Here is a 288,358-nt window from a genome sequence, read left to right on the forward strand (position 1 = left end):
AATTAGTAAAACATAAAGTAACACACTAAGTTTAGATTTTGGTGTTATGTTTTTTTAAGTGACAGTGACACTTTTTCTAAACAGTAGATTCAATGTAGTTCTGTACTATGAACTGTTTTCAGTTATGATTAGCTTGTAGCTTGGCAGGCTACTGATTCAAAGTAACTTCCCCAACACTGAAGCAAACACTCCCTCAGTTCAGTCAGCGATTCTCTCAAAGGCTCTTTCATTCTTCTGTTCTGTCATGTTTTATTCAGTGTGGAAAATCTTAGTTAATTGGTCTAGAGTTGGCTTTTCATGGCTGTTTCCTTAACAACAGGGGAAAGACCCTTTCTCCCTCCTTTTTTTTCTTCCCCAAACCCTGCCCATTTAAGGCTGGACATCTTTTTTTTTCCTTTTCCTCCCTCTCCCTCTCTCACTCTCTTTCCATGTCTTTCTCTCTTCTGCGTGACAGCTTTTCCTGCTGCTCGTAGCGAACGGCTGAAAGGGAGCGAACACACGGCAGCTTGTAATGCAAACTCAACCTGAGGCAAACGTACATAGCACTGAGCGGTCATTGGACAGGACTGTGAAGGCTCTTCTCAGTTTGGGCTGTGTAACGTATTGATACCATCAGCTCTGGACTAAACTTCCCAAGAAATCTGATAAAGTGTGTGATGCTGTAGGAGAACAACTTTAAGATTTTTATGTGGTGAGTTTCTGACTTTTCAGCATAACATATTTAGTGATTATTACTTGGCATAACTTTTGTAAACCTGTTGCACTGTACGAAGACAGATGAGAAATTGTTCTCTGCAAAAATAAAATGTAATCATCATTTTAGTCTTGTTTTCAGAAAAAATATGTAAACATCCCTAAAACAAGATATATTTACTTGAGAAGCAAAATACTTCAAAACTTTTTTTAGAAAACATGTCTTAAATTAAGTTTATTTTTTAATTGTTATTATTGTTTTAAGCATAAACCTCACTTTGTAAGATTACAATAAAAAAAGTTAAAAAAAATTAATTATTCTGTTTTATATTGAAAGCAATTTTGCTTTTTAAGAAATTTTATGCACAGAAATTTTATATATATATATATATTTGGACTTTTTTTCTCTGAAAAACAAAACAAAGATAATTATTTTTGAACAAAATTTGCATATTATTATTCATTTGTTTGTTTCTTACTTATTTTACATTAATATTTGTGTTGTAAATAAAGAACTCCGGCGCACATCACATCTGTATGAATTTGTTGACTCATATGCTCATGAATCATGTCCTGTAAGGTTATGATTTATGAATCCTCCAGTCAGAGATGTCATCTGTGCAGATGGAAGTTATTTTAGTTTTGCACTCATCAACAGTGTGTGTTTGTCTATGGATGTTTCCCTGCATGAGAGTTCAAGTCCTAGACAGAAACATCCTTAATTGAGTTACGTTAGTGCTAGAGCTGCAGCTGTAAATTGGTTAATGTTTTATCATTATAAAAATAAACACCCAGGCTCATTGTGTGCTTATCTGCGGGAAGGTCAATAATAATGTAACGTGACCAGGCAGTTGAGGTGAGTACTTCATGCATGGCTGATGTGTTTCTTCAAACATAAAGGGGTTTCCTGTACAAGAGCCAAGTGAGTAGTTAAAAGCCCCTGTCTTTGCATGCCGCACCTTTTGAGTTATAAAATAAACCATTTAAATATACCTTTGACATGAAAATCTATTCAAAGTCTCACACCTCTGAACAGCTGATTGTTAAAGTCTGTTTGTTTTGGCATGCGATGTTAGTTTGACTTATATTGCGATAGAGAGATGTGCAAAACTCGCAGCTGCTTTTTGTTTAGAAATGGCTGACTTGTGTTCAAATCCGTTCAGCCCTGCTCTGAGCATCTGCTCTCCTCCGCAAACTCTCTCTACTGCTGTTCAGTGAGCCATCTTATCTTCTTGAATTAACGGTCTGTAGATTTGGAGGGAGGTCAGAGGTCAGTCCCTGCTCTAACCGCATTTGTATGTCCTGTTGTATCCGCATTTCTGAGATGGAAAGATAAACTGTAAACCCGAATAAATTGGCAAAACTCAAAATATTTGAGGCAATCAGTTGCCTCAGTTTTTAAGTTAAGAAATTCAAAGTTTAAGTAAGCAGAACTATCAGATTTTTATTTTGTACTCATACATTTTAATTGTTCTTAACTTGAAATGTTTGAGTACACTAATTCATAGTCCAAAAACCTAACTCAGAATTAATTTATAAGAACTAGCCACCAGGATAATTCCCTTGAGAACTAATTTCTCCCCCGGGCCATGTTCCTGGTTGCATTCGCACCGGGAATAGGAACTCTAAAGCAGCTGACAACGGTGTCTTTAAGGGCGACATTTACAAACGCTAAAAAACGGTGGATGGAGGATGCTGTGATCGGAGCTGTGTTTGTTGTGTGTCATGGGTTTCGTAAAGACGAAGAGACGAAATCTCCAATGACAACTTTCAGTATTACATATGCAAATGACAACAGGTAAATGCCGTTATCACTGTTTTCCATGTTCATGAAGTAAATATGTTTACATGGCTTTTTAAAAATGCTGGGTGCCGGTGTTTGACAGGCGTTTGACCAATCAACGTACACTCACGTCACTGATAGTTCCTATAGTGCTGGTTTAGGCCCTACTCCCCAGACAGCAACATAGTGTCGGCCCAGATCCAGCCCGCATCTGGTCCGTGTGTAATCCACATGTACCAGATGTGGGCCAGATCTGGGCCACACTATGTTGCTGTCTGGGTCTGAAGTAGGAGCTTAGTTCCCCCCAGCAGGAGTTCCTAGAACTAAAATAGTTCCTAGTTCCTGCGGTGCGAATACGGCAAAATCCGGGTACTTCAGCCAATAGTTCTAGGAACTATAAAAATGTTCCTCCGGTGCGAAAGTCTCTATTAATAGAAACTCTTCTAAATTAGCATAACAAAACATTAATCACTACTAAATCTCTCACTTAACATTAATCTTGCGCAAAAACATTATATAACACTTAATTTTAGCATTTACTCTCCCTTTTGAGTGCCATGGGCAAAGCATGCTGGGAAATAGAAATCCCAGCCAGTTTCAGTTAAACTTAAGTTCGTCTAAATTAAAAGAAATAAGTTCATAAAACTCAAAATGAAACAGTTCAGTTTACTTAAAATATATCAGTTTTGTGAACTTGAAAGAAAAAGAAAGTGCTAAATACTCATAAAATTTATTTTGACTGAACTAATTTAAGTTTGTCCTACTCAACCCATTATTATATTATATTATATTATATTATATTATATTATATTATATTATATTATATTATATTATATTATATTATATTATATTATATTATATTTATTATATTATTGCAAGCCTTCTTAAGACTTAAGCTTTGTGAGAGGAGCAGACCAAAATGTACCATTACATCACAATGACATTTGTTATTTTTATATTCACTATTATCTTCCCTTCCACTCTTAAATCAGATATGGCACTGAGAGATTGTGTTGTGGTTTGATGTCAATGTAATTTGGCCACAATCGTCAATGGCATTCAAATGCATATTTGCAGTCTGAATTGGTCTCGGATGCACTGAAGTGAACAAAATTTTCACATATAAAGTAATTTCTACACACTTAGCCCTCAACTGTGTCATTCTCTGATCTAAAGACTAGGGAAGGGCTCCACTATGCCTTATCTGGGTTTGATTGATTCAGAGGAATATTTACACTGAAACTCCTTTTGCTCTGAGGGTTTGAAATGTTTAATGACTATGTCAGTCTGTGCTTTTAAACACCTCCCAAACATTCTTTCTCTCCCCCATCTCTGTTTTTATGAGCCTGTGGATTTTGATTGAGAGAATAAATCCCCAAATCCAAATAAAACAGCAAACCCCAGATAATATAGCACAAAATCTCATCTGAGTGGTATGCATTTGTTCAGTTAATGCCATTGGCTTGATTTACAAACACGCTGTGAGTGTCAATCTCATTTTATGCAGCAATAATACAGCTAAAGCGAATTAATAAAGCCACTGAAATGAGACTTAACATAGGTGTGCATAAAGTTGAACATCATTAATTCTCTGTATGCTCTTCAAAACTTTTAGTACATATCAATGCCTTAGATGCTATGGTAAATCTCTATGGGCAGGATGGGGTTAACAATGCCCACCCACCCATGGGAAAGATGGACCACATGTTTTGTGTCGTACAGTAATCAGAGGGCCTGCGTAATAGATCCAGCATGTTTCTGGGGATCTGCAAAGGCCTCCAGGCTCAGATCGATCTGCAGATGAGATCATTGCACTATTTGTGGAGCTTTGGAACTGGGATCACCTGAGGGTTAATCGGCCCATCACCCACACACTTTCTGTGCTTTCACACTGAACCCAAGCAAGCAGAAACAAGGCTGCAGATGCACGTGATTAATTAAATCCAAATAACTCTCGCTCCCATTTTCATAATAGGTCTCCTTAGGGTTTTAAAACTAAAACAAGTCTTAATTGCTTTTATTTTAGGGTTTAAGGAAAGGGTAGAGATTGTGTTGTGTTCTTACACAGCAATTCCCAATTTCCATATTGAGTGTTTTGACCCTGTTGAGGTGGATAGAGGCAGAAGGTCAGGGTACATGAAACACACATTATTAAAAGAAGTGTTTTTCTACTCTGCATTTGCATAGAAAACTATTGAGGATCTTTGGCTCCATTGACACACACATCTGGTCCACATTAACACCCAAGAGCACAGCGTTCAGCCACAAAACCCCCACTGACACCACAGGCTGGCAAATAATTCCCTCTGTTATATTAAGATCATTGAATGGTATCAAACATCCAACATGAAAATGATCTGACGAAGGGACTTTTAACTTTTTGCTGCATTATTGAAGCTTTGGATTGCGTTCCAATTCACATAATGTGTGTACAGTACATTTACATTTATGCATTTGGCAGACACTTTTATCCAAAGTGACTTACATTGCATTATACTATACATTTGTATCTGAGTATGTGCAGTCCCTGGGATCGAACCCATGACCGTGGCATTGCTAGTGCCATGCTCTAACCACTGAGCTACAGTACAGTACTGGTGATGAGAAAGTATGTACTTTGGAATATTATGTAGCGTATACAATTTTTAAGTGTTGTAATTGCACTGCCATGTCATAAAATTGCATCTTGTGTAAATATTAGCATTAAGCTAAATTCATTAGCCTTGAAATTAATTCATTATTACTTTACATTTTGGTTCTATTTGGTTGTTATCTGAAAAAAGAACCTCACAAACTTTTTTATACTAGTATTGAGCTGGTCATGTGATCTCTGAACATGTCTGACCCACCCTATGCTATAATACAGTTTGTTTAATTAATTTATTTATAGTACTATACTACTGGTCTCATATATAATTTTTATAATATACTCATCTGAAGCTCAAGAAACATTTGTAAAGCTGCTTAATATTTTTGTGGAGACAGTGATCTTTTTTTTTCAGGGTTCTTTGATTAACAAAGTTCAAAAGAACACATTCTAAAAAATGCTGGGTTAAAAACAACCCAAGTTGGGTTGAAAATGGACAAACCCAGCAATTGGGTTCTTTTAACCCAGTGGTTGGGTTAAATGTTTGCCCAACGTGCTGGGTATTTTATTTAACTCAACTGTTGTATAAAAATTACTGTATTGCTTGCTTAAAATGAACCCAAAATATGCTGGAAATTAACATTTATTAATATGTTTAATAAATGAGCATTTATTAATAAGATAATGAATAATAAACAATAACAATTTATTAAATTGCTTATTAATAAATGTAAATCTTTTGATTATTATTGTTGCCTCTAGTAATTATGTGTCTGATTTTTAATTTCTCACCTATTTTGGATTCATTTTAAGCCAGACATATAGTCATTTTTAATCAGTAGTTGGGTTAAATAAAACTACCCAGCAGGTTGGGCAAACATTTAACCCAACCACTGGGTTAAAACAACCCAATTGCTGGGTTTGTCCATTTTCAACCCAACTTGGGTTGTTTTTAACCAAACATTTTTTAGAGTGCAGCATTTATTTGAAATATAAATCTTTTGTAGCATTATAATGCTGCCGGTTTGCATCATTGTTGAATAAAAGTATTCATTTCTTAAAAAAAACAAAAACTTTTTGACCCCACATTTTTGAACAGTAGTGTATGTATTATATTTGGCTATTGATGTGACTGAAGTGTGCTTTTTTCCGCCTATTTATTAGAAGAACTCTTAGTCTAGAGAGGTAATGAGGAAATGAGGATGAGGAATGAGGAAAAAATGACCACTATACTGTGAGGTTTGTGAAGAGATTTGTGCACTTGAGGAAATTCAACATAGGAGCTTGTGTGGTGTTCATTTAGTCTCCTCTTTCTCGGCTGGCATGTGTCTGTAGGGTCAACTCCACATTTGATGCAGGGGTCAAGAATCTGATGGCAACCACATGTCTGACTTGGCTCCAAATTAAATATCCCCCTCGGTAGGAGCTACTGGCAGGAAACACAGTCCAAATGAGTTACACAGTTTAATCTGCTAGATTCTCTGTCAAGAGAAACAAGAAAGAAAGACACTCTGTTACACTGTTTTGGAAATGTGATGGTGAGATCCAAGCCTGTAAAGAAGCTCAAGCTATTTCACATAGCGAATGCTTTTACCATGCCACCCTCCTGAGCAGTTTAACAGGCCACACAGCCGGTAGAAATGTGTCCAAGTTTACTGGTTGGATAGTTACCATAATCTCTAAGGTTTTGGAAGTTACACTGAGCTGCTATCTTTGATTTGTTGAGCCAATTCTGGAAATGGTTGGTGTTCAGGTGAATCTGGCTGATGAGACCCAAGGGGCTTCATGCTGACTGAGAGATTGAACAGTCAGCATTTCTACAACACTTTTGGATGGTTGTTTATGGAAAAAATCAAGATTATGAGGATGTTGGGGTTGTAGTATTCTGCCAAGCGCAAAAATGATGATAAAAGCAATGTTTCAAAGTTTCAAATGTCCTTTCAGGGACACATTAGACCCCCCTCACTCCTTTTTCCAACATAGCTGTTTATGGGATAAGAGGAAAACATTTTCTTTCTTCTTTTTGGAGTGAACTTTTCATTTTAAAAGCACAGACGCTCCTTGAAGCAATTCCAGTCAAGATAAAGTTGTTTTCTACTGAGGCTGACAGCATAAAATAATCATTAAGAGTATTTGTATATTGACATTCCCTCGTTTGGCTGTCCACAGTTTGGGAATAGTTTAGCGAGACAAAGAAATACAATTAAATTTAGATTTAAAGTTCTGTATCAGTCACCAAGCCCTTTGCCAAGAAGGCCACAAGCGGTTCAACCACTATGCCAGGAAATTCCAGTGGCTAAAAGAACATTTCTAAGTATCAAAAATATCCATCTGCTTGTTTTGGCTGGCGGTGTGTCATATGAAGGAAAAGGCTGCACTGGCCGCTCAAGCGATGTTTTTCTTTTGATATTGGAGGATTCAGTTATAGCCCTTAATGTCATGGAGTAAATTCCATTCATGCTTTGTGATGATATTTTTGAGTGCTTTACAATGAGGGAGTCATTTAGTCAGGTTGTTTATGGCTGATGTTTCCCTCATGGTCAAGACTAAAGCTTCTGTTCAACGATTAGCAGAAAGAGGACTCGCTCTTTGTCCTGTCACTTTGTCCCCCACAAATCATCCACTAACACTCTTTATTTGGACAGACAACTTAATGTGAAAAACAGAGAAACAAATCAGGGGGTGTTGTTTAGGTATTTGCACTAGGTCCCAATTTTTCCTGTCGGATGGAGACGGATCCAGGGGAAGGAAATGCTATTGTGGTCCTCTTATTGTGGAAAAGACAAGAATTATTTCCAGATATGACAGTGTCTGGACTTCCTCCATCTTTCCCATTTCTTTAAACGAACAACGTCTAGTTTAAAATGAGAATTTTTCATATAGGCAGTGTTTGTATTGGCATTCATTTGCACTTTCTTTATTAAATCAACTATTAAGTGAAGTGCTGAAAATTAGTTTTTAAATAATAATGCATGGTTGCTTTATCTGGAATTCCACAGCATTTTTTTCTCTCTCTCTTAAAATTATATATGATCTATGTGCCTTTCCAAACTGCACAGTAAGTTTCAGCCTGAGCAATGGACTTTAGTTAGGGTAGACACCAAACTTTACATCAGTTAAAATTAAAGGGGTCATGTACGGAGCCCTGGACATGACATGCAGAAAAAAATTGTTGGCTAAATCGTGTGCACGATTTACTATTTTGTTCCCTCAATTTACTAAAAAGTGTACACGATTTACTATTTCGATTTACTAAATCGTGCGCACGATTTCATTTTTTTTCTTGCATGTCATGTGCAGGGCTCCATAGTCATGACATGGATATTTAACAAAAAAATGTTCCTTGAGATTCACTTATAATGTTAATAATTATGAGATCCAATACAATCGGCTGCTTTATCTGTCAACAAAAGTTAATTTGCGAACTTCCTATTGACGAGACAAATGCCAGTGGGCGGGGCCTGTGGTGCGATGATGTATAACTATTGGTCGATGTCTTGCTCTGGAGGCAGGCATATGCAAATGTCTTTGCCCGTGTAATGTCACAGGTCATTCAATATCAAAACAAGCTGTTTTTGGAGCTTGATTTAAATAAATGCTTTGTTGTAACGAGGAGGACATTTTAAGCTATGAAACTTGCAGGATGTTTTAATGGTACAAAGACCTCTTATATGTCAAAGATCAAGGCGAATTTGATTTCTCAGGTCATGACCCCTATAAAACAAAGCATATAATACTTTTATCCAGCAAGGATACATTAAATTGATCAAAAGTGACAGTAAAGACACTCAAGACTGGAGTAATGATTCTGAAAATTCAGCTTTGACGTCACAGGAATATATATATATCAAAATAAATCAAATAAATAGCCTTGGTGAGCATAAGAAACATCTTACCGACCACAAACTTTTGAACTGTTGTACTTTATGGTACTACATAAATAACAGGTTTTATCCAAGTCAAGATATTATTTAATGAGACTCAAGGAACCTGACTACATGGGGCTTCACCAACAGTTATTTTTAAAGGTCAGATCAGGTAGAAAGAGCTCATAAAAGAACAACTGCACATTTTCACTTCAACCATGTTTCTATAGTTCGCTTAAACCAATAAATGTTTCCTGAGCCTTATTAATGTCCCCAGATGTCAGAACATACATTGGAATTTTCCCCTTTGCGTTGTCAAGTTTAAATGCAACATCTGTTTTGGAGCCGAACATGAGGTCAAAGAAAGAAAACCGCTGGTGTTGGAGTGACAGGATTGCAGGGCAAGAGGCCTGCAAATAATTTCCTCCTCAGGGGAAAAACAAAACACAAACAAAACAACACATCAGGTTAATGGGTGTTTAGATAGTCTTTAAACATGTCTCCGGCTGCCATTAGATTCCACTTAGACACGACTGTAAGCGAAGGGTAACATTTCTATATTTCTACATCAATATCCTTGGGGTGTTTATGCCACACAGGCAATAGAATACTTATCTAAATACAGATTTTATTTATTTTTATACAGTTGTAATTAATTCTACTGGTTATGGTTTCTACGCATTAAGAGCTTCTAAGAGTCAGCAAGATCCAAATCGGCACTGCAAACAAAAGGGGCTTTACTAAACCAACTCAAACTTTCCCTCTGAAAGAAACCTCCTGCTTTGCAAATTTTTCACAGCATCTGCCTATGAAATATTTCAAAGCTTGGGCTAAATGTCTAGAAACAGCTTTATAAGTAGCATCAACTAAATAATTTAGGCTAGTACTTTGTAGCGTATGAAGAAAGCTGTCGAGAATGAACACAGAGATTAATATCGAAACGTTATTCATGATGCTTCTGTTCAGGCAGTTCACATTATGATATATTTTTCTAACTCAATTCGCTCCTGCGAGGTTTGACTCATTCATCATGCACAATGTGAATCTGTTTTAGGGTGTTCGATCTCAAGCTGACCTCCTGCGTGCACAGCGCAATCTTTCACCAGTCATTTGTTTGCATTGCAAAAGCCTCAGTGATTTTAGATGTGATATGGTCTGATATCTCTGTGTGTGTGTGTGTGTTTTCTTTTGTCGTTGTATAGACGGGCAGAACCAGTGTGAGAAGCTTGATCCATCTGAAACAACAGTGCACCATGAGGATGAACTGACTGCTTTATGTGGTAGTGCATTTCTTTTTAAGCCAGTTCTATCTGTTTTGTATGAAAATTATTGTCATTCCCTGTATGACTTTCTTTTGTGGAACAAAAACAGATATCAACATTTCAAAGATATCAAGATTTTCAATGAACAACAACTTTAATATGGTTTGTTCATCATACAAAGCTATCATATGGCATGCTTTATTGTCCTTTAATCTTCTTAAGACCAAACTGTTAAAGTTATGAGTAATTTTTAGTTATATAAGTGCATTTAAATCTGAGTGTTAATACTGAAACAGCATGTGCAATGATGTCACAGACAAAGAACAATAGTGAGTGAGAAAAGCCAAAGTCAGCAGGAAGTTCTGTATGACTGTAGTGGATAAAAAAAAAAAAATAAAAAAAAAAGGAGCAGGAGGGGCACAGGAAGTGTGGTAAGATCCGGTAGGCGCTCAAGACCCCATGTCTTTGCGTTTTCTGTGGCGCCTGCTATGCAGGATTGATTGAGATGGGAACCAGGCGCCGAACTGTCATAGGGAGGATATGTTTGTTTGGGGTTGTAAATATAACCTTAAACTGTTGCCCTCATACTGTACATGAGGGTGGGGCTGTATTTGTTGACCCTTGGAAATATGAGTCTTCCTTGGGAGTTCACGGTTAGAAAGGAAAAGAATCAGAGAGGAAATACACTACGGACACATACACTGCATGAAAGGAAAAGGCTGCAGATGCACTCGGATGGACGTCATCAGGGAAGTGAATTGTGTCATGTCCTTTATTCAGATACAAAAGAGTCTGGCTACTGGCTACTCTCCATTAAATGGAGAAAGAAAAGGGCCCCACTAGCTGCTGGCAATAGTGGCCTTTCGAACTCACAAAAGGGGCTCACAGGGATGGACTGTAGACTTTAAAGATGTTTAGACATTTTTACTGAGTATATACATACATATATATATATTTATTTATATATAACTCATATGTTTCATAGTGCCAGAGAATTGTAGTAGCTATGTGATTGGATAAAATGCTCAGTTTGACTATTCAGATACTTTTACTTTTGGAACACAGAAGCTTGACCTTTGGCCTAGTTTTTGGTTTGGTCTGAAATTCGTTTTGAATTTTGTATTCTGAATTTATTCTCTCTCTTTTTTTTTTTTTTGAAAACTTACTGCAATTTTATAATATGAATATTTAAAGCTAATTTTACCTATAAAAAAAATCTGAACAAATTTTTTTAATGTCTTGTCTCTTTATATATATATATATATATATATATATATATATATATATATATATATATATATATATATATATATATATATATATATATATATATATATATATATATATGTATATATATATATATATATAAACACACCAAAACAACTAATATTGATTACAAAAATAATTATTTGTAGTGTTTTGACTTGGGACAGTCAGAAAACACCCAGGGGTCCGTTTCCCAAAAGCATCGTTAGCCAACTAACATCGCAAATTCCGTCGTTAGTAACATAGTTCAATGATTTGGTGTTTCCTGAAACCGTAGTCGAATGAACCATAGCCAAATGAACATTTGCAAACTGCATCGCAAACTTGTGTGGTTGGAATGACAGCTCATAAGCTGTGGTTAGAAGCATAGTTTTTATATATGCTGTCATTTACATATTTTAGTTTGTCAAGAGATTTTAAGCACTGTTTTTGAAGTGCACAATGAATGTACATGCTCTAGTACATAAGAACAAGCCTATGATTGTATATGGAAAAAAAGCTAAATAACTGAGAACAATGAGAATTAGTCCTCAGATGCCATGTCAGTCATATATAGCAAAGAAATCCAGCAATTCATTTAAAGAAGTTATTACTCCACCACCTGCATGACATCATTCACCCAAGTGGCTGAACGACAGGTTTGCGACAGTAAACGGTTTCTGGAAACAGTCGTGACTGGCTGGTCGTGATGCATCGTAGCCTACTATGGTAGTGAAGTTGCGAGTTACGTTGTTGTATGGGAAATGAACCCCAGAATAGCAAGCGCGTCTAACAATATTATTCTACTTTTTTTTATCCAGTAGGTTTGGAAGCAGCCAGGATGAATGTGAAAAGGAAGGAGATGGATTTCTTGAGCAACACTATTGCTGCTTATGCTCACATTAAAGGTCAGTGCTTTTCCAATGTTTAATATTTTTAATATGCAACTCAACAGCAAACTAATACGGAGATGCTCCAATTACTAAACCAGACTTGCTTCCACCTCTATCCAGCAAATCCAGAGAGTTTCGGCCTTTACTTCGTCATCGGCGTCTGTTTTGGCTTGGTGCTCACTCTCTGCCTCCTGGTCATCCGGATTTCCTGCAAACCTCGTACCACTACGGCACCCTCCACGCCAGAGAAAAAACAGTTGAAAGACTACAGTGAGGAGGAGGAAGACGAGGAGAGTGACGATGATGAGGAGGAGGAAGATACAGGAGGCCTGGAGTCCTCCGTCCGGCACAGCACCACAGAGATTCCCATGAGCAACCACCTCATCACGCCGGATGGGACTCTAAGCAGGAATGTGTTCACCTCAGCTGAGGAGCTGGAGCGGGCACAGCGATTGGAGGAAAGGGAAAGGATCATAAGGGAAATCTGGAGGAACGGACAGCCGGATATCCTGGGAACAGGGACGGGCACTATTGGAAGAGTGCACTACTACTAAAGGAGCGTTAGACTCCTGGACATAAACTCAAGCCATTTCATTGGTTGAGTGCAGTACTTTGAAAGACTGTTAATGGACGCTGTTTCCATTACTTTTTTTATATGTTGGACTGATGTTATTGTAATCCTACAGACCTTGGGTACAGCTGTTCTGTATGCAACATTTGGATTGGCCAAGTTGCTATCTGTCCCCAAGTCATGGTGCTTATTGAAGAGTCATTTTGGCGTCTGAGTTGATGTTTTAAAAAGTATATGTGAATTGTAGGTGATAATTAGATGCTCACAGAAGGCAAATGCACTTTTGCACCATGTCATTTATTGTTTGTTTTCTGCTTTTTTTGTAATGAAAAAAAATGTAATGGGGTCATGACAACATGCAAGTCACATCAAGCATTACCTCACAGATTATAAAGCCACATGGCAATATAACTAGGGATGCACAGATAGTAAAATTCAACATTGATAAGACGATATTTTCATGATTTATACTATTTTGTCTAAATAAATTAAAAATAAAACACTTAAAAAATACAGTCATTAGATTTAAATACTACAAAGTGAAATAGGCATCACAACATAATGTGCCATATGAAAACTGGATATTTGCTTTGATATTTGCTAAATATTACATTGTTAAAGGTATACTATGTTCTGTTTTTTGTTCAAAATCAATACAATCAATCAATACATCAATCCTTCTAAAATGTATTTTTGACTTATTAAGTGTTTATATTTTAGACCTGAAGGGATGGTTTTTGCAAGGAATTGTGTATATACCTGTGTGTGTCTCGTTATAGAGAATGACGCAAATAGAGAAAAGTTGCTCAAGCTACTTTGATGCATGCATGGTGTGGGAGTGGCATAGGTTAAGGTTGGTTGTCACAATGAGCTAGAAAGGTTGACTCAGATCATGCTAAATCTCGGACCTCCGGGAAATCAACCATAAAAAAAAAAAAAAAAAAAAATGCAGAACAGAGAAGTGTCTACTGGCAAAAAGATAATGCGACAGTGCTTGTAATAAAACAAGAATCAACATTGGCTTGGCTTTTCAAGATTGTGGGAACTAAGGGAAATTTGAAAATGTTGTAATAGAGACGCAGAAATGTTTTTATTACTCAACAGGTGAGTAGTGAAGGGTCATTTTATTATGGTTGGTTTGCTGGGTTGGAATTTATTTTCAAGGAAATACCATATCTATTAATGGATATTGCTGTAGTTAACATCTTCAGTTCAGCTCGCGACACTTTCCATCTAAACTGGTTATATCTCTCAAGCCTATAAGTGAATGTTTTCATAAGTATGATTTCAATTCATTTTTTTTTACCACTAGAGGGCCAAAAGTTACATGGTGTACCTTTAATGTTTTTAAGTTTAATGAGGAGCATTATTGGATGTTGGTAAAATGTAAAAGTTAAACGAGGATAGGGACATGAGAATAAACAAATGAAACATACAATGCTGACCAATATCAATAAATTAAAACAATATCTAAAATCAACCTTGTGCATTCTTAAATATAGCCAAAAAACATCTTGCTCAACATGTGTCATGCTCTCAGGATCAAAAAGTAACAGGGTTATAGCAATCAGCAACAATCATAGGTTGATTTTCCAATCAGTCATCTACGATAAAACTTTCATATAGGCCAGATTAGTATATATAGGTAACAAATGGCATAATTGCGCACCTGACTATTCAGATCTTCATATGCATTTTACAATACATCTTACGGTTGTTTTGGCATTACCGTCAGTCTTCTGTACACTGTAAAAAAAGAATTGTTGGTTTAACTTAAAGTTACCTGGTTGCCTTAAAATTGAGTTAATTGAAATTAAAAATTTGAGTTGATACAATGAAGGTGATTGATTTAATCAACAGAAACTTAAAATATGTTATCTGAACCACATTAATTATCAAAGTTGATTTGACAAAAGAAAAAATTTTGATAAATCATATAATTTTACAGTGTCCGATTAGTGCTTTTATGTCATAAAAAGAGTATATTAAAAATGTGCAACGTAATGCTAAATAAACCAAAAATAACATTTTTATGGGCATCTTGTTTTTCACGTTAAAGTTACATATTTGCTCACCAAGTGGGTGTAATTGGATTATTGTTTAATTTCCAGTTCATTTTGATTTAAATATTGAGCTTTACATTCATCAAAATTAAAACCAAACAATTCAACCAAAGTGTAACAATAACTTAGAACGGGATGCTAGAATTTTTCTAATGAAACGACTTCTGTCATTTATGAAGTACATTCTGATATAAAATTTTATGAAGATATTTAAACTTGTGAACTGCTAATATGACACCTAATATGTATAGAACCCATATAACATTAAGGACAAGCCAAAAAAAGGAAAGAATGTGAGTATATCTTGATTGATGGTAATATGTCATCACTGCAACTGAACCTACAAACACACAGTATTTCTATTATTTGGAATTAGTCTGTATGTCATTACAAAATAGTCCATTCCCAATGATTAGTGTGACTATGAAGATCTAATGTATTCCACATGAATTCCAGATGCTGTTTTCTGTCTGAATGGACACTATGTCTCAGTCTCATGCCATATCTCCACGAAGGGAAAATGAACTTTTAGATTCTGTTATGTGACAAAGCAAAGTCTATACATGCCATTCACAAAGAAACTTTTAAACTTTTGCATTTAGATACCAGTTCTGTATTTGTATGTCATTGATATCTTCCACTCACAAAAAATAAAGCCATCTTGTTTCACAGTCTTAACACAGATAAAACTTTTATGTAGTTGCATTAAAAAAAAAAAAAAAAAAGACAATGCATGTTTATCATTTACCCAGTCTCTGGGTAAATCAGGTTTAGAGCAAAAACATTAATTTATTTCTACAGAATAACACAAAACAGAAATATATTATTAATAGAAAGTGTGTTAATACCTTAAAATATGACCTAGTTTAACCCTGAATTTAGATATTCAAAATTTGATATTTACACATTTCAAAATGCACTATATATGTCTTATGAATCGAGTGGAGAGGACTCCCACAACCTTATGAGCTGAAGAGTAGAATATGATCAACGAAACGTCTTTTTGTAGATCTGCTTTCTGAGCCTTCTGGTCCACTGAACCAGGAATTATTCAACAAGTCACAAGTGCTGGATTTCCATATCTGTCTGCACATATCTGTCTGTCAACACTCCATCATTGTCTTTCTGTAGCCTTTATGTCCATGTCCCAGAGAAGGATGAGGATTGTGAAATACTCCTGGTGTTCAATGGATGCTATTTTTTCCTCAGAGCCTCCACTTCATCCTATAAATATTAAAATATTGTTTAATAAGTTGCACTTTGCATTAAAGGAAGACTAGCATTAAGGTGAGACTATATTTAAATTTGACAATGTAAAATCTACAGGTAAAAATCTGCATCAGGGAAGAAGAGATAGTTAAAGTCAATTTTTAAAGTTTAACATTTTTTAAACTGCCAGATATAAAGTACTGTGCAAAAGTCTTAGGCACGTTAATATTATCAGAAAGAAAAAAAAAAATGTTTCAAGTCAGTTATTTATATAATTTGCTGTAGTGTATCAGTAGGAAATATCAGTTTAAATTTCCAAACATTCCTTTCGCCATTAATTGTAATGTAATTGTATGCACAAAGAGTCTGACAACAGCCGGTATTCTCCACATGGAGATCTGATCTCACCATCATTGAGTCCATCTGTGATTACATGAAGAAACAGAAAAAACTGACAGACTAAATCCAGAAGAACTGTGGCTGTGTCTCCAAGATGCTTGAAGAAACTTTCCTGCAACACTATAGTACTGTGATAAGTTTTAGGCACTTGTGTAAAAATGCTGTAAAGTGAGGATGTTTTTTTTTTTTTAAATACTGTTTTAAATAGATTTTATTTATCAATTAACTTCTATTAACTAAATCAAATCAATATTTGGTGTGACCACCCTTTGCATTTAAAACAGCTTTTGTCCAGGTACACTTGCGCATAGTTTTTCAGGTAGCTTTGCAGTTAGGTTTCAAAAAATCTCACTGGATTATTTACAATTAATGGCAAAAGGAATGTTTGGAAATGTACACTAATATTTCCTACTGACACCATACAGCAAAATATATAAATAACTGGCTTAAACCTATTTTTTGGTCAAAATACTAACGTGCCTAAGACTATTGCACAGTACTGTATAATTGGCTATTGTTAAGGTTGTTTATGGATAACATAGGTATCCTTTATGACAATTGAAATGTGATGCAGACAGTGCTGGGTAGATTACTAACAAATTGTAGTTGGTTACTGATTCCAAATGACATGACAAAAATTGCAGTTAGTAATGTAATGTAATCTAGATTACTCATTTTATGTAATGTATTCTGACTACTTTTTGATTGATTCATTTTAGATTACTTATGAACTCATTTATTACATTGATAGGCTAGATAGATAGATAGATAGATAGATAGATAGATAGATAGATAGATAGATAGATAGATAGATAGATAGATAGATAGATAGATAGATAGATAGATAAAATATATTCCATTCATTTTTATCAATAACAACATGCATTAAATATTACATTATATGTCAGGGTTTCCCAGACTGGGGTTCGTGAAAAAAACTGCAGGGGGTTTGTAAGTTTAATAAAAAGCTATTAAGTCATAAAAAATTTGAAATAAAAAAAAATCATTTTAAAATAAAAATATTTACTAAAAAATATAAATAAAAAAAGTGTGTTTACCTGCATGTCATGTGACCAATTTAATTGCACGTACATAATTTTTGGAATCTGATTACATAAGATTACATGTAATCAGTTACTACTCAGTACTGCATGCAGAGGTTTGGAAGTTCTATCAGGTTGAACCATAGGGTTGAACAGGTTGTAGTTTTAACTCACTGCTGCTCTCTTGAGGATGAAGACGGTATAACAATGTGCCTTTATGGGTTGCTCTGAATGTGGAAGTGTAGTTAGTGCTCTTCTGATTTTAGGCTAAAACAAATGAGCCCTTATGTGCCATTGGCAACTTGATTTAATGTGCAATATAGTATTTATTTAACTGGATTTATTTAATTTTATTTTTTGAACTGAAATAGCATTGATATAATTGAATGAGAATCTCTGATGTAAAAAAATGACTTCAATTTTTTTCTCTTTTACAAGTTTGTTTTAGATACGACACTTTTTTATATCCACAGAATAAACTCATATCTCACCACTCACCTGTAATCTCATGCGTTTTTCCGTCTCGCCCTTCAGTTCATCTTTTATCTCTTTTATGTCTCTCCTGGACAGGAAAGAGGAATGTTGCAATAAAAGAAATGTGCGATATGATCATTCAGGTGTAGTCAGGGGTTTATACTCACTCATGCTGTGCTTTGAGAAGATCCAGTGACATGCGGAGATCTTTGAGTTCTGTCAGCACAGAGGCCAGTGATGCCGTCTCCTCCTGAACCACAGCTTTGCCTTCAGTCTGTGCCTTGGGTGGTGAAGTGCTCTTAGTTACTTGTTCTGTCTTGGCAGGAGGAGCTGACTGAGGTTCTGTAACCTGTGAAAAAAAAAATACCAGCAACTGAGCAACTGAGGGATGAAGAGGGATTTAAATCCTAGGGCAAATGGTTGCACACTACAGTTCAAAAGTTTGGGTTCAGTACTTTTTTTGTTGTTATTGAAAGAAAGGAGGCATTAAATTGATCTAAAGTGACCAAAAAAAAAAAAAAAAAAAAAAATCAATTTCAAATAAATGCTGTTCTTTTAAACTCCCATTCAAAGAATCTAAGTTTACACAAAATAATTAAGCAGCACAAATGTTCTTAAAGGGTTAGTTCACCCAAAAAGGAAAATGCTGTCATTTATTACTCACCCTCATGCTGTTCCACACACGTAAGACCTTCGTTAATCTTCAGAACACAAATTAAGATATTTTAGTTGAAATCCGATATCTCTGTGAGGCCTTCATAGACACTTCCTCTCTCAAGATCCATAAAGGTAGTAAAAACATATTAAATCAGTTCATGTGAGTACAGTGGCTCAATATTAATATTATAAAGTGACGAGAATATTTTCGGAGCGCCAAAAAAAACCGAAACAACGACTTATTAAGTGATGGCCGATTTCAAAACACTGCTTCAGGAAGCATCGGAGCACAAATTAATCAGTGTGTCGAATCATGATTCAGATCGCGTGTCAAACTGCCAACGACTGAAATCACGTGACTTTGGCGCTCTGAACAGCAGATTCGACACACTGATTCATCTGTGCTCCGATGCTTCCTGAAGCATTGTTTTGAAATCGGCCATCACTAAATAAGTCGTTATTTCGTTTTTTTTGGCGCTCCAAAAATATTCTCGTCGCTTTATAATATTAATATTGAACCACTGTACGCACATGAACCAATATTAATATGTTTTTAGTACCTTTATGGATCTTGAGAGAGGAAGTGTCCATTGCTCCCTATGGAGGCCTCACGGAGCCATCGGATTTCAACTAAAATATCTTAATTTGTGTTCTGAAGATTAATGAAGGTCTTGCAGGTGTGGAACGGCATGAGGGTGAGTAATAAATGACAGAATTTTCATTTTTGGGTGAACTAACCCTTTAACATTGATAAAAATATGAAATGTTTCTTGATCACCAAATCAGCAAAACAGAATGATATCTGAGGGATCATGTGACACTGAAGACAGGAGTAATGATGCTGAAAATTCAGCTTTGCCATCACAGGAATAAATTACATTATAATATATATTAAAATAGAAAACACTCATTTTAAAATGTAATAATATTTCACAATATTACTGTTTTATTGTATTTTTGATCAAATAAATGCAGCCTTGGTGAGCATGAGAGACCTCTTTCAAAAACATTAAAAATCTTACCAACCTCAAACTGGTATATATCAGATGTTTAAGGAGATGTTTTATAGACAGAAATAATTCCATAATGTAATATTAATTTTTCAACCTTTGGTAACACTTTAGAACAACTTTCATTATTAGACTCTTAAAACATGATATAAAGCTTGACAGATCAATGGTTCATGTACATTCAAATATAATACCATAGGCCTATATGAATTACACTTTCATATATTTGAAGGTACATGAGGTAATCTGATCTGTGTAGCATTATATAATGTAATTAATGAAAGTTATAATAAAGAGTTATCCAAACCTCTTGAATATTTTGTGGTAATCCATCTTTCCCTTCTGAAGTTTCATTGTGGTCAGTTTCATCTGGAACCTTTATGAAAAACAGATGTTATTTGGATTATTTATCAAGACATTAGACTGAATATTTAACTTGTTATTTAAAATGAATTATTATAATATATAATTTTTATAATTATATTTTATCATGATTAATTATTTTAATTGATTGACAGCCCTAATTTTTGATTTTATCATCATTCTCCGTGCACCTCCCCAGACATGCTTTGATTGAGTGCTGCGTCTTGAAAAACACATTTTTAATTAAACATTTTTAAGCTTGACTCATTAAGTTCAGAGCATTCTGTTTTGTTGCAATTCATCTCTTAAACTAAAAGCCAATCAACTCAAATCCTGAAGCGTCTATGAGCGTCACGTCTGTGCCTGTGTGTTAAGCTCACTTGTATGGCAGTGGTGAGGGCTGTTGGAGGTCTTCTCTGTGGAGGTTTGGCTCTGTTGGCCGTGGGATGGCTCAGTTTCTCTGAGGACACGTCTACACCGTCAAACTGGTCAGGGGTCTTATCTTTAACATCCTTATTGTCTTTAACCTCTTTCTGTACTGTCGAGGCAGGGGGCTGTTGTTTCGGTGAGACAAGTTGTGGCTCTTCAACATTTCTAAGAGGGGGAAAATATGCATTATGCATATTACACATTATGCATTATTGATATACAATATTTTAAAATACATCCGAGGACCTTTTAAGTCAGGGGTGTCCAAACTCGGCCCTGGAGGGCCACTGTCCTGCAGAGTTTAGCTCCAACTTGCCTCAGCACCTGCTTGGAAGTTTCCAGTATGCCTAAAAACCTTGATTAGCTGGTTCAGGTATGTTTAATTGGGGCTGGAGCTAAACTCTCCAGGACAGTGGCCCTCCAGGGGCAGGATTGGACACACTAATTTTCTCTGCACTGAAATCAAAATAAGCATCAGCATCTATAACATGGTGACTATGCTATAAATTTGTATCTAATGTGCCTTAAAGCCTTTTCAAACAATGCAATCGCATTGATTTGTTTTGGAAAATATTAGATTAACTGTTAATTGACTGTAATGTCTTAGTTTGTACATGCAATTCTATCAGAATGACAGTTGTTTCTGTAAGCTCTGCTTTGAGCACATGGCAGTTTCTGTTTTTTATATGCTCACTCAGAAAAACAGGAAACAGGCAGTTTGAGTTTGTTTAGTCCCTTAGCAACTCATAAATTTTCCATTGCTCTTTACAAGACTGAACATTCACAGGCCCTTTAGAATAACACATAATGCTAAATGATTATCTAATGTGGAGGAATTCAGTCTCTCAGGAAAATAACTGACTGATGAAACAGTGAAAAACATTTGTTTCAGATTTCTTCTGTATTTGGTGTTACTGTGATGAGAGTCTCATGAAAAGGTTGTATGCTCTAACATGATTTGCTAAGGCATCACTTACTTTGGTGTTAGTTTTATGGGCTTCTCTTTGACGGGTGGTGGAAGAACAGGTGGTTTGTGTAGACCAGGCAACTTGATTTTACCAGGCGGGTCACTTCGAAAGTCTTTAGTGTCTGGTTTCTCACCTGTGTGTAAAGACAAGAGATAAATACCATGCTTATTGAAGTAATAAATGTAATATAAATAAATATTTAATAAAACGTTTTAGGATGCGTTCACACTTGTAGTTCAGTTCTCTTGATTCTTTTGGTCTGAATGAAAAAAATACATTTAGAACCTAAAATTACAAAAAACAAAAAAAAACAGCTTTTATGACATATGTTTTGTGACAGAACTTACTGAACATCCAAAAAAAATATGATGCTTGCTAGGCTAAATGCACCAATTATTATTATTATTATTTTTATTTTTTTTTACCAGCTAAGATTTATAACCTCCAGCACCAGGAATTCCTCCGTTGTGCACAAACGAAAATCTGCTGCAAGAAGACAAGGTTCTGATGCCTGTACCAAACTGTAATGGGCAACATCATGACTATGACAAGAAGAACCATGTATGCTTGTGACATTACGTCCTGTTTTTGGTCTTTGGTTCATGATTTGTTCATATTTCAGTCAAACCGCACCACAGACCCACCTTTTCAGGGGTCTCGGTCTGCTTGATTGGTGCGCACCAGGGTTTGGATGGCAGCGTTCACAGTTATTTAAGTGAACTGCAATATAACAATCGCACAAGAGTTTGTTTTAATCAAACCAAACCTGCCAAGTGTGAACACACCCTTAGATGTAAAATTACTCCAGAATATAGTCATTAAGACAGGATGTTCTACTTTAAAAAGGTTATTTATAGTTTTCAGATTACTTTTAGTGTCTGTCTTAGGATTTGTATCAGAGCTGTTCTGGTCCATCACTGGCATCTGATTCTCTGAGATATAAGAAGATAAAAGATTTATTTGTTTCCGTCAATGCAACAAACAAATGTATCAAACACATGTAACAGTCATTGTTGCCTCTTCTCAATGTTATTGCAAGCTGAATAATGGAATTCCCTCCCATAAATAAAACAGCCCAAGGCACTTGCGTGGGGTATGATATTAAAAAGGCTTTATAAGGGGATGTTAGAGTAAATGATTAAATGGTTACCCTGATGAAGCATTGCTTAGGTTGTGGTTTTTAATGTAACAGTCCTATTTTAATAAAGCCTTTTTAATAACATGCCCCACAAGAGAGGACATCTTGCTGGATGGATTGCGATCGCTTGTCCAAAGAGTGCCAGAGAAGGCCAGCCAGAACCCTTGAAGCAACTTTGCCCTTTACACACTTTTAAAATAACAGCACAAAATAAACATCACTTTGAAGCATTCACACAACTAAACAGGACACATGCTGAAGGTCTCAGTGGCATGGGAACATGTAACTTTCCCTGACAAATGAGCAACTGAGCCGGCTGTTTCCTGTGGCTACATACACACACACATACAAAAGTTCCCTGAATAGCATTAACAGTAATTAAACTGTGTCCTACAAAACAAAACAGTCCAGATCTCTGTGCTCATTCAGAATCCGTCTCGTGCATTCAAAATCAAAGACGACATTAAAGTCTAATCTAAGACGAAATCAAACGCATGCACAGATCTTGTCAGAGCCATAAATATCACATGTAATTATTTAGAGTAAACATCCTCTCTCATACAGAACATTGTTTCACCTCCCATCAGGACCACTATGACAAGATCTTTTCTTTGGAAGCCAAATCTTCAAAAAGAAAAAAAATAAATACAGTCTATACATACCCTGTCAGATTTGTCAGTTTTCCAGCATCACAACCCTATGCTCATATGGAAATGAAGGTGTATATATAGAGAGCAAAGAGGTGCTCCACTCTGCCCTTGCCTTCCTCTAGAGTCTGCTCACATGTCATCTCTTTATGGCCTACTATAACTTCCTGTCACAGCCCCACACAGCTGCATCAGTATTTCTTAGAGTGGTTTGTGGTAATGTGTTATGTGTATGTCAGACTTAGACCAGATCAGCATAGAACAGATTTTTGTACTACACTTCTAGGCTTTTAACACCACTTTAACACAGTCACAGAGACAATTCCTCAGCAAAATATATGTTCAGTCTAAAGGAAAAAGGCAGAGTTTTGTGCTTGGATGCAAAACAAAATGTGAGATAAGCAAAAAAAGCCTACTTCCTGTCCTAGATATAAGCTGTCAATAACAGGTGCAGAAAGTGCATTTCATAGTTTGTAGTATTCATCAGAGAGTTTCTGTGAGCTACCAAACATAAGCTAACGTGTTAATTAAGTCAAGCTAAATAAAAACAAAATCATTTAGCATAATAATAAGGGCTTGAGCACTGTATGAAGTTCATAGAACAATTATAAAACTTTGTAGAAGAAAAAACATCTTTTAGTTGTCTTTATTTGTGCATGATGTGAAAATAATAATAGTAATAAAAGTAAAAAAACTGAACTTGAACTTCCTCTAGTTAATAAGATTCTTAGCGACGTCTAATACAGATTGTCTCTCATCTCAAATAAGGGAAGTATGCGACTGCTGTGGTTTAGACAATGATGACTTATCCTTCATTAGAACCATAACTCAAGAGTCACTGTGTATATTTTCCACTGATTAATTCCAGCTTAACTGGCATTAAAGTATTTTTGTTCTTTGATAAAATCTATAATAATTATTTGCTGAAGACATCCGAGTTGTTATAAAGACACAAAACAGTATATAAAACTCAGATTTTATACAATCAGATCCTTTTTTTTTAAGCTTAGCATATTGGTCTATGACGTGATGGGTCATTTTTTTGTCCAAAGGCCTTAATAGTAATACAAAACAAAGATATGACATCCAAAGTAAGTAAGGTAGTACAACTAGATCACTTTTATGGAATCCAAAAGGTTTTAATTATATTTTGTTACATATAAAAGGTATTTTAAAGTGTCAAAAGGTCATTCGGTTTAACTGTCCAAAGGCCAATACAGCCATTTCATTTATGATTAAAATATCTTAAAATGTAATACATGTATATATTTTTTATTCTGGGATGGTTTTATAACATCATATATCAACATAGTGCAAAATGATATTAAAATTATGTATAGAAGTCATTGCTTTGTAATGAGAAAGAATGTCCGGAAAAATTAATTTTAATCATGTCATTCGGAGTAACCGATATAAAAGGGCCATTTTGGAGTCATGCGTTTAATATCATGTGAGTGAATGTGACATCATTCAGAAAGTTACTAACTCTCTCAACTATTTGAAAAATTAATGTTTTCACTTGCTTATACGCATATCCGGAAACATCAGGTCATTCGGTACAACCACTATAAAACATGTACTAAATATAATATGTTTGTCTGATTGTACTTTTGCTAGCTAGCTAGCAATCTAAGCTAGCAATCTAGCTAGCTAACTGGATATCAGCCTGTTAGCACTGTTTGAAAATATTGCTATTCAGTAAAACGAAAAGTGTCATTCGGTAAAACCAAAATTTTGGTTAAACCGAATTACTTTTTTGGTGACAAATTTATCCATTTTGTTAAAAATGACAAAAGCAGTGTTAATTCATTACAAAACCACATAATCTCATTGTTAACACTTAATAAAACTTAAAAATTAGCTATATCTCCATTAGGTTTTTTTTTTACACTTTTAAAAACCTTATTCGTCAATGACCCCTATACAATTGTATAATGTATAACTTTGAATGTACTTTTGTATATTGATTTACCGATACTATAATAAATATGGACAAAAAATAATATAATCACATAACAAAAAGACTCCCCATGCAGGATCCAACCGACAATCTTTTGATTCAATCTTTTAAAAATATGACGACAAGACGGCATGACATGTCGACACTATGTCGTTCATCTAATCAAACCAGCTCACACACCCCCCTAATCTTCTAATGCAACTATTTCTAGCAACATTCCCAGCTAGTGCACGTTTGATATAATCTGACTTGTCGAACCGGCCCTGCCGCTATGACAAATGTTGATGTCTTACCTGCGTGTTTCTGAGAGCCACGTCTCACCGGTGTCTGGCCTGCATTCCCAGTCTGCGTCAGAAACGAGAAATTGTCAGCCAAATATGAATTAGTCCTTTTGAGCAGGATAAAGCTCACACTCTTTTCATGTAGGAAGAATCAAGTCACCGTTTTTAGTGTTCCTCTCCTCTAATGGAAACCTCTGAGTCAATCTCTTTTAATAAGCCCAAAGTAACAGGAAGAAAATACAGCCATGTATATACCACAGTTAGCCGTCTTGTGTCATTACGGACAGGATCAAGGCATTAAAAACAGATTTATAACCTCCAGTCTGTTCCACCTTAAAACAAATTAAGCTATTTGTAAAGTAAAATGAATGTCCTTGGCCATAAATCAGTTTTGCAGTGTTGACAAAAGGGAGACTCCCATTCTCTAACAGCACACAAATGGGCCAATCATGAGAACATTTCTCTGTCCCACACTCACATTAAGAGTATCCGCTGGGATCACCATGACGAAGTTATCAGGAAAAAAGCCCCTGTGTCCGTTCAGTTCCCCCTCCCACCAGCCATCGTCCTCGGTGGCCTTCAGGGAAAAGAAAAAAAAAAAGAAAAAAAAAAAAGCTGACTCACTGCCCAGGAAAAGATACTAACTTGTATATGGGGTATAAACAAACAAATGAGGATGTTGGCAGTTATGAAAACATATATATCACTCCACTCTATTTTTGTTTCTTATACACTACCTAGAAAAGTTTGGGTTAAACAAGGTTTATTTTTTAAATAAATTAATATTTTTATTTAAAAATAAAATGCAAAAATATTAAATAGTCAGTAATAATTGAGATATTGTACAGCCATGTGGTCTTATGCGGTCAAAATGCACCCCTTCAGAATAATGTTTCGGCATACTGATCACCTTGTCAGGGTTTATTATTTTGCTGCAATGACCAGCTGACTGTACATTATCCTTTACAAACAAATCCGGTGAGGTAACATTTTTTTTCTTTAGAAAATGTACTTTATGCCATATAAATAGAAAGTAGTCGGTCAGCCACCAATGACACACCTTGTTGATAACTGTTATGACGTCTCCTTTCTTCAGGTTTAACTCGTCTTCGGCAACAGCTATGTAGTCGAACATCACCCGACAACATTCTTTTACTGTGGAGGAAATAAATATGTATTCAGCGACCTAAAATGTACTGGCATTGTAATAAACTTATTAGCAAGTTTTCCCTAAAGGATTTGTTCTGGCAGGTTTGGTGGGTGAATATGAAAGCACATGTTTAAAGCACCGCCTTTTTGGTATGAAGCCCTTAGGGAAGTCCTTTAAGAATAGATCTTTTCATTCACCGATGACTGCATTAGCATTGTCTTAAGACTCTATGTGTTTTCTTTGTCACCGTCTAGAATAGGAATAGTGTAACTTGGTTCTCTTCAAGTTGAAGAATACAACCTCAAGAACCAGATAAACAACATTCAATTATTTAACAAACGTCAACTGTATGGTAGTTTTTAGACTTCTTACTGCCTGATGTTTTTCTTCGTAAACTTGTTCTCTGCTGTACTTTTCCCTGTAAATAATAAAAAGTAAATAAATAAAAATGAATAAAAGAAGTATATAATATATGTAAATATAATATATAATATAATAATATTCACCTCTTTATTGAAGACAGCTTCAGAGAGTTTCGGCCTGGCTTTGGCTTCAGTTATCTTGCCATCTGCAGAACATTAACAGGGTTCAGAAGACAGTAGCGAACATAGGGGCCATTGACACAGAACATGTTTTGTGTGAACAGTGGAATGTTTTTTAAAAGTCAAACTTCTTTTAACTTTAGCGCCATGTTTTTAGAACACAGTTACAAGTGCAAGATGCTGCAAAAGATGCAAGATGTGAGCGCAAGAGTCAAACACATTCGTCTAGCGCATGTTTACACAGAACAGCAATGGAAAAGTGGAATGGAAACCTATACGCTGCCCTCCACTATATCCCCTTTTCAGGACGCTACAATGTTTAGAACCAATAGCTTAGCAGATGTTTGCGATTATTCAACCTTTTAATTGCTTCCCGCAGTGATAAGCATTTAGCATTTTCAGCATTTAGTCATTGTTCTAGGCTGATAAACTTTGGACTCTGTTATTACCATTTATCAACCAGAGTTGTGCTGGTAAAAATTAAGAAACCATTGTGATGCTGGGCAACAAGAATAAAATAGGAGACATTAGTCAAACCTTGGCTTAGGCTAACCAAAATCCAACCAAAACCAATAAAAATCTGAAATGTCTGACAAAAACACTCTTCAGGAAGCATGTGTGGATTTTTTCTGTCCACAAAAAGACTTCTTGAGCCTATACTGCAAGATCCAAATACTGGTTTGTCACAGAAATATGGTGGCCAAGTAACAGTTTGCTGTCTTTGCCCCAAAAATGATGGAGGGTAGTGTATCAGATGTAGCTAAAAGATGATGCTCATTATGTGAAAGAAATGCAAATCCTTACAGCTCCAGTTTTAGTGTATAAGCTTACCTTTTAAAGGGACAAAAATTTCCCTCACAAAATTTGATGGGAAGGCTCCAATTTGGTTATTTTTCTTTCCCATCCACCACCCATCTTCAATCTGCCAGACAAAACAGATTCATTTGTATTAAAAAAAAGAAACATGACATTGTTTCAAATATAAAAATGTTTGGAAGCATAAATATTTCCAACCATTATATATATATATATATATATATATATATATATATATATATATATATATATATATATATAGACATTGACATTAAAAAAACATTGTACTAACCCCAAACATTTTATCAGTAATGTAATTTCAACTGAAATTTCATTGATTTCACATATATTTACTTGTTTGTTAAGTAGTTGTGTAAAAAGCAAAATGATGTACTACTGTAAGACATCCTTTATCAAAAAAATAAACACTTTCAGGAGGATACAATATATTTTTATGTAGGTGCTCTGATCACATTGTCAGGATTTATTATTTATGACAGCTGGCTGTGTTTACATACAAATCAATGAGGTAACATTTCATTTATGTCCTTTCATATATGTCATGCCATTGAGATGACTTGGAAAAAGTGTTCAAATTAATCTGAATTCTCCCTATATGGATAGGAGCAGTGTGAATATTCTACCTCAAGAAAAATAATACACATTTGAAAAGACTTGAGGGTGAGTAAACTGTTTATTATTATTTTGGTGAAATATTCCTTTAACGTTCACAAAGATGATGAGACTACCACTTCAGCAAGTGTGTAAGTAAACGTACTATATGAAACTTTCCACGTAAAATCAATTTAGCATCATTAAAGTTTTGCTTTTATAGAAATGTGGGGTTTATACCTCTCTGAGAATCTCGATGGTCTCCCCGACAACCAGCCCCAGCTCGTCCTCATGCAGGGGAGCGTAGGGAAAAGTCACCTCGCATTTCCTCGTCTGCACCTTTGGTTTCTTCGCTGGAGCATTGAAGTAAGTGGAAAACATATGGAACATGTCAACACGTTCAGATGCGAGAACAAACTGAACTGAACTAGACTGCAAAAAGCACTCCTAGCTTTCACTTTTACAAGTAGCTACTTCACTTTTATGACAAGCACTGTTTTATGGAGGATATAGGGCAGTCCTAGCCTATGGATTTTGGTGGGTATAATTTGAGACCGGATGTGGAGGCACAAACCTTTCATTAGCCTACTTATTTTAGTCTGCCATGTTGAAATGCTTTGGACAACTTCAGACACGCTTGTGGAACTAGATTCGGATATCACTGATTCTTGAGAGATGGGACAAAACATGTCCAGCAATTGTAACTGCTATTAGGTTTAAAAATAAAAATATTTTCTATTTTAAATGTTATGAGGGATTAATAATAGAAAGTATTTATCACAATTATCCCCTTCAATTTAATTTTATCATTATTATATCAAATGTATAACACTTATTGTCTTCTCACTACATCTAAAACAGTGTGTCCACAGAGAAGGGTTCAAAAATTTGTATGCAATAAAATGGATAAAAATGTTTTTATTTAATGATGAAAAAGCTTGTTTTATAAAAAGCAATACTTGATAATATTTCATGTCAGAGCAATATTGTTTTTCAATGACACATGCATGTTTTATAAGATTTCCAAGTTGTGTCCCCACTTTTTGTCAACACCGTCAGACATTTATTAAAATGTAATAATATCAGGGAATATCAGGGGCAGCTGTCACTCTGAGGGACCCCCTTGCCACATTCCACCTCTGCAGAGTACATCAATGTCAGACAGGCTCTAGTAAGTTTTATAATTTTAGAATATTTTAAATCTTAATGTTAATATTCCCTGTGTCACAACCATGATATGTCAACACCCTCTTCCAATTCATGAGGAAATTATTCAAAATTTTTAGATTATTTTTTTCTCCTGAAGCAGGTTCTATTAGCATATAGCATCAACAGAGAAAACAAAATGGCTACTACATGAACTCCATTTGTTTTGTGAAAGAAATGCCAATATGTCAACACCGTCAGTGTCAACACCGTCAGATTTTCTGTCTGATGGTGGTGACAGGCCAATGACGGAGTTGACATTCAACATGAAGTCATCATATTTTTGTGGTTTTCAAGTCATTTTTAATTATATTAAATATAAAATAGTGTATAGTTTTTCTAATATTGTACTAATACTAACTATATGACCTGACAGCGTATATTGCTTTTGTGGATTAGTCATCACTTCTAGCAGAGTTAGGCTTAATTTAATTATTACCCTGCTGCTCCGATAAGCTTTATAATGGCAGTGCACAGAAACTACCTGTTTAAAACTCAAAAAAGTGCATCCATCCATCATAAATGTACTCCACACAGCTCCGGGGGGTTAATAAAGTCCATCTGACTTGAAGCAATGCATTTGTGTAAAAAAAAAAAATATTCATATTCAACACATTATGAAGTAAAATATCTAGCTTCCGCCAGACCGCCTTCCATATTCAACTTAGGAAGAAAGTGTAAAACTCTAACAGTTAAAAATGCTTCTTCCTTAGTTAAATATGGATATTTTTTTAACACATCGTTTCGCTTCAGAAGGACTTTATTAATCCCCCAGAGCTGTGTGGAGTATGTTTATGATGGATGGATGCACTTTTTTTGTGTTTCAAACAGGTGGTTTCTGTGCACTCCCATTATAAAGATTAGGAGCATCAGGGTGATTATTAATATTTCTCCAGTTGTATTCGTCAGAAAGCAGAAAGTCATAAACACCTAGGATGGCTTGAGGGTGAGTAAAGCTTGGGCTAATTGTCATTTTAAAGTGAACTAATCTTTTAATCCTTTACTTGCCCTCATGTCGTTCCACATAAGACCTTCAGACCACAAATTAAGATATTTTTGATGAAATCCAAGAGGTTTATGACTTGTCCATAGACAGCAATATAATCACCACTTTCAAGGTCCAGAAAGGTACTAAAGACATTGTTAAAACTCAAGTGGTTCAACTTAAGTGCTGTGGTTCTACCTCAATATTATGAAGAGACGAGAATACTTTTTGTGCCCAAAAACTAAACAAAAATAACGATTTTATTCAACAGTATCCTCGCTTCTGTGTCATTCTTCTATGCTGTTTATATGTTCAGCGCTTCCAGGTTCTACAGATATTGTTGAATAAAGTCATTATTTTTGTTTTGTTAACATACTCACTGTTTGTTGTGTTTGTTTTAATAGAGTAATTGATTGATTCAAGTATTTGATAGTTAACATGACTACAAGTCAGGTTTTCGTCAACACCGTCAGATGTGTCAACTCCGTCAGATGAATATTTTGATATATCATTATGATATTTTATATTTGTTTAGGAATTGTTGGTCATAGGTAAAAATGTAATCTGTCTGCTAACATGAGAATGGGTTTTGAAATGTTAAAATCATCTTGATTTTTGTTAAAGATAAAGTTAAAGTTATATTTCACAGTCCAATTTAAAGAAACACAAATGAAAATCTTTATAATAAATATATATACACATATTGAAAGTATTTTTTTGTGGCCTCTGTCAGCCTTGGTAAAAATGAGTGTTTACTATACTTTTTATAGGTCTTGCATAATGTGAGTGAAAATTAATTTGTGTTTTTGTTGTCTGACGGTGTTGACACAATATAAGTGATGGCAAGGTAAAAAGCACATTTTGATTAAAAAGAGTAAAGTTGGGAGGTTGTATCAAAGCATTGCTCAGTAGCTTATTACATGTAAGATACATAAATGTAGTTTAACTTGCCTGAGAATAAGGTTTATTTTTTTCAATATTGCATCCTGTTTTGTCCCACTTCTCAAGAATCAGTGATATAAACGTTTTTTTAATCTGCCACTGAAAAACTCTTAAAAACTCTGAAAAACTTTATCTATCATTCATCTAATACAGATTTATTTTGAGGGAACGTCTCTATTACTGTTGGGGACTTTGATTTATCCAAGTTGAAGTTCAGATTCTCCCACCTGCAGTTAAGCTGCATTCACGTCACCTCGTATTTACCGGAATCTTGAAATGACAACACGTGACGTTATATTCGGAGCTTTTCATGTCCTTTTGGTCCTTGGACTGGGAATTATGCGTTTCCATGGCACCACTATCAACGCCTAATAAATGAATCTACAGCGGTCAGGTGGTACAGCGGCCACGTGGTACATCTGGGAGCTTTCAGAAAACTCCCAGCTTACAAGCTGTAATTACAAGCTCTACGAGGACGTGAACGCTTTTTACAAGCTAGAATCTCGTAACTACAGGAATTACGAGGCCGCGTGAACGCACCTTTACTCCAGACCGATCGGCGTATGACTTCAAAGTACCGCGAGAGCGATTGGAAAGCATACTCCTTTTGAATCTCTCTCGCGAGATATCGCGGGATTCATGAACTGTGTTACTAATAAACCTGATGTAATTTAAGTTCTCGCTTATATGAAAATAAACTTGATGAACAAGACACCCAAAGTATTTGCTATTTATTTAAAGGAACACTCCACTTTTTTTGAAAATAGGCTCATTTTCCAACTCCCCTAGAGTTAAACAGTTGAGTTTTACCGTTTTCGAATCCATTCAGCCGATCTCCGGTTCTGGCGGTACCACTATTAGCATAGCTTAGCATAGTTCATTGAATCTGATTAGACCGTTAGCATCGTGCTTAAAAATGACCAAAGAGTTTTGATATTTTTCCTATTTAAAACTTGACTCTTCTGTAGTTCAATCGTGTACTATGACAGACGGAAAATAAAAAGTTGTGATTTTCTAGGCTGATATGGCTAGGAACTATACTCTCATTCCAGCGTAATAATCAAGGAACTTTGCTGCCGTACCATGGGTGCAGCAGGTGCAATGATATTACGCAGCGTCTCTCACAAACGTCTCCATGGTCTCAAGGCACGTTCCCTGTGCAAGCAGGGGCTCACAGTCGCTGCGTAATATCATTGCACTGCTGCAGCCATGGTACCGCAGAAAAGTTCCTTGATTATTACGCCAGAATGAGAGTATTCCTAGCCATATCAGCCTAGAAAATCAATTTATTTTCTGTCTGTCTTAGTACACGATTTAACTACAGAAGAGTCAAGTTTTAAATAGGAAAAATATCAAAACTCTTTGGTCATTTTTAAGCGCGATGCTAACAGTCTAATCAGATTCAATGAACTATGCTAAAAGTGGTACCGCCAGACCCGGAGATCGGCTGAATTAATTCGAAAACGGCAAAACTCAACTGTTTAACTCTAGGGGAGCTGGAAAATGAGCCTATTTTCAAAAAAAGTGGAGTGTTCCTTTAATTCCTTCCAAAAGACGTGATTTCCCTCAATTTTATCTTTAATAGACACATTTTAACATTTTTTTTTATGACAACAATCACATATCCCATAGAGCAGGGGTCTCCAAACTGGGTCCTAGAGGGCCACTGTCCTGTGGAGGTCAAGGTCTAATTACTAGAAACTTCCAGGCAGGTGTTTTGAGGCAAGTTGGAGCTAAACCAAAGCCACTGGAAGACAAGCCTGCAACCTTTAGCAAAAAAAAAAAGGATAACGGCTAATGCTAACGCTCTTCCTCTGGCTGTACGCAGGGAAGGAGACCAGAGGCCGTTTTTTGAATGGATGTCAATGGATGAGAGGCTTCACTATGCTGATTAAACTGCTTTTGTGGGGACATAGCTAATCATTTAAGTAATTGACAGCCTGTTTGTTAATCTTCAGCATGTTTTACATTAAACAATACTTTCGTTGGGAACTAGATTTTAGCTTGATAAAAGTGTATTTTTAAGAGAAAGCAGACTAGGGAATGTTGCAACAGGTAGGACTCATTTACGGCATTACAAACAGCAAATGTGCCACATTACTGTTTAACAGATAGAACAATAGATGTTGTGTCAAAGCCACTGGAAGGCAAGCCTGCAACCTTTAGCCAAAAAAGTGTAATGGCTAACGCTCCTGCTCTGACAGTACGCATAGGAAGTGTGCAGGGAAGGAGTTTTGAATGGCGGCCACTGATGTCAGTGCCATTACACAATAGGCTGAGAGGTATCGCACATGATTGAGTTAGCTGTTACGTTTTCTCCAATGGTAAGAGACCCTCTCATCTCCCTATAATATACAATTTAATAATATACAAGGACAAAGTTTGGAGACCCCTGCCATAGAGAGATGACACTGTATGGGAGTTTGGGAATATTCACACAATTTATACACATTAAAACAGGATTTCACAGCTTCAAAATCAAACATTTTAAAAGAGAACAGTACATCACGGTTGTTTAAACCAATAAGCATTAAGCTGTGTCGTCAGCAAGTCGTTTCCCATCGTGCTTTTGATCAGGCTCGAGATGAGCAGATAGGCTTGTTCGAGATGCATCAGGTTTGCGTAGACCTTGGCGTATGACAAGGACTCCTTATGCTTTTGAATCACTCTCGCGGTACTTTGATGTCTTACGCCAATCGGTCTCGAACAAGCCTAAGCCTAAAATCTGCGCAGAACTGATCACCGCTGATCATTGCGAAATGCATGCCGGCTAGAAATAAAGTCTTACGACATGGCGTGAACGCAGCAAAAGTCACACGCTTCAAATGGGACTTGCAAATGATTGATTCGTTCACTTTTTAAAAAATATATTCATACAATTAATTCATAAATACCACCATGGTAGGTTTTTATGTTTATCTTATTTGGTAGGTTTTATAATGGGGACTTACATTTCCTTATGCTTCTTGGCTCTCTGTTGCTGTCCCCTATTAAGTAAACAGGTACTTCCTGTGGGTAGAGAAGAGCCATTTTGAAAATGACCAGTATAGGAACTAGGGGAGCCATGTCAAGACGTAAACATGGCAATTGAAAGAGTGCTCTAACAGATCCAGACCTTGACGAAGTTGCCAGGGAACATGCCTCTCTTTCCTCTCAGATCTCCCTCCAGCCATCCTTCTTCTTTGGCCTTTGAGACGTTCTTTACCACATCTCCTACACACACCGTTAACTCGTCTGGCATAGTCGCCTCAAAGTCTAGAAGCACAAGCACCTCTAAAATGGAAAAAAAGAAAGGTAAACCCATCAGGGGTTAGTAAATTGGAGTGTTTTATTAAATATTTCAGCTTGCCCATAAGTATCTAAAACACTTTTTAACATTTTTATCCATTCCACTGATTTTCCCTTGAAATCAATGCAGATTTCATCAGGGCCAGATAAGATGTTACTTAGTTGCACTTTGTGAATCACCAGTAAGCCTTATTTTTTTATGAAATACTTACCCTAAAGATACATGTGTCTAATTATGTGAAAGGCATGAAAAAACATAGAGAAAGAGATAGAAGTAGTAAGATTTATGTGCCTCTCAAGACAGCCATGAACAATGTGTTTCAACAGGCCTACAGGTATGTGAGTTGAACCTTAGTAACTTGAACTCACAAATGCATATCAGTACAAAGAGCACTGTGCATGATTCACAGTGGAATTGCATACATTTGATTTCCAAGAAGAAACCCTTTGATTGTATGATTCACCCTTTTATTGAATGATCTAAATGTCAAGTCTCAATGACAGGTAGTTTATGGAAACTCATAAAACAGTGTTAAAATGAGATTAGTATCTGCACATTTGATGACATAAACTGCCATTTCAAGTTTATTTACCAAATATGGAGGGTTTGATAAAGACTTAATGTCTGAAATATATATATATATATTTCTTCATATATTACAGGGTAACATGAAAATACATGCACTTATTTTGTACATATACATGTTAGTAATAATATTAAAATATTAAATATATACTACGAAAAGCAGCTCATTCTAAATCATCTGACACTTATTTATAACTTACTGCAAACTTATTAAAATTATAGTACACTTATAATATTACATTTCCCATAAATGTAGGCTACCGTAAACATAACCCAAATATCACAAACACTACAACTTGCCAAATCATAACAAGACATTATTTTGAATCAAGGCTTAAAAACTCACCCATGGCTCCTTTAAAGCTTTGCTCAGAGCACCAAATCAGACAATGTAGATTCTGTTCGGTTCTCAAAGTGTCATGGAATCCCTGTGAATTACTCAATCCAAAGACAGCAAAGGCTTTCTCGGACCTCCTCCTTCCTAGTCAAACATTAGCATTGTTGAAAAGAAAAAAAATTCCCACCTAGTCAAGACATGTTATACCCTGAGAGAGAGAGATAGATAGAGAGAGAGAGAGAGAGAGAGAGAGAGTGTAACAGGTGAGACAGGTTTGTGTTGGTATGAACCTCCTGGTGTCATGTGTCACAGCAAAAATTACAGTAGGTGTTCTCACTTGGAAGGAATTCAAGGAAAAACCTAATGTTTAAATATAACTGTGATTTTATATGAGTGTAATCTTTGTAATAAAGAGTGTGTTGACATTTTTTTATTGCACTTTTATTGAGTAGATAGCAGATATATGATTGTACTGAGACTGTAGTGCTTTTATTTAGAGCCTGTCAGGCCAGTTTACACATAATAAAGCTTTTTTTTTTTTAAGAGACCATTCAAATAGGTGTAGTTTCTCAATATGACCATTTAACAATTAATAGAATTATGATTTCCTTGGTCTGAAAAAAAAAACCTACTTACACAAAAAACACTCAATGCAAAATTGTTGATTTTGTTTATTCTTTCTGATTGTGAGTATATAAATGCAAGTCAAATGTATATATCGGACACAGTGCAAATCAGAACCCAGACAACTAAAATCTAATGTTGAGTATGAATGTAAATTATTCACGTCGCCCCCATAATATTTTTTACTTTAACTCTTCAAAAACAAATTCGCCAAAACTTAGATATATAAAAAAAAAAGGTTTAACTTCCAAACTGATTACTCCATCTAAAGAAGGTGCTTAGCCAATAGAAAAAAAGGCATACAATTTGAAGACAAGACACATTAGAAAACCCATAATAAAATATGCACACAAATATTGTCAAAACCTTGCACCTGATAAAATAGAAATTTGCTAACAGTCTTCAAAATACAAGTATTTTTTTTTTTTTTTTTTTACTTTTTTTGTATGTTGTCCAATTTTAAAGTTGACAACTTTGACTAGCAGTTGGATGAATGTAAATCTTTTTTTCCCACATGTCATTCACTGGGACATGTTTACCTGCTGTAGTTTGGTCCCATAGAGAGACTGGGTCATTCATATAAGTCATTAAATTATGATCTTTGTTTCAATAGGCAGACACACAAGGGTCTCAAAGAGTTTCATTTAAGCCCACAAAATGTCAATATGTACATCTATATATTTTTTTAACAGCAACAATGTCCTTTCTTAAGGCAAAAACAGAACATAACCAGCTATAGTTCTATACTTTAGGCACTATGGCACATCTTAAGTCGGGTTCACACTGTACGATTTTGGCCATGATTTGGCAGTCTGAGACGAATTTTGTGAATTCTAAACAATTCTTCAGATCTTAGGTCAAAATCTGAAGTCTTAAATTGTTATTTTGACATGTTCACCAACAAATTTGACCTCAGATGAAATTCTGGCAGTGTCAAAAGTTTTGAAGCACAGTCATGTAGTATGACTTCCCCTTCGACAACCATCAAATCAAAAAACAATAGGAGCACCAAACCTGAAGAGGCGATTAATGAGACAACAACCACTACGAACCACCACTTGCTCCACACACATTGTCTTCGTTTTTCCCAGTTTTCTTTTCAAAAGAAGCCATGAGCAAAATTAACGCTTGAAATAGTTTTTGTTTGCTAGCCCCCCATTTCTATCCCGTATGTAAATGCAGCTCACGTCACTGAACGTGTCACGGATTGATGAGGTAAAACTCCGGATGAGTCTTCTTGTGTGCGTCCATTTTTAACGCATATTGACTGCCGTACAGTCTGACATTTATGACAACTGAAATCCCACATTTTGACATGGCTTACAGCAAGGAACATATTCAAACAGTCTGAAAAGCAACAGTCATAAAGGACTTTAATAAATCTTACAGTGTGCACCCGGCTTTAGGCACATACCGAACTAGTGGTCGACTAAAACAGGTTTTTTTGATTGCCGATATCAACATCTAGAAAGTAGTTTCCGATGACTGATATATATGGTCATCAGACGATATAATGAATTGTACTGTATTTGTAACATTAAATCACAATTCACACACACACACACACAAAAAAAAGAAATTTCTTACTGTCCATAGACAAAGCTGTCAGTAGAATTTTGAAAAACTTCCGTTAATTAAGTTCATATGGTTATAATAGCCTCAAAATGGCCAAGTATCTAGCCTATATATTGGTCTATCACTACTTCAAAACTTGCATACTATATTCTGTGTATTTTATGTTTGCATGTTTCAAAAGTCTTGTGCAATAAAGAGAGTATTCGCCATAAAAGAGAGGATTCGCAGTAGAGTAAATCTCTGATTCTTCCAGAGATTCAGGGATAGAAAATAAATGTAAAGTTGGAACAGGTGCTTTTAACAGTGTCTGCCATGATTAGATGAACATGCTGCAATAAAAATTTCATTTAAACTCCATAATATGTGTTTTTCTATGAAGGTGGTTTTGCATGTACAAAAAAACAACATAACCACCACCATGTTGAAACAACCATCAAGAAAATAGGAATATAAAAGCAATACAATAAAGAAGCCTCTTTCCTATCAAAAAGATTTGGATGCATAAGGATGCAGATATTATATCCATTCTTGACAGTGTGAAGGTAGGCAAGTCTTATCCCAGGGTTTAAAGCATGATCTCCTTGTTCTCAAAGGTCCTGTCAGAAAGTCTTCACTGCTCCATTAACACTGGTCCTGTTCTACATCATCTCCTTGCTGTTCGCCCTCATCATCAGTGGCCTGGAATTTATCATGGGCCCATTTAGGGCTCGTATTATTGGTGGTGTTGGTATTTGTGGCCCTTCGGAGGATGAAACGTCCCTTTGTGCGAACAATGTTACCGCGGCCACACCCCCGCGTGTTCATCAGCTTTCTCTCACCTTCACCATCTCTTTCACTGTGCTGCAAAGACAGAGGAAAGGCTTACAAATACAGTATATGGACTTCAATTATATAACATACATAGTTGTATACCTTGTTGGAGACTTAGTATGTAATGAAAACATATCAACCTAATTGATTAATATAATTAAAGGTTTTGGAAAGATTACTCAGTCTAAGCATAATCACCCGTGTTATGTTTGATTGTACATTGTCATAATATTAAATGTACAGACTGAATGTAACAGATAGGATGCATGGAGCATAACCTATGTTTGTTGTTCTTGCTTTGCATATTATATTAATATGCAAATCAAGGGTTGTTGAGAAACTGCATTAGAAAGGTGATGCAGAATGGGTGTTTACAAAGATCACGACATACTAGGAAGTATTTCTTGTTCTTGGGAGTGTATTCTTGATCCCAGTCTTCATTCTTTGCTGACATGTTCATCTGTGAATCCCCGTTGCTGTTTCCATGGAAATTTCCTCGGTTCCAACTTCGACCACGTATGCTAAGCTGCTAAAAAAATAGCAAATGGTAACCGTAACTATTAAAGCAATAAGCAAATATCTTAGTTCTTCAATACCACTCAACTTACAAAGCCTCCTCGTCCCCTTCCTCTCTCCGCAGGCTCTCCATACTCTCGAAACCCCATCTGGACTCTGGATAAGCCTTCTGGCTTCATCTCAGCCTCTTCTTCATGGCAAACAGAGGAAGATGAGGAAGTTGACTGAGAACGCTCCCGTTTCTTCCTGCTTTTCCTTAGGAATGAAAAAACATTTGATTCAGACATTGTTGATCAATGTAAAGAGGTCTCAAAATTCGACTATATATAACTTTTATGCCATCATGTTTTCTGAACATGTTCAACATGACTTTATCAGGTAATTTGCTTGTCCACAAACCAAAAATGTATCTTTACTGGTACCTGAATTCAAAGGAAATCAGGCCATTTTCAAGCTCTTGACAGCATTTATTCAGCATATTCAAATTATCCGACTGACCAGAAAGACATAAAGGTGCGTTCACACTGACAGTGATGATGTAACAGCTGAAGGGTGACCAAGTTGCTGTTCTATTGGGCACAAGCAGGCGTTCCTACTTGAATACAGTACACAACTGAATCAGGGGGTCAATCATTTGAGCTCTGCTCTTATAGATGCAATCTCATGAGCCTGTTCAGTTGCTCAACATTCACTCCGCCCAATGCTTTCTGTCACTCATGTCACCTCACATTACCAACTCTTCACTGAAAATGATTGACTTCTTGTTGCTGCAGACTGCTGACAGTGTGAATGCATCTTCAGGCCTTTTTAAAAAATGATTTTGAAGGCCTACTAAGAGGCTCAAGATTGATGGTTTCATTTTGTTTAATCTTTAAATGACTCAACCAGATTCTTTGAATGCTAAATCAAGTAAATTTGACCTGATTTTGCAAATCGTTTAATGATTGACAAAACTTAAAATTTATCACCAAGGCCATTTTTCTCTTGAGGGGTTACAACAGCCCAAACAAAAATATAATTGTTAGCTTATTAGTTATGTAAAATCATAACTGAACCTCTCTATTCGTGATCACTCTGACATGTCTATGGAGCATCTCTTCCCATGCAGCTTACTTCGTTTTTTTGTGGTTCTTTGAGGATTTCTCTGTGGATGTTTCCTTTCTTGATTCTGGAGGTTCCCCCGATACTCTTCCTCCGTACTCTTCTTCTCTGTGCTCTCTCTCTCCACTCGAATATTTCTTTCTGCGCTCAATATCCAGTCGAAGGTCCATTGAATCACCTTTAGATTTTTTACCGTCGACCTGCCGTGAGGAGAAAGAGAGATGTTGTGGCCAGATGAGGGTTAGCGGCGTGATCTATTCGCTTCATGCAGCATTGTAAGGGGCGGGACCAAAACGAAAAACACGGCAACAGCTGACTTGAAACAATCATGCAAATGGATGAGAGGAAGAGGCCTTCTCTAATATCATTTTATGTAGCATTTTGGCTTCTTACAGTCTTTCAACAGGCGTATTAAACAGTATTTCTCAGAAATGGCAATGGCTGCATAATAACTTTTTGATTTCCTCTCACTTGCTCAAAATAGTATAAAAGGCAACATTATAGGACCACAGCAGAAATACTTTCATTGGTGCTCATGAAAGTATGTTGTTTTTACTTGGCCTAAACACCTCACTTGTTCTTTGCAGGCTTTGAAGAGAAATACTTACTATGACTTTTGTTTAGAGTCCTTTGAATGGATTTGACATGGGAACAACTGGTCACTTCCATTTCTGACCTCAGATTTCTTGCCTCAACTGCCTTAGGAAGGCTTGTAAAAGGTTACCATCAAACGTTGAGGGGGCATTTACAACACAACAACCTGAATGCACCTCTTTTTGCATCTCACTTTTTGGACTTTATGCCTCTCTCATCAGAAACAAGAGTTTAGGGAGAGAAGGAAGCCTAAGAATGCTCTGGCCGCATCACTCGCGCAGCATTCTTTTCCAAAACACGTCATATTTCAAAATTTTTGGTCACCTTGAAGCTGTTTTCCATGGTGCTTTTCATCTCATCAAACAGAAGAGAGTGCCTCTTAAAAGCACTGGGAGAAACATCAATTCTCCTGTTAAAAAAAAAGAGATAAAGGGAGGAAGATTTTAATATATGCTGATCCTTCTTAGAGTCTTAGAAAACAAATAAATTGCTCATACGTGCACAAGAAACCAGCGTGGGAAGTTGTCCCTACATTTTTATACCTGTGTATCTCTGGACTCTTTCTCTGCTTAATGAATTCTTTCTCAGCAGCTCTTCTCTGGTACATGGCAAAGCGGTCATTTAGGGTCAATCCAGATGAAGGAAAATATTGAGCTATGGGCAGAATTTTTTTTTTTATTAAAAAATAAAATAATGAAGCATTTAAGCCAGTGAAATAAGTAATAAAATCTTAATAATATACAACACAAATACAAAAAATAAAATGATTTAAGGGAGTGTTTACACAACACTGTTTTAAACTAAAAACAGAAAACTTTTTGTGTCTTTTGGCCATTCATTTACACGACAATGCAGTTTTGGGGCAAGGGTTGAAAATGGGTTTTAATGTGCAAGCTTTTGAAAATGATACTGTTATGATCGTCATGTAAACTACAAAAATGTGAATTTGTAAAATGGTGGCGTCAAGCGCATATGCGTTTAGTCTATAGGGATGCGCGATTACTTGATAACTATAACAACAATGGCGGACAACAGGACTGTGTTTATGCTGCTCAAGATACTGAGTTTATTAATGTTTCTCTAGCAAAGTGTAGATTTAGTGTTTTTTTACAAAATTACATTGCCAGCTACTGTCCTGGCAGCAGAATACAGCGTTTTTAGTTGTTTTTGACAACGCTGTTGTCTGTGCGCAAAACTTTTCAAAAACACAAAGCAAAAACATTTCTGTTTTTAGCACATCGTTGTCATGTAAACTTACACTAAGATATAAATTATTTTAACACATTTGTCCCCTTATGAATTGCTAGATTAAATAAATAAATAAAATTCAAAGATATCATTTTTAGACAAAAAAAAAAAAAAAGTGCAGAAATTAAATTATTGTCCTATCATTTTTGTAATTTTACAGAGGGGTGATGGAACAATACAAATATTAAGGCCGGTGTAACGACCCTCACACAACCTTAGCTGTACAAGACAGAGAGGTTTCAGTCACCTTTAATGTGATGGACAATTGAAACTATGTGTTGGGCAAACAGCTCAGATGGGCTTCTGGGTGACTGCTGAGCCTGAAGATGCTGAAGGACAGATTGAAACTCCCAATCCTTTTTATCAAGATGCACAAAATCCAGAAGATTCCTTCTTTCATTGGTCAAAACAGATGTTCTGTCAAATGGTGACAAAAGACCAAATGAAATATATATTTAATATGTGATAGCCAGAAACAGGCATATGCACAACAATGCAATGTTTTGTGAAGATGCAAGTTCATGAAAATCATTTACCTTGCGAGGTCATCACTGAGGGAATCCATCCTAACACCGAATTCACTTCCTCTTTTCATGGAAGCTCTTGGTGGGGATTCCTCGTTCATAACCACAAACATCTCTTGCTCACGGCTTTCAGAACTTCTCCTGGGCAGCAGTGTGGGTTTAGATAAGGAACTTAGTGTGGTTTTTTCCTTTCGTTTCACATTTGAGAGCTTTTCAGGGGAGGGATCCTTAAGCATGCCACTCAGCTGATCTCTCTTAGAGAGAGCAGCTAGGATATTTGCTGCTCTTTCCTGTTTATGACAGAGCAGGAGAGCTTCCAGCTCATCATCCCATGCCATGTCCTGCATCCTCCTGATTCGCTTCTCGAACATTTCTTGAGCGGACAGCGTGACTTTGCTTTTGCTTTTGGAGGGAATCTTTTCCATATCCCTCACCCTATCAGAGCTCTCCCTTTCTTCTTCATCATCCTCACCATCCTCGCACAGAAATGTTGGGCCGTTTCGTGGACCAATTTTAGGGATGCTTATGGATAACTTGTTACTATCACCACTCTTTGCAGATCTGCATTTCTCCTTCTCTCCTGCGTTGTCATGATCTACAGTGTGAGACAACTCAATGCCCTTTTCAGTGACTCCTCCATTTTCTTTATCACATACTAATTCTCCATTACTTTTCCTTTTGTGTGTGTTGTTCTCCCATGCAGAGGCCTGTTTTTTAACGTTTTGCTCCTCCAGGAATCTGATCAATGAGAGAAAGAGATTTGCAGTTCATTATTATTTACAATAATGGGCTCAGATGCATCTGTTGTCATTCTGACGTGACCAAGGACTGCTGCTTCATGTCAAACTGACAGAGTAATGCATAAACTGTAATGGATTTGGTTCATTTTACCGTGCACAATGAATGGCTTCCACTTTGAAACAGGTAAACAAGTGTGTGTGCAGCTGGGAATATTTCACTTCTTCCATTTGCAAAGTGCAAATATAAATCTAAATTACAGACTGTGAGCTGACAATTGTAAACAATGCATATCTAGCTCTTCATGTGTTGGCTCTTTCTTCCAACAGCTCTTTTGAGGCATTTGAAGGGCAGACTGCAAACCAAATGTGCAATCTTACTTTTTGTCTGGCACGCACACAGGAGTTATTGTGTTACTTCCACTCTTATACTGACTAAAATAAAGGTAAAAAAAGAAAAAGAAAATAGAAAGCAATATTCAAATGCATATAGTCCATCAAAATGATAAACATCTGTCATCAATATAGCTTGAAAGGCTTGAGAACAATACCCAGCCCTATAGGACAAACAAGTGAAATAATATACACTACTGGTCAAAAGTTTGGAATAATTAAGAAAGAAGGCTGCATTTATTTTATTAAAAATACAATAAAAAACAATAAATATTGTGAAATATAAGAAGAATTTAAAATAACTATTTTCTTATTATATATATTAAAATGTAATTTATTCCTGTGATGGCAAAGCTTAATTATAAACAGCCATTATTTCAGTCTTCAGTGTCACATGATCCTTCAGAAATCATTTTAATATGCTGATTTGGTGCTCAATTTGATCAATTATTAATAATGTTTCTCATTATTATCAATGTTTTTGCTACTTAATATTTTTATGGAAACTGTGATACATTTTTTCTTTGATGAATAGAAATTTCAAAGGAACAGCATTTATTTAAAATATAAATCTTTCATAATAAGACATTATGAATGTCTTTACTGTCAATTTTGCTGAATAAAAGTATTCATTTCTTTTCTTTTTTCTTTTCTTTTTAATTTTTCTTACACAAAATGTTTGAATGGTAGCGTATCAGTTTCCACAAAGCAACAATGTTTTCAACATTGATAATTAATTAAATATTATTGAGCACAAAATCAGCGTATTATTATGATTTTGATGTGACACTGAAGACTGCAACTTTGCCATAACAAGAATAAATGACATTTTAAAGTATATTCAAATAGAAAACATTTAAATTGTAATATTTCACAATATTACAGTTTTACTGTATTTTTGATCAAATAAATGAAGCCTTGGTGAGCATAAGAGACTCCTTTCAAAAACATTGAAGTGCTGTTAAATCGATTAATTGCAATTAATTGCATCTAACATAAAAGTTTGTTTACATAATGAAATATAAATTATATATATAAATTATATATATATATATATATATATATATATATATATATATACATACATATACACAAATATTATGCAAACAAACATTTATGTTAGATGTGATTAATCGCTTTGACAGGACTTTTGACAAATAGTGTAAAAATGGATAAATGAACAACATATTCTTTTTCATTAAAAGACTTACTTCAAAAATGCAGCGGAGATAGAAATTGTATCCTCTGTTTGTTGGTCAATATTTGTAAAGAGCCCAAAACCATTGAAAACTGGGCTAAGGCCTTTCTTTATGGGGCTGTTGTTTGAAGGTGCAGTTGTAACATTCTGCCAGGTGGTGGCACCTTTATTTGGGGCATTTGAACTCTTATGAGCAGGACTTGTCTCGTTGGTTGCAGAGTCTAGCGGTTCATCATTAGTGACAGAGGAGCAAACCTTCGGACTTGTCCTTTTAGGACTAGTGTCATGGTTCGTCAAAACCTGAGAGTTCTCCAAAGTCCTGTCTCCATCAGCATTCCCATCGGCCAAAGAAGAACCTCCCACCTGCTCTGCCAGAACCCCATCTCCCCCTCCTTGAGTTTCTTCGGGCAATAAGACGTCCTCTCTTACATCTTTGCAACTGCGTTTGGCAGACCCAGAGGTGGAGGAGGAAGAATGGTGCGACTGTGGCGATCTCCCTGAGGATGACCTGTCAGAGCGGCGGGAATGGTTGCGGGACTGCGGGCTGCTCAGCTGCTTCTTGGGAGAGCGTGAACGGCCCCTCTTGGGGCTGTTGGAGTGGTACTGCTTCTGTTGCTGCTGAGGGTACTGCCGAAAATTTTGCCAGTTTTTGTGACGGTAGTTATTATTATATCCACCCCTTCCACCACGCTGAAAGCGTCCACGGAAAAAGCCCTGACCTCTGCCCCGGAAGTAATATGGCCTCCGGAAGCCTCTGTGGTTGCCTCGAAACTCCCGTTGGTTCTGGTACTCCCGTGTGTGGTTCCGTTCACGGTTGTGGGGCGGGGAATGGGATCTTGACCGAGAGCGAGACCTAGAGCTTGAAGACAACAAGGGGAAGGATTGAGCCAACAAAACTCCTTGGGATATAGAAAATGACACAAAGAGACATCACATATGCAATTATTAGCCCTGAATGTAGTGATTCAGGTAGTCAGGCGTGATTTTTTTTATTTCTTATGCATATGTTGTGATTATTTTATGATTATTTTAAATCCTTTTCTATGTAAAGCACTTTGAATTACCATTGTGTATGAAATGTGCTATATAATAAACTTGCCTTGCCTATTATCCAAAGAACAATGATCTGCAATCAGTCTAAAGTCCCATAAAATCAAGATATTATTATTATTGTTATTATTATTATTATTATTGTTAGTATTACTGTTGTTATTATTACTGCTGCTGCTTCTACTGCCACTATTATTACTATTATTATTACAACTATTATTATTTCTAGGATTATTTCAAATTGTCTCTATCTATTTATCACTTAGTGAGTTTATATCTATATCCTTTTCTTTTTTCTCTCAACACCTTAACCAGTAATATGTAATCAATAATAACGTTCACTATTATATCACACTGAAATAACCTGTTTAAAATTGTTTAAACTTATTACCGTACCTGTACACGTTGCTATTTCTTTGTTCCCTTTATATGTATTTTTGTGTATATGTATGTCAGTGGTCAAATAATAATAATAATAATAATAATAATAATTATATATATATATATATATATATATATATATATATATATATATATATATATATATATATATATATTACAGTACAGTCCAAAAGTTTGGAACCACTAAGATTTTTAATGTTTTTAAAAGAAGTTTCGTCTGCTCACCAAGGCTACATTTATTTAATTAAAAATACAGCAAAAAAACAGTAATATTGTGAAATATTATTACAATTTAAAATAGCTGTGTACTATTTAAATATATTTGACAAAGTAATTTATTCCTGTGATGCAAAGCTGAATTTTCAGCATCGTTACTCCAGTCTTCAGTGTCACATGATCCTTCAGAAATCATTCTAATATGCTGATTTGCTGCTCAAGAAACATTTATGATTATTTTCAATGTTGAAAACAGTTGTGTACTTTTTTTTTTTCAGGATTCCTTGATGAATAGAAAGTTCAAAAGAACAGCATTTATCTGAAATACAAAGCTTCTGTAGCATTATACACTACCGTTCAAAAGTTTGGGGTCAGAAAGAATTTTTATTTTTATTTTTTTTAAAAGAAATTAAAGAAATTAATACTTTTATTCAGCGAGGATGCATTAAATCAATCAAAAGTGGCAGTAAAGACATTTATAATGTTACAAAAGATTAGATTTCAGATAAACACTGTTCTTTTGAACTTTCTATTCATCAAATGATCCTGAAAAAAAATATTGTACACAAATATTTTGTACAGTTGTACACATTAAATGTTTCTTGAGCAGCAGATCAGCATATTAGAATGATTTCTGAAGGATCATGTGACACTGAAGACTGGAGTAATGATGCTGAAAATTCACAGGAATAAATTACTTTGTCAAATATATTCAAATAGAAAACAGTTAGTTTAAATTGTAATAATATTTCACAATATAACTGTTTTAACTGTATTTTTAATTAAATAAATGTAGCCTTGGTGAGCAGACGAAACTTATTTTAAAAACATTAAAAATCTTAGTGGTTCCAAACTTTTGGACTGTACTGTATATGTATATTTTTTTCCATACAAGTAGAGGTCATGGTGATCATGGGCTTTAAAACTCCAAAGAGGGCAAAAAGCACATAAAAGCTAAACATAGTCCATACAATAACTTCTGTAGTCTTATACCTCTGCGTGAGGAACAACAGACCAAAGATGATTCACTAGTAATCTTCACCTCGGCTGCGGATCTCAAATGACATTCAAATGTAATTTGGTTATGATGTCAAGAGATTTGGTTATGCGACACGTGATAATGAATAAAATTTGATGTTATTAATGTCCAAGCTGTCATAATTCAGACTAACGCAAAATAATGACTTCAAAGGGTCTCTTCCTCACACAAAGACAAAGCTAAAATGACAATCAATAGAGCAATAAAATTAAAACTGTATCCACTATTTAAGATCAATAATTTGTGTAACAGTATGTCGAAGAATTCTGAAGAAATCTCTTTGTGCAAGGTCAACTTCAGCCACATGGTGGCCCTGTTTTTCTATTTATGAACACATCTAAGTAGTTCTAGTTTCTTTGTAAGCCAGTCCCTTTTAACGTGTCTTAAGATATCACTAACACTGATAATCAATTAAACAACTTGCACATGCAAGCGCTTCATACAGTGCATTTCACTCTGTTCTAAGAAATTTTGAATATAATGTGAATTTTTTGAAGATGAATTTTATGAACACGCCAACTGTATAAGACAATAAAATCATAGAAATCATGCAATTATGTCTAGCATTGCATTAAAACCTGCCATTCTAGTACAGTGGAATTTTTCATCATTTGAAAAGTGAAACAAAGCCTCGCAAATGATTATCCAACTAAAGCACCCCGCAGCCAATTTACAATCCAACAAACAATTCCAAACATTATGACAGTAACACCAATCTACTTTTATCTACAGTTTCGGCTGGTTTTCTACTCACCTGGTGCGTTTTTTCATTGGAATACAGAGTAAGAAGGTAGTGCACAGAGCAACATGATACTCTCACAGTGAGCAAGAGGGACTTTGCATCTCCTCAAGTGAGTGCGGATGGAAAGAGTCAGTCACATGGGTCATATGGGAAAGATTTCTACTCTGTTTCTACGAAGCAAAGAGGAGGTTCTCAGCCTGCCAGTTACAACACATTAGCTCTGTACAGACAGTAGACTCTAACTGAAGGTATCAATTACAAAAGCTCCCTCATTTGGAAAGCTATTTATCCACTAGTTTAACTGAAGTTTAAATGAAAATTCTGTAATTATTTAGTCACTCTCGTGCTGTTTCAAGCCCATATTATTTTCTTTCTTCTGGGAAACACAAAGGCAGACGTTTGAATTGTACTAGTTGCACTTTTCTATGTTATTATGGAGGCATTTAATCTTCAAAAAGGGAACAAAAGCAGCATAAATTTGGTCCATATGAATCGTTTGCACTGAGCGTCAAATCTTCTGAAGTCATACGATAGCTTTGTGTGAGAAATAAACCAAATTTAAGCCATTATTATTATCTTGATATCCTATAGCTCTCCTTGATGTCCGTAAGACAAGAAGAGATATCTGATTTGTGACAATGTCTGATAATTTTGAGTCAGATCTTTTCATTGAGTATGTGGAAACAGTTCTCAAAACTGGTCTGAATGATTCATTTATGAATCAGACTGATCCAGTTCTCATGTCAACTCACTGACTCAATGATCCGGTCAGAACAGGCAACATAAGATTCTCACTGAAATTTTGCTCTGTTTGTCACACAAAGCTACTATATGACTTAAAAAATATAGTACAAAATTCAAAATGTCTTTTCTTTTTTTTCATTAATGGAATATCATACCCTGAACTCTCATGACCAGATGCCCTTGAGTTTTATTTGGACACTTTGACTTCATTCAGAACCATGCAGCTATGTTTCGTTCGCATGACATGCATGCGTCAAGCTTTTTCCAGTTGCGGCATCTCTGTTCTCAAAATGTGGTCAGCAATGAGAGGCCAGGCTCACAAGATTTCCCTTGCAAATAAGGGACATCAGATTTTGCCCTTGATGGATTCCATTTGCATGAAAAATCAACATTGTACTTCTCTCCGACTCGGCTCAAAGTACACTGTCAACCACACAGGAAAAAGGATCCATGCTTATGGTGGGCGGGGGTTATGTATCCTCAAAAATATTAAAACAAAAAACCCAGAGTACCACAAGTATGTATCCGTTTTTGTCTAAAACAGTGCAGAAGTTTTTTTGGCAGGGACCTTTTACATTTGGCTACCTAAGGGCCTCTACTGTGCTGTAAGCACAAAACCAGCAGTCCTAACAGAATGTGCAGGGAAGTACAATTTTAGCATGAGAAATAAGAAAGTGTGGTGAGCCTTTCCAAAGCCACAGCCCTTCCCAAATATCAGACTTTATGCAATGCTGACGAATGCATGGAGAGTAAAATCACAGTGACTGAGCAGCCCCTTTCAACAAGAGAGGAAGCCAGAGTAAAGGCGTTATAAAATACAGGGTACTTTTATTTATGTACAGAGGTGTACCTTACATAACTTTGGCCTGGCAGCCGTGGCCAGAAGGCTGACATTGGCACTGAAATATTGATTTTAATTTAAAATGAGTCATGGATGGGAAACCGAGCATGAGTCACATGGTGAGTGTTTACAATGAAGTTCCATTGTGTGTTTACGTACAAAGTGAGAAGTTAACAGTTTTCCAACCAACTCAATCCTTAAGCACATCTGTCAAGACACAGATTTGTGCATTGTAGTATGGTCAGAATGAGTAGTTAAAGATCATTGTTCATCAGGCACAAGATTGAAAGCAGAAACAGATGGAATCTGAACTTTTTTCCCCACATATTCTGGGTTAATTTATGTAGACTTGTCCATCTGGGCCTGATTGTAAGACTGAAAAAGAGCCTAAATGAATCGGCATGAATGACTCAATAGCTAGTAAAATGGAAATGATTACAGCTGATTAGTTTTTAAGTGATAATATCATTAGTTTTCCTAAATTAAACGACAAAATGTCCTTTCTTTCTTATTCATTCTGTCATGTATTTAAATACACAACACGTCAATGATGACTGAAACTGGAAAGTACAGAATCGGACTCAAAACTGAAACTAAAAATCGAAACTAACTCCCCTTCACCCCACATCTGCACACATCAGCTTTGTAATGTGCAGTAAAATCTCATTTTGTAATTTTCAGTATATTTTTCATGCCATAATGATGAACAAAGCCAGTAGACGCTATTTAATTATCATAATGGACACTTACTTATATCTGCGCTTTCTTGACCTAGATCTGGAGCTGGAGCGGGAGCGGGAATAGGAATGGGATCTTGATCTGGAGGCCGATCGAGAACGAGACCTGGACTCGGATTTCTGTGTCTTAGACATTGTCGTTTGTGGTCTCTCTCATGTGTGCCTGTAACAAAACGAAAAGCATTCAGACCAGCAAATTACTAAAAAGAAGTTAATAATCAATAGTAATGAAAGCTACTTATATAAAAGGCGTTTTTATTTATTAAATAAATTATTCTTTCAGCAAAAAAGCTAGGAAAAATAGAGTTTATATCACTCTAAAAAATGCTGGGTTAAAAACAACCCAAGTTGGGTTGAAAATGGACAAACCCAGCAATTGGGTTGTTTTAACCCAGCGGTAGGGTTAAACGTTTGCCCAACCTGCTGGGTAGTTTTATTTAACTCAACTATTGTTTAACAATTACTGTATTGCTTAATTAAAATTAACCCAAAGTATGTTGGAAATGAACATTTATTAATGTTCAATGAATAATTATTAAACAATAAACATATATTAAATTGCTTATTAATACATTTATATTAATAAACTATTAAACTATTAAATTTATATTAATAAAATATTAAAGCTTATTAATAAACATTCACCTTTTGTCTATTATTGTTGTCTCTAATTGCATCTGGTTTTTAATTTCCCAACTATTTTGGGTTCATTTTAAGCTAGCCATATAGCAATTTTTAAATAATAGTTGGTTTAAATAAAACTACCCAGCAGGTTGGGCAAACATTTAACCCAACCGCTGGGTTGAAACAACCCAATCGGTGGGTTTGTCCATTTTCAACCCAACTTGGGTTGTTTTTAACCCAGCATTTTTTAGAGTGTAGTGTTACAAGGGCTGAACTTTAAAAATTGTATGTAAATCACCACTGATCCATCTACACTGAGAGGTTTCTCTTCAGGATATTAAGAAAGCTTGGCTGGGCAGTATTAAAGTTTCCATATCTCTAAATCACAGTTTGTCAGGCTAAAGCACTAAAAGTTTGTTTAAAGGAACAGCAGGAATTAATTAAGGAATAAGGAGCAAACATCTGTCTTAAAGTTTGTGTGAAAGACAATCATCAGTCCTCAAGTCATTATTGTTAACAATAATTTACAGTCAGTTTGGTTTATTTTGCAATAATACTGGCTAACTGTACATTATCCTGCTCGTTGCACAGCTACTCATCAAATAAATAAATAAATACTTGGACATTACTAATTTGAATCAATCATCTTACCTATATATTATCTTAAATTATCCGCCCAGAAAAAAATAGTCATTACAACATGCAAAAGAATCAGTCTAGAAACAAGATGAACAACAATTATATCTGAATATTATATCGCAACTTCCCTTTCAAGTCGACTAAGTACACACTCTTGTACCTTTTGTCTTTTTTCTGGTTTTCAAATAAAGGTTGGTTGGAATCATGGCTTATAACTCTTAAAAAAAGTCTTTTTAAAAATCCCTATGGGAAAACTGGAAATAGGAAAAACTATTCTGAAACCAAGGCCTCTGAAAGAGTGGATGGTCGGGAACTGTTTCACAGAGTGCTGAATGTCGCAATTGACCAATAAGTATTAAGTATTTTAGAGCGCTAAAACAGTTTATGTCATTTCTGTACCAAAGGGAATCATGAAAACAATGACTGGGGCAATCGACTAACATAAAGCTTACTTATGGGATAGGAGAAAGTATTTCAACAATGAACACTGAAGAAATATACACACTTCAACTTTAATTAACCTGAAATTCTTCAAAGAGATTTAAATACACACCATATGCTGCTGATGTGGACAAGTGTGAGGAAACGCTACAGGTTTGCCAGAACAGATGTAAAGTGACGCCACATTAGCATGAAGGCAAGAGTGATTTACTGGCTCTTTAATGTTATCCCCAATGTATTTAAAGAGGTGTTGAAAGGTGATTCTGTCTATTGTCTGTCATCTTTACCCTCCACAAATGCCCTCAACTGGTTAGCTGGACACACACTTTGGTTTTTACCATAGGGAACATTGGTGATCAAAGAGAGACAACACTTTGGCTCAAAATAGACTTGCACCAGAGATAAAGAGAGAGCTTTTGAGTATACTGAGATGGCTACAAATATCCATATTATAAGCTGGACCTTGACTCCATGTCATCATATCTGTTATGACCTTAATCATGGACGCACAAATGCACATTATGACAGATCTGTGTTGGAACAACAACAATAAAAGAAGGAACTGTATGAATGTTAAAAGGAAGTACTATTAATTAAAGCTACTAAACATAAATTAAAATCCAGTCTTAATTTATTTGCAAACTTTGCACTCATAACTAAGTATGACACTATAAATTATTCGTTTACTCTGTCACGGGGCACAGAAAGCGGCCAGTGACTCACTGCAAACAAATAGTTGTCAGTTAACTGATCCATTAGGACTGCTGACATAAGGATTTCAAACAGATGAATAAAAAAGGTCAGTTCACATCAAGGAGGATAACTATAATGATAATAACTACTATATTAGCATCCACAGCAATGGACGATAACATTCTCTAAGTGAATGATGAGCTTACATCATCTGCCTCTTTAAAGCCAGCTGGACTTTGATTGGCTGTCAGTGTTTTTATTGTTAATCAGCTGGAAAAAATTAACTATGAAAGTGATTCTAACAACATTGTTTTCTTTGTGTTGTTACTGTTAAAGTTGCAGTGTGGATTGCACAATTCTCTTCGAATTGGAGTGATTTTTAAATCTTTATGGTTATAGTTATTGAAGTATTCGTTCTTGGTGTGAATGACCCTTTCTGCATTGCATGACATCTTAGACTTTCTCTTGGCTCTGCTAGCAAATAAACAAGCCTCAAGATTTACTGTTTTAGGGTTAGGGTTAGGGTTATTTTAGTCTTTTTTTACAGTAATCCTATGCATGACAAGCAATTCAGCCCGGCACTCCCAAAAGTTATCTGTGAGCTTTTCTTTTTTGAGGCTTATCAGAAGTTTTGCGCACAGGAAATTGCAGACTGAACGCTTAAGCTACAATTCATTGTGTTATCTTTGTGTATAGCAAGCTAGTCTGAGTAGATCTGTGCTATTGTTTTAGTAAACACAGACCAAAATGAACCTAAAGCCTCTTTTTTTATTCCTTTGACTGCTTGTTGGTTTTGGCAAACAGTCCATAATTTCCTGCAGCTTCCAGATATCCAGACATTTGGCTTACTGTGCAAAGTTTCTAAACTCTTTTACTTCTACTGTATATTGAAGAACTATGGGAACATACTCCAACGTTTAACCATTAAATGAATGTCAAATGTATTCATAGCTATACTACTGGTCAAAATTTTGGAACAATTCATGTTTTTGAAAGACGTCTCTTATGCTCAACAAGGCTGTATTTATTTGATCAAAAACACAGTAAAAACAGTAATGTTGTGAGATATTATTACAGTTTGAAATAACAACTTTCTATTTCAATACATTTTAAAGTCTAATAATTTATTCCTGTGATGAAAAAGCTGAATTTTCAACATCATTACTCCAGTCTTCATTGTCACATGATCCTTCAGAAATCATTAAAAAATATGCTTTTATTAAAATATTTCCAAATAGAAAACGGTTCTTTTAAATTGTAATAATATTTCACAATATTTTACTGTTTACTGATCAAATAAATGCCACTTTTGGTGAGCATAAGAGACTTCTTTTAAAAACATAAAAAACTCTTACTTTTAACCAGTTGTATACTGTAATGTCAACAAACACATTTGGTGTTCAAGAACCCAACAGCGACAGTTTCTCATTCCCAGCACCTGTCTTTAGAGATTAGTAAAGTTAGTTTCAGATGCTTAAAATAGAGATCACAAGGAAATAACATTATGATTCCCTTCTGCGAATGGGGTCTATCTAATTGACTCATAAGGGTGAAGGAGTCTTATCATGACACATTTATGATAATGAAGGCATCTTCGCAGGGGTTAAGAAAGTCTGTGGGATTCATTTCAAAGCATAGTATCATAGAGCAGCTGTTTCATAATCCTCATTTAGCTTATCCACAATTTTCTTGAAAAAATCAATAAAGTATCTACGTGTATATTTGTCTATCTGTGAGTGGAGTGTGGTCCAGCATAATCAAAAGGATTTGACAGCTAAAAATGTTTGTGTCAAACATCCCTGGTGGCCATACCCTTGTGCTGTCATTATAACCACATATATGCACACACATCTAGATGCCTCCCAGCACTGACAGCTGCACTTGGTCCTTATCACCTGTTCGATTAAGGGGGAAAAGTTGATTTAAACAATGGTGCAACACGACACGACCGCAATTTTCCCCCAACACTCAATCAGCCGCTCTATCAGTGAGACCACAGATGCGACACCAGCAGCACCGAAATCCCATTTGTTATCTGCATTAGCCAATGAAGCAAAAGAGCTACTTATCAACAGCCACAGCAACTGCCACATTCTTCCAGAGACTCCACATAGGCTATGTGGGAAAAACAACTTTGAAGTTTACAGATGCATGACTTTTGGAGCCTACAGCTTTTGAGGTAAACATTTGATTGATTGTGGGGTTTTCTCTTCAGCAACTCTTTTAATAAATGAAATACAGGTCTGTTGCATGACATCATTTGAACTTGAAAGGCTCTGTACTTTTTGCTTGCAATGAGTTGTGGCTTCTCAAAGCTCAAACAGATAGCTGCTCACTTGCTCCAAAAATGAAAATCCTGTCATCATTTACTCGTCTGCATGGTTTTCTTTCTTCTGTAGGTCACAAAATGTTCACACTGTTTTCATACAAAGAACGCCAACCTAGAAGCTGCCAAGCTCCAAAAATGTCTGCACTTCAATGGACAAATTCACACAAAATGATGTAAAAAAAAAAAACTGTCTCGGCGAGTATCCTAGTAAACATAGTCAGTTATGTCTAAAGTGAATGCAAACGCAAAACGCATGCTCTGTGTGTGCATTCAGTCTTAAAGTGACAGCATGCTAATAATACTGCTACTGTCTGTGTTTTTAATGTTAACTAAACAACAAGGGACAATCTAAAATTTTGGTGTCATGGCTAGTAAAAAATATTTTTGGCCGGTAAATTCACCGGCCATTGGCAGGTATGGAAAAAAATTAGTTTTAGGCCCTGATATATATATATATATATATATATATATATATATATATATATATATATATATATAAAATTCGGATTTTTGAATTGCCTTAAAGGGATAGCAGTCTAATATTTCTGCTCTCTGTTCTCTCGAACGACAAAGTACGAAGAAATCACTCTTGACTGAATAGCTTTTGTAACTCCAATAATGTTTCATCTTTATTTAATTATTCAATGAAATTTGTATACAGTGTTATTTTATATTTGATTATCTGAACCGTCCCACCCATATTATATATATAATTTTGTCAAAGCAAAATTTATTTAGACACCTTGAACATTTCATTCATTAATACAGTTTATTATTCACTATCTCAAAGTTAAACTGTATCAGAAAAAAAAAAAAAAAATGATCTTAATTATGTCAGATAACACTTAAGCAAATTATGGTCAGGTCAAAGTGTCTGGATAATTTTTGGGTATAATATGTCACAGTTTACTTTATTTCCCTATCCTCACTTACATAAATTTCCTGCATCCACTAGTAATAAATATATATATATAATATGTGTGTATATATATATATATATATATATATATATATATATATATATATACACACACATATTATATATACACACACACACACATATATATATTTACATAAAAATATATATATATAAAAAATATATATATATATATATATATACATATATATATATAAAAGAAACTTTTTTTAGTTTTTCATTAATGCTGAATAGGTGCTAGATCAAAGCTCAATGCTGGGCGCTCTCTCATTTTGTGATGACTTGTGTATCATCTTGCTGTCATCACTGCATCTGTTGATTTCACAAGGGAACTCATCAGTTGAAGGTCTTCTCTATTTTAGTCTTTTGAGAATGAAGTGAAATATATCTTATGTAGAACTAGGTCTAATGATACCACAGATCTTGCTGTAGTATGTTTGATAAATTAATGGGCTGACCAAGCTTTCCAAATGAAATATAGTGAACTACTGAAAAGGCAAAAGGTTGAACTGTTATTGTTCCAAGAGCATGCTTCACGCAGCCAAATGTAACTGGATAGTCTTACACAATGTACAAACCCAAACACAAGTTGTGCTTGAAAAGTAGATTAGTCAAAGAAATGTGTAACACATGGTATGGCACTAAATGTAAGATCTGACTGGCAAAATGAACAGTCACACATCAATCACACATTCATTTAAAACAAACCCATTTCCCCTTGAAAACTTCCTCAAATAATGGATAATGCACATAAACTGTCTAAGCAATATAATAACACACACTCAAAACAATTAGCATGTGTCATACAAAAAAGAAGGCAAATGGATTACAAACATTAACAGCAGAGATGAAATACTGACAAAGTAATGCAGCTGATTGTAAACTGATGGTTTCAACATGTATTTTGTAATTTAGAACAAATGGACCTACTATTTTTATTATAAGTATCTCCTGAAATTATTATATTATATATACACCTATATATTATATAGTTTGTCTGTTTATTATTTAACAATAAAAGCTTTATATCTTTGAATAGTATTTTATAATAAATAATCTAACTGTGATGCAAAAATACTATGATCCCATGATAATCTTTTAAACTTTACAAGTGATTTTTACATCAATGATGTGCCTGAAAGTGCTTACATGCTGAAGTAACTAATAACCAGGGTAAATGTTGTTGCCCAGATTTCTATTCTATTCTATTCTATTCTATTCTATTCTATTGTAGGTTTTTTTTTTTTTTTTTTTTTTTTTTTTTTAAATCACTTACCTGTAATTCGATTTAGTCCAGGATGAGAAGATTCAGCTATTGTCAAATGTTGCAGCTCAGTGAAATGTTTTCCTTTCGTTTTGGGAAGAAAGAAAAATCAAGCATCAAAGACGGCAATATCCAGTTCGCGTCATCTGAAGTAACTTATCTGCATTCAAAACGTCGTTACTCGTATGTTACAAATAAACGTTGTGACTATATTTTCATTCCAAATGACAAACGTGTCATTTTAAGTCGTAACCAACTGTATCGTCACACGTGAATACGGTGAACTATTCAAGTCAAATGATGTAAAGCAGCTTTATGTGCTCAGACACAGTCTGGGGGTGTGACACCAGAGAGTGCCATGCAGCGTGGATACTACAGGCTGCGCGAGTCAAATTTCACTCCTGCATTCTCCTGTCAATCAAAATTAACACTGACAGCTAGCCACGCCCCTAAGTTAAAGGAACAGGCGTGCTTTTTTTCCCTTTTTCTTTTTTGCATATTGCAAAAATAAAACAACACAAATATTAGATTCGGAAGACTAAATCAAACTTTAAAAAGCCTGAAAAAATGAAATTAAAGGTATCTACATTTTCATCTCTGTTATCAGTGTTTACCAAGCTTGATGACTGATGAAAAAAGAGCAGCTGAATATCAGTTCACAAATAAAATATATTGTTTAAATTGTTACTGCCTTTAGTTATTATTTTGGAATAAATGTATCAATGCTTAAAACACTAACTTGATGAGATTTATACTTGGTTTTAATAAAAAAAAAAACTAAAAAACATTCATTACATAATATAGCTAGTTAATGAATACAAAAATAGAACTGTATTTGGTTTCTTCGCTTTTTTGGTGTAATGTTTATTTAACCAGGACAACATTAAGTGTAACTGGGACATGAATTTACATTTGATTTATAGAAAAAAAGACAGGACTTGTCTCATCTCAGAACACCACTGCACACCACTGGCTAACCACAGGCATGGTGTGATGTAAAAAAAAAAAAAAAAAAAACAGATATTTGACCATCAATATGTCATCATTGAAATTTTAATATAGAAATTTAGACAATGTAGAAATGCATTGTAATTCATATAAAATTAACAGAAAAAATGCTTGTTTCAATTGAATTATCTAAATTAAATGTTTCACAATTTACAGTAAAATATTGTTGCACACTTTCTACCAGGATGCTTGAAATGTAATGCAATGCAATGCAAAAAAAAACAAACAAAAAAACAAGATAAAATGAAAATCTTTTGGTCTCATGAAAGAGTGGTGCAGCAATTGTTTGACTATAGATATAGATAATCTCGCATCATGTCATGGTCTGCAATAACTGTTGACCTGCCATTTCTAAACATTTGACCTGAATATATATAACATAATATTAATCCAATTACTTACACGTATCGTAAATACACTCCCTTCCATCTACATAGGAAATTCTGAGAGAAATCATGATGAATTGATGTCATGACTGAACAGCTCAAAAAACAATGAAAAACAGTGCCAGCCCTGAAATGCATTATTCTTTTTATTAACTTTACTTTTCTTCTCATTAGAATTCTGTGACATTCATCTTGACACTAGACCAGTAAATTCAGGAAATGAAAAAAAGAAGAAAAGGAAATAAAAATTATGTGAAGCTCAATAATTGTGCCAAATCCTCCTACTCTTGTGTTTACTTTTGCAAAGGAAATATTTAGCCATGTGTGTTTGGAGGAGTAAACCAAATCAAACCATGATGTGTGGTCCTTCATTTTCAACAAATTAATTCAATCAAAAGTGAAAACTCCAAAAAAAGTGTTATTTGTTTATTCCTGATTAAAAAGTCAACTGATGAGCTTATAAACTGAATTGACTATACCCAAAGCAAAATAATGGATGCACAAATTGTGAGATACTTGTTGACAGCAGCATTATGACAATGTGTGCAATGGTTATTCTGTGTTCTGGAAGAGATGGACAAATCTATTTTATATTTCACCATGAACCCAAAAATGAAACAATTGATGAAACGATTATTAGAATCAATTGTGCCTGTCTTATCCTTAACATGTGGAAAAAATATGCAGTAGGAATTGATTCAGCATTTTCAGCCTTAACAAAAGCAGCAAATTCTCTTTTGTCAAATGGAAAGTCTGCCAAACTCATCCATACAGCTGACATAATCAACAGCCAGACCAAAGTTAAAACAGTAGCTTTCAAATAGACTGTGGTATATTAATAAAAGTTTGTCTTCTCTGATGTGAAAAAAAATGTATGCATAATTATTAAAACGGGCTAATTTGCCAGTTGTAGCTCATTAGAGTGTTTTGGTTTATAAGTTAAATCATTTTACAATGTCTTTTAATCTTAATATTAATTTGACTTAAATGAAATTAAGTTTAGCCCAGTTTTCTCCTAATTTTCAACCTCTTAGCCTCCCACATTTAAGGGAGTGTGCTGGGTGTGAACTAGACATATGAAGCACATCAACTCTCTTTATTTAAGATGGGATAGACAATACTCTCTCACTGACACCTACTTTGTATATATAAACAGATGATCATACATTGTCACATTAGGCAAATGCTTCTTACTAAACAATGAGATAGTGTTTGATTAAAGGATTAGTCCACTTTTAAATAAACTTTTCCTAATAATTTACTCACCCCCATGTCATCCAAGATGTCCACGTCTTTCTTTCTTCAGTCGAAAAGAAATTAAAGCTTTTGATGAAAACATTCCAGGATTTTTTCCATATAGTAGAGTTCAATGGGCACCAAACAGTTGGAGGTCGAAATTAGTTTCACTGCAGCTTCAAATTGTTCTACACGATCCCAAATGAGAAATAAGGGTCTTATCTAGTGAAACCATGGCTCATTTTTCTGAAAAAAATTGAAAATTTTATAAGTCTTAACCATAAATGCTCATCTTGAACTAGCTCTCTTCTTCTTCTTCTTCTTCTTCTTCTTCTTCTTCTTCGCTATTAGAATTCCAGCAGTGTAGACACAGCTAAGTGTAATACCGCCCTCCACAGGTCAAAGTTTGAACTAATTGTTATATACTTGCATATTGAATATAAAAATTAGTTCAAAACTTTGACCTGTAGAGGGCAGTAATACACTTAGCAGTATCTACACTGCTGGAATTCCAATTAGGGATGGGTGATACCACTTATTTTGTTTTCGATACGATACCAATACTTTCAAGGCCAAAATACGATACCTCAATCTGAATTTAAGTTATTAAATTATTAATCATTTAAATCCTTAAATTACTATGAGTAAAATGGGTAATGGTACCCACTTAACATTATATTTGAAAGGTATTTTAACATTCAATGCGCCTTAATTGCAATTTATTAACTTTGTATTCTGACAGTGTAGTTACAGAACAGAATATCAATACGAACTTTTAATGTTCAATTTAAATAAATGCAATTGCAAAAACTATGTAGGCTACTATTTCATTTTGTTTGTTGTGAAATAACTCAAACATATTATGTTGTTCTGTCTGCTGTTAAGCATTGTTCTGGGCCGCGTTTCCCAAAAGCATCAATGGTTTCTTACAATATTAAACGCATGCAGCATGTAGTGTCGGCAGTGAGTGAACGCTTTATGTGATTGGTTGATTCTGACTTGCAGCATTTGCGTGTGCTCAGATGAGCAGGAAAATAGTTCTACTACACAATTATTCGCTAACATAAGTTATTTGTCCAATTCAATGCATATTGTATGCATACATTTTATTGTTAATTAAACAAAATCACTGGTAAAAAAACACACATTAGTATCGATATTTTTATTTGAGTATCGATTCTTTTGATACTCAACATCAGTATCGATATATCGATCTGCCCATCCCTAATTCTAATAGAGAAGAAGAAGAAGAGAGCTAGTTTAAGCTAGTTTTATGGTTAAGACTTATATAATTTTCTTTCTTTTTTTTCAGAAAATGAGCCATGGTTTCACAAGACCCTTATTTCTCATCTGGGATCGTGTAGAACAATTTAAAGCTGCAGTGAAACTAATTTTGACCTTCAACTGTTTGGTGCCCATTGAAGTCTACTATATGGAGAAAATCCTGGAATGTTTTCATCAAAAACTTTAATTTCTTTTCGACTGAAGAAAGAAAGACATGAACATCTTGGATGACATGGGGGTGAGTAAATTATCAGGAAAAGTTTATTTAAAAGTGGACTAATCCTTTAAGTTCATGGATGTCCATGTAGTGGTGACAGCCCAAAAATATATCGAGTCTGATAGTGCTAAAATATTAGTGGGCGCACACAAAATTTACAAATGGAGACTTACTCTGAGCCGCCAATTTCACAGCTTTTGCTGAGTCTTTGAGCCAAAGGACTCTGTATTGGTTTAACTAATACCCTATATTATAAAACCTGAATGGGTTATTTACACAGCCTGTGACTCAGCAGAGGTCAAAACCAATTGATTTCACTTCCTCTTTACCACTCAAAATGTAGTTCAGCTGTCTGACACATATGATATCTATTAAACGTGTGATTCAATACTGTCCTTAACAATGCAGCAGAGATATTTTACAACACCTCAATGGACAAAGCATTTTGGGAGGAAGAGAGCTTTTTTTGCCAGCTTTGTTTTCCCAGCACATTTTGATTTGCTACAGTCTTCCTTCGCCAGTGTTTTCATGATTGTGGCTTTTATAGCATTTCTGACCATCTGTTAACTGTTACATCAGGTTGGTGTGATAGCCAACACAGAAATACACAAGGTCTCATTGTTTTTTGTTATGCGTCTTCACTCACAAATGCACAAAATGGGTCTGTATCTGTGAAAGTATTAGTTTCAGAGCACATGAACTGTTGATTGTCTTGTGGTTTTAGTGAATAATTAAATGTTTGCTTGTCTACATTTACTTCGAGAACTTGCTTGAGAGAAACAGTATGAAATCAATAATGATATCAATGCATAATAAAGATGCATATTAGGGACAAACTGAAACAGTTTTTCATGCATCTGACAAGATTTACTGTTATTCTCTGTCTCAGAGGCGTCTTTTTTCAGACTTCTTTAAAGAGATTTTTGGAAAGAGGACATTGGTATTAATCAAAATGTGAACTGGGTTTAACGTATGGGGGGAAAGGCATTTCACACAGTATAGAGATGTAGAGAAAAATAGTACCACAATAAAATGGTGGATGTCAAGCAGTTATGTAACACAGAATATTATGGCAATCGATATAATGCCAACAGGGAGTTCTGGAACGGGATTATAGGCTTCTTCTGTTCTTCTGGTTTAAGTCCAACCAGATGAAACTGTGAAGAGAGATTTCTTGGAGCCGCATTTTGCTTTACCCATGGAAAATATGGGCTTTCATGGCTTGCTTAATGAAAATCATATCATTTGAACACTGTTTTGTATAGTTCACTGTTTGGTAGTTCAGCTAAACTGCAACCTCCAGCTATTTTGCATGCTGTTTTCCATGCAGCTATAATGATCAGGGACTGAAACTGTCAAGCTTAAAAAAGAAGCAAAAGCACCAGTATCTAGTAATGGTCCACATGAATATATGTGCTATATAAACCATGTGCTATGAAACCTTGAACAATTTGGAGGCATTTATGGTTAATGTTAAAGGAGACCATAAGGAAACCATATCATAATTTTACAGTACATGCACTTACTTGTACTTACAGTGTACTTAGTTCACCCAAAAATTCACCCGAAAATTCTGTCATTAATGACTCACCCTCATGTCGTTCCAAACCAGTAAGACCTCCGTTCATCTTCGGAACACAGTTTAAGATATTTTAGATTTAGTCCGAGAGCTTTCTGTCCCTCCATTGAAAGTGTAATTATGGTATACTGTCCATGTCCAGAAAGGTAATAAAAACATCATCAAAGTAGTCCATGTGACATCAGTGGGTTAGTAAGAAGTTTTTGATGCATCGAAAATACATTTTGGTCAAAAAATAACAAAAACTACGCCTTTATTCAGCATTGTCTTCTCTTCCGGGTCTGTTGTATATATCTGCTTTTACTCGCTCCGGACAGTGATGCGATTAGGACATCCGCGACATGCACACCTACGCACCATTTTTAAAAAAATACAGCAATACCAAAATACAAACAATGTAGAATAGCTGTAAACGAAGCTCGGGCGCACCAGATAACACGTCAGCAGCATCACTGTCCGGAGCAGAAGGGGGCGGTAATGCACCAATAAGCTGGATGCCAACCGCCGTAAAACAGGAAAGAAGAAGAAAAAGCAGTCTCACTGTGGAGTGAAAGCGGATATATACAACAGACCCGGAAGAGAAGACAATGCTGAATAAAGGCGTAGTTTTTGTTATTTTTGGACCAAAATGTATTTTCGATGCTTCAAAAACTTCTTACTAACCCACTGATGTAACATGGACTACTTTGATGATGTTTTTATACCTTTCTGGACATGGACAGTCTACCATACAAACATTTTCAATGGAGGGACAGAAAGCTCTCGGACTAAATCTAAAATATCTTAAACTGTGTGAACTGAAGATGAACGGAGGTCTTACGGGTTTGGAACGACATGAGGGTGAGTCATTAATGACATAATTTTCATTTTTGGGTGAACTAACCCTTTAAATACTGTGTAATTTAAAGGTCCCGTTCTTCGTGATCCCATGTTTCAAACTTTAGTTAGTGTGTAATGTTGTTGTTAGAGTATAAATAAAATCTGTAAAATTTTAAAGCTCAAAGTTGCCAAGCGAGATATTTTATTTAACAGAAGTCGCCTACATCGAACGGCCAGTTCGGACTACATCCCTCTACTTCCTTCTTTAATGACGTCACTAAAACAGTTTTTTGACTAACCTCCGCCCACAGGAATACACAAAAAAGGGGGCGTGGTCTTGTTGCGCTCCCACGGAGAAGAGCAAGAGTTGCGTTTGTAGAGTGTGTTTGTCGCCATGTCGTCGAAACGCTGTTATTTTCATCCTGCAGTCCAATCACCTTTGTTTGGCCTTCCCAGGGAAGCTGTACTTAGAGATCAATGGTTACAATTTATGTTTAACTCGGTTCCCAAAAATTATAATTGTGGTATCCTTACTGCAATAGTTAATGTTGGACTGCAGTGCACATAATGGCCACAAGAGGGGACTATGTTTATGTATATGGCTGTTTTCCGTATGAGGTACTCTTCTGAGTGAGTGCTAACGTTGTACATTTTCTGTCGCTGCTTGTCGAGATTAATGAGTTCAGTCTCTTGGGAATTATTGTCTTTTGTGTTCATTCGGCACAACACCACAATAATCCACATGTAAAACTATGTGCAGCACACGTTATGGTAAGAGGCGTGACCTTTCCGGGCAAGATGCGCTAAGCTGCTGTCGAATCACAACACAGGAACCGCTGGCACAATCAGAACTCGTTACGTATTTCTGAAGGAGGGACTTCATAGAACAAGGAAGTCATCAGCCCGTTTTTATGACAGTGGAAACAGCGGTATACAGATAAGTAAATTATGTAAAAAATACTGTGTTTTTTTACACGCGAAACATGAACACATGTTATATTGCACACTATAAACACAATAAAAGTTTCAAAAAAGCACGAAAAACGGGACCTTTAAGGTAACTACATGGGTTAAAGTTAGTTTAAGGTTCATGGTTAGTTCAGTTTTTGCAATTACTATAGTACATAGTATGTACTTGAAGAACAGGACTGTAAAATAAAGTTCTACCAATACTACTAATAATAAACAAACACTGAAGTTTAGGGCCTGGGCACCGATAGAGTGAGGACCTTATTGTAATTGCTCAGTCAATTCTTCTTCTCTGAAATAAATCGAATTTTTGAGGGCCTAAACATCCTCAAAAACTCATGAAACTTTGCACACGCATCAGAAGTGGTCTGATATGGGTTTCAGAATTAGGTGTGATAAATGGCTCGATAGCGCCACCTACAAAAATTTCAATTAAGCACCCTTCGTGCTACGTTTCACGTACAGATATGAAATTCGGTAGACAGATGTAACAGCCCAATACCTACAAAAAAGTCCCTAGGTGCAAAATCTGAAAGTGAAATCATTTGAATTTTCTCTGCAAAATTTTTGCAGTTTTTGCCATTTCTACCAGAAAGACTCAGGGAGGTAAGATAACGTGACAACCATATTTATTAACAATCAGCAAGCAAAATGTTGTAAGAAAGTTCTTTGGCGTAGGCCCCGTCCACAGCTCAGATCCTAAAGGGTTGCGGACTCTGCATTTCCTGCCTGAAGATGAAGGCAGGGGTGTAGCCGACCCCCTGGGAGGCATGGACAGGGACCATCCTGCGTCAGCATCTGCAGACTCAAACATGAGTCAGCAATCTTTATACTCCAAGTGCAAGATAATGATTGGTTAGCTCTAAACTAATTGGTGACATTGAGTCTTCCTGGCAGAACTTACGCTAGAGCTTTCATTTCCAGCTATTGTACTTTAACAAACTCCTCCTAGAGCTTTAATCAGATCAACATCCTATTTGGTCAGTCTAATCAAAAGGCCTTAGCGATGTTAAAATTCAAAGAACTTGAGTTTTTGCTGAAGGGGGCGTGACCGTGGCGGCCTGACAAAATCTTTTTCTCCATGTAAGAGGAAGCTGTAGTAAGTCAGGCATACAATGTCTGATCTGCCCCAAACTTCACATGTGTGATAAGAGTCCTGGCCTAAAGACATCTATATGCCAATATTCAGTTAGTCATAATGCCACCTGCTGGCTACAGGAAATGGCATGCTTTGCACTGTAATTCACTCCCAGAAACACATTTGTATATGCCATGAAGTACCAAACATATTAGAAACACGTTAAAGGGTTAGTTCACCCAAAAATTCTGTCATTTATTACTCACCCTCATGCTGTTCCACACCCGTAAGACCTTCGTTCATTTTCAGAACACAAATTAAGTTTTTTAGTTAAAATCTGATGGCTCAGTGAGGCCTCCATAGGAAGCAATGTCACTTCCTCTCTCTAAAACATATTACATACAGGTACTAAAAACATATTTAAATCAGTTCATGTGAGTACAGTGGTTCAATATTAATATTATAAAGTGATGAGAATATTTTTGGTGCGCCAAAAATAACAAAATAACGACTTATTTAGTGATGGCCGATTTCAAAACACTGCTTCTTGAAGCATCGGAGCATAAATGAATCAGTGTGTCGAATCATGATTCGGATCGCGTGTCAAACTGCCAACGGCTGAAATTATGTGACTTTGGTGCTCCGAACAGCAGATTCGACACACTGATTCATCTGTGCTCTGATGCTTCCTGAAGCATTGTTTTGAAATCGGCCATCACTAAATAAGTCATTATTTTGTTATTTTTGGCGCTCCAAAAATGTTCTCATCGCTTTATAATATTAATATTGAACCACTGTACTCACATGAACTGATTTAAATATGTTTTTAGTACCTTTATTGCTTCCTATGGAGGCCTCACGGAGCCATCGGATTTTAACTAAAATATCTTAATTTGTGTTCCGAAGATGAACGAAGGTCTTAAGGGTGTGAAACGGCATGAGGGTAAGTAATAAATGACAGAATTTTCATTTTTGGGTGAACTGACCCTTTAAATCATGCAAAACTTGGCTAAGTGCTAATGTTTGAGATTAACGCTACGACACAGGAAGTTGTTGTAACTCACGCATACAATGTCTGATCTGTTCCTAACTTCATGTTTGATAACATTCCTATCCTGAAGACATCTAAATGGCAATATTCAATAATAGTCAAAGAGCCACCTATTGGCAGCAGAAAGTACGGTACGTCGAATTGACTTTGCCATATTTCTCCTGTATTTACTCGCTTAACAGCATGTCACCCACTATTCACTGTTTTCCTAAGGCCAACGGGTGGCGGTGGCCATGGGTGCGAGGGCCCTTTCATCGCTGCTTGCAGCTTTAATTTCTACTTGTTTTGTTGTACTTCTCCCATGTGTTCTGTTGAATTTACAGGTGTGTCCTCAGTGACATATCAAAACAGATGACAATCATTGTGACAATGAAGTCTTCTCTCTTGCCCAGTAACTGCTGCCTATTGTTTCAGCCTCTATAGCACCTGTTTTTCCTGCAGAGCAAAAGAAATGATACTCGATTACATGCCTGTGCATGCAAGCTTCCAACACCTCCAAGATCGAGGAGGTCAACTTCAAAGTGTTGGCTTTGGAATTTTAAATGGACTGTATGGATTAGCACGAGGGGATCATAAAAGGACAAGCATTTGATATGAACGGCCTTATTATTATCAAGGTCTGCAAAGCATCATGGGAAACCGTACTCATCTCATTTAGAATTATCATTCTTTTTATGAAGCATTTGTTTTGGAAAAACTATTTAAAGCATTATAGAACTAAGCTCAAATAGTGAAATGATTATTACAATGACCAAATTGGACAAAACTAACTATCATATACTGAAATATTTAAGCTGCTCGCAGTACAAATCACACAATGACTATATTTAATGAGTGTATAAACTTGTCAAACTGCACTTGCATTTGAATAAACTGATTTTTTTCTTTGATTAAACAACTGAAGGTTATTTCTTAATCATGCATTAGCTAAACAGTTTTATTCTTTTACAATCATCTCTCTTTTTATGCAAACCACATTTTCCATACACACACATTATACTGTAGTTTTTGCTAGTATGAAAGCTGAAAGATTGAGCAATCTCATTTCAATACTTCTTTGTTTGTTTTTTTAATTCTTTGCAATGTACACACATTTGATTGTCATGGACAAAAAAAAAAGGCAATTTTACAAGACATCAGAGGAGGTGACAGATATTTTCAGTCTATTACCACGTTCTAGTCACTTCCACAAGGTATGAACCATGTCAGTCCACACTAGTCTTGTGTCAGCACTGGAAGAAATCTGAGAGCGTAGAACAATTTTTAGGTTTTTATCATGTTGTAATTGGAGTCATCAGGCCAGAGTGTTGATGGGACAGTTCAAACTAATACACATTCGTTATATTTGATCATTTATAATCGGAGATTGGAAATTTGTATTTGTTTTTTGAATATATGAGTGCAAGTACTGTTAGATTCTGAGTGTTGGATACATTTCTCATCAACAGTCTGTGCTAGAAACCATATGTTTTTGAAATTGAGGTTTGTGAAAGGTCACAGCTCATTGCTGAAATTCAGCATGTCGTGTAAGACTGTAAGGTGTGCCAAGACAAGCAAAACACAGTTTTTGGTTCACCTGGAAATACACTGTCAAAAACCTTCATCAAACCTGTCTATATCAATGAATATGATTGCAAATACTGTATTTTCCAGCTTTATTTAATATTCAAAGCCAACAAGAAAATAAACAAACACCTCTCACACACATGCTTGTTATCGAGGCTGAAAAAAAAATGTTGCATACTGTCATAGCTTTCAAAACATTATTAAATGATTAAAAGTTCTGAAGTGTGGATGGTTTTAAAACATGCATGCAATTATTTAAACCCAAATGTTGTGCTATTTAAAAATAGGCAAGCTTCAACAGTGTCTAGGAATTTTCTCTGTTTTCATTGTTTCTTCAGAAAATCTGGACTTCATATCTCAAAACTCAAAGCAGAATGTGTATTTAGAAAGTTGGTTCCTCCTTGGCTCTGGGTGTAATTCGTATTTGAAGTACAGCTCTCCATTTGCTTGTTCAGCTCTGTTTGAATTCCTGTAACTGCAGTACAGCATCTTTATATTTGTGTCTTGAGAGAAACCAAAACAAATATTTGGACCAGTGTTTGCTTTACCTTGCCTTACCTAATTGGAAGTTTCACCTGTTAATTCTATTAGAGAGAATGACTGCCAAGCAGCCTGTATTTCGACATTGCTAGTCCAGGAACTGGAAAGTATTCATGAATCTACTAGACAGTTGACATTCCACACCCATTTACAGTCTTTCCTGTCATTTACTAGTGTATGTCAGCTTTACTTTCCAAAGCCTTTTGTATCCAAATATTGAAGCGTACAGGAACGATTGCGCGTCAGTAAGTCAAGGAGAGAAGGGAGTGAGTATCAGCCCATATTTAACCGTTTCAGATGCCAAATACTAAACGGTCATAAAATGGCAGGAAGTTTTCAGCATTAAATTCATATTCACAGTGTTTGTGGGGAAACAGTGCATCTGTGTATTAGATGTTTTCCAAAGTCCTAAGATGACAACAAAAAGCCACAGACATTTCAGTTGGAAATGAATCATCTTAGTACTGTTGTGTAAATGTCCTGAAAACCAAAAAGAAAAAGCCAGAATTTGGCAAGTATCTTACAGCAATCTTTAACATTTTACCAAACATGAATTTTTAACAGCGCAATCATAGGACAGCAGCATTTGAAAAGAAAAAGGTCTTTGTGTCAGCCAGCGCCTTTTCACAGAGGCAGACAGCCTTGTTTTGTGAACCTAAACCAAGCTGAATGAAAGAGAGTGAGCTCTCCCCAGACAGGCTTCTATCCCTGCCTAAGTATGGGTCTTAAGCCTCTAGTTGCAGCTCCCTGCCAAACATGCAGACCTAAATAGACTCCTAATATAATGCAGTGTGGCCCACTCATAAAAGAAGAGCCCTCGAAGAGACACACATAACAGGTGGGTCAGTTGGAGTTACTGGTAAGAAGAAAAAATTGCATCAAGAATAGACTATATGGGGGAGGGGGCTTTACAAGTGGATTTTTGATGAATCAGTATCTAAAGGATTTCAGGGGAAGCCTTGAGCTAAAACGGGGTCTGTGAATATTTGACCCCACTGACCAACACTCATTAAGATTCGGTATAGAGCGACGGCTGCAGTCAGATGAAATTCCTTAAGTAATATGATTGGATTTATCAGGTTTTACAGTTCTAATTCATTGAAATTGAGAAAAAAGACAGGCAGCTGGTGAAGCTGCTACTGAAAACGAATACAAATCATGCAAATTATACATAAATGTAGTGAATTTGCACAACAAATGAAGGGGAAAAAGTCACTAGTCAAATGGAAAAAAAGTCAACTGGAACAGTCTTTTCATTGAAAACCAGAGTATTTAAGAGTTTACTGCCAAGTTACATTTTGATAATAGTGCACACGTGTACATTTTGCAAATACAGCAGCTGATGCATCATATTTTGTACGGATGTTCTTTGTTTTCTCAAAAATTATGACTATCCTCAGCAAATAATCCAATAAAAACAGCTGATCCTGGTTAAAGTCGAGAACTTCTGATTGATTGAAGATGTGGCGTATGACTTCGATTGACAAAATTCTTAGCGTTTTGTGTTATGAAGATCTCTATGTGTGCTTATTCCCCCTAAAATACCACATCTAAGAATGATCTGGCGCATCCCAAAATGAACAGTATAAAAATGACACAGCAAATGCCTTAATGTTATCTGGGAAGTGCACCAGGAATGCTTATTTATCTTGCGTTTGTGAAGCTGTTCACCACACCAACTCCATCATGCTGTTGTTATTCCTTTTGTCATAGAGAGTATTTGACTTATAAATGTGTGCCCACAGGCACAGTATGTTGAAAAACATGGCCGAGCCAGCTGCCACCCTCTCTGAAGAGAGCTCCCAGAGCGAGATGGTGAGTGCTTTTGAGAGGAGACGGCAGCTGAGGCAGAAAACTGCCTCCAACTCCCCAGACGCAGGTTAATCCACCTGGCTGCCGCTGTAGCCTGTGGCCTTAAGCACACTGGGAGTTTGTGATATGTTATTTCATTAAAGACAGTTAAAAGGAGGACCTCTCGATCCACTGCAATAAACAGGGCTCTTCACAAGTGAGGCAAAACAACTCTTTGAAAGCAAGCAGGCAAATTTATGTTCACAAACGTGCTTCTCAATCCCAACCCCCTCAACATGAAGGGGTAAATTTAGCCCCTGTGCTAATCCGTCCCTCCCATATGCCATTTTCCTAGCACTGCCAGTCAATATTTACAGCTTGTTAACAGTCTCACTTACGGTTAACTTTCTCTTGGTTGGTGCTGATTAGGTTCACATGATCGGTCAATCGTGGCTTTCTGCAGTCATCCATCTTGTGTAATGACCCTTAAAATGACTTCCTACACAGCTGTGCTAGTTTCATGCAAATCATATTATGTTTCTCAAATAATACTAACTTTACTAATAACTTTGTTTCAATATTTCATGGCCATTTATTTGTTTATTTAACGAGTAGCAGAGTAATTAGCGGGATAATGTACAAGTTAGCCCATCATAATTGCAAAATAAACCCTTTCAGGGTGATATAAGACCTATATTGGGAGACGTTTTTATTGGGCACATTTGAGAAAGGTTGCATTACTGATGCAAATAAATGATTCTGATATAAAAAGTAATTTTTAAAGATACATTATGTAAACGTTTTTTGTTCAAAAATAACAAAATTCAAGTCAATACATCATCAATCCTTCTTCCAAGGCGTGTTTTTGTCTTACCCTGATTCACTATGGTATTAAGCCAATTATAAGTGACCTAATGGGATAGTTTTCATGGAAAGTTGCACATGTCACTCACCCTTGCGTGTCTCCTCATATCTGTAAATAGTGAAAAGATACTCTGGCTACTTTGAATCATGTATGGTGTGAAAGTGGCATTGGTTAGTTGTCACAATGGCTACGTTTACATGCACCCAAATAATCCATTTGTAATCGGATTGACGGCTCAATTGGATTGAAAAACGTTCATGTAAACACCTTAATCGATCCGATTGAGCTCGATCCGAATGAAATTTCGATCGGATTGGAAGGGGTGGTTTATTCCTTTTCTAATCCGATCCAACAGCAAAAAATTACCATTGAATCACCAACACTTGAATCCGTCTACTTTCTCAATCATATTCAAAAGTCCCTGGAGCACATGTGCAGTGCAATGTTGAAATGCATTATGCTGTGCGCAAGTTCACGTTCACGTCTTTAGTTGTAAAGGCAGTGGCGTATGTATCCCTTCGTTATGATATTGGATTTTTTTCCGTTTTAAAACAAGAAGGGGAGCCAATGGATATCACACAAGAAGCAACGTGCAAACTTTGCTCGAGTTATGCCGGTGAAAAGGTCTAACCTCATTGATGGAGCTGTCTTACGCTGTATTAACGGAGCATATTCTCTCAGAGACGAATTTCAACATAAAATGCTGATAATGATATATAACTGTCTAAATTTATTCCATTATTTCTCTTGTGGCCGTACATGGCTAGTGAAACAAATGAGAATAATAGTATTTCGTGTAAACAGGTTGTTTGAGTCTTGGTCAGTGCTTGAAGTAAAGCTGCACTTAATTTTCATTGATGACAATATATAGCCTACACTCTTAATAATTTTATAGGCCTATAATTCATTGTATAAGACCTACAAAAAATGTAAATAATTTTCAAAGATAGCAAAGAGCCTAATCTTATATTATCCTCAGGGCAAATTATTGCGGGGCAAATTTATTATAATATTAATTTAATAATGAAAGAAAGAAGCCTAACAATAGTAATGTAACATGCCTACATTAATTGGAAATGCCAAATCTTCTTAATATTGCCTAGATTAGATGCTTTTGACAATATCTCATCGATACATGATCGTCTGTTGACGTAACCCGGGTTAACGCAAGTGATTGATATGACGTCACACACGCAGAGTGTGTGCGCAAAAGTTTTAATCGGAATGTATATAGAACACATATAAATGGATATTTAAATCAGATTACAATGTTTAGAGTACATGTAAACAGATCTGCAGTCGGATTCAATTAATTCAGATTGAAGAAAATTGGTGCATGTAAACGTAGCCACTGAGTGAGAAAGTTTGACTCGGAGAATGAATAAATCTCAAACCTCAGCAGAATCACCTGTTTTAATTGACAAAAACGCCAAAGAGAGGAGTGTCTGCTGGAAAAAGAAAATCTGAGAGAGCTCGTAATAAAACAAGAATCAACATTGGCTTGGATTTTCTGACATTCCGAGAACTGATAGATTTAAAGTTGATTTGTAGTCGAGTGCCTGAACAATTTGGGGCAGTCGTGGCCTAATAGTCAGAGAGTCAGACTGGTAACCCAAAGGTTTCAAGTTCGATTCTCAATACCAGCAGGAAATGACTGAGGTGCCTTTGAGCAACCCCTAATATCTCCCCGAGCACAATAGCAAGATGGCTGCCCACTGTTCTCTGTGTGTGTGTGTTCATTACTCACTTCTTCTAATGTTGGTGCACTAACTTGGATGGGTTAAATGCAGAGGACAAATTCAGAATATGGGCTACCAAAACAATGTTCTTCAGCAAAATGCATCCAGTTTTGTTTTTTAACCACTAGAAGGCCAAAAGTTACATAGTGTACCTTTAACTATTGGCATTTTTCTTTGCATTTAAAACCCCACTGTTCGAAAGGTCATTACCTTTATCAAACCTGATATCAGCAATCAAAGAATGCTATATTTATATGAGTGTCATGAACTCTATAGACCTTGGCCTTGTAAATTCACTTTCAGTCCCACTGCAGGGACCATTTACAGCTCATGTTACTGATATTAAAGAGGGTGTTAAAGAGGGTGTCAAACCCTGCACTGCAAAGATTAGCTCTGACTTTTATAAACTCTGATGCATAGAGTCTATTATAAAAACAATTCTGCTCAAAAACAAACTACAGTATTGTCCAACCATCAGCTTTACAAAAACAAGCCTTAAAAAACTTGTCTTGACTCCACAAAGATCATAGGACAGTTGGTCATATTTATGGAGTATTTAATTTTTATTTGACAGTAAGACTCTCTTAAATGTTGGACTCATCAACTCACAGTTACTCAAAAGGTAAGACCAGAAACATACAGGAGTGTTCAGTCAACACACTGATATAGAAAATGTTTTAGGCCAAAGATGTTCTCGTGTGCGTGCCAGATTTAAATGGGTGGAGTGTCACTAAGAAAGTAGAGCCATAAAAGTACACTTTTATGGAGATTTTATGTACTTTTCACAATCACTATCATCTCATCCCTTATCCATCTCCTTCTTCACAGATGGAAAAAAAACAGGTTTGGAATGGCATGAGGCAAGTGAATTACATGATCTATCCCTTTAAAGGTGCCATCGAACCTTTTTTTACAAGATGTATTATAAGTCTAAGGTGTCCACTGAATGTGTCTGTGAAGTTTCAGCTCAAAATACCCCATAGATTTTTTTTAATTAATTTTTTTAACTGCCTATTTTGGGGCATAATTAGAAATGCGCCGATTCACATTGCGGCCCCTTTAAATGCTCACGCTCGCCGCCCACGGAGCTCGCGCTTGCCTTAAACAGTGCATAAAAATTTACACTGCTAATATAACCCTCAAACAAAGTGTTCGTTATGCATACTGCATGCATGCGTCGGATTATGTGAATATTGTATTTATTTGGATGTTTACATTTGATTCTGAATGAATTTGAGGCTGTGCTCCGTAGCTAACGGCTAATGCTACACTGTTGGAGAGATTTATAAAGAATGAAGTTCTGTTCATGCATTACACAGACTGCAAGTGTTTAATAATGAAAATAACGACGGCGCTTGTCTCTGTTAATACAGTAAGAAACGATGGTAACTTTAACCACATTTAACAGTACATTAGCAACATGCTAACGAAACATTTAGAAAGACAGATTACAAATATCGCTTAAAATATTATGATATCATGGATCATGTCAGTTATTATTGCCCCTTCTGCCATTTTTCGCTATTGTTCTTGCTTGCTTACCTAGTCTGATGATTCAGCTGTGCACATCCAGACGTCCTGCCCTCGTCTAATGCTTTGAACATGAGCTGGCATATGCAAATATTGGGGGCGTACACCCTGACTGTTACGTAACAGTCGTTGTTATGTTGAGATTCGCCTGTTCTTCGGAGGTCTTTTAAATAAATGAGATTTATATAAGAAGGAGGAAACAATGGAGTTTGAGACTCACTGTATGTCATTTCCATGTACTGAACTCTTGTTATTTAACTATGCCAACATAAATTCAATTTTTAATTCTAGAGCACCTTTAATATTGCTCCTACAAAGCAGTATGGGGTTTTTATTTATTTATTTATTTGTAGGTATGTTTGGGCATGATTAAGAATGCATGTTTAAGAATGATTAAATACTCATGTTTAAAGATTCTGAAATTAGACAAATATATTTTGTTTAGTGATCATTAACAAGATTCAGATGAAAACAACTGGATAATGTCCAAATGTCAAGCTCTCCCAGCAGGAGACACCATTAATTAAATCTACAAATGTTTCAAACATTTAAACAACAACATCAAAAACAATAAGAGAGTGCAGATGCTCCCGAACAACTGCTGGCAGAGCTGTAAAGGAGAGAAATAATGTCATGGCATCAGTTGGAATCATTATCTTCTTCTTTATGAGTAAGATATCTTCAAGAACTTATGTTCAGGAGATGTTCAGGAGTAGGATGGAATGCAGTTTGCAACCCACAATGACTCACTCATGCCTGGTTCTCCACTAACATGCTTTTGGTGCAAAAAAAAAAAACATCTGGAGCTGGAAAGATGGAGAAAATTGTGGTAACAACAGGAAAATAAAACAACAGTTTTGTTGTGTAGTGCAGCAATAATGCATTTAATCTGTTAAAAAGGCCCGGCGAGACAAAGACGATCATTTTAATTAGGTTGTGGTGGGTGTCCATCATCACTTTTTGGGTTGTCACACTGATGTCAAACTCAGCTGAATTTCAGCTGATGCTTTAGGCAACTGACATAGTTGTGGTGCAGCATCTGTAGGTTAAAGGAACAGGCTGTTCTTGACACTCGTTCGCTGGGGTGGAGGGTGGATGGGGGAGGAACTGGGCACAGTCTACTTCCTGTGTAGACAGACTCTGCTGTGATGGGCCTTTAGAGCCAGAGAGACCCAATCATTGAGTCTGCCGCCATAGAGCAAGTCTGGAAACTGTGAACCAGCACTAAATTTGGCAAAGCCGAGATGGTTAGACTGAAAGCTCTAAGAAGGGGCAGAGGCATTCGATGCCTGCCGACACATACCTGTCCTGTGTTTCCCAGCCATCTCTTAATCATAGTCATATTTGGGGCCAGGAAGGAGTGCTTTGTCTATCCCAATCATGTATTTGTTTAGAAATGCTAGAAAATTAAGCATTGGCAGTTACAAGGTTTATGAGAACTCAAGCAGAACTATTTACGATCGCTCAGCAACTTTTAATGGAGATCAAGTGTAAGGTTTCTGACACTAAATAGAATTTATCTCCTATAAAGAATATTAATAGAACACATGTAGAAAACACACACACACACACACGTGGCAATGACGCGAAGCGGGTGTGCATTATTTTCTAATAATTCAATGGATCAGAGTCAATTATTCTGCTTATACTACAGTTACCACACCTCAAGACATTGTTCACATGTTGTATTTCAAGACATTTGTCAGGTTTTTGTCCTTAAAATGCTCTTGTGTGTAGTACTAATTTCTTATGCATCTCATCCTGTGCCTCCAAAATGTCATTTTAGATCTCTAATGGAGGCTTGAGCCAGAGCTGAGTTGATAGCAGACTAATGCATTTATTAATGAAGTTTGTCTGCTTCAAGAACAGTGTCGTTATTACCTTGCTAGTGAGAAATGTCAGGTAGCTTTTAAGTAATTTGTTAAGTAACTATTTTACTGATAGAATCATCAAAGCAGTGCTGATAACACATTTATGTGTGAGTATGTGTCCGTACTGTATATGTGTGCGCGTTTAAGCGGGAGAGAGAGAGTATGTGCTTTCTGTACATAATAAAATGTCATTTTGAGGCCAAAAAAAAAAAACATGGAAATAATTTGTTGTTTTTATCATATTGTTTACTATATTTATTTGCTTGGTCGGTGTCCTTGTGGGTTTTGGTTCTTTTGCTGTTTTAGGCTGTAAGGACCTTTGAAATTAATGAAACTAATTGAAATAATTTGGTGAAGTGATATGGACATGTAATGCGGTAAACTACTTTAGCCATGCATTTCCCTGAAAATAACTGCATGCCTTAAAACGTCCGTCAACCAATCAGATTCAAGCATTCAACATATACCCTGCCGTATATTCTACTTTTACATATTACAGAATATCACAACATGCTCACATTACAAGCAAACTACTAGCCTTCATACGTTCAAAACATTTCAAGTTATACACACAAAATCCAGAGCACTCGATGTTCTTCTAGCAGTACTGCTATTTAAACAACAAAACTTTTATTTTCATCGCCCACATGCAAATATAAACTGTACTTCTCCAAAATAAATAAAACTGAAAATAACCACAGCGCTACTTCTGTTCAGCTAGACGTTTCAAAGAGAATATTGCAGAATTCGGAACAACTTAGTATTCAGGGTTGGCTGAAACAACAGTTGTTATACCACTGTTGTGAACTCTGGACAAGCTCTCCATGTAGATGTAAACATTCAAAGGGTCACCTTTTCCAGTCAAATATTGATGTTCCTTGGACACATTTTAATTGGTAGGCTATTCCATTGGGATAAGTAAAGCCAGATGCTTTGCATTAATAACAAGTGGCTGCTTGACTCACCACAATGTCTCTCAGCCGTTAAAAAACAATTAGAAGAAAGACAAGATGCAGTTCAAGAATATAAGTAATGATATAGAGCATAATTAATTATCATAAAATGATTACATTGGCGATTATTAACTTGGTTGTATTATTAATTATCTTGTCAGTGATAATTAATTAGTGGGTACCGTGTGTTTTGTGCAGCAAAACTTACAAGCTACGCTGCACAATTTGCAAGTCAACAGGCAAATATATATTGATACCTTTTTTAAATGAACCACTTGGGTCTCTAGAGTAACATGTTTCCAGAGTCTCATCAACAGTGAATTCACATGTGCACAATATTTGCTCTGAGGGTGTGCAGCTGATCTGTATGGACTGGTTTTGTGCATGTTGTGTGACTGACTGCTTGGCGATATATTTAAAGTTCACACTTGATAATTGTTCAGGAATAAATGAGCACACATGCTGTGAAGCTGCAGACATAGCCTACTGTTTGTATTGCTGTAGTTTACAGCTGACATAAAAATCAAATAAAAATAAAAAATTCAGTAAAATAAGCTTTGGCTGAGAAGCACAAACCCAAATTTTAAGTTTAGTTAAAACACTTCAATCCAGGGATGCATGATGATATATATACCGTATGACAGATTACCTTTCCCATCATTTAATTATCAAAGTAAAGCATTAATAATTTAATAATCTAATATCTTGTAGCATTTATAATGATTAATTGTAATGTTTTATTTTAATTTATTTAGATAAAACAGTATAGAATTTTAATATTGGCTATTGAGCAGCCATACCATAATTTTTGGCTTATCGGTATCAGCTAGAATTATAATATCAGTGCATATAATGTCACACGAGAACCCTCTATGTAATGTATGTATGTTGACAAAAGCAAAATTAATTGGGTGATCAGGAAGGGGTCTTGAATCACAGTAAGGGGGTTTATTTAGCAATACTGATCAGGTGACTGAACATTATTCCACTTAATTCACCTTACCAAACAATCTAAACAGATATGAAATATGGATTTAAGATTGAGTAATATGAGAGACACTAATCTATATAGTGTAGGAGACTAGTTGCCAAAGACATCTGTAAATTATACAGTTTAGACATAATTGTACAAAAATATTTGACTTCAGAAAGTCACAACTGAGTATTGCAGAAGAGCATGATAATCATCTAAGATTGCAACAATCTACTATAGTAAAGTCTGCAAGTAATCAGTTATGAGTGCAACCACACACTGAAAACATAAAAAGACAATGAAACTCATTGTGGAACATATTTCCTTTTGGATCATGTATATCACTCTGGGGGTAATACAACACACCATGGGTTTACTACCATTACTTTAAGAGAATGAAATGTAAAAGTAAAGGCAGTTTTACATGAGATTCTAGAGCTTAATGTTTTATGTGGAAAGTCCATCTAGATAGGATTACATGTCTTGTATGCACATAAGTAATAAGACAATCCACCACAGATTAAGGGTAGCATTGACCTGAATAAAAAGGTAAATCCCTCTTATAATAGTCAGAATGATTTGCTCATAAGCTATGCTCACACTTATATTAGGGTTAACTTTCACGGGCACATCTTCAGACAGATCAGTTATGTAACAGCAGAGATTAAACTACAAATTTTCTCTTTTCTCACACACTCCCTTTGCTGTCACCGATAGCCAAAACCCAACTATGGAAACAAAGTCCAAGAAGCCCATCTGGATTTTATTCCTGTTCACATTTGGTTACTTAACCGAAAATAATGGTTTCCCTCTCACTAGAACAGGCAAACTCTCAAAAGACCTCATTCGGTATTTATCAGATTATGTGCCATTATCGTCACACTGCTGACAAAGAAAAAAAAAAAGTTAATTAACACCTCATTTGTCTGTTATTTAGACTATGCAGACTCCATCCTGCTATTAGGTTTACATTCAGTACATACACTCTTACATAAAGCTACTGTACAGTAGTTTCATTGTTTTACCACTGACAAAGTAAACTCAGATTTGTGAGAAATAAAAGTCAGAATTCTAAGATATAAACTCGAAATTAACTTTTTATTCTTTTATTCCGTGGCTTCAATAGACTTCTACTGATGTTGTTTTCTGCAACCAGGTAGGCTCCGCCCACAAAAACATCATCGCTGTTTGCAAACACCATTGGTCTATATTAAGATGAACTACAGATCCCCTAAGAGACATGGTGATGGAAAAAATATAAAATGAGAGGAAAAATGATATTTCAATGTTTTGTGTTCCCTAGAAATTTAGCGTTCTTTTAAATTAACACAAAGGTTTTGTGAGTAAATGCAAAGTTTCTGCAAAAAAAAAAAAAAAACCTTCCTCCCATCTCATATTTTTTTCCCATTACCATGACCCTTTAGGGATTCCATAACAAACACACCAACAATAGTACTAAAATATTAATAGTAATGAGGTGACTTTCACAATAACACATAACTGAGACAAAATGGCGGCAGTACATGAAATAAGCGAGTGAGTATGTAGTGTGATTGGCTACAAGAGACATAAAAGTAGTGCCAGTTTCAATTACACAAGCAGTCCCTTATACAGCGATGCAACGGACAACGGCGAATATTAGGAAATATCAGAATGAAGTATTTCATATTGAGTGCCGTGCGGAAATTGAGATTAATATCATAATATCGTTATACTTATAAACACAATGAATGTTTTTAAAGCCCCAGGCCTATACCTAATGCTAAAATCTGATTGGTTAATAGAAATGTTGATCAAGGGACATATTCTAAATGGCAAAATCACAGGTCTCCTAAACCAGACCTACCCCGATGAGGCTCAAAGTGTGGTCTGTCAATATGCAGAGCAACTTTCTCCAATATGCATAATACTGTGGTACTTTCTGGTACATTTTGTTTGTCCTGGACCAAAAACTAAAGTTTAAATGCTAGAACCCAGCATTTTCCACACCATTGCTTTTGGCTTCACCAGGCCAAAGGTGCATGGAACAAGACAGGGTTCAGAGCACAAGGTGTTTCTTCAAATCCCCATTCCTCAAGTAGAAAAAACATGGCACGGCTCTTTAATTTCCGTAAACCAGCAACTGCAACTGAAAGAAGCCTTGCCATAGATTAAATTGGCTAAAAAAATATTTGAGCTAAAATTTAATTAAAACTGACCTTCGATATCACCTCAGAATCAAACGTTTCCTGTTTTTTAAAATATTTTGTTCATCTTTACTCAAACACCAAAACTCAATGATCTCATTTTCTACCCTTTAAAAATGCCAGGGCAAATTATTGGTTTGAATGGGTGCACTGTTCTACTTTAGTGTCTGTTTCACCAGTTCCAGATTTGCTCTCATGGTTATTTGTTGCCTTCCAAAGTAAAGCAAATGGAGTGCTACCATTCTGTCTCCAGCACATCTCGTCTTACATACACGTATCACAACAATTCACACCGGACAACCCCCTACAAACACATCCACACGGCATACGCAAACATGCAACATATTTGACGGCTCTGATTTCAAATGCATTCACCTAATTTCCATTTGACTCTTGGCACCCGTTTACAGTGGGCAAGCGGAGAGAGGATGGTGGCCGTCCCAAAAATACGGAAGGCAAAGCTTCCAGCTTTCCAAAGCAGCTGGGCAGACAAGTGACACCATTGTCAAATCATAAGTCTCTTTCCCATAAAATGTTGTTAAACCCTGTATGAAGGTTTGACACTGCGGTCAAAAGTCATTTTCCTCATAGCGTACATTACACCCCTTTTCTCACTTTCCTTTTTTAATCCTAACCTTTGAATTGAGCAGATTCATATGACAAGCATTCATATCTTTTCTTAATCCACCATGTAAACTATAAATATCACTGTTCTTTGGTCAACTGCAAAAGAACCTACTAAGGAAGTTTAAAGCAAAGAAAAGTGTCCTTTTGAAAACATGGCATGGTTGCCAAAATCACGCTGGATAAGAATCAATAAACCATATTACTTACTCGTGAAGGAACCTCATAAGCAGCAGAAAAGTTCCCACTAAACTCTCGGTCATAAATTATTGTATTAGTCATGCACAGGCATACAATGGTTTGTATTAACCTTTTGAGTCACAATTGCATCACATTCATGTGGATCTGGTGCATCTATATAGGGTTGGTATGGTAAGCAAATTTAGGTTTGTTTGTGGATGGTGAGTCCTATGAACAAAAATTAGTGTAAATATTTGCAGCAGTGACCATCTGACGTCCAGAATTGATGGTTACATCACTTCATTTGAAAACACTGATCCAGTTTCAGACCTCCTCAGAGATGGCAGAATCATTCTGTATATGTGACAGACTCACTCACAGACTCAAAGTACAAAATACAGAAAAACCCTTTTTCACAGTGTCATACACACGTCAACTATTACTTTCTACTGTATTTTGTGCCGGCTATATATATATATATACTGGAGTATTTTTGAGGACTATTTTTGTAGGTTCATATGACAGTGTTAAATATATTTACCAAGGATGCATTCAATTGTTATGCATTTGACTGAATCACAATCTTGTATTGCATTGAAGCCAATCTGGTCTAAAATTGCGTGGCTATATTTAATTCAAAAACATAAATATTTCATAGTGATAACAAGCATTTGATTTAAACACTACTATATGTTCATATGTTTCTCATAATGGAGCCTGGAATGAAGTCGCAATAATTCTAACTCTAATCCCTGCTAGGGGCAAGAAGCTGCCATGAATACAAGCAACAAGATGTTGGGAAAGGATATTAGAACCAAGGACACTGCAGATGTTAAGTAGTAGATCTGGAAAAGTTGGCATCTCAGTTATAAACGAAGGTTTCTCTCATTGTTCTGAAGGCTAATGTGTTAGGTCATAGCAATCCTTGAAAGAAACCCGACTCATTGCTTAAGACCTTGTTGCCATGGTGGGTGTCCAGATGAGAGTTTATTTTAATAAGATGTGGCATACCAGTGCAATGAGTAGGGAAGAACAGAAAAGTGCTCTGGGCTATAGAGATGTAATATCCAGAAATACACAAAGTTGTCTGCTATGTTTCCCCATATCAAGCACACATAAATGATGTTCTGCAAGCCTCAATGATGTTCTGCAAGCCAAATGACTTTGCTGGCAGATCAACATTTCCATGACAAAGAGCTTACAAGAAGCTTTCTGTGAATGCTGCTCTGTCATGTCTACAGCTTTGACCATGGTAAACTCTTTGTAAAGCTTCTGAAATTTAGGTAAGATAATTTTCCACTCCTAACCTGTGGAAAAGAAGCCTTTAAAGGATGCATTTATATTACATATTTGTTCCAAGAATTACAAAATGTTTTGGATGCATTTGCATGCAACCATCAGAAGAAGAAAGGAAAAAAAGAAACCAGAAAAAAATCACATGCTTAAAATGTGCATGGCAGCGAGCAAGAGCGGTAAAAACTGCATAGCCACCACAGATACTCACTTAACTGGATTTATCAGCAACATGGTTTAACTGTATTCCTATCCACAATCGTAGACACAGCTTTGTAGTAAGAGTGAACAGACAGAAATAATACAGCGCTGTCCAATTCGTGAATGACTCATTTGAGTCAAAACAACCTTGATGATTCATTCATGACTTAATTGAGCTGGTGCCGGTGGTCGAATCAACAACTCATTGAACAGTAGTTCGCTTCTGTTAGCCTATAACTTATATCACGAGCCGAGAATGAACTGACGATAATGGAATTGCTGTCTAAAAGGCCTACATGCAATTTTCAAAAAAATATACAGCAAAGGTTTACATACTGCAACATCTAACAAACTTAATTTTGAAACAAGAATAAATACCTGCCATTCACTACTGTTTCTCCGCCATGTTGAATGGGTTAAGCGCGGGTTATGTAACGCTATCTCACGACCAATTCGTATTTTACGTATTTTACGAGGTGGCTAATAGAGTGCCTCAGGGATGAAGCATTTTTGTTGGCAAAACCCGGAAGCGAGTTAGCATTTTAGGGCTTCGGTTCCAACGCCGCAAAGTCTAAAACTATAGGTTTTTTGAATGGGTTTTAGCTAAATCGCCTGAAATAAGGTCTGTGGTTAACAAAGCTTCTAAATATTTTCACGTTTTGATCTATGACCCGCTTGTGATTTTTTAAACTTTTACTGTGTCTTCAAATCGGTGGTTGCTAACAAGCTGCTAAAAGGGACTACTTCCTTTGGCGGGGACTTTAGACGTCATCATGACAAACAGGACATTTGGACAGCATTTCTCATGAAAAAGTGGATAAGTATTCATACTGTTGGGGATAAACAGTTTAGGACCCTTGAGACCAGATATGTTGAATAAAGACCCGGAGTCAAAGTTTAAAAAAATAATAAATTGAAGAAAAATTTAATGACGAATAGTTTGCAGTTTCATCAGCAGAAGCCAGCTTCAAGTCTCCCAAGGAGTTCGTAGGCCGCTCTGTGTACATTCACATTTCCACAACAATTATACTCTAACAGAGTCAACTAACTACGTCATTACTTCAGGTTGGATGATTCTGATTGGCTAAGAAAAATAGACAAGATTAGAAATTTTCCACACGTGGACAGATAGTAAGAAGCATATCTCCCTTCGTCACGGTGATGACGAGGGGGACCCTGGATTAAGGTACCGGATGTCCTTTTGGGGTCATGATGTGGCGTCTGCTGGTCTCGAGCAGAATGCCAGTTGTCCAGTACAAAGGGACCTGCACAGAACACTTAGCGCACATACACAGATACACATGATTCACAGCTTCTTCAAGGCTGAAGTTGATCTGAGATCTGCTCTGAGCAGGAAACTTTCCCCAAAACATACTGATAACATGTTCTTTTCTCTCAGTGAGAGGTACAGAGGAAAATAGATCATTTAACATACATTGAATAAGTCATTCAAATAATTTAACAGACATATAAATGTTGATTAATAACTTAAAAGATATATATTGAAACGGCAGTGGATTCCAGAATCCACCCCTTCAATACACAGCACAGATCATAATCAGCAAGCATGTTTATAAATGAAGTTGTTTTCTAAATAAAGTTTGAGGAAGCTTGGTGGTGGTGACGTTGATCCGTGAACATGGTGTGCTGTAGTCCATTTATAGCCCACTGTTAGCTTTTTATATCTGACGACTTTATTTAGGCTTCAAAATGTATAAATGTTGTTTTAACTTGTAAAGATTATCTTGATAGACAAAACGTGTAAGTGTCATAACCCTGTGTTAAACACAGAGCTTATTTTCTGCGATTTTCCAAAAGTCTATGGGAAAAATGCATAGGCTTTCAATCGAGGGAACCCGTGCGCTGCTAACTTCCGGGTTGGCCTACAAAAACACGTCATCCCTGAGGTACTCTATTCGTATGAATTTGTATGATTTGTCTAAACCCCAGTGACGTGTAGGTTTAGGGGCGGGGTTAGGGGTAGGTCATTCGTACAAACTCATACGAATTTGGCAACTTGTAAAATACATATGAATTAGAAAAAAATGTATGAAATCGTACGAGTGAGGTCATAAAAAATGGTTGGTCTATTGAAATGATCTCTGAAGCTCCTAAAATAATTATTATTTGAGGAAGCATTCATGTTTACCATCCAAATTGGTAACTTGTAGCTGTTGAACATACACTGTAAAAAATGACCGTGATTTTAACAGTAAAAGACTGTAAAAATGCTGCGGTGAAAAACTGTCAATTGGTTTACAGAAAGTTTCCTTACTATATATGGTGAATAACTGTAATAGATCTAACGGTACATTTACTGCAATTTTACGGTAAAATACCGTTAAATTCACAGTTTTTGGAAGTGAAAAATAACAATTAATTGTAAAATTTACAGAGAAAAAACGTAAATTGACCTTCCCACAATTCCCTGCATGACACTTCACATTTGATATATTTTCGTTGAAATAACCGGGACCCGTTTCAAGAGCTCGTGGACGCATTGCGCCGAGCACTCACTCCTCAACACCCAGCACCGTCACCAGCACCCACCGCCGCTGCCTCTTCCGCACCCGCAGTCACCGCTGCTTCACCTGTTTACACCGCCAGTCCCATGGCCAAACCGGCGCCCTACTCAGGATCGGCGGAGGACTGCAGCGGATTCCTCCTTCAGTGTGAGTTGGTCCTGGAGATGCAGCCGCACTTCTATCCCACCGATACGGCGAAAATAGCGTTCATAATTTCCCAGTTGCAAGGTAAGGCCCTTCAATGGGCGGATTCCCTCTGGACTCAGAAAGGCTCTGTCATACAATCCTATTCTGCATTCGTGTCCCACTTCAGAGAAGTCTTCGGAAGACCCCTAACTGACTCTTCAACTGGTGAGAAATTGTACAATTTAAAACAAGGAAACTGTACTGTTAACGATTATGCCTTGCAGTTCAGAACGCTTGCCGCGACCAGCGGATGGAATGAACAAGCCCTCATCACCACCTTTCGACAAGGTTTGGAGCCTAATGTGCGGTTGCATCTCGCTGCATACGAGGACTCCATGGGACTCAAACAATTCATCCAACTCGCCATCCGCGTGGGTTCTCGTATGCAGTCGTGTCTCCTAGAGCACCAGGGCCAGCCACTGACCTCCACCCTCCGTCGATCCGAGCCCGTCAGCCCTCCAGAACCAGCCCCCGAGTCAATGCAAGTGGATAACTCCCGTTTGTCCCCAGCTGAAAGACAGAGAAGGCTGACCCTGAATCTTTGTTTATATTGTGGATCTCCTGGGCATGTCATTTCCACATGCCCAACCCGTCCTCCTCGGCCCGTGGTGAGTGCTATCGTTCCTTCTATACAACAGATGAAACCACTCACTACTATAGTAAACCTTACTGCTGATAATGCTTCTGTTCCAGTGGTGGCGCTCCTCGATTCAGGGTCAGCAGGAAACTTCATCTCCGGCGCCCTCTGTCGACACCTCGGGCTCAAGACCTCGCCTTCTCCGACTAACTACCAGGTCCACTCTATCACGGGTAAACCCCTGAGCCGCAAGATGATTCGTCGTGTCACGGGACCCCTTCAACTGCAAGTGGGCATCTTCCACACAGAATACATCCATCTGCTGGTTCTGGAGGAATCCACCGCTGACGTGGTTCTAGGGCGCCCATGGTTGGAACTCCACAATCCCACCATCTCCTAGCGCACGGGCGAAGTCCTGAAGTGGGGCGATAACTGTTTCTCCAACTGCTTCCCAGAACTTCCAGTTTCAAGATCTCCTTCCTCCAAGAATATCTCCATCAATGCCACTTCCATCGAAAGTCCTGTGGAAAAGTGCTCCGTCGATATTCCACCCGACTACGCCCCCTTCAGTGACGTCTTCTGCCCGCAACGTGCCTCCAAGCTTCCTCCACACCGGCCATGGGACTGTGCCATCGATCTGTTACCGGGTGAGCCAGTGCCTAGGGGACGTATATACCCCCTATCAGTACCGCAGGAGAAGGCCATGGAGGAATATATCAAAGAGGCCCTTAACCAAGGATACATCCGCCCGTCTACTTCCCCGGCTGCTTCAAGCTTCTTCTTCGTGGCCAAGAAGGACGGAGGCTTGCGGCCTTGCATCGATTATCGCTCCTTGAACAAGATCACAGTTAAATTCAGATATCCACTTCCCCTCGTCCCAGCGGCCCTGGAACATCTCCGCGGTGCCACTGTGTTCACCAAGCTGGACCTCCGCAGCGCGTATAACCTCATCCGGATACGCGAGGGGGACGAGTGGAAGACCGCCTTCGTCACGCCCACCGGCCACTATGAATACCTTGTAATGCCGTATGGCCTGGTCAACGCCCCCTCCGTATTCCAGGATTTCATCCACGAGGTGCTCCGGGAGTTTCTCCACAAGTTCGTGCTGGTATATATTGATGACATCCTCATCTACTCCCGGAGCTTGGCCGAACATCGCCACCACGTTGCGGAGGTCCTCAAGCGCTTACAGCAATTTCATCTCTTCCTGAAAGCAGAGAAGTGCTCTTTCCACCAGCCCTCTGTCCATTTCCTCAGATATGTGATTGACCACAGTGGCATCCGGATGGACGAGGGGAAGGTCTCTGCAATCCAGAACTGGCCCACTCCAAGTACCATAAAAGAACTCCAACGCTTCCTTGGCTTCTCAAATTTCTACCGTCGTTTCATCAAGAATTACAGCACCATAGTCAGTCCACTCACCAACCTACTCCGTAAGCAGCCCAAGTCTCTGTCCTGGTCCCAGCCTGCCACAGAAGCTTTTGAGACCCTCAAGAAGGCCTTCACCACCGCTCCCCTCCTCGTCCACCCTAACCCGGACCTGCCATTCGTCGTAGTGGACGCCTCCACTACTGGAGTGGGAGCGGTCCTCTCACAGCAGCAGGGGAATCCAAGTAGGCTCCATCCATGCGCCTTCTTCTCCCGCAAGCTCAACCCGGCGGAGGTGAATTACGACATCGGGGACCGTGAACTCCTAGCTGTAAAGCTTGCCCTAGAAGAATGGAGGCATTGGTTGGAGGGAGCAAACCACCCTTTCCAAGTACTAACAGACCATAAAAATCTTGAATATCTGAAAGCTGCCAAACGACTCAACCCACGCCAAGCCAGATGGGCAATGTTCTTTTCAAGATTTAACTTCTCCATTTCATACCGCCCTGGTTCCAAGAACCTCAAAGCCGATGCTCTTTCACGTCTCCACGCTCCCGAGGAAAAGAATGACGACCCCGAAACCATTCTACCTGAATCTATCTTCATGAGTCCCATTGAATGGTCAGAAGAGACTTTACCCTCCTCCAATGCCTCCTCACGCACTCCGCCGGGTTGCCCCCAGGGCTTGCGTTACATCACTAGGACACGACGCACTCCACTACTGCACTCCGTTCACTCATCACTTGACACTGGTCACCCGGGGGTCAATGAGACCCTCTCGCTGCTCAAACAGCGCTTCTGGTGGCCAAACATGGCCAGCGACGTCAGAAGGTACGTGCAGGGCTGCAGGGAGTGCGCCATCTCCAAGAACCCACGCCATCTTCCAACCGGCAAGCTCAATCCTCTGCCCGTTCCTGAGAGACCCTGGTCACACCTGGGAGTGGACTTCGTCACGGATCTCCCTGAATCTGATGGTCACACCTGTATTCTGGTTGTCGTAGACCGTTTCTCCAAAGCCTGCCGTCTGATCCCCCTGGAAGGTCTACCCACTGCCATGGCCACAGCGGAATTAATGTTCAATCATGTCTTCCGTCATTATGGAATCCCCGAAGACATAGTCTCTGACAGAGGACCTCAATTCGTCTCTCGAGTCTGGAAGGCGTTCTTCTCCCTCCTGGGTGTGACCGTCAGCCTATCGTCTGGATACCATCCTCAGTCGAACGGGCAGACGGAACGGAAGATCCAGGAGATCGGTCGCTTCCTGCGTACCTTCTGTCACGGCCACCAGGACTCCTGGAACCAGTACCTGGGTTGGGCCGAGTACGCCCAGAACTCCCTCCGTCAAGCCACAACTGGATTAACACCTTTCCAATGCGTACTCGGTTTCCAACCCCCACTGTTCCCCTGGGACGGGGAACCCTCTAACGTGCTTGCAGTCGACTACTGGTTCCGGGAGAGCGAGAGGGTATGGGACTCAGCTCACCACCAGCTGCAGAGAGCCCTGCGCAGGCGCAAGATGACAGCCGACCTTCGGCGCTCCCACGCTCCAACCTACCAACCGGGGCAGAAGGTCTGGCTGTCCACCAGAGACATCAGGATGCGCCTGCCCTGCAAGAAGCTGAGTCCCCGCTTCATTGGCCCATTCACCATCCTCCGACAGATCAACCCCGTCACCTACCGGTTACAACTTCCTGCACAGTACAAGAGAATTCATCCAACCTTCCATGTGTCACTCTTAAAACCTCACCACCCTTCTGTTCTTCCTTCCACAGAACCTGACGTGGCAGCCGTCGAGCCCCCCCTTCCACTCATCCTGGACGATGGGACTGCCTACGAGGTTCGAGAGATCCTGGACTCCCGGCGCCGTGGTGGTCTCTTAGAATATCTGGTGGATTGGGAAGGCTACGGCCCCGAAGAACGCTCATGGGTCCCCAAGAATGATATCCTTGATCCTACTCTGTTACAGACTTTCCACACCAACCACCCAGACAGACCTGCCCCACGACCTCGAGGACGACCACCACGACGTCGGGGTCCTCGGCCCTCAGGAGCGGGCCGTGGGAGGGGGGGTACTGTCACAGACACGTCAGGTTCCACCTCACTCCCTTACCCGTGCACTCAATCACCGGAATTCTAATCACCGCCACCTGAAGCTCATCATCACAGTCATCAGCCACACTACAAAAACCCCACACTCACACACACACATTGTCCGGTCTCGTTCGTTATACAACTTGTTGTATGCTTACCTCAAGGACTTCCCAAGTGATACTTACCCGTCTCCATCGTCTCCTTCGTCTCCATTGTCTCCAGTTCTCCTCGTGTTCCTACCTGCCTGTGTGTGTGAGTGTTCCTGTCTGCCATCTCCAGCGTCTCCATCCACCATCACCTGCAGCACAAAAAAGGACAGTATTAACTTGCATTCTTCTCCAAAAACCATCTTCAGTACCATCTACTTACCTGTTGCTCTGCTGGTTACTTCAATAAACACCAAAACTGCTTATATCTCTGCTTCCTGTGTCTCTGTTGTAACAGATATGTACATTAGGGTTTTATGTTACATCTAATGTTGTTAAATTAATGTTTATTGCATTTATAAAATTTCATGCATGTTACCATGATGGTGTTCAGTGTGTGTGTGAATGACACTGTGTGCACCTTCTATATGTTAGTGTTGTCCTTCTCAGCTTGTGGAAACTCAGCTTGTGATGAACTTTGATTCATCATGTGACTCTTATCACCACTGTGTTTGGTGACTGTCAGTGTATTATAAAGGTACAAAACAGATATTAGTACTTCATTAGGTTGGTAAATTAACATTATATCAGTTAATGAAATACGTTATTTTACCGTAAATTTAACAGATTTTTTTTACATTGCTACTGTATTTTTTACGGTAAAGTACTGGCAACCACAACTGCCGTTTTTTACCGTAAATTTTACTGGGATTTTTTTTACAGTGTAATTCATGTTGCACATGAATGTGTAAGAAGATGACTGATGAGGAAAAAGTTCATATGAATTTTATTATGAGCTATATCATGGCTGCAACAAACTGTACTGTGAAAGTACAATAAACACCTTTATATTATTAATAAAACTTAGTAGACTCTGCTGCGTACTTAAGGTTTTATTACAATGTTTAAGAGCATGTCCACGTGATGACGTCAAAGACTCATGTATAATCCATTTTTGAACCGGTTTGTTTGTTTGTTTATTTAATGTAATTATTTATTTATTTATTGATAGATACATAGATAGATAGAAAATATTTACAGATTTGATTCCAATTGGCCAACCTGTGAGGGATTTTAGGCCCTTTATAGCAGAATATTCAACATTTGTAGCCTACAATGGAGTAGCATTTCATTTATAGCCATTATCACTCATAAGTTGAGAGCAGTTCAGAATTTATGTGAGTGTTTACATGAGTGTGTGTTAGTTAGGTGTGTGTGTGGGGGGGTGCATTTGATTAGACATGGTTTTGTACTGGTCATGGCTAATGTCCACAGCTGCAGAGCCTGAGCAACTGAACAGGATATTGCCGTATGAGTATGTCCAAAATGTGTGATAAATATCAACATCTTATCCATCGTCCACATGGGACTAAATTATCTTTTATATGACAGAGTGAATCTGGGACAGATTTAGAACAGCCATGGTAAGGAAATCTGAAATTTGCCACAGCATGCAGGACTGAGGGAACAAGATTGGTTAGACAGCTGCTCAAATTTATTGGTTTAATGGTTTAATTGACTTGAATTATTGGTTTACATGGAAAACAAACAAATAGAACGAAGGTATAAGGAATGAGTAAGTTCAGTCACAGTCCCACATACAGATTACTGGAGATGAATGAATGAAAAAAATTGTAGCAGGCCTCAGAGGTCCTGCTGTGGCTGCAGTTTGGTAGGTGATCCTCACAAACACCCCCGACCTTTTAACGCACTGTCCACAGTTTCCAAGTGCCTGTTCTCAAGTGTCTCTTGTACACGCACATGCACATTTACTCACACAGAGATTTGTTAACCCTTGACCGATTTGCCTCATGAAAGCTCTGCCTCATTCCTTTGATGACAGCTTTTCTTTTGAGCTTTTATTTATATAGTGGAAACAATGAGGTGGCACTCATTTTATTCTGGATATATTAAGCTATTAAAATATATTACAAAATGGTTTGATGCTGTAACAGTTTGGAAACTTTAATTAAAAAAAATCACGGCTTGAATATTTGAAAAAAGAAATATAAGAAGAAAAGTTTTTTTGGCATAATCATTTATTTATTTATTCTTTTATTAAAATGCAAGGTTTGTTCTGTTCAAAAGGAATAACTACAAAAAAAATAATCATATTCATCTTTTCATATATGCATATATATGACATTCATTTATGATATATAATTACATACTGATATACACAAAATATTTTCTGAATATATTGTTTTAAAACATGATTTTGAATCATTAAACAAAAAATGGGAAAGATTAGCAAAAATGATTCATGAATACAATTGTCACATTTGTCACAGTTTTTTGTTGTTGACCTGACATTATGTCCAATAAAATGTCCTCTAGAATGAGTCAGCAGAAAATGTCTATAGAATTCTAGTGACTGTTGTCCAAGAATACACCTACATATTTGATGTTTAATATTTCTGTTTAATGTAAAGTAGATGTGCATGGCACAATGAGGGAGGTTCTATTGTACAGAAGAGATAAAGTGGTCAGTGGAGTTGATCTGTACTCAGTCATGAGTCAAATCTCCTACAGGCCAGCCAGGAAAAACAATCCAGAGCCAGTCAAGATGGTTTACAGCTGACCATGAATCTTTCTCTCGCCATAAGCCTTCAATACACTGGAGGTGGCAAATGTTCTCAACTCAAGAAAGTAAAATAAGAGAGACAGCTGTTGTTCTCCTGCTGTGATAAAAAGACTTTCTAGCCAGCTAGCAAAACTGGATCCTCGATCCTGATCTCTCCTAATGCTACTTAACACTGCAAAGTTGAAGACATTGATGTATTTGAGGTATGGTGAATGTTCAAGACACGGATCCTTTGCATTCAAATCACAGCACTGCATGCAAATCATTCAGGATGTGAGAGCGGGAAAAACACATGGTACAATCCCCCAGTTTCTTCATAACTCTTTTTGATTAATAAGTTACGAACAATCATTATACCTAGAACATGAGTAGCTGTACTAGTTGTTGTATGAAAGACTTTATATACCAACTCAGTGATTTCCGAATGATCGTGTGAAGACTGAAGTAATGGCTGCTGAAAATTCAGCTGTACCATCACAGGAGACAATTAAATAAATCAAATAAATGACTCAGTGAGGATAAGAGAAAAATCAGTTTCTCCACTTTCATCTCTGTTCTTTATTATGCTCTTATAAAGGCAAAAGCCAATAAATAAAATGTATGAGTCATACAAAATGTCTTTCACTCATGAAAAGGGCCCAGTGACTCATGAAAATAAGAATGTGAACTCCCAAAGGCAGAATAGATCTAGTTCCTAAGGGTAAGCGCTAGTGTCGATCAAAGTCACTTGATCACAAAGCCAACCAATGCCTGAATGCATGAAGAAAACAAGAGTACAGATTATCCAGCTGCTGCCCATTTACCTCCAGCTGCTCGGTTACCACAAATTTTGCCTCCCCCATGACTTTGACCTCCTACTATTGTGGCCCTTTTGCCAAACACCTCAAAGATCATGTGAATCAGAGTGAGAACACCAGAAAGTCCAAAGCTGTAGTGAAAGACCCATCTCTCACTGGAAGAACTACAAAACAGGCCTGTTTGGAAATACCGAGCACTCAACTGCCAATAACAATTTCCAATGGGCTTATTTTGAGCACCAGCCATCGTGCGCTCTCGCGTCAATATGCCATCGTACGATAACAGCTGTGGGAAGGGGACTCGTTGCCTGGGAGATAAGACAGCTGAGAGTGAGTGTGAGTGAGAGCAAGTAGGTCTGGGGACAGCAGTTTGTTTGAAGTCCTTTGATGGTGTAGAAACTCACAGTGTGGAGCGATGGATGTTCACTCACCACAGAGCTTGACCGCTCGATAACCCTTATACTTCACGAAAAGTGGCAGTACAGATGGCATGTTTGCCTTTCAGCAACATTTGTTAGATGTTTAAGGCTAGTTCAACACTAATTTCCCCAATGAACGCAAGCAAATACCAAATTCCACTGGTTGTTGTGTTTTCACCGTCACTGTTTGTATTACTCTGATTACCAGTGTGAGGATTTTTTAGTGAATCTTTATGCAGGTTACATTGTTACGCCAGTATGTGGTGACAAGTGACTATCTTTATATTTGAATCATTCACTCAAGCGATTCGTTCAAAAACACTCATTCATTCCTGAGCGAAACATGTTAAGGTCAGTATGAATGAGTCATTGAATCATCCTTCAACTACTTCGTTCTAAAACACTGATTCTTTCAGAAACTAAACAAGAGACTGGGTGCTTCCCAATTTGATGGCTGTCTCAACAGATCCTTGGAAGTCAGCCTTCCTTTCGGTCCTTCATTCAGCTAATTTTGAAGGATGCATCAGGTGCATCCAGGCAGGGCCGGCTCTAGCCCTTTGGTTGCCCTAGGCGAGATTGCCCTAGCCCCCTTCCCCCCAAAGGACAAATACTATACACCAACTACAAGCATAGATAAATGCAACATAAAGTTACAAATAAAATATGAGTTCTAACTGTAGTATTAATTTGTGTACAGAAATGTAATAATTAAATATAAAATGAAAATGTTCACTGTGTAAATGTAATGTAATATAGATTAATCTTTGTTAAAGCTGTGTTTTGTTGTTTGACATGACAGACAACCGCAGGTATTTTTAGGTTGCTGTCACTTTAAGAGTAAGACTCCATGCACGCGCACATCCAATATACACATCCGATTCCGAATTCTCACCTCGTTCAATTAAGACATAACCGAATGTGTTTTCGAGAATACTTTATTATTTTATTATTTTGACTGACATAATGCGTGTATGTGACCATCCAAGTGCATTGAGGACGCGAAAGAGAAATTAATTTAGGGTTTAAGAGCTATCTGGAACGCGCCTCTCTCTCTCTCTTTCTAGCTCTCTGTGCGCGCGAGCCTTGTATGCGCGTCTGCGCGTACCGATAACACCTGCGTGCGATACCGAATTAAATCCTCTTTTTCCTCTTCTAGCGCTGGAATAGTTTTATATCTATTTAATGTGTGAAATAGCAAAACAAAACACGTTCAAATTATAACCTGTTCACTCTATTGCGGTGAAACTTGCAAATGATCCGTGAATCACATGCGTCCCGAACCGTGGGGCTTGATCCGAACGGATCACGGATCAACAACAATCCGTTTAACCGCTAGTTCAAGGTGATGATGCACAATACTAAGCACATTTATTTCATTTAACACCTTAATGGCCGAGATGAGAAGATTTACCTCTATACTGGGTTTTCCTTTTATCTTTCTCCGTTTTCGTCCCTGTGCACCGGAGGGTTTATTAGACCGCTTCATTTTCTTCATCAACTGCGCACCTAACGTAACGTAACGGCGACCCTAGAGGGCGCCCGCGCCCCCAACATATTTGTCGCCCTAGGCAACCGCCTAGTTCGCCTATAGCAATCGCCGGCCCTGCATCCAGGGCCTAAAATCATTTTTCTGCCACACCTGCCAATGGCTGGTGACTTAAAGGTGCAATGTGTAAAATTTGGGAGGATCTATTGACCGAAATGCAATATAATATACATAACTATGTTTTCAGTGGTGTATAAAGATCTTACACAATGAACCGTTATGTTTTTATTACCTTAGAATGAGCCATTTCTATCTCATACCATGGATCCCCCTTCCATGTCAAGTCGTCATTTTGCGCCGGCATGTTTCTACAGCAGCCCTAAACGGACAAACACTCTACAGAGCGCGTTTCTTCACTATGATGTTCTTCTTCTAAATCGTTCGTGTTTTTAGAGGCATCGTCACTACGTTGACTATGCACAAAGTAGAAGTAGTAGTAGTATTCGCCTGGTTTATTAGAAGCAGAAACCATTCTTTGTTACAAGTAAGAAGAAACCTCATTGCTTGACTGGCTAACGTACTCTCTGCTGTCTCAGATGATGACATCTTTGACTTGTGTCAGCCAAACGGCCACCGTAGCTTCGCTATTTTGTGCTCATCGACACAGGGGTCTGTCATTTTGTAAGAAGTTCCAATTAGTGGGTGCCACGTACCGAAAGGCTTGTTTTCCAAATTCAGTTAATATAGATGGAACTGAAAGGATGTACAAATCTTGTGAATGCAAAGAATAAGCTCCAAAAGATTTATGTTGAGTAAGGGAGCAAAGGTATGGAGGTATCATTAATTGATCATTAATCAGTAATTGATTACAAATTACGCACGCCTCCGAAATGAGACACGAGACACACTTAGGACTGCACATGTGAATTAGCTTGATCCAGCCTGAAAAATACAGATTTTTGTCATGATTTGAGCATTTAGAAACAAAATTTATGAGACAGTTTTAATCGAAAGCTTGGCAAACAGCTTTGGAGAATTTGATGTTTCCCCATTCAAAGAGATAGGAGCTGCACTTGCATGCCCGAGAGGCGTTTCAAAGATGGCCGCTAAGTGAAATGACTTGTCTTGATACAGACCCTCTCATCTCCCTGACTCAAGTCATAAGTAGGTCTCACGTACACACTGTAAGTTTCAGGAGTGACAACCGCATTTAAATGCGGGAGTGTATCCTTTAAATTATCATTACATTTGTACGGGACACGACTCACTCTCGAAACTCCGATGATTGACAGCTTGGAAAACATAGCGACTTTCTGGTGTCTTGCGTGTTTGGTATCCTCTATTATGGCCAAAGTAATATTACAGTGACAAATCACTTGTTATTTTCAGCAATTTAACTAAACCAAAGTCCCTTTAAGAGACTTTAAGTGTTATTCTAGTCTTTGATTAAACAGTCGACGGAGGCGTCGTGTTTTGTTTATGCTTGTAGCCTACAGCCTGTTTCACACAGAGCACACTCATTCTGTGTTGCATTGATCACTCATTTTTATGCTTGTTGTTTAAGCTCGGCTCATAAAGCGACCGGATTTATGTTTTTCAAGTGAGCAAACACGAGTTGCGATATTTTGTTCTTATTTTCAGCATAAAGCATTTGGATTAATTTTGGTTTATAGAGTGCCCCAGGGATGACGCGTTTTTGTAGGCCAACCCGGAAGTTAGCGCCGCACGGGTTCCCTCGACTGAAAGCCTATTCATTTTTCCCATAGACTTTTGGAAAATCGCAGAAAATAAGCTCTGTGTTTAACACAGGGTTATGACACTTACACGTTTTGTCTATCAAGATAATCTTTACAAGTTAACACAACATTTATAGATTTTGAAGCCTAAATAAAGTCATCAGATATAAAAGGCTAACAGTAAGCTATAAACGGACTACAGCACACCATGGTCGCGGATCAACGTCACCACCACCAAGCTTCCTCAAACTTTATTTAGAAAACAACTCTATTTAAAAACATGCTCAATGATTATGATCTGTGCTGTGTATGAATACTTATCCACTTTTTCATGAGAAATGCTGTCCAAATGTCCCGTTTTTAATGATGACGTCTAAAGTCCCCGCCAAAGGAAGTAGTCCCTTTTAGCAATTTGTTAGCAACCGCCGATTTGAAGACACAGTAAAAGTTTAAAAAATCACAAGTGGGTTATAACTGGTGTGTTTTATGTCATAAATCAAAACGTGAAAGTATTTAGAGACCTTATTTCAGGCGATTTACCAAAAACCCATTATAAAAACCCATTGACTTTACGGCGTTGTAACCGGAAGTCCTAAAATGCTAACTCGCTTCCGGGTTTTGCCTACAAAAATGTGTCATCCCTGGGGCACTCTATTATGAGCTTGTTCTTGTTCGCAGATTTTTCTAGCAAGATCTGGCAACACAAACGAGTCAAGGCTCGTGCTTTCCATGTGATTCTCGGCACATATAGAAGAGAGACACGTCTCTGATGCACGTTATAACATCATTAACAACTAGTAGTCAGTTCGGTTCCGTACACACTGCATAGAATTTCTGTAAATGCGGTTGACACTACCTGTATTTTTCGGGAGTTAATACGGTTGTCACTCCCATATTTTACTGAACTGTGTGTGTACAGAACGCGATTAAGTACTAAAAGGTGAACTGACAACCGAATTTATCTGCAGTGTGTACGTGGCTATAACAGGCAAATTGGGACGTGTCTGTATGAGTGAGTCATTTGAATCATTCATTCATCCGATTTGTTCAAAAACAATAATTCGAGAATAACACAAATGAGTCAATGAATCATTCACTTGACTGTTTGATTCAAAAACATTGATTCATTTGTGATTCAACAGTGAAACCCTGCTTTGGATTTGCCTATTTTATTTATTTATTTTTAGTTGGTGCAGTAACAATAGCAGCAGCAGAGTTTTCTCAACCCTAATTGACATGATGCTTGTCTTGGAAAGCACCAATAAAATGTATGGTGCTTTCCATGAGAAGCATCAAGCAGATTTAACACTTAGAGAAAACAAATATTAAGTCTACAATTGAAAGCTGTAGACAGACATCTCAGCTAAACTTAATGAAGTTGGAGGTTTAACAAATATCAAGTTATTGGTCTTCCTTAAAGGTAACTAAAGAGAAAGCTTAATTGAATAACCTGCTTAAAACACCTTTCATCTGTAAATCTCAAGGGTTAGATTGACTTATCATCACTGGTTGTTAGCAGAGGAACTCCAGAATGGCCCTGAAGAGATAACAGACTGTAAATCAACATGTCAAAATCTTTATGGTGCATTTTCTCATCTCACACCCAAGCTATTCCAGGAGTGACATGACTGCACTATGAAAGAACCTCTGTCTTCTTGTTTCCATTGCATCTATGCCAGTCGTATCCTTCCCCTGTTCCTCATCCTTTGTGAATTAATTCATCACCTTGGCTTTGCCTTTATGCTATAACTCACTAGCTACTGACATCGGCCTAAAAATAGCCCCTCTTATTTTCCCCTGCAGGACAACACAAGCGGTACACGCAATTGGAGCAATCCCCACAGCAACAACACAAAGTTAAAACAAACCCGTCATTTGTGGGTCCATCTAAAGTTACAGGGAACGCTGGGCCGGAAAATATAGCCAGTCCCATACTTCACATTCTTCTTTGAAACGGAGGCAGCAAAGAAAAGTAAATGTTGGCAACTAGTCTGAATGTCTTTGGGTGAGAGAAACCTGATCGGTGGGTCCATATATATGTTGATTTGCTGCCCTCTGCTGTGTATGAATATGGCAGATGTCTCATAATGGACAATACGAAACCTTAACCTCTGGCAAACTTCTACAAAGACCAGGGTTACACTGTTTACTGAAGTCTGTATCACACCTTACAAACACCACCCAATGAAACAGGAGAAATGAGAGTAGAGTAAGAAACAGGATTGAGAGTTTGACCTTGAAAATCAAAGAGTGTCAACCTTGGCTTCATAATGCAAAATCTTCGGTTTAGTGAGTTCAGAGAGCAAGCTTTAGGGGGTGTGAGAGAGAGAGAGACAAATCATGCTGGTTTTAGATGTCATGCTATACAGATGGCAAGAGTGCTGAAGCATGTGCACAAAGGTCACAGGGATGTGATCTTGGCCAGGAGTCTGGTACAGGCATGTAACCCATCGCTCAGTGGCCTTCTGGAAAAGCATAAGTATGGACAGCTGTGCCATCCTGGACCTGGTTAGATTTCCCTAAAGGATATGCATTACCTCTGTATAACAGATCATTGCATTATTACTCAGATGTATGTTGCAAATAAAGCAACCTAACCTAATAGTTTTTTTTTTCCTTATCATTCCTGAGATTTCTTATTTCCTTTTCTTGACAAATAAAGTAAACAAACTGTTAATCACTTTAAAATGGCATTGAAGATTAGTATGGAAGCTTGTTTCCACCACAAAATAAAACATTTTAAAGATAAGGTCACAACTCGCAATTCTGACTTTTTTTCTTAGAATTGCGATATGAAGTCGCAGTTGCGAGAAGAAAAGTCAGAATTGCGAGTTTATATGGTATAAACTTGATATAATCTCGCAATTCTGTGAAAAATCACAATTGCGAGATATAAACTCGCAATTGATTTTTTTCTCAGAATTTCATATAAACTCACAATTGCAAGTTCTAAAAGACTTTTTTTCTCAGAATTGCTAATTTATATCTCATAATTTTGACTTTACAACAAGCGATTCTGAGAACAAAAGTAAGAATTGCGAAATGTAAGCTCGCAATTGAGAGGAAAAAATGTCAGAATTGTGAGAAAAAGTTGCAATTACCTTTTTTATTTTTTTATTCCATGGTGGAAACAATTTTGCTTAAATTTTATGTCCTTTTATGGATGTTTAGATCTTTTTTTTTGCAGTGCAAGATAATGCTGAATAAAATTAAAAAGGAAATTTTCACAACATAAATGTCCTCTTTAATAGACTAAACCAAATATTTATAGCACATAAAATAAAAGGCATCGATTTTTTTTTTTTTTCAAGAAAAATTACTTCAGAATTTAGAATTACCTGTATTAATAAGGGCATACATAACTCTGTTTCATCTCCTCAGAGTGGGCCGTGATTAGAAACTGCAAAACAAGATTATGCCAAGAGTTTGTGCTCTCACGGTCTAACAAAGGTCCAGAGTGGCTATAAATTGCCATTATTTGGAGTTAAGCAGGACGCCTTTGGGTATTGGCAATCTGTTCTGGTTTATAAATAGGCATAAACTTGAGACACAAGCATTTTATCGACAAGAAACCCAGGAATATTATGTTAAGACTTTAGTGACAACAAATATTTTACAATGGTAGAGCCAAGGCATCATTAAATTTGCAGTTTTTAAAACAAACTTCATCACTGCAGTTGCATGTACATGCACAGAGAATCTGGCTGTTCATATCTTTTGGATATTACACATTTTTATGTAAGTGGGTAACTCAGCAATAAGCACTAATCTGGTGCAACTCTGGCATTAAACATTATTTCACCATGAGACGAAATTAAAAACATCTAACATTAAAATCTCTGAAACAATGGAGTTCAGACATGACAGTCCCTTTCATTCTGTTTTATTCACAGATCCGTCTCCTCCCATGATCCAATTTACATTATTCACATACAACTGTACCCAGTAGTTACAATAGTTTTCAAGTTAAATAACTAAACATTAAAAAATAAAACACCCAAAGCACTTCTGCGTTCAACCCATAACAGCATGAATAACGACACGGATTAATAACGTTTGTCACAAGCCTTTTTTTAAAAAACAAAACAAGCAAATCAAAAACCATATTGTACTGTGGTGATCAGAAAGAGGCATGAATTGGTCTGCCATAAAGTTTGTGAGGTCAGGGTCTTGATGAATCGTCATTCTGGTGCATGTTGGCGTTTAGCTCAGCTTGATTGTTTTGTAGCTTCCTTGTAATTTCCATCGTGAACCATAAGAGAGGCTCTGATGGTGGGGTTGCTCTGTACAGTCTAAACAGAAGACAGTTTTTTGGGTTTGGCACATGTCTCTTTCATGCTGTGCTTCTTTCCACCGGTCCCTCAGGCAGACGGTGTTGAGGGACTCGCAGATGTAGGGCTTCATCCAACAGTTTATGACTTCAGAGGACCTCTGGAGGACACAGAAAGAATATGGAGATTAGAAATGTAAGTGTTCAATGCATGACTAAATAAAATAAATAACATTTTCATAAATTACGACACGTTGCTTATATTCTCAGCTCTGTTTTTTTCAGCCTCTTATGTCATGAGCGTCAAGTTTTTAGGACTTTTAAAAAGGTAAAAAGAAACTTAAAAATCATTTGAATTTGAACTAAATCATGATGAATCATTTAATTTGGTGTGAAATTTTTTTTACCGTTCAAAAGTTTGGGGTAAGATTTTACTTTTAAATTAATATTTTTATTCAACAAGGATGAACTAAATTGATCAAAAGTTACATTAATGACATTTATAATGTTAAAAATTTCAATTTAAAATAAATGTGGTTCTTTTAAGCTTTTTATTCATTAAAGAATCCAGAAAAAAATGCATCATAGTTTCAACAAAATATTAAGCAGCACAACCATTTTCAACACTGATAATAAGAAATATTTCTTGATATTTGAAGACTGGAGTAATGACTGCTGACATTCAGCTTTGCCATCACAGGAATATATTACATTTTAAAATATATTTTAAAAAATGATCAATAATCGGGAACTCGTGCCCATGCCTACTTTTAGCTGGTTGAAGTAGGTCGTTATTTTATCATAGCCGGTCCAAGTTAGTTAAGGTGATCAGTTAGACTAGTAGTTCCCAACTTTTTTTTTAGCCTTAAGTACCCTAGTAAGAAAAAGTAGCCTTGAGTAACCTTAAGTATTTAGAAATTATAAAACCACTACATTAAAAAAAAAAAAGTTTAACACTTTTTTGTACTGTACTGAAGTATGAAGTAGGAAAAGTCACAAAGCTTATGAACACTGAAGCTGTCAGTCAGTTCAGCGCAAGCTCACTCCCATTTTCATCAATGAATCTGACTCAAGTGCACAATAAATCTCTAATTTACAATGCATCTATGCTTTGTTTATTATAATGGGTTAGGGTTAGGTTTGTGAGCATGTAGGACTTAAACTGCCACTAAACAGAAACTCAGGGTTTTTTTAGTAGATTGAGTGGATTCTCACAACTGGTAACTTAATCACCTCTGATTGGCTATTACTTTCAATAGAAAAGCCTACAAAACTCAATGCTGCAAAATCACTAGGATTGCAAAATTCTGGGAATTTTCAAAGCTGGAAACTTTCCATGGGAATTAACAGGAATATATGGGAATTAACGGGAATAAACAGGGAATTTGCAAAATTGCAGGTTAGCCTATAATAGGGTACTTAAATGTAGTTGAAAAACACATCTTGCAGCATAATTTTGGTTAAAACAACCATATTTAATGCAATTTTAGTTGAATTTTCACCCTACACATTCCTCAATCACATTCACACAGCACACTACTTACTGCAGGGCTATTGAGGACACACCCCTGCATGCACTGTGCATTCCCCCAGTCCATAACATGCACATTTGATCAAAAATACAGATAAAAAACTGTAATATTGTGAAACATAACTACAATTTAAAATAATAATTTTCTATTTTGATATACATAAAAATATTAATTTATTTCTGTGATGCAAACCTGAATTTTCAGCATCATTACTCCAGTCTTCAGTGTCACATGATCCTTCAGAAATCATTCTAACATGCTAATTTGATACTCAATTATCAATATTGGAAACAGTTGTGCTGCTTAATATTTTTTATAACCTGTGATACTTTTTTCAGGATTCTTTGATGAATAAAAATGTAAAGAACAGCATTTTATTTTAAAATAGAAATCTTTTGTAACAATATACACTACCGTTCAAAATTTTGGGGTCAGTCATTTTTTTTTCCATTTCTTTTTTTGAAAGAAATTAATACTTTTATTCAGCAAGGATGTGTGAAATTGATAAAAAGTGAAATTGTTAGAAAAGATTTCTATTTTGAATAAATTCAGTTCTTTTTAACTTTTTTATCCTGAAAATAGTATTACAGGTTCCAAAAAAATATTCAGCAGCACAACTGTTTCCAACAATGACAATAACTGAGTATCAGTCAGCATTAGAAATATTTCTGAAGGATCATGTGACACTGAAATAAATAACATAAAATTGCTGCAAAAAAATATTTATTTTACATATTTACTAAATTAGAATTAATTGAATGCGAAAACTGTTATTTCATGTTATAACCAAACAAAATGTTTATATTTGTTTTTATGTGATACATTTTATATAAATATTATACATTTATATAAATTTCCCAAAATTTACAATTAATTCCAAAAATTCCTGTTAAGTTTCCAAATTGGAATATTTCCAAAATTCCCCAGGTTAAGTTCCCGTGGAAAGTTCCCGGAAATTTACCGCCCCTTTGCAACCCTAAAAATCACACAATAACACACATTTGCACCGACTAATGCGCCAGGCTGAGGGAGATTGAAGCCATTCCTGACATGCCTAACCAAGCATAATCTAAATCTTTCCACGTACTCCTGAAACCTGCTCACGTACCCTGCTCACAAAAATCAGAGTTGGACTACCAGCCAGTCATCTTGGTTTGCTGGTACTGGCCAGTTTTAACTGGATTAGCACATTTGAACCACCTAATAAATGGTACAACGTGCTTTTCCCAGCAAATTACACAAAAAACAAATGTATCTGTGCTGAGAACATTGACATATCCATCTGTGTAGTCACATGATACATCAGTGATAATTCTATACTTAACATGAGACAAGAGTAGCGCTCCAGATATGGCAAGGCAAAGATCCTAGATAAAAGATCCTGGATTAAAAACGTACATCTCAGTTTACGAGAGCTGGCACGGCATGAGGTGAAACCCCTTGTGTTTTCTTTGCAGATGATTTATGGCTGAAGGGCTGTCTGCAGGAGGACAGGTGGAGGTACGTGCTGAGGGGAGCGGGACCGAGTAATGCTGACCAAGCCGAGGGAAAGGGGACTGAAGAGCTAAGCCAAGGGGTCCTGTTTCCAGTCTTAGGTGCCAGCAAGGCCAGATCAGGTCTTCCTGACACCATTTCAGGAATCCGGCTTTGTGCCAAGCCCTGCCAGGCTCTTCACCCCATTACCCCTGCCTGTCGCACCCGCAGGGCAACAAGAAATGACACCCGCACCTGAGACAACATTAACCCTTCAGGTGCAAAAAAAAGCCAGAAAGACAAGGACAATGACTCTTCCTTGCCAATAGAAACATTAATAATTCATATGTGGCATCAAGTTTTACAGCAAGACCTTGAAAAGGTAATGGTGCTCAGATTTATTGTCATTCTCACTGCAGTCTGACGAGAGATTGACACTGAAACATGAGAAATTCTTTTAGGCGCTCACCTGCCACATGCTGAGGCTTAATGGGCCCTGTTTTTTTAAGGAATGATTCATCGCTCTCAAACGCCATGATTGGCTCGTCAGGTCTGTCAGTCTCTGACTTCTCCCGTCCGTTGTTATGATTGGACAGCTGAAGGATCTCTTCGAAGTGAGACGCATCCCCTTTTGCTGACAGGCCGTTCTCGTGTTTGGTAGGCTGAACGCCATTCACCGAAATAACGGACAGACTGCAATAGAAAACAAACGGTTTAAGTGAGAGTTAAACTTTTATGTTAAATTGCTTTTGTGATATTCAGATTTTTTGTGTGTTTCCATCCCACATTCAAGAGAACAAAACTGTCACTTCTGGGGAAATTGACAGAAAATAAAATTAAAGTTGTCCTGAACAGGACTTACCTTTCATTCACACCATCTTGTTTCAATGCCGTGTTTGGCTGGTAGTCAGCAGCTGCTAGGAAAAAGACAGAATGTCATGCTAATAGTTTCTTAAAATGGCAATCTTGTTTATTTTAAAGTTCCTTTGCCAAATCAATGTTCCCTTCCCAGATGGTTGTACAACTGACAGAATAAACATTTCAGCAGTTCATCTGGAATTGTTTCGCAGATTCCCAGTGCTCATTGTATTTACAATGGCAATTTGTTATATATTAATATACATTTTAATACATAATAAAAGGAGCTTGCTCTGAAAATGTGTTTTTTTTTTTGTTTTTTTTGTATGTGTATTTACACTACCATTCAAAAGTTTGAGGTCAGTAAGATTTTTTTAAAAAAGAAGAAATTAAAACTTTTGTTCAGCAAGGATGCATTAAATTGACCAAAAGTAACAGTAAAGACATTTATCATGGTACAAAAGATTTCCATTTCAAATAAATGCTGTTCTTCTGAACTTTTTTTTCCCCATCAAAGAATCCTGGAAAAATGTATCCACAAAAATATGAACTGTTTTCAAAATTGATAAGAAGAAATGTATTTTGAGCACCAAATCAGCATTTTAAAATGATTTCTGAAGGATCATATGAGACTAACGACTGGCATAATGGCTGCTAAAAAATTAGCTTGGTCATTAAAAGAATAAAATCCATTTTAAAATACATTAAAATAGAAAACAGCTATTTTAAAAATTGTAATAATATTTAGCAATATTACTGTTTTTACTGTATTTTTGAGCAAATAAATGCAGCCTTTGTGAGCAGGAAAGACTTCTTTCAAAAGCATAAAACTTGTGAACAATAGTGTATGTATTTCAAGGGGCTAATGGGAACAATACTGGCTGCTGGGTAAAAGTAGACTCAATAAAGGCATTCATCCAGTTATCTAATTGGAAAATACAGCTACTGAGCATCTAGTACTATTTAAATGGAGTGTGATGGATTCACCCTGCTGCTATGCCAATTTTCATACTCCATTACAAAAAAAGCAAAGGTTTTGAGCAGCACAGGTCTTCCACAGTGACGTAAGTAACAAGCAGCAGTGTACACAGTCTTGCACGCTATTCCCTCTCCGACTGACTACATGGAGCAACAAATCCATCTCCTAGCCTTGAGGAAATATTCCAAATACAAGCTTAATTTTAAAGGTTTGGAGGAGGTGAAGATGTGGGAACTTTTATTTATGCATTTCGTAATGAGGAAAAATGATTCTGAAAGCTCAAATGGACTCAATAAAATAAATAACGTACATGTACAATAGAATAGCCAAGGAAAATGTTGGTTGAGACATGCATTGTAAATGGGCTGTTGTGGAAGGTTAAAATAGAACCGAATGTGTACTGAATGCCATATCTAACTAAAGATTATCCAGTAATGAGAGTGAAGTAGTGAACGTTATTTAATATACTAACAATCTTAAACATAATTTTATACCTTTATTCGTTTCCGAATCTGAATCTTTTCCATTGACTTGAGATGGAGATTTTGTGTCTTTCTGCATGGAGATAAAGGAAGAAAAGAAAAGAGAATTAGATTCTGAGCTCTTAAACCGCAAGAGGAAATTGGAGCGGTGCTACTGCAACAGTGAGGCTGGTTTAAATGAGAATGCTGCCGTACCTTTTCTCCTGCATCTGTTTTGCGTGTTCTTTTCATAATCTCCTCCAGACGCTAAAAACAATGCAAAGAAGAGACAAAAGAAAAACATGGAAAATGTTTCAAGAGTTTCACATTTAAACCTGATAAAATGTTTGAGGACTTAAAGATTCAGAAAAATGTAAAACAAAGGAAACATTACATAAAAAATGAAGAACTATTTAAGATTCTGCACTATTTCTAGCTTACTAATTAATAAGCAAACACTGCATAAGCAAACACTGTGACATTGATCACGAAACACCAGATGCTTTTTAGATAATTCTCAAATCATACCGGAGAACATGATCATCAGGTTTCACACAAACTTGAGGGGTTCATTTCAATATAAAAGGTAACCATATCATACATTTTTCAATTTAACGTTTTGGCTGATAATATAAGTAGTGAAAAACTATGTATTACATTAGAAAAATGCAAAAACATTTTCACAAGTGGTCTCAGATTTATTTTTATATTATATCATATTAAGAATTTTATTTATTTTCATTATTTTATTTTACCAAATGTTCTACATTTGCTTATTATAACAATGATTCTCAATTCCAAAATCTCTATAAAACAAAGGATTTGTACTGTTTACCAACAGATATCTCTCCGGTCTGCTCTGTATATCTTTTTGTATATATTTGTAATAAAACATTATGTATTAAATTACAAAAATGCAAAGTAGAAACATTTTCACAAATGGTTATTTATTTTATTTTACGATGATTCTACATTATTCTCATTTACAAAAGATGATTTGTATTCTTTATCGTTCCGTTCCTCTGTTTATCAAAGTTTCAGAAGCATAAACTGCATATTGCAGCTTTAAGCAGTCTAAAAGACAGTGGTAGGTGTTTACAGGCAGGAACGAACCAAGCCGACGGTCGGCTGTCGAGCAGTTTTTGTTCGTCGGCTGGCTAAGTTTTCTCAGAGTGTTTCGCACCGTCGGCTGAAGTTTTTTTTCTGGCCGATTCAACATGTTGAATCGGCGTCGGAGCTCGTCGGTCTGTCCAGCCATCTGATCATTCTGATTGGCTGTTCAGCTACTGCCACCTGCTGGTACGGAAAGGCATCTCATCTTACGCAGGCGCAGAATGGACATGCTACTTGGCCGTCCAGTGTCATTTTGGTGTGTCAGGCCAACTTTAGACACAGACGCTGCCGACGTGAGCCAAGCCCGCAGTCTGCTTTCATCGCCACTAGTTCGTCAGCGTCGGCTTGGTGTGTTCCTGCCTTAAGGTTAACGCTATGTCCAGAATTAGAAAAATCATTGGAGTGTGTCAAGCTGTCTTCCAAAAACCACACCAAGAGCTGAGGACAGTTGGGTCGAGGCTCAAATACACAGCCCTGATAAACTGACTTGTAGAGGTACATAGTGTCCTGTGGGGACACTTGAACAGGTTCACAGAAAGGGATCAGGGGTGAATGTGAAGGTGTTTTATGATTTATGGTATGTGCATGAATCTTGAGAGCTCGCTTTCCACTATGATCCTAGATAGTGACCTTGTACGGTTCTTTTATTTCGCTCTACCCCATTCTGTGCCTGAAAGCTACTGTGGACATGTGTGAGTAGTTAGGAGAGGAAATGAAAAGAATTAACTAGACTGCTGAGTTCTCGGTTTGTGTAGATTTGCCTACAGGTTTTAAAGAAGCAGGATGATTTCAAAGTGACCTTATAAAGAAAAATATAAATGCAAGGTGGAAACCCTTCTTACCTTCTTTCTCTCCAGCCTTTCCTGCTCCTCCTTCTGGAAGTGTTTCTCTCTCTCCAGGCGCTGTTTCTCGGCCTCCTCTCTGGCCTTTACTTCAGCCTCCTCTTTCTACAGACACAATCAAATGATCAGATTCACACTGAACATCCAGGGCAATAAAAATAACAGCTTCCTCTAGAGTCATTCATTCATCTGAAGCTGAAGCGCTCAGTTCCAGTGACAGGACAGATCACATCCCATGTGCAAAATGACAACTTATAATATCTACTTCCCACACTTTTTAATCAAATGAATTTCCATAATGTTTCCAATGATTTTCTTCTAAAAAATAATTTTATTAAAAAGCAACTTCTAGCATGAAACTGTAACTAAGTATAACTAGAAAAATCTATGATCAATAGATAATTTCCCTTTTTTTTAGGATGTCTTTTCCAGGTCTTGTATTCAAAACTTTAAAACTGCCTTATATGTCTGTGTTTTCCATGACTGGAAACCCTGATACCTACTTAATATCTACTTGAACACAGTTTTAAACACCAGGTGGTGGTAAAACCACAAAAATGCTACTGCGCCAAATGGCCCTCTTGATATCCATCCATTCACAGAAGAGGAAAGAGCGGATTTGAAAAAAATTGACTTATTTGCATTGAATTTTTTTGTCTCATCATAGCTCTTCAATTGCTTTAAAATTGAAAAAAGAATTGCGTTCTCATATTTTACAGCATTTAACAGAAAATGTAGGGTCAAATAATAAGGACTGAGTTGCTTTGGCATGCCTCTGTTAAAGGCAATGAGAGTATAAAGGAGACAAAAAATATATATTTTTTTTGCAATTGAAATAAAGCTCGAACAAAATATAAATATTACATGAAAAACTCAAACTTCAAGTAAAATGAAAATTTGAAATTTTGTCTTGGCAACTAACTCAAAAAATAGGTAGAAGTTGAAATAGTAAAATTACTAAAACAAAAATTATTGCTATATAGAAATATTACAAAGAAAAAAAGAATAATATAAGCACATTAAAACACATAAAATTACTAAAATTAAAATGAAAACTGAAAATATAAAAATAAATCAACATGTCTGGAGCATGTGCAGTAACTTACAGGCCACCAATCTGACACAACTGGGCAATTATTGAAAATTCAGTGCTGGAAAGTCTCTATGTCCTGTCAAGTATATGTATTTATACAGTGAAGGCACTAAGGATTCTGAAAAAAATTTAGTATTTCTGACCTGTTTCTGAAGCCGTTCGTTCTCTTCTTGTTCTATTTTGGCTCTTTCCTGCGCCTCCTTCTCCTCCTGTAGGCGCTGGGCCTCCTCTCTTAACCTCTCCTGCTCCGCCATGAGCCGTGCCTCCTCCTCTCTGCGCTTACTCTCCTCTGCCTCCTGTACTAGCCTCTCCTCGCGCTGAAGCCTGCGTGACAGAAGACAGTCAGTCATCATACACACATAAGATTAAAAAAACCTCATCCAGATAGTTACCATTAACAACTGAACTTTGTGAATTATTTAAAAAAGGATGTGTGAATGCAAGTGGACTTCGATGTCTCTTGCAAAATTGAAATTCGCTGCGGCTGGTAACATAACATGAAACTTTAAATTGCAGATATGGTCCATGCATTATAAAGTGACAAATGCAAAGTGGACGGAAAGCGTGATTCAGTGAATCTTTTTAGTCGTGACCAAAATATCCGCACCCATAGTTACCAGCGGCACTGGAGCATAAACAGCGTGGAACTCTCATTTACGCTGTTGCCAAAGTCCTCTTTTGGCTCATAAATGTGTTAAACTCATAAACTGTCACCGAGAACTACAGACGTCAACAGCTCCACACTGCCGAGGCTATTCCTGGAGCTCATACCGCACACGGACTGGTGGAGCAGGACATGTTTAAAAGCATACCAAACAAGTGTCTTAGTTAAGGTGGAGTTTGGCTTTGACAGCAGAGTTACAAAGGGTGAAAAGTTGAACAAGTTTATATTTTATAGAGATTGTTATTTTGCCTATTTATTTGAATGATATAGTGGAGAATGACAGACAGTTATAGGGGAGATAAAGGTGGAATGGAATCAGCGCATGTTGCAAGCTGGACTCAAACCTATGTTTGCCACATGAGCACATGTGTGCTAACTGCTGCATTACAGAGTTTGCTTAGTCTGTTTAAATATTGTATGAAAATGAGGATTTCAAAACCGATATAGTGACAATTTAAATAGGCAAATTATCAAATTATAATTCAATTATAATGAACATTTTCTTAAGAATAAAAAAAAATCTATCTCAGCTAATGCTGTAAACTATATACAGAAAGCATTCTTACACATTACTATAATATTAAAGGTTACAATTAACAACAGCGCCCAAGCTAATAAATTCAGCTGCAATTTATTTTTATAGAACAATCAACACAAAAAAAAACAAACAAAAAAAAAAAACAAGGCAGGTTTTGCCGTAACCTCTAAATCTAATTATAAAATTATTTAAATTATAAAATTACACAGTTACTGTCATAACTAGTTTTCATGACAATTTTTTTTAAACATATATTAAAGACTTATAATGCTCCTTTTACAAGATGTAATATAAATCTCTTGTGTCTCCAGAATGTGTCTGTAAAATTTCAGCTCAAAATACCCCACAGATTATTTATTATAGCTTGTCAAATTTGCCACTATTTGGGTGTGAGCAAAAACACGCCGTTTTTGTGTGTCCCTTTAAATGCAAATGAGCTGTTTCACCTGGACCACTTTCCAAAAGAGGGCGGAGCTTTAACAACTTGTGCTTCAGTTGCTCAAAAACAACAAAGCAGGAGAATCTCACACAGCCAAAATTACAATTTTCAGTAGCAGTGTTCAGCCTTACATCATTCAAACTGGAGTCGGACACTGATAGATAGAAGTTACAACTTTTACAATGCATCTGGATGTTTCTGAATGGTTAGTGGATAAATTTATGTAGATGTTGTGGAGTTGATTCAGCTCAATGACTGTCATGTTAAACTTTTGTGCAAATCCAGCAAATGAATTGACCATCGTTTGTGCAGCAGTTCGGTGTAAAATGATGGCATGGCAAAAACACTTTACTACAACAACTCTTCCTCTTCTCTAGAAGCCCAACATGGCCTCACCCCTTTGTTGCGTGTTCTCGTGGGCAGGGTTTATGTCAATTTTAGGGTTAGTGATGTCACTAACCTGGAAAGAAGCTTGTTGTAGTCCCTACCATCCATTTGTTATAGTCCTTAAACAGAGAATTCTTTAAAAGGATATATCTGCCTTTGCATTGAACTTTAAGCGTTGTAACTTTGCAGATGTTGTTTATGCTGTAGCAGCAACATTACACACTAACTAAAGCTAAAAAAGTGAAATCATAATCAACCACCCCTTTAAATAATAAAGATGTTACTAACAGGTAAAGTAAATATAATTAATATACAAGCTAATATATTGCATATATTTAGTGAAATGCTCCCCTCTAGAATTTATTTCTCTAGTGAACTAACATGCTGTGGACACTAAATGACGTGCCTTTGGTAAATGTAATGCTGCCTGAGATATTATTCTTAAGCTGTTTTATTGATGTCTCTCCGCGGTTGAAACACTGGTTTAGAGGTTACACGTAAACACATATATGCATAGATCCTCTGTTCTTCTGTGCTTTCTCCTGTTGTGGCAGTTAGCAAACAGCATTGCATTACCGCGCACGCCCCCTTCTGGATTGGAGGGTGGATCGCCTGTGACTGACTGTATTCGTCGTCTGACTGTATGCACTGAACCGTGACGCGATACATATATAATAATTCTTGTTTTTATGGAATATTTCAATATTTATAATAAATTATTCATGCACATCATTTTTTTTTAATTCATGTGCCCTCGTAATCTTTATTTAAAATAACTTCCCCTCGAGACAACCTGTCATTCAAATGAAAACTCACAGCAACAGCTAACCACAACGATCCAATTTGTAACTGATGGACAAAATCAAGTATTGATCATACATTTTTTCTTGCTCAAGAAAATGTTTCACTTGGATATGTGTCACAATAGGGAAGAAAAGACAACCGCAAATCTGTTTCATGTAGACTTTAAATTTAAATATATATAACAATAAAATGGGTAACCTCTCTCTCTCAAGCTGTTCTCTCCGTTCTTGCTCTTCTTTCTCTCTCTGTTCACGGGCCTGACGTCTTTTCTCAGCCAGGATGCGGGTGGCTTCCTCTGGGTTATTGGTGCCAGCCATGGGCTTGCCTGGAGAGGGAGCTGGAGAAGCCACCTGTGGGAGGGCAGGGACAAGAGGGGACTCCTCGGAGACAGAGGGTGCAGAAACCGACATGACAGGTGAACTTGCAACAGGGGGCGTGTCCGGAACTGATGACAAGACAATGGCGGGGACGGGAGACGAGGCTAGAGAAAACACAGAGAAACGGAGTGGGGAAAAAATGAGGACTGGAGAGAGGACAAAAAGTGTAAAATGACAGAAACTTTACTGACAGATACATATTGTGTGTTTTATTAACTCCTTTAAAAGAGAAGCCTATGCAACACTCATCATCACCACACTCACTCTTTGGTTCTTCAGGCGTAGCGGGCCTGTGGGTCTCTCTAACCCTCTCTAGGGCGACAGGCGAGGCGGTGCGGGTCTCCACGCGGGCAGGGGTCCTGGCCCTCTTAGGTCGGGCTTTAGGAGTGCTGGGGCTCGCTCGTGCGGATGGAGGTTTGGGAGATACTGCAGGGCTGGGGGACGACGCACGGCCTTTGGGCATCACAGGAGATGCAGATCTTATTTTGGACACTGGACTCGGACTGGAAACATGAAGAGAAACTTAATTTAATGGCTGAGCTGAAAAAAAAAAATTAAATACGACAAGTTCATAGTAAGAGGCAAGAACTACAAACGTTCATGGGAGGGACATGAACTAGACCTAAAATGAGGCCTGCTATTTCATAATGTCCTATAAATAGACAAAATAATGATTAAACCAATTCAACAGATAAAAAGTACCTTTAAAACTACAGTTAAACTACGTATCTAGATATAGCGTACCATTAAACTAAACTATGACTTCTGATTACTACCAGAAGGAGATATGTTTACTCCGAGACAGCATTACATAACACAGAATTAGACTACGCTCAGAGCAAAAGGGTCCATTAAATAGCTTCTATTGTATATTCCTCTTGCACATACAAGGCAGTGCTTCCAGAATATAAGCATCTTACACTGTTTACATGTTTTTAAGACTCTGATGAGACAGAATTTATGATTGTGATTCATGAGAATTTCCATTTTAATGAAAAAAATGTAGATATATATATTCATTCACCTATAAGAAACTAATCTAATTTATCATTAAAATCTTACCTGGACTCTATTCTGGTTTTCATTGATGGCATGGACTGTCTCTTCTTCAGCACCTTCTCTTTGGTGATGGTACTCTTCTCCTTTTCATTTTCTCTTTCCTTGTCCTTTTTATCCTTCCTCATCTTTTGAGAAATGATATAACAAAAAATAAATACATACTCAAAGACAAAGTCTCAAAACCAGGGTCATTGCTACCTTTAATTTGTAATTTCTCATTAAAATTTGTACTAATGAAAGGGTATTAAAGGGTTAGTTCACCCCAAAAAAGAAACTTCTCTCATTAATTACTCACCATCATGTCATTCCACACCCATAAGACCTTTGTTCATCTTCAAATACAAATTAAGATATTTTTGATGAAATTCCAGAGGTATCTGACTCCTCCACAGACAGCAATTTAACCACCACTTTTAAGGACCAGAAAGGTACTAATGCATCATTAAAATAGTCCACATGACTTCAGTGGTTCAACCTGGAAGCGCTGAGCGTAAACAGCATATGAGAATGACACAAAAGAGAAGATATTGTTGAATAAAGTCATTATTTTTATTTTGTTTTTGCACACAAAAAGTATTCTTGTCGCTTCATGACATTAAGGTTGAACCACTGCAGTCACGTGGACTATTTTAACAATGTCCTTAGTACCTTTCTGGACCTTGAAAGTGGTGGTTAAATTCGTATTTCATCAAAAATATCTTAATTTGTGTTCTGAAGATGAACGAAGGCCTTACGGGTGTGAGTAACGACTTGAGTAATTAATTACAGAATTTTCATTTTTGGGTGAACTAACCCTTTAAGTCTTATCGAAGGGGCTGCGGGGGTAACATAGGATAAGACAAGTTGGGAAATCTAGATCTAAGAAATTTTAACACCCACTCTAAAGACTTAATTATGTGGATTCATGAATGTGTGAGTGGAGTGATGGATGATTTTCTCACCTCCTCTTATATAATAGCAAAATATGATATAACAGGAGGGGAGGGATGGAGTATGAGAAAGACGGAGAAGTGAAAAGGAGCCTTAAATAACTCACAGGTGTGGAGTCTCGTCTGCGCTGGGCGATATTGGGCGTGCTGGTGGTGACCCTCCAGCGCTCAGAGCAGCGGTGATGTGGCCGATGAGAACACGCTGTGAGAGGGCTGGCAGATGCTGAGCGTGGGCACAACGGAGACTCTGCATGAAGAAAACACATTTAGCTCAAGTTTTGCAAAATATAGAGCAGAAACGGGTCCTGTTGTTATTTCTAACCTTCAAAAGGCCCTAAAAATGGAAGAATATGGCAAATTAGTGCTTAAAAAGACTTTCCAAAAATGTTTAACCTCTTCTATCTGATGCTAAACACAGAGATAAGAGATACTATGAAGGTATTCGGTCACTCACGGGCATCTCTGTTGTTATTTAGCACACTGGCAGCACTGCGACTGCGAGCCAGGAAGGAGAGAGTGGGCGTCATCAGCCTGTCCACAATGCTGCTCTCCCATGGACTCAGCTGCATGCTACGAGCTGCAAGAAAAGAATAATAATTAGTTTCTACATAATATATAAGCAACAATCACTTACCTTCTCTCATTCTGTACTTCACTGTATTGTTGCAATTATGTTTGCTAGTATTCAAGGCTAAAAAGCAGATACTATCTTTTACACAAATACAATATACACAATAGCTGTGATGTTATTTGGTTTTAGAATTATCAAATCAACAAATCAAACAACTGTGTTTGTCTCCCTTGCTGTCAACATGAATGATGGATTTCACAACACACTGCTACATGCAAGAAAAGCCAGTAAAGGTAACCAGTAAACAAGTCCAAAAATAACTTTGAGAATTAAAGGGTTAGTTCACCCAAAAATGAAAATTCTGTCATTTATTACTCACCCTCGTGTCACACCTGAAAGGTCTTCGGAACACAAATTAAGATATTTTTCATACGGCTCAGTGAGGCCTGCATTGCCAGCAAGACAATTCCTACTTTTAATGCCCAGAAAGCTACTAAAGATGCATTTAAAACTGTTCGTGTGACTACAGTGGTTCAATCTTAATGTTATGAAGTGAGGATAATATTTTTTGTGTGCCAAGAAAACAAAATAACGACTTTATTCAACAACATCTAGTGATGGCCAATTTCAAAACACCGCTTCATGAAGCTTTGAAACTTTAAGAATCTTTTGTTTCGAATCAGTGGTTCGGAGCACGTATCAAATTGCCAAAGTCACGCCCCCCAGTGGTGAATCATTGAAATTTCAAAACACTTTTGACGCAATGAAGCCTCGTTTACTGAAATCAGTGACTTTGGCAGTTTGATACACAGTGAATAATTAATGACAGAATTTTCATTTTTGGGTGAACTAACCCTTTAACAACTTTGAAACACATTTTAAGAATAATTCAATAATAATACTAATAATAAAAAAAAATTATGAATTCAACTGCCATAATTTATTCACCCTCATGTTGCTCCAAATGTCATGGACTTACATTTATGTAGCTCCTTTTTGTTTGTTTTGTTTTTTTGCAGTGGTCACTATAAACTGTGTGAAGATTCAGCAATGTATCTAATTGTATCGTCCACAGAAAAAAAAGACGTCAATACAGGTTCGGTACAAGGAAATGATGACAGAATTTTTTGGGTGAACTATTAACACAAAAGGACAAAAAAAGTAATAAAAAAATCCAAGCCATGTAAAAAAAATAATAATAATAATTGCTAATTCTAAGAAATGGTTAGATCACAATCTAAACTTATGTGAACTTCAAGAAGAGATGAGAAAAGAAGAAGTGGGGAAAAAAGCAAGAGCCACAGGTAAATTCATGAAAAGATGTGAAAAGCAAGAGCACAAGAAAAATGAGGAGGTTGAGAGGCATTTTAGAAACAGAAAGAGAGATATCGCCCATAGCTGAACATTCATCAGCACTCTGCAATACGTCTCTGCTCATGGAAAACTTCCCAGACTCGATTAGCTGTCAGAGCACTGAGCGTGAAGTCTACTTTCTGCTCTACTCCATCTATTGTTGTAGGGAGCACTCACAAATACAGTGTGCCCTACTTACAATTGAGATTTCATGACCTCAGTCAGTACACCAAATAAAAGAAGCACCACATCCAACTAGCATAACTTCACCTCAATTCACTGATAAATGACCCTTCTGTGTGGAACGTACATCCATCAACACATTTCTCAGTTTAAATATGGCAGCCGATTCAGCACATTCCACTGCCACAAAAACTGTTTGAACACTTATAATGTCAACAAAACATCAAATCAAGTGACATTAACTTAATATGGCACAAGCACACATTTCACAAAAGATGTTAGATTTTAAATGATAAAATGGTAACACTTTACAATATGCTTCAATTCATTACCATTAGTTTATGCATTATGTAACATGAGCTAACAAATGTCCTTAATTAAATAAACTATTAAAAGTAAATTAAATATCAAATTAAATCTAACTAATAAAATGATGTAAAAATTTGTACACAATACATCTTTAACTAACATTAATGAATAGAACCATAATGTAAAAAATACATATATTGTTCAAGTATTTGGACACTTTGTTGGCTTAGAAAAGAAAAGTGTGTTCTGAGAAAAGCTCTAGCATCATTTGTTTGATATTTCATTTTTTAATTCTGTTCAAACTAAACTCATATATATTTTAAGAGTGGCTTAAGTGTCCAAATACTTTCTGGGGCCACTGTATCATCATGCATCATATGCAGGTGAAGGTATGGAGAAGTATGCAAGTATTCTTGAGTACACTTTCGAAGATGGTTACATCAAGAACAAGGAATAAAGAACAGAGAAAGCCACCACCAAATATAAACAAACAAAAAAAAAAAGAGCACCACTGAGGACAGTCGACGGTGAAAGACGAAAGAAGATTTCAAAATTCACATTCGAACACTGATGAGGAGGTGGTTTGAAAGGAGGGAATGATTGAGTGCTCACGGTGGAGGAGCAGGTGATTGGTCTCAAGGTAGAAATCAAAAGTGGGGGGATAAAATGGAAACTCATAAATACGCGAAGGGAGGAGCCTGTGAAGACGATGGGGAGGGGCTAGATCTGGAGGCATGTCCTTACTTCTGCTAGGGGAGATCCAAAGAGTGGCAGAGGATTTGGAGAGCCTCTTGTTTATGACTGAGTCCACATGTTTTGGCAGGTTGACCGCTGATATTGAGCATCTGCCTGCAAAATCCACAGAACACCGCATATATACACAATGCTGAGGGGACCAAGACGACACGACAGCCGGCAGTGAAATCCCTCAAACAAACAAAACAGGCACTGATATATAGGGCCACTAAATATATATATATATATATATATATATATATATATATATATATATATATATATATATATATATAGTCAAAATATATCTTAAAACTCTTATTTGAACAGCAAAAGATGGTTATTTTTGCCCTGGATAACCATTGGCATGTTTGCTGTGTCTGAATATTAACTCAGCTGCTATTTTTATGAGTTGCGCTACTCAAAGTTCATTATTACAGAGTCTACAGGCTTTGTAATGGGGTCACTGCCTCCACTTCTCCTCCTGAGACACCATCAGGGACTGCAATGAATGTGCACAACTTTTGGGAGAGGAAAAACTAAATTAAGCCGGTTAGAATATAAGATCCTTGGAGAAACAGCATTGGTTAGCCTATAAATTGAGGTCTTGTGTCCTGGGGGAGGTGCTACAAAACTGCACTGAAGTTCATTACCATATTTCCCAGCATTCTCAGCACATCATTCTCACCTCCTGTTATAAACAGACCCATAAAATACACAAAGGCTAGTAATTGAAGATTGTGAAGATGTTTTTTCTTCACCTTTTGAGTTTTTTTGTAAATTTTCAGCCGGATAAAATTGCATTTTTGGTTTTCCGGCCAAAAGGAAAAAAAGGCTGAAAATCTGAACAGAAACTGTTGTTTTAAAATATGATAACAGCAAAACTGAAAAAAAAAAAAACAGCATTCATGTGAAATTATCTTGGTTTAACATGTATAATGTTACAAAAGATTTCCATTTCAACTTTCTATTAATCAAAAATCATATCACTAATCACTTATTCCACAAAAATGTATTAAGCACCAAAACAGTTTTAAATTGTCATACTATTTTTACAATATCACTGAACGGTAGTATATATACATTGATGGTAACAAGGTTGCGATGAATATAGTTGGAACGCGCACATTCTGTGTGTCTAGAGACTCTTATGAAGCACAAACCTCACTGAAACTTAAGCAATGGAAGAAGAATACTGCAGTAGAAATGGAAAAACATCTGCAGAAATTAATTAGCATTTGCATTTCCTAGCAGCACATTAAGTCTCTATGATCCCGGAAGTGAAGCGACTGATCTCAATTAATATCGCATTAGTAGTGTTTAGTTGGGCTTAAGCAGAAGATTGTGAGGCTCTTTTATGCAACACATAAGAAACCATCTCACATGTGAAAAGTCAAAAAGTCAAAAGTCACCTGCTAGTTTTCCTCTAGAAATGGAAAATATACATTTTCCAATCTCACATCTAATGAAGCCAATGACATTCCAGTTTATTCCTTTCTTAACACACAAGATGAATGCTGTTAATGTGAAAAAAGAACCAGGAAGCTATACCTACAGGTACAGTTTGTGTGTTTATGTATGTGTCTTTTCTGAAACTCACTCTGGCTTTGGCTGGAGTTGCCGCTCAATCCTCCGGCCCAGGACCATCTCTGCTGCCGAATCTCTGCCCACGTTTTCTTACCAGACCTCTGGATGGCGGCCTCATACCGCTCCTGAAAACCCCCCAAATCAATACCAATATGAGTATCACTTAAAAACCTAACAAAAGTGCAGCAAACACTTTAGATTGTTCATTTATATATAATGGGCACTGGGAGGAACAGAGGAAACCGTATTGATCTTTCAAAGGAGAAATTTTAGAGCCCTGGTACAATGTGCTCTACTCTCACTAATAAATAACTCATCTTGCATTACTCAGAGAAAACAATGCATGCCAAGTTGGCAGAAACCTCACAAACTCTGACATGTGGGCACACTCTGACCACCACTACTATGCTTCACCTTGTTCTTCTCAAGTTTCTGTCTCTGTCTCTCCTCCAGCTCTACGCGGCGTCTCTCTGCCTTCAGCCGCTGCTCCTCCAGCTTCCTCCTCCGCTCCTCCAGCTGCTGTTCCCGCACCTGCCGTGCCCGCTCCTCCTTCTCCAGCCATTGAGACTTTTTAGCAGCTACATGAGAGAGAGGAAGAGCCAGTGAGTTATCAAAACCAGCCCAGCATCTTGACCTTCAATCACCTCTTCCTCCAAGAACAGAATTCAAACCCCCATCACTCACAAATTTGGACACATTCCCAAATCCCAGTGCATGTTCATTCATAAGACATTTGATCAAATGTACAGTATTTGGATATTAATGACAGTGCATAACTCTATGGCCTACTTTACCATATTAAATTTCACTGATTGTCTGAGTTTGGAATGACATAAGGGTGAGAAAATGAAAGAATTTTTATTTTTGGGTGAAAAAGTTTACCCAAAAATGAAAAGGTGCTGGTCAAAAGAAGAGTAGCTTTTAAAATAGATTTTTTGGAACAATGTAAAAGTCTTTACTGTCACTTTTGATCAATTTAATGTGTCCTTGCTCAATAAAAAAAAATATTAATTTCATTTAAAAAAATCTTACTGGCTAAATATCTTGAAACTTCATATTTTGTAAAGCTGTTCCCACTGATCTGGTTTAAACCTCTCTTAAGATGCCATAAGTCTTTACAACAACAGTCTAACTAGTAAACCTTTACAATAAACACCTTCATAACCTCTTTTTAAGCACATGTAGAAAATAATTTACGAAAAGCTTTCAAAGTAAGTTTATTTGATTTTGAGCTTTTTGTCTCTATAAACGGCATATTTCATGCCCTAGCCATGCAATACTTTTATAGAGATAAATCAAAATCTGATTGTTTTGGGAAATAAAGCCAAAGTATCCCATTGGGATTTAAATTAAAGAGGGTGGTTTTAAAGCTTTTATGATTTATAAAATGCAACATCTTGTTCTTAATTATTGAGTTATGACTTTATAAAATGACAAAGACAATGAAATCACTTCAACCAAACACAAGTGATGATGACAGGTTCATTAATATGCTACAAGCTCCATTCTGCAGCTCATATAAGAAACCATCCTTATGAAAAAGATGAGAAAACATCATTTCATGTTATAAATGTTAGCAAAATCTATACTGCCAGGCTTAAAGTGTCAATCAGAGTAAATACTAACCGCACAAGGCTTTTAGACCATAAAAAAAATGCTGATCAAATCATTTACATTATGTGGAATATCTACTGTCACTGCTAAAAAAGGCTTGACATGAAAAGACTCCACTGGGAGCCTTCATCTCCTCTGCGGCTGGAGGTTTTGAGCCTTTTTCTCTGAGCTCCACAGTTATAAAATAGTGATGCCCTGAGAGCGCCTGGGTGATGCTCTTCATCAAACTTTCATAATCCTGCTGCTAGATAGATGAGGTGGAAGATGACCCACAGTCTGAGAGAACACGGCACTACAAGTCCTACTATCAACATTTGACTCACTCAGTGCAGTCCAAATATTACACACTAATGTGAAAGTCCATGGCAATGGCAGAAGAGATGGATTGATGAGTTTGATTGACTACTGCCTTAATAGTTAGGTTTAAATGACACACTTTGCACTCTTGTGGCTGGAATGCAGCAGGATGGGTGTTTATGATGATTACATTCACATGATTTATTGACAGTTCAGTCACAGCAGATGCAAAGACAGCAGCAGATGTTATTTCGGAGTCTGAATGGATCCTGCAGTTTGTAATTATGGGAAACTTGTAAAACGTGCAATGAAAACAAGTTTTCGGAAAAACAAACAGAGGTGAGGTTTAGCGGTCCAAAGTTTAAATTTGGTGCAACAATGACCTATAACTGATCCCAGTGCTAAACAACAAGAATGCTGTATACATTTACCAATTTAGATTTGGGTTATTGCCATACGCAAACAATAATATGACCTTAATTTCTTGACAGATACACTGAAAAATTGTGTCAAGTTTATTTAGCATACATGTAAAGGGTATGAACCCAAATAAACAAAATATTATCATTCATGCATTTGAGATAACCTAAAAATCAAAGTGTAAATTAGATCATTGTCACATTTCTTTCTTTTTATCAAGATACCGACAAGCCCCGTCATGTATGAAATTCACAGTTGGTCAATTGTAAAAGCAAAGTGTTAGGGTAAAATGAGAAAGACAGCTGACTCTGCTGGAAAAAAAGGTCATACTCCAAATCAAACATACGGTGCAGCCAGTGTGGTTCAATTCAAGGACTAATGACTCTAATAAACTGGCTCTTTTAATGAATCATTTAAAAAGATTAAAGGTGCCCAAGAATGCTTTTTCACAAGATATAATATAAGTCTAAGGCGTCTCCTGAATGTGTCTGTGAAGTTTCAGCTCAAAATACCCCATAGTTTTTTTAACTGCCAATTTTGGGGCATCATTAACTATACTGATTTTGTCAGCGCCGCCCCTTTAAATCGCGTGCTCCCTGCCACACGAGCTGTCGACTATATTACAGTGCATTTACAAAGTTCACAGCCAATATAACCCTCAAATGGATCTTCACAAGATGTTTGTCATGCATGCTGTATGCATGCTTATTTTGATGGTTACGTTTGATTCTGTGTGAGTTTGAGGCTATGCTCTGTGGCTAACGGCTAATTCTACACTGTTGGAGAGATTTATAAAGAATGAAGTTGTGTTTATGCATTATACAGACTGCACATGTTTACAAATGAAAATAGTGACGGCTCTCTTGTCTCCGTGAATACAGTAATAAACGATGGTAACTTTAACCACATTTAGCAACATTAGTACATTAGCAACATGCTAACGAAACATTTAGAAAGACAATTTACAAATATCACTAAAAATATCATGCTATCATGGATCATGTCAGTTATTGTTGCTCCATCTGCCATTTTTCGCTGTTGTTCTTGCTTGCTTACCTTGTCTGTGCACAGATCCAGACGTTAATACTGCCTTTCCTTGTCTAATGTCTTGAACATGGGCTGGCATATATGCAAATATTGGGGTCATACATATTAATGATCCCGACTGTTACGTAACAGTCAGTGTTATGTTGAGATCCGCCTGTTTTCCGGAAGTCTTTTAAACAAATGAGATTTATATAATAAGGAGGAAGCAATGGGGTTTGAAACTCAATGTATGTCTTTTCCATGTACTGAACTCTTGTTATTTAACTATGCCAATATAAATTCAATTTTTGATTCGAGGGCACCTTTAACAAACTCACATGATATTCTTTTGAATCAGTCTGATGAATCATTGACTGAATGAACTCACTGAATTCATTTGAGCAGTTACTGAATTGGCTCACTTAGTGAACATTACGTCATTACTTTTAGCTATGCACTATAATTTTTAATTAATTTTAAAAAACTATATTAAAAATGAAAGAAATTCTAAAATATTATAAAAGAAACTAAATTAAATCTTTAAACACTGAAATATGAAAACATAGACATTGTTAACCAGCTCAACCAGGTCCTAATAAGCCAGTAATTCACCTTATCCAACCTTTTCCAACCAATTTGAACCACCTAATGACCATAAATTTACAGTTTTGACCAGCTATGTAGAAACAGGTACTTATTAGAAGCTGGTTTAAGCAACATTTTCCAGCAGAGGAGTGTGACAAACATTGTCTGGCAGTTTTCACTCAGAATTAAGACACCCGACAACCTGTCTCTAATTATGATTATGAGTGAGACACGACGGAAATGGAAAGCAGCTCTACAGGAGAAGAAGTAAAAGAGAGAAAGGGATGAAGACCCAAAAGCGCATCAGTCACCAACACCACCGGAGACGGGGGAGTGGCTTACCTTGAGTCTGGCTACGCTGTTCTGGGGAGGGAAGGTGAAAAAGAAGACAAAAATGTTCTGTCAATCATGCAAAGCAAAGCAGCACAGCAATCTCAGCAGCCACGACAAGCACAGTGAGGGACAAACAAAACAGAGCATGTGAGATATTTATAACTCTATGAAGAGAAGAAACTCTCACAGTGCTGGTTTAGTAAACACACAGAAGCAGCAACACATTTAGAAGTTATTATAATTATAGTCATACTTTCTAAAACTAGGAAAAAAGTTTATAATACTACTAATTAGGAGCCTAGAAAAAAAAAAACAGTCAGAAGTGCTTGGTATAAATAACCAAGCCAGAGGTGATTTAAAGAGTGTTTTCTGACATGTATTAGAGTAAGTTTAAAAAAAAAAAAAAAAAAAAAAAAAAAAAAAAATAATTTTAGAGAAAAAAAAACAAAGGAATGTAGAATGGAAAACAAGAAAAAATATGGGAAAAATTATAAATATGCAAAAATATAAAATGCATGCACATGCTTGTTAGTCTCAAAAGCATGTGAACATGTCAAATGTCACAGTGACAAATGTCAAACTGATTAAATAAGTTAAAGCCATAGAACTTCTGCAAATGTGCATTTCTTTACAGTCTTCCTGTGTTGTTGCACAAGCCTCATGAGTTTGACTCATGACTGATATGAAGTGTGTTTTTTGTGAGAACACATCTAGACCACCGACGGCAGGGGGTGCTGTCTCACCGTCTGCCTTGTATTATCTTACCGAGATATTTGGCCCTCTCCTCCCTCCTCTCCTTCGCCTGTTTTAGTCGCTCATCCAACTTCATTCCATCTGAGAAAAGAGGTAGAATCAAATGGTTATTTTTAATGAAACATTCTGAAATTGCCACACTGTTGCTTGGAAAAAATGTGAGGTTGTCATTCCACCCATTAAAGCTTTCCTGGACAGAGATAGAGAGAGATAGAGACAGTCAGACAGCAGGGTGCCGGGAATGAGAGAGGTTATTGTTTGGTAGAGGCCGTGCTCACATCTGCGGCACTATAAAGCACTGGAAGCTGGCAGCAGCAGAGACTGGCAGCATTCACACGCTCCGGCTGACAGCAGAAATCTCTGAGGACTCAGAGTACAGATACAATCAACCCAACGCCACTAATTAACATTCACCTGAAGGGAACCTTTACCTGGGCTAAAAAGACTCTGCCATACTGGCAAATATCTATCTTTGTTAATTAGGTTTTTTTTTTATTAAAGGGTTAGTTGACCCAAAAATGAAAATTCTGTCATTAAGTACTCACCCTGACCCGCATCTTGTTCCAAACTCGTAAGACCTTTGTTCATCTTCAGAACAAAATTAAGATATTTTTGAATAAATATGTGGGTATCTGAACCACACATAGGCAGCAACGTCATTGCACCTTTCAGGGCCCAGAAAGGTAGTAAGGAAGACATCGTTAAAATAATCAAGCGCCGAGGATACTTTTTTATACGCAAAAAGAGAATAAATTGTTGAATAAAGTCATTATTTTTGTTTTGTTTTTACGTATAAAAAAGTATTTTCGTCGCTTCATAACTTTAAGGTTGAACCACTGTAGTCACGAACTATTTTAATGATGTCTTTACTACCTTTCCGGGCCTTGAAAGGTGCAATGACGTTGCTGCCTATATGTGGTTCAGAGACCCTCGGATTTCATCATAAATATCTTAATTTGTGTTACGAAGATGAACAAAGGTCTTACGGGTTTGGAACGACATGAGGGTGAGTACTTAATGACAGAAATAACCCTTTAATAAAAAGAAATGCTTTAACTACCTAGCAAAAAAAAACCCAAGAAAACCACTTTCCAATGCACTAGTAGCCACCCAAAAAAATCCTAGCATTGTGTTATTGTGTTAACAAAGTTTGCATGAACAAGCACCACTCACATTTTCTGGAAATTTCTAGTTTGTATTTTAGAATCATAACAACAGACAGACAGAGAGACAGATGGATAGATGATTTTTGTATATACACGTTCCGATCCCTGTTCACTTGATTTATTACACAACACATTAGGACTTTCGACTACTAAACAGTCACAGTTTCCTATCGTTACGCCTTCCACAGCACTTGTAGTGCAGGTCTGTGGAGAAACTGCTTTATACTAATTACTCATTCAAACTACTTCACTCAGGGTTCATCATTTTAAAAGTTCTGCAATTTAAAACCTCTGAATTGGTCCCATCAAGTCTTTGTGTTGACGTCTTATGACCCACAAAGTCTAGTACAACTTTTATCTGATGACTCAGACTCATTAATAATGATCATAAGACTCCAGCAGTGTTCGTCTTCATGACCTGTGCTCCACTTTGACTCAGTATTTATAGAGCACAGGAAGCTGAAGCGCAGAGTCTAGTGGGCCCTTACGAATGGCCCATATTCCCAATGATGAGTCACTGGGCAGAGACAGAAAAAGCAAAAGACTGACCCAGAAAGGGATTCCAGAGGGTCTGAGGCAGCAGAGTGGTGCATAATCACTGACCTTACCATCTCCTGCAGCGCTAAAAACACAATCTGCATGAACCAAAATGATTTTACCAAAGCTGTATTGAACAATTGACCAATTCAAGACCAAAACGATCCATTTTAAATGACATAAAATCTATATCAAAATCAAAGTGCAAACAACAATTACAAAGGCTTTTCGTTCTCTCAATAAAACCACTGAATGAAAACTACAACAACATCTGCTTCCTTCGAACGGTGGTGAAGTCTAATGGTTATGGTTCCTGGCACTAACAGCATCACACCCAAGGGTAAGAAATAGATATGGATGTAAATATCATGCAAACAATGAAAGGCCAGCTCATTACAAGTGTTCTAGAATATGTTAATATTAAAAAGTGCATTATAACAGTCATAAAATGACAAAAACAGAAAATTATATAGAAAATAAAAAAAAAACAAAAAAAAAAAACATCTGAAATAGCATAATGAAAGGAAAATATATATATTTATATATCTTAAATGGGAAAGAAGTTAAATGAAGATACGGTGAAGAAGACGTACTTCAATTTGCTGATTCATCACCTTAATGACTTATTAATACTGAACATTATGATCCCAAGGTGTAGTTATGATTCTAATTTACTAGGAGTGTGAGAAGTCTTTGTAAGCCTTCAAAACTATAAATTTAATATTAATCATAAATGGGAGGGAGAAAAGCATAATTCTTCCTATTTTATGTACCGTAGGAAATGCTTTATTAAATTGAGTTATTTTGTATGCTGTCAGTGCCAGCTATAATTGACATATTCCCCAATCTTTTACTATGTGAATTTAAGTTGCATTTTCCAGACAACCAGAATAAAGATGAACTGCAACAGTCTAGGCAAGAAAAAGAAGAAGAAGATATGATTCAGCATAGAGCATATCTTATGAGTCAATGTCTGAACTTCAGCTCTTCCCTACCTTCAGGTCTCCTTATGTTCTTTCACATAATATATGTATTATGAGTGAGGCAGCAGTGGAAGAGGATCAATGGAGGACCATATTCTTTGGAACAGAGTGTTCGGTTTTACAAGATGTTCAGTTCAACCTCTGCTTGACAGCAGCAATATTTTTTATGGTGAGATCAGCTGAACTGTGCACAACCGGTAGTATGAAAAAGTCTAATAACATAAAACCGTCTCAGGCTAAATGATGACATAAAACTTGAAATTATCAAGAAATTATCAGTCAATCATAGGTAAAAATCTGAGTTAAAATTAAAAGCTAAAATTGACTATCAATTGACTAAATCATTATTACCGCAAAACTCTATTAATAATAAATGAAATAAACCTAATAAATGCAACCAGTATTTTATACTTTTAATACTGCATTTTAATACATTTAGATTAGTATGAATTTAATTTAAATAACATTTAACATAAATGTATTTGTTTATAGAAAAATATACAACAAATAATAATAAATTGTAAATTAATCAATTTAAATGATTCAAAAACTAAAACCAGATTAAAAACAAATTAAAAAAAAACATTTACTTTGATTTAAGTCATTCATTTTGATTTGCTTGAGACAAAAGTGTTCCCAGAAGTCCCGACATGTATAAAATACACTATTGCCTTAAAATAAAGGTTTAGTTAAACTCTGCAGTTTATTAGTTTATGGTTACTTTTGATTACTTTAGCATCGTTAAAGTGATTCCAACACCTCACCACAGTTTTCTTCCCAAACGTTTGCACTTGAATGACTTACAAATGCTGTTAAAATCAGAACGAACGGATCATTAAAAAGAACCATATCAAAACAATGATCTATTGTGAATCGGACAAAATAACAGTAAATTACAATTGCATTTACACTATCAAACACAGTAAAAATGTATAAATAGCTAATAAAAACACAGCTTTTCCCACAAAATGACCCACCAAGTGCTCTACAACCACATCCTCAGTTATATAAAGAGGCAACAATGAAGTAGGCAAAAAAAAAGCTACTTACTTTCTCAAACCCAAACAACTCTCCCATTAACATGTATCTACATGTGCTTGTACAAGTAAAGTCATTATACTATGAACGTGACAGAACCAAGGAGGAGGGTTAAATCCCTCTGGTTGGCAGAGCTCTGTGAAATGTGATGCTCAGTCAGGTTTCATTGCTTCACCTCAGCTGATGACCAGAGGCGATTAGGAACTGCCTGTCGCCAGCCTCCACAAATCAGCATTAGCATCAACATTTACCTCACTAAACGGATCTGAGTCTACATTAATGTAATAAAGCCAAAAAAAAACTGAAGTCTGAGAGCATTTACAAAGGCCTGACTGTGGAAATTCTTTGTGAGACATTAAACAAATGCCTCTGTTAGCTTTCAAGACTTTGGGCAGAGGTAAACCCTCAATGATTGGCTCCTTTCTCAAGAGACTTCCCGGATGCTTCACACATGGAAGGAAAACTGCTTTGAATGGAGTTGTACTTATAAGGTTTATTAACATCAATGCCATGTTGGAAAAATGGACATACCCGATTATGGAGTTCAAGCAAGTCAACAGGTTTTGTGTTAGAACACCTTAAGCATCTCAAGATGGTAACCAACGCAAAACGGCTTGACCAAAATGGCTGATCTGGGCACTATTAGTTGGTAGCGCTGCTGATCAACCTTATAAAATCAACTAAATGACAATGATCAACCTTATAAATCAACCAACTAGAAACCCAATGACCTGGCACTGATAATGCTTTGAATTACATTCTAATATTTTGGGGTAAAAGGTAATTAAAGGGTTAGTTCCCCCAAAAATGAAAATTATGTCATTTATTACTCATCCTCATGTCCTTGGTTCATCTTCGGAACACAAATTACGATATTTTTAAAATATAGAAATCCGATGGCTCAGTGAGGCCTCTGTTGCCAGCAATGTCACTGAACCTCTCAAGATCTAGGCCGATTTCAAAACACGGCTTAGAAGCTTTATGAGTCTTTTGTTTTGAATCAGTGGTTCAGTTCGTGTAAACAAAGCCTCGTTTACTGAAATCACGTGACTTTGGTGCTCCGAACCACTGATTCGAAACAAAAGATTCGTAAAGCTTCGAAGCAGTCTTTTGAAATCACCCATCACTAGATGTTGTTGAAAAGTCATTATTTGGGAGTTTTTTTTGGTGCACAAAGAGTATTCTCGTTGCTTTATAATAAGGTAGAACCACCATACTCACATGAACTGTTTTATAGGGGACCTATTATGCCACCTTTTACAAAATTTAAAATAAGACTTTGATGTCCAGAGCGTGTGTATGTGAACTTTTAGCTCAAAATACCCCACAGATAATTTTTTTATAGCATGTTAAAGTTGCCACTTTTGGGGGGTGAGCAAAAACGCTCCTTTACTGTCTTTGCCCTTTAAATGCAAATGAGCTGCTGCACTCGGACTAAGAGGGCAGAGCTTCAAGAGCTCATTCTTCAGTGTCAGGAGTCAGTCAGGACGCACTATAATGTCAGAAACTGTGAATATATTCTGCATGGAGACAGAACAGGTATAATTTTGTTTAATTACGGTTATAACTTACATTGTCTTCTTGTTTTTATCCACTATATTAATTCAAGCCTGTTAACCGATGAGTTTTATAACATTTATTGTACTTAAAACGTTTATTGTACACAAAATATGAAGCGTCTGTTTTCACTCTAGAAAATCACTGTAACAGCTTAATAAAACACAGTGCAAGTGTGCATTAAAATATTATCCATAAACTCTCTCTCTCCCTTGCATTATTATCAACATACATAGTGAATTACACAGAAACACTCGTTACAACTAACAGTAAACAAATATATAAAGACCTTTTTGGGTGGTGCTTAATAAACTGGTAAACTTTATATTCTTAAATCAACTTAGATGAACTGTAATAAAGTGCTCTTACCTTCATTACTGCCGTATCCAGTATCACTCTGGAGACTGTAAGCTGGATCATGAACAGCTTGTACTGATCTCTCTTTGAGTAACAAATTTTTAGCACATCCTCTGTTTTGTATTGTCCTTTTGTATTGACATTCATTCACAAAGTCCGGTGTGAAATGATTCACGCAGACATAAACGAATTTCAGTAGAGATGAGGGAGTGTTTTCTTTGAAAACAAAATGAATCCACCTCGTCTTCAGCAGTTTAGATTTCGGGAGTAAATAGAGAGCTATGTGGAGTAATCCATTCGGCTGAAGAACAACTAAAACGCTTGGGAGACATTCTCATCAGTGCAGCAATGGCGGACTGTGTACAACTCGCTGTGAACTTGCTCAGGGCGGTTCTATGTTAAAACGGCAGTGTCTGTCAACATTCATGGGCGGGACCTGTGGCTAATGTGACGTCACATTGCCAGGAACCTGCACACTTTATGGGGATAAAAAAAAAAAGAAGTGGGTGGATTTTTATCATTATAGGGAGGTTGTGTACACATACTACCAAGACACACTTATGTCCAAACACCATGCAAAAGTGAATTTTGCATAATAGGTCCCCTTTAAATATGCCTTTAGTACCTTTCTGAATGTTGAGAGGTTCAGTGACATTGCTGGCAATAGAGGCCTCACTGAGCCATTGGATTTCATCAAAAATATCTTAATTTGTGTTCCGAAGATGAACAAAGGTTTTACGGGTGTAGAACAAGGGTGAGTAATAAATGACATTATTTTCATTTTTAAGTGAACTAACCCTTTAAGAGAACTGTTATAAAAACTAAATATTGAACTTGTCTTAAAATAAGTAGCAGATAGTCTTCAGGATACCCACCTTTCTTGGGTTGAGGGCTGCCATTTGATCTCGGAGTGGGTGGTGCAGGCGACTTTGGAATGACGTCTGGTCGTGTCGGGGTAACTGACTTCCTTGCGGTGTCCATCTTTGTAGGCCTGCTGGCTTCAAGGCCTGATTCTGTTTTTGAAGGGGTGTTGGCTTCCTCGGAGCTAGGATCACTGGGATTGGCCTCTGGAACAGCTGGGGGATCTAAGATAGAATACAAAAAGAGTGAGAAACTTCAACTGAGAGATGAAGACCAGCCTAACTTCATTCCAAAACTACAGTAAACACTCAAGTGTATTTGTCTACTCGATGTGTGATTACACAAAAGAGTCATTCACAGTTACATTCCTCAGAGATTAAATCCAAATCGATTTGTTTGATTTGCATGCAAGATCCATAAAAAATATTTAGGTACAGCAAAGACTAAATGAGTAAGTCACACCCCAGATGGCTCGATATGAACCTTAACTGCACTCCAGTGAATTGATTATTGGTAGTTTGAAGGATTGCTTTGTAGGCACAAGAAAATAATGGTGATCTTGCTTCCTTCCACTTCTCTCAAGAACATCGATTTAGTGAATAGAGAAAACACAGTCTCTCTTACTGATGATCACTCCAGGCTCAACCATATAATTTACTTCCTGCAAATGGAAAACATTACAACAACTGCCAACTCATAGATATTAGATGACCATGCAAATGCCACAATCTAAGAGTTTCATTATCATTCCGTGGAGTCAATGTCATGGAATAATACAGAAATGGTTCAAAAATGCATCATGATTCTTTCTTGAATGATCATTAATTTGGCAACGAGCTGCCTTAAACCGCAATAGATCATACCTTCCTAAATCAAAATCTAATTGAAGTGAATTGTGAGGAGTTCCCACTGCTATTGATAAGCTTGTTGCTTACCTGGATACTTAAACTGCCTAAAAGTCTAAATTAAATATTTTCATCCAAGAAAATGAGCAAAGAAAGGCTGAGGCCTTAAAGCCATGATGTCATGTCGAGAGTCGAGACAGTAAGCACAAAGGGAGGAGGTTCAGCAGATCACCTGTTTTTCACTGATAAGAGCATGACCTGGGTTAGAGTCCAAAGTGAAGTTGGCCAATATTAAAGACTCAGTAAAGCATCTATGTATAAACACACATGCACACACACATATCCAAACAGATATCAGAGAAAGGTTGGGCAATACACTTAAACTCAATATTTTTCAGCTTTTTTTGATGATATTCAGTACATATTTTTTTATTTGAATAATTTTTGGTGCCAATTAGATTCAAAATGTTTGGAAAAACTAAAAAAGTAAAATATAGAAATTTCTAAGGCAAACAAGCCTAAACAACCACAAGAATGAATTTCAATCATTTTTGTTTATGCACCAACATAACAAAACATAGCAAATATATACTTACATAAATACTGTTGTTTGCTACTTAAACATTTAAATGAACATTTTATTCACATTTTCTTGACATAAATGAAGAATGACCCATATAAATTTTCAAAAAAGTAAACAAACAAATGAAATCACTAAATCAAAGTTCTGAATCAACTTAATGAAACAGTTTAATTCACTGAAATAATTCAAACTTACCAACTCTAACTTTGGTAATAAACTCTAAGATTATAATCAGAGACATTATTAAAATAATTGGTTTTATCACCTCATAAAGGGGTCACCTAATGTTATATGTTGTTGTGTAAATTCACTTAGCCAACAAAATGCATACAAAACAAATATATAATGGATATATTCATAGGGCTACCCCTAGTAGTCGACTAAACATTGGTCGATGAGAAGAGACTTAGTCAACCAAAAATTAATTAGTTAGTCCTTGTAGTAATTCCAGTATGTCGGGCAGGAAGTCCAAACGTTCACCTATTATCCATTGACCTCAAATATAAGTAAAGTAGTAGCAACTTCACTTGGCCGCTCATTCTAATGTTAATCTAGATAAATGTGTGCTATCATTAGGCACATATCTAAGTGTTCATGCGGACGTGGAAGCTGAAGTATAGCACACTTACTGCAAGACATGGAGGCACCGGCGTGATCACTTGCATTTTTTCCTGACAACAGTGGAAACAACTTAAAATACTCCATTATTATGGTCAAGAAGATAAGTAATATATCATTCAAAACTGTACTTTTATTTGTGTAAACTCAAAATAACAACAAAACGTTGTACATATTTAAGTAGTTAAATTAATATAAACATGCAATTAGTCGACTATTGGCTTAAATGAATGACTACTAGTCGACTAGAAAAATCTTTAGTCAGGGGCAGCCCTAGATGTTCAACATATCATCTAGCCCTAGGGCTGGGCGATATATCGTATGCGATTGTCACGCGCATTTTGTCAGTAAAGCCGGTTCCCTGATTGCCGCTTAATCGCCATCACCTGCTTTCAAATGGAGCGGCATTTAATAGACAGAGCTGTAGATCACTGATAAGCCACGCAATATCACGTTCATATCGCAGATGTATCACCTTCGATAATGAACGCGATATTGCGTAGTTTGTCAGTGATCTACGGCTCTGTCTATTAAATGCCGCTCCATTTGAAAGCAGGTGATGGCGATTTAGCGGCAATCAGGGAACCGGCTTTACTGACAAAATGCGCGTGACAATCGCATGCGATATATCGCCAAGCCCTATCTAGCCCTATACTACAACATAGAGTAACAATCTTTTTGGTCAAGCAAATATGAAAACATCCTGCTTTTACTCAGAGGGAAGCCTGTGTCGTCTCCACCTCAACATCTCTATTCAGCTGCCGTGAGGCGGAAGAGTTATTCTAACCAAAAAAAAAAAAAAGGAAACACCAGTGGTGGCTTGTTTTATCCCTGGGAGAACAAGATTGGACAGTATGGCAATAAATGAACAGGGGGTTGAGAGTTTACAGAGACTAATATTTGGAGATTTAAGCTGGCAACTGCAGCTCAATTTCTGCTTTTACCCTCAGGTGTGCTTGAGCCGAGATATGACTCTTTTTGATCTACCCTTGCATCCCCTTTTCCTCTCAGCACTGGCACTGCACACTGTCCAGGGACAAACCGAGTAAACGCTGCCATGCACTGCATTATTCATGTTGAGCTAAAAATACCATTACCACCAGACATGAAATGATAAAAAACACATTAAGCATAAGAAATGATCTGGGTTGCATGCATAAAAGGTTGCGATTTAAACTAGGAGATTTCATGACAAAGTACAGCTACATGGGGAAAATCTGTAATGTGATGTGACTGCTGATTTCTGATGCATTATGCATTTGCTTGGTACTCTTTATCATGTCTGCAAATAGACTGATACTATAGAAATACAAAATGCTGTCAATCAAACAAGCAACTGACACAGAAAGGAAGAAGGAGATTTCTTAACCAGTAAATAACTCCAAATTACTAATTTAATGACTCCAGTTGCTATATGTGGTAGCAATGCATCCAGTTAAAGTTAATATTGTCTGACAAAAGTGTGTGCTGAGGGACTGATTTGAGAGGGGCCAAAAGGAGACACATCTTGTGCCAGAATTTTACTATCGGTGCACCCCTAGCTATAGTATCATTTTCATGAAAAAAAGAACTACTACAGGCAAACAATAAGACAACTGCCATTTTTCAGCATCATACTGACATGAAAATACTTATAAACCAAAAACATGCATAAAAACAAATGACAGATAAAAAGCTGTGAATGAGCTATGTTCTATGACTATCCTGTTTATAAAGGATGAGGACTATAAAACGGCGTTTCTGTAAAAAGTTTTTAAAAAAATTCCTTAAAGCATATCTGTTGCTCTTTTTCAAGGACAATCAATGTCATTGTGTGTTTCTAAAACCAAAGAAAACTGGTTAAATGAAGAGTGCAGAGCAGTCTCGCCAAAAGCGTGCATGGATCTTGAAGGGTAGAGATCTTGAGCAATGCTCTTTTTCAAATATGGAAATGAGACAAACAGGGAGCCGGAAGTGGAAGCAAGCAGCGACCGTTAAATCAAAGATCGGAAGAGGTGAGTGGGGGGTTGGGGGGAGAACAGAAGAACCGGGAGGCCGACTGAGAATGGATCTGCATCTCATTTGAGGCCTAATGAATTACCTCATCCTCAACCCCCCGGCCCCTCGCCCCTCACCCCGGATGGATGATGTAAGCAGGCAGGGCGCCTCTTCTGGGGGGGAGTGTGAGGGAGAGGAGCAGACTCACTGGAAGCCCAGAGTAAACACCAGCTGCTGGGACAGAACCCAAGAGAGAGATACTGAACTGTAATGCTGCTCCAAAGTTCTGACTGTCTGGATATGATAAAATGTGATGCGTCAAAATAAATTTACTTAAGCTCCGCAGACTTAAGCTTGGAGGCGAAACTCAGAGCACTGCACAAGTGAACGACTGGGTCACTGCATGCCTGACAAATGCACTTAGGATTTGAAAGGCTCACACTGGAGCTCAAACTTGTTTCTGTGCGTGTTTGTGTGTGAGGGAGTGTCAGAGAGAGGAAAGGAAAGATGTGGGTGAGTTGTAACAGTAGCTCAGGATTACATTAAGTTTTTCAGCTTCATAAATTTCTGTTACGTTACAGGGAAATAACATACTTTTTAAATTTTAATTGTACACACACACACACACACACACATATATGTATGTATGTATGTATGTATGTATGTATGTATGTATGTATGTATGTATGTATGTATGTATGCATGTATGTATGCATGCATGTATGTATGCATGCATGTATGTATGCATGCATGTATGTTTACATATATACATACATATATATACACACACACTATATATACACTATATATACACACACATATATACATACATATATACATACACATATATATTATATATATATATATTATAACATATATATATTTATATATGTATGTATATATACATACATCAGGGCTGTCAATGTTAACGCGTTAATCCATGCAATAAATTCAAAATCCTTAACACGTTAAAATAATTTAACGCATTTAATGCAAAAAAGATGATCTTAAAGTCCTTGCTGATTACATCAGAGATGGTAGAGAGAATTCTTCATTCCAGTGTCTGTTTCGCTTTAAAACACGAACTCTCTGTCATATTATCTGTCATTGTATCTGAAGAGCGCGAGCCCTCCCACATCTCGCTGTTCCTGTCTGAACGGAACGTCGAAACATCCCACCACCGTAAGGCCAAATGATATGAAAACTATGTTTCTCAGCTCTCTTACTTTGCTGGATATAGGCAATGATGGCAAAATGGACGTGTTAAACAAGATAAATGGTGTATGATTAATTTCACGATAAGTGTGAGATTAAGGGTGCGCGATTAATTGCGATTAAAAAAATGTTTTATCTATTGACAGCCCTAATATATATAATATATTATATTTGTTTTATTTAAAATAAGTTTAAAACTTTTAAATACATTTTCTATATTAGTGCAACAAGTTTCAATATTGCTCAGCAACCAAAGAATTGAACTCTGTTGTGCAATGACAATGATATTTACCATTCTGAGACCACATTCATTGCTAAATAACAGTATCCTCTACAAAACCACAAACACAATGAGCTAAGATGGCAGCGTGTGGTTTGAACCCAGCAGAGGTTCTCTTGGGGCTGTAACCACAATGCCTCAGCATGTTTTCCTCCAGAAGATGATCCTCAGAGGAAGTGAGAAGGACATATGTGGCAGGCCATAGCCGACATGCAATGATGGATGCCATTCCATTCATAACTTCCTGCTCTGTCATCCTTACCGACTAGTGCAGTGTGTTAATATTCAAAGACTTTTGTCATATGAGATTAACCAATTTCAACACAAAATTAGCATACATCTCATATATTATTGCTGACATCTCTATTGTTTGGATTGGTAAAGCTTAATTTTCAGCATCATTACTCCAGTCTTCAGTGTCACATGATCCTTCAGTAATCTATCAATCTAATATGCTGATTTGGTGTTAAAGAAGAATTTCTTATTATCAATGTTGAAAACAGTATTTTTGTGGAAATAAGAGGTACAAAAGGACATCATTGACATGAACATTTTTAGCTACTTTTGATCAATTTAATGCATCCTTGCTGCATAAAAATATTAATTTCTTTCAAAACTACAACCTGAGAGCAGTTTTCAGATCCTTCAGTTGAGCTCTGGCATGAGAACCAGCATGATTTTGGTGGAAAAACATCTATCAGAAACCTTCAAATGTTTAATTTTAAACCAGCAAAGACCTAAACATCAATTCAAAACAGTCTGAAGATTCTGCTAAATTCAGTGTTTGGGTTTCCAGCTCCACCCAACAATCTGACGGCCAGCAGAAGCCTAATTATGGGATCCACATGCAGACCAACCTCAGTGCTAAAGTACTTTCATGTACTGTGAACTCACAATATGAGCAGGAGGAAACCAGAGCCAAGAACATGATCTGCAACTGAGAGCTAAACTAAATTAAAAACACAAGGCCTTATATAAACATTTATATATTTCATTGAATCAGTATTCAACCTTAACATGGTTTGGCAGAACAAATTGGTCATATGATTTGAATCAATTGCTAATTTTCTAAACTGTTTGCATCTGTGTCCAATTATTAAAAATACTGCACTGTGCTGCTGGTTTGGTGATCAAATAAAAATATAACATCTATCGACTATCAAAAAACTGAGGTCAAGTCAGGGTCACACCACAAGCTCCATCAGTGTTTTCTAATAATTCAAACACATTGAGATTTAAGGGTGAATGCATCTTTTTTTCTGTAGATCTGAATCACATCAACTTTAAAACATATCGAGGTTGATGAGAGGCACAATATATTAGTAATGTTCGGTTATTTGTTACATATTAAATATATTTATTGCTGTTGGTCAATAGATATATATCTCAGCCGATACTGGATAGTTATTCTCATTACCCCAATTTTTATTAATGTAAAATCACCTTTGCAGCCATCTTAAAGGTTTTTAAGTCTCAATTTCTACTGATTTAATAATGTTAAATATAGGCGAAATGTTAAGTAAATTTCAAAATGAATATCTATTTTTCATACTGCACATTATAATATTGTGATATCTACATTCACTTGTAGCATTTAAAACAATTTGTTTTATTTTTTAACAATTTATAAAAATAAAATAAAAATAAAAATAAAAAAATAAAAAATTATATTGGCCATAACATGAAAATTATTATAGGCTTATCAGTATCGGCCAGAACTATAATATTTGTGCATCCCTAAAGAAATTTCAATAGAAAACCTGCATGTGAGAAAACAAAACAAAAAACATAATTGAAACTCAGATCACTGAAATTTAGTTGCGTCAGACCGACATTACAGCACAGATCAGCTGATTGTCACTGCATTCCAACTTCTCCCTGATATGATCTTCCCACCTCCAGAAGAAACAGACTGTAAATCCAGCCTTTGACAACATACCACAGAGCTTAAAGCAGGGTACAGCTGTTATGGACTAAAATTAGGACACATCAAGACGTCAAAACGTTAAATTCCCACACAAGGAAAGTAAAACAAGCAAAATAGTGATGGACAGGAAAGTCTCTGATTGCATTCCAAGGCTTTCTGTGTTTTGACCTTTGAACTTTACACCACCTATATGAGGTATGACAATGTGGCCTGTAAATATTCCTTGGAATGACTTTAAAGTCAGCATGAAATGAAAATGAACCCCATTTATTTTATTAATGCATATTATTGTGAACAATTCTTCAGTACATTTGTATTTTTGTTTTGACTTCGTAATTCTTAATTAAAATAAACAAATTCCTCTTCCTCTGGTGATATTTGCCGGACTTTTCCAATCATTTAGTCTGCATAAAACCCTGCCCCACACTGCAACACATATTCAGATCTACCTCCGTCCAATCAACAACTGATACCAGAACCAAGTTCCCACTTTACATTTTTTTCTTTTTCAATAATCTGTCACTGTCACAATAATCTGTGATGTATGTCACAATTCAGAAGAAAAGATCTGTCCGTTTCATAGCAACTTTAAAAGATAACAGCTCTGTTTCGAAATCTAGTTAGCCGACTACCTAGAAAACATTTTAAGGAATTACAGGTATGTAACGCTTAGCAAAATGTTAACATCAAACCAGACACAGCATAGGAGATTGTCTTTCCCCAAGTAGACAGGATCTACTTTATTTATTTACTTTATTATCTACTATAGATATTTGTACAACTACTAGCTACCAAAAAAAAAAAAAAAAAACACTCGCTAGCTACCAAAATGGCCACAGAGTGAGCTAACATGTCTTTGGTCAAAATCTATAGTAATCCATTGAGGGTCAAGTTTCAAGTTCACTTTGCTAATGTATGGCGCAGAGAGTTGGTGCCTGTCACTTATAAGGGTCCATTTTAGATAGGATACTGTCTTAGAATATGGAAACCTAGGCAGGAGACAGCAAAACGACACGCTAATCTAATGTTTTAGTTGATGATGTAACTAATTTGCTAACATTTATAACCAAAACATTTATAAATTTGTAGGGGCTTAAAAACAGTGAAGACTTTAAAGACCCAACACGTGATCTGCTGTATCTTATGCATCTTAAAAGCTGAGACTAATGAAGTGTGTAGTGAATCACCAAATAATATACACAAGTGCTTTAGAGCACTCAGAACAGCTCATTAATATCAAGTAAAGAATGTACAGATGTAAAGAATGTAAGTTCAATTCATTATTAAATACTGTAGGCCACAGTATTAAAAGGCCTGAAAAAAAAAAAAAAAATCTCATGTTAGTCTAAGCTGGTTTTCTGGTCTTAGCTGATTTGTTGGCTAGTTTTAAAGGGGGTTGAGGACTTTTCAGCCAGTCAGGTCGGGAGGCCAGCTAATACCAGCAACATGTAAGACCAGAAAAACCCCTTTAGAACCCCTTTGCATAACAAACATTTTTCTCAACTTAAAGCCACTCTAAACAATTTTCAGCCTTACCAACAAATCTTTTTAAAAAGTAGTCCCTCCCCAAACTCACGAAATTGCCAGAGAGCTGCAAGATATATATCCGGATAATACAAGTGATTCTTTTTTGCCACAGAGACAATTGCGATTTCTCAAGACACCCATTTCAGTGTAATCTGTCAGATAGTAGTGACATTTTGTATGTGGTCTTCCAAAAAAAACAGATCTGTGGTCTAATGGTCTTTTTAACAGATCAACCATTTTCCTTAAACAGCACAGCATTCGGTGTAATGAAGATGGTGGCAGTGCATTTGATGAAGGTGTCCTCTGTCATACTCCGGTGCGGATGGATGCCTTTATTCAATCAGAATGGGATAGGGGAAGATGGGAACGCGCTGTCCCGCAAGCTCTTCATGTCTGAGGACTACGATTTACACCATCTGGGTGCTACACAGGAAAGGAGACCTGACGTGATTCCATCTGTATGCACTAGGCATGAGCTCTGGAATCTTGTCACACCGTTGCTTGCTCGTCTGCTCTCACTTCCCTCGTTTCTCTCTCTCACTCCTCAGCTGAACAGAAGACACACATTCAGTGAGGAATGTTTAGCATTCCTAGCACTCAGTGGCCACACCAGAAAACACAACGCCTGCTGTAAATGACAAATATGAATGCGGTCTCCATACTGAGGTAGCTCAATGTGTGTCCCTATTAAAACAAAATCATACATCTGCTGTCTGTCTTACATTTACATTTACATTTAGTCATTTAGCAGACGCTTTTATCCAAAGCGACTTACAAATGAGAGTAGTAGAATCAATTAAATCAACATGAGAACAACAGTATGTAAGTGCTGAGTGAAGTCACAGTTATGTCAGTAAAGTGCTCATAGCGAAAATTTTTTTTTTTTTTTTTTTTTTTTTTTTTTAATAAATAAATACACAGATAGGAGAAATCTTAAATGTTTATTCAAAAAAAGAAAAAAAGAAAGCTGTTATTTACTGATACTTTTTCCTTTCTGATCTTCTGGTAATCATCCAATTAATCATCTGATAAACCCTCACAGTCAGAGACTGTTGATTCTCTCATGAAAGCACCAGTAATCTACGGCTCTGTCTATTAAATGCCGCTCCATTTGAAAGCAGGTGATGCCGATTTAGCGGTAGTCAGGGTACCGGCTTTACTGACGAAATGCGCGTGACAATTGCATACGATATATCCAGCCCTAATATATATATATATATATATAAAATGCTTTGTGTTTTCTCATAAAATGTTTGTGTTCCCCCAAGGAACTTTGCATGGTAATACTTTTGTGATGAAAATAATATGAGGTAGGAGGAAAAACAATAGTTTAGTTTTCACTGGCAAAAGCACTGAAGTTTTTCAAAGTTACTAGCCACTCAGCATTTTCAATGGCCATAAATTTGACATTGATACCATGGGGGAAAACTGCAATATAGATATTTTTAATATTGTCTCTATAATTTGGCAGTAGGTATATTAGGCTGCTGTCACTTTAAGACTTCTTTCTCCACTGTTTACGTTTCATTTCACTGAATACATGAAGACCGTCATTTTGATATTATTTTGTGTGTATTTGACTGTTTGAAAAATAACAATTTAGTACTGAGAGGTGGCTTTATGTGCACAAACTTTGGGTGAAAGCTCAAAATCTGCAGGAATAAGTAAAATTATGAGCAATATGCAAAATCCCACATTGAAAATAAAGCCTTGTAAAACCAAAACTATTCACCCGGAGCAAATGAAACAAAATTTTCTGTGGAAAATGAGTGCTGGGAGCGTTTCAGAATTCAGATATTTCGGTTATTGGTATTGAAAAAAAAAAATTATATTTTTGACAAAACTACATTGCACTTAGTTTATTATTTCAGAAGACTACAACTGAAAAATGTATATGTTATATATAAAATTCAACCCGCCAAAGTGGCTCGTAGGAGTGAATGCGTTACACGCCACTGCTGAAATCCACCCACATTTGGTGGGTTGCTGGGTGTTAATGTCAAGCCCTGGTTCTGCCTAATGAAAGCAAAATAAAAAAAAGTTTCTGCCTAAAAAGTTTCTCGAGGGCACGCAATACTGTTGTGAGAGAATGCAAATGTATTGAAATATAATTTTTCCTCCCATCTCTTATTATTTTCCATCACCATGCCCCCTTAGGGTCTCCATAGTTTTGGAATGGAATAAAAGTGAGTAAATGATTACAGAATGTTCATTTTTGGATGGACTATCCCTTTTTCTAACAATTGTAAACTGGAGGAAACCACATATTTGTTATGTAGAGGCAAAGGATTAGACACAGCTACACAGAGGAATTACCAGATTTTTTATTCAATGCAAACTCTTGTATGCATTGTGGGAAGCAAAACAGATGAATACATTCTGTAAAGCTTATTTGATGTGCAATAATTTTGAGTTCATGCAAATTGGATTATCAAGAGTCAAGCCTTCTTATTATGAGGAATTCTTATTACCAAGAAAGGAAAAAAAAAAAATCTACATTTAAAATAGGAACAGTATTACCCAGTTAAAGTATCTGGAGTATGTGGCCTTGAAAATCCCTTTTGTTCACATTTCCTTGCCATTTTCTGGGTCTGACAACATTCAAATCTTCAGAGAGGATTAATTACTCCAGAGACACACTTTCTAGGCCAGATTTGATGCAGTGGAGAACCGCTACTATTCCTCAGGCTGAATGTGCTTCAGTTATCACTGGTGCATATGTGCGTTTGAGTGTTAGTATTAAAGCTTGTGGTTGGGATTCATAAAATTGGATCATTTGATTGTTACATGCCAATTAAATACATTTCCCTAGTAGGCAGTCGGCACTCATTTAATGACATCCAAGGTCAAATATTTCCCACCAAAAAAAAAGGAACTAAATAATGTGCCAACTGCCTAATGGCATAGCATTTTATCTTAATTTAGTGCACAATATATTTTGCAAAGTCGTGGTTCCGTCTGTATCAAAGTCATTAATGTCGTCATCCTAAAAAAGTGGTCATCTTCTGCTCATTACATAAGAGCTCCTTGGTTCAGGGTTTGGGCGTGACAGAGAGGGGTGTGTGTATATGAATGTGTGTTGGTGGTTGTTACATGTTATACAACAGAAACTGGCCCCTGTCTATCTGACAATTTCTTTAGCCTCCACAGAGCTGACATGGATTAAAGCGGTTTTCTTGTGACTATCTAACTCCAAATAATACTCATTAAGCAAAAAATATAGTGTCATGGATCGTGCACCCAAATGCAACTTTTTTGAGAGAGAAAAAAACAGCCTGATCAAACTTGGATGGTGGAATAACTTATAATGTCGTTTAGCCTCACAGCAAAATAGTTCTTATATTTTATTAACATAAGACTTGTTTATAAAGAATGCTGAAGGACTTGTTTTGACAAATATACTATTTCAAATAGATATCCACTTACTGAATTTATTGATCACAATAAACTGGCACGTTCTCCACAGTGAGAGCACTCAGACCTTGACAAACGTGTTTAATGTTCTGATGAAACCTGAATACCATGGTGCTTTGGGATTATTATGAATAAAGTCAACAATGCTTTCACAAGTAATAAAACATTGCTGGAAACATACCCCACTTTATATACATTGAAAATAGTACATTGTTCTGAAATATACTAATTAGGCTCATATATTGGACAATATTTTTAGTATACATTTCCATTTCTTTTGAGAAATTTTGCCATTTTGCTAACTTTGGCTAATTTTGTTTTTTTAGCAAATCTCGAGTAAAATATGCAAAATAAGTATTATTCAAATTCACCAAATGTGAATACATCTCATTTGCTGTCAGTAAATATCATGATTTCTTAGACATTGGTCAATTACTACTCTCAATTCTCATTAGTTGCCTTTAGATTTCATTGGAACTGCAGAAACCATCTATAAACAAAATAACACATTTTGGGATAACGCATAAAATAAAAACAAATGTAAAAAAAAAAAAAAAAAAAAAAAAAAAACGCCAAGATACTCATAAATTCTAAAAACTTGTGGATAAGACGACGTGCACATAAACTATGACAGAAACCCATTTACCAAATAAATGCAAAAAAAAAAAAAACTTGTTGCAAAGCATCTCAAATGTTGGTTTGCTCATTCTGAAATGCCTGAGCCAAAGTCTGATTTGGTTTAATTCCTTCCCAAAAGCATGACTACATTCCCAAACATCAGCCAAGCAGACACATGATAACATGAAAGCGTTTATTGCGTTTCGTCTGTGCACTCTGAGACGTTGTTTATGATTCAGGAAAAAAAGAGCTACAGTGCTTCCCCAAATGCAGCAACTTCCATTTTTATTTCAGATATTCTGTGCCAGTTTCCCAGGAAGAGACTATTTTGTTCTCTTGAACACATGAGATGGAAACCATGCTTTATGCTATATTCCAGTTAAAGGGTTAATTCACCCAAAAATGAAAATAATGCCATTTATTACTCACCCTCATGCTGTTCCACACCTGTAAGACCTTCGTTAATCTTCGGAAGATATTTTTGTTGAAATCCGATGGCTCAGTGAGGCCTGTATAGCCACCAATGACACTTCCTCTCTAAAGATCCATTAATGTACTAAAAACACATTTAAATCAGTTCATGTGAGTACAATGGTTCAATATTAATATTATAAAGTGACGAGAATATTTTTGGTGCATCAAAAAAAAAAAAAAATAACGACTCATAGTTGATGGCCGATTTCAAAACACTGCTTCATGAAGCTTCGAAACATAATGAATCAGCATGTCGAATCAGCGGTTCAGAGCACGGAGTCACGTGATTTCAGCAGTTTGACAGGTTTGACACATGAATATTGAACCACTGTACTCACATAAACTTATTTAAATATGTTTTTATTACATTAATGGATCTTGAGAGAGGAAATGTCATTGCTGGCTATGGAGGCCTCACTGAGCCATCAGATTTCAACAAAAATATCTTAATTTCTGTTCCGAAGATGAACCAAGGACTTACAGGTGTGGAACGGCATTAGAGTGAGTAATAAATGACATTATTTTCATTTTCGGGTGAACTAACCCTTGAAATTCACAACTTTGGATGGAAACATATTGAATGCTATGAATCTTAATGATTCAAGCACATTAGAGACCGATTCTCAGGTTAGCAAAGAGAGACTATAAAGAAAAAGGACCAAACAGTGCCGACTGTTGGGGATGTAAAACGAAAGGCGGGGGGAGCCAAGCTTCACTCGTGCCTGAATGCATATCTAAAGAAAAGAGAGATTAGAAGATGCTCTTCAAAAGTCCTGACAGGGCAGAACTCAACAGAGCAGACCTCGTCAGACTGAAAACGCCTCAGCTTCCATTCAGGGCATGCCTTTAACACTGACGACTTAAATTTACTTTGTATTTTCTCTCAAACAATTGAATAATGGGCTTCTAAGTGTGCACTAGCATGCAATGCGTCTTTGGTACAAAATGAAAGAACATCGAAAGGTAATTAATCAGTCTAAAGACACAAACAGAGCTCTCTTATGAAGGACAAAAAAAGAAAGTTAATGAGTAACAGACAACAGTGACTGAAGTCATAAATGCAAAGGACTTAAACACAAAAGATGCATCTTGTTCAGGTTCTAAAGGGAAAGAAACTCAAGCTCACTTTAGGACAAAATGTTCAGTCAGAAATCTTTGCAAGTGACTATCAGGTCATAGTATGTTTTAACCTATTCTCAAGAATATTTACCTCACTCATTGGCATGATCCGTGTACTGACACATCTGCAATAAAAGGATGACCAAGTCCATTTACTTCTGGTAAACATATCCATCACTAACTATAAAACTGCAGAGGATCACCAGTGCAAAACATGCAAAAGATGGATTAAAATCCAATATCTGAAAGGGAGTTACATACTAACTGAACATTCAGCAAAAACAGAAAAGAAATCAGATCTGAGGTTTTTTCCCCGAACCAATGCTCAATTATAAGCCTGAAGAAAACAGCACAAAAAATGAAGCAAAACCTAGATTATGATGCTGCGAAAGGGCTTCATGTTACATAACAAACAATCCAAAGCAGAAGCAATAGCCAAACCCCAACACCTAAAGATCTCCATCTTCTCAGTACCTCCATTAAATGAGTGTAATTTGAATTGAGAAATAGATCAACTGTAATGTTACAGTATATTCATGCTTATCCAGACATGCATAATTGCAGGGTGTATCTTAATGGCTGATCTTTCTGCATAGACTAGCTGTTGCAGGGAATGTATCATCCAAATCACTTTGGAGATCATATGGTCCTAACTTCTATTTATTTGGTAACTATGGCGTCATTGCCAAGATGATTTAGTCAACAGATTAATTAGAAACCACTTGCATGTGATCTGCAGCTTTTTAAGTGTGTGATGATGAATCAATCATTGGGATCAATTGGAAATGAGTCTTTAATCATTTTATATTCTCACGTTAAAGACAGAAAGAGTGACGTCACAGAGAGAAGGCGGTGCAAAATAATCAAGCGTCACAAAACTCCAAGTAATGACAGCAAAACATCATGCTAATGCACAGACCATCGCAGTATAACTACTAACTAATAACTAGTATTGTGTGAAAACCATTGTGAATATGTCAGATATTTAATTCATTGTCCATTTAGCCTGAATGGATTGTGAAATTCCCGCGTGAATATCTCATGATTGAGCTTGTAACACGTCACATATGCCACCATAAACACGTCATATTTATGCATTTATTTAATTTAAAACATATAAATTAAAAATAATACCACTATAGAACAACGGAAGTCCTAGCATTATAATAATAATTATTATTATTTAATTTTAATATACTTACTTAGGGATGTATAATTGCACACCTTGTCAAAGTTTAACGATACCTTAAATAGCAGTTTTCATATTTTTTCTGCTCTATTATTTATATATTGAACGCATATTGTCGGTGAAAGGTAAAAAGCTGCTCTATTCAACAGACTATATTCATACACATGGATCACCACAGGGGGAAATACAGATTTAACATAAACGCCGACTTACGTGTTTCTGATGGTGTCAACTGATTTATCCCAGGTTGTGTGTCTAAATGGTTGAATTCCATGTTTTTCGTTAAATCATGTGGATTTTCCTCTCTAAAATGTATTCATTCCTTCCGTCAGACTGGGAGAAACTTTCTTCAATCGCTCCGGATTTCCACAGGCACACGAAACCGATCCCTGTTTCTGCTCAACGCACACTAAAATCCCCAAAACAATTGAAAGGTCTTGGGAAAATATTATGGATACGTGGGACGCATGTAGAGCCCGTGATTAAAGTCCAGTCATAAAACTGTAGATTTGCCACGGCCTCATGGAGCGGTGAGATTCAATAAACTTTCTGACACACAACCGACGCCTGTGTGCTCCCTCTGCCGCTCTGAAGGTGATGGCATGCGGCTCATTGTGAGCTGAAGACCGTCCCAACTCGGCCTCCAGTGTGGAATGTACCACATTTCACGTAGGGGTGGATGTAGAATTAAAGTAATCCCTAATTATCCGCAAAGGTTTGTTAATACGATTTAGAAATCACAAATCTAATCAGAAAAGGACTGAAATAAATAATTTTGTATTTCTTACTTTTACAAGCTCTTATCTTTTAAATACTGTTAACTATTTTACTTGTCCAACCTGTTTTACATCAGACGGTTTCGTCTGCCTGCGTCTCCAAAATGTTCAAACTGCCTAGTTTTGTGACTCAATGGACTAAACCCTAATTTCATTATAGAAAGATGCCGTAATGACTATTCAGAGTGCTGTTTTTTCTCTATGAGCCCATCACATGTTTTACAGTGTCTGAGACTACACCCCAACCCCCCTATTTTCTTTAAATACAAATTATATTATACGCATAAAATGTGTGTAGAAAGTAGAATTTTCATGTCACACTTTTTCTTTAAACAGCCATGAAAACTGGATTTTTGTTGATGTGTGTTAGCTTTGTTGTCACATATGCTAGAGAAAGTTGGGGGAAAAAATCACTTTTCCCACATATATTTGGAGTCTTTCTCTTCCAGGCAACAGCCCAAAAATATTGATGACTCATACTGCACTCACTTATTTTATCCAGTCATGCTCTCTAGAACGAGAACGTCCCATACCTGCACTGATCTACAATAGTAGCAAATCATGATTTACAGTTTCAAAGTCCCATCCAAACTTTGTTTGAAAAGGAAATATGGCAACACAGGGAAGAAACTGGGATCCCCTTAACGCCTATGGTGGTTACGGCCATGCTTATGCCCAAATAAGACTCAAAGCAGATGATAAAATGACCAGCAGTTATAAGTAATTTTATAAGTTATATTATTATTGGTGCTTTTGTGGTATAGATTAGCAACATAAAGCGAAATAGCAAATTTTACAACTTCAATGTCACAATGTCACAATTATATTGCATAAGATGCGTCTTCTGTTCAATTCAACATAACCTAATATATCCTGAGGGACAAAACCACGATAACAGGGGGGAAAAAAAGATGTTTTGCTAAATCTTATGAATTACGAAGCTGCTTGCCACCTGTAGAGCCCAGCTGGCATCTGCTCAAGAGAGGATAAGAGTGGACGCTATTGAGGAAAGAGGGGGTTGGTGTAGGAGTGAGATTGGGGGGTGCAAATGGCACGCTTGAGAGGGGACATCCCGTCCCCCGAAAAGACCAGTGGGACTCCTTTGTGCAGCTGTTGGCCTGTGTTAACACAAACCCCCAAGAGCCACCTGTCACTGCAACTGGACAGAGTGATTGGGGGGGTTTAGAAACTATCTATCTATCTATCTATCTATCTATCTATCTATCTATCTATCTATCTATCTATCTATCTATCTATCTATCTATCTATCTATCTATCTATCTATCTATCTATCTATCTATCTATCTATCATGTAATTTTACCTTTTTTAATTGCAGCATTCTCAATTCATTGTTGAATAGTGAACAACATATGGAAACCATATATAATCATTTCTACATCATATGCATGATACTATTGCCAATAATACAGTATGAACTGACCTCTTTCTGAAGTTATCTCTTTCTGCAAAGCTTTAAAATGAGCTAAAATTAAAAGGTACTAAAATTAGCTACAAATCTGCTAATTCATTCACAAATCCCTCTATTCATTGACCTCATGTTCTTCACTTGCACTTTTTAAGCATGAAGCTAATGGAAAGACTCACTCAGAAACTTCTGTATGAGTTGAGAATAAATGAGGCATGACAAAGCAGAAAATAGTGCAGCTTTGTTTTATTGAGGACAATTTTGTAATTACACTGAAAATGTCATTGTAAACAGCATTTCATTATGGAAAATAAGAACAAAACAACCATATGCCATTCACAAAAAAAGCACTGTGAACTAAAGATGTGAACTCACACACACAGTGAATATTTATGTCCCTGTGGGCGTACACAAACTTAAACACATTCTGGGCAATATTTTCTGATGGCTTTGTTGAATTTGATAGCTGAATAGAGCTGGACTGTGAGGGGCATCCAAGCACGGAGTAAACAGGGTACAATAGATCTCTAATATGATCAAATAAAAAAAAAAATTAGAAAGGGAAATTCAACCGAGTTCTGAGTCAAAAACAAGTCTGGTTTAACTATTTTCATTGTCAAGAGAAGCAAGTGTGATACATGTGTTGTGAGTCAATACAGTTCGATTGCTATTTGACATCTAGCAGTTTGTTCCATTGCTACCATTCCAGACACTGGGCTTTAAACACAGTAGTTTTATATTCTTGCTGAGGCTCAGGTTCAACAGTGTCAGTCTCAAGAAGCTTGTCTATTGTCCTGAAGAACCCAACGGGTCAGCATCTCTGCATGGTGCAGGGTCATCAGTGGCCCCTTAATGAAATCACAATAACAGGAATGCCCAGAATGCACCCAGATTGGACCTTCAGTCTTTCATAAGTCTGTTTTATGAGGAACGTGTGTCAGCCAACTTTGTTAGAAAGAAAATGACGTATTGAGTCTGGGCAATGTCATCTGTTCATTGTTTGAAACATTTCTGCCAAAGTCTGTCCTGCCTTGTATAGTTCAGATGGGAAGCAACAGGATGGGGTTGACAGATCATAAATAAAACAATGTGGTATCAAATAAATCAGGCTACTTTGCTTGTAATGCGTAGCAGAATGAGATCAGTCAGCATATTTGTCTGAAATCATTTTCTCCAGTCAACCACAGTTCTGGTTTAATGTTGCATGACATTAGATATTGTAAGTGAGGTAATGTAAACCAATATTAAACAACACAATGTGGATGTGCTTTGCAAATATAAATAAGGTTGGGAAATGTTTTTGGTAAAATGTGGGCAAAGACAACCACAAAGTTGTTCCTATTAACCCGATTTAAACGTAACAGAGTTATGATTACCTTGAAGGTAAATATTTATAAAGGTGTCTCACAAAATGTCTATAACCTGCTGGGGGAAATACTATGATGAGCCAACATGAATATAATTTTGCATGGTGAAACATATACTGAGTTATCACTTGCTTTTAGTCAAAATTACATTTAGGAATTCAAGTGAACCAAGAAAGTCTAAACAAATTCTATTTGAAAGCAAATTTTCAAGGCCAATGAACTGCACTACATAAAAGCTTTTGTCATTCATCTGAATATTGTATTTTAGGTCAGTTTAAATTGTCTCCTTGAGTCTTGAGTATATTTTATTGAATAATTATTATAATTCATTGCATTATTATTCAATGAGTTTTATGTACCTTTCAAACATTTTCATTATTCATCATAACTAGGGATGCACCGATACCATTTTTTAAGGACTGAGTACAAGTACCGAATTTTTTCTAGTACTCGCTGATACCGATGCCTATACATTTATTTTGAATTTTTTTTATTTACATTACAAAACACATATTAACAGCCAACACGAATAGTACGAATACAGTGCAATAATAATGTACGTGTATGTATGTGCACTTGTATGCGTGTCTATACATTTATTAATGTCTCTCTCTCTCTCTCTCTCTTTTTTTTTTGGGTGATGTTCCAATTTTCCAAGCACAACACAATGAGACTAATGAAAGAAGGACAGCTTCTTTATTATTACTCCAATGAAAAAAGTAACAATTTTTATGTGCTCGTCGCAAACTTAAAGAAAATTCTGTCAGTTACGTCACATGAGGTATCGGTCTTTGGTATCGGGGGTATTTTTATGAGTACGAGTACAAGTACATGAGCTTGGTATCGGCATGATACCGATACTGTATCGGTATTGGTGCATCCCTAAATAACATATAAACTAGTTAAGTGCAATTCTTCAATTTAAATTCATAGATTATTGTTGAAACTAAATTTATTTACCTTAATATATTGGATGATGCATTGTCATCCTGTACATGCTAAACTGTGGATGTTATAATTTAGCAGAAAATATTCTTAAGTGGGGCATTTTCTCTCATCTTACCCTAACAGAGGTAACAGAGCCATGCATACAAACATGAATAAAATGTTCATCCCCCACACCTCACCTCCAGACCCCTTTCCAAAGCCATGAATTGAACCTTGCACTGTAGAAACCACAGCCCCCTTTTTTGCCCTTCAACACCTTCATGTAGCCCCCACCCCATTCTCCACCATCCAAAGATCCGCCCATAGACCCTTTCATTACCATGACAAACATTGTACTACCGGGAAGATAAAGAGAGAATGAAAACGGGACAGAGTGGGTGAATGACCCACTGTGACCCTACTGGATGAGTTTAAAAGCTTAAATTCCTCTTTAAAATGTCCTTCGCTGTTGAAATATAGCCTATTGATACATTTTGAATGAAAACGTTTTTAAAAAAAGAATTTAATTGTAGCTTTTATACTGTTGTCCATGCACTGCAGATGCAGTAGATACAGCTGTGGTTTAATGCTAAACCTGTACCATACTTCTAGTAGCCTACTTACAGAGTTGCAAAACTTCTCTGGATCTGATGATGGATGTGCATTCTTAAAAATAAAGGTTCCAAAAAGAAGATTTTTGCAGTGATGCCATAGAAGAACCGTTTTGGGTTCCTTAAAGAACCTTTCAGAAAACAGTTCTTTTTTTATAAATGTGAAGAACATTTTGTATATTTTGTGCAATAGAAAGTTGCATGGATGTTAAAGGTTCTTCATGGAAACAGATGCCAATAAAGAAACTTTATTTTTTTAAGAATGCAATCTATAGTGGTTAGCCAGTACAGCATTGATGATAAGAGCTTTATTTGAAATGCTCGAAAATCTCATTGACAAAAACGATGAACAGAATGAAGTCCAAAAGCCCAACCCCTCCATATTATTCTTGATGGCATGCACAAAGCCTTCACAAAGAGAGTGCTTAAGAGGTCTTGACAGTAAAAGGAGGACAGAATGAGCTCAATAACATACATAGCAAAGAATAGGGCAGGAAGGAAGAGGAAATATGTGGTCATGAAAAGCTAAACATATTTAGTTAACCTCAAGCAGGTGGCACAGTGACATCTGTGCCACCTGCTGCAAACCTCCACTAGCCGTGTAGAGCCCTGGACTACAACCAAATTTCAAGGACAATCTATGTTCTGCTAGCCATTACACGTGCCAAGTCAATAAAAAGCAATTGATGTCTAATCAGTAAAAAGCAACTGTGAAATTGGACTATATTGTTTACTGCAATGGGATTTAAAGGGTTAGTTCGCCCAAAAATAATGTCATTAATGTCATTAATTATTCACTCTCATGTCGTTCTACATCCGTAAGACCTTCATTCATCTTTGGAACACAAATTAAGATATTGTTGATGAAATTCGATGGCTCAGTGAGGCCTGCATTGAGAGCAAAGACATTCAAACTCTCAATGTCCATAAAGTTACTAAAAACATATTTGAAACGGTTCATGTGAGTTCAGAGGTTCTATCTTAATATTACAAAGCGACAAGAATACTTTTTGTGCTCCAAAAAACTAAATAATGACGTTTCAACAATATCTATATGGGCCAATTTCAAAACACTGCTTCATGAAGCTTGAGCTTTGTGAATCTTTTGTTTCAGATTAGTGATTCGGATCTCCTTTCAAACGGTTAAACTGCTGAAATCACGTGACTTTGGCGCTCCGATTCGATTCGTAAAACTCTGAAGCAGTAATTTGAACTCAGCCCATATAGATATTGTTGAAAAGTCTTTTTGTTTTTCTGGCACACAAAAAGTATTCTTTTCGCTTTGTAATATTAAGATTAAACCACTGAACTCACATGAACCGTTTCAAATATGTTTTTAGTACCTTTATGGACCTTGAGAGTTTCAATAGCTTTGCTCTCAATAAAGGCCTCACTGAGCCATCATATTTCATCAACAATATCTTAATTTGTGTTCGGAAGATGAATGAAGGTCTTATGGCTGTAGAACGACATGAGGGTGAGTAATAAATTACATTATTTTCATTTTTGGCAGAACTAACCCTTAGTATAGTAACAACAAAAGTTTAATAATCATTTCAAAACATGGACAACTTCTCTCTGGCCCACATATGCCAAAAACTTTCCAATCATTTGTCATGCACAGAATAAACTACACAACATTTGTAACAATGTTTTGCCTTGATTTGCAGTCTGGATGTCATGCTGCACTCTGTAGTGCAATCCACAAAAGGGCGAAATGAAAGATAAATGAGATACAAGAAAATTTACTACTGAGAAATTAACAAGCAACTACACATTAAATATCAATGATACTCAGAAAATGGCAAACAAGGAAATGAGAGAAACTGAGGGCTTATATATACAGGGAAAGTAATCAAGGAATCAAGGAACAGGTGCGAAACTCAATCAGAAATCACAGCAACAAATATTTGAACAAGAACTCAAATAGCGACAGGGAACACAGGATAGCTAAACAGGGGTACTTTTCCTAAAGTCAACTATGGTCGCAAGTTGTTACCAATAGGGTTCAATGGAACTTGTGACTATAGTTGACTAATGATGCTTTTGGGAAATGCACCACAGAACAGAACATGACCATTACATTGGATGAGTCAATTGCTAGTTGCTGAAAATCAGAGTCAGTCTGCAGATTTTGGGCAGTCGAAGTTAACATATTTCACAGAAAATCAGGTAGTGCATGATGGACACAGATTTTTTTTAGCTTCAGACTATGAGGCCATTTACACTACACTGTTTTCAACTAAAAATGGAAGACTTTTTTATAAGTTTTGGCCTTTTTACACAACATTTACATGACAACAGTGTTTTGGCGGCCTGAAATTACAAGTTTTTGAAATCGGGTTTCAAATTTTTTACTAACGCGTTATCTCCACGTAAACAACAAAAACGCAGATTTGTGAAAACTGAGACATCTTAGAAAACTGAAACATATTATTTTATCAAGTTTATAGGCACATAATGTTTCTTTACAAAAAAGTGACATCGCCAACTACTGGCCTGGCATGCGTAACACAGTGTTTTTAGTCGTTTTTACGGATCCTTGCGAACAGGGATTTGTTTTGACAACCTTGACGTCTTTCTGCGAAAAAAGCAAAGGAAATTAGAAAATTTTCTAAATGTTTTTAGAAAATCACTGTCGTGTAACAAAATTACCCTATGATTTCATCCACTCAGAGGATATCAAATAATCATTTTCATTTGCATGCGTCTCCTAGCAATGAGTTTGTTGTGTTCAGAACTAAGATGTGGTACTGTGTCATTTAGTGGCCAGTTGTAATCTGGAAGAATTAGACAAAAAGTGCACACATCCAGCAGGCAAAAATATGCAATAAAAATTATTTATTGCATATTTTGGTGAGAATGTTGTCCTTTTTCTCATCAGTTTTAATCTGGAACCATTTACAAAGTCGACAAGTATATGATGCCTTGAGTTTTAAAATCTGTTCATACTTAAGTTGTGTTGTGTATTCCAGCCTTTTGCTGAAAACAATGCAAGGTATGGCTCACTAAAGCTACAAGCTGCTGAATAACTACTGACGCTGAGCCCAATGATTAGCTCATATCCTCTATGATGAAGTGTGTGATTAAACCCTTCATGTTCTTGCTTGAACATAACAAAAAAAGTGGATCACAGTCACATAAGATTCAGGAAAAAATAGATATTTTCCCTGTGGTGAACACTAATGTGATCCTCAACCTGGAGGCAGGGGTCAGAGGATGATGTAATGGCTGTTACCAAGGCAACATCAACAGAAACATAAGGAAGCACGGCTGGAATTGTTAGATCAGCTTCAGTGCATGGCATCACTTCTTCCAAAACCGCCCACCTTCCAAACACATACGCTAGACACTCACACTTTGTATTGCCAGGAAGGCTTGAGGCACATCTCTGAGGAATGTGAATAATGACAGTGAAATTTCTCACTGAGAAATGATGTTGCTGCTGCTTGTGTACGAGGATGTTTCGGACTGTACTCTCATAAAATGACATATTTAGATGTTCAAAAAGTATTCAAACACTCCACCTCTGCAGCAGCCTTTACTGTACCTATAATTTTACGTGTACAATTAATACAACATATCTTGAGAAGTGAAACTGACTTTACACATTCATCTAGATGCATTATGTGGATGCAAGCAAACTTCTTGTGTTTTTAAAGAGGCGAGATTTTCTGAAAAAAAAAAAAAAAGTCTTCATTAAAAATGCACCAGGAACAAAGTGAATTGCTAATACGCTGACTCAGATGTTTAGCAAGTGTCAGTCTTTTACTGTGCGCTTGGGTTTGCATACTGTATTTTCTTCTATGACAAGATCATTGCTTTAACATTAAAAAAATACTATAGGTGACATGAAAAATACATTTGGAAAGCGAATGTCTTGCAATGTGACATGCTATACTTTTAAACATTAATTTCTTTTCACATAGCTTTTATCATCTCATATTAATTGAAGGATTACTTGGAATTGTTGTACTTTTAAAAGTTTATTTGTTGAACAAGAAAGAAATCTGGATCAGTTACAGATTCCTTTCGCTTGTGCATTACGAATAAAAAGCTTTACTTCTAAGTTAAATTACTAAATTGTAGTTTTTTAGTTTTAATTTTAGTTTCTAAATGTAGTTTCTTTTTTTTTTTTCTTGTTTTGCTGTCAGTATTGTTTTCTTTTGTAAGTGTAGCTAATATATAGTATTTAGTATAGAATGCACAATTCATAAATACAAAGCATTTTTGTACCCATATTCATATATATACAGTAAATACACAACTCAATGCCCTGCACATTCACATATGATTGTCAGATGATGTTAGCATAAATATTTCATACATTATAGAGATTTTAAAATGCACAAATTGATTGTCTTCATAAGAAACTGAATGCTCTCAAACTATTCTGAGATTGTATATTACCATTCAAAAGTTTGGGGTTATCAAGTTTTTTTGGGATTTTTTTTGTTTGTTAAAGAAATGAATCCTTTTATTCAACAAGCACACATAAATGATGACGTGACAGTAAATACATTTATGTTACAAAAGATTTCTATATTTAAAATAAATGCTGTTCTTTTTAAGTTTCTATTCATCAAAAACCTGGGGGGGAGGGGGGGGGTGCACAACTGGGGGGCACAACAAAAATAAGCAGCACAACTGTTTTCCCCATTGATAGTAATAAAAAAATGTTTCTTGAGCAGCAGATCAGCATATTATAATGATTTCTGAAGGATCATGTGACACTGAAGACTGGAGTAATGATGCTGAAAATACAGCTTTGACATCACAGGAATAAATTACAATTTAAAATATATTAAATTAGAAAAATATTTTAAATCATATTTCACAATATTTCTGTTTTGACTATTTTTTTGTCATAAAAATGCAGCCTGGATGAGCACCAGAACATTAAAAGATCTTAAGACCCCAAACTTTTGAACAGTAGTGTATTTTCCATAAAATGATTTACTTTCATCTTAGTGTCAGGCACAGACGTTAAATAATAGTGCAAAAAAGGCACAGACCCTATACACTGCAAACTCACTGAGCTCATAGTATCTAAAAACTGGACAAGAGAGAGTCACTCATGTCTGTTAGAAAATGGTATCATCACTGTCCTCTTTGACTGTACTGAGATGAGACTTCCTCTGCTTGGAGATGGCAGCCCACAAGCGACACAGCATCCCGCCTCTGAGAAACAAATAGATAAACACAGATTTACTTCAAATTACACACTACTGTTCAAAAGTTTGGATCAATCTTTTTTTTTTTTTTTTTAATTAATTTTATTTATAATTTGAACATTATAATTCAGCAAGGTCATATTGATTTTATTAGACATATTAGAATGATTTCTGAAGGATCGTGTGACACTTTAAGACTGGAGTAATGATGCTGAAAATTCAGCTTTTCCATCACATTTTAAAACATACTGTATATTAAAGGTTCATGAAACCCTAAACTAAATTAAATGGTTAGTTCACCCAAAAATGAAAATTATGTCATTTATTACTTACCCTCATGTCGTTTCATACCCGTAAGACCTTCGTTAATCTTTGGAACACAAATTAAGATATTTTTTTTGAAATCCGATGGCTCAGTGAGGCCTGCATAGGGAGCAATGGACATTTCCTCTCTCAAGATCCATAAAGGTACTAAAAACATATTTAAATCAGTTCATGTGAGTACAGTGGTTCAATATTAATATTATAAAGCGACGAGAATATTTTTGGTGCGGCAAAAAAACAAAATAACGACTTATTTAGTGATGGTCGATTTCAAAACACTGATTCATTTATGCTCGAATCTTCCTGAAGCAGTGTATCGAATCATGAATCGGATCGCGGGTCAAACCGCCAAACTGCTGAAATCACGTGACTATGGCGCTCCAAACTGCAGATTGGACACACAGAATCACTGTGCTCCGATGCTTTCTGAAGCATTGTTTTGAAATCGGCCATCAATAAATAAGTTGTTATTTTGTTTTTTTGCCACACCAAAAATATTCTTGTTGCTTTATAATATTAATATTGAGCCACTGTACTCACATGAACTGATTTAAATATGTTTTTAGTACCTTTATGGATCTTGACAGAGGAAGTGACATTGCTCCCTATGGAGGACTCACAGAGCCATCGGATTTCAACTAAAATATCTTAATTTGTATTCCGAAGATTAACGAAGGTTTTACAGGTGTGAAACGACATGAGGGTAAGTAATAAATGACAGAATTTTCATTTTTGGGTGAACTAACCCTTTAAGTGTGTTGAACATCATAGAGGTCAATGTTATCATCCGGTAATTTTGACTGTTCGAGAAAACTTGTGAATTTTAAACCTTTTTGCATTATTTTCAACTTCTGGGTTTAAATTAGTCTTTGTGTCAATGTCACAGGATGTGATGTTTTCTTGTATTATAGAGGATTATTATAGTAGGATAGATTAGTATAGTAGTATTATAGAATTGACTCATCGGCGTCTCATAATTATTCATGAGAATGTGTGTTCACATCCTATGAGAAGACGCCTTGCTTTATTATTCGTGACAGCACGTGTTGATTTCCTATGACAGGCGATACAATAAGTGACAGATGCATTAATGGATCAAAAAGAAAACTTATGTGACGCAAAACAATTTATTAGATTCTGAGTCTTCGACACAAATGTGATTCATCCGCACTGCCTTTTTTACGACCCTTTTCATGACCCTTTTAAACAGTTATTTTAAATTGTAATAATACTTATGTCTAAAGTACTTACTTGATGCCACAGTACTGCAGATCATCTCTGCAGGCGAGATGGAGGAGACTGTCCAAGGTGAACTCATGAAAAACAAGCTTAAAGAAATCAAAGAATAAGCAATCACTATTAACTTTAACATATTTAAGTTTTTAAGCTAAATTTCACTATTCGAAATTGATAAATATGAATTAGCAATCAAAGCTTGTGGTCAAAAGTAATATATTTTTCCATATTTCCACTCACTATTTCTATGGTTTTCTCATCCACTGGAACACCTCTTAACCAGCGCACCATAGCAGAATTGTGAGCATTATGGGATGAAGGTTTATTATCTGCTGGAAAGAATAAACATAACACATATTTAATACATAAACTGATACTTAAATGCATGTAAAGAGATGTTACATTACATTACACTGAGTAAATATTACTGCGAAGCTGGTTATTACAAAAGTCTGGAAGTTTCGAAAACACTTCCAGAACAGGGATTATTTCTATAGAAGTACACGTAGTGAAAACGCAAGCCCCGAGGTTAAGGCATAAACCTTGCTTTGGTTGAAATTGGGTAACAGTTTTAAATGATTACAGGGTGTGTTCTAGGGTGAGTAAGAAAAAATCCTCCCAAAAATAAAGACAAGTAGTGGCATGTTGAGTAGATGTGAATGAATGTGACATATTGCTCTATGGCCACACCTTTTGACTGCCTCCGGCAAGAACTTTCTCTCATATGGAGGAAGCAGTTCAAAAACAATTGTTCAGTGGTAAATACTGTGTTCACTTCAGAATAGGAGAAAAAAATGTGAGCAACCTGTTCCTGCAGGCGCAGATCTGACCTCCAGGGCATTGATATGTCTTTGTTTGGTATGAATGGAGTTCTTGAGAAGCTCCTGGAATTCGTTCTCCTTTTCATTCAGCTGAATCAGCAACCTGGAACACAGCGTGAACAATTCCCAACAGCAACAAATCAGTGTGGTTCATTGCATTACTGTTTGCATTCACTGCCCTCTTGTGGCTAATTTGAAAAAAAAAAAAAATAATAAATAAATAAATAAATAAAGGTCACTTTGTTGTGACATCACCACCATCACAGCTCTGATAATTGCTGTACTTTGCTGTATGCTGGCCTGTAATTGTGATTGCATCATTTTATTTTATTTAGCATATTATATTATATTATATTATATTATATATATATATATATATATAGCTATGGAAAAAATTAAGAGACCACTTAACATTGATTTCTGAACTAGGAGTGGTCTCTTAATTTTTTCCATAGCTATATATATATATATATATATATATATATATATATATATATATATATATATATATATATATATATATATATATATATATATTATATTATATTATATTATATTATATTATATTATATTATATTATATTATATTATATTATATTATATTATATATATATATATATATATATATATATATATATATATATATAATATTATATTATATTATATTATATTATATTATATTATATTATATATATATATATATATATATATATATATATATATATATATATATATATATATATATATATATATATAATATATATATATGGCATTCATTTGAAATAGAAATCTTTTGTAATAAATGTCTTGACTGTTAGTTTTGATCAATTTAATGCATCCTTGTTTATTTTATTTCAAATAACGAAATTATTTTTTTATGGTTTTAGTTAACTAAGGTAAGGTTTTGGATACCTCATAGACTCGAGGCGAAGTTCTGATAGCTTCTTTGCGAGTGAAGAGTGACTGGAGATGAGGTCACTGTGGAGATCATTGCATTTGGCCTGACCCTCTTCAGAATTCTGAGTGATAACCGATTCCTCTTTGTCCTTTGCGAGGGGAGTGACAGTTGTTTCAGGATCAGCCTCTGTGTGTTGCTCAGTTTCTGGTGAACTCTCCTCATTTTCAAACGATGACTGTAGCTGAAGCTTGAGCTCTGAAAAGGGATTTTGCAATGAAGGTATGCCAGTAACAGATGATTTAGTGATGCAATAGAAGCATTTGGGGCCACTGTTGTATTTGAAAAGGTGTCTTTTATGTACCTGGCAGCAGAACCGTGATAGTGTCTTGTACAGCCTGCCTCAGCAAGTTGTCCAAAGCAAACACCCAATGAGGTTTGATCTGCTGTTTCTTCAGAACCTTCTTGACCTACAAACATAAAAGTCACATATTATGAAGAAAATTATGAAAAATCTATGACTCATATTCAGGGTAAGAAGAGTTATATTATATATATATATATATATATATAACAAATGTCTTGACTGTTATTTTTTATCAATTTAATGCATTCTTGCTGAATAAAAGTGTTAATTTCTGACCATAAGCTTTTGAATGGTTAATTTTTGTAATTAGTTTTCTTTTTTTATTTTCTGTTTTAATTTTAGTTAAAGTTTTTGTAATTTTGTTGTGTTTTTGTCATGCTTATTAGTAAACTTTTAAAGATTAAACACTTTTATTTTTATTTATTTTTAAATAGATTTCCAGTTAAATATATTTGCTGATTTCCACAGCTTTCATGCATCTTGTCTTGTTCTCTACCAGTTGGTCACATTGTTGTTGGGTGACTTTATGCCACTCCTATCACAAAAATTCAAACAGCTCGGCTTTGTTTAATGGCTTGTAACCTTCCATCTTCCTTCTGATTACATTCCAGAGGTCTTCAGTGGGGTTCAGCTCTGAAGATTAGGCTGGTCATGACAGGGTCTTGATCTGGTGGTCCTCCAGCCACAACTTTAATGGCCTGGCTGTGTGGCATGGAGCATTATCCTAAAAAAAACAATCCTTCAATTTGGGAAACATTGTCAGAGCAGAAGAAAGCATTTTCTCTTCCAGGATAATCTTGTACATGGCTTGAATCATGCATCAAAGCCTTCACAAAGACAGATCTCCCCAATTCCAGCCTTACTGAAAAAAACCCAAATCAGAACCAACCCTTCACCAGATTTCAGAGTGGGTGCCAGACGATCAGATCAGAATCAAGTAGATCCATCTTCGTAAAGGACGCATGACTCAAGCCACGTACAAGGTTATCCTAGAAGAACATGTGCTTCCTTCTGCTTTGACAATGTTCTTCAAAAACATTGGTTTTTCCCATGCTCCATGTCACACAGTCAGGACAATCAAAGTGTGGAAGGAGAACAACCAGATCAAGAACCTTTCAATCTCCAGACCTGAACTCCACTGAAAACCTCTGGAATGTGATCAAGAGGAAGAATGGAAGGTCACAAGCCATCAAATAAAGCCGAGCTGCTTGAATTTTTGCGCCAGGAGTAGCATAAAGTCACCCGACTGGTAGAGAGCAAGACAAGACAAGTTAAAACAATAGTATCATGTTGTTTAAAAAAATAATATAAACTTGTTTTCTTTGCATTATTCTAGGTCTGAAACCAGTTGTTTTTGTTGTTGTTTTTACAAACACCTATCCCTGAGTATGAGCAATAGAAATAATAATATTTGCCAATGCCAATAATTAAACATTAGCTTTAGCTTGATTCTGGTTTAGCTGAAAGCAAATTAAAAGCAAAGAACATACAGCATCCTGTAAGCTAAAGAGCACCGCCTGCAGGCTGCTGAGAGGCACAGAGGAGTTCAGCAGACTGGAGCGCAAAGTCAGGAGGCTGTTACTCAGGTGCCTTTTGTCTGGAGAGCGGATGTTCTCTCGGAGGCAGCAAATCAGTTTGCTGATGTGATCTGAGGTAATGCACGGCTCTTCCGTCTGCGAGATGAGAAAAGAACAGCAAGTGTTCACATCTCAATTCATAATCATTCAGGCATTCAAGAAAGGGCACTGGTGGTGATACAGCATTCCACCAAGCATCTCAGGTGACACAGTAGTGTGTGAATGTACCTGTGGCAGTGTCTCCTGAATGTTTTGAACTACATGGCTGATGTACTCGGTAAGGATCCTATGTAGCGTGTCCCTCCGTTCGCTGTCCTTTCTCAGCATGAACAGACCTAGATTCTCTCCAGAACCAGCTGGACTTGTGGTCATGTCTCCTTGAGGCTCATCTGGCACTCTACCGACAGCAAATTTGCATGAAGGCAAATAAGTGATTTCAGGTGCTGGAAGACATGATTTCAAAATATAATTCTCAGAATCTGTGATCTGATGAATGGACTCACGTCAAAAAGCCACTGGAGCTGGGAGGACTTTCAGCTATGTCATTTCCTTTGAAGACAGGAGTGGTCCTTCTCAGATCAAAAGAGCAGGATAATTCATTGTGTTCAGCATCTGTGTTCTCCACATGCAATGCGATGGGTACAGACATGCTCCTGTGAAAGTCTCCTACAATATAATGACCAAATAAACTTCTATAACCAATAATTAACTTGCAATCAAATTACTTTAATGTATAAGTAATATTCATAAGTGGGTGTTTCTTCAACTTTGGGCACTTTTATGTCCCAGGTGTTAATTTGAATTAAAACTAAAAGATTTCAACCTTTTTATTTTATAAATATAATAAAATTTATGTCTAGGAAACTTTTATCATGCTTTAATTTTTCAAATGTTTTTTCATATCAGTGATCAATGGTATAAATGACACTTTGGTAGGAAATAAAAAAAAAAGTAATAAAAATAAATAAAAATAATGTAATAAAATAATAAAATAATTTATAAAATAAATGAGTAAATAAAGTATATTACAAATACATAAAAATAATTTAATAATAAAATAAAAGAATAAATATGTAAATATATTATATAATTTTTATAATTTTTTATTTTAATATTATTTTATAATATATATATATACATTTGTGTGTATGTGTGTGTGTCTGTATATGTATAGATAGATAATTTAATGATAAAATGAATAATTATAACAACAAACAAGCAAACAAACAAACAATAAACAAAAATTACTCGTGTGAGGCATGTATAAACATTGCTGGACATTATTGGGCAAATAAAAAAAGTGAGTATTTATTTTCAAAAAGGCCACTGGGACAAAAGTACCCACATATTATCACCCAATTAAAGCTCTTTGTTTTAAAGTGTTAAAGATCACAAGGATTCATGGATGTGATTCTACAAGCTCACCGGCTGGTTCTTTCAAAGAGTTGTCGGACTGAGGCTTTGCCCTCTTCCTGGGACTGCCCTTCAGAAAGCTGTTTTTCAGGAGCTCTGAAGCTGTGGCTCTCTTGTCTGGGTTAGGTTCAAAGCAGCACATGATGAAGCCTTTAGCTTGCTCCGACATGCACTCTGGCACTGGGGGGTGAATCTTAAACATGCCCACCTGCAGAGGGGACAACTACTCAGTAAACTGTTTTGTAGAAGAAATTTAGGCCTGAAACACTCTTCAGACCATAATAACATCGCCAGTTTTACACCTTAGCATAAACCGTCTTCTGTTCTTCGTGCATACATGATATTTTTTGGCCTTACAGTGAATGTAAAAAATATGCAATGGACCATGAAGTCAATTGAGAATGTGAAAATGGAATGTAAATAAACTTCACAGTTGATTTAACATGGTTATATAACATCAGTTTAAAATAACACTCCTGTTTCAAAAACCTACAACACCTTAAACATGGCCGCCTGAGGATTTCCCAGCTCATGAAAAGGTGGCTTCCCTGTGGCCATTTCTATGATGGTACAACCCAGAGCCCAGATATCAGCCGGTTTGCCGTACCCACGAGGACCTTGGTCGATGATCTCTGGAGCCATGTACTGCAGAGTGCCTGTTGCCGAAAAAATCAGGAGGAGTTTGAAAAGCAAACACACAAGAATACATAATGTAATCTGAGAAGCATACAAGTATGCACTAGGATACTCACCTGTGAACGTCTCTGTACATGGGTTGATTCCTGCTAGTCTCTTAGAGGTGCCAAAATCTGATATCTTGAGCACACCGCTGTACGTATTTATCAAAACATTATCACCCTAGTGAGATAAATGTGAGAATGTAATGTAAAGTATGACACATGATGTAAAAAATGCAGCCAAAATATTCAGGTTGATGAACTTTAAAGCAATGGCAGCACTGTGATGTATTCATACCTTAATGTCTCTATGGACAATCTGATTATCATGGAGATACTTCAGCCCTTCCAGAATCTGCTTGGTGTAGAAAACAATGGTCACTTCATTATCTTTAAGAGGTCCCCACTTTGATCGTAAGAGAGAGGACAAACTTCCTGTAATGGAAGAAAAAACAAGTGAATACATGATCGTTAGAGTTCAGGAACTGTGCAATCATACAGTTTAAGATAACACATATGAAAGGTCAATCAAATTGACCACAGAATGACAAGAATAGACAGACAATAAAATAAATTATTAAAAGAATCTTTTGACAAAAAAAGATTTTGAAAATGCATACACTGTAATCTTTGCATTTATATTGATTTCATAATGCTCTATTTTTTGTTTAAACATTTCAAGTGGTATAACATATACTACCGTTCTAAAGTTTGGGGGTCAGTACGTTTTTTTTATTTGAAAGATGCATTAAATTGATCAAAAAGGGCCAGTAAATAAATAAATAAATGCTGTTTCCACAATAAAATGTATCAGTTTCCACAAAAAATTAAGCAGGCAAACCATTTTCAACATCGCTAATAACATCAAATGTTTCTTGAGCACCAAATCAGCATATTAGAATGATTTCTAAAGGATCATGTGACACTGAAGACTGGAGTAATGATGATGAAAATTCAGCTGTCATCACAGGAATAAATTACATTTTAAAATATATTAAAATAGAAATGTTATTTTAAATAGTAATAACATTTCACAATATTATTATTTTTTACTGTATTTTTGATAATGCCGTAAAAATCAACATAAAAAGAAAAAAAACATTTCCTTTGAGTCCATGTGAGTGTGCACATCTTACAGCATTCATCAAGGTAAAAAGTATTTTTTAACAAATATGAATTTTTATTTATAAGATAATTTTTAGGGGGTTTATCATCAGAATAAAAGGTCAATGTTTTTTGTTGTTGTCATTTTTAAGGAATATATTGATCACAAGGACCACAAGGGTCTACAGTAACATAATTTCTTGTTTTATGAACTTTTTTTGTCACATTATAAAAAATGTCTTCCTGCTTGTTGCACCACAGACTTTGAGTTGGCAAAAAAGCTTGTCATATATTGACATTGACATTTCTGGACACAAATAATATTATATATGTATAATAATTATAAATATATTATATATTCATTCAAAATGCTCATCATAAAAGAGGGGTAGAACAAAACACATATATAAGCGTTACATCACCGAATTTTCTGAACTGGTCTGTGCTGTTCAGTAAAGCACATTTCTGTTAAGCACCCAGCTATAGATCTTCCCACACACCAACATAACACACTACACACCCATCCTCAAAACCAAGGATTTCTCAACAGACTTCAAAGGAATCAACATTCCTGCATGTCAACAAAGAGGAAAACTTAAAAGATAACGTCAGAGAACAATGAGCAAAGCATGCCACACCTCCAGGAACCTCCTCCATGAAGATCTTGATGAAGCCATCCTTACTGACTGATCCCAAATACTGAACAATATTCCTGTGCTTCAGCCTCTTGTGTAAGGCAATCTCCTCATGGAGCGGCTGAGAGTAGCTAAGAGCCAGAACGAGAAAGACAAGAAAGAGACCAAAATGGAAGACAAAAAGTAAATATTATGATGATTCAAGCTATGCAGCTCTGACCACAATCATAAGAGTTTTGTAGGCATATTTGGTAAAACATCTAAGCACAAATCTTGGACACATGGAAAGGCCTACATCTGCAAACTGTCCATGTGAGGACAGTTTAAACAAGCATTAGTCCCGAGGACAAACATCACTGGGCCATGGGGACCTCTGAACATGGTCAGAGGTCAACAAACAAGTGCAGAGTTTTTGCTAAAGCAGATCAACAATGTGCCAAATACAGATTTAGAATACAGAAGTGGCCTAAAACTATAAACAACCTTTTATTTGAATCTATTCAATATTGAACATAATAAATTATATATATATATATATATATATATATATATATATATATAAAATATTATACACACACACACACACATTTCATTATTATATATTATTATATATATCATATAGTAATTTTATATGCCAAAAGTAGGCATGTTTTAGGTGTTATGAAAGTTATATTGTTAACATACATAAAGTTCAAACTTGATGCATATTTTAAAGTATGTATTTTACCCAAAAATATCAACGCAATGGAAAAAACATGTTCATACGTGCTGTCCTTCTCTGGGATCTCTTTGATTGCGATGCGCACATGATTGCTGAGGTCCCGTCCAGCGTACACCACTCCATAGGTTCCTTTCCCCAGCACCACCTTGTCTCCATTCTCATTGGTCTCATAAATGTACTGAAAGAGAAATAGTACCATCCTATGGACCAATTTCACCCAATGGGTAAAGACCAGTGATGTATACATGTATATTTACATGCCAATATTGCTGTGGCAATATTACTCAGTTCTTATTCAAATACTCAAAATCGGTCAACTAATCTGCCTAAAAAATATATAGATTTATCACTAATATAGATTGCTCTTTAAAAGTTTGGGGTTAGTACAAGAAATTAATAGTTTTATTTGGCAAGGATGCATTTTTAATATTATAAAAGATTTCAATTTTGAAAAAATGCTGAACTTTTGAACTTTCTATTCATCAGAATCTTTTAAAAAAATGTATCAGTTTCCTCAAAAAAATATTAAGCAGCACAACTGTTTTCAATATTGATAATAAGAAATGTTCCTTGAGCACCTAATCGACATATTAGCATGTTAGCATATTCTGAAGGATCATGTGACACTGAAGTAATGATGCTGAAAATTCAGTTAAAATATATATATTGTTAATATAAAATATATTGTTAAAGTATATTAAAATAGAAAACATTTTAAATTGTAATAATATTTCACAATATTGCGGTTTTTACTGTGATTAAACAAATGCAGCCTTGTTGAGAATTCTTTCAAAAACGTAAAAACATAAAAAAAAAAAAAAAAAAAAAATCATACCAGCCCCAAACTTTTGAACAGTAATGACAAAATTAATCTTTTGAATCTTTTTGATATGAGCTATTCTGTGAAGTTTTGACATTTAAAAGAACACTGTATGCCTAGTGCTTCTTTAAAAAAAGCAAAACTGAGTTTTGTAAGAAGCAGCATTCCATTTTACACCTAACTGCTACATTCAACAAGCACTAAACTGGCAGCAAGGACACATGACAGCAGGAAATACGTTTAAATGTGGAGTCTCGTCCATACTAAAGATAGTTAAAGAGGAAGCAAACAGGCTGACAACACAGTTGCATTATGGTACTGCCCATCTTATAGTGGTACCATATTCACAGTATGCAACGGGAAGCTGCATTTGGAATGGTACGCAATGAAGACTATTGGCAATACACAACAAACTGTTTGGCAATGAATGTCAACTCAACTCTTTCATGATGATTATACTTTTCATTCAAAGTCAAGACTTCCTGACTACCCAAGATCCTGACTGTCCAAGTCCAAACTAAAAGAAATTAATAAACTAATTTGTTCATCAAAACATCTCAAGTCTATTCTACACAAAAAATATAAACCAGTTCTGCCTGACAATATTAGTCTGCATCAATGAATGTCGAAATAATGTAGAAATAGCTGCTTAATCAACCACGTGCACATTTTCACTCATGCTGAACAGGATTACTAGTTCCTGAACAAACAATGAGAGGTTACATGACATTCGTGGTGATTTCTCTCACCTCTAAAACTCCTTCCCCTCCCCTGACTAGACTGGAATCTTCCACGGGACTTTCTGTTTGATGCAATAGAGAGTTCACCAAATCACAGAACCTGAAAAACAACACACAAATTATAGGGGTTGAGAATGTGTTCAATGGAAAAAAAAATCTCTTTCATTGTGACACACTGCCTTATGACTTCTTTATGATGTTCAAACATGCACTTACACTTGATCATCTGCCATTACGTAATCGCTTGAGTTTTTTTCATTGGAAGAATGAGAATAACTTTGTAAGACTGTTGTGGTTTCTAATCCTTGTTAAAAATCACATCTCAAAAATCTTTGGTCAAATGTGACTTCCTGAACCTGATACAACAGGAGGGTAATTAAATATGGCATGTAATAGTGAATGGTGCCTGGAGCACCAATGAAATTAACAGTATTAAAATATAAAATTATTCTTGAAAGTAATTCACATAGCCTAATTTTTTAGGAGTTCATTCTCTGCCGAAAACACTCATGACACTGGAGCTCTTCCCTCATGTTGTAATTGGCAGCGTGTTTGAGCAATGTGTCGTTTGGCGGAGCTCACCCTTTACAATGAAGATCACTGGGAAAGTACAACTGGAAGTCATCTGAATTGTACAGGACATACAGGAAGCAGCTCCGTTCGTCGAACTTGGAGATGCTGTACGAGTGGAATGACAGGGGATTCTCAATCTAAATGAACATGAGCATTCTCAATCCAATCCAACATGCCAGAAAAATAAAATATCAAAGATAATGGGTCAAGCTCTTTTACACTATTTGAAATTGATCCAAACAGAGCAGTTCAGTTTGTACTTCATGAGCTCCCTTGGGAATTTATAGTTCTTAGGTTTTTAGAATGGCTGTTTTTAAAACTAAAGTTTGTGGTGCACAGTTATTTTGTTCTATTACATAAATGTTCATTTTGAAATTTACATGTTGTTACAACAACTTGAATCTGACAACTACTGTAGTCTTGTAACACACAACGGTTTAAAAATTAAAGGTTTTAGGTTAAGTATCATTTGTGTTGTAAAATGAAATGTGAAAGTCTCTTCAATTAATGTCAGCCACTTATTTTACAAATTAAAAATATTTTAATATTTTAAAAGGAATAAAAATCCGCAGGAAAATTCAACAAGCAATCAATGATGGCTGAAAAAAAAAAATGAAGTAATGACTGAACAGCTCTTTGCAACTTATAAACATTTTAATGAAAAATACAACACATTCCTGTTAGAATCTGTGTGGAAATACTAATTCTAACAGGAATACAAATCCCACTAGGAGACTGTATCCATAACTAAAATTATTTTTTATATATGGGTTGATCCATATATAAAATCCACCATCATTTGTTTTGCAACCTGAGCTCTAAACAAGATGTCTGCTGCTCTAAGGGCTGGAAATAGGAACAAAAACAGTAAGAAAAAGAACAGAAAGAGACATTGACCGGTAGCTTAGAAAATCTGGAAAGAGGATAACTGGCGTCAACCAGGCGTTTCTCAAAAAGGAAGTTTCTCAAAAAATCCTATTCAGAGAAAAATTGCTGGCCTGTGGCCAAAACAAAGCAGCCCTAGTGGGACCATAAACTGCTGCAAGCTTGGAAATGGAAAACAGAAAAAAAGTGGGAATGACAATATTCTCATAAGCACACAGTACCTTACTCCACGAATAGCAGATGCTGGGAAAGTCCACTCATGGAGACCTTTCTGGGAAAGCAAAATTAAGCACATTACACTCCCACATGTGAAAAAGGTTGAATTTTACAGCATAAAGCAGTGGGTCATTCACAACATCCTCCGTGTTAAATGATGCCTATCTTTCACATAAATTATTTAATAAGATGGAAACTCAACTACGTGACAACACAATGCGATGAAACTACACCCTGCACAATTAGTCCTGAATGCCATGTGTGAAAAGCACCAAGAGTCAAGGGTGTTTACCTCGAGTGGAGTGACGTGTCTCAGCTGCAACGTACGGCTGTCATCTTCCTCACTTACGCTTATTATACCGGGTTGGAACACTTTACTGGGCTCCAGAATAAGAACCTAAGAAAGACATTTCAGGTCTGTTAATGTTCTCTACCTTTTAGGCATTTCCTTTAAGTAAAACAAGCTTGCTTCTGGGCAGTGGGGTAAAGGCCCCAATATACTTTAAACTAAGTCAAAGGATGAAATTTTGAACAAAATTAGGCCAAAACTAAGTTCATTTCTGGACTTTGAAACAGTTAGCCAAAGCAAACTTTTTCCAACAAGTTCGCTCCAGCTGGTAAACATCTTCAAACTACCATTACTCCATGGCAATTAAGTAATAGGTAGGTATGCTCTGTGGCTCCGCCTTCTTTGATGTGGAAATCTTCTAGGTTTCATTTTGTTTGTTCAATCCATCAAAGTCAGACTTCCGCAAGTAAAAACACAAACACACTGGAGGGCCGCTTTATAGTGGAAAATAATGTTGTAATTCTAATTAAAAGAGAAACTGACACTGTTTTTTCATATTTAGTACTGTAAAGCTGCTGCTTTAAAGTAATCTAGTGTATAAAGTGCTATATAAATAAAGTGATGTGGCTTGATTAGAGGGCAGAATTTCACTGCTAGTGCAAACATGCAGACTTCAGATGCAAAAACTTCTAAAGTCCATCTGACATTTTTCTTTTGAATGAGCATTTTTTTTATGTTTTTAATTTTACTCTGTCAGTGACGTTTTTGAAACTAAGGCATGTCAATAACTGACTAATAAACTTTTCATTGCCATTAAAGTGAAATTACTGTACCTAAACATAGGAACCTGATAAAAAAATGTCTGACAGACTTAGAGATTTTTGCATCTGAAGTCTTCATATCCACATTGCTATGATCAGATACTTTCTTAACTGCTGTTTTCTCACCATTGTTATGTTTAGTTTTTAGTTTGAATGCAAAGCGTGCAGCACATATTTACACATTAATCTGGGCGGCATCAGAATGTTCGCAAACAGTATACTGCTGGTCACGTACTTCCAACTCCTTTTTATGTCAAACTATTTCACAGTGAATATATCGGGGCCTTTAAGGTTGTACTGTTGAGGACGGAGAAAAGAAGTGGTCTTACCGGGCAGCGTGCTGTGGAAACTGTAGGCTTACATGCCTGCACCATCAACTCCATCCAAAAGTCCACAGCTTCCTGTTTAGGATGATTCACGTCTTTGGGTTTGGCAAACTGCTTGTATAGCATATATGTCTCCATAATGGATGCAACATACCTGTTTTGGAAGAGAAATCACCTTGCAGTAAATCAAATGTCTTTTTAGGGCTGTCAATGTTAATTATATAATTTTTTCTTTAGAAAAAAAATTACCCTCTCCAAATCAAACTTGATGTACGACATTCATGGTTTTGCCATTACAGTCAGTGTGCCTTAATGCATTTATCAATGTCATAATAATCTAAACCCTATTGCATTTATTGGGGGGCTTTTATCATGCAGTTTATTGATTATTTAATCTGCAAATTAGGTCATTTAACTTATTTGAAGGGGTTTATTACAGTTCTGAACATAACAATTTTAGTTTAGTTTTAACTTCATACTACCTTATCAAGTCAAACAAAAATTGATAATTCATCATTTTCTTTGCTCACCACATTGGTGCTTTGAGTCTGTAGAGTCTCTCGGAAGCTTCTATGACTTTCTTGTGCTCATTGGCCAAGATTCCAGCCCCTAAATAAAAACCAACATCCCAGTAGTCCTGCATCTTCTCAAGAGAGCCCTTCCTGCCCAGCAGGCTACTCAGCGTGACACCTGCACAACAGGCACAAATTAAAAAAACTCAGTCTGGGCTATATGAAATGCATGAGACAGGACTGCAAGTCTAAAGTGTAAAAATAAGGCAACGCCTGTTTAACCACCTTATTTTCTCACATTCTCTATACACATACTTTGTGTTATCATGCATTCATGTTCAATGCCCGAAGCATTTGTATCATAAAAGTAGGCCACTAAATATCAATTTCTATATACTAGCCTGCTATACAGAAAATACCATCCAATAGCCAACAAAGCATTACATGATATGTAGACCAAACTATGATCCATCTCACTATTTAAAGTGCACACAACCAGAGCAGGGAAGCTAAATAAAGGACACACAAACACACCGATTTTCCGCAGTTCAATAGAGGTGTCGAATTCATGGCCAGCAGCCATCAGGAGCACAACGTTATTGATTCCGGAGTGCAAAGAGGGTTCAATCTCAAAGGCCTTGCCATACCTGCAGAACAAACATAAAGGCCAAAACACAAGATATCATTACTGAAATTAGAATTAACACAAATACCTGAACATAGCTAACTTGATCACTGTTTTATCCATAATTGTCTGAATATCTAAACATGATTTAATCCAGACAAATTTAGAGAAGACATTATTGAATTTTTGTTTTGTTTTTGCACACAAAATGTATTCTCGTCGCTTCATAACATTAAGGTTCAACCACTGTAGTCACATGGACTATTTTAACGATGTCTTTATTACCTTTCTGGGCCTTGAATTTGGTTATGACGTCACTTTATATAGGGAGGTCAGAAAGCTCTGATTTCATCAAAAATATCTTAATTTGTGTTCCAAAGATGAACAAAGGTCTTACAGGTTTGGAACGACATGAGGGTGAGTAATGACAGAATTTTCATTTTTGGGTGAATTAACCCTTTAAAGTTGTTTACATATTTTTACTGTAAAGCAAAACAGTAATACTGAACAATTTATAGGAAGGGTATGCAGACCAGTGGACTTAAAGAAACTAATTTGTATTATTTAAGATCAGATGTTGACCTACCACAGCACCTTATAGTGAAGTGGATATTTATAAATGTGCAAAATAGATTTAACAGTCATCAGACTTGTGTTGCTCTGTCAATCGAGAGGATAAAGACTGGGACTCACCAGTAACATGCTCGATCTCTACTGTATGTGTCTTTGAAGCCTGAACTCAGGAACATGTCCTTGTAGATACGCCCGCACAGGCAGTACACATCTGAGGCCACGGTGCCCGCCGATTCCACAATGGGTAAAATGAGCTTTAAAGCCTTGTCACGATCACCAGGGTGATTCCTCCTTTAAATACATTTCACAATGTTTTGTAGGGAATAAAATTAATGTTTAGTCCAATAACCTTATATTTTTGTGCATTATATTATTTTCAAAAAACAAAGCTCACCTGTTCAATGCAAAAATATACTGAAACTTAATGTTCTGATGTGCTATCACCATGCACATGGGCAAATTATTCAAAGTCTCCACCAGATTTATTATGGATTCGTAGTCCTTGAATCACATGGAGAAAGAGAGTTCAATTTCAATAAATTATTCACACGTTTGCTGGCACCTCTTATATTTCACAACCATTGTCAAATATATTTGCTTATTGCTCTGGGTAAACAAAAATTATATTTATGTTTTTTTTTTCATGTAATAAAATTAAAAGCATAGCATGAAAATCTTAAAGAACAGGAAGCCGTAATTTACCGTTTACTATATATATGATTTATTACATCAAAGCTGGAGAGATCTCATTTCTATACCACATTAATAATTAAACAGATTCAGTTGTGTATCACAGCAACAATCAAAACATTCACACAATGTGCTGCTGACACGCAAAGATTAAAGAAATACACATTTTAGAAAAAAGAAAAAAAAGTATGATAAAAGTGACTATTTGTTCATAAAATATGATGACTATACATTTCTATGCATGAGTATCATTCACATTGGCCGTGTTTGTCACCGAAAGCTTGTCGTTGTACACATGTAACTCTAGTAACTCACCGGGATGTCTCTATAAGACAGCAGGAGGCTCATAACAATGTCTGGACTCAGAAGCTCCACCGAATCCAGACGCTTCTGGATCCGGCCCAACTCCTGACTTAGAGCCTGTCCAGTGAAGTGCTCTCGAGCCAGACGGATCTCCCTGCGGATTGCCTCGTGGAGATATTCGCTATGAGGCAAGAGTGTGTTAAGCTTTTATTCAGACAATATAAAAAAAATAACATTTAGCAAATGACTTCCAGGAAAGGAAAATGCAAAAAATTACATTCCTACCTAGAATGAATGTGAACACTTTCCAGCAGCTTGACCAGTCGATCCACCAAGGGGGTCAGCAGGGATTCAAATTTAAAGCTGGAATGAAGGAAATCTTTGATCCCCCTCATCAGTGTTGCATCACAGGCAAATACTTTACCCTGTGGTGACACCATGTAGGGGATAAAAGTGTAGCTCCCACATTGTTCCTAGAATGAAGAATACAGAAGACCAAACAAACACATCATTATTTAGGACAGAGGATATTGTCACAAGCACATTCAGTCAGTTCCTATAAATCCAGTTATACAAATGCTTGTTTTATATAGCAGTGGTTTATGTAAGTTAGTTTCAAACACCTAAAAACCTAAATTAAATTAATTTTAGTGAAATCTACAATCCAAATAGTATCTAGAATATCAATATAATTATATTTTGTAATATCCATTGGTAAACAAGTGTGCACAATAAAAAACAACATACATTCAGAGTACATTCAGACTATTTAATAAAGATTTAATTCAAAGGTCAAACTTTCAGAAAAAGTTTTTTTTTCTTATAGAATATTACAGAATATAGAATTATAGAATAATTCTACAAAATTATGTGTGTTTGTTTTCTGTTATTATTAAAAAATGCAATAAGTTTATTCTCTGAAAACATAAAAAAATACATATTCTCTGAAAACAAATCTTAATATATTGTGTTTTTTCTTTGTAACAATATATGTATTTTTGTTTCTCACAAAGTTCTCAATAAATGTATCTTGTTTTAAGGTTTTGTGTGTGTATATATATATATATATATATATATATATATATATATTTCTTTCTTTTTTTTAAATTTATATATTAACTGGAAAGTGGACTGTCTGAACCAAGAGAGGGCTACTCTTTGAGAAAACAAAGGAAATTAACATTTGAACTCTTTCTTGCAAAATTAGCCATCAAAATTAGTCGATCACACCTCAGCATTGCCTTAATCTACATTCCTTTCCTTCGCCCCCTCTTCCCCCATCTCTTTTCTCTACATGCAGAGATGACCTGAAATTCACCCAAAATCTATATGGTTTAATGTGAACAGTTATCATACAATCCTATACATGTTTGGTAACATTTGACATGTCTCAGTGTGACTGGTACAAAAGGTCTCATTCCCACAGAAGTAAACCAGAAGGTAATAAATGTTTTAAGATTTTAGAGATATTTTGCTCTCTGTAATGGGTGTGTCCACCTTCACAGGGTCTTTCATGCAAATGTCTTTCTGTCCCCTAAAGGTGTAAATTACTCAGTCTAGTAGTTTCCATTTGAAAGAAGTTTCTGTCTTGGTCTGAGTGTTTAAAGACATGTTGCAGGAGGCTCAAGGCAATTCTGTTATCAGATCAGCCCACATTGCTGAGTGTCCAGGACACTTAGAAATGTGTATTTTTCTAATGTCAGGTATGCATTTTTTTACTCTTCTTATGAGTATTTGATGTTTTGTATTGATCATCTTTGAATTGATTATGTAATTGGCATGATACATTTACCTGACTAATAAATTGTTACTTTTGGCTTTATTCTGACTTACTCTGAAATGATTGACTTCAGTAGATTGCAATGTATCCGTGTTACCGCAAATCTACAACCAGGGTTAAGTACATACTAGATCTCGGATTGTATGGAGCATGGGGCACATCTGGCGAGATACTAGGTTTCTGACTAACTGCTTGACTTTAACTAAGTTGTAATGCAATCGCATTCACTATATGGGGCTAGACAAAGGTGTACTGCTCATAACCTCTGGTCATTGCCCCTGCTTTAAGTTGTTATATAGATATATTATGAACTATATGGGGCCAGATAAATTACTATCAAGGAGCGACATTACCTCATAGTACTGGTCATAACCCCTGATTATTGTCAGAGCTTTAACTAAGTTGTTATATAGGCGATTGTATGGGGCTTCATGGGTACCTTTTAACAATAGCAAGCATGGGCAGCATTGTTAAATTGCTTTAGCCATAACCTCTGGTTATTGATCAGACTGGCGAGTTTGTGATCGTGGGCCCGCATAACAGCTGGTGCGAGGACCCTGTTATTAACAAGTACAATAATAGTAAAGAGTTAATTTGAATAATCAAATGTCTAGATAAATTATCATATAAATTGTCAGTAATCAGTTGGGATTCTAACCTAAATTCGAGGTCATAATAAAATGTAGTCAGATAAACGTTTAATTGGAATTAAACTACTTTGCCACACTGAAAAGACAGATCGCGCAATAAACCTTCCCTGTCCTGTGGGAAACTTACAATAGCAAGACAAAAGTATTGACTAAGATTCTTTTTTATTATTTCATAAAAAGGGTATCTTCAAAAAACGCATATTTTGGTCAAGCATAAGCAATCACATGAATTGTAATTTTATACAATTTATTATTACAGCCAAAATAATGTTTTGATATTTATGTTACCATTTATGCTGTTTTATGCATCATTTCATAACAGTTGTACTTTTTAGATTTGACTATTTATGCTGTTTAATAGCAGATCCCATTCTTACCTGTTGTCAAGAAGTCAATGTGTATTCATTGAACTAAATCTTTTTCATTAGACAATAACGGTCTGAACGTTCAATAGCTTTTCTGTAGCTGAAGCTTTAAGGTTTTTTAAGGTTTCTATACAGAAACTGACTTTCAAAAAAATACAGAAATATTCAGTGGAATAAAAAGTGTACTCCATACTGACTTTCGAAAACAACCTTGCACTTTACAAATCTAAAGGTGTATCTTTTTGTGTAGTTTCTCACCTTCACAAGTTGAAGACTGTCCTCTTGTTTGTTACAGTACAGGATGACATTATTGGTCATACTGAAACTCTCTCTGACACCCAGGTGATAAAATAGAGACGGCTGGCAGATAGAGTTATTCATCTCCACCACAACAACATCTAAAACACAGAGTTAAAAACAACCGCTTATTCATGCATATATATTTTTTTAAATATTCCTGAAAATCCCAGATATATACGTGCCACAACTTGCCTGCGTTGTAAAAAGTGTCTAGGATTTCAGATGTGCCCAACGCAATGCGCTCAAAAGAAATGCTCTTCAGCACAGCGTGCGCCTCTGCGCATGCTTCTGTAAGACATGTCTGTGAAAGATTCTCCTCAGTTTGAGGCAAAGACCCGTCCTCAACGGCGATATACACCACGGATAAAGCCCTGGTCCGACTCCGCGGGGATATTATTCCTTTACTCCCGCCGCCTATTTCGAGAGCCAAAGGATCCTGCCATAAACTTCCAGCTGAAACTCGCACTGGATCCCTTCTCTTGGTCTCGTGCAGGCTCATGCGCCTGCGTTCAGTCGTATACATGGTGTATCTCGAAAAAAAGTGCCTAGCTAATTAAAAGAAACATCCTGTGCTCGCGTCCTCGACATGCCTTCACTATGGCGTAAAGTATTCCTGTAGTTTTTTCAGGTAAGACTCTGAGGAGGATCTTTTAGACACGTCCCTCTTCTGCGCCCCGCCCTCCTCGTGTCACGATCCACAGCTGTGCGACCTCGCCTACAAGTACAACCGCTGCTTGCCCAATAAGCCTGTCTTTGTTTTGAAAGTATGCTTTTTCTGTGCAAAATTGTTCCATTAAAAAAAAACTTTTTCACTAACAGAAGTAGTCACAAAGGGGAAGGACTTATTTATGTAAATAAAGTGAAGTCAAGTAAAAAGCAATGTCATCAAAAACACTTTTTTATTTGTTATAGATTTTATGCCATGTAGTTGTAACTATGCTGTAACTACTCTGCGAATTAAAAAACTGAATTTTTACACAACAGAAATGTTTCTGCAGCAGAAAAAAAATACAGAATACAAATTTGCATTTTTATACTCAAGCAAATATAATAAAAACAGATGCACATACTTATGTTAACATTATACAAAGCTAAAAATATATATTATAGGATTCAAAATTACTGCAAAGTATAATCATGTCATTGATCTGTCGTCTTCATCTCATAGCAATGTGTCAAAGATTATTTTTATTACAAGCACTCTGTTGTACACATATATGTGGATGGATTTAAGATTAAATTAAATAAATACATAATAAAACGTTGAAATAAATAAAAGTACAATGAGTGAAATGAAAGTATATAAATAAATAGGCTAAATGTGAAATTTCTTAAATGTAAAATGAAAAGTGACCTGTTCAGACGAATAAAAGAAACTAAATAACCTAACATTTTGGTGAACAAACACACATTATAGATAACTAGCATTTGCCTTGTTGACCCACTTTGATAGGAGTCTAATCGTCCCGTGCAGTCGCGTGCACCGTGCAGCCCCTCCCCTCTCCACGCGCTGCTACTGAACACACACAAGACTACACGCGCACTAAAAACATGGCGGATAAACACTAACCCTCACACTTGAGAAATCACACAAAAACCTTTCCGCGCAAGGTAAACAGTCCCCTTCCTACCGTCCGTAATAATTGCGTAGCAGTTATTACATCACTTTATAACTTTACTTTCAAAAAATTGTAGAGGAAAAACACAAAAAGTGACTAAAGAGAGTTGCTAGAGGTTAGCATTTAGCTAATGCTTGTTGTATATGCATTAGAGGTGAAGTATTGCCTTACAATAATAAAGACCCAAATAAGTATATTTTACTGTCTGTTTCTTATGATCGAGGTCAGTATAGCGTAAGGAAATATGAAATTGTAAAATGCGATACGAAACATGGCATGGTGCTACGTAGCATAGCAGCATATTTGTTGAGTATGGTGTTTTGTATGCTTTGTTCTTAAAAGTCTATTGTTTTATATCGTCAAATGCACTTAAATCATCCCTAAAGAGTTTGGCGTGATTTAAAACGTACAAAAAATAAAGAATAAGCTTTTGGTCGAGTTGTCGAGTTGGAAGAGTGTAGCTTCCCAGTGAAATGAGGTTGTAGTGGTTGTTGGTTTGTGAACGAATCTTTTAAGTGAACGATTCGCCCATTTCCACGTATCGACTCGCCTTTCATGCCTTTGTAACACGAGTGAATCTTTTTCAATGAGCTGATTCAAAAGATTCGAGCCACTGGGATGAATCAAATCCCCGCCACCACCGCGCTGTCATTTATGGAGAGGGAGGGACTGTGTGTTTGGCGCTCAAAGGCGCCCTGCTTTTGAACAGAGAACTGGAAAACTGGGAGACAGGGAGCCATCTTTTGAGGTATCTGTACGCATACAGTTAGTTTTTATTAATTTAATCTGCATTTAGACATGAGAGAGGGGTGTACGAACACAGAAATGATCAGATGCGCGCGAGCAGAATAACTTAGAAATGTTATTGACTGCTGAAATACGATGGTTTAACGGGATCTTATCGTTTATAGTATTATTATCTTGTTGTTATTGTATTATTATTCATTTGAATATGAATGATTCTGTCTCTCTAACAGCACTGCCCAAACATGTTGCTTGTTGTTTACCACTTCACATTGACCTTTTTTTTGGGTCATTGCTGGTTGTTATGCGTCTGACCCAACGAACCTTTGGCTCAGTCCAGAAAGAAAAGTGGTCAATTTGTGTAAGAAAAATTACCTTTTGGCTAGTTGTTTTATCTATGTCCATGTTATTGTTCTTTGGGGAATATATCTGGCAGTGTTCAGCATGTTAAGAATGAGAGATCAGTGACAGCTGACCAGGACAACAGTTCACTTCCTGAGAGACAGACAGGCCAGATTGAACCACAAAAAATCAATGTAACATGGTTTAAAATCTCACTGTGTGTTTATGTTTTGCAGAGAGGTTGAAAAAAGCAGGATCATGAAGAAACCTGTACCACAGAAAGGTGAGACTCTTATTTGTTCAGAATGTTAATATTTATTTATAAATAATATTTTTTATAGAAAATATTGGAAGTTTTTTTTTAAACAAATGCAAATAAAAGCATAAATCTTTAATAAATGTATAAACAAATAAATAATATTTTATATATAAATGTATAATGTCACATTATGTTACTTTGATTATGTCAGATGACACTGACAGATTAATATAAACTCAATATAACTGACACTTCACAACACCTAATAATGTCAGCCAGGTCGAGAATTTTACTTTGGTGACATTTGAATGAACACAGTTCATACAACAATGTTTAGTTTGCGAGACATAAAAACACATGATTAATGTAAGATGCAGGGCTCAATGCTAAGGATTGTTTCTAATATTTATAAAACCATCATTTATATAATTTATCTAAATTAAAATAACTTTTTTCATTGTTCTTGACCCATGTAAACTTGTATTCTAATAAATAAGGTTGATTCGACGCCAACATTTTAGATACCAGTGAAATTTCAAAAATCTCGATTCCAAAATCGACACCACAGCAAAATATACTAGCCTAAGTAAAATAAGAACAAATAAACAAATTACAAGCGATAGCACAAATAAATACAATATACCAAAATACAATGTACAAATTATATACAATATACAAATTAAATAAACAGTGCTTCTTCAGTGTTCAGTGTTTTTTCAAGTAGGTCTAACAGTAGTATTCAGGTAAGAAATATTACCAAAATTGAATAAATTAATTAATGTAAACTTCCAAAGTCTTCACTGTGTAAATTAAATATACAGATTCATTGTTATTAAAGTAACAAAATTTGCTGAGTCAAGAAAAGAGCAGTGAAAATTTACTCATTTGAGTTTTTTTTCTTTTGACCTAATTCACTAATCTAATGTATGGACACATCTGATTTTCAGAGAATATGAAACGAAGATACTCGGCAAGATTAGCATCTTGTCATAATTTCAATAATGAAAGTTATAATTGTTATCAGGGGAGATATTTTGATTTAGTGATTTTGAAGTGTTTTCCTCTCCCAGTAGCTATTGAGTGGAAAGATGGTAGACGGATCAAGCATGCTCGCAGTGGTCGCCCCTCTCGCGTGCCATCACAGTACCAAGGTAGCAACCTCACTACAATTAAATAATTCAAATATCAGTATGTCTTTTATATTTATATATTTATAATATTAAATTTAATATAGTTAATCAATATTATACAAATAGTGCCATTTTATTCTCCAAATCAGCATGATTACAAATGTGATATTTTTATACAACAGTTCAATAAACAAGGTAATATTAAGTGACATACATTTTAGACACAATATTTTTGCTTTATTTCGCCAACAAAAATAGTTCCAAACAAAGCCACAGCACAGTTTTGTGTCTCTGAGCAACACACGGTGTTGTTTCCTTACTGAATGAACAAATCGTTTAAATGAATGATTCAATGACTCACTCATTAAGACTATTGCTGCATCCCAGTTAGCCTACTTATACTACGCCCTAAAACTATATATTCTTTTTGTGAAGAAAAAGTATATACTTTTGAGTTTAACTTTTCAGTTAAAATCCTCCACATAAAATATCATTTAATTTCCTTCCATTTCGGTGACAAATGTATTAGCACGTTGATCTACCAGGGTCTTTCATGCGGAGAGCTTTCCTCATGTTTTTGCAATTTGCATAATGATGCAATTAAAAGTTAATGACCAAACATATCCTCACAAAAGTTCACAATGCTGTTGCAGTCAGATGAAATATAATGTGTTTAACATTGAATAAACATCTTTTCGTCTGGTTAGAAACTAATTATTAATCACTCAAACCCCTTTATCTAATGCTGCCTTTATGTGTTATCGGAATTATCGTAAATACTAGTTTCCTAGTTAAAAAATTGGACATGAACGAGAGGTCAAGTCAAAATTTGAATGCGATGAGCTCGTAATCATGACTTCAGAAGCTGGAAAGTAGGAAATTTCTGATTTTTGGAATACTCATTTCAACTCATTACGATTTGGACACACTAATTCTAATTTCGAATACTATTAAAGACGAATAGTATGCGAATTGGGACACAGCGTATGCATCGCTTATTAACAGTTAGGGCTGCACGATTATGACAAAAATCATAGTTGTCGATTATTCCCTTGAAATTGTAATTGCGGTTATTAATTACGATTATCACAATTTACATTAAATTATGTTTTCAATAGCTTTATACCATTGTTTGAAGCAACTGTATGCCATATTTTTACATGAAAATAAACAAGTTGAAAACACTCTTCCTGAAAAACGTTTATTGCTTTTCTATAGCATTAAGCCCCAGATGTCAACTATACATTGGTTTGTTTCTTCTTTAAATAAAAAAAAGTAAAAATATTATGCATGGTATGAAGTTATAATAAAACTAAAATTAAAACAATGGAAAAATACCTATAAGATAACCTGTTGAAAAAAAAAACACACATCTTAAGCACACAGAATAAATGGGACTTTTTTTCTTTTTTGTAATTGTGCCTTTGTACGATTACTTAATTGTGGCATCCATAATTGTAATCACGATTAGGAATTCGATTAATTGTGCAGCCCTATTAACAGTGACTTGCTCCCACCTACTGGTGGTTTTAATTTCACATGTATATTTTCATCATTTTTAAATAATTTCAAATATCAGTATTCAACGTTTTATGTTTAAAACATCAAAAAATTATATATGCATTTGTGACTGCAGGTTAAATGCATTTATGTCACCTCTGAGCTGCATTAAAAGTGTAAATGCATCTAAATGCAACTTAAGATGCAGGTTCTATTTTTCCTCTGCATTGCAAAGATTAATTTTGTTGATACTGATTTCATTTGATTGGTAGCTGCCCTATTGTGTCTTATTAGTCTAATTGAATTTATTGATTAAATGTAAGAATTTGACACAAAAGATGATGCATACATTAATTAGGTTATTAAAAAAAATCCTTTAAAAAAGGTAAAAATGACCATAAAAGGTTAAAGTCAATTTAAACTTATTGGAAAAGATCATTTCTATCATTGCTCCGAACAAACCTCCACACAGAATATGAAGAATATCAAAAATTTAGGAGTCGGCTGTCCACAGCAGTCCTATACCTGTCAAGGTATCAGCACAATAAACACACTCAGCAAAATATAGTCTAATTATTGTTATCAATAAAATCCCAGAAAATATTGAGATATAATTTTTTGTCAATATTGCACACCCCTAGTCATATATTTTTGTTAATCATTAATCATTCAGGTTTAGACTATATCTCATTGTAAACCATCATGTTGGTAGTCATGGAATGGAATGGTAGATAGGATAAAGACAGATGCCTTAGGTCTCCCACATGTGCAAAAGGACAATAACAAATAACAGCACGGAATTAAACACATAAAAGTTGCAAGAATTCCAATATGACTGTTCATACTGAGTTCGCATTGCAAAACATCAGACCTGTATCTGATCTGGTACAACATATGGAAGTGGCCCAAACCAGATTCCATTTGGTTTGTGCAGATCACAGTGTTATGGGGAAAAAAAACTGGATGTGGGCCACTTTGCCTACAGTCTGAATGTAGCCCAAGAGTCGTTTGATGCTGACATGTTTACCTTTATTTTTAAGGGCATTTCAGTTGGGAGAAGTACCTGAAAGAGACAGGAGCAGTCGCTGCTCCTGCTCACTGTTTCAGACAAGTGAGTCTTTTCATGCACACATGCAACTGTGGAACACATCATTATTATGGATCAATTTTAAATGTCATATTACCACATTAAGAAAAAAAGTTGACCCTTATTCTCAGAGCATGACCCCTCCAGTGAATGAGTTTAAGGCTGGCATGAAGCTGGAAGCTCAGGATCCTAGAAACACTACATCGACCTGCATTGCTACAGTGGTGGGCCTGACAGGTTCTCGCCTTCGCCTGCGACTGGACGGTAGTGACAACAAGAACGATTTCTGGCGCTTAGTGGACTCTGCAGAAATCCAGCCCATTGGCAACTGCGAGAAAAACGGAGGCATGCTGCAGCCACCACTAGGTCTCTAGAATCTCACAATTTTAAAACCTTGATTCTATTCACAGTGAAATCTGCTTGTTAAGACTATGTCATTAAGACGTAACAAATATTGTGTCCGGGTCCAAACCTCCACTTTGATTCAAGAGAGAATGCTATCTCAACAGCCATTTATGAGCACTATTTATGTATAGCTTTTAAAAACTCACAATGTATACTACAGTCTCTGGATTCATGGCATCCTGGACACCAATATTTTAACGATTCTGAATAAATGAATCACTGTTTGGCCAATGGAATTTTTAGTATGGACAAAAAGGTCAGGATCATTATGTTTCTGTAGTATTACAGCACACCGTTTACTTTTGGTTTCTGATTAAATGCTTGGACCCGGAAACAGTGACGTGTCACGTCAGAAGTAACAAGTGGATAGATTTTTTTTAAATCATTCAAGTAAAGATAAGTGATTTTACCCCATTAGTGCCATCTTCTGATTTTAGCTAAAGCACAATACCTTACATGTTTTTAATAATGCAAAAGAGAAAATTAAACAGAGCACAAAAAGATCATGTCTCTTGCAACACAAGAAATCAGCAACTTCCTGGCCTTCATAAAAATGTGTTTTGATCAGTTTGGAGTGATATTCGACTGAATGTTCTGCATTGTTCTCTAGGGTTTCGTCTGAATGCTTCATCATGGCCCATGTTCTTATTAAAAACACTCAACGGAGCAGAAATGGCCCCAGCCCGAATCTTTCACAAGGTATCTGTTGCTAACAGCAAATAAACAAACACACACAATAGGTTCAAAGACAAGATCAGTGTTTTTGTTCACATATTAATTTAACATGTTCTGGTCATTTGATGCTAAAAGAAGCAAAGCGTAAATGTTTGCCTTTCATTCTTTTTGTCTGCTATGTTTCTCTTTCAATCACTTTCCATGCATCTCTTTGCCCCTCCAGCAAGAGCCACCTGCCCCAGAGCAGAACTGTTTTGAGGTGGGGATGAAGCTGGAGGCTGTTGACAGGAAGAATCCTCACTTCATCTGTCCTGCCACAGTGGGCGCGCTGCGGGGTGTGGAGGTGCTGGTCACCTTTGACGGCTGGCGGGGCGCTTTTGATTACTACTGCCGCTACGATTCCAGAGACATCTTCCCTGTCGGCTGGTGCACACTTACTGGAGACAACCTGCAGCCGCCAGGCACTAAAGGTATGGATCAATTTGTATGAATTCAGACTCTATTATTCTAACAAGTGTTTACATTCGCATTCATGCACAGAGAAGATGTTGAAGAACAAAATACCTTATTTAAACGGTTTCAAAATTTATGATAATATGAAATGTTTCTTGAGCACTAAACAGCATATTAGCTTGATTTCTGTAGGATCATGTGACACTGAAGAGTGGAGTAATGATTCAGCTTTGCCATCACAGAAATAAATAACATTTTAAAATATAGTATTAAATTGTAATAATATTACACAATATTAGTGTTTTACTGGATTTTTTGATCAAATAAATGCAATCTTTGTGAGCATAAGAGACTTCTTTTACAATATATATATATATATATATATATATATATATATATATATATATATATATATATATATATATAAAAATCTTACCGACCGAACTGTATACAATTTTTAGAGTCTTGCCTATGAGTTTGGGACTCGTACCTATTGTTGTCTGGTAAATGAGAGGGGTTTTATGGAGTTGAATCAGTAGCTATGTTTCCATCACCCTGTTTTTATGTGCATTTTGAAGTATCGCATCAGAAACAAATTATGAAAACGCCAAATTAAAAAAAATAAATAAATAAATCCCTTAATTCGCAAAAAGGTTTTTGCACTCGCTTGAGGTGGTTTTTGACTTTTGTGAAAAAGAGTTAATGCGAATAATGGGAGATGGAAACGCATTTGCCGAATAAAATTCTGACATAGCGAACATTAAACCCACGTGACTAATCGTCTGTTTCGGCTGACGGTGTTTTATCAAAGACTATAGATATAGAAAGACAGTTCACTCCTATTAGTTATTAATGGGAGAAACTGCAACACGCAATATGGCCGAAGTAAAAGAGCCAATTGCTGATTGATCAAGTCATTGCAGCTGCGTTAGAAACTTGCACTTAGGACTTGCGCATTGGCTCGTCTAGCCTGAAAAATATGCTTTTTTTAACGCTATCTGAGCATAAGAAACAACATTTATGGGACAGTTCATGTCAGATTTTGTTGCTGATCTGAAATATGTTATTTAATTGTGAGTTCGACAAGCAGTTTTTGAGATTTCAGGATTCCCCCATGCAAATAGATAAGATTTGGTCTTGGATGCTTGAAATAGCTGCCTGGAGGCATTGCAAATAATGCCGCCGAGTGAACTGACTTTCCTTGAAGGGACTTTGTGTTTTATTTACTGTTGGTTACTAGGTTACCAATACCACAGTCATCCGCTCAAACAACTTGATAGAAACGCAGCTAATTGTTTCTTTTTTTTTTTTTTTTTGCAAATTTTGAAAAGATTTGCTTCACGTTTGGATGGAAACCCAGCTAGTGACATTGAAAAAGAACTTTATGCAATTTACATTATGTACGTTTATGTTTGTAGCAAAGATGGGAACTGGCGAACGTTCAACATAAAACTTTAATAACAAAATAAACATAAACAACAAACTGAAAGTAAAGCGGCACCCCCTCACGGACGACTGCCGCATAAACTAAAACAAGACAACATAATAAAGTCAAGGCCTGATCCTCATCCTCCACTGTTGTCACTCCTCCTTTTATCCTTCTGGAGCTCCTCCATGGGACGTGAGACCGGTGTGGCTCATTAGCACTTGCGCCTCTGGCCTCACTCTGTTCCCACAGCTCTCGGCCCTACTCTCCTTGCAACAATGTTCTTAATGTTCTTAGTGGATCTTATGATACAAAACCAACAGGGAAAAATTGAGGTAAAAAATAAATAAATAAAAAGGTGTTTTAAAGGGATAATTCACCCCCCAAAAAAGTTTGGAACAACATGAAGGTGAGTAAATGATGTCTGAATTTTCATTTTTGGGCGAACTGTTCCTTTAAGCAATAAAGGCATTTGATAGAGAGAAAATCAGAGAGAATTTGAGGGTTTTGGTTTACAATGGTTTGGCATCCACCCAGCTGGCATGGCTGCAAACCCTGTGCCCAATAGCAGGCCTTGCTGGTGTGACCGTTTGAGTGGGATGAGCGAAGAGGGTTAAAGAGACAACGCAAGGCCAGTGAGTTTGGCAGAGGAGGAAAACCCTTTTCAGGCCTCTAAATTCACACTAAACTTCACAGCCATTTGTGGTAAGCAAGTTGTTATGGTGTTTTATTTTTGAATATCTTTATGCTTGAAGGAAAGTAGGAAAATAAGTAAACGTATCAGTCTGGGATGGAGCCAAAACTACACCATTTGTGTATAAATGACTTTCAGGTTAACAGTACTAGAAAGATGGTTGTCGTGTCACTATCAGCAGACTTTAAAGCTTTAGAGAGAGGATCGAAACTAAGGGGCAGGAAGGAAGTGAACTGACTGAGAGAATAAGATGCCACAAATTGACACGCACTGCAAGATCAAGAGCAGACCCTTGTTCTGTGAGGTCGTGTAGTCTTCATTTCCCAGAGTTGGATGAGTACAAACTGCAATCATGGCCTCATTAACAGGTCCGTAAATCTCTGATGTGTTTGTGTGTGTTTGCTCTTATTTGGTTGAATTTGATAATTTGATTTTTCTGGTGTTTTTTGTTTGCTCAATTTTTTTGTCTCAATGAAATTTTGATAAATGTTTAATTTGGGTAAAGTTCATAAACTTTTCATTCTGTGTTGCTTTTTTTGTTTTCAAGAATCTCAATTCAGATGTTTAAATCTTTCTCTCCATTTTTCTTGAATTCTCTCTCCCTTCCTCTTTTCTTGTGCTTGCTCTCACATTTTGTTTTTCATCTGTGTAACACTTCAGAGGCCCCCAGCACCAAAATGTGTAACACAACTCGTTTCTTTGTTAAAATGGCTCAAAGAAAAATGGGTCAGCTCTCCACACAAAGCCTGCCTCTCTTCATTTTCTGCTTCTGTTTATTGCTGCACGTTGTGTTGTATTGTCCTGTTTTATCTGTAGTTTCGTTCTTTCTTTCTCTCTTTTACTTTATTTTATGTAATTTTTTGCAGTTGGGTTACCGAAGACGCTAGGTGCACTTGGTGCCCTACCAGATGGTGGCATAGAGGGGACAGGCATGCCCCCTACACCAGGCCGACCCCCACCCCAGAAGAAACGTAAGCCTGGCCGCAAGAAAACCAAAATATCCGGGCCCTGGGGTCAGAAAGGAACACTTGGTTCCCAGACAAGTCAGCCTGAAAAGGAACTGGAATCTATTAAAATCCCCAAAAAACGAGGCCCCAAACCAGGAAGCAAGGTATAAATGTATTTAGAGTTATTACAATATGAAAAGTAGTTGATAGTAGGGTTGTGCAATATTGGCATAAAGTTCGCAGCAGTGACAAAAATGAACTTTTCCAATAAATTTAAATGTATTAATGTATAGGCATTTTTTTTTACCATATTCTAAACTAACTAAATGTATGCCTCATCTTTTATGTCAAATTCTTCTTAATCATAAATTCAGTTAGAATAATAAGACACTCTAGGGCTGTTATGTTAGGGCTGAAATGAAATCAGTTAGCTCAACACACAAAGACTGTTTTTTCTTTTGACTGAAGCAGATTTAAATACTTGGAATTACACATGGAATTTAAACACCAACTGTAAATACAGACTAAATGCAACTGGCTCTGACTTGACGTGTTTGGGCATGATCAGTTGTAAGTATCAAATTACATTCATAATGGCCTTAAAATCATTAAGTGTGTCCCCGGCTTTAAGATTTATTTACACAGACTGTTTAATGCAGCTCAGAGGGGACATGAATGCATTTAGCCTGCAGTTATAATTGCATAAATAATGTTTGTTAATTGTTTAAAAAATATATTAATTGAATATTGAAATATGAAATTAGAGCTGCACAATTCTGGATAAATTGAGAATCACATTCAAACTGAAATTTATTCTTCCACAATTCTGAACCAACAACTAAGCAAAATAACATAATTTGCTAAAGGTTCTGACAAAATGTTCATTGCTGCAGTTTATTTAAAATTTTGAATTAATCTGAATGAATTATTTCAAAGAATCAATTTGAATGAATGATTCAATGACAGATATTTCAACAGTCACTTGTCGCCACCTGGTGGTGTAACAATGTAATTGATACAATCGTTATTTGAAGCGCCATGTTGCATTCAAAAGGTCATTTACTCTATTTTGAACGCTAACTGTAGACTTATATCCAAGTGTTGCATTTAATACCCAAACTATTAACTTATATCCCAGTACACTTCTATGATAATGTTTTGTAACACAGAAATAATGATACTGTGTGGTTGAAAAGACAGTTTGTGAAGCTGTTTCATACTTATACCTGACAACAGAATGAAAAGTCATTCCACTACTCTGCATCTCACGTTTTTAAATGCAGAAACACATTCTGGTGCTTTAAAAAGTTAAGACACAAGTCAACATCATATTAGCTAGCTATAGTCATATCCACTAGGAGCAGCATGGTGGTCAAACACAATGTTTGCTGTAAGTTTAGGAGGCCAAAGATTGCTAAACATGCTTTGTGTGAATGAGATGCAATTCCACTTATGTATAGACAGTAAACTATCCATTTAGTTTCGATATGTTTTGCTGGGTCAATGATAAGGTGAATTTTGTCTTATAAAAATATGTTTAGATTAAATTATTAAGTTGGTATTATTATAGTTTTTAATTTGAAATTTTTTAATGTGTTGTATTTTTTATGTTGTCTTCTAGCTAAGCTGGGCCAAGAGGACAGCATGGCTTGAAGGAGCAATTGGAGGTCCTGGTAGACCTATCAGTAAACCCAGAGGCAAACTGCCAGCCAGCTGGGCCCAGAAAGTGCAACAGAACCCAACAGAACCCATCAAGATTCCAAAAAAGAGAGGCCCCAAACCTGGCAGCAAGGTGCAACTCTTCAGAAGACTAATATTAATAAACCAAATCAAAAACTATAAGGCATTGTTATTTATGCAATTTGACCTGACTGTGCTTATTTCTTTGTATACAGAGAAAGCCCCGATTGGTACCTAATCCTATGCCCACTTCCCCAAGCAGTAGCACTCCAGAGCCAGACACCAGCTCAGTTCCATTGGACAATGCAACCATTCCCAGCGCCGCCCTACAAGCCCCTACAGGTATTGCAAGTGTTTTAAATATTTTTAAATTGAAATATTAAAACAGTCCTTGTTGCATACTGTCTTTCCTAACAACTTCTCTGTGTCTCAGTATGTGTGTACTTGAATAAGTATGGAAAAGTAGGTCCCCATCTGGATGCACGGCGTATCCAGTCCCTGCCAGATCACTTTGGGCCTGGCCGTGCTTCCTCTGTGCTGCAGCAGTGTGTTCAGGCCTGTGTTGACTGTGCACATAACCAGAGCATAGTCTTCTCCTGCCTCAAACCAGGCCACGGAGGAGAGCTCATATCAGGTGAGCGCACACAGACCCACAAAGCTAATAGAAAATACCTATTTTGACTTCTTGTTAGGACAGAATGTTTTAGGGACAATTTGTAATTGCAAATTTTCTAATAAAAATTTGATTGCCATTTCGTTAGCCTCATAGCATAAATGCCTAAGTCATTTTTTGGCCAAATTGTGATATCTGCCTTTGAAATATGATCTGGGCAATTATGCTATGAGGCTAACGATTTAAAATGCAATAAAATAAAGCTCCTGGTTTGTTGCACTTGTTTTTAGGGCTGCACAGTTTGTAATTATATATAAATAGGACAATAAATATGGTCGACGCATGTTGCGTTTCCAAATGCCCATTATAAACAACCCAAAATCAGAGCACATGCAGAGTTGTGTTCTCTAAGGAGCAACATTTACTGCAAACTGAGATGCTCTGAGAAAAAAAGCAGAACACAGTGCTGCGCTTCACTCTAAATATTTATTTAATTAAACTGCAGATCATAGACTAATAATAACAACTAAATTTTGCCCATTTGACTTTTATAGCCTACTTTGAGCAGCAGCACCACACTCTAACACTGCCGGCAGTGAACAGTGTGACGTATGTGCTACGCTTCCTGGAGAAACTCTGTCACAACCTGCACTGTGACCCATTGTTCGGCAATCAGCCCGTCCCTCTAGGAGGAGTTCACTATGACAGCCGGACGTACACAGGTCAGCGCTCATGCGTGCAAACGCTGCTTGGACTCAGTACTATCTTTTGTGCCTTTTTGATCTTACAGTTGTGCAGACTTAAAAAGAGGGCCTTGTATATGTTGTAGAGAGGAGAAACATTGCAGAAAGTCTGAGTTCTGGACCTGGTCGAGGCACTAAGAGATTCCTTCAACATGACGCCTACCATAGCAACCCTGTACCGCACAAAATACCTAAAAACCACCGTATCTCCTCAGAAGGTATTTCACACTGTTCCACTGCTAAAAGAGCATTTACAGTTTTTTTCTCAACCGCTTTGGCACATTTTCCGAAACAGTCTTAACATCCTCTACACTGTAAGTGCAACTGTCACAACTGTTTGCTGGAACATCAGAACTCTATTGCATGTCTGCAAAATGTAGTAACTCACCCAAAACATTTAATTCATGGTTCAAAACCTAGTTATTGTGTCAAATTGGCCAATGCCACCAAAATAAAAAAAATGTTTTTGTCATCATGTGAGCCACTCTGGTCAAAATGTTTGGATGTTTTTTCACCATGGAAATATTTTTGTTCTACTTTTTTGTTGACATTGACTGCTTTCTATACTACACAGGAATGTCAGTTTTGTCTAGCTGAATGCTCTTGTACACACTGAGCTTTTTAGATACAGATTTCAACAGTAGGTACAAATTTACGGGGAAAAGTCAATACTGTAGTACACAAAAAGAAAATGATTTTTATATATTTACACAGTACATTTATTTTCGTAGAAATGTGTTACATGTCAACTGAAAATTCAAAGTTGCTTGTTAATTTTTACACACTCTACAATTGTATTTATACAGTACTGCTGTAGCTGCTGCTCTTTAGGGTTGTGATGTTCTTCCCTGTTCAAAAATGGTAGCAATTGTACTGGGCAAACTCCATATATATGATTCCAAACTTGATTGGTAAGAGTGTGATTCCGATTTCATTACAATGGCAGGCCATTTGCCAATTTAACAGACATTACAAACATTCCATGTCAGATATTTGTAGAATATACATGCATGTCTGACACATTTTGATCTACAAGCCATGTGCATTTAGTTATTGTGCAAATCGTAGACATTGTACTTAGTCTTTTGTGGACTCATGCCAAAACATGCAATTTGCTTAAATCAATAAGAAGTTCAAATCTGATGTGAACAAGAAACCAATTGTTCAAAGATCTGAACTTATTATTTTGAGAAAATAATTTAATTTGAGAATTGATCCAAAGTGATTGAGAAAAACTGTATTCAGTGAACTCTAGATGTCTTTTGGTCCATTTCTAAGTATTAAATGGTGTTTGTTTGTGTATTTTTGCACTTGATCAGAGCCCTTCCTGATAGAGAATGGGGTTGGCAGCTCGGAGGTCTTGGAGAAAACACATTTGTCTCCCGGACATGGCTTGTCAATGCGTCCCCTCTCTCAGAATAGCAGCTCACCGGGGAAACTACATCGTCTGGGCTCAACAGGTACAAAAATCAGCCCACTGTTGAAGATCATTTGCACACAGCGAAAATCATGGATTTCAAATTTGATTTAATCTTCAAAAGTTGTATTTCTGCACTATTTCTAATCAAATGTAAGTAGATTTGTGTCATTGACTCCTAAACAAAAAACATTCTGGATGGTTTACACAGACTTGTGTAGTTTATGCAACTTGAGTGCTGCTGTTAAAGCAAAAGGAGGACAAATATTAATAATTAAATTCAGCCATTTTTTCAGTTTTATTTAAAATTGCTATGCTGTTAATGTACTGAAAACAAATTATATGAGGAAAAATGTAAAATAGAAGAATATTCACTTATGATTTCAGAGTTTTGGTCTCCACTGAAAACCTTATTTGGGAATGTGATCATGTGAACAAAAAGATCTTGATTTTCAATGATTTGTCTTCTGACTGCTGCCCAGGTTCTGAACGATTTCTGAGCTCAAAAAGAGAAAGCCCGCGACTTTGTGGACAGGACCCCAACCTGTGGACGGTGGAGGACGTCATGCAGTTCATCAGAGACATCGACCCTCAACTCGGACCACACGCAGACCTCTTCCGCAAACATGTAAGTGAAGAATACAGGGTCCCTGGGGGTCTCTAAAAAGTTTGGAATTCAGTTTGATCAAATTTAAGGTCATCAAAAGTCCTAAATATCTTAAATGGAATATCACACGTCTTTATTAATTTAAGAGTTCTTAAATTTGTGGACAGAAAAACAAGAATCACTATACAGCCTAATGTGATTTATTAAACTTTAAAATGCGATAATTTATTTTAAATTAATTTGAGCACTTCAAAGTCAAAATGTGGTGCTTTTGCACATTTTACAGGCTCTTATTTTCGGAGCAGATGCAATTAATGAATAGCATGCATTTATGTCAAGTGATTGCTAATGATCTACTGCTAATGAATTATCAATGTGTTTACCTGATGGTTTTTATATTGTATTATGTTGTAGATTGTTGTAAGAGTGCATATTTTAGCTCTCCCCTCATCTTTTTGAATGAGCAGCTAGAAGTAGTAAAGACATTTCAAAATAAGTGTCCTGGTATATTTTGGGCTTGTTTAACAATGCTTTATTATTGCATTAATTAACTTAACCAAATGCATCCTATATGAGATAAATCATGTTTTCCTTATAATTTAATGTAGCCTATATGGCAAACATGTGCTGCACGTTGCACTTAAATGTATTTTCCTTTTCGAAGCTGATTCCAATCATTTCAAGCAATTCAAAATCATCATGGAGAACAGTATGCATCTGAAGTGTCTCAGCTGATGGAAAAAATAGATTGTTTATCGGCTTTAATAGATTGGCCAAATTTTCTTATCGCATTGATAATGATAAAATTAAAAATTGACATATGTCGGCTGACATTGATATGGTGGCTGCATCCCTAAAGTCGACCTCTAATTCCTATGTATTGATATATTAGTACATAAATCAATTTCAATATATATGTATGTATTGAATAAAACATGCCTTATGGTGCGTTCACACCAGACGCGAATGAAGTGGTAAGTGCGAGTGATTTACATGTTAAGTCAATGCAAAGACGCAAAATTGAAATCCTGCGGCACGAAAAATCAAGTTGAAAAATCTGAACTTTGGCTAATTTCCATGCCGCGGTAACCAATCAGGAGCTTGCTCTAGTAGTGACGTGACGTAGCGAGCTGAGGCAAAATTTCAAAACAACAATGGAGGACAAAATCATCGTCGCTGTACATCTTCATACATTTATAGAAACAGAAATAAAAAGGATTGTGTTTGAAAGAAAGTGAGTGAGGAGGTCGGACAATCTGATAAGTTGTAAAAAACGGTCTTTTTATTAGAGCTATATATATATACATACATACATATTAAGACTACAAGCCAAATAAAGACGACCAATTGAGCTTATTCGCTGTAATTTACAATTATTTCCCCACTGACAAGTTGTGTTTATTCAGAGGAAGTGTGCAGAAAGCAGTGGGAGAGTCTGGGACACATAAAGGAGCAGGAGAGCCCCTCTCATGACGCGAATTCTCGTCTGTTGTGAAGGGATTTTCACGCGCGAATGAAGCGAATGTCATGCGCGAATGAAGCGAGTAAACTCAAAATGTTCAAGCGTCCAACTACGCGCGAATAGCGCGATTTATTCGCGCAAGTCGCGTCTGGTGTGAACGCAGCATTAGGGTTTAGTTCGATTAAAATGAACTTTGGTGTGATTGCTCTGTTAGTGCGTTTCATTTGAACGTGTGAATTCTGCCTTCTGAACCCTGGTGCGCACCAAACAAGCGGACCAAGACCACTGAAAAGATGGGTCTCGGTCCACTTCCAAACGAACTCTGGAGCTGTTCGAATGATATATGAACACAACACAGACCAAAGACATGTAAACTAACCAAAAACAGAAAGATGAGACCCTAAAAAGGACCGAATCCTCACACATGTTGGTTTTTATCGTCATAGTCGTGAGTTTGCCCATCACAGGCATCAGACGTGCGTCTCCACGCAGCAGATCATTTGTGTGTGAGACAGAGGGATTCCTGTCTCTGTTTTGACTCCTTTACACATTTTATGCTCTTCACGACTTCCCAGCTGGCCAAAATACCATCATATGCAGGCTACACACACACAACAAATGCATTTATCTCAGCACACAACATACCTTTAGGTTCGGTATCTTTCGGTTCGGTGATAAATCTGAACACTAATCGTACCAGGACTGATTTTTTTTTTTTTTTTGGTCCGGACCAAACAAACCGAACTACAAGTGTGAACACACCCTTAAAAGCTTAGTTCACCCAAAAATAAAAATTCTCATTATTAAAAAGTCATTATTACTCACCTTTCACATTGTAAACACAGAGCAGCTCTTCCGGGTTCTATGTCAGATTGCCGGCTCAGTATTGGCTGGCTCTTGCGTCAGCATTACACATGAATAGCATTGGAGACTGACACGAAAGTGAAGCAGTATTAAGTACCTCATTAAATGTGTGCCCCATAAGTAAAAGAATTTGAGATACATGATTTATTTTTTAGATTTTATGGGTTTGTTCTGTAGGGATGTATAGTATTAATTTTATTTGTGCAGTTCTCAAAAAAGGTCTTAATGTCTTATGATTTTAAAAACTCTGCAGATACCCTGGAATATAGAGATTACTGAATTACTGTCTCCTGTGTTCATGTTTTTACATCCTATGATGCCTTTTGAAGACTTGCAGTCTCAAGCATGAGTCTTGAACTCTGCACACCCTGTGCAATTTTTTTTGTTTTGATGTAGCATGCTCATCGTTGGTCGATTTGTTGTTTATTTTACGATGAATCTCAACCTCTGACAAAGTTCTGACAGTGTCACAGAAAACATTTTGACAATACATAACATTTTTATTGTAGATTTTGTGTCTAATATCCTTTCACACACAAAGAATATTCTGTCTTATTGTTTATGCAATAAAACATCTTCTCCTGGTGTTACAGGAAATTGATGGCAAAGCTCTCCTCCTGCTCCGCAGTGACGTCATGATGAAATACATGGGGCTGAAGTTGGGTCCCGCCCTTAAACTCACCTTCCACATTGACAGACTGAAACAGGGTCGTTGACCTTAATGGCACTCAAATGAGTTTCTCTCTGATCCTCAACCTTTACCCCTTTCAAGCACATTTCAAGATGCACGACATGCTGGGATCCTTATGTGCCCCAGTACTGTAGCAGGTGTCGGCAAGCTTTCGAGCTCCGCCCATCTCTTTTCCCTCCCTTTTGTTCGATACTCCCTTTCTCCTGGTTTAAATGCATTCTGTTATTAATTAAAGCACTGTTATGACCGTTTTTTATGACGGAAATCCTCACGGTTAATCTCACATTACACTCACGGCTGTTTTTGTACCGTTCCAGAACATTTCACACGTTTGGACTTGACTGAAGCAGTGAAGTGGACAGTATACAGGCCAGTTTTAGGCCTTGATTTTTATGACATATATGTTTAATTGTATATTATTTCACCCTACAACAATAAGGGTGTTTTGTATGGCTTTTTTATACAAGAATTTGTATAAACTTTCTTCAGTTAACTCCAGATAAACACTAGGATCTCCCCCATCAGGCCAGGGATACCTCCGGACTGACACCTCAGAGACCATTACTCAACCTCCATACTTTATACACGGCACACTTAGGAATTAAGATGCGGTCACACTAGACTTTGAGCATGTCAAATTACTTCAGAACAAATATGGGTAACAGGAATGATGTCACTCTCTATGCCATCAGTTTGAATCAATTAAATGATAAATAACATACATTAAAAATGTTAAGTTATCTACTCCACTTTGCGGGAACAATGCAGGCAATACAGTTTTGAAGTTTCTATTCTTTGCATTGCTTTGGGCCAAAAGGTCAATCTGTGACAGTTAGGTACTCTGTTAATCAAATGTGTTTTTGTTACACCAATTGTGAGGACAAAACAAAGCACAAGACTTCTTAGTATGTACTTGAATGAATATGAAAGGAAGTCTAGTGTGACTGCATCTTTTCTGCTATTATACAATCCGCCTGTATTTTATATTGTGTTGATGTTTACATTGTCTCTCTTGTTTGTACTTTTTATACAATATGGTAGAGTGCATATGTTGACAACGTTATACTCCGTACGTTTCAAATAAAAATACGGAGTTTTTCCTCAGTTTCTTTTCTTTTTTGCCTCAGATCTCAGGGAAATGTTGTGTGGTTAGTTTCTATGGAATACATATTATTATATTTTGTGGGCGACTACAAATTTATTCTATTGCACTTATTATATACATAACATAAAATGAACTTTGCTTGAAAAGTAGCTAGTTCACATATTGCATATCTTAACCCATTTGAAAGCCAAAAAACGGCTTTATTAGAACCTTATACCTAGATTTTTGTTTGTTTGATCAAAAAGGACAAAAACTTAAGAGTTTGTTGAAAGTGTTTTGGACTGTATTTGTGCCAAGTGTCATGTATGATGCTGGTTCACTACCTTTATCAACCACATGGGGGCAGAACAACCTTTTCTTGTTTCTTTTGTTCCATTCTGGCTGAAAAGCATATAGACCAGTCACCAGTACAAAGTCTCTAATTGGTAAAACTTTAGAAAGATAATATTTATGTTCTTTACAGTCTTAAAGCGATTTAATATAAAATATACAATGTTTTGTTTCAACCATGTGAATGTCACGTTTGGCCAATAAGGTTCTAATATAGTGAAAATAATAATCAAAATTAAAGCAACAGTTGTGAAGAATTGCACTATTTCTGAGTACCACAGCACATAGTGAAAGTGCTTGTGGCGGTTTTCACTGAGAGACATGGGTGCACGTATAGAGCCGAGTCGAGGGGATGTCATGTACTGTAAATCTTACCACATTATCAAAAAACAGGAAGGCGCCTTTCAGAGTGCAACACTTTGACCAAATCCCTCAGTCACAGTCAGCATGTGCGCACACTACAATACACGACTACAGTGTGAATAACAGAGTCATGTGACTTACAAATCCCTCTGTAGTTTGTAGTGTGGAAAACCCCTCTCTATCATACTGGCTGTACCAACATGCTACAGAAACATTTTGGAGTTTCACTGTGCTGTGTGAGTGATTAGTACAACCGCTCCAGATTTTAGTCAGACCAAATATGTTTGCATCAGATCTTCAGAACTCTGTGTACTTTGATTAAATGTGCTTGAGTGTTCTGTAACATCCCCAAAAAAACCCAGTGGCTGTGCTATCTAGATGTCATCAAGGTCTTATTTCAATTAATATATTATGGAGAAATGGAGTTTAACTGTAAGCAAACACCCACATTGTCATCAATCATTAAAATCTTTCACGTGGTCTGCTTTCAAAACTTATTACTTATGTCATCAATTTCTCAAAAAGGAATATTCCATGTTCATGACTCACTGTTCAATACAAACACTAACATGTTGCTAAGCTAACATGCAACATTCTATTAAGCAATACAAAATGTACTGAAATTGTAATTAACTATTTGTTATCAGTAGCCTACTAAATAAATTATATTGTAATTAATGATTGCGTCCAAAAACTGGAAAATGCTGCCTTCAGAGGACACATTTCAAGGTAAAAAGGCATCAAGGCGCGTCCAAATCCAATGTTAGCTTCACTTCCTTTTTCCTGAGATACCTTCATCTGATCGATTTCTGAAGGCATAGATGTATCCTTCACTGCCTTTGATATCCCACAATCCTGTGTGTCCATTCTGTGACTGTTGAGCTAGAAATTTAAAGATGGCATCTGAAAGTTGAGTTTGCTGGTCAGTTTATGTGTAAATGTATGTTTTCCACTTTTGATGTCATTTCTAGCAAGAAATTACTACTGTAGTAATTAAATATTTGTTTAGTTCTCACTGCTATTTTGCGGTAGATCATTAAAATGTTACACTGCCTCAGAAGTTTGGCCGAAATGAGATACCTTCATGCAAAAACGCTGCCTTACAAATCATTGCCTGATAGGGCAGCGAGGCAATAAGTCAGCTGCCTAGGTTTTCGGATGCAGCCTACATTTCTCTCACCTCATCCACCATCTTGGATTTGCACTGCATTCTGGGATTGTCTTTTCTGTGAAGGATCCATGCAAGATATCTTGGGAAGCAGCATAATAGAGTATCTCAGAGATTACGTGTTTTTGTAGGCAAAACCCGGAAGCGAGTTAGCATTTTAGGACTTCTGGTTCCATCACCCTAAAGTCAATGGGTTTTTGCTAAATCGCCTGAAATAAGGTCTGTGGTTAACAAAGCATCTAAATATTTTCACAATTTGATCTATGACATAAAACACACCAGTTATGACACACTTGTGATTTTTTAAACCTTTATTGTGTCTTAAAAACGGCGGTTGCAAACAAGTTGCTAAAAGGGACTACTTTCTTTGGCGGGGACTTTAGACGTCATCATGACAAACAGGACATTTGGACAGCATTTCTCATGAAAACGTTGAAGTATTCATACACAGCAGAGATCATAATCATTGAGCATGTTTTTAAATAAAGTTGTTTTTTAGATAAAGTTTGAGGAAGCTTGGTGGTGACGTTGATCCGCGACCATGGTGTGCTGTAGTCCGTTTATAGCGTACTGTTAGCTTTTTATATCTGACGACTATATTTAGGCTTCAAAACGTACAAATGTTGTGTAAACTTGAAAAGAGTATCTTGATAGACAAAACGTGTAAGTGTCATAACCCTGTGTTAAACACAGAGCTTATTTTTTGTGATTTTCCAAAAGTCTATGGGAAAAATGCATAGGCTTTCAATCGAGGGAACCCGTGCGCCGCTAACACATTATCTCTGAGCCTTAGCGTCTAGAACTCCTGAAAATCCACCTCACTAAGTTTTGGAACAGAACGATATTTAAATGTTAAACGCGTGTAATTTCTATGCCATTCTCACCCTGTAACAGAACAACTAAATGGAGGACTTTTTTCAAACAGGTTTCCTAAACACTCCCCATTCTTCATTGGTCGGACAAAACAGATAGCCCTACCCCAAACTCACAACATTGGATGAGCCTTCACTGCTTCTAAGTTGGGCTGGTCGGAATTTCCATTTGATTACAAAAAATTTGCACTTTGTACATTAAATTCTTGTATCTACTTTGGAAATGGTGTGAATTTTAATGTTTATCCCATAGACTTCCATTGAATGTGCTCGACTGTAAATGTGATTTTTACAACAGATAAGTGGAAATTCTTTTCTGTGGTATTTTCATTTGTACTGAACCCTTGAACATTTCACATCATCTCCACAAAGGACCATCAAGACGTGTCAAGAAACATAGGATCCAAACTGTGATTTTCAGTGTTTGCGATCACAGCGAGTATATTTGGAATTCAAAAGCATCCAGCAAACTCAGTGGTATCCAATCGGAAGAGCAGACAGGTGCTCTCTCAGCCAGACATGCTACAAATATAAAAATGTGTCTGTCAGACTCCTAGAATATTCTGAACGCTTAGAGCGCCGACACACTATTGTGTGCCAGAGGGTGCTGGGTTAGTTTCTACCATCTGTGATATGGGTTTTGACCACTTCCAGCCCCCACTCAATGTTTTTACAGCTTTATAGCTCGCCTAGTGCTGTTGCGCATCTCCTCTCAGAAACCGTGTTGTTCACTGATGTTTGGGAAATTTCTGGTCGTACGTCATTTGTCAGTGTGATAGTAATCTCTTGCGGGCAATATCAAAACCCACATGGCCTTCTCAATCTGCTCCTTCTTGATCTGCCAAAACAGTGTGCTTGAGATTCTGCCACACTGCTCTGGAAACATTCGGAGCACACACTTGGATGACCTCACCTGGATAGCTTGTGTTTAGCAGCATCCATCTGCCCGTTGGTCGTTTATGTTAAATCCTGAGCTAAAGGATATCGGTAGTTCAACACTCGCCGATAAGATTAACACACAAGAGCTTAAAGCCGCCCCTACTGACACACACATGCACGCACAACACTGAACAAACAACAAACATTGCCACTCCTACCTCGGCTTGTTGAAGCTAGCCTGGCTGAGAGGTAAGCTTCACACAGGAAAATGAATAATTTACACAGTGCCCTTAACTTCAAAAGCCAAAGGCAATAAACTAGAAGGGGAGGGGAACGATGGGCTCAGAGCAGAGAGAAATCTCCAGCGATTTTAGCTGTCAAACACTCTCGGTGCCACGGCCTGCCTAAACATGTGTGGCATCATCATTTGCACATATATAATTAAGATATTAATATGTGTGAAGACCTGTGATGGATCAGAACATGAATATCCATAGTTAAAGGTGGTTACGATAGTCCTCTGAAATATGTCTACTAGGTCTAGATGAAGCTCATCCAGTGGTCCAAATTAGGTTTGCTTGCTGGCAGTCAGGCGAAACAAGAGCAGGAAGTGCGGTCCATCACAATCAATTTCTTGCATACGTTCACACATGAATAGTAAGTGTGTGTTGGGGGGGCGGCAAAACCAATTGAACTCTGAAAAACATGTTTTTATTTGAAAGACGGTCAGTCGACAGAAGGGAAAACATGTTGATGCGTGCCCCACCCATCTCTCTTTTCCTGTATTTTTCTTTTTGATATGGTGATCTGAAGCTCCTCTCATTAGATCACATGATTTGTGATCTAATAAATGTTTGGCTTTAATATAAAGAATCTGAATGGTTTTTGCAGCCTGGTGCCATAAGAGAACCTTTTAAAGCTCTGTGGTTCTTCAGAAAACTTGTTTCAAAGAACCCAGTAGGCCTTCACTTTGATAACTTGCACTAATAAGCTGAGGATCCTATGACTGTAACCTTAAGACTTTTTTTGTAGCAAAATATAGAATATAGAAAAATAAAAAGGAACTTAAGGGGGTTATTTATCATCATTTACTCATATCGTCTCAAACCTCTTACTTTCTTTTGTGGAACACACACACACACAAATGATGTATTGACAAATGTCTCAGGGTTTTTTGTTTTGTTTTGTTTTTTACATACAATAGAAGTCTGAAGTCACCAAATCTGTTTGGTTACCAGCATTCTTCATATCTTCTGGAAGGAAGAATAGGCCTGCAGGTTTACATTAGGGTGAGTAAATAATGACAGAATTTTGGGTGAACTATTCCTTTAAGGTGCTGTAAAGACCCATTAAATTTTATTTAAACTTCTTATTTAAATTGGGCCAGGGAAAAAATATTGTTATCATCTTAAAGACCCCCTGTAGTCAATAATTCTATCCCTTAAAACTCATCTTTGATCACCAAAATGACACATTTAAACATTTTTTCCCTGTGAAAAAAATAAAAAATAAAAAAATCTTCTTTTAAAATAGCTTGAATGTAACTCCACACCCTTGCCTCATTTATTATTCGTGGTCTATGAATATGCTAATTAGCAACGCCTCCACTCACTCGCACGAGCTCAGAGATCCACTCGGTCAATTTGCTGAGTTAAATGCAGCTCAATGGTATTGCTTTTTACAATGCTAGGCACATAACTGTAATTATACACTAATAATGTGTTACACAAACCATGTTTCTGTTCGCGAGTCAGACAGCTGTCTCAGTATCCTTAGAAACGCTTTGAATACCTTAGGGTAGGGCTGGGCGATATATCGCATGCGATTGTCACGCGCATTTCGTCAGTAAAGCCGGTTCCCTGATTACCGCTAAATCGCCATCACCTGCTTTCAAATGGAGCGGCATTTAATAGACAGAGCCGTAGATCACCGATAAGCTACGCAATATCGCGTTCATTATCGCAGATGAATCGCATTCGATAATGAGCGCGATATTGCGTAGCTTTTCAGACATTTAGTTCATCATAACATTGTTATATACATCATACGCCCACTATATGGCCAAATCTAACCGATTTTTTATATCTACAGAAAATATACCAGATATCCTCTTGAGACTCTCCTGCTTCAAAGTGGTCATGGTTAATGATATGCTAAAGCCCGACAGCAGGTAGACATGATTGGTTACAAGGTAGTTTGTGACGTCAGAAACACCAGCATTTTCAAACTGGGGGTTTGAGGTGGGGTTTTTTTCACTGCAGTTTTAAGAAAATACTCAGCAATGGTGTTGACTAATGAATTTGCACATGGTTTGTCTTAAAGTATATTAGAAAACACCACATAGACATATAAACAACATTAAAAAATCGATTTTCACCACATGGAGACGTCAAGGAAGTGTGTTATTCACTTTAAGCGATTATATTTTCGCCAGGCGGTTTTCACTGTGGGTCACGTGAAGTTTGAGAATGGTGAGGCGTCCATGCCACAAGCCCACAACAAAGATATTCAAAATAAAAATTCTAAAATTCAACTAACTCATTGGTGGGCTTGTATTTACATATTAAAACATGAGCAGTAGCCTACATGACGCTATTCCAAGGTTTCGCATGCAAATACTAACACAGAATCACCAGTTCGAATCTGTCTGATTGATCAATTGAATGGACTCAACGATTCTGTCAGATTGGCTACTGAATCAACATTCAACTACTAATTTACAGACCTGTGAATTGCGTTGCGTTATTTCTTCAATTACTGTTTTAGGTAGCCGTTAGGCTGCTCTTGTAATGCTGTCAGGTGTCGTTTGCAGATATTTTAATACAACACTACAGTATTTCTTTTACTGGTCTTTGAACAACATGTACCTCTCCTTCTAGACTAAGACTTGAATTAGTAAACACCTTAGCCACAAACTGTTGTCAGGAAAGCCCTGTGTAAGAAAGAAATTGCTGACTCCATGATATGCTTAAGAGGGGTGGTCTCCGGGATCCTTCATGGCTAATGGGTAAAACCCTAGACAGAATTTCCCACACTACCCATCTCAATTTCAGTAAGTGGCTTTTTTTTTTTAAACAAGACATTTCTTGTTTTATGACCTTGTCATTTGCTCATTCTAGTGAATCTAAGGTTGTTCAGAGAACTCACTCAGAAAGAACAGTAGGTGTGTGTTCTTGTGTGTGTTTAGAGATTATTGTGGGTGGCCTCAGAGAGAGAGACAGCAAAAAACAGTCAACAGTAAATGTCTCCTGTCACACCCTGCTTAGCGTATGTCTAGTCTGGCTCCTCAGAGGTGGATTTACACCAAGAGTTTGACAAAGAGTAAAAATATGATGCTTTAATACAAAAAGGCTTTAGCAATCCATGTAGTTTTAAAAAACATTAAAAGTTAATTATGATAAATTGCTGTTCCATTGCGTTTTTCTCTTTGCAAAACAATCAGCTAAGAACTGAAAGTAATAATAGGTCACACCCAGTTCCTAACAGACGGATCAGTGGTGCCATCTTAGGCCTGGCCGAGGACGCCCAGAGATAGCCTACTGTTCTCATTCACACAATAGCTGCATGTTCCATCATCTAAAAAAGTAGCCACACACACCTTCCCTCTCGTGCTCACACACCTATATTTATCTGTTTTAAATCGCAACGTTCATGAAGACAGCTGAATTCCCCAGAGAAGCGGTGAGATTACTGATCTTTGAACTGAAAACCCCCATGGTTCAAAAGCAGGCAGTAGAGTTTCTTTTGAACTGTTTCTATCTATAAATGTTGGATTAAATGTCACTTAGCACGTGTTACCCTTAGAACTTGTTTACACTGTACTCATGTACAGTCCAAGCATCAAAACATCCAGGTCATTCTACAAAACAAGTGCCTGTTTTAAGCTTCAAAAAGGCTTGAAACATTCTGACATACAAAATGTTTTTACGTCTTAAGAAATTTCTAAATATTAATATACGTACACTGCCATTCAAAAATTTGGGGTCAGTAAGAATCTTAAGTCTGTTATGCATTCCTGAATGGGAATTTGTACTTTTTTAGTCTGAACACACTACAGGTTAATCCACAAGAACAACATTAGAGATTTAATTTGGCTGCATACTGGTCCAGGACTAGGCACAGTCGATTCACATCAAGATCTTCTACGGGAAAGGGCATCAAAGTCAACTCAAGAGCAAGTCAGAGACTAACAAACAGTGTAGTTTTTGAAAATAAACAGGGTGGAGCTAACATTTGAAGCACTCCAATAGTGTCTGTTAGTTCATTCCTGGCACTTTACCATCCGCAGGCATTGTATTATTAAGGCTTATTTTGATACCACAGCAATCAAAGAGGAACCCAATACAAGTGCTACTACCAAGTAACCTCAATTGACTTTCTTCAAGCCCTTCCTCCGTCAAGGAGGAACAGGAAGTGACAGTGGAGCGTTAACGGCTTGTCACTGCAATCTTCACCCTTCCCCCACTCAAACCCCCTCACCACAGCATGTCCGTAAATGGACAACATTTTGCCCTCCATTCCCAGGACAAAAAACACAGGCCCAAGGTTCACACAAAGCCTTATAATGTCAAGGTAAGCACAGATTAACCTGGACAGTTTCCACTACCTCCCCCATACACACCTTTATTACATCTGAAAGTAGGAAAAAAGTTCTTGCTTTACAAACAGACTGGTAAATGAGACCTAACAAACACACAAATGAAGAAAGCCATTGAAGCACAGTTCAACCACTTTGTGCCAAGCATGAAACTAGTTTGTCGTTTTAAACCAAAAAAAGGTTAGTTAGTGGAAGCTGTGGTGCACCAATGATTCTTAGAGCCATTGCCAATCTAGAAACCGCTTTTAACGAGAGGCATAGCCATTGTTTCTAACACTTTTGCACATTAGATTTCCCAGCTTCATGCTTTCCCAGACCTTTACAACTTTCTGAATGGCAAAAGATGATATTTTGAAGGATATTTATGTCAATACAATGAAATTCAAAGGTGCCCAAAAGGACATCGGATCCTATTGACCTGCACTGTATGGAGAAGGAAAAACCAAACAGTCTCTCAAAATAACTTCTGTTCCATTGAAGAAAATGCATAGAGTTGGAACAATGAGTGAACCATCGCTTTAATGATATTGCTGCATAACTAATGAAGGAAACACTTTGTCCCAGGAAGATCATTTAAAAAGAAATCTTGACACGTTAAACCAAAGACTTCTATTCTGTAGCTTTTCAGATTGCTTTTGACTTATACCTTCTTCAGAATCTTTCACTCACCCCTTTTCATTTCCATAAATAAGATAAGAGATTGATGAAAAATTAGGCCACAGTTAAAACATGGCCATCTTTATTACAAGTCACACATAGGTTTGAGCCCTCCTGGACTGTTAGGGGGTGGGGGAGACAAATAAATAAAAGCAACTTGATTTAAGGCAATTCTAAAGCTTAGACAGACCATTGTATCAAGACAGGCATTAACCACTATTGTAAACAAGCTGTGGTTTGGGTTTACTGAGACTTTACTGTCCAACAAAACATTAGACTTACAGTTTGAGTGGGATGAACAAAGTTTGGAGTCTAAATTATCAAAAACAACAATTCAGCAATCCCATTCTGGGAGTTTCCATAAACCACAGGCTCTTAATGTCATGGCTGTTTTTGTTCTATGTTAATACATCTGATAAGCAATAAATAAATACATTTTTAAATGTAAAACTGCATTGAAGACAAATAAGGTTTGAGTGTCTTTACATTGCACCAAGTTCACAGTTCTGAAGTGTTGTTACATTCATTCATCCACGGAACGCTGCCCAGCGTTCCAGCAAGAAACAGAACTGTAGTCCTGACAGGAGCTTTACCACCCGTTTCTGTGGACAAAGAGGCATCTGATCGCCTCGTCTTGGTGATGGCAGTCACATAAATCATCAAAAGAGCAACTCTCGCTGCCCATCCCGCCTTCAAGCGTCCATACAGTCCGATCTCAGCAGCTAACGGTGCTTGGCTGCTGTTTGCTCACAAAGTCTGAGATAAAGTCAAACTCGTTCTGTCCCAGGAAGAGTTCAGGGAGTTCCTGCACCCTGTCCAATCCTAGCTCCATAACCAGCGATGTCAAAACCTCTTCGTCGATCAAATCTGCGTCCATGCCGTTGAGACTGAGAGCCGGGCCGGCCATGTGTTGCATGTTGCTTAGCTGGGCCTGACCCATGCGAAACTGTGCCCCGTTCCCCATGTGGTTGCCGTTCATGTGTCCCAGTGGGTGTCCATGGTACTGCGTGTTGAGTTTCTGAAGGTGCATGCTGGCCATGAGCTGTTGGGAAGTGAGACCCCCACTCATGTACTGTTGTTGTTGCTGTGGCGGAGGCTGTTGCTGCTGCGCTTGGTGCATGTGGTGGTGCTGTTGATGCTGCGGTTGATGCTGCTGCTGTTGGTGCTGCTGAACGTGATGTTGCTGCTGCTGCTGGCCCTGGTTGTTGAACATCATGTTCGACTGCATTTGGTGGTGACCCATCTGTCCATTCATAGGCCCCACCATATTGGCCCGCTGGCGCATGGCAGCCTCCAGGTTTCCTTGAGGCCCCGCTCCATAGTGCATCATCTGTCCGTTGGGCATGGCTCTCAGGCCGGGCTGGGGCGCGTGCTGCTGGGGGCCCGCCTGCAGGCCTCCGTTCATGCCAATCCGGTAGCCATGCAGACCCCCATTTCCCTGGCTGTGGTTCATGGGCATCATCATGTGCTCTGCCATAGAATCTCCCTTCATTAAAACAGATGAGATTAGACTTAGAATTGAAGTGATGACAACAGAAGGAAGTCCTTTTAATCTCAGCCAAATCAAAGTAAATATGTGCAGTTTAATTCTATAATTTGTCAACATTCAGTAGTGACTAAACTAATTTTCCCTCTATAGACAGGTAGGAGAGGTGTTTGACTATTTTTTCACCCTCCAACCCACCTGACTACCCACTCAACACACTACAACCTCTTAAAACCCAATGGTGCACATCCAAACAACACTTTTAAAATTGAGTGGGGTATTCTTCCCCGTTCTAAACCGTTCACACATAGCCTTATCTAATTTCCATCTAAATAAATGCCAAGTATGTTTAACCACTGGATATAAACAATGAAGGTAACTGAAAACGCATTTGAATTAGGCTAAACCATTATTTGAGTAGAAGAAAAAAAAACGCCCATTCTATATTACAATACTGTACTTTACACACAGAAAATTAAAGAATGCAAAGCATAAAGCCAAAGAAAGTCACCGTGCAGTCAAGCAAACAATGGATCTGCCACCCTGAGCTCTAAAGCACTGGCGGTGTCTCAAAATCTACTGAGCTGCCTACCAAGACAGCGTTTTTGGGCATCACGGACGCGTGCAAAAGCCCCAAAATGCTGCACGCGCTTTTAGCGACTATAATGCTGTCTAGATAGGCAGCACACTGTGTTTTGAGACACAGTCCGTGAGTTTCTCAAGCGTTTTGAATCTCTTACCCCGTGTCCTATGATCAGTGACTCCGCCGCGGCAGGACAATTGAGCTTTATCTGTTCAAAAGCCTCTGAAGAACTATACTTTATATTCCACAAGGTGAAGCTTCATACTCCAGCGGACAGACACACAAAAGAACGCTGCTCACTATCTTCAAACGAGTGTGTGTTTTCTGGGTCAACTCCACGGCTTATATACATGAGAAAAGCGGAGAGGTGGAGCTATCGTTGACTCTCTATCCTTTGTTGCCATTGGCCCTGCTGCTTAATATCAGTGTGCATAGAAACCCCTAGCGGTTTCTGTCAAACACTGGCCAATTTCTGTCCACAATTTTGGGTTGTTATTCTGTTTCTGATTTAAAGTGAAGAGGAAATCCCTTTCGAAGAAGTTGATCTGTGATGTTAAGTAAAGCTAGATATAGGGGAAGAGATAGATAGATAGATAGATAGATAGATAGATAGATAGATAGATAGATAGATAGATAGATAGATAGATAGATAGATAGATAGATAGATAGATAGATAGATAGATAGATAGATAGATAGATAGATAGATAGATAGATAGATAGATGTGTACAATCTTGAAGCTGAAATGTGTTTTTTATGTATATTATGTCCATAATGTTGCAATGCAAATAAAGCTTCTTGCATCTGAATCTAGATAACAAACATATCTAGCTGAAGACAAAACAGTTTTGGACTATTAATCTTATTGTTTATCTCTAGTATATGTCTTTACATGTTGTTCTCCAGAGCTGTTTTTGTTTTGGTCGGTCTGAGTGGTTATACATTAGTGTGAGAGAGTGTGTGTGATCTGGCGGCTCTGTGGCAGTCCATGTGACCCAGCGCTCTGCTCTGCTGTGTCTTTGCTGGGTGAGAGAGAGGGGAGGGGAAAGGAATGCTGGTGCTATTCTGGGCCACCGGCTGAAGTGGTGGTGGTGAGCATGCAAGGCTGGGCCGCATGTGCAATTTATTGGAAGTTGCAGATCACAAGGTAGACTAAATGGTGGGAGAGCTTCCTAACGGTTCAGTTCTGGTGATCTTAATGAAGATGCTGTAATGTAGCCAGACCCAAACTAGGCCCTGGTCACTTGCCTTGCTCCAAACACAACAACACTGGGCTTGTCTGTTTGGGAGAACAGGGAATCAACATCCTCTGTTTGGTCACAATAGCTCTCTGTTTACCCAGAGGTCAACACTGGTCAGAGCAGAACCTCACACCTCTAAAGTGTATTATCTCTTGACAAATTAACATCTCAATTCCAGTGTCTTTGTTTCATGTTATTGCCAAGATCATGGGTGTAATTTGTATGATAATCTGTTAGCACCTTCAACAGCTTGCTGCACCTCTAAAGTGTTAAAGGCAAATTTTGTGGTGTTAGGAGGTATGTGACAGAAGTCACATCAGTTTCACATTATAGGTCCAAAGTTAAGTAATCATGATAAGCATAAACTAGTCCAATCTAGACCAACTAAAATGTTCAGCTTGTACAGAACTGAGCAACAAGATCATCTTCAGCAAGACCAGCTAGTTATTTTTGTTCCTTCCATATCATTGCTTATCTGGATATGAAAGGTCATCAGTTGAAAATTGTTTATAGTATATAGGGCTTGCTCATGATTATAGTACTAGTCATGTAGATTATGGATCATCTGGCATTACCAAACTCCTTGAAAAAAACTGTTCTGTATTGAGATTCTGCTGCCTGAAGCATAAAATACATACTTTTTCAAGCAGTTAGTAAATAGAGGCTTGTTCAAAATATTTGCTCTATATATTATTTCTTTCATTTTTGTTGTAGTTTTGTAATGTTTGTTTTGGTGTTTGGTATTCCATTCATGTTAAAGGTAGCTGATGTGTTTTTTAAAAAAAATATTAGGTTAAAATTTTAATGAATGTATAAAGTAAAGTGTGTATTCTATGTGCTAGTCACCAAGTGTTTCAAGTTTCCCACCATGCTTTTCATTCACTAGTTCATTTTATATGGTCCTGCAGTGCGACACAAATGCAGTGTTGTGGGTACCTCATTACAAGTAACCTGAGTTATGTAATCAGATTACTTTTTCAATTACCTAGTATAGTAACACATTACTTTTAAATTTACAACAAAATATCTGAGTTGCTTTTTCAAATAAGTAACACAAGTTTTCTCTTTTATTGACTGCCTATGTCCTGTCCCCATGTTGAGAGAAATCAGGAATGAGGTGCAGAGGCTCATCTAGACTAAATGTTAGCATACATTTACTCATCTCGCTTGCACAAAAGCAGATTCACTATTCCTGAAAATGAATAAACACAGTGAAATGGAAACTATTTACCAAACCTCCAATAATTAAAATGCTACATAATACATAATTGATGTATTTAATCTAACTTGATTAACCAATGTCTTTGCAGTTGACCTTTGATAAACCAATTAAAAACCAATAAAAATCCCAGGATGTCCTTCAAAAAGAGTAGAGATGTAACCCCGGCATCCTGGCCAAATTTGCCCATTGGCTTCTGTCCATCATGGCCTCCTAATCATCCCTATATTGGCTTCATCACTCTGTCTCCTCTCCACCAATAAGTTGGTGTGTGTGGTAGGCGTTCTGGCACAATATGGCTGCCGTCGCATCATCCAGGTGGATGCTGCACATTGGTGGTGGTTGAGGAGATTCCCTCTTCCATATGTAATGTGCTTTGAGTGACCAGAAAAGTGCTATATAAATGCAACAAATTATTATTATTAATTCAACCTGCTATTAAGCAAAAAATGTAGTTAAACATCACATTTGTGTTCATTTTTTGTTTTGTTTTTATTGCTGAAGTAAGAGTGTGTGAGTCATTTCATTTTTGGTATGAAAGGGCCTTTACATTTTCAAAAATAGAACTTTTGTTATTTTGTTATTTAAAAAAAACAAACACCAAGTCAAGCCCAGGAGAGAAAAAGTAGTGCAAAAAGAGCCCGATCAAATGCGTATCAATAGTACGAGTTTTAATCTCGTAGAATATATACGCCAAAATGAGTTTTGGCGTATATATTATTAAATATTATATTAATTGATAGGAGCTTTTAAGAGACCGTTTACATGACACCTTTTTCAACTGAAAACGAGAAACATTTTATGTGTTTTGGCCATTCATTTACATGACAACTGCATTTTGGGGGACCGAAAAAGCGAACCTTTGAAATGTGTTTCAAAGTGCAAGTTTTTGAAAACGATACCGTTATCTTCTACATATAAACTACAAAACCCTGAATTTTTGAAAACGGTAACATCACATATGTTCAGTCTATAGGCATGTAGTGTTTCTTTACAATTGACATCGCCATCTACTGGTCTGGCATGCATAATACAGCTTTTTTTTGTCGTTTTCTTGGATCCAAGTGAATGGGGATAATTTTGACAACGTTGTCGTCTGTACGCAAAAACGCAATGTTTTTAGTACATCGTTGTTGTGTAAAAGTACCCTTAAGTAATCAAATCATGAAAACAGCATGTCACACCACATGACGTGTTATCTTCTCTAAACTTTTAAGACTTTATTCATGTTGTCTCTTTTATATTTTGAGTTGTACCTCAGGCAACTAATTACTAATGGGGATCCAAATAAAGAATACAATACAAAGACTTTCACCAAGCTGTGTGTACATACAAAGAATAAGATCTCTGTTTTTAATAATCATTTATCTAGAGTCAGGTGTTCTGATTCACCAACAGAATACAGCAGCTGTGGTTAGAATCAATATTTTACTGAGAATAATCACACCACATATTCACAATTACCTGTGCATTAGACCTCATCCGCCCCTCGAGGCAGATGCACAGTCCATTGAGAACTCAGCTGTGGGAGCTGCTTATTTACCTACAATGCCACAGCTCTGCAAGAGTGTAGATGTAGACATGAAGGATTAATGTCCATTGACGCACAAACAATTCAAACATATGATTAAGCCTAAACATGCCAGTGGATAACAGCAGCACCACAGCCCTGAAAACTTGCCCTACAGTTAGTGGTTTAGCGGCTAGCTTAGACACCTATTTTGCTGGCTTGTTCGTACACTACAGTGTGTGTATCTGGCCAGCCGCGGGCTCGTCCTCCCCCACACCTGATTAGCAAAGAGGCAAGAAGCTGGAGGAGGGGCCAGCCAACTGCCACCAAGAGCCTCCTGCTACTCAAGAGAGGCTAAATACAGTTGATATTGAGACTGTAGATTGTATACGTAAAATTGACAGCTTTATCAGACTACATTCACCACCATTTACATGTTCACCAAAGAATTACTGTTTGATGTGGAGATGCTGAGCTGTAGGCATATTACATACTTTTTAAATTCACATTCTTGAGCTTATTCTGAATGACTCATCAGTGCACATTATTCCAATTAAATAAGATTGGTCTTCATGATTTTTAATCAATATATATTAACTTCATGCTCTTCATCTGAACTGATTTTGACTTACGCTGATGTCACTTGGATAACCAATATTGCTAACCAACAGCCAAATATCTAGGCAATGTTTAAACTCAATCTGGCTCCATTCTAAATATGCGACACCCACTTTTCACCATCCAGTTAATTCCTGAAACCCTGTTCTTGTTTGGAAATACATTCAGGAAAGACAATGATTCCTGAAAAATTCTCTAATGATTTCCACAAAAAAATATTAAACAGCACAACTTTTTTCGACATTGATAATAATAAGACATGTTTCTTGAGCACCAGGATATTAGAATGATTTCTGAAGGATCATGTGACACTGAACACTGGAGTAATGGCTGCTGAAAATTCAGTGTATACCCATCACAGGAATTACTGACATTTTAAAATATAATAAAATGGGAAAGTTTTAAATTGTAATAATATTTCACAATATTACGGTTTTTACTGTATATTTGTCAAAAACCAACCCCAAATGTTTGAATGGCAGTGTACATCACATTGAGGAAGTAAAAAGAGTAAATCGTAGATGTTACAGCATGCAAGAGTTTCTGAGTCACTCAGACACTTCGCCTTGCTTTGCTATGAGAAGATCAGACTTACAGCCACCCCAACCCAGTTACAGAAACACTTCACTATCTACCTTGTTTATTTAGCTCCAAAATGACCCCTTGCTCTCTCACATAAGATTTAAGCAGCTGGATATTGGTGCAAAGCTGTTGTTTTTGCCATTGTGTTTTCAATAGATTTCTTAGTAAGGGCTGGGAACTCGTTTTCATCAGTATTCTGGCATGAAGTTATTACAAATTGTAAGTAATATGTGTCAACAGGGTCACATCAGGTCAGGGTTTGGGTTCTGGCTGCCTTACAAGTGCACTCCCAATAAATAAATGACGCAATTATGAGTTGCAACAGATTGAATATGATTTAGCTGTGCGATTTGTTGTTGACTTCCATGGAATGTTTGGCAATTTATTTAAAAACAGCTAAATCAGTCAGATTATTACATACGTGATTACATTTTTATTACGTGCATCTTATACAGACAAGACTCATCATAAGGTATGACGGCTGTAATATAACAAGACCTTTATCTTGTGACTGGCCTTATAACTTCCAATGTCACAATTATAGGGCATAGTTCAGATTTTCCCAAGACTGCACTGTATGACAGCAGGAGCAGGACCTTCTACTGTTTCACCAAAACAGAAACACACCTGCTGGGCTTCAGAGAATCTTCTCCCCACCCCCACACATCCAACCCTTCCCCCAAGACCCTGCATATCCATAATGCTTTGTCTAATTCTACAGATCAACTTCTCCTGAAGCACCAAGACTTAACACATACACTTAACAAACTAAAGAGTGTTACCACCCACTCAAGACACAGGCCATTGAAAGAGTTCATCTCAGTGCTCTAGAACCATCGCAGGCGTTACCCTTCTAAAGCTTAGTGGTTGGCCCATAATCACCAAGCTGCCTGTTGGAACATTCACGGATAATTAAGGAAAAGATGTTCTATTCTGTTGACTGCTTCAACAGTGATGTTTGATAGCCTATTTGACATTTTGCTACATGCAGACATGGGTGCATGGTGGTTTCAGCACCTGCAGACCCAGTTTTGTTCACGCAAAACAATCTGTTTCAGTTGTGATGTGTGCACCATTTTTGCATGATCTGGCTCTCTCACTGCACAGCTGACGGGCGCAGCTGTGAGACCTGTAAGAATACACATCCCATATTGTTGTTGTTCTAAAGGTGTGTGACTCAGTGTTTATGCCTCTCACTGTATACAGTGAAGCAGTTACACAGAAAGCATTGTGGGTGCCCATGGCCTTGAATGTACAACAACCAGATGGTCCTTAAAACTAACGTTTTTTTTTTTTTTTTTGCCTAATCTTGTGTTTGCCTAATGTTGTGTACATATATATATATATATATACAGTACAGTCCAAAAGTTTGGAACCACTAAGATTTTTAATGTTTTTAAAAGAAGTTTCGTCTGCTCACCAAGGCTACATGTATTTAATTAAAAATACAGTAAAAACAGTAATATTGTGAAATATTATTACAATTTAAAATAACTGTTTTCTATTTGAATATATTTCAAATGTTTAAATGTTTATTGAGCAGCAAATCCGCATATTAGAATGATTTCTGAAGGATCATGTGACACTGAAGACTGGAGTAACGATGCTGAAAATTCAGCTTTGCATCACAGGAATAAATTACTTTGTCAAATATATTTAAATAGTACACAGTTATTTTAAATTGTAATAATATTTCACTATATTACTGTTTTTTTACTGTATTTTTAATTAAATAAATGTAGCCTTGGTGAGCAGATGAAACTTCTTTTAAAAACATAAAAAATCTTAGTGGTTCCAAAGTTTTGGACTGTACTGTGTATATTATATATATATATATATATAGTTCCTCAAATAAGTATATATTTATTGTGTGTGAGCAAGATATAAAGTCAATATATTTTGGTTGAGCTGATGAAAATCAATTTAAATTTAATAAAAAATTAATTTAATATAAATTTAAATATTTTAAATATAAATGATCAATTCAAATGATTATGCAAAAATTACATACAGTCAAACCAACATTTATTCAGACATCTTGAACATTTCATTCATTAATACAGTTTATTCACTATAGTTTAAAAAATGGCAATAAAATATGACACGATCTCAGTTAAACTGTGTCAGAAAAAAAAAAAATCTTAATTATGTCAGATAACACTTAAGCAAAACATGGTCAGGTCAAAGTGCCTGAATAATTTTTGGTTCAAATTTTTTAATCAATTTTACTGGTTGTCCAGAATTTTTTTGGGTATAATATGTCACAGTTTACTTTATTTTGCTATCCTCACTTATATAGTTCATTTATGTATCAAAACTATCAAAAATGTCTGAATATTTTTTTTGACCGTACAGTCAAACCAAAAATGTACAAAGACCTTTGAGGTGTGACAGGTCAAAATGAGGGAGGATACAGATATTTGAGGTTAAATCTAGCTTTTTTTCATGCTAAGCTAATTTTATGTTAGATAATAATCTCAGAAAAAATGAATGTCTATAATGCTTTAAAAAGTTACAAAGCAGCAGAGTGCACCATATTCATGGCAAGTGTTTGAACAACTATTAATTCTTAACATTCTTCAAAGACATACAAACAGTTGTTGATATATGTAACTGAGTTGTTGTTTTTTTTATCCAAGATAAATTGAGCTGATAATGCAAGCACCAAAATTGCTTGATAACCCAGTTTTTTCCCTGATTACTGTCACACTGAAATCACCCAGTTCTATGTTAGCTGTCAAAACCACCTCGTAAACTGTAACAAGAGTGCAGTGCTCTCAGTTTTATTTTCCTGTCATCATCGAACAGCGAAACTAAAGTTTGATTCTATCAGCACTCACTTGCGAGCCACCCCTCCTTACCTTATTTTGTGTTGTGGTGGTGAAGTGGCTGTGGGGGTGGGGGTTTGTTATTGTTCAGACTTCGCATACGAGAAATGTCTATAAATACATGCAATGCTTCCTCTTGGTGAACAGAACGCCCCATCACTGGGAAGTGGAGGCTGCTGGACATGGTGAGTCAGGGCCATGGGAGAGGACAGTGGGTGGATACACAGCCTCTGAGGAAGAGTCTTTCTCTTTTGCACTGGAGGGTCTTGTTTCATGGAGCTAGAGCAGCTTTTGACTTCTCTAAACCCCCTTTAGAGAGTGCCACATCCTGTTGAAAGCAGCCCTGAAAATGAAACTAGAATCATAATCATCACAAACTACTGCACAAATTAACAACATTTTATATTATCTAGCACTGTATACATGGTCTATACTGTACCTGTTCAGAAATACAGTGAACTGTTAAACGGTGTTGAGATTCCCTTTCCACAGTTAGTAAATCACTGTTTACTACACAGTTGTTCATGCCTAGGTACTGAAAGTGTTGATTATTTATGGGTTATGGAGACAGGGCTATCCATCAGTTCTCGTTCTGTGGGGAGATCAATGACATGCCATTGTGCTGTCACTATAAGGTTGTTTTTATTCCAAAATATCCAAAAGCTATGCAGCTATGCACCATAAACACTCTCTGAGCATTAATGTAACTGCATATTATACATCCTTTATTAGTATTAGTATTAGTACTGTAATACAATTTATTGTATGCAAAAGCAAACTTTTTTCTTCTTGGCATAGAGTACACAAATACTGACTTGGAGGATATTTTTGGGGGGGGGGGGTTGTGTCATACCAAAAATTGCAAAACAAAATAACGTATTTGGAATAGATTTGAAATGTCATATCAATAAATTGAAACTTGCAATGTTTCATAAAAGAGAACCACAATTACAAGAAATAGAAAGTAAATGAGCAACTTTAGATGGTGTTGTTATGAGGAACAAGGCAGTGATTCCTTACCTTGGAAACTCCCATATGCATTCAGTAATGCCACGATTTCTCTGTGAGTGTCATGTTTATTCAGTAGATGACAAGAAATGGTCTTATCTGCGGGAGCTGGATGTGATCTTTAAATGTTTGATGATCTCCAATCTTTTGTGTCATTCAGGGATTATTAAACCGTGGGTATTTTTCACAGGAATTTCATTACTGGGGTTTTGAGCTGTAAAAGGGGGTATTTGCATATGAGATGTAATGGAGCACAATGGTGACATTTTACTTTAGCCATTGTTTGTTGACATTTGAAAACGGCCTTATCTACCCATTGTGTAAAGTTAAAAAAAAAAAACATTGAAAACCATCACACTACTGGGAAACCCTTTTAATAGTTAATTTGACACTAGTTAGTAATGATTAAATAGTTGCAACTATGAAGCAGTATACAAATAAACTTCAATTGAATTGTAAATTAACAAATTGACGTTTAAGATATTTTTATGCCGTTTTAACTTTTGCTTTTCTCAATAGTTAATAATTTTATTTCACAACCATTCCTCCAATCTCTGATCTGAAGGCACTTGGCATACAGCCACAACTAAAGATGGCTGGCAGCCTGAAAAAACTGAGAGAGTGAGAGGGACCTGTATGGATAACAGATAAGTATCTTGCGTGAGAATCCTCGGGAGACGAGACGAGGTGGGAGAGAGAGAGGGAGAAGAGCTGAGCATGCAGCGACGCTAAGAATGCTGCATGAATCTTTTATTATCCCCTAGCCCAGTTAATGAGGTGGTGCTTCTTTAATAATTAGCAGGGAGACTGAGGCGTATTTCCATAGCAGAGCCTAAGGATGCAGTGGGCATCGGGGACGGTACGAAGAATGTGGGACGCATCAGAGACAAGCTGGAAACCACATGCTGAGTTGCGAGAGAAAGATACACATGTGTTTTCAGATGCAGAAGGTTGTATGCGTGCTTGAGCAATAATCACAGTATTTACACTTGTTCTAGCTATCTGATTGGGATAAGACCCATCCTAGATGCCTCAGAAGTTGGTTTGAGACACACCCAGATGTATTTATACTTGCAACTCGGTTCAGGCCACATATGTAAACTTTACTCCCCCAAATGGAAATAAGTCAACATACGGAAGTTTGTAGAGAAGAGACTCATTCAATTGTGGATGAGACACATGGATGGAGAAACCACTAAAACACTAACGGAAGATAAACTTTCATCATGGAAGTGAATGCAGGTTGGAAAAGTAGATCAAAAATACATATCCAATCACATTCACGGAAGTATAAATGGAATATGAATAACCACAGACAGCAATCTGATCAATCAAGACACACAAAGTAACCAAATAGGCCCTATGAAGTTGCATTAGTGTACTTTTCAAGGCTGAAACTACTGTATATATTTAGGATTTGTAAAAAATAAAATAAAAAAACATTTAAAATATTTTTAAAAATTAAAAAATTTCTTAACTTTTAGGCTCAAATGGCACCTGCCACCTTATTACTTGTACTTATTCATGCACGAGTTGTAAGAATGTAAGATCCCTGTGCTGTTTCGCTAAAAACACAAACACAACATACAAAAGAACAAGCCAAGAGCCACATTCTTGACACCCAACCCCATTACCCTCCCCCACCAATATACACCCCTCCCCCACCAGAGCACACCGGCCTTCGTTCACACACACAGACTCTCAGGGCGGGCCGGCTGTGCTGCTTGCCCTCGATGTGTGTGTGTGTGTGTGTGTGTGTATACAAGGTGGAGAGGGGGATGTTTTCTCTTTAGACAGCTAATTGACTCACAGATGTCAGGATGAGCCGGCAGAGGGGTGTCAGCAGAACCAGGGGCCTCAATTGCATATGGCAGGGTATCGCGCCTGCCATACCTTGGTCACCTGGTAAATGCTAAAGAATTACACATCAAGATACAAATTACTAAATCAGTTGTAAATAATTTTTTTTTTTAAATGGCAACAAAAAGAAAAGAACAACTGTGTTAGGTATACATAGGCCAATTTGCTCTAACTCGTTCAAGCAAGCAGACTGTCTGACAACCGAGGAGAACAGAGATATTCACCTGAGAGAAGTACACACATACTTTTTTGAGGTTTATGCTGTAGGCTGCATGTCTCATGTTTTATTTGCATGGATTATAATTGATATCTCAAAATGAGTTTAGATGAGATTGTGTGCTTCTTTTTTTGGTCGCGCTGGTGTCATGACAAATTCGGTCCTCCCTTGAAATCGGGTGTCCCCAAACTGTCAGTTAATAATTATCCTTAGTATACGAATTATGTTAATTTAAAATACCCATATAGCTTACTATATAATGCATAAGAAAACAAATTAGTGCATAATAAAACCAACTGATCATAATTTCTTACATTTGATTAACTGTTAATTAATAAATTATAATTATAATAGCCTAAAGTGAATAGGCTAATTGAATATCACTAATTTGTTTTATTTAAAACTGAAATATTTGGGCATTCAACACTTAATTTAACACATAATTACATTAAAGTACATGTATAAACTAAGCTATCAGGCTAATCAGGTATCTATGCTAGGCTAGTACATAAGCTAACTAATACAGACATAAATGTTCATTATAACAGCATTGAAACAGCATTTATCATAACATGATTTTGTAGGAATTGCAAACAGGAGCTAAAGAGAGTACCTATTAAAAGCAATTTGAACCAATTTGATGGGATTGCATGGGGTCCTAATGGAGACCCGATTTGTCACTACTCTGGCGCAAACTGCTGCTTAGTTACATGGATGTACATAGGAGGACAAGATTTTTGATTAATACATAAAACATAGTAATAAAATAATAACAATATATGGCACAAGCTGCATGGGATTATTTTATGACACATTTGCAAAACTTAATGCAAGTCACCATATTTTGTCATTAAATTGACAAGCGTGAGCAGGGCTTTTTTGTCTGTGTTTCACAAAAGGTCACTTTGGGTGAGTAAATAATTACAGAATTTTCAGTTTTATGTGAACCATCCCAGAGACAGTCAGAGAAAAATAAATTGTGAAGAGGTAAATAAAGTCCAAGTGGATGAAAGCTATCGTTTTACTAATGAGTTTTTATGATTTTTAAGTCATTCAAAGTCAGAGGTTGTCACTGTGAATTTTACAGATTTTTAAATAATTCATTTTAAATAATTTTATTGTGTAACATGGACTTCACTTGACCAGATCTTTTAGTCAACTGACACCACACACACATACATACACACACACAGTCAAAACGGTCTGCAAACTAATTTGTTATGACCACGTCAAGGGCATAGTTCTTCTGCTATAAATAAATCCAATGCACAAACAGATTTTGCGGAGCATGAGCACACGGCCGCTAGCCAATCAGTCCTCGTACATGCACATGCATGCATACCAAAACACACAAAAACACACCCAAACAGACACACAACACCTCATGAGATGCGTTCACTGGTACAAACAAACAAATTCTGCTGTAACTCATCCTAAGATGGTGTTTTTGGTGTTGAGCACAAGACAACCGTCATCTAATATGAAGAGACTGGTGTATAATCTATAATGAAGGGTTTTAATTCTCCAGAGAAAAACTGATTTTAAGTGATAATAACAACAACAACAACATATAAAAGTTTCAAGACAGAGCTACCATGAGTCCTGAGGGTTTTAATCAAGACCAAAATGCTGATTTATTGAGATAAGACTATTTATATCCATGCACATTTTTGATTCTAATCAAACATGGGATTCATTTTAGAGCTGGCTGTTTTGGTTTAAGGCATTTTTAATATTATATAATTTTTCTGAAATGGGAAAAATGCTGGAACCAAGGCCACTGAAAATGTTGGCGCCCATTGTTGTGTTTTATTGAGAAAAGACACCTTGCTACACAATATACTCTGTTTTTATGTCAAAGAAAGAATCAAAACTTATAGAGGTCTATTTTAAAGGGATTATTTGATATGATAATGTGGCTTTTGTGCCTGACATAAGATTACATTATTATGGTTTAGAATTTCTTAATTAATATCTGTCATATAAAGTGATATAATGATGTCACGTTGGGCAGTTCTATCTGCTTCGATGACGTCACAGCAGTTGTTATCAGAAAACTCCAAAATAATCAAAAGATCTTGAGCCTCATGAAAAACAAGCGCATACACTCCTACACACTCTCATACACGTATTAAGAAATCCCTGAGTTATTTTGCAATGCAACACATAGCAAATCCCCCCACCAGACAAAATATCACACATACAAGAGCAAAACACTCAAATCCTCCACCTTTACTCAGTGTGACTGTATGTGTGATTGCAAAAACATGCAAGCGTTTGTGCCACAAGTTACCCAAATCTCAACTGAATGCGAGCCAAAGCTCACGTTGGATGTCGAGTCAACCCTATCCGCTGCCCACAAGTGCAAAGTTTGTATCCTGTTATTCTACTCGCCCACGTCGCTGTTGTCATCCTTTGCTAGGAAACTGTGGGGGAGATGACCGGTGCCACCAGCAGGGTTTCACTTCCAGTACTGTGGAGTGACAGGAGGCTGGAGAAAGCAACAGGACACACTAAAGGGTATACTGCAAAAAAAGACAAAGAAATTGTAATCAGTATTTTGGTCTTGTTGTGTATGATTGTCATTAAATAATAATACGATTCCAAACCAATATATAAATACAACTTTGTTCAAAATGAAGACAAAGGGTATTTGGACACCTTCTAGACGTTAAATGTTGTTGGGACGTATGATAATGTGATGAACTAACCTGTGGTTACTCTGCTAAGACATCTCTGTGGGGAACATGAGGAGGAAATTACTTCATCCACTAAACATGACCTTGGGACCAGCTGGTTAACAGAAACAACTGGTTTAACCGAAAAAAGAACGCTTTTCGAGAAATGGTTTAAATCTTTTGTTTTCCTGTAGCTGGTTGGTTGGATGTTTTGAATCTAATGCAATGACATACCGACATTTTTAAAGACACAAGTGTTTGAATATATTTTGGAGCAGCTATATTCTCAAAAAACAAATATTAAATTCAGTTCATTCAATTCAGTTCTGTATTGTATAAAAAAGTATATACATTACTTTTATTATACAAGAAAATATATTTGACATATCCAGTGTATTTTTCTCACTGAGCTTGTCATAATTGATAGAGTTACCTTAAAGTCATGATGAAACAGAGGTAGTGAAAAAATGAAAAAATGTAGGGTGGGTTCTTCTATCCAGTTGTTAAAGGGTTAGTTCACCCAAAAATGAAATTTCTGTCATTAATTACTCACCCTCATGTCGTTCCAAACCCTTAAGTCCTTTGTTTATCTTCTGAAGACAAGTTAAGATATTTTTGATCCCTCCATAGAAAGCAACGCAAGTACCACATTCAAGGTCCAGAAAGATAGTAAAGACATCATTATGTGACTACAGTGATTCAACATTGATGTTATGAAGCGACGAGAATGCATTTTGTGTGCAAAAACAAAACAAAAATAATGACTTTATTCAACAATAATAGTTTTGATGAGTTTCTCTTCCATCATTCTCCTATGCTGTTTATGTTGTAGACAAAGTGCAGCGCTTCCAGGTTCTATGTCAGAACGCAAACTCAGTATTGGCCAATAATGAGCCGGCGTTCTGACGTAGAACCTGGAAGCGCTGCAGTGTGTCTACAGCGTAAACAGCATAGGAGAATGACAGGGAAGAGAAGAAATTGTTGAATAAAGCTAGGGTTGGGCGATGTCCCCTAAATTGGCAGTTGACTATGTTTACAGTAAAACATCGTGATGGACGATGATATCGTCGGGTACTTTAATTTTTCGTTATCATATAATTATTATTCATTATTTTACCCGATTACTTTATTTATCCCTTTGACGTGCGTGTGCGTGTGCGCTTTGGCTGGTGATAAACCAGAGACGGACGCGTGCAGCACTTTTCATATATCACAAATATGCAGTGTTTTCAACCACATAATGTTTATTTTAGATTTCGGATGTGAATCCAACAGAACCTGCGGCACAAACTAACATGGCGACGCCCATAAAGTGTATAGCTCAACTAACGCAATCATTATAAAGTTGTTTAAACAGCAAAACACATTCACTTTCACATATTTGACAATCGGAATATCAGATATTTCATGTTATAGTTAACAAATTAGTGAATATTTTGAATAAAAAAGGAAAACTAAAATAAAAGCAGATCAACAGTCATACACAACCCTAAATAAAGCCCTTATTTTTGTTTTGTTTTTGCGCACAAAAAGTTTTCTCGTCGCTTCATAACATTAATGTTGAACCACTGTAGTCACACTGACTATTTTAACGATGTCTTTCTTTACTACCTTTCTGGACCTTGTGGTGATTATGTTTCTTTCTGTGGGGGGATCAGAAAAAATTACTAACTCGGATTTCATAAAAAAAATGTTCATTTGTGTTCCGAAGATGAACAAAGGGCTTATGGGTGTGATACAATATTAGGGTAATTAATGACAGAAATTTAATTTTTGGGTGAACTAACCCTTTAATTGCATTTTGTGAAGTGGGCGTTACACTCAACAATGAAGGTGGGTCTGAATACAGGTTTGTGGTTGATTATGGGTGGGGTTTAAGCAGACTAAATAAAGTCTGCTATATGTCACCAGAGAGAACTCTGTCATAGTGATGAATCATTCACTATAAGATCAATAAGATGCATTTAGAAAACAGAATTTCATGCCGACTTTAAAAATGTGTTATCAATCAGGCAGCTAACTATAAACATGTTGACAGTTTGAAATCTGCTATAGTGCATTATGAATAGCTGTCAACACATTTTGGAATTCAACAACATACCAAATTAACCTTAAATATATTTATATATAGCTTGGAGAGTTTGCATTCAAGTTTATTACAGGCCTTAATGCATGTTCACACCAACAACAATAATTGTAAAGATAACTATAATGTGAAGTAACTACTGTACACCCAAAGTGTATCAATACATTACTCACCAACAGAAAATAATGTTCTGTTTATAAGCGCATGTTGCAGTTATGTTGTCTGCCGCTTTAAATGCTCGAGCTCTTTGAGGTCGGGTGTTTTTTATCATTCATCATCTAGAAAAAAAACATTCCTCTGAAAGTGATTCTAACAATATTGTTCCTTTGTGACATTATCGTTATGGCTGTGGTGTGTGGACTTTCTGTTTTCATAGTATTAGAACAATTATTAAAAGTTTATAGTTTGAGATTTCATTATAGTTATCGCCCTTAGTGTGACAGGCTCTTTAGTCATGAATGTAAATGCCCACACTATGTTCTCACATGCTTTGTCATGGGAGTACGTGCTCTTGCATCAAAGGAAGTGAATATGAACACTGTGACCAACTGCATTGCATGATTATCATCATGTGTCTCTTGTGCGTCTTGTTAAGTACATTCAACAGAAATTGCTGCCTTTATCGGCTCTTGATTCAAAGGAAAGAAATTTGACAAGCAATTATGTTAAAAGGAAAACACCTCTTTAATTGTGCTTTTAATTAGCCACCTTTAATGGTTTTTACTTGCTAGACATTGTCTTTATGTTCATGAGCCTAAAGTAAAAGACAAAGACCGCGTGGACAGTGGAATATGACAATGGAAACCGATAAAGACATCTACCTCAGCACTATCAAAGTGGATAATGCTTCATTAGCATTCAGCCCCATGTGCACAATGATGACATTATCATCAAAATGAGCTGCAGCTTTGTTGACATGCTGGTACTGCTGGGGTTTCCTGGAGCTTTTGGGAACAGGATGTAGCTGGTAGCTCACTTAACCTCTGGTCTGGCCATAAAAATTGACAGAGCTAAATGAAAAAGGTCTTCGTTTGTTTTGTTTTTTTGGTTTTGTTGTTGCGTGTGTAGGCCCTGCATTGTCCTGATGGTTATTATTTCCTGTGACATTGCACAATTACATATTCCAGCACAGGGAAGAAATGCAGAATGTTTAAATTCTGAACATTGTGTCAAAAGGGGTGTGCTGAAACATCAAGGTTTCGATATTCATAAACACACACACAACAGGATTTGGAAACAGACAGGAGGCGGTTACTTCCTCTCGCTGAACAAGGCGAGACGTACGAGACAGAGAGACTTCCTTTCATCTCTGATACAAAATTATGAATTTTGAACTAATCTGATACTACATTCCACACATGCTTGTAAGCGATACCATCGCCAATAATTCAGGCGAGACAATTAATTAGGGAAGCATGCAAAAAAATTAATGGCAAGGCATCGCCAAAAGTTAGACCACAGAGGTTATGCCGTCAATGATCTTAAGCCATACATTGTCAGAGTGCTCCTTCTAAAGAATACTGGATGGCAAAATCAATACGTTTATTGAGTGTCACATGATTTCCTCAGATGACCTTCACACAGTTTGGATGAATGGTGTGGAGAATCAGTAATGCGTCGGCCGTGGCCCATGTGATACCTCCCGATTGCAGCACAAACACATGTTTGTCAATCCTCACAAACACTCTACTATTTGTTTGTCTGTCTTGCTGCTGTAAAGGTCTCCCTCAATCGATATGTGCATGTCTCTGAATACTCAAACTACACTACGACAGTCAACCGTACATCCTAAACTACCATACAGTAAACTACACTTCGCTTTACTAAAGTCAACCTATTAAGGCTTACTGAAACCTATAACAATTAAAATAAACAAGACATTATTGTGAGATATGGGTCAATGACGTTACGCAATTTTTTTGTGTCCATATGGTTGAGTTAAATTTAAAGGGGTTAAAATTTCATTTATAAATTTGCAAATTACTTTTTTTGAAGACTAAGTCTAAAATTTCTGGTTTTAATTCACTTTGAGAGAATATTTGGGGGATGACTGCAAAACCGTCAGAGTGGTGTAACCATAAAAAGTAGGGCTGTGTAAAAAATATTGATTTCTCGATTTTAATTGATTCTCATTTTTACGAAACGATATCGATTTCTAAATCCCAAGAATCGATTAGTCAAGTCTGTTTTCAGTTGATGAATGAGCAGAATATGTAGTACCTCCCATCCAATAAATCGCAATAATCTTTGCGCTTTGTTACTTTTGATATGAAGCAAATTCTCAGATTTCAAATGATGTCCATCTTATGAGATTCAAAAAAATAAATACCGTTTTGGCGCTGTTTAATGTGGCGAGACAGATCGCTTTAGCACCTCAGTTAAAGAGAAGCGGCAGTACGGAGCACGTGTGAACATCCTCTCCTCCGCTTTAATACCAGTTACAGCGCAAAATAAACATGAATAAACATCTGATAGTATGTTAAAATATACAGTACATCTTACCGAAATTCATATCATGTCTCGTGTAATAGCTCAATTAGTGTTTCAACCTCGGAAAGACGTAAATAAAACAGCTTGTAAACAATGTCACATCACATTTACCTCAGAAAAACATATTCAGTGACTAAACTCATTAGTCAGCTAGAAAAGTGAACTCTAGAAAGCAACATTCTGATAAATATAGCTATGAACCATTACATATTTATTATAATTTTTAATGTTCTTTAATATTTAATGCATGTTTGAATAAATCAGTTATGACAGCCGTGATTTACATTATATTTCAAAAAAACGAATTGGAGTAGAAATATGATTATGTAGTTCTAAACTTTAGTTGTAATAAAAACATCATTGAGTGTAATTTAAGTGTTTGTATATAAATAAGTTAATTTAACCTTCAATTTTATTATAGTAGTACCAACTGACTTACATGTGTAGTTTTAAAGCATTAGTTGAGAGATTTTTTTTTCCTCTAGAAAATTTGCCGTATACTGTAACTGAAATACTACATTCAAAATAATCAATATGGAATCGAAATCGAATCGAATGTGAGTAGTAATCAAATCGAATCATTTAAATTGTGTCAATACCCAGCCCTAATAAAAACTTTGTACCAAATAATTGATCTTGTTTAAAAAAGGTTAAATTATCAATAAATAAATTCTCAGTAATAATTCTCAGTAAATAAAAGTAAATGGAACACCATTGTTCTGGATATTATAATTAATTTGGCGAAATTCCTGAAGTGTCAAGGTGGCGTAACCACCGTTCAATGAGCCATTTTGTTAAAATTGTGCAAGAAGACCATGTGACATGAGTATTAACTTTTTAAAATATTCCCATCAAGGCCATGTGCTTACATAGGTGTCCATGATAATGCCAATTTCACTCCTATTACAAGCCTTTCTGTTATAGGGGCCAATTTAGTCAAATATCCCTAGTTTATTATGCTGATTAAAGATGTAATATAAACTAACCTACTATTTGGAACTATTTTCAAGTGTTTTTTTTTTTTTTTTTAATAAAGAATCTCACCTTTTTTAAACAAGATCAATTATTTTGGTACAATTTTTTACGGTAACACCACATTGACATTTTTGCAATCATCCTCCAAATATTCTCCCAAAATGAATTAAAACAGACTTGGTCCTCAAAAAAAGAGAATGTATGCAAGTAATTTGCTAATTTATTTTGAAATTTTAACCCTTTTAAACCATATGGACACACAAAAATATGTCGTTTTTGTCGTTACCAACACAACCGAACTTGCAACCATAGTTGGCTAACAATGCTTTTGGGAAACGCGCACCCCGATTGGATTCGGCAAGTTCATTCAGTGAACGATTTGTCAGACTGGTTCGTGAGTCATTTTGGGCGGTTCAATACAATAACCGACTCATAAGATTCATCTGTTTGTGAAACGGAAACGGTCCACCACAAGAGGAGCGTGTTTGTTTTTGCGTGCAGAGCGTGAGGAGCGGTTAGAGTGGTAAAGGAAACACTCTACCTATAATTACCTATATTTCACACTTTCACCCACTTATTTCCAATCTGTGACCATTTCCACTCACAGTTTGCGGTGTCTCCATTCACATCTTCTATTGAAGTTTGCTTCACCAAATGCATTCATCCTGAACAACCTGCAACGTCATCAAAAACAGACGCAAATAGTGTCGCGCGAGTTCAGGTATGGTGACAGTTGAGTAAATAAATATATTTATTAATATATTAAAAACTCCCGAATTAAGTGGTAAATGTTTGTTGTTATTAAAGGATTAGTTAACCAAAAAAGGAAAATTCTGTCATTAAGTTACTCACCCTCATGTCGTTTCAAACCCGTAAGACCTTCGTTCATCTTCGGAACACAAATTAAGATATTTTTGATGAAATCAGCGAGGTATATGACTCCATAGACAGCAATAACCACCACTTTCAAGGTCCAGAAAGGTACTAAAGACTTTGTAAAAAAAAAAAAAAGACGTGATTGAAGTGATTCAACCTTAATTTTATGAAGTGATGAGAATACTTTTTACGTCAGAACGGTCGGCAACTCATTATTGTCCGGCTCCTGCACAAATGCACTGAACTTAAACAGCTTATAACACAGAGGAGAAGATATTGTTGAATAAAGTTAATAAAAAATTTTTGTTTTGTGCACAAAAAGTATTCTCGTCACCTCATAAAATTAAGGTTGAACCACTAGATTAACATTGACTGTTTTAACAGTGTGTCTAGCACCTTTCTGGACCTTTTGTCTTTTGTCTATGGACAAAAATATCTTAATTTGTGTTCCGAAGATAAACAAAGGTCTTAGGGATGTGGAACGACATGAGGGTGAGTAATTAATGACAGAATTTAATTTTTTTGGGTAAACTAACCCTTTAATATGAATATGAAATTGTCTTCGTAACATCTTAAAACTCTTTTATATAGTAGGTAAAAAGCAGCATATGAAGTACACAGAAGACCTTCCAGTGAAATTCTGAAGTTCACATCAAATGGACACTTTACTATCCCGTAAGGCAGCGTGAGAGGGTGAATGGCAGTGAAACAATATAACAGATGCTGGTAGGTCACATGACAATAACAACATGACAAATGTAGTATATCCAGATTACATTCATACGCTGAATCCCAAATGGCACACTTCATAGCACTTTCGGTCTTGTGGATTTACAATGGCTGCCGCTTACGTGTGTCCGTTAAGTCCACAAGACCGTAGGGTGTCCCATTCATCATTTTAGGTTTCAGAAGGGTGCTCGTGTGCGCCCCCTTTACGGCCACTATGCGCCCTCGATGCGCACTTCAGCTGAGCCCACAAGTTTGCGAGCTACGCAGAGGACTTTACCTATCAGTCAAAGCGGCATTACGTCATGAAAGTGCAGACTCAGAGGAAGACTGCGAGTGTTTAGGATCCAGCCATACTGTACACATTCATACTATGGCCTTGTCCCAAATTGCACACTTCGTGGGCACTTGCGGTCTTGCAGACTTACAATGGCCGCTGCGTACTTGTGTCCGTACAAGACTGTAGGGTGCCCCATTTGTCATTTTAGGTTATAGGCCAAAATGTGCCTTTGATGTGCACTTTTGCCGAGCTTGCAAGCTCCACAGCAGACTTCTACCCGACAGTCCAAGCAGAATTACGTCAAGAAAGTTTGGACTCGGAGGAAGATCACTAGGGCTTAGGGTTCCATTTTGGGCAGGGCCTATATACAACAGACTTTTTAATGGTCATGATGTAAGTAGCTTACTTATTCAAAATTTGTACCTATTCAGAGAGTATGTGATCAACTGTTAACCATTCACTGTTTGATTTTAATACTACACTTCACTTAGTACTGAGTTGGTGCACAATGACTGATAAGTACATATTCCTCTTCTACTTCCATTGATGTACCCTTGTCCCCTATGCTGTATTCAGTGCCCTTCAGACTAAACATGTTCCCTGTGATTTGGAATCTGTCACGTCACTACAGTACAGTAAACCGTACCTTACGACAATCAACTACGCAACAATAAACTGTTGTACTAACACATTTTCTCCCCTGTTTGTAGCTGCATTGTTGTGTTAAACTAACATTATGATCCATTTTAATGAGATTGGTGGAGAAAATTGAGACATGTATTCTGAAGTGCTTTTCAGGGTTACTGAAAATAGATTGAGAAAGATTAATGTTATAATTTTAGTGATTGTATAATCCTCTTTGATTGTAAAGCCGAGCATAAATGTGTTAAATGGACAGCGTTTGAGCTGCATTAATAAAACGCGAGGCAGCGATGCCAGATGAGAGAGAGACAGTGAATGGGAGCACGCTCTGTCTATATGTGGGCCGTCACTTGTGTGGATGGTGATTTCCATATCAATATTTGAGAGCTGGTGAATAATTTATGTACTCACTGATACAATGAATGCTGAGCTGAAAGATGCTTGCTACCCCTCCCACCCCCCATTCTGTGCTCAGCCCTCAAGGGTGTATATGTGAGAGAGACACACACAAACCCAGTGGTTGTAATGGTCAGCGTTCATTGTTGAGGGGTCAGTCCTTTCGGTCCACTCTCTTCAATTCTTCTCTGCATCGTTGTATAATCGATGGGTCGCTGCTTCTTTCAGAAAATGTGCCGTCCAAAAAAAGACATCTGCTCTGTAAGAGAATGCCCTAATTATTCATGACCATTTAAGCTTTGAGGAGTTAGTCTGTGTAGCATATGTGTCCTTCTCACTAGCGCATTGTTCGGACCTCACTAGTTAAAGACTCGTTCATTGTATTTTTCTCTTTCCCCGACAATAGTGTTAAGTATTCATGCAAAGGAGCTCTGGATTCTGCCCAGAAACCTATTTTTGGATTCTCTCTTGGTTTCACAGACTCACGTTTTTTTTTTTTTTTTCCTCTTCTTGTCACTGCCCTAAATCTTTCAGTGTCTATCTGAATTCTTTTTTTCCCTCTGTGTGCCGATCAATATTGGTAACACATCCACATTTCATACATATTGATATTTCGTTAACTCCTTGGAATTTGCATGTCTGGAATTCTGTAAAACGAATTCTTGTGGCCACCATCACACCCTCAATATAATCCTGCAGAATCCGACAGGCAGCAATTACAACAGAAGTCACACACACACAACTATCATTTGCACCTGGGACATCACCTTGGCTCCAAACAAAGGAGTCTGCTTCTTTGTGTGAGTGTGTGCTATTGTTGCGCCGTCAACGCCTGTTATTCACAGTTCTCGTACGCAGTCAGCCCATGAGAACAACAAATCACTGGTCAGTGTCAGAGGTCAGACTGATTAGACCCATGTTAATGTCATGCTAATGACTGGATTCACTAGCCTAGATATCAACAAACACTTGCAACTATGTTTTAGATTCTGAAAACATCCCAGAGGATGGGGGTTTCATGACATGTATGATGATATGCACATGTGTAACATTGCCTCTCATCATTGTTACATACATCATTGTAAGCGGAGACTTAGCCTAGTTAATTTGAGATAATCTAACCAGAGGAGCTCTTCTCTATGTTCTCTTTAGTGTCAGCACTTTGCATGTCATAATCACAGTAGTAATATGAGATTCTGCAGAAAATGTGGGAATTGTGCCAGCAAACTTGCCACCATGATGCTAGGGTGTTTTGAGAGGTTGCTGTTATATGTTTGCTATGTGTGATTATATGATGTTCTGGTCCCTAGATATTGCTCAAGTTTCTATGTCCAGAAAAGCATACCTATCTTTTCTAAGATGGTCAATTTGGGGCATCATTCATGTGCAAAGCACCAACTAAAATTTTATAAGTATGCTTTGGTTTTCCATTTTCTGCTTCTTAATTTGGGGAAAAAATATAGGAATTACTATTCTCTATGAGTGTAATAATTTTGCAAAGGAGAGAGCAGAGAAAAAGACTTGATTTATACCTTGAACATTTAAAAAAAAAAAGAATAATAGAGGAGTGAAAAGAGGAGTTTTAAGTTATTTTCCAGCAAAATGCAGAGAAAGAGACGTCTTTTCATACTTTCCTTTTGAGGAACTCTTTTTTTTGTTTTGGAAGAATTACACTTTATAAAAGGACAAATAAGGGAACAAGGAAAAGACTTTTCAAACTGTGTTTGGGGAAATATTTATTTTATTTGTCATACCAACAACAGGCCTGACTGTATTCCCTCTTATTTCTATTGTTTGCAAACTCTGATCTCATTTATTGATGTAGCAATAGCTATACTACTTCCTTCAGTTGTAGTGAAATTGCTGTCTCAATCCTCCTTACGAGCTTAGACGTTCAGAATAGTGATATGCGTGCCTAAATTTGATTGCACTAATTTGAGTGTCCTTTAAGTGGCAGCACTCACAGTTGGGCTGTTGTTTCCAATAAGCAGCAGAAGAACAAGATCGAATATGCTAATAAAAACAACTAAAGACGATGATGGAAATAACAGTAAAATTGTGTGCTTGTGCTAAGAGGCCAGAACACTTTACCTTGAAAAATTCTAAGAAGGTAAAGAAGGTTTCTTCTAAGAAGAAATCTAAAATATAATCAAACAATAAATGTTTAATTTCACAATCCATAGCTTTGTGTATATACTATTATATGTTTTAATTTATAAGACATTAAGGACCAGATTTATTAAACAGCAAATTAGCGTGAGAGCGTAATCCCCAAAAAACGCAGATGGGAGTGGAACGTTTTAAGCGTGATCTACTGACACAAACACAGCTGGATCATCTCCATAATGACCAATGCAATCTACCAAGAATAGCGCAAATTATCATGTGGTTTAAAACATGCTTTTTTTGGGTGGTAAATAATGGCATAAACTTTAGTAAATCACCTTGCGTGATTAATTTAAAGGTGCAGTATGTAAAAATTTTGTCCGCTATAGGTTGCTAGAGGCCTATTCAAAAAAAGGCGTAGCTTGATGACGCAAAGTTTGAGAGCGGAATCTTGGGACATGTAGTCTCCACCTCAACGGACGGTGCAAAAGAATAGGGATTGGACTCGGGAACAAATCATGTTCATGGATGTGATTATTAACATTACTGTAGTATGAAGCAGAGCAGGACCGAGTGTTGTGGGAGCTGAACGAGGCTACTGGAGTGATTGTGCAACACACGCTTCAGGAGCAGTGGGACTTTTATTATGCCAGTTGCCGGCTCCGCTTCCGCTATTCCGGTCATGAGTATGAGGTAACGCAGCTCTGTTTATCATATTTGATACATTTGAGTGTGTTGAAAATGATTTTATAACGTTACTCCGTGCGTTCGTTCGGCGGCTGCTGTGAGACACTTGTTTGAGACACACTGCAGTAAGCTATAAAAAGCTATAAATTCTGTCTATAAATATATCAAAACAGTTGTTCCCTTGTCTACATAAACGTGTAATATATTAAAGCGTCTTTGGTGTTTCCATGGTTTCTACAAAATAAAACCGGAAACCAAGGGTAATTACGCAATTGACAGGCGACTCCTCACACGTCCTGGATCCTTGGTTAAAATTGCAATTTTCTCACGATTTACAAATAGTTGGAAACATTTGGGATATTGTAAGTACTCAATTGAACAAAATATATAACACTGGCCTAGTGGTTTTTGGATATTTTACTGCTAAATATTACATATTGCACCTTTAAATACTCTCTTCCCATAAATTTTGCCTCTGAAATGCATAAGTCAGCCGCAAAAATAACCATGTCCACGCCTTTTCAGCGATAATTTTCACTGAGTGTCTTTAGTAAATCCTGACAGTAGTTTTTTACTCTTAGTAAATCTGACCCTAATAGTTGTAATAATATGCTCAACAGGTGGGTTAAATTATTCATGACTACAACAGACAGAAAAGCAAAACATATCCCAGGCTTTAAAATTAAAAAAAAAAAATCTTTGACTTGGTTATTTTTAATAAAAACTCCAGTGCAATGGCCACATCTCAAAATCCAATAAAGAAACGATTTATAGAACCAAAGCCCTGTTCACACAGAGCGATAAAGCGACATGATCGTATTCAGTTCAATAGAGAGCTGGCAATTTCTGACGATACGAGCGACAGTGACTTACGAGCGACTTACGGTAGTGACAAATATTGAAGTGATTCGTCACTACATCCTGCACTGGAGTGTCATGGCAAGATGGAGAAGTTTATAAGTTAAGTATATAAATTAAGTTTTAATTTATCGGTCAACAACTTTCCTATAATTTATGATTTGTTTCTGTATACGTACGGTGGTACTCGCCATGCTGACCTCCGAGCGTAGCGACGCCACTGCCAGCCACTGGTGACATGCAGCGACAAACTTTACTGGCATTGTGAACGCAGCTTAAGTCCTTGACCTACATTTTTATTTTTTGATAATCTGTTGCACTAAGGAAGAAGTGTGTGATACGTAAGAATACGTAAGAAAATATCTACTGCTATTGCAGTTTCATTTTGACTTAAAAACGTCACCAGTCATACCAAAATGAAGCCACACGATCGGAGTTTTGCATGAGGTCGAAAAATATCCCCACGCAGATTTTACTCATGTTCAAGTTGGTCAAGCGAAAATCACTGCTTTGACCAACAAAAAGTGACTTCTGTGTGAGCATTGCTTACTGACAGTAGACCTTGAGAGTTTTTTCAGATCGTTAATCCAAAGTATGAGCAATAATAATAGTGATGTTATCACTAGTATACCTAATTTTCAGAATACCTTGACCACAGTTTCCCCAGTGCTAATAGAGGAATAGGTGTCCAACTCACGCTCATCTGGAGTCTTAACGAGTTTTACGATCAATAAACGCATAAACAAACGAGTCAGTGAGACGTAGGCAGCAGCCTGTTGTCAGTCAGCGTTTTCCCCCAACAAAAGAAGCTCCTTCTGCTCATCTGCTACCAAACTCCCACCCACCCCCAACTCTGCTCAAGTTGCACTCCCTGCATACCACTTACTTTTCTCTCTTATTCTGCCCTTTTCTTCCCTGCACCCCCTCCTCTCCTCTCTCATGTTATCTTTTGTCAGGCCTTCCTCCTCTCTCTATCTGTCACACCCCAAAGCTGTCTTGCGTCAAGAAAACAGTAGCATTAACCCACTGAGAGCTGTGATATTCATGTTATTTTAAACACCACAAATCAAACAAATATTAATATCATCCAGTTATAGCTGCTTATGGTCTAAAGATATACGCTTTGTATGATACTGTTTTCTTCACAGCTCAATTGACTTCTTGTACAAAAGTGAAACCACATTTTTTTATTGCGTTTTAGTTGGACACTTCATTTGCTGTTCAGCCAGCCGTGAAAGACTGCACTCTGGCTTTCTCTGTTTTTCTGGCCTGCCCTTCCCCCCTATTGCACAAAGTGCCACACGCTTCCTGTTTACACTTGAAACAACTGGACTGGGAGAGAAGAGACTAGCTGTGTCATCGCTGAACCTCAGGTTTCTTTTCTATGGAGACATATGCACCATGCATTTTTGAATCCACCTGCTGAATTCATTATGAAGAGGCAGTTTGATTCACAAATGTTCTTAGGAATGTTCTTCTGTCATCATTTATTCACTTTTATATAACTCCAAATCTGTATGCTGTAAATGACTTTTGTTTTCCACATGCATCATACAGGCTTAAAACAAGTAAATATTTTTCTTTTTAGTTGAACTATTTCTTTAATGGCCAGGGTAGTATTGCTTTTTGATACTAAACATCTTGTCCTCTCTTCTTCATCCCTTTCTCAGACACATTTCATGACTTTCTCAGACACATTTCCTCAGTGGACAAAATGACGTAGACTTTGCCATAAATGTGGTTCCATAGAGCTGAAATCTCTCTCCTTCCATCTTTAACCACCATGACAGTTTGATCATGGACTAATCTGAATATTTGCCCACTTCCTGTCAACATTTTAGCTTGATAATGACTGATATCAGACCCATTAATAATGATACATTTTACAGTAATAAACTAAAATTACAGTAATAATGTTTTAATGTTAATAAAATTCTTTCAATGAGGACATTAAATTGATCTAAAGTGACAGTAAAAACGTTTATTATATTACAGAAGATTTCTAATTTTAAATAAATTATGTTCTTTTTGAACTTTCTATCAAAGCATCCTGAAAACAAAAATGTATTCCATAAGTTTCCACAAAAATATGAAGAAGCACAAGTATTTTCAACATTGATAATAATTAGAAATGTTTCTTTAGCACCAAATCAGGATATTGATTTCTGAAGGATCATGTGACACTGAAGACAGCTTAAAAAAACAGCTTTAAACAGGAATAAATTACTTTTTAAAATATATTAAGAAAGAAAACCTCTATTTTAAATAGTGATAATATTTCACAATATTACCATTTTTACTGTGTTTTTTAAAATGCAGCTTTGGTGAATGTAAGAGAATTATTTCAGTTTCAACATTTTTCAAATGTTACCAACCCAAAACCTGCCATGATGCTTTTCGATTTTTCAGGTCATCTATACTGAATGCCAAATTTCTACAGATTTCAAAATTGCCCTGTTTTGGGCTCATTTTCATTCATATTGTGAGAAAATACATGGCTTTTACAAGTTTTACATCCTCCTCTTCCTCCTAGTTTTTACGCTCCCCATCTACAATCACTTAGATGAAGAAATTGCATGTGAAGTATGTGATTGTGCAGGCTAATATCAATTGGTCCTGAATGTCTGGTTGATTTACAGCGTAACACGCAACCGTATCATTGCCAACATAACTAGCAAGAATATTAGATCACCATTTCATCTTTTTCTTCTCCGTCACATTGGACGCAAGCAAGAAACAAATTCAATTAAAACACCAAAACAGACGTCCACCAGGAAGAGAGGGAGCAAGCAAACATGGCAGCGGACATGCGTCTCTTTGTTTTCGTAATTCACTTAGACCGGGGGTTATCATTTCACCCACACGTGCTGTGCATTTGAGACATCATGAAGGAGTCAGGCGACACCTCGGGCCTCTGCTGCTGCTTTCAAACACATTATTTCTTTATTTTCTGGCCTTCCTTCGGTGTTATCTATGAGTTGCTCCAGAGAAAGACCAGACGCATTCACAGATGCTCAAACAGCATTTACATAATAGCCGCTGTGTCCACTCTCTCTGTTTTGTTTTTCTGAGAACATCCAATCTAATTGTTTAATGCCTCAGTCTCAAAGTACAACTATTATTTTAAACACTAATTTGTTGTAAAATTCCGCCGTAGTGGTTGTTGTTTCGTGCTTCCTGCAGGCTGTATTATGTAAAATCCTGCTGAATGTCTGTGACTAATAGACTCATCTCTATTATGAAGGCTAATTATGGTTGAGGAGCAGAATGAGATGTTTGTTTCTCTCCTCGATTTAGACCGCCATAGCTACCTAAATCAGATGCTAACGTCATGAGAAACAATGACTATCTCTTGTTATCCAAGAATAGTGATGTGTACCCCTCCATTTGTTTGGTCCACTTAAATACTCATAGGACTCAAACAGGAAAACAACACAAAGGTCAGCTGAGGAAGACTGATATAAACCCTGCCTTTGTCTAGAGGACATGAACTGAAGGTCATGAGATGTTGACTAGAATACATAAAAGCTGTACAGGAGGCAGAACTGTGTTTACGCAACTTTTATATTGTGACACTAGCATTGGAGTTTACTTTCAAGCATGCAGGCGATCTGAGGATAATCTGCAGCACTTCTAATTTTCACTTTGAGTAAAACAGTAAATCATTGTGGCTGTTGCTATTGTTTTTTTTTAGCAATGATTCTACAGTAGAGAACAACACATTAAAGCCTATTCAGGGCTCAAGCAAACAAGCCTATTCAGGAAGAAAAAAATGACTATCAATAGAGAGACACTTCAGAGCCATTAAAATGAGTATCCAAGGTGAATACACCATTTGCAATGCAATTGTTAGCGCATGTGCTCTGATTTTTGTTGAAGTTCTCTAAATTTCCAGTTGTTTGTGGATTTAACTTTTACTTATGCGATTTTTTTTTTAAATTCGTCTCTTTCAGGTATCCACAAGTCTGTAATGCAGAAGTTACCCTGTTTACCTTCTCTAGATGGAGGTACAATGCTGTGTTTTAGTTATTTTTCCTAAAATCTCTGTCATATGTCACAGTAGGAAGTCTGTCGCATTTATTTTAGTGAATTTGTTTGTTTGTGTAAATGAACTACTTTAAAATGTGTAATATGGGTGCAGGACGCTATACTGTAGTTCATTTACGTAAGTAAGGATAGCAAAATAAAGTAAACTGACATATTTATTTCCAAAAATTCTTCATACAGTGGACTACCAGTAAAATTGATAAAAATTTGGAAACAAAAATCATTCAGACACTTTGACCTGACCGTGTTTTGCTTAAGTGTTATCTGACATAATTAAGATAATTTTTTTCTGACACAGTTTAACTTCGAGATTTTGTCATATTTTATCATTTTTTAAACTATAGTGAATAAACTTTATTAATTAATGACATTTTCAAGGTGTCTGAATAAATTTTGGTTTGACTCATATATATATATATATATATATATATATATATATATATATATATATATATATATATATAGATAGCCAATCACATGGCAGCAACTCAAGACATGGTTAAGATGATCTGCTGAAGTTCAAATAGCGCATCAGACTGGGGAAGAAAGGTGATTTAAGTAACTTTGAACGTGGCTTTGTTGTTGGTGCCATACGGGCTGGTCTGAGTATTTCATAAACTGTCTACCTACTGGGATTTTCACACACAACCATCTCTAGGGTTTACAGAGAATGGTGCAGAAAAGAGAAAACATCCAGTGAGAGAAAATGCCTTGTTATCAGAGGAGAATGGCCAGGCTGGTTTGAGCTGATAGAAAGGCAACAATGACTCAAATAACCTCTCGTGACAACTGAGGTATGCAGAAAGGCATCTCTGAAACACACAACACGTCAAAGCTTGAAGCAGATGGGCTTCAGCAGCAGAAGACCACACCGGGTGCCACTCCTGACAGCTAAGAACAGGAAACTGAGACTACAATTCACAAAGGCTCACCAAAATTGGACAACTGAATAATGGAAAAGTATTACTATTCTGATGAGTCTCAATTTCTGCTGCAGTGTTCAGATGGTAGGGTCAGAAATTGGCACAGACAACATGAAAGCATGGATCCATCCTGCCTTGTATCAACGGTTCAGGCTGGTGCTGGTGGTGTAATGGTGTGGGGGATATTTTCTTGGCACGCTTTGGTCCCCTTAGTACCAAGTGAGAATAGTTTAAATGCCACAGCCTTCCTGAGTATTGTTGCTGACCATGTCCATCTCTTTATGACCACAGTATTCCCATCTTCTGATGGCTACTTCCAGCAGAATAACACGCCATGTCTATATATACATATAGAAGACAGTCTTGTAAGGAGCAAAGGAAATGGCATTATCACCCGGATGTAGGTCGCTTACACAGAGGTTACAGGTTCAATCCCACCAAGGCATGAGCCAGTAATGGACCCTGGAGAGTTTCTAGATCATAATCCAGTCATGTTACAAGTGTGCCCTTGACTGAAGTGCTTAACCCCAGGTTACTCCAGCGGGGCTGTTCTTGTAATTAGTGTGCTGTCAGTTTGAATGAAGAGCATTAGCTAATGACAACTAACTACCCATGTCTACCCTACTTTAAGGTCACATTACAAGAACTTTTCATGTGTGTTGAAATAGCATTTAGTTTTTATTTTAATAAGGTACAAAAAGTGGTCACAGTTCACTGACAAATAACTTTTGAATCTGTTTAGTTAGAGAAGGGCATGGCAAGTCATTATCCTTGTTTGTGTAAACAGACACACATACAGAAAGTGAGAGCCTAACATGGTCTTTGTATTTTCCATTTTAATAACACAAGCCACATAATAATGCATAATAATAAAGAATCTTAATGTCACTGATTAATGTTTTTGGACTGGTTCTCATTTGGATTCAGGCCATTTAAGCTGCGATCCAGCTGCAGCAGCTTTTTATCATCATTTTGGATCCAGCTTTAAGTTCCTGACCCAAGCAGTGTACGCTTATGATCATTCAAAACATTCAACTGTAGATTAACTAAGATTGATAAGGGTTCCTGCGGTGCCCAAGTGCAGGCAGTGTACGTGCTTATCATGTGACTGAAAAAGGAAAGGATGGGTTCACTGTACTGTGTTGTTAAACAAGACAGTGACCCAACACCCTACACTGCTCTCCAAGGCACTTCTTGTTAATCGTTTCCTGTCATTGTGTGTTAGAGGAAGGGGAGTGGAAGCGATCTGTTTTCATTCGAAAAAACAGCTTGTTTGTTAATTCATAGTTTCTGACAACCTCCAGGGCTGGTGTTCGTCACTTTTCTTAGTGTGCTTTTGTTCGGCAGAAGGTTGTGCAGTTCCAAATCATACAATTTTTAGGACCTGCGGTAAATAATCAGAGTGCATCGTGCTTTCCACAGATTATTTTCATGCAAAAAAATCACTTGGTTGAGTGTATTGCAGTGTGCGCTTTAGGTGCCAATTAACTGAATGGTTGGTACAGGAAATCCTGAGACTTTGAAGTAATTGTGATAGTCATAGTAACAGTCTGTGAGGGACTATTGATTGGATCTATTGATTGTGAGAGTTGAAATCAGTAGGAGCAATTTGCCAAGACAGGAAAATGGAGAAATGTATAATGTGTCCTCGATTACCATTAAGAACCATAGTGGATATTTCTCATGCACGATGAAGAACAAAGATGGAAAAGCGTTTTGACAAGGAGTAACTGTCCTAACTGTATCTCAAAAGGTCAAACCTTCTATCTTGTATGCTGTGAGAAATTTATGAACAGTTTACTGAACACACACTCCTTCTCTGTAACGTTCACTTCTGATTTAGAAACAGTTTGCATGGATAGGTCCAGCTTTTCTTTTCACCACTACTATTTTGTTCAAGTAGATATGTTGTTCTACTAGATTTACTCATTGAAAGGGCACATCCATACACGAAAAACAAACGTTTTGCTATTCGAAAAGTCAAAAAAGAGTTGTAGCATTTGAAACATACAATTAATGAAACTATGTACTGGAAGCCTGTGTTTCTCAAAATGTTCAGGCCAAGTATTTTAGCATTGGAAAAGTAGAATTATCTTTGCTTGAAGGGATATTTCACACATAACTGAAAATTCTGTCATCGTTTGCTTACCCTCATGTTTCTCCAGACCTGTATGATGTTCTATCTTCCACGGAACATAAAAGACGATATTGGGAAAAATGTGTTTATACAATGAAAGCCAACTAGCACATGAAAGTGAAAGTGACGTGTGAAGGCCAACTATGGTAACCCATACTCTGAATTTGTCCTCTTAACCCATCAAAGTAGTGAGTAGTGAACGCACACACACTGCAAAACTTGGACACACACACACTCAGAGCAGTGGGCAGCCATTTTTGCTGTGATGCTGGGGGAGCAATCGGGGGTTAGGTGCCTTGCTCAAGGGCCTCAGTCATTTCCTGCTGGTATAAACTTTGAGTTAACAGCTCTCCAACCATTAGGCCATGACTGCCCCAATAGTGAACAACATGCACATAATACTGAACTCATTTTTTAAAAGTTACTAGCACTTTGCTGTGTTTAAGCTACAGACAAGTATTAAGTATTGAAACTGAATTGAATACGGAAGGCGGTCTGGCTGAAGCTAGATATTTTACTTCATAACTTGTTAAATATGGATTTTTTTTTTTTTACACAAATGCATCGCTTTGATTCAGAAGGCCTTTATTAACCCCCCAGAGCCATGTGGAGTACACGTTTATGATGGATGAAAGCATTTTCTTCAGCTAATACTCATGACCCCTGTTTACTGCCATTATAGAACTATTTATTAAAATATCTTCGATCGTGGTCATCAGAAAGAAGAAAGACATATACACCTAGGATGGCTTGAGGGTGAGTAAAGCTTGAGCAAATTTTCATTTGAAAGTGAACTAATCCTTTAATAAAACCTTGAATACATTGTAAGTTGGTTTCGATAAAAGCATCTTCAAAATGCCTAAATGTGAAATGCATGATACTAGCAACTTCATTTGATTCCCAAGAAATGCATGAACTGATGCACTTTAAATATAAGTCACTTTAAATAAAAACATACATGTACATGTGCCTATAAACCATGGGAGCCCAATCCTGTTCCTGGAGATTCACCTGCAGAGTTTACTTCCAACACTGATCCAACACACCTGTCTGTATTTATCAAGTGCTCCAGAAGATCTTAACTAGATGCTTCAGTCGTTTTATCAGGGTTGGAGCTGAACGTTACAGGAAGGTAGATCTCCAGGAACAGAATTATAAACTTTCTTAAAAAGTACATATTGAAAACAGGTGAAATTAAAAACCTGGAGTTGGAGTGGAGTATACTCTGGTCAGGCACTTACCCTCCTCCACACTGGAACAATAAGGGTCAGTCCTTTCTATTAGTCATTACACAGCCTCTGACCAGAAAAAACAGCCAGCAGAAAGGGGGACTTTGTGGGGGGCTCTTTCCTCAAAGTATCCCCTTACTCTCAAACAAAAGGCTTGTTCAGTCTGCTGAATGTCTGAATGTGGAAGACCCTGATAGGAGACAAACCAGTGAGGATTGGTTGGGAAAGTAAATCACTTGTATTTTTTAGGTTAAAAAAGTAATTTTTTATAATTAAAAAATTTACAAAACATGAAATAATGAAAACATGAAATGAAAATTTGTTTTAATAAATAATCAAAATATTAGATTTTTAAAAAATTGATTTTAAAGTGTTAATTCACCCAAAAAATGAAAATTCTGTCATTAATTACTCACCCTCATGTCGTTCCACACCCATAAGACCTTCGTTCATCCTCGGAACACAAATTAAGATATTTTTGATAAAATCTGATGACTCGGTGAGATCTGCACTGACAGCAAGATAATTAACACTTTCAGATAAAGACATATTTAAAACAGTTAATTTGAATAAAGTGATTCAACTTTAATGTTATGAAGCGGCGAGAATCATTTTTGTGCGCCCCCCCCCCCCCCCCCCCCCAAAAAAAATCCGACTTTATTCAACAATATCTAATGATGGGCGATTTCAAAACACTGCTTCATGAAGCTTTACGAATCTTTTGTTTCAAATCAGTGGTTCGGAGTGTGTATCAAACTGCCAAAGTCACGCTCCCCAGTGGTGAACCATTGAAATTTCGAAACCCCTATGACGTAGCGAAGCCTCGTTTACCGAAATCACGTTTGATACATGCTCCGAACCATTGATTCGAAACAAAAGATTTGTAAAGCTTTGAAGCTTCATGAAGCAGTGTTTTGAAATCACCTATCACTAGATATTGTTGAATAAAGTCGTTCATTTGTTTTTTTGGCACACAAAAATATTCTAGTCCCTTCATAACATTAAGGTTGAACTACTGTAGTCACACATGAACTGTTTTAAATACGTTTTTAGTAGCTTTCTGGGCATCTGAAAGTGTAAATTATCTTGCTGGCAGTGGAGGCCTCACTGAGTCATTGGATTTTATCAAAAATATCTTAATTTGCATTCCAAAGATGAACGAAGGTCTTACGGGTTTGGAACGACATGAGGGTGAGTAATTAATGACAGAATTTTAATTTTTGGGTGAACTAACCCTTTAAATGTTTTTATAAAGCAATAAAACTAATCTAAATTGAGCCATTCTCTGATATTTGTGATGCTATGTATCATATATAATTTTAAGAATCTTTTTCAGAAGATAGTACAATTCGATTAGAACAAATCTAGGTCAAAATACGGCCTGATAGATGGAAATAAATGGAGCAGCGACAAACACAAACCCATTATTCACAGCTCTCCTTAGTCAGTCCTGGCCTTTGTCTACAAAACCCAGCCAACAGTTTTGGCAAGTGTGTAATCATTCTTCTGTCTGCATAATTCAAACGTGGCACACATGAATTATGCACACAGCGGAATGATTAGCGTCTGGATTTAGCATCGGGAAAAATAAACACTGAACAGTTTTAATTTGCGAGAGACTCTCAAAGGTTATGTATTTCATTGGTCTGGAGAGCCTTTACGAGAAGAGCAATATCAGCAGAACTAGAGTTTTTAGATGCGATCATTTAGATACACAACTGTTGTTTAAAAGGTAGATAGACGTGGTGGTTTTTGCTTGAAGGAGATCTCTTAGAGGGCAGGGGTGATGATATTGAGATATAATGACATAGTTGAGAAGTGCCGTGTTGGGTAAACACAGGAAGGGCCTCATTGAGGAAAGAAAGAAAGAAACAAGGAGGGGTGAGAGATGAAAATAAAGCCCGGAGGAGGAGTGTGCCAGCAAGCTGGTGTTGGTGTGCCTCAATAAAATCCAAGGGGCTTCAGGCAGGACACAAGCCAGGGCTGACTGCCTATTGTATCAGCGAGACAGTCCCCGGAGAGACGCCTTACACAAAACACCCCGTCCCATCCCAGAATGAAGAATGTGGCATCCGACTACTGCTAAACAGCAGACGTCAAAAGCTGAGGATACACCACTGGTCGCACCAGTGAGGATATCCAAATTAATAATTGGCCTACACAATGCATTTGAACACTAACACACGTTGACGTCATTAAGTCAAGTCACCTTTAAGCTCTTTTTACAATACTGATTGTTTCAAAGCAGCTTTACAGTGATAACAAGAAAATTATGCAACAAAGTTTGTTTTGGCTGAAGAGCAGCTCTAGAAGAAAATAGTGTCATTGTTTAGCTGGAGTCAGTTCAGGGTTGATTTAGTTCCGTTGTAAAAATCATCAGTTATTAATTACAGCAAATTACATTACAGCAAAACAGCTTCCATCACTAGCAGAAACATAGTTTATCTTTGATTAGACATTTTGGTGATCTGAATCAGAGGTTTTCAAACATTTTAATTCTGAGGACATCCAAATATTACAATTTCCTTGTGAGGGACCTGTTCCCTAAAATATGAAGTCTGCTATGTATTTTAATAGATACAGTGCCAACTGTAATATTTACACATTTATACCACAGTCATGATATTAAAAGTAAATTAAGTATTTGTCATTTCTTAGTGATTGTAATAAAGGCAAAACATTATTAAAAATATTTCATATGAAGTTTCTTTATTATTGAAATACATTGACAGTTTTTATTTTTGAATTAAATGTATTTTTATATTTTCTGTTTTCAATTTAATTTTAGTAAAAGTTTGTTTTAGTAATTTTTTAGTTTTTGTTTAATATGTTTATATGCTTTTTATTTTAATTGATTTAATGTTTAGTTATTAGTATTATATTAGTATTTAGTACTTTTTAAGTGACAATTAAAAAATGTTGCCTTTGCAACTATAGCTAAAGTAAAAAAATATTTTTTTTTTAAATATTTCATTTATTTACTTTCAACTAAAAAATTACCAAAACAAACTTTTACTAAAATTAAATTGAAAACAGAAAATATAAAAATACATTTAATTCAAAAATAAAAACTGTGTGAATGTTATTTTTAAAAAAATATGTTTTTAGTTTTAGTTAACGATAATAAACCAGATGGATAGATGTTTTTTATATACATTTATTATACTGCGCATCTAGTTGATTCGTTCACATTCATTCAGTAGCTTTTTTTTGATCTCATGTCATCAAATATGAAATAAAATAATCTTTTTAAGTATATTTGTCAAAGTACTATATTCATTTTAAGAAGTAAAACTTTTAAATAACTTATCCTACAATATGTAGCATACTTGGTCTAATATTCTGTAACATGATTCTATTCTTTTGTCTATTCAACAGTTTGCAGTAAAGTTAATAGACATTAGTATCGACAGCTGGGCCATTTAGGAGGCACCTTCAGCAACTGCTACTGGTCAGGCCACAGATTCACCTCCCTCATGATTAGATTTAAGAGTTCCTGCGGTGAGTGTGGAACTGTGTACTCAGGTGACTGGGGGTAATTACTACAGGGATCTGTCCCTAAGGCACGCACTGTAAACGACAAGTAGGCCTAATCACTGGACAGGATGACAGGGGAAGACACAGGAAATAGCATATCTAAAAGGGAGGATGAAAGAAACGAAAGTGCAGCATGGAGAGCGAGCCAAAAAAGACTGTGCGACCCCCCTCTAAGTTCATAAATGTTCACAAGCAGCTGCTGCTTCTGAATGTGATGCTCGAGTATTAGTTGTCTCCAGATTGAACGTCCACGTCTTCTACTTCCTTTGGGACGTCTGAGCAGAAGTGTGGCCTCTCTGTGTGCCCGCATTGTCATTTGCACGCATGCAACGATGCAGTCTCGGTGAGGCAGGTCTGAATGAGGTTCTTTGAGCTCATCCATTGTAAGAGACAGCTGGCCCCCCTGTTACTTCTTCCCTCACTGGGGGGCAAAGGGCACCCGGCACCAGGGGATTGTGTTTCCCGTCTCATTCATCTCCATTGAGAGAGAACGGCTCCCTCTCTCTGCTTCTCTCTCTGTCTGGGTCCCTCAGAATGACACATTGTTGTTGAGCAGATGACGAGGGTTTGCGCCACAGTCTCAGGAATGTGTGGCATGACTAAAGACTTTTTTTCATGTTTGGGACTGAACATCAGTGAGGCCTATTCACACCATGCCTGAATTTCGATATGGAAAAACCCAAAAGATTATGAACAGTGAACATTTGTACTGTGATGAATTGCTTTTTATTTATTCTGAGGGTAGGACTTTTTTCTTTTCTTTCTTTTTTTTTTTTTTTGATGAACAATTCATTCAGGTATTCTTCTGCAATTATTCCATAGGAAAAATGTATTGCTTGGATGTTCTTTTTATAGTTCAAGCTATTTACATATATTTACATTTGGTATAATGTACTGTTCAAAAGTTTTTCTTTGATGAAAAATGCAGTTAAAACAGTAATATTGTGAAATATTATTGCAATTATCATTGCAAATATTTTCAACAATATTTTACAATGTTATTTGTTCCTGTGATGGCAAAGTTGAATTTTCAGCATCATTGCTTCAGTCTTCAGTAACACATGATCCTTCAGAAATCATTTTAATATGCTGATTTGGTGCTTAAATAACATTTTCATAATTATCAATGTTGAAAACAGTTGTGCTGCTTAATATTTTTGTGGATACCATGATACATTTTTCAGGATTCTTTGATAACATTATAAATGTCTTATTGATTCCACATATTTCTACCTCAGAGTAAAAATAAAAAAGGTAATTGTGAAATAAATTCGCAATCATGAAAAAAAAAAAATCAAAAAAAAAAATCAAAATTTCATATCTTCAGTTCTCACATGTGACAATATTTCTCATATTGTCACATGTGAGAACTGAAGATATGATTTTTCTTCAATAATATCTCAATTTAATCTCATTGCTGTCCATGAAGAACAATTTGGATATTTACATTTTTCATTATTTCCTTCTGGACATATATTCAACATTATAGACAAGAGTATGTATCCAAATACATCAGTTTAGAATAAGACATTTTTGAATAGCTAATTAAGGATTTCATATCTGCCATCTTGTATTTAGTTCCTCACCCCCTGGGGCTATACATAAACAAACTGATATGATATCCCCCATTACCAGAGGAGGTGAGCTATCACAGCGCAAGTCAGTTTGGTCAGAATCCGTGTGGCAGAAAAAGTGGAAAGGAACCGAGTGACCAAACTGGGGTATTTGAGCTATTTTAAGTCATCCGTGTCTGTCTCTCTTAGATCAGGCTCCAAATATAGCTCCCCTACATCAAGCACTCAAAACAAGGCTCCTGCTCCTGGGCTCAAATCCAGTTATATAATGTCATCCTTATTCAAGAGCAGCTCAATCTCTCCATCTGGGGCTGATCTCAGATGCCACCTTCCCTGTTTGTTTCATTCTTCATTCTGTTTAGGCCCCTGCATTTATTTACGTGCTGCTGCCAGTACAAGGTCAATTGTTTGTGACACATGTTTTGAGAAATGACAGTGTAGGAGGTTGTTTGCTTCCATTTGGATGCGAAGAGCAAATTTAGGAAAAACAAACTGGGTGCAACCCAGAGGCCGCCCTCTGTATCCTGTCATTTTTTAATACAATGGAACCAGGGGAAGTTGGAGAAGCTTCCCAGAGCTTTTTAGAGCTGTGTTGTGTCGCTGGGCTCTGAGGCTCCATCTAAGATTAAATTCTCATTACCAAGGACAATGTCCTCTGTGTGAAGTCAATGGTCAGAGCGATGATGATCTGTTCCGTCTGTTTTTCATCATCTTCACCAGCACTCAAACACCTGCACCATTGGCCAAGTGTATTGTTTTTGTTTTTATAAATTTGTAAACAATACCTGAATATAACCCGATGAATCAGAAGCTGGTTAATTAAACCAAAAGTTCAACAATACAATCTTATTTAAACATACAGATTACAAAAGCATATATTTTAATATATTTTCATACGTACAAGATCAGTAAGATTTTTTAATGTTTTTAAAAGAAGTGTCTTATGCTCACCAAGGTTACTTTTTGTTTTAATAAAAAAAAAAAAAAATGTAATATTGTAATTTTATTACAATTTAAAATAACTGTTTTCTATTTGAATATATTATAAAGTGTAATTTATTCCTCTGATGGAAAAGCTGAATTTTCAGCATCATTACTCTAGTCTTCAGCCATTTGATCCTTCAGAAATCATTCTAATATGCTTATTTGGTGTTTTGGTGTTAGTTTTTTTTTTGGTACAATTTTTTTGGGGAATCTTTTATGAATAGAAAGTTCAAACAAACAGCATATATATATATATATATATATATATATATATATATATATATATATATATATATATATATATATATATATATATATATATAAACAGAAATCATTTGTAACTTTATACACTACTATTCAAAAGTTTGGGGTTAGTAAGAATTTATTTATTTATTTATTTTTGGAAAAGAAATTAATGCTCAGCAAGGATGCATTAAATTGATCAAAAGTGACAGTAAAGACATTCATAATGTTACAAAAGATTTTATTTCAAATAAATGCTGTTCTTTTGAACTTTCTATTCATCAAAGAATACTAAAAAAAAATTCTAAACAACTGTTTTCAAATGTTTTATTTGGAAATATATTTACTTGTCCCGTGAAGTACATTTTGTAATATATTTTGGCAAATATATTCAAGTTGAAAGTACAAATTTAAGTATAAACTTAAGCTGCTGTTTGGAATATATTAGTTTTGTTTAGTTTTCATTGTCACCTTTTGCCTTACTTCTAGTCATTAATTTATTGTCATGGTTTCCAATTAGTCACACCTGTTCCCTGTTCTGTTGATTACCTTCCTCACTTCAGTGTATTTAAGCCATCAGTTCTCCTCTGTTCTTTTTTTTAATGTTACTTTGATTTTTTGTAGACTATCATTCTTTGTGTTTATTAGATATTTCTTGTTCATCATGCATATCTTTGTGAATTCAACTACAAGCAACCCGTGACACAACGAGAGACACAGAAGAAAGGATTTCGATCAGTGAATTTAATAATGGATATCCCCGCTGTCCTGACTACCCACAACCCTGACTTCTCGCTTTGCGTATTCTACAACAAAAGCCTTCAACAAGCGGTTGAAGGCATGCCTGCCAGTGCAAGGTCTTTGAGGGAGCTTCGCTGAGCATATGGAGTGGGTGCTGGACCAGCCAGTCATCAGCCATGCCCTTGGAAAAGACAGAGACCACCACTGACTCGGAGCCTGAGCCCACCGCGAAGATTGAGCCAGAGCAATCACCAGAGGCTGTTTTCATCCAGGAGCCTGAGCCCAACATGGAGTCTGCACAGGTATGTGAGCCGGCAACAGTGCCCGTCGTCGAGGGCATATTCATGGGGATGGATTGCCCACACGCCTAACTCCAAGTCATCGCTAGTTAAGCACAGCCCCAAGTCTTCATCATCTAGCACAAAGTCTCCTTCATTGTGGATGGTCTTGCCCAGCCTCCCTCCTCCACTGCCTAAGCCATCCAGTTCCTCTGCCTCATCTCTGCTGTCTCAATCTGTTGCATGGATCCACCTAGGATGGTCAGCATCCCCTTGGCCGTGGATCCCTCAGCTCCACCACAAGCCTCCAAGCCCCAGACTCCACCTCAGTCCTCCTACCCATCAGCTCTACCTTGGCTAAATGCTCCCTCTGCCTCACCATGGACTGTCGTCCCTCTGGCTCCACCTTGGATCATTGTCGCTCTGGCTTCGCCTCAGACTTCTGAGTCAGCAGCTGTGCTTTGACCCTCAGCTCCGGCGGGCTCCTCCTTCCCTCCGGTTCCACCTTTGTCGTCACTCCCACACCTCCACCTCGGTCACTCCCGCCTGCAGCTCCGCCGTGGCTCACCAGGCCTTAGACATCACCTTGGCTCTTCGGCTCCACATTGGTGTCCACCTCCACCGTCTCCACCGCAGTCAGTCATTTTCCTGGTTCCTCCCGGCCTCTCCAAGGCTCCACCATGGTTCCTCCCTCCATCGGCTCCACCATGGACCTTCATGTCTGTGCTCCGGGTCATCCTCCTGCTCCTCCTGTCTCTGCTCTGGTTCTGTCCTAGATCTTCCCACCTTCATGTCTCCTTGGTTCACACATATATTTGAAATATATTTTGGCCATGAAAAATATATTTTTTGCTGTATGGGTATTGCTATTGTGCTCTGGCATCTACTCAAATCTCTCTAGCAACCTCTTAGCAACCACCCAAAACACTCTAGCAACACCTTGAAACCACCCAGAACACCTTTGCATTATAGCGGTGAATAATACAACTTTTTTATGAAGTATAAAAATCTAATTTGCTTTTTTGACAGGCTCCATATTGATAGGGCTCACACTAACATTTTTTAACACTTTTTTTGTTCGTCTCTCATAGGCTTTCTTACTTTTAACTTGATTGACACCCCTTTTCCTGTTTATGCAATATATTTTTCTTTCTGTCATATTGTATGTTTCTATTTTCTTCCGTCTTGAAGCCTGGCCTTGATACTTCCTTAAGTGCGTATATGAGAAGATCACAGCTGTGGTTGTTTGTATGGAATTGGCGTTTCTGGAAAACATAAAGAAAATTATGTTTAGGTAGATTTTGCAGTAGAACAACTTAAACATTTTGTTTGTGACATGTAGTACTTTGTATTTAAACCCCCTGTGCCTCTGACAGACTCAAGAGCAGGTCTTTTGTTTGTTCCATGTGCAGGTGCACTGCGAAAACAGCCACATTGGAGGAGTGGTTTGATATAGGAATATCCTTTGTCTGCTGGAGGTTTGTTGATTCTTTTCTTATGGGTGGAGCATCAGGGCCGCATTGTGACGCTGCAGTTTTGGGGAGCAGCTGGGCTCGGGGCAGGAAGATCCGTTAAACAGGCACCTTTTGTGGATCAGCTGTTTCTGTCAGTGCTTTGTCGATCTCCATTGACTCTCCCTCCTCCTTTACCCCAGACCAGAGAGCGGTTTTGACATGCTAATGCCATGCCTGCAACGCACAGCCCAGCTGGAGAGCTCTGCGCCTTAGATGTGGAAAGTGGTGGGGAGAAAGAGAGAGAGAGGCACCAGGATGAAGCGTGCCACAGTCAGGGATTATGGAAATGATCCTGTGTCTTTTTTTAGGCCCTCACACAAACTCTCTCTCTTTCAGGCTTGATACTGTACTTGAGCTGAGAGATTGGGTCAGCTTTAAAAAAGCTGTGATGTATGTATTCAGATCAGAGTGCAATATGGGAAAACCTTAGACAACTAAAAAGCTTTATGTTTCTTTGGGCAGAACATACTTAATATGTGCAAAGCGAAGGTTGCCATTCTAGTATTGTCAGTGTAAATCTTTTCATCACAACAGGAAACTTGTATGAGATGCTAGAGTTCCTCTTTCTTGATGATTTTTGTTGCTGCACTGACAAGTTATATTTGCCAGCATATAGTATACAGGGTTTAAAAGACAACGCCATGGGTAGTTGACATAAAAATTTAAGCAAGGACAGTGGAGTCTTTCAATATAACATGCTGTACTTAATTGAAAACTTAATTTAAAAAGCAAATTATTTATTAAATTATATAAATTAACTATTTAAAACAATATTGTCATTACTAAATATTTATATTATATATTTTAACAATAAATATCATATTTTTTATTATTTATAATTACTGTAACTGTCATAATTTGTTATGGCTATTATTGAATATTTAGTATAAAATCATTTAAAAGCTATTGTTTATTAATTATTAATAATAAATATTAATGGTTTTATACTTTATTAATGTATTATTACTTTTATTTGTAATATTTATATTAACTATTTCAATAAAAAGCATTAAGTTTCTTTCTAGAAGAAATTACATTATAGCATTTAAGTTATTTTTAATAACTATTGTCTTTCAAAATGTATTAATATTATTAGTACTATTCTTATTATGATTATCATCATCATCATTGTTTATATATATAATTAAATATTTCTATTAATTATATATTTATATAATATTATATAAATAATATATATAATAATACAAATATTTATTTTATTTATATATATATATATATATATAAAATGTAAAATACTAACTTGGAAAATATTGAAAAAAAAAAAAAAAAAATTGGGACATGGTATTTGTCAGATACCCAGTTATTAAAGAAGGTGGGAGCTGAATTGCTCACTTTTATGTGGTCATATATGGGATTGTTATTGGCAAAGTGGCCATTCGCGAGAACACCACAGGCGAATTGGCACCTAACTGCACTGAATAAATGCTTCTGTCAAATCTGTATGAAACTAGCTTCCAAAAGGCATTTGTGGTTTGTGCAAATATATGATAAATGCGTTCAATATGCATGGTAATACCATGGGAGGATTTGAACACATCTCCACAGTACACAAGATGTGTAGTTGTGGAACTTTATATGCATGAAGCAGAATAGAAAGTTGCTTGAAACAGAGTAGAATGTTAGTTGGTCTGTTGTTGTTGTTTTTGCCATGTAAATGAATATGGTCATAATATGACCTTGTTTAAAAACATATGTTATTTTATTTCCAACTGAATACCTTAATGTCATTTGACACATTTCTCAGAGTACAGCAAGCCTCAGTCTGCCTCCACGTCCTCCACCCATACAGCATCTGATTGGCTGTAGACATCCTCACCCTTCCTATGGTTCTCCACAGCAATCTGTCAGTCCCGTGTGACTGTGACATCTGCGTATGGGCGACTGGAGGATTAACACTTGACAAAAGGGCGGCCTGCAACCTCCACCATGACATGCTTGATCCTTTTTGTAGTTTGTTTGAAACACACAAGCCAACATCTCAGATGCATTTGCACGTTATGGGATTTGAAACTAAATGTGTTTTTTTTTTAGGCTTTTAACCATTTGTTTACATGGAATTGTCCAATGCAACTAAATCCATTCCTTCTGGTACACATCTGTGTGATGATAAAAATAGCAACAGCAATAAACATTGCTTTAAATACTGGAAGCAATGAATTGATTTCCAATACATATTTGAATTCATTTGAGATAGTTTAAAAATAGGGTTATTGCCAGCTCCATTGTCTGTTTTTTGACCAAAAAATCGTTCTACAATGCTAGTTTTTTGTATTATGTATTTAAATCATGCAACAATGTGCATCAGAGATTTGTAGGTCGTTTTCCCTCGCTGTTTTGACTCCACGGGTGAGGACACAGTCTCTTGGACGGTACCTGGGCGACAGGTGGTGAATCAGCAGTGCTTCCCTCCTCATAACATGGCCGTGTATGTGCGTGTGTTAGCAGCAAAGCAGATTAGAACACAAAATTAGCCCAGAATTTCTGATTAATTTATGTGGAAAATGTATTCTTTATGGTCAATCAATATATGGAGAAATGTTTTACTCCAGTAATCTTTATGGTTTCGTCGTTGAAACTAATGGCAGTCATGTAGCTCAAATGGTAATGGTCCTGAGTTTGATTCCAAGGGAATGCATGTGGTGTTATAAGGTGTAACTTAAGTGCTAAACTGTAATAACATCATTTGTACTATTTAGCTACAAAAAAACTACACCGATTCATTTAAGAGAGCAGTATTTATCCAGCATGAAAACAATAAAGAAAACTATTATGGTGATAGAATATAAATATTTATGCAGTAGTACAATTTTTAAAAAAGAAATTAATACTTTTATTCAGCAAAGATGCATGAAATTGATCAACAGTTACAGTAATTGATTTATAATGTATTAATAATGCAATAAATGCTGTTCTTTTGAACTTTCTATTTATCAAAGAAAAAAAAAATGTATCATGGTTTCCAGAAAAATATTAAGCAGCACAACTGTTTTCAACATTGATAATAATAATAATAAAAGCAGAAAATCAGCATATTAGAATGATTTCTGAAGGATCATGTGACACTGAAGACTGGATTAATGGTCCTTTGTCATCACAGGAAGAAATCACATTTTAAAATATAAAAACAAAACAGTTATTTTAATTTGTAATAATTTTCTTTCAAAATTATAAAAGAAAATATTAACAACTCAAAATTTGAACAGCTGTTTATATAGTTGCATATAACCTATATGTATGTGTGGCAAGCAATGCAGGGCCGAGAGCCATGGGAATGGAGCAAGATTGGTGGCACGAGTGCACTGTAAAAAAAGTTCAGAATTCTCAAAATATTTAAGTAAACAAACTCATTTTTTAAGTTAGTAGAACAAACTTAACTTAGAATTTTTGTGGCAAGTGGGGCGGGGCCGAGAGCAGTGGAAGCAGAGCAAGGCCATTGTGATGCACAAGTGTCTCCCATTAACAATCACGTCACCGGCATCCCCCCCTTGCACAACTCATCATAATTTTAATTACATACAGTTCATTTACATAAACATCACATTCAGATCTTGGATAGCAAATAACATATGCTATTATAACTCTTAAAGAGACTGTCATTATATACTTGCATGTATATAATCAATCAACATACAGTATGGCCTTAAAAGTTTTGCAGCCCATCCTCAACCATAGGTTCTACTCTTCACCACAATGGTAACCCTACAAAAAGATACATAACAGAACCACCTGTACGCTTTGCCTCCCAACATAACACAACATTAAACACTAACTTATGTTTTCCTTTGTTAATCTTGTGCAAAAATAACACTTAATTTCAAAATTAAAGGTGCGTTCATGCCATATCGTTATTACTGTAACTACTGGCTCTGGCTCATAAAAAGTGTTCACGTCCTTGTAAAGCTTGTAATCACAGCTTGTAAGCTGGGAGTTTTCTGTGGGAGCTCCCACATGTACCACCTGACCATGTATAATGAAATTTCATTATTATTTGAGTGAAACAAACTCATTTCATTTCATTAATTTCGCTGTTCACCGTTAATGAGCATCACCCAAGCGCCATACCGGTCCCGAGTCCAACGGAGGAGCTCCGGAAAGATAAGTGACGAGAGAGGACCAGCCAGGCTTGAGACATTTATGTTGGTGTTTTATGTTTATATGCAGCAGTCGTCCGTGATGGGCTGCCACTTTACATTTGTTGTTGTTTGATTATTTTTGGATAAAAGATTGTTGAACGTTCGCCAGTTCCCGCCTCCTTCTTCCCTGAACGCAAACCTTGTTACAAAAAGCTTCCGTTATGAAAAACTTGTCTTTTATAATGTATAAAACAATTGGCCCAGCAAGACAAACACTGCAACAATATTACAGTAATATTAATACTGAACTTCTCTGAGGTAATTTCCACTACAATTGATAAATGAGAGGCAAGATGCAGCAGTTCTGCTTGTATGAAATGTTGTGTGATATGAACAGGGGCTGATTAAGGTGGTCAGGGGCCCCTAGGCTGCTCTTTGTGTGAGGCCCCCCCCTTAATCATTATGCTTAACTGGAAAAATATATTTAGTGCCATACATGGTCCACATGCAAATAAGGTTAACTGGCATACACACACATTGAGACAACCAATACTAGAGTTTTTCGTCTACATTCCTTCAACTGGTGGACCACCACAGTAAGAAAATTACCACCACCACATAGGTAAAATGGGAAACTGAAAATCATAATCATATATAATAAACCAATATTTAATACATGGCCTAATCAGCGCTCAAGCGCACGCATAAAACTTGCCACAGCGCGCACCGGCAAGCGTAATGATTATGAATGTGTAGTGAAAAAACAGCAAGAAGACTTTCTAAACATTTTAATAATTTATTGATAATGTTTTTTGTTTTCGGCTTCAAAGATGAAGACTACGATGCTGATTCGTCATATCCGCGGTAGTGGATGCGCCTATATGAATGTTTCATACGGATTACATAATCTGAGAATATGTATTTTCCATTTTAATTGGTTCAATTAAAAGTAGACATTTCAAGCTTTCTATAGATATATTTCTTGTGTCTGTGAGGGAAGTACGGTTCATGTTTGTTACGTGCTTAAGTTCACAGAACTCATTTTACAAAAGCACAATGTTTTCTGTTATTGTGAGTTTAAATAAAAGTAGACCCTTTACACTTTGTATTACTCTTATCTGTATGACCAAAATAACAGAGTATTTGCTTTCACACTTGGCATGTTTGGTTTGATAAAAACGAACCCTGGTGTGATTGCTCGGTTAGTGTGGTTCATTTGAACATGTGAGTATCATATAAATGAATGTGGCTGATTCCCTGATCAGTCCCTGACAACTGAACTAGCCCAGCAAGCAATTTTATGTCTAAAAGATGTCTAATAGCCGTCAAAACACAACCCTGAGGTCTAGGCTAAAACGAGGCAAAATTGGGGCAGTCAGTGAAAATCTAATAGACATCTAACCATAACCCAAGAGTAGACGAGTCATCAATTAGACCGCTATTGAACGACTGCATATTTATGTATGTCTAATAGACAGTGAATATTGGTCTAGGCTAAAACAAGGCTGAATTTGGGCTGTCAGTGAAAATTAAATAGCAGCCTAAAGAATAGACTAGGCCTAGTCATCAAATATACAGCTAATGAATGACGACATATATACATGTTGTAGACAACAAAATAATGAGAAATGAATAATGCATGAGAAAAGCATTGTTGACATCAGGGAGACATTTTCTTTTGTTTGGATGCACACTAGGGCTGGCCAATACAGTTTTTAGTAATATATGGATATATATTTTTACATCAAATTTTTTGTCTGTCGACGTGTTGTCAGTATCCCCTTCGCTCCATGATATATTTTTCACTGTGTGTGGCGTGACAGAAGCATAGCTTGTCGGACAAAGCAGCAGTAACTAAGGGGGGTGGGTCTTTGCGAAGGGTCAATTGATGTAAAAAAAAATATATCAAATTGACGTCAAAAAACAGGTCAAAAATGCAAATCAAACTGATATTCTTTTGACCACCAAAATAATGACACAAAAGCAATGCAATGAAAGAAAAATACAAAGTTCTGTCATGAAAAACTGCTGGGCAGGCTAATAGGTCCTTAACTCAACTGTTCGTAATCACATCATTATATCTATAGGACACAGATGATTGGTTCCTGCTGTATAAGTAGCCAATGAGCTTGCATGCTCAGTCTTCAAGTACATGAGTAGCATTTGCCTTAGCAGTGCAGCACGCTTTCAGAATCCCTCCACCTTCCCCAGCTCCACCTGTATAGATCTGCTACAAGTAATTAATGTGCGCTATATTGTACAGCAGCAGTATTATATATATATATTGACATCAAATTGATGTCCACACGCTGATGTCCAATTGATGCTGAAAAAAAAAATCAAATTGACTGCAAAAAACAGATCAAAAATGCAAATCAAACTGATATTCTTTCGACCACCAAAATAACGACATAAAAGCAATGCAATGAAAGAAATATACAAAGTTCTGTCATGAAACTTTAAATGGGCAGGCTAATAGGTCCTTAACTCAACTGTTCGTAATCACATCATTATATCTACAGGACAGATGATTGATTCCTGCTGTATTAGTAGCCAATGAGCTTGCATGGACTAAGCTAACTCGGACTTGTGAAGTTGCTACTACTTACATGTTTCAAGTGATAAGCTGTATTTGAGGTCGATGAATGATAGGTGAATGTTTGGATTTCCTTCCGTTAACGATCTCTCCCTCACGAACTGCGTGACTTGTATCCAATGCTTTGAAATATCAAGCCAATTTGGGATTTTTTTCAGTATATCTTGTTCACGTTGTTCTTTTAACCTTCTTTTAACCACTATCATAATTTCTTTCGGACATTTGCCTCAATGCCATCTAGCAATAGCAGTGACATAGATGAAAATTATTGACATGATTTGATCAGCAGCTGATTGGACAGATTTGACCCAAATGTCACATCTATCCAATCACCTTTTTGTTCGCACTGAAGTCAATTTAAAATAATAAAAAAAATAGTCTGGCCAATCCGGGGCCCCTGCACACGTAGGGCTGCAGCCTAGACTAGCCTGTGGGTTAATCTGCGCCTGGACATGAAAGTAGCGCCATTTTCATTTAACCGGATGAACGGTGGACATGGGTTGACAGCCCACCACAGAATGCAGCAATTTACCAATCAGAATGTATTTCACAAAGTCATGTAATAATATTATTTAGGCTATATAACTGAAGCGAACTAATACTGCAATATGTGCCTTAAACGACAAAACAAGTCTTAACACATAATATAGGGAGTTTTCAGAGCAAAATTTTGTAATGATTCAAATGCGTGTGTATTATGAAGTATCTTTGAGGGGTTGTGAAATAATGTTTCTTGAGACTGCCTTTGTCATGCTGTCTACTCTTCAGGAAGGGATGGTACTGTTTGTTCATATGTACATAACAAAATGATTAGATAAGAGACAGAGTGACAAAGAGCCTCTTGTCTACAAGTTTAACATCTGACTTATGAATGGTGTGTGCTCTAGGTTTGCTGGCGCAGGATCACATGCTAGATGTTTCACCAAATCTGCATTTCATACATGACATTCATTAGGCAGAGAGCAATGTTCAATCAGTGCAGTGTATACTAAACAGCACTTCACCTTAAAACTGGTTTAAAGACCAGTATGCAGCCTTGAAGATACTTAACTTTGTTCCTCAAGTCAAATCTCATTCGCTCAACATGAACACACAGTAGCGTATACACTTGCAGCTCTTTGTTTAAACAGTGATCTGCTTCTTGTAGCTGTTTATGCTAAATACATGAGCAGGGTGTGCTTACACTAAAAAACAAACAACCATAGTGCATGTGTTTTCACTTAATTGCTCAATCCTCTAATTTCCAGACCTCCCCTATCATAACCACAATGGTGAAGTGTGGTCTATGTAAGCTCACTTTTGTCTGTAATAACACAGGTGACCAGGCACTGCTCAATAATACCTCAAAAAGGAGGGCAAAATAATACTGGTGTATTACAATGATTTAGTGATATCTATTGTACAGTGTTTGTTTGGTTAAAATGGAGATTATTCTTTCAGCACAACACACTCTCTCTCTCATTTCACCCGCCTTCATAATCAAATTAGGGCTCATTCCAGGCAGAGGACTCTCGTCTTGCACAGGCGCACAGTCGACTACGCCCTCCAACTGCATTTGTTTTCCTGGTAAATTGTGGCTTTTACTGAGAGGATGTTGTGGGTGGATTCTGAGCTCACAGGCCTGTAAAAGTGGATATTAGATGGTCTTCGTTCTGTCATGCCAGTGAGACACCCGTCTATTTGCTTCCATGCGAATAAATGCAAAATAGTTGTCATTATAGTAACTTGTATACATTACACACCATTTCCCAAAAAAATAAATGGGGGTTCCTTGGCATAACTGTATAACTTAAAGGTGCACTCAGTCATTTTTTTTTCCTCTTTAAAAAAGTTTATACATGAAATTAATAGTGCTTTAGAGTCTGTTATTTTTCATGAAATGCATGACATTTTTTAAGCTTAACAGTTACAATTAAATTAAACATACAAACATTTAGATGCAAAACAGCTTTGCATAAATGTCATTGCATAAATACTGCTACTATAATTCTTATTCTTTTTATTAATATAATGGGTAACATACAATACAATAAGATTTAATTTGTTAACATTAACTACATTAGTTAACAAGAACTAACAATGAACTATTTCTACAGCATTTATTTATATTAGTTCATGTTAACATCAGCATTTACTAAAACATTTCAAAAGTTGCATCTGTTAACATTACGCCACCTTGGAATTATAAGGTTCTGCATTCTGAGCTGTTTTGAGATATTGAGCTTCAAAGTTTTTTGCATTCCATAACCTTTTTGTTTTCTAAAAAAAACATCACATAATGTAAATAAGTTGTCAAAGAATATGTAAACAAATCAATCAGTTTTGACAAAAATGTCTGATAGAACCTTATAATTGCAAGGTGACGATTATGCACTGACAATAACATGAACATTTTATTTAACTAACATTAACAAAGCTTAATAAATGCTGTAAAAAGATAACACTTTGTTTTACAGTGTCCTTGTTCCACATGTTACATGCTAGTAATAACTATAAATTATGCATAATTATGTGACTAACCCTAGACCAAACCCTACACTGTTTAACTTAAAATAGTAAGTTACCTGGTTAACAGAAACTCAAAATATTATGTTATCTGAACTACATTAATTATCTAAGTTTATTTGACAAAATAAAAAATGTCATGATAACAAATCATGATTTTTTTTTACATTGCAATCTTAACCCTAGTAAGTATACATAAGTAAGTTACTTATTTGCCTTAAAATGTTGAGTTCATTGAAATTAAAAATTTTGAGTTAATACAATGAAGGAGATTGGTTTAATAAATAGAAACTCAAAATTTTATGTAATCTGAACCACATTAATTTTCTTAGCTGATTTGACAAAAGAAAAGAAGTTGATAACAAATAATGATTTTTTTGGTTGCTCTTTATTTTACAGGCCTGTTCCCCATGTACTTACTATGTACTTATGATAGTAATTGTAATAACTGGGTAATAACTACTAACCCCTAAACATAACCTTAACCCATGTACTTACCTTTTATTACCCAGTACTTTCTTGGGTAATTATACTGTAAGTACATGTAAGTGCACATACTGTAAAATAAAGTGCAACCATATTTTTTGTATTATTATTATAGTGCAGTTAATTGTTATTACACTGCAACACTGACACCTTAAAATTAGTTAATGCATGAACTAATGTTAACAAATGCGACTTTATTGTAAAGTGTTACCTATAGGTTATAATCATAAATAAAAAATGAAAAAAAAAAACATGTTATTTTTATGTATTTATACAACAATAGAAAACATAAGATGCATAATAGTAGTATAAATAAATATAATCCATTTTGTTTCCATCATTGCATAGATTTGTAAATAAATAAAAATAGAAATACATAATAGAAAACATGAATTATATTTTATTTGATGATGATGAAAATTATAATAATAATAAAATTATGCAATTTTATGTTTTCTGTTGTTGTATAAATAAATGCATAACAGAAACCAGAAGATGCATTATGTTATTTATTTAAAATAAATAATAAATATAATAATAAAATAATGCATCTTATGGTTTCTGTTGTTGTAGTATAAAGATTATTTTCTATTGCGTCAGAAATTAGACATAAAAGAATAATTAAAATCATCTCTGCATATCATAAAACAATCAGTATCTGTAGCCTTTGTAAAAAAAAAAAAGTATAATAGCTTTGTTAAATGAAAACTTTGCATACTGCGTCCACATCAGCAGGTGTCACGTGAACATGACTGCCATTTCTGTATGCAAAGCACAAACCAAAGATTGAGTGCATTTAAAGCATCACACAACATCACACTGAAACCACACTTTTTAAATATCTGCCCAAAAGATGCACTTGATGTGATGTTACATAATGCTGACAGCTCTACATGTGAGCCTCATTCAGAGCGATGGAGCTCAGCAAACACAAATGCAGTTTGTTCTGGCATAATTACCTCCAAAGCTTATGTAAGTCCTCTGTGACACACCTTACTGAGGAGCTGGTACGGGCTAAACCAGGGACAGTGCGCTATAATTAGATAAATAATAATCAAACCTAAACCCAGCTGTCGCCAGGAGAGACACATCTCCGCTATTGACTGAAATGTTATATAAAGGACTGGATGAATTACAGAATAGTCTCTGAATAATTAATCTGGACCATACACTTTTGGATGAAAGCACTGGTGATATATTCAGTCATAATGATGGATGACTCATTTTCAGATGCTAATCATTATTTGATTATTAATTTCTGGGCTGGAGGGAAGAGGACTATGTGAACGGATGTCGAGTTTCACAACCACATATCATTTATAATGAGGTACCTGGCAAAACTAACCAGCTTTGCAGTGTTTGGTCTTTGCACTGCCTATCCCATTTCATCATGTTCTCATCTAAAGTGTTGCGGTTCATAATTTGAATAGAAGAAACCTGTATCCAAAGACGAAAACATGTTTTTATGACTCAGCACACGTTTCACGTAACCTTTAATCTTAAAGTGTCAATAAGCATCAATCTCCAGCAGTTTGTGTATGAATTGCACGGCATCTCTAATGTTTCTCATACTGTCATCTGGCGCCGCCTATAGGCTACAAATATATAGAGTCCTGTGTGGTAATTTTATTATGATAACGTCTAAAGTTTCATTTTGTTTTTATGCTATGAAACATTGATTTTTTTTAGTTTTTACTTTTCACTGTAAAATCATTGTAAGATGAGTAAAACAGCAGATTTCAACTGAAAACTATACAATATCATACCAATATTTTACTTTTTTTGTTTTATTTAATATTTACATAGCCTATACTTTAATTTTTATACACGTACCCTATATATTACTGAATTAATTGGATAGAACGAGATAAATAAATAAATAATAATAATAATAATAATAATAATAATAATAATAATAATAATAATAAAACACCGTAAAAGCGTAAACCGCCAAAATGTCAAAATGTTTATTTACAAATATTCCGCTTCCTGCGCGACTCCTCCTACTCATGTACGTACATGGACGCCGACGTGACGTCAGACACCGCTTAAAGTAAACATAGATATTTTATACTCTAGTCTTTCCACTCTAGTAGGTTATTTTCTATTGGAAACCATGTATCTCACTTGCAGGAAAATTGTTAGTGTAAAGTAAAAGTTGGATATGTAAATATGTCAATACCAACGTTAATGTTTTCATGTCAGGTGGAATACTAATGTAATAATTTCAGAAAGAATGAAACAAATTAAACTGTGTTTCTATGGCACTTTGTGTTAAACAGTGTTAAAATAGAAATTGTCATTTTAAAATAAGGAATTGATATCGAATAAGGAATTGGTCTGGCTTTGTATAAATGTGCATTTGCCTGTTAATACATACGACTCAAAAATGCTAATTATCAGCTACTAATAGTTTTACAGAAAGCTGAAACTTGCTAGAGATTGCCAGATAATACCCGTTTTAAAGTAAAGGTGGAATGTGAGACGACATTTAGACAACATGTTTCATTCAGGTAAGTAAGTTTAAAAACATTTAAAAATAAATAGACTAGATCGATGTAATTGATATAGAAAGTATGCGATAAAATATCGCAATTACATTGTTTACTGTCATAACGTGTTAATTCTACGTTATAACCCCCAATCTAGCGCTGTGGCGGAGAGTGGCAAAGCTAGAGTTAAACACTCAGTATCGGATCTCGCACCACGTGTTGTTTTGGCGCTTTACCGCATTTCGCTGACACCCAAACAAACGTGTCGTGTAGATGGTTTGTTTATATTGAATCGGTTGACGTTTTTAATCTACGGTTTTACATATTTAAGCGGCACGAGTTCAGGTACAGTTGAACGTTCATTTTTTTCAATTTCTGCTTTCATTGCACCTCGCGAGTCACTTGCACCAACATGGAAGTTTACTGCAATGTTATATAATATATTCGGGACCTCTAATCAATGGGTTTCATTTATGAGCCAACCAAAATACACTCGGGAAGGCTATTCTAGCATATATATGCTATAGACTCATTAGTGAATGGTGCTTTGTCGTATTTTGCTTTTGTTTACAAGGTCATGTTGGTTTACATTTTGTCCTCTGAACATTATTATGTGCTGGGATGTTGCAAAATTGGGCATGGTCATTATAAATGTAAATATATTTACATTTATAAATATAATAAAATATAAATTATGGATTTATGTTATGTATATATATATATATATATATATATATATGTTATTATTAGGTCTGTCTTCCTTAACAATATAATTAATGATTTACTTACTTGTGTCAGTGTCAAGTGTTACACAGTCAAGGCAATTAAGTTACACCAACTAGACGTTATGTCCCACATAAATATTAAAATGTAAAAAAAAAAATGTTAGTTCATAAATTGACTTTATCATAGAAGAGGTGTATTCACGGCATTTTTATGAACTGCATTTTTATGTGTTTTTGATTAACTTAGTAGTTCCAGAAAAAAAATGTATTGTGATGTTATTGAAGCACTTACATTTTCTATTCTGTTTGTGGCTGATTGTTACATTGCATTAAATCATTGTTGAAGCAAACATCACTGTCTTTCATACACTGACAGACAGTATTGAATAATGAAGTATATACTGGTGACCGGTGGTGTGATATCTGGCATTGGTAAAGGGATCATAGCCAGCAGTGTGGGGACTATCCTCAAATCATGTGGCCTCCATGTCACTGCTATCAAAATCGACCCCTACATCAACATCGATGCAGGCACTTTCTCTCCCTATGAACATGGTAAGTGCAGACTACTTGTAAATAGATTTACCTCATTAGGCTTTTTTTTTTTTTTTTTTTTTTGACCATACAGAAATATGAACTGCAACATAAGATGTTTGCTTTGGAACATTAATTAGTCATTAGCTGGAACATTATTTTAGCCTACAGCATATAAAGAGCATGTCTTTGTGTCCATATGTCACAGTCAATCTCTCTGACACTTTGATTACCAGGTGAGGTGTTTGTGCTAGATGATGGTGGCGAGGTTGACTTAGATTTAGGGAATTACGAACGTTTTCTGGACATCCGGCTAACCAAGGATAACAATCTGACGACGGGGAAGATCTATCAGTCTGTTATAACCAAGGAGAGGAGAGGGGATTACTTGGGCAAAACTGTACAAGGTGAGTTACACAACAAAGTCATGAGGATGTTTGGAGTATAAATATGAAATATGGCATGAGGAAACAGGACTACAGAACATCTCTTGTTTGTATTCTTCTTTTAATACTGTTTAGAAGTTTAGCATTTGGTCAAATATACAATAAAACTGTAATATTGTGAAATATTATTAAAATTTTCTGTTTTAATATATTTTAAAATATTCCTGTGATGGCAAAGCTGAATTTTCAGCATTATTACTTCAATCTTCAGTGTCACATGATCCTTCAGAAACCATTCTAATATGCTGATTTGGTGCACAAGAAACAATTACTATTATTAACATTATAAATGACTTCACTGTCAATCAAATTATAATAAATTTAATGCATCCTTGAAAAAATAAAATCATTCATTTCTTTCAAAGAAACTTTTACCAACCTCAAACTTTGAAATGGTATATCAATATACAACAATTGGTTTTCTCACAATAATGCTCTTAAATTGCATTATTGCAATATATTGTATCATGATGACGGATGTACCATGATGTTTACTATACCTTGAAGTATTTGACTTAGTTTGCATATCCTATTCTGATTGTATTACAAAAGTTTAAAGCAGAACTCAGTAACTTGTTTACCTTCATAAATAGTTTTCTAAGTCCTTACGATGGTTAATTGACTTGTAGTGGTGTGTTTGAGGCGAGCACTAACCCCCTCTGGCACGTCTACGCCAGAATACAGCACTTGCAAGTTGAGCTGCATCGACCCGACACAATCTTGCCTCATGTTCACGTTCACGCGAGAGTGACTAAATGCTTTACGGTAATTCAAAAAAAATGTATATATTATGACTTTATAAGACAATTTTGAAAATTACCCACCTCCATCGAGATTTCTTGTACTGTATTTGCAAAACTACTGCGCTGGTGAGCGTTGTAGTCGTTGTAGTCCAGAGCTGCGCTTGGAGTATTTACGTAGTGTGATTCACTGAAGGAACCTGTAGGGGGAGCTTTGCAAATCTTACTGAGTTCCGCTTTAAGCATCTGTTGCTTCTGAGGAGATTACATAATTGTATAATATGGTGTCACTAAGGTGAATATGAATATTTTTTTACAGTGGTACCACACATTACTGATGCTATACAGGAATGGGTCATGCGGCAGGCTAAGGTCTCGGTGGACGATGATGGTATTGAGCCAGAAGTCTGTGTTATTGAGGTATATCCATCTGTTTTGTGCTGTTCATTTAGAAATTGAACATTTCAACTGTTCAGTTGTTGCTACTAAGGACAGTGCCACAGTTTTTAAATGTAAAAGAAAAATCTGAATACATGAAGAATGCTCAATAAAAAAAGTAATTTCAAGTCCCTTGTATTGTACTACTAATTAGGTTAGATGGAATGCTATGCTACGTTAAATAATGCTAGGTTACATATATCTACAAGCTTTAGAAACTTTTTTCACTGTTGGGGTTAAAATTAATAAATACAATTTTACTATAATATACATTTTTAACATAAATTTATTTCAATTTTTCCACAGCTTGGAGGCACAGTTGGAGATATTGAGAGTATGCCTTTTATTGAAGCTTTTAGACAGTTTCAGTTTAAAGTGAAACGGGAAAACTTTTGTAACATCCATGTCAGTCTGGTTCCTCAGGTAGGACTTACTTTTGTTTTTAAAAATGAAATGAAAAAAATGTCATTTACTCACCCTCAGGCTGTTCCAAACCTATATGAGTTTCTTTCTTCTGTTGAACAAAAAAGAAGGTATTTTAAAGAATTTTGGTAACCAAACAGTTGACGGCACCCATAGTAGGAAAAAAAAATACTATGGAAGTCAATGGGTGCCGTCAACTGTCTGGTTACCGACATTCTTTAAAATACCTTCTTTTGTGTTCAACAGAAAAAATAAACTCATACAGGTATAGGACAACATGAGGGTGAGTAAATGATGACATTTTTTTCATTTTTGGGTGAACTATCCCTTTTAATTGAAACATTTGTAATTAAAAAGTAATTTATTTGAGTTTGAAACAAAAAAAGCAAGTACTATGGTCTTTGGATGTATTTTCAGCCCAATTCAACAGGAGAACAGAAGACCAAACCCACACAGAACAGTGTTCGAGAGCTTCGTGGACTTGGTCTGTCACCTGATCTGGTCAGGCTTTACTCTCTTTTATATACTGTGAAGAGCCAATCCATGTCAAGTCACTCTAGTTCTGAGAAATATTTTTTTTTTGTTGCAGATTGTTTGCCGTTGTTCAACTCCATTGGAAACTGCTGTCAAAGAGAAAATCTCCATGTTTTGCCACGTAGAACCTGAACAGGTGATCTGCGTGCATGACGTGTCCTCAATCTACAGAGTACCTTTACTCCTAGAGGATCAGGGTATTGTTGAATACTTATGCCGCAGACTGGACTTGCCCATTGAGATGAGACCTCGAAAAATGCTCACAAAGTGGAAGGAGATATCAGACAGGTTTGTGCTGTTTCCATCCACTTTAACAATCCCAAAAACCACAATCTTCTGACAATTCCAAAGTTGTTGCAGCTGTTTTGAGTGACCTGTCTTTGTTCTTAGGTCTGACCGACTCCTGGAGCAAACCTCCATTGCTTTAGTAGGCAAGTACACCAAACTGTCAGATTCATATGCCTCTGTTATTAAAGCACTGGAGCACTCTGCCCTCGCCATCAACTATAAGCTAGAGGTCAAGGTAAGGAATGACGGAGCAACCAGTAGCAATTTCCTTTACTTTTATAATGTAGGTGATAGTTTTGTCCTTAATAATTTCAGTTAATTCAAACTCTAACTTTGCAAATAAAGATTAATTCATTAATTTTGCTTAATTTTTTTTTGTTTGCTTGTGTAAATGTAATACTTGATACCTTATTTCAGTACATAGATTCAGCAGATCTGGAGCCAGCAACATTGCAAGATGAGCCGGTTAAATACCATGAGGCCTGGCAGAAGCTCTGCAGTGCTGAGTGAGTGTGTCCTCAAAATTCACTAGACAAATTAGAAAATGACGCAACTAACAACATAGACTACTGTTCAAATGTTTGGGGTCAGTGAGATTTTTGAAAGAAGTCTCTTATGCTCACCAAGGCTGCTTTTATTTGATCAAAAATGCAGTAAAGCAGTAATATTCTGAAATACTATTACAATTTAAAATAATGTACATATTATATATTTAAAAATTGAATTCATGCATGTGATGGCAAAGCTGAATTTTCATTATCCATTACTTCAGTGTCACATGATCCTTCAGAAATCATTCTATGATTATTTGATGCTCAAGAAACATTTTTTATTATCAATGTTGAAAACAGATGTTCTGCTCATTTTTGTGGAAACCCGGATACATTTTTTTCAGGAAGTTTGATGAATAGAAAGTTTAAAAACAGCATTTATTTGAAATAGAAAACATTCATAACATTATATATGTCTTTGCTCTCACTTTTGATTGCTTTAATGCATCCTTGCTCAATAAAAGTATTAATTTCTTTAAAAAAAAAAAAAAGAAGTACCTAACTCATACTTGTAAGTTCCATTCCATAAAGTTGAACTGACATCAGTGGACTCTTTGACAATGTTAACCAATATCCAAAAAGCTGTTTAAGCCTTGTTTTAAAGGTGCCATCGAACGTTTTTTTAATATAAGTCTAAGGTGTCCCCTGAATGTGTCTGTGAAGTTTCAGCTCAAAATATCCCATAGATTTTTTTTTAATAAATTTTTTTAACTGCCTATTTTGGGGCATCATTAACTATGCACCGATTCAGGGGCTACTGGCCCTTTAAATCTCATGCTCCCTGCCCATCGAGCTTGTGACTCTATAATACAGGGCATTTACAAAGTTCACACAGCTAATATAACCCTCAAATGGATCTTTACAAGATGTTTGTCATGTATGTTGCATGCATGCTTCGGGTTTATGTGAGTATAGTATTTATTTGGGTGTTTATATTTGATTCTGAACGAGTTTGATGGTGCTCCGTGGCTAAAGCTAACATTACACACCATTGGAGTGATTTATAAGAAGTTGTGTTTATGAATTATACAGACTGCAAGTGTTTAAAAATGAAAATAGCGACGGCTCTTGTCTCTGTGAATACAGTAAGAAACAATGGTAACTTTAACCAACAGTAGCCTACATTAGCAACATGCTAACGAAACATTTAGAAAGACAATTTACAAATATCACTAAAACTATCATGTAATCATGGATCATGTCAGTTATTATTGCTCCATCTGCCATTTTTCACTATCGTTCTTGCTTGCTTACCTAGTCTAATGATTCAGCTGTGCACAGATCCAGACATTAATACTGGCTGCCCTTGTGTAATGCCTCGATCATGGGCTGGCATATGCAAATATTGGGGGCGTACACCCCGACTGTTACGTAACAGTCTGTATTATGTTGAGATTCACCTGTTCTTCAGAGGTTTTTTAAACAAATGAGATTTATATAAGGAGGAGGAAGCAATGGAGTTTGTAACTCAATGTATGTCTTGTCCATGTACTGAACTCTTCTTATTCAACTATGCCAAGATAAATTCAATTTTTAATTCTAGGGCACCTTTAAGCAAACTCTCACAATTCAATCAATACTTCATTAATAAAACCGGGTCTTGCTTTTAACTTGGATTGTCATTTAAATATAAAATATGTCACCTTATGGACATAAAATAGTTTATAACTGCATTTCACTTTGATTTTAAAGGTTGGTGTAATCTGTGAGAATACACTTTTATGTAATAATCTGACTTTGTTAAGATTGTAAGTTTGAATATTTATTTGTTAAATGTTTAACTATTTCATTGTGCTGTTAGTGGGGTTCTTGTTCCTGGAGGCTTTGGTGTGCGAGGCACTGAGGGAAAAATCCAAGCCATTAACTGGGCGAGGAAACAGAAAAAGCCATTTTTAGGTAACAAATTATGTTCAGAAAGCTGTCGATTCAGTGCTAGTGGCAAAATATGATGTAATTACAGTAATGCTGAGGTTAAATTTGAAATCAACCCTGTTTTGCAGGTGTTTGTTTGGGCATGCAGCTGGCAGTGTGTGAATTTGCTCGTAATGTACTCGGCTGGGAAGGTAACACCCATACAAGATTTTCTGATATGTCTATTAAAGCAAACTTTGCATGTGCTTTTAAATTTAAAACGTTTCAATTTTTATTGTATTTTTTTTATCATCTTAACAGATGCCAATTCTACAGAATTTGATCCTGAAACCAAACATCCAGTGGTAGGTATTGTTTTGGTAAAACAAATGAGCATATCTGCATAATGATTTCTTTTTTCGTGGTGTGTTGAGATCTGTTTGTTTAATCCAGGTGATTGAAATGCCTGAACACAATCCTGGGCAGATGGGAGGAACTATGCGGTTAGGAAAAAGGCGCACCTTATTCAAAAACACCTCCAGCGTTCTTCGTAAGTTGTGATCTTTTGTGCCATTTTAAAAGGTGAAGGTCACATATCTCACAAAAATAGAAACTGATACTGAATTTAGAGGTTTGAAATATGCATGTGTAGGGCGGATCTCCTACAGGGGTTCAGGCTGTAGGATTGCAGAGCAACTAAAGAAACGTTGTCAGCACGTTTCTTGTCTATTACCACCCACTGCAATTTATACCAACGACGGAAATAAGCGCAGTTATAATAGCAAAATATGTGGGAGAGAGTTGCTATAGTGTGACAATATTGTATTGCAGTAGGGAGCACATTAATGTTTATACCAAATCAAAACTAGTTAGCACATCATTTGAAATTGAAAGGGTTTAATGACAATATCTGATTATGGTTACACTTAAAATAATTACAAAATAGACGTATGAGATGATAAAATCATATACCATTAATCGCACTCAGCATGTATGTAAAAAGTTACCTGAAATATAGTTAAAGAGAGAGTGAAAGAGAGAGGGCCCAAGAATCAAAGAGACAGCAACAGTTAAAATCTTCTTTTATCCCTTCCTTGACCATGTGAAACCCAAATGTGAGACATTCAAACTGACCAATCAGAAGATTAAAACTTCCCCCACTGTACATACATCTTGGCCTACAGGCCTTGATCACTATCAACACCTTTGTACCTTCCAAATGGCCCTTGTAGCAAGAGAGAGGGGGTTGAAACAGTAAAGCAAATGTCTTTGTTCATTTTAAAATATCTTTGGATATTTTCAATCTTACACATGTATCCATAATATTTGAATTGTTTTGTTGTAGGAAAGCTATACGGCGATGCTGAATATGTGGACGAAAGGCATCGACATCGCTTTGAGGTTCACAATAAAAATAATTGCAAAAAAAATATAATAATTTCAATTTTAATGATAATAATTGGTTCCGTTTGCATTTTTTCAGGTCAATCCAGAACTGAAGCACCACTTTGAGGATAGAGGCTTTCGATTTGTGGGTCAGGATCTGGAGGGGGAGCGGATGGAGATCATTGAACTTGAAGGTCAGTGTATATCCAGTATCTGAACCAATGTATGGAGAAGTTGTCAGTCAGTATTAGCTTCAGCTCATTTCTTCTGTCACAGCAGATCACACTTATTTTGTCGGAGTGCAGTACCACCCAGAATTCACTTCTCGCCCCATTAAACCCTCACCTCCTTACTTTGGCCTTCTACTGGCAGCATCTGGGAAACTACAGAACTACCTACAGAAAGGATGCCGGCTCTCACCACGGTTTGTTGCATAATAAACTCTCTCATATCAGCTTAACTATTTAAATTGGAGACAAGCAGCATATATATTGTCTCATTATCTTGTTTTTCTATTCTCTCCCAGAGACACGTACAGTGACCGAAGTGGCAGTAGTTCACCAGACTCCGAGATCTCTGAAATCAAATTTCCTTCACTCTCTTAAAGGGGGAATATCCACATAATCATAAAACATATTTATGACATGAAACGATTAACTTTAATAAATGAATAAAAGGCTAATGTGTCATTTTTAAGTGTGCTGTGTACAGTGATATACTTAAAATGAAATAAATCATATGGGGCAAGACCAGAAGAAACATACACCAGAAGAAGAGTACAGAGCTTTAAAAGAGTAAGAGCTCTAGAAACATACTCATAAGAATTAAACATTGTGTCATTGTTTATATCCATCTCACTGTCTGGAAAGATTTAGGTACTTTACAGCTAAAAAAAAAAAAAAAAAAACTTCCATTGTAAACACAGTACTGTAATGCAAATTATGCTTGTTTGTTTTCGTTTTTTATTACAAAAATGTATTTTGGAAGAAACGTCTATTTGTCCGCAAAGGAAGGGCTTGTTTAATTATTTATTTTTTAACTGCTTTTATTTTGTAAAACTCCATTCCCACAGATCTCGCGATATTTCGGCTGAGCTCCGTTCGCCAGAAGAGGCGCCTGTAAAGGAACAACATCATCAACTTATATGGGCTTCTGAATTATTCCAATTTATAAATGACGAAGATGGGAAGATAATACAAAATTATTTGGATCAGGTACCACTCTAATTTACCATCTAACAGGATTATATGAAACAAAAGGAAAGCATCACGAGACGTGGATTGGCACCAATGTTTACTCGCTAGCTGCTAATATGTTGAGCTGAAGATCATGGTCGCTATGCGGTGATGAATAACAGCAACCACGAAGACTTTCCGCCAAATAAAAAAACAAAACAAGATAAATTTGTTAATTTGTATTACTACATCTATTAATATCTCCATTACATCCCAATTTATCCAAGAAGTTTAAGTTATTCGTCTCAGAAGACAGCAAAGCTAAAAAGCTAAAGTCGTTAGCCTGCAGAGCAACTGACAGTTCTGTGATGTTTTCCCAGTGAGCGCTGTGCATTGAGTGCCTCTAAAAGTTCTTGGTTTTGCTGTTTAAGATCTTTTGTCTATAGGATATAATCTTTCATAATACCTTTTTTTGCAGCTGAATAGACCTCACGCTGGCTTTGAAGAGGCTGTTGACAGATATCTCTTGACTATCATAGTATGACCCAGTACCCACCACAGACTAGTCGCTCCAACTTCTACGCTGTTGTGAAAGCAGAAGCCTCTTCAACACCACCCCTCTCCACCAACATGGCCAACAGCACCGTCGTCCCCGGCAAAGTTCCAGGCACCCCTGGACCTGCAGGGAGACTGAGTCCTGAAGGCACTCAGGTGAGACACCATATAGCACTTCAATTGTATTAGATTCTGGCTCTATTTGTATTCCTTATAACATTTTATGATCTAATATCCTCTCTTCAGGTGCTCAGCAAGAAGAAGCTGCAGGACCTTGTGCGAGAAATTGATCCTAATGAGCAGCTCGATGAAGATGTGGAGGAGGTACTTATGACTTATTATTAGTGATGTGCACAAGTACATATTTTCATAATTGACAAGTCAGTAGGTTGCCTGAATAGCTACTCAGTTATAAAGACAATGAAAACAAAAGAAGTCTGTATAAACTAGTCAGTTATTTATTCATATTGGTCCCACTATCCATTTTCCTTTTTTTAGCTCAGTGCTTTGAACATGGTTTTATATTAGCATCATAATACTTTTATTTAAAAACAATGCATTAAATTGAGCAAAAATGACAGTAAAGACTTATACATTGTTATAAAAATGTATATTTCAAATAAATGCTGTTCTTTTCAACTTTATTTATCAAAAACCCTGAAAACTAATATATCATCGTTTCCACAAAAATATTAAGCAGCACAAGTGTTTTCAACATTGATAATAATAAGAAATCTTTCTTCAGCAGCAAATCAACATGTTAGATGATTTCTGAAGGATCATGTGACACTGAAGACTGGAGTAATGATGCTGAAAATTCAGCTTTGCCATCACAGCAATAAATGATATTTTAAAATATATTAAAATAGAAAAGTCATTTTAAATTGAAATAATATTTCACAATATTACTGTTTTTTTACTGTATTTTTGATAAAATAAATGCAGCCTTGGTGAGCATAAGATAATTATAAAATAATCTTACCAACCCCTTATCAACTTCTGAATGGTAGAATGGATGTATGTAGGAATATATTCATGTGTAATACATACAGTGCTCAAATAATTTATTATACCATCAAAGGTTTGTGCCACAGCTAACCTAAACTAACAGTATTGGTGATTACCAAAATAATGTATGTTTCTGTAATGGTTAATCCCCACCAGTATATGTAAGCTCTTTAGTCACAGTGTTTCTAATGCTATAATATAATTATTGTTGGGATTTAATGGATTCAAAGATGGATCGCACAAAAGTTTAATCAAAAGCAGGTCTTTGGGAATAATTACAAATTATTTGGAGGTCAATAACAATAGAGACTGTGGAAAAGTACATAAAAACAATGCCAGCAAGAATCCAAGCTGTTATCAAGGCCAAAGGAGGCCATACATATAATTGGTTATGTGTGAATAAAGACCATTTAGTTGTTTCAGTTTATTATTTGCTTAATAAATGACAATAACATTTTTAGTTTTAAACAAGTTTTTGGACAATTACTAAAATATTTTCTCTTTATGACAGGTGGTCTAATAAACTTGTTTAATATATGTATGTGTGTGTGTGTGTGCTTTGCTGATAGGTAGTAGAATGACTTACTGTGACTGTCACTACGCTGTTGTCTGTTGACCTGAGTCATTTCCCATTTGCTTCAGATGCTCTTGCAGATTGCTGATGATTTCATTGAGAGCGTGGTGACCGCTGCATGCCAACTTGCACGACACAGGAAGTCAAATACTCTCGAAGTGAAAGATGTCCAGCTACACCTCGGTGAGGGTCTTGAATATACAATTCCCAGTGGTTTAAGTGCCTTTTTTTAAAATTAATTTAAATATATATACATTTATTTTATTTATTCTAATGCATCCGTTTACATTAAACTTTTTTGTTTTATTTTATTACTATTAATAATAATTTTTATAGGAAGTAAAGGTACATCATACATTATGTATCCTTTAAGTTGTTAAATCAAGGCCAATGGCAGATGGTTTGAATGTGTTAATATAGTCTATAATCCAATATTGAATTACAGAACGACAGTGGAACATGTGGATTCCTGGTTATGGGTCAGATGAGATCCGACCGTATAAGAAGGCATGCACCACAGAAGCCCACAAACAGGTCAGCCGTCAGTCTCATGCACTTAAACTGATCCCTAAAGATGATTTTGAAAAACAAAAGACTTGCATACCTAAATAATATCTTTTTCTGTTCTTTCAGAGAATGGCATTGATCCGCAAAACAACCAAAAAGTAGCCAGATCGGAAGTACCAACAAACATTTTTTTCCCTGAAAGTTTTGGAAGTTGGGATGGTTTGAACCTATACATGTTATGTTAATCAAAGAGGAAGAATGCGTTGTACTATTTGCAGTACGCTTCTGTTGACATTTCTCATTTGAAAGGTTTGCAGGAATTGATGTAATTTGTCTGTACAGTTCACTTTGTGTTAAAACCACCATGTGAACATTTTGTTTGAGCACCTTGGTGCTAAACTGGGGCTTTATTATATGATAGAATCTCACGGAGCTCTGTCAAAAACTTTTTTTTTTTTTGTTTCACCCACAAACCACATTTTCATTCAAAATACATGTATAGTTGACCCATCATGCAGTCACACAACTTCTGCTCAGCTGGCATTAGTAGCTATGCACAATTACAATCACCATGTTGTCCGATTTGTTTATAATGTTCGGTGTTATAGATCTTGTCACTTAAGTAATATTTAGTACTATAGAGAAATCCTTAATGTGTGACTTTCTAAAGGTAAACAGTCATTTTTACCAGAGAAATAAATACCACTTCCCCATGTGATTAATTGCATTGGAACTAGTGACATAATGCAGATGTTAATTGTTAGAGGGGGTTATATATGTGATGTGTGGGAAATGATGTATAAACCCCGTCTGCTGTGGGCAGATTTGAACATTTTTCGTGGAGTTAAACTGAGTATAAACTTTTTTTTTTTTTTTTTTTGGCCGTGTATCGCAGTGTTTTACAGTCTCCTGTTTTTCATGAATAAAAAACTAATTGTGATTTATTCACACTGAACTCACTCATATTATGTTGGACATCATATCCAAAATAATAACCAAGAAAACTTGTTTCAGAAAAGTCTAGACTGTGTCAACTGAATATGTAACTTCTCCTTTATCTATGAAAGTCAAACATCAGTGAATCATTTACAAATCCACAGGATTAGCTCTTCAGAATGTCGTGTAATTATGAATTCTGTGAATTACAGGAAGCCCAGCAAAAATAAATCCATGTTTATGGAATTATGTGGTTAGGTAATGAGGAAATAAAAAGGGTTATAATCTTCAACTGATGGAGTTACACTGATGCCACGCTAATAACACGCTTATCCAAAGTTGAGCCCAGAAATATGAACAAACATTTGCAGATATATGTAAATGATGTTAAGAGTTTCAGTGTGGTTTGCAAATGCTGAAATCTTGCAGAAAAGCATATATTATCCATGCCATGAGGAAAGATCTGTCAGATCAACTTTAATACCTACAATCTTACATCATCAAGTCCTTGAGATTTGTTTTAGGTATATTTGTCAATGTCAGACTGATCCATCCATATTTGAAGATCTGTACTTAAAGGCTCTGAGAAGCACATGCTGCAAGTTAACAAGCACAGCTCTTGTTTTTCTCAGCAGCTTCATTGTTTTGTAACTTCTGGGTCATTTGGGCTGTAGGAGCTGAGCTCTTGACTCCATCCCACCCATCACGCAACTGGATCTCTCCACTTTTCAAGCCCTGATAAACCCTCCGGGTCAAGAGATCAAAGGTCTCTTTCACGTTGTGACCCGTTTTGGCTGAAGCCTCGATGTACGGTGCTCCGAGTTGGCTTGCGAGCTTTTCTGCCTCAGTTCGGTTCACGGCTCGCTCACCGGCCTTGTCCCGGTCACTCTTGTGTCCCACCAGCACGAAGAGCACTGTGTAGGGTTGCACACGTTCTGACACCTCCGCGTGCCACTGCTGCACATTTTCGAAAGATTTACGGTTGCCCAGATCGAATACCAGAAGACCTCCGACTGAATTGCGGTAGTAGGAGCGAGTCACAGACCTGCAAATGTACCACAGTTGAAGGATTATTTTTTCGTACTGTAATAATAATGTATTTATACATTACATTAATTCTAGCTCCATTCCAGCCTCTTCTTACAATCCAGTCAATTCCCAATGGATAAATATGGATAATGGATAAACTCTACAGGTTTTTTTCTCATTAGAAAATCTATCATGCCTAAGGCCTTCTCAAGGAAAGTCAGTTCACTCTGCAGTCATATTCGCAATGCCTCCAGGCAGCTATTTCTGGCATGCAAGACCAACTCCCATCTACTTGAATGGTGAAAAACTGAAATCTCAAAAACTGCTAACATTTAAATAACATCAAATCTGCAATAAAATCTGACATGGACTGCCCCATAAATGTTTCTTATCCTCAAATAGCATTGGTCCCTCCAATGTGCATGTGCAGTCCCAGACTGTTTCTACGAAAACTGGAGCTTCTAACTGCGATCCAGTGATGTGATGATTTTTCTAATTGGGGGCTGGCCAATTGGTAAACTGGATGATAGTAATTCGGGCAAACTGTCTTGGTATATAGAGTCTTTGATAATTCCGAAATAAAGTAAAATGTGTTGGAAATGTCACATCACTTTGACTTTCAAACCCTCAAAAGATCAGTTACAAGCCAGTTCAGAGGTGGCTCCCACCTTTTCAGGTCATCCATGCCATTTTTGCAGTGAAAACAGTACCTCAAAGCAATATTTATTGTCAAAAAAAGTAATGTATTTTAAGTGCCGCCTTCCCCTCATCACAAGGCTCATCACCCATGAGACACTGGAATGACGTGAGGGTGAGTAAACAGTGACAGAATTTTCCTTTTTGGGTGATCTGTTTCTTTGAAGTCATTTAACCATACTAGTGAACAGGCCCAACTCCATCTCTAAGATGCTAGATGGGCTATAAGCCTTTTCAGAGTGGGCTGAATTGTTGCCAGGGTAGGACAATTAAGTGGGCCAAGCCCCCCCTGTGGAGCCGGGCCTGGCAGTGAATCCATTTATAGTGTAGACTGTCAACATACTTCCTGGAAGTATCATGAGAATACTTGCTGCTGTGATGAGTAATATGTTTCACAATTCTCTTTTACAGAAGCAAGGCAACTTCTGTAAACTGTTTTTAGACATTGAACTTCTGACTAAATGTACAGAAGTTACTTTGAGGGGGAAAATAGTCCTTCTTTCTCCATTTGGACAGCTGTGGATTGTTCACCTTAAAAGGGATACTCAACCCCAAAATAAAAATGATCTCATCATTTAGCCTACTCACCCTCATGCAGTCCCACATATATGACTTTCTTTCTTCTGTGGAACACAAACTGAGATTTTGTAGAAAAATAGCCTATTTGTTTGAGTCCATACAATGCAGAGGTGTCCAATCCTGCTCCTGGAGGGCCACTACCTTGCAAAGTTTAGCTCCAACCCCAATTAAACACACCTGAACCAGCTAATCAAGGTCTCACTAGGCATGCCAGAAACATACTAGAAAATTGGAGCTAAACTCTGCAGGAGGACTGACTTTGGTCATCCCTGATTTAATGCAAGTTGATGGTTCAAAGACCAGCCAAAACGAACATGATGGTAATCCATACAACCACTTTTGATGAAGTATTATCTTCTAGCAAAATGACTGGTTTGTGTGAGAAAATACTCATTTTTCAAACTAAACCAGAACTATAACTATAAAACAGCTGCTACATGTGTTTCCTTGACATAAAAATGGAATTGCAGAAGACATCACTTATTGCACGTGTTTCACGCATATGACAGTTGTCTGGAAGCAATGGTTTATATTTGATTTTTTTTTTTTTTAAATATCAGTATTTTTCAAACACAAACCTATCGTTTTGCTTCAGAAGACATTGATTCATCATCTTGGGTTTAGGATTACCATCATGTTTGTTTTGTTCGGTTTTCGAAGCGACAACTTTTGGATTACTATCCACTTGCAAGACTCCCAGAGATGGATCATTTTCTAAAAATTTCCATTTGTGTTCCACAACAGAATCTGGGATGGCATGAGGCTGAGTAAATTTTAATTTTTTGGGTGGAGTATACATTTAAGTATTCGATTAGGAGGGTGTGGTTCATTCAATTCATGGTAGAACTTTCAAAAGCTTGAAATGTTTGGACTTACCTAAACCTCTCCTGACCAGCTGTATCCCAGAATTGCAGTTTGACCCTCACCCCAGGTTCAACCTCTAGAAAGTGTACATAGAAGTCTACTCCGACAGTCTGGTTGATGCACTCCAGAAACAGGTCCTCGGTGTATCTCTTCAACATAGAAGACTTGCCGACCGTGGAGTCTCCTAGCATGATGATTCGAAACTGGTACTGCCACAAAGTGAGATCCATGACTCACTGAGAACCAAGCCAACGTGACAAATGAAAAGGCTAGAGTTCACTAAAAACTGTCAATCCACCAGGATCCTTGGATGTCTGACCAGAGAACCCCTTACCTCAGAGGAATTGAAGTTCTCATGTTAAATAAACCCATAGTTCCTTAGGTTCTCCTGTGTTTTTCTGCAAAGAGAAGCATCTGTGTGAATGTTTTAGGGGTGGGAGCGTCTACTTGATCTGTTTCTTTAATCTTTGCCTGTTCATACTTGTTAGTAGGCAGGGTTTATGTGAGGGGTGGAGTTTATAAATACCAGCAAAAAGTTAGGAATTTCTTATAGACCAGAGGGAATGAGCAAGCAGTATCATATCAGGACAAGCCCAGCATTTCCTGTTGAGACCAGCTAGGCATGCATCACATAAAAGCACATGTAATAAGCAAAAACATTTCAGCTAAGACTTTCTCAATAGGCCAACCATGAGAACGCTTCCACCCAGGTCATAACCTCTGAAGATGGCTGGAAGACTTCCAATTTCATGATGAAATCAAGCCCACAATATTCCTCACCGATGTGCATTACAGGTTAGATTCCATAATTATGAAGCTTTCCAAACAGGAGGTGAACAACAATGGAACAAACTCCCATAGGACACAGACAGACAGACGATTTAGGCTGGTTTGGGCTATAAATAGTTTCACTTTGTTTTCAGATACCTTAGTTTAGTGGGCTACTTTATAACTCAAGGGAGGACTGCTATCAGTTTTTGTATGTAATGAAGCATAAAAAGCCACTGATAGGCACTTGGGTAGGCCTATACACTTCAGAAACTTGGCATTAAAGTAGATTATACCAGGTCAGCAAGGGTGGGGATCCAGTGAAGTGGAATAAATGTCCATAATTTACTGACAGAGGGAGGAAGCATAAGTCTAATTGACTTTAATGTATTTAAATGACCATTAAAACGTTTTACTCACGAGCCACGACTCCTCATACTGCTGGAATTAAGTCTCGTATTTTAATTTTTTTTCGGTTTCTATATTTTTATTATGTGTCTTGTCTTGTCACTGTCACTCTGTTGCACCGTGGAGCATCTGTCACTAAAACAAATTCCTAGTATGTGTAAACATACCTGGCAATAAAGCTCTTTCTGGTTCTGATTTCTGATTCTGATTAAACCAGCTTGTAATGCATTTTTCTTGATGGCCGCTAGGAGACGGTCTTTCTCCAAGACAATGACACTCAAATTATCATCTGTAAAAGGAAGTTCAAGCTTTACTGCAGCTGCTGACTTTTGTGTTTTCTGCCCTCATCTGGATGGGAAATCTGTGAAAATGTATTTGAACGTGGTAAAAGTACTACTACATTCATCACAGAAGCAAAATCAAATGAGTCAAATATTTAATAAACAAAAATGAATAAATAATAAAAAAAACCCAATAAGAAATAAGCAAATTAATAAAAAAAAACATGCATAAGCAAGTATACAAAATAACCACAAAACAATTGAATGAAATGAACCTGTTAAATTAAGTTTGAAAAGTTTATGTAAAAAAAGATTAAAGATACATAAAAAAAAAATGAAAGAAAAACATTTAAAAAAATACAGCAAACACTGGTTATAGAACAATCAGATATCAGTTGCAATTAAATATTTCTAATTTTTAGTGGTTTATGTCTTTCATTTTTTATTTTGTCAAAATACATGGTTACATTTGAATGGTCATAATATAAAAAACATGCAGTTTCATGTTGACTTATTTGTTATCAGGGATGGACTGGGACCAAAAATCGGCCCTGGCATTTTGGCCCAGACCGGCCCACCACCACATAAGATCACAAATACCACCCGTCCTTCCGCTTATATATATATATATATATATATGAAGAGTTTCGTTGCAAAACGAGATAACTCCGTTTTTAACATTTTTGTCAAAACATGTTTATTATTATGTTATCATGTTATTATTTTGTTTTATGGTGCTACTTAGCTGTATTTTTTAAGTTATGAAGGTTTAAATCAAAACAAACCAACTGCAGTTGAATTGATATTAATTGGAATGCACAACCAAAAAACAAGATTTTTGAAAAATAAAAAAAACAGAGTTATCTCGTTTTGCAACGAAACTCTTCATTCACTCTCTACTGTTCAAAGATATGATTGGGCCAGTCCAGTGTCAATCAAGAAAACAACCAATGGGCCGCTGAGCTACATGTTTCATGAGCCGAAGGAAAAAAACTAGCCTATGTGATACTTTGGGCCAGCAGCCCAGTGTCAATTGAAAAATCATTGGGCCGCCGATCTAGGCCTACCACTTTCATGGGCCGAGAGATTTTATTTATTTATTTATTTATTTTTGCGGTCGGCGACCGTCGGCCCCAAAAAGCACGTCGGCCCACCGGGAAAGTGCCCGGTATGCCAGATGGCCCGTGTTTGTTATGGATCTTTCCCCAGCTCTCATGCAAGCGCACTTCTCCACTCAGATAGCCCTGATAAATGCGCCGGGTCAACAGTTCAAAAGCTTCTGCCACATTGTGACCAGTTTTGGCCGAGGCCTCGATGTACGGTGCTCCCAATTCACTGGCAAACTCTTCCACCTCATCTTGATTCACCTCCCGCTCTTCTCTGTCACACTTGTGTCCCACAAGCATGAAGACCACAGTATACGGCTGCACAATATTGCACACCTCCATGTGCCGATATTTAATGTAGTTGAAGGACTCACGATCACCCAGGTCAAACACCAGCATGCATCCGGCTGTTTGAGGGATGGAAGGACAGATAGCACGCCTGAAAACATATGAGTTTATGACATTAAACAACTATTACACTGTGCAATTTTTTTTTTTTTTTTTTTTTGCGAAATATAAAAACAAATAAAAAACTACATTTTAAAAAATGGTGCTCAACCAAACAAAAAAAGAGGTGCATAATTCCTTTAAAGAAAAGGAAGTTGTGATATGATCTGCAAAAACCCATAGCATGGTGAAATTTATTTCTTTCATAGGTTGTCTGTGACATATTATAGTTATAGTTATCAGAAGTTGGCTGATCGCTCTGATTTTCAGGAACGGAATTTTGAGAAAAACAGGTCGTTCAACACAAAAGATTCATAACGCTCCGAAGTGTTTTGAAATCGGCCATCACAATATAAGTCGTTATTATTTTTTGGTGCACAAAAAATATTCTTGTCGCTTTATAATATTAATATTGAACCACTGTACTCACATGAACTGATTTAAATATGTTTTTAGTAATGGATCTTGAGAGAGGAAATGTCATTGCTGGCTATGCAGGCCTCACTGAGTCATCGGATTTCAACAAAAATATCTTAATTTGTCTTCCGAAGATTAACGAAGGTCTTCTAGAGTGGCACGAGGGTGAGTAGCCTAATAAATGACATTATTTTCATTTTTGGGTGAACTTTTTTTTGGGCTTGCCAATATAAATCGCTATTTTTCTGCATTAAACAGGCGAATTTTGGCAAGATATTTTCAGAGATGATAGACAAAATGTTATAAAATAATAATTTAATGAAAACCCAATTTTGACCAAAAAAATTACCTATTTTATTTTGACATTACTGAAAACGTTCCATCGCGACATCTGACCTTGGTAATTATGAAACCCTGCGTACGGCCCAGCCAGTGGCGCCTGCAGCTGTACGGCTGTACGCACTGTGCGTACCTTGAGAGGGCGCTATTAATGCCGTTTTTATTTTTTACATAATTTTTAAATTGATTATTAAAATCTATCTGCGTACACTCATGACATTAAGAGAGCAAGAAAGAATGAAAATAAATAAAGGTGTGCGTTTGTATGTTGTAAAGTCAAACGTGTGTATGTGCATCCATGGGTGGGCCTGGGGGATATGGCTGAAAAGAAATCTGATTGGCTGGTTTAGTTTCATCGTTTTTTTTCCAACACATGAAGAATGTTTAAAAACAAGCTCAAAATGAGTAAACACTCTCTAAAACAGCTAAATTCGACTTAAACATTTACCTAAAACTACTGAGTAGGTATGGATAAATGAAACCTAATAAATTTTTGTAGCTTTTCTCTAAATGTTTCGGGAAAGGTTAGCATCAAGAGTGTTAAAAACAGCACCATCCTGTGGCAGGTAAAATGTACTATAAACTTGAGGGCGCAATTCCGTTGTTTTATCCAATAAGCGCGAACAAAAGCCTGACGACGCAGTTTATTTCAATAATATAATTCACATATTAAAGTCTGGCAATAGATGAAATGTATGGGATCAACAAAAACAATTAGGCCTCTAATAATAATAATATTAATACTAATGCATACTGAGTTGTTTGAGGCAATATTGTGCTGTTATTTTATAGTAAATACTGTTTATATGACAGAACATATGATGATGTAGTATAGGCTGCAGGCTTATATATTTAAAATATTTAGTAAATGGACTTGAACTTCCATATGGTAGGCTATATGTTAAAAAATTCTGACACGCAAAGTGAAGTTTCACTTGACTAGAAAAAAAAAAAAAATGCTAGGATCGTTTCTCTGAAAACAATATCCACATTTCGGGACAAGGCTGCTCAGAGGCAACGTAAAAAACAAAACAAAACATTAAAGAAGCATTTAGCACATCAGAGTGCAGTTACATCAAATTTTCTAAGTGGTGGTGAACATAAAAGAGACTGTCGATCACTCGATTTGTACAGCATTAGATATTTCCCACCAACTCACTGATTTATTTTATATAATAGCCTAGTTTTTTTGCGGACAGGAAAGAGAAAGAAAAGGGAAAAAAAGGGGGTTAGTTCTGTGCGTACCCTGAGATAAAATCATATTATTTTGGGCTTTAAAGGAAGAGGCTAGAATTTTGGAGAGCGGAGATGTTGTGAATTCTGCTTACCAAAATGATTTATGACCGGCTGTATCACAAATCTGTAGATTCACTCTCAGCCCAGGTTCCACTTCTAGGATGTGATTGCAGAAGCTCATTCCAATGGTCACCCAGCTCTCTGGATACAGACCCTCTATGTAGCGCTTCAGAATACATGACTTGCCCACATTATTGTCACCTATCATCATCATTTTAAAACGGTAGAGGAACTGTGCACTGCGATTCATGACAGCTGACACTGCTGCAGGATCCATAAAGATATGACCAGAAAAACTGAGAACCCATCAAATTATAATTGATATTCAGTTAAATCCACAATTCAGGTTTTACATACCAGGATCTGTTACAGTTTTCATACTTGAATGTTGTAGGGGTTTCACTTCTATTGTTGATTCATCTTTTTCCTGTTCATAGTAAGTTGTGAAACAAGTTCATATGATCATATGACACGGAAGTGGGAGGTCTTTATGTAACAGGTGGGGTTTATACAAGCATAGGATGTATTTCTCATAAACTCTGATACAAACAGTACAGATTTGGTATTAAAAATGTCACAAATTATTTTACAAGTATAAAAAGTGTCAAATATTTTTCAATACTTCAGCGGTTTGAAATCACACAGACACAAATCCTCTTGGACTATATTCTGATTAGTTACAGATAAAAAAACACCCACATTTACATTAAATAAAAATACACATAGGTTCAGTGGTCATCTGAACAATACAGCCCTCCTTATAAAAGCACTTCTCCGATATCCTACATTTTTGTTAACTCCCAAATAATAATTTCATGTTACATGCTGATCCCTGATGCTTTTTAACACATCATAATTCATTGTATCATTCATTAGGTTACATTATAAACAGCAGAAATTTGCTTCGAGATTCCATGTTGCTTCAAAGTGGCTCATGGTACGTGTGCAATAGTGGTTCTACCGTCTGGGGCTCAAAGTAGATCACGCTAGCCTTATGTTGGCTAGTACCATGTGAGACTGGAGTACAGTACCCGTTTGAGATCACTCTGTGGGCAGGGCAGTCATATTGCTGTTTGCCCAGCTCTGCTCTTGCGCCCTGTGCAGATCGACACACCGGTAGATTTCGTCGGCTGTCCAGTGTTGAGTCTGTGGGCATTTCGCTGAAGGGTGTTGCATATTCTGGTTCGGGTGGTAGGGGATCGGTGTATTCGGGAAGTTGTCCGGGGGTGTCATAGTGGTTGAAGGTGAAGGGGATGGTATAGCCCTCCTCCAATGGGGGTCGGAATGTGAGTCCCATCATCTGCCCACCTGCTACTACATCCGGCTCAGCATAGTCTGGAAACAAACAGAGAAATGTTATAGAAGTATGCAAGTGCTAAATAAACCCCATAGGAAGTAGATATTCCTGATCATGGGACATTTGACAGAAAAAAAAAAATACTATGGTAGTCAATGGGGGCGGGATCTGCTTGGTTACAAACATTGTTCCAAATCTTCCTTTATGTTCAGCAGAAAAAAGAAATTCATACAGGTTTGGAACAACTTGAAGGGGAGTAAATGATGACAGAATTTTCATTTTTGGGTGACCTATCTCTTTAAATTTCCTAATGGAGCGCTCAATTAAACAAGATCTTTTACTCTACATCTACAAAATTACAATCTACAAAAATCTACAAAATACATGCTTCTGCTTTTATTCAATTTATGAAGGTGCTATAAATTTAATCACTACCTACTCTTGTTCAACTTTCTTGTCATCTGGACCTGTACAACCTAAATTATTAACTTTAATTAAATAATTTATTTACTTTAATTAAATAATTAATGAATAAAGCATTTAATGACAATTTGTTGTACACAGGATCAGAGTAAATTGTCATATTTTTGTTTTTAATTTTACACATTTTTAGAGATTTTAATTAAAATTCAGAAATTAAATTAAAATTTAAAATACACAATTCAGAAATGTTACATTAATATAATATAACAGCATAGGATTTAAAAAAAAGTAATTATATTGATTTTAAATTAAATAATATAAAAACAATGTCCAATTAGATGACACTTCATGAATACAATATAACATAACAAAAAACATAACATTTATATTTATTATGAAATCCTGTTGATAGTGATAAAGTATTTATTTTTATTATATTTATTATTTTGTTATATGATATTACCAAAAGCCAAAATAATCCGCACACGAGAATGAAGTTCTCGAAGAAAAAAAGCTCCAACAAATGTATTGTCCAGATGCCACAAAAAGTGCAAAAGATGCAAGTGCAGAGTTACGATTAATCGTTTGCAATAGAAAAGTCTGTTTACACGTAATATATGTGTGTGTTCTGTGTATAATAATTATGTATATATAAATACACACACATTCATGTATATATTTAAGAAAAATGTTATATTTATATATAAAATATTTATGTTTATATGTAATATAAAATATATGTAAATATATATATATTTATAATACATGCATATATTTCTAAACTTTATACCTGTATGTGTGTGTTTTTATAT

The 288,358-nt window shown here is 36.6% G+C and overlaps 12 protein-coding genes across 29 annotated transcripts in view; 4 read left to right on the forward strand and 8 right to left on the reverse strand.

Annotated features, from left to right (window-relative positions):
• Positions 1-415: 415 nt before the first annotated feature.
• eva1ba (eva-1 homolog Ba (C. elegans)) lies at positions 416-14,585 on the forward strand. Of its 3 annotated transcripts, none has more exons than XM_067405384.1 (4): positions 416-691; positions 10,132-10,209; positions 12,258-12,344; positions 12,450-14,585. In XM_067405384.1, exons 3-4 carry the CDS (start codon positions 12,278-12,280, stop codon positions 12,881-12,883), a joined length of 501 nt encoding a protein of 166 aa, XP_067261485.1. In that variant the 5' UTR covers positions 416-691; positions 10,132-10,209; positions 12,258-12,277; the 3' UTR covers positions 12,884-14,585. The 3 variants fall into 3 exon arrangements, with proteins under 3 accessions (XP_067261485.1, XP_067261493.1, XP_067261501.1); XM_067405392.1 differs by having other exon boundaries at positions 12,261-12,344; XM_067405400.1 differs by lacking the exon at positions 10,132-10,209.
• Positions 14,586-14,826: 241 nt separating this feature from the next.
• On the reverse strand, positions 14,827-36,210 carry sh3d21 (SH3 domain containing 21). 3 transcript variants are annotated; one of them, XM_067405354.1, is made up of 17 exons: positions 36,015-36,208; positions 34,910-35,067; positions 34,746-34,803; positions 28,902-29,014; positions 28,065-28,155; positions 27,198-27,259; positions 27,064-27,109; positions 26,602-26,696; positions 26,020-26,118; positions 25,554-25,605; positions 22,385-22,447; positions 21,525-21,648; positions 20,499-20,712; positions 20,063-20,131; positions 18,256-18,437; positions 18,113-18,176; positions 14,827-16,187 (listed from the first exon to the last, which is right to left on the reverse strand). In XM_067405354.1, exons 1-17 carry the CDS (start codon positions 36,016-36,018, stop codon positions 16,158-16,160), a joined length of 1,524 nt encoding a protein of 507 aa, XP_067261455.1. In that variant the 5' UTR covers positions 36,019-36,208; the 3' UTR covers positions 14,827-16,157. The 3 variants fall into 3 exon arrangements, with proteins under 3 accessions (XP_067261455.1, XP_067261463.1, XP_067261472.1); XM_067405362.1 differs by lacking the exon at positions 22,385-22,447 and having other exon boundaries at positions 36,015-36,210; XM_067405371.1 differs by lacking the exon at positions 20,063-20,131 and having other exon boundaries at positions 36,015-36,209.
• A 562-nt stretch (positions 36,211-36,772) lies between these two features.
• thrap3a (thyroid hormone receptor associated protein 3a) lies at positions 36,773-58,355 on the reverse strand. Of its 4 annotated transcripts, none has more exons than XM_067405421.1 (12): positions 58,036-58,355; positions 51,110-51,259; positions 45,339-46,184; positions 44,116-44,169; positions 43,010-43,735; positions 42,721-42,890; positions 41,768-41,879; positions 41,550-41,634; positions 40,644-40,831; positions 39,623-39,785; positions 39,406-39,540; positions 36,773-39,044 (listed from the first exon to the last, which is right to left on the reverse strand). In XM_067405421.1, exons 2-12 carry the CDS (start codon positions 51,229-51,231, stop codon positions 38,826-38,828), a joined length of 2,820 nt encoding a protein of 939 aa, XP_067261522.1. In that variant the 5' UTR covers positions 51,232-51,259; positions 58,036-58,355; the 3' UTR covers positions 36,773-38,825. The 4 variants fall into 4 exon arrangements, with proteins under 4 accessions (XP_067261522.1, XP_067261513.1, XP_067261527.1 ...); XM_067405412.1 differs by having other exon boundaries at positions 39,406-39,543; XM_067405426.1 differs by lacking the exon at positions 44,116-44,169 and having other exon boundaries at positions 39,406-39,543.
• Positions 58,356-101,271: 42,916 nt separating this feature from the next.
• On the reverse strand, positions 101,272-148,342 carry map7d1a (MAP7 domain containing 1a). Of its 5 annotated transcripts, none has more exons than XM_067405430.1 (19): positions 147,960-148,342; positions 131,975-132,184; positions 125,474-125,542; positions 124,718-124,738; positions 120,848-121,011; positions 120,447-120,558; positions 118,856-118,960; positions 116,150-116,272; positions 115,803-115,942; positions 114,770-114,891; positions 113,972-114,210; positions 113,529-113,811; positions 110,642-110,822; positions 109,406-109,510; positions 107,667-107,717; positions 107,484-107,544; positions 106,015-106,066; positions 105,622-105,845; positions 101,272-102,308 (listed from the first exon to the last, which is right to left on the reverse strand). In XM_067405430.1, exons 1-19 carry the CDS (start codon positions 148,018-148,020, stop codon positions 102,298-102,300), a joined length of 2,334 nt encoding a protein of 777 aa, XP_067261531.1. In that variant the 5' UTR covers positions 148,021-148,342; the 3' UTR covers positions 101,272-102,297. The 5 variants fall into 5 exon arrangements, with proteins under 5 accessions (XP_067261531.1, XP_067261530.1, XP_067261532.1 ...); XM_067405429.1 differs by having other exon boundaries at positions 101,275-102,308; positions 106,015-106,069; XM_067405431.1 differs by lacking the exon at positions 124,718-124,738 and having other exon boundaries at positions 101,276-102,308; positions 106,015-106,069.
• An 8,479-nt stretch (positions 148,343-156,821) lies between these two features.
• si:ch211-1i11.3 (mitogen-activated protein kinase kinase kinase 5) lies at positions 156,822-179,035 on the reverse strand. 2 transcript variants are annotated; one of them, XM_067405435.1, is made up of 28 exons: positions 178,458-179,035; positions 178,224-178,363; positions 175,456-175,643; positions 175,183-175,351; positions 174,572-174,678; positions 174,298-174,468; positions 173,514-173,626; positions 172,998-173,157; positions 172,471-172,621; positions 171,324-171,428; positions 171,037-171,086; positions 169,940-170,035; positions 169,367-169,457; positions 167,842-167,975; positions 167,080-167,207; positions 165,636-165,772; positions 165,413-165,518; positions 165,159-165,316; positions 164,673-164,868; positions 163,751-163,913; positions 163,476-163,644; positions 163,161-163,343; positions 161,668-161,773; positions 161,321-161,561; positions 160,394-160,512; positions 159,829-159,917; positions 159,604-159,680; positions 156,822-158,035 (listed from the first exon to the last, which is right to left on the reverse strand). In XM_067405435.1, exons 1-28 carry the CDS (start codon positions 178,786-178,788, stop codon positions 157,939-157,941), a joined length of 3,975 nt encoding a protein of 1,324 aa, XP_067261536.1. In that variant the 5' UTR covers positions 178,789-179,035; the 3' UTR covers positions 156,822-157,938. The 2 variants fall into 2 exon arrangements, with proteins under 2 accessions (XP_067261536.1, XP_067261535.1); XM_067405434.1 differs by having other exon boundaries at positions 159,829-159,920.
• Positions 179,036-179,782: 747 nt separating this feature from the next.
• Positions 179,783-198,689, forward strand: LOC137033316 (polycomb protein SCMH1-like). 4 transcript variants are annotated; one of them, XM_067405436.1, is made up of 16 exons: positions 179,783-179,876; positions 181,207-181,253; positions 182,300-182,380; positions 184,900-184,970; positions 185,078-185,312; positions 185,962-186,050; positions 186,250-186,496; positions 189,466-189,710; positions 191,168-191,338; positions 191,442-191,568; positions 191,660-191,860; positions 192,394-192,561; positions 192,669-192,800; positions 193,902-194,042; positions 194,482-194,627; positions 197,526-198,689. In XM_067405436.1, the coding sequence occupies exons 2-16, from the start codon at positions 181,229-181,231 to the stop codon at positions 197,646-197,648; spliced, it is 2,202 nt and encodes a 733-aa protein (XP_067261537.1). In that variant the 5' UTR covers positions 179,783-179,876; positions 181,207-181,228; the 3' UTR covers positions 197,649-198,689. The 4 variants fall into 4 exon arrangements, with proteins under 4 accessions (XP_067261537.1, XP_067261540.1, XP_067261538.1 ...); XM_067405437.1 differs by having other exon boundaries at positions 179,803-179,876; positions 182,303-182,380; XM_067405438.1 differs by lacking the exon at positions 179,783-179,876 and adding an exon at positions 180,565-180,632 and having other exon boundaries at positions 182,303-182,380.
• A 7,041-nt stretch (positions 198,690-205,730) lies between these two features.
• Positions 205,731-209,987, reverse strand: cited4b (Cbp/p300-interacting transactivator, with Glu/Asp-rich carboxy-terminal domain, 4b). Its single transcript, XM_067405440.1, has 2 exons — positions 209,821-209,987; positions 205,731-209,080 (listed from the first exon to the last, which is right to left on the reverse strand). The coding sequence occupies exon 2, from the start codon at positions 209,069-209,071 to the stop codon at positions 208,310-208,312; it is 762 nt and encodes a 253-aa protein (XP_067261541.1). The 5' UTR covers positions 209,072-209,080; positions 209,821-209,987; the 3' UTR covers positions 205,731-208,309.
• Positions 209,988-264,534: 54,547 nt separating this feature from the next.
• ctps1b (CTP synthase 1b) lies at positions 264,535-273,624 on the forward strand. 2 transcript variants are annotated; one of them, XM_067405443.1, is made up of 17 exons: positions 264,535-264,946; positions 266,027-266,205; positions 266,421-266,591; positions 267,690-267,790; positions 268,115-268,231; positions 268,649-268,732; positions 268,821-269,053; positions 269,156-269,288; positions 269,471-269,559; positions 271,406-271,500; positions 271,605-271,667; positions 271,777-271,820; positions 271,909-272,005; positions 272,801-272,856; positions 272,939-273,035; positions 273,121-273,265; positions 273,368-273,624. In XM_067405443.1, the coding sequence occupies exons 2-17, from the start codon at positions 266,040-266,042 to the stop codon at positions 273,444-273,446; spliced, it is 1,770 nt and encodes a 589-aa protein (XP_067261544.1). In that variant the 5' UTR covers positions 264,535-264,946; positions 266,027-266,039; the 3' UTR covers positions 273,447-273,624. The 2 variants fall into 2 exon arrangements, with proteins under 2 accessions (XP_067261544.1, XP_067261543.1); XM_067405442.1 differs by lacking the exon at positions 264,535-264,946 and adding an exon at positions 264,969-265,270 and having other exon boundaries at positions 273,368-273,623.
• A 291-nt stretch (positions 273,625-273,915) lies between these two features.
• Positions 273,916-277,566, forward strand: taf12 (TAF12 RNA polymerase II, TATA box binding protein (TBP)-associated factor). Its single transcript, XM_067405444.1, has 6 exons — positions 273,916-274,055; positions 274,495-274,727; positions 274,818-274,895; positions 276,222-276,336; positions 276,599-276,687; positions 276,787-277,566. The coding sequence occupies exons 2-6, from the start codon at positions 274,557-274,559 to the stop codon at positions 276,820-276,822; spliced, it is 489 nt and encodes a 162-aa protein (XP_067261545.1). The 5' UTR covers positions 273,916-274,055; positions 274,495-274,556; the 3' UTR covers positions 276,823-277,566.
• Positions 277,567-277,775: 209 nt separating this feature from the next.
• On the reverse strand, positions 277,776-281,309 carry rab42b (RAB42, member RAS oncogene family). Its single transcript, XM_067394071.1, has 2 exons — positions 280,777-281,309; positions 277,776-278,641 (listed from the first exon to the last, which is right to left on the reverse strand). Exons 1-2 carry the CDS (start codon positions 280,992-280,994, stop codon positions 278,200-278,202), a joined length of 660 nt encoding a protein of 219 aa, XP_067250172.1. The 5' UTR covers positions 280,995-281,309; the 3' UTR covers positions 277,776-278,199.
• A 1,120-nt stretch (positions 281,310-282,429) lies between these two features.
• Positions 282,430-286,290, reverse strand: LOC137026682 (ras-related protein Rab-39B-like). The gene is made up of 3 exons (XM_067394101.1): positions 286,184-286,290; positions 285,859-286,090; positions 282,430-283,766 (listed from the first exon to the last, which is right to left on the reverse strand). Exons 1-3 carry the CDS (start codon positions 286,203-286,205, stop codon positions 283,319-283,321), a joined length of 702 nt encoding a protein of 233 aa, XP_067250202.1. The 5' UTR covers positions 286,206-286,290; the 3' UTR covers positions 282,430-283,318.
• Positions 286,291-286,476: 186 nt separating this feature from the next.
• si:dkey-34d22.1 (discoidin, CUB and LCCL domain-containing protein 1) overlaps positions 286,477-288,358 on the reverse strand; it is an 18,236-nt gene continuing 16,354 nt past the window's right edge. For both annotated transcript variants that reach the window (XM_067394091.1, XM_067394084.1), the window contains one exon: positions 286,477-287,161. In XM_067394091.1, coding sequence (XP_067250192.1) covers positions 286,749-287,161 — 413 coding nt within the window. In that variant the 3' untranslated portion in view covers positions 286,477-286,748. The remainder of the gene's footprint in view (positions 287,162-288,358) is intronic.

This window comes from Chanodichthys erythropterus, chromosome 2, assembly GCF_024489055.1.
Source record: "Chanodichthys erythropterus isolate Z2021 chromosome 2, ASM2448905v1, whole genome shotgun sequence".
Lineage (NCBI taxonomy): Eukaryota > Metazoa > Chordata > Actinopteri > Cypriniformes > Xenocyprididae > Chanodichthys > Chanodichthys erythropterus.

Excerpts from the sequence above, each read along its gene's own strand:
- eva1ba (XM_067405384.1), top strand. The coding sequence starts at position 12,278 with ATGAATGTGAAAAGGAAGGAGATGGATTTCTTGAGCAACACTATTGCT. Across the intron at positions 12,345-12,449 it reads TGCTTATGCTCACATTAAAG|CAAATCCAGAGAGTTTCGGC; the intron begins GTCAGTGCTTTT and ends ACCTCTATCCAG.
- sh3d21 (XM_067405354.1), bottom strand. Across the intron at positions 26,119-26,601 it reads TCATAACAGTTATCAACAAG|GCCACCGAGGACGATGGCTG; the intron begins GTGTGTCATTGG and ends TTTTCCCTGAAG. Across the intron at positions 16,188-18,112 it reads AAAAACGCATGAGATTACAG|GATGAAGTGGAGGCTCTGAG; the intron begins GTGAGTGGTGAG and ends TAATATTTATAG.
- thrap3a (XM_067405412.1), bottom strand. The coding sequence starts at position 51,231 with ATGTCTAAGACACAGAAATCCGAGTCCAGGTCTCGTTCTCGATCGGCC. Across the intron at positions 39,544-39,622 it reads GAAGGGGACGAGGAGGCTTT|CAGCTTAGCATACGTGGTCG; the intron begins GTAAGTTGAGTG and ends CTATTTTTTTAG. Across the intron at positions 39,045-39,405 it reads AGAACAAGAAATACTTCCTA|CACAGTGAAAGAGATGGTGA; the intron begins GTATGTCGTGAT and ends CTGTCTTTGCAG.
- map7d1a (XM_067405429.1), bottom strand. The coding sequence starts at position 148,020 with ATGGAATTCAACCATTTAGACACACAACCTGGGATAAATCAGTTGACA. Across the intron at positions 120,559-120,847 it reads AGAAACTTGAGAAGAACAAG|GAGCGGTATGAGGCCGCCAT; the intron begins GTGAAGCATAGT and ends GGGGGTTTTCAG. Across the intron at positions 114,892-115,802 it reads GCAGACGAGACTCCACACCT|ATGAGGAAGGATAAAAAGGA; the intron begins GTGAGTTATTTA and ends ATTTCTCAAAAG.
- si:ch211-1i11.3 (XM_067405434.1), bottom strand. The coding sequence starts at position 178,788 with ATGTATACGACTGAACGCAGGCGCATGAGCCTGCACGAGACCAAGAGA. Across the intron at positions 175,644-178,223 it reads ACAGTCTTCAACTTGTGAAG|GAACAATGTGGGAGCTACAC; the intron begins GTGAGAAACTAC and ends TCTTCATTCTAG. Across the intron at positions 173,158-173,513 it reads TATTGAACTGCGGAAAATCG|GTGTCACGCTGAGTAGCCTG; the intron begins GTGTGTTTGTGT and ends CCTGTTGTGCAG.
- LOC137033316 (XM_067405436.1), top strand. The coding sequence starts at position 181,229 with ATGAAGAAACCTGTACCACAGAAAG. Across the intron at positions 192,801-193,901 it reads CCACCGTATCTCCTCAGAAG|AGCCCTTCCTGATAGAGAAT; the intron begins GTATTTCACACT and ends GCACTTGATCAG. Across the intron at positions 194,043-194,481 it reads ACATCGTCTGGGCTCAACAG|GTTCTGAACGATTTCTGAGC; the intron begins GTACAAAAATCA and ends ACTGCTGCCCAG.
- cited4b (XM_067405440.1), bottom strand. The coding sequence starts at position 209,071 with ATGGCAGAGCACATGATGATGCCCATGAACCACAGCCAGGGAAATGGG.
- ctps1b (XM_067405443.1), top strand. The coding sequence starts at position 266,040 with ATGAAGTATATACTGGTGACCGGTGGTGTGATATCTGGCATTGGTAAA. Across the intron at positions 269,289-269,470 it reads ACTATAAGCTAGAGGTCAAG|TACATAGATTCAGCAGATCT; the intron begins GTAAGGAATGAC and ends ACCTTATTTCAG. Across the intron at positions 269,560-271,405 it reads CAGAAGCTCTGCAGTGCTGA|TGGGGTTCTTGTTCCTGGAG; the intron begins GTGAGTGTGTCC and ends TTGTGCTGTTAG.
- taf12 (XM_067405444.1), top strand. The coding sequence starts at position 274,557 with ATGACCCAGTACCCACCACAGACTAGTCGCTCCAACTTCTACGCTGTT. Across the intron at positions 274,728-274,817 it reads TGAGTCCTGAAGGCACTCAG|GTGCTCAGCAAGAAGAAGCT; the intron begins GTGAGACACCAT and ends TCCTCTCTTCAG. Across the intron at positions 276,337-276,598 it reads AGATGTCCAGCTACACCTCG|AACGACAGTGGAACATGTGG; the intron begins GTGAGGGTCTTG and ends ATTGAATTACAG.
- rab42b (XM_067394071.1), bottom strand. The coding sequence starts at position 280,994 with ATGGATCTCACTTTGTGGCAGTACCAGTTTCGAATCATCATGCTAGGA. Across the intron at positions 278,642-280,776 it reads GCTGGTCAGGAGAGGTTTAG|GTCTGTGACTCGCTCCTACT; the intron begins GTAAGTCCAAAC and ends GTACATTTGCAG.
- LOC137026682 (XM_067394101.1), bottom strand. The coding sequence starts at position 286,205 with ATGAAAACTGTAACAGATCCTG. Across the intron at positions 286,091-286,183 it reads GAAAACTGTAACAGATCCTG|CAGTGTCAGCTGTCATGAAT; the intron begins GTATGTAAAACC and ends TGGATCCTGCAG. Across the intron at positions 283,767-285,858 it reads GCCGGTCATAAATCATTTTG|GCGTGCTATCTGTCCTTCCA; the intron begins GTAAGCAGAATT and ends ATATGTTTTCAG.